We start from the raw sequence: 288,358 nt of genomic DNA on the forward strand, positions 1-288,358 counted from the left end.
TGCAGGTTTTGGTGCTCTCCTTGGAGGTCTTATGTTTTTGGCCCCCCTGAGGTACTGCCTTAGTAATGGATGAGAAAAAATAGGTGGTTCTGTATTGTAATGAGCTGAAATGGCAGAGGCATGAATTTTAATTGATGAAAAGGAAAGGCCTTTATCTAGCATCTCAGTTAAGTATTGCAATATCTGAGGAATATTTGGAACAATCGTGTGAATACCTTGTGCCTGGTTCCAAGCACAGAATCTCTTCCATATTTCAGCATAAGATTTTCTGGTGCTAGGCCTCCTGGCCTCCAAAATAACATCCATCACTGCTTTAGAGAGAGGTGCGTCTTGAATGGCTACATTATCCGCCATGCAGCCAGGTTTAAGGTCCTGAGTTGGCTGTGCAGTATCTGACTGTCTTGTTGGGTCAATTAGTGAGAAATTTGAGATAATGTCCAAGCTGGGCATTGAGACAAGCTCTTTAGGATTGGGTACCAGTGCTGGCGGGGCCAGACTGGGGCAATCAGTATCATTTTTGGCTTCTCTTGTCTGACCTTGAGGAGTACCTTGGGGAGGAGAAGCAGAGGAGGAAAGGCATATACGGTTAAGTTTTTCCAGCTGAAAGAGCATCCACTTTCCATGCTTGCTTGGGATAAGTCCTTGTGCAGAATCTCTGTAGTTGGCAGTTGTGAGGGGAGGCAAATAGGTCTATGTCCGGGCATCCCCAGCTCCTTCTTATGCTGAAAACTTGTGGATCCAATTTCCACTCGTGGGGATCCATTAGGTTTCTGCTTAGTTTGTCTGCCAGAGTATTTATCTTTCCTGGCAGGAATTGTGCTTGCAGATGTACTTGGTAAGTCAATGCTGTGTCCCACAAGTTCATGGCTAGTCTGCAGAGGGGGTAGGAATGTGTACCCCCCTGCTTGTTTATGTACCACATAAATGTAGTATTGTCCGTCTTTATCAGTAGTTGTCTTGGATGAAGTAGATCCTTGAAGGCTGTTAGGGCATTCTGAACAGCTAGCATCTCTTTTTGATTGATATGTAGATGCATTAGACTTGCGGGCCATGTGCCCTGAATACATCTTCCTGCCATATGGGCCCCCCAGGCATAATCTGATGCATCTGTTGTCAATGTCTGCCTGGCTGTGGGTACGGTGAATGGCTGCCCCATGTTGTGATGACAGGCTTTTGCCCACCATCGAAACTCCTGTTGCAGGCAGGGAATGAGGGTAATTATTGTTTCCAGGCTGTGGCAATGTTGAGTCCAAACACTTTTTAGGTACCATTGAAGTTTCCTCATATGCAGTCTTGCATATAGAATTAGCAGAATGCAGGATGCCATGAAGCTCAAAGCCTGCAGAATTTTTCTTGCAGAAAACTGGGTCTTTGTTAACAATATTTTGAAATAAGCAGTCAGTTGTCTGTGTTTGTCTGGCATGAGATAAGCCATCTGGGCAGTTGTATTTAAGCTTGCACCAAGGAATATTATCTCTTGAGAAGGTACGAGTTTTGATTTCTTTTCGTTTACAGTGTACCCTAGACCGGTTAGTAATCTTTTTACAAACGCCAGATGCGGTAGTAGAATGTCCTTGTTCTCTGCTTGAATAAGGCAGTCATCCAAGTAAGGATATATTCGTATTCCTCTTTGTCTGCAAAATGCAATTACTGGTACCAAGCATTTTGTGAAGACCCTGGGCGCAGTAGATAAGCCAAAGGGCAGTGCAGAGAACTGGTAGTGCATTGAGCCAGCTATAAATCTGAGGTATCTTCTGCATGATTGTTTGATTGGGACATGCAGGTATGCCTCTTTTATGTCTAAAGTCACAAGCCAAGCCTTCTTGCCCAGCATGGGCATAAGCTGCTGCAGAGTTAACTTTTTGAATTTTGGAATATCCAGGAATGTGTTTAGGATAGACAGGTCCAGTATTGGTCTCCAGGCTTTGTCCTTTCTGGGCACCACGAATAGCCTTGAGTAAAATGCTAGTCCCTGCTCTTGCTGCGGTATTTGCTGAATGGCTCTAATGCCCATGAGGGATGAAACTTGTTTTTGTGCCTCTGCCCATTGATTGCGTGGCAGGTCTGGCATACCATTTGGCCTTGGCAGGGTGTGAAAGTGGAACCTGTAACCTTGTGTTACGATATTTAAGACCCATTTGTCCTGGGTGATCATGTGCCAATTTTGTAAAAAAAGTGCTAGTTTTCCCCCCAAAGGAGCTGCCAGAAGATAAGTGCTTGGTGCTGGCAAGGGAATGTCATTGAGACTGTTTCCTGTATGGCTGTGATTTTTCCTCTCCGCTGTTGGAGGTAGAAGCACCCCAATGTTTAGGCCTGTATGAGCCTTGGGGCTGTGATCTGCCTCTGGGGCATCTGTATCTGCCTCTTTGTGGCCTGTCTGACACTGGAAAGGACCAATTCTTTGTAGACCAGTTCCTGCTAAATCTGGAAGGTTGTACCTGTAAGAAATCCTTGACTGTTTGCATAGATTTAGCTTTGTCCTCCATTTTCTTAACACCTCTTCCGCTTTAACACAAAACAAGGTATCATGCTGTAATGGAGCATCTAATAGTTTTGCTTTAACATGATCAGGCAGATTCGGTTCTTTTAACCAAATGCATGCCTCCTAATGACAGGACCTGTAACAGCGGCCCTGCAGGAGGCCTCTAGAGAATCAAAACCACATTGCAAAGTATGCTTTCCCACTTGTTCAGCTGCATGCAATAAATCCTGCATTTCTTTGTTTTCTGCACATTCTGAATTTGTCAACATTTTCTGTTTAAGCAGTGACATAAGATATTGCTGATATTTAAGCATATGAAAATGACAATTTAAAGCTCTTACAGCCAAGGTAGCAGAAGTATAAATCTTTTTCCCCCCATCTGTCCAGGGCCCTTGAATCCCTATCAGAGGGGATAGGGTTTTTTTTGCAGTGGTAGCCTTGACCCCTTTGGGAACCTAAGAGATAGTTTCTGGGTCAGCAGCAGGGTTTTTATAAAGAAATGTATGTGAATCGGGAACCCTGTAGTATCTGTCTGGCTTAACAGGAGCTGGTGGTAGAGAGTCAGGAGACAGACCGGACTCTGAAAATACATCTACAATGCCTAAAAACAGGAGGAAAATACATCTACAATGTCTAAAAACAGGAGGAATAGCAAGGGGCCTGTGCTGAGGTAATAAAAGAAAGTCTGAGCCTTTTCTTGGATTCTGAGTAATCTTGGCTCTCCCAGTGGAAATGCTCCCTCATAGCATGCAGGGTCTCCCCAAAAGAGTAATCCTCAAGAGGAGAGGCTGAAGGGATAGATTCTTCAGCATCAGAATCCTCATAGGGAGGAAGAGTATATTCCTGTTCAGAAGAGGAATCAGAGGAAATGGAAACCTGATCTGAAGATTCATATTCTATCTCTTGCCTAGGCCTCTTATCAGGAGGGGGATGGGAACCCCTGATCAAAGTAATTAGGTCTTCGGCCATTTTAAGCATCTGTTTGTTAGGCATGGAGGCCTGTCCAGGCGAATGCTGTACTTGTTTCTTTGTCTTTAGAGCTGTCGTTGCCTTTGAGGCTGAAGATGGTTTTACATATAACTGTGTAGGCCTGAAAACACCCTCAGAAGACTATGCCTGCTCAGCGGCTCCGGACCCATCTGAGGGAATAATTTCCGTGTGTCCAATACCTTGAGTGTCCAGCGGCTGAGTTGGCTCCACGTGCGAGTCGGAAGCGGCCTGTGGCTCTGAGGTAGCGGGCATCAGGGGCTGCGAAAGCACTTCACTGAGAACCGGTGACAGGCCTAGCGGAAGCCTTGTTGATTTTGGACCTCGGATGCCTGTCCTTTTCTTTTTCTTTGCACTTTTTATAAAATCCAGTAGTCGACTGTTCCGACAGCATTATATAAATGAATCTTTTGCCAAAGTAATGAAATGCAAAATCGTACCGACGCTTAATAGTGCGTTGGTTAAATCTAGCACAAAACCGACAACTAGCAACGTCGTTGTCAGGGCCTAAGCAAGGAATAGAGTAAGAATGAAAATCCTTATGAGGTATTTGCTTCCCACAAGAAACACAATTATTAACTTTATCTGACATCGGTCTGGAGCAAGAAAAAAGTTTCCCCAACAGGGTACTTAGCTTTAATGAAGACTTCGGATCTGAAATTCGAATTTGAAAATCTCAGGAATCGGCCGACCAGCACTTGCGAACTGCTTTTGCTTCGGGAAAGATGAAAATGGCGTCGGCTGCATCTTTTATACCCCTGGCACACTGACGTCAGGGAGGAGGCGACAGCAACTGACGCCAGACCTAGACTTTGGAACTCGGGCCGACTGCAGGATAACCCAATTGTAATGACTGCAACACTGAAACACGATGAACATCTTATTTATCTGATATTGTTACACATCGTTCATTCCTTGCGTATGGGACAGAGTCCCCAGCTACCTCTATTCCTGGGAGGCTCTAATGGAAGGACATTCCTGAGCACCATAGAACCGAAAGATGCTCTTCCCCTGGAGGCCAAGTCCAATTTGTAATGTTTGATGAAGGTATGAGGCATAGCCCAAGTTGCAGCTGCACAGATGTCATGTAAGGAAGCTCTGGCATGGAAGGCAGCAGTAGTTGCCACAAACCTTGTTGAATGAGCTTTCATGGTAGTAGGCAATGAGATATTACGTTGTGTATAAATGAAGTTCACAGTCCTTCAACCATCTAGCTAATGTGACCTTAGCAACAGCAGATCCTAATCCAGGAACAGAAAAAGCCAAAAATAACTGGTCAGATTTACGAAAGGGCCTAGTCCTGTTTAAGTAAAAACAAATTTGCCTGTGGATCTCTAGGGTATGTAGGTAATACTCTCCTCTGTTTGAATGACTGGGAAAGAAAACTGGAAATTCAATGGCTTGATTAATGGACATTTCAGAGATCACTTTAGGCAGAAAAGATAGAATAGTTCTCAGAGACACTATCTCTATGAAAAATCAAGTAAGGACTCTTGATACATAGAGCTTGAAGCTCAGAAATACGTCTGGCAGAAGTAATGGTGACCAAAAACAAGGTTTTCCATGACAAATACTTGAGGTCGCAAGAGGAGGCAGGTTCAAAATGTGGCACTGTCAGAGCTTGTACAACTAATGATAAATCGCATGGTTGAATAGGTTCTCTAAAAGGTGGCTTCAGATGATTCACACCTTTTAAGAAGGTCTTGCACAACTTGTGGGACATAAGAGAAGAATCTTGTACATCCTCATGAAAATTAGAAATTGCAGCCAAATGAACTCTAATGGTAGAGGCCGATACACCTGACTGAAAGAGGTCGGCCAGATGGTCTAGTACTATCAACACTGGTGCTGAGAAGGGATCTATCTGTTTATCTTTCAGCCAACAGGTACATTTTTTCCACTTGCTCAGATAAGTAATTCTAGTGGAAGACTTATGAGATGCAATGAGAATATCACGTACTTGTAAAGAAACATCATTCTGCCTGGCATTCAAGGGAATTGGAGTAGCCAAGCTGGGAGCTTCAGGCTGTTCAAGTTGGGATGAATCAGGTTCTGTGGATGTGAGATCAACTGTGGGATTGGATGGAGAATCCATGGTCGATCTAGTAGGTGAGGCCAAAGGAAGGGGAACCAAATCTGTCAAGGCCAAAATGGTGCTATGAGGATCACCTTGCTCTTCAACACAGGCTTTCTTCAGAAACTAGGGGATGAGGGGAAAGGGTGGAAATGCATAGAGAAGACCAGAGGGCCAATCATAGGCTAGAGTGTCCCTGGTTGACTGTCCCGGAGGGGGAATCAGGGCGAAGTAGTTGCTACATTTGTAGTTGGTCGGGGATGCAAAGAGGTAGCAGCAAGGACGGCCCCAGTGGTGGAAGATCTACGCCACTATCAAGGGATTCAGGGACCACTCGTGAGGTTGAAGAATGCACCTGCTGAGTCTGCTGAGTCTGTCTGCTATCACGTTGGAACTCCTGGGAATGTGCGTTGCTAGAAGAAAACGGTTGGTAGCCATCACCCATTGCCATATTCTCATGGCCTCTCGACAAAGGGGGTAAGATTTGGTTCCACCTTGCTTGTTGATGTACCAGACCACCACCATGTCTGATTGAATCGCAACTGTCCCAGACGGCAGCAGGGGATGGAATACTTGCAACGCCAGAAGCACCGCCCTCAGCTCTAGAACGTTTATATGCAGATGGGCCTCCAGTTCGGACCAAGTGCCTTGGACTGTCTGCCCCTGACATAGCCCCCCCACCCCATCAGGGAGACGTCCATGGTCACTGTGGCCTTGGGTTGCTGGGGGGAGAAGGGGCGAGACCATTGTGACAGGTTGTGTCATCCACCAATTTAAATCCTGTTTGCACCTGTAGGTTACTCAAATCATGGCTGAAAGAGGATGCTGAAAAGGATACCATTGGGTAAGCAGTAGCCATTGTAGAAGCCTCATGTGAAACCTGGCCAGGGGAACAATGGTGATGGAGGCTGCCATGGAACCCAACAGCTGTAGAACCGAGCGAGCCGTGGACTTTTCCCTTGAAAGGATTGGAATCAGTTGGAATCAGTTGCTTTATCCTTAGAATTCTGTGCTCTGGAATAGCAGCTCTGCAGTTTTTTGTGTCCAAGATAATCCCTATAAATTCTGTCGACTGAGATGGGGTGAGATTGGATTTTTGCCAGTTTATGGTTATGCCTAGCCTTTGAGCAGCGAAGAGAGAGTATGCCAGGGCTTTTTCCAGTAGATGTCTGGTGGGGGCGGAAATGAGCCAGTCGTCTAGGTATGGAAACACCTGGAATCCTTGATGTCGCAAGTGAGCTGTGACAACTGCCATGCACTTTGTGAACACTCTGGGGGCTGTAGTGAGTCCGAAGGGCAGTACTCTGAACAGGTAGTGACTGGCTCCCATACGGAAGTGCAGAAATCTTCTTGATGGCCTGCCCACTTTTATGTGGTAGTACGCATCTTGAAGATCTATCGAGCACATCCAATCGTCTTTTTCCAAAAGCAGGAGGATATACTGTATTGTGACCATCCGGAATTTTTGTACTCTCACAAATTTGTTAAATACACTGAGATCCAAAATTGGTCTCCAGTCCCCGGTTTTCTTTGGCACCAAAAATAGTTGAGTAGAATCCGGATCCTATCTGGTCTGGAGGGACTGTTTGGATGACTCTCTTTCTTAGCAGCTTTTCTCTCTCTAGTGCTGCTTCTTCCCTTTGACTGGGTGGACCATCGGGAAGGTTTTGAAGGGGCAGGACAAAGATCGAAGGGGATATGACAACCTCTGGTTATAATCCTTTGTACCCAAGAATCGGTGGTGATGGTTAGCCAGGCAGAAGGGTACAAAGAGAAACGTCCCCCAACCACCTCCAGAGGAAAGGAGTTGGGCCGCTCTTCAGGAGCGCTGGTAGGATTGACCAGAGACAGGATCCCTGGAACCCTGGTTACGCGGACCCTCTCTGCCCCGAAAGGAGAGTCTTCCCTGTGAGTTTCCCCCTCTGCCTCTAAGGGAGAACTCGGCCTGTGTGTCACGGAAAGGACCCCGAGATTTCTTGAACCATATCTTCCCACTCTTTTGGTTTCAGGAGAAAGCACGTTGAGGGGAAGAATAACGGACACCTACTGCAGAAAGGGTCTTACCGTTCTGTTCACATCTGGCCAGTGTGCTTTTAACTTTGTGCCCAAACGAGGAGGCCTCAATGGGAGCGTTAAGAAAGGAAGCCTTAAAGGGTTCCGCAAAACTGCACAAGTGCATCCAGGTGTGTCGTCTCAAGACCGCAGCTGAACCTGCTGCTCTAGCTGCTCCTTCTGATGCATGAGATATCAGTCGCATAGAGGAATTAGATATTGATTCAATCGTGCCCAGCTGAGAGGCCATTTTATCATGGACCTCATCAGACACTGCACCAGCCAAGGTTTCAGAGAGCTCAGAAATCAGATCCCTTTGAAGCCTGGTAAAGTGTGCCATATAATTCAGGGACCTGACAGTAAAGGTTGCTGAAGCAAAGGTGCACTTCCCTATCCTGTCCAGGGCCCGGGATTCTTTGTTAGGCGGATGGACAGTCTGGCTTTCTTTTTCTGCCAGATCCTTTTTTGTTGTGGCCGTCACCACCAAAGCATCCACAGGAAGACTTTTGGACCAATGGGGTCCGAAGCAGGAGGGGACAAAATTTTATTTGGCCTCCGGGGAATAGTTTCAACGGTATCAGGAGCCTTCCAAGCATGCTGCACGATGAGCTGGACAAGTTCATCAACAGGTGGAGTAACCCAGGAGTTAGAGGGCCGGGCGTGAAATTTCTGCAGGAACACAGATTCCTCAGAGGTCAGATTAGATGACTGCCAGTCACCTCTCTGTTTCAGGATTTTGAGGATATCACCAAAGGATACCTCAGAGGGTGACCGGGGGGGGATCCTTCCCCCTCATCGAAATCTGTGTCTTCAGTGAGTGACTCCTCTGTGGAGTCCATGTGCTTCCTCTTACACAAATTTTTCCGGTGGAACTCCTCAGCAGGAGAAGCTAGAGAAGACAGCAGAAAAGGGGACTCCTGTGGGAATATGTCCTGATGCCCTTGCACCCAGTGTCTGATAGGTGCGACTTATGAAACCAGTGTACCAGAGGAGGGTGGAGGTATAGACAAGTCCAGTATCGCAAGCAGCAGCGAAAGCCTTCTCCATCAGTTGAACAGTCCTGAAGAGGAGTGAATGTCTAGGACAGGGGTCACCCCTCCCCCTAAGTGGCTCAGCCTGCCGACCTGGAGTCCCTGGATGGCTGTGGAGCAGCAAACTATGCATGTCACAACTAACATGGGTCGTAGCAAAACTTTCCTGCCACAAAGGCAACTGCAGTTCCTTAGTGAGATTCATAAAAGGAACTGCAGAAGGGGAAGACTGTGCTATATCCATGGACCTCAAAGGCAATGAAGGAGGAGAATAAGAAGGGGTCTTTGGAGACAGGTAATCACCTCCCAAGGAAGAATAGACTATGGGTGTCTGCAATGAAGAAGTCATCAGTGCCGAGGTCATGGTCTGCACCGACACAGGGATCGGTGCCGAAGTGGCTGTCGGTACCAAAGCTGGAACAGACAAAACTGGAGTCAACGATAAATGCGTCGGTTCCGAGAAAGATCTCTGAGCCGACGAGGTCAAGGTCTGCACCGACTGAACGGTCTGTGCCAATACAGTGGTAATAGTCTGAACCGAGGAGCCCCTTGGTGCTGATATAGTGAAGGCTGCAGAAGAAGACGGAGCCGAGATCACTAATAGAGCCGAAAGCCTCGGTGCCGAAGGCCTAGGCACCGAAAGCATTGGGGCTGACTGAGTGAGCTACAGAGCTGAAACTTTAGCCTTTTTAGGTTTTGGTTGGCAGGAGTCCACAGTCGGGGACGAAGGCAAAGATTTAGCCTTAGTAGGAATATCCAAGATTTTCTTATGGGCTCTAGGAGGGACTGAGGCCTCCGACCCCAAAATAGTCTCTGAAAAGGGAGATTTAAGAAGTCCCTTCAGTAACAGCTTGTTTTTCGTTTCCAACAAGGTTCTATTCGAAAAGTTCTCACAAATAGTACAGGGTGGGTCAACAGACAAATGGGACGGCCCCAAACAATAAACACACAAAGAGTGTGCATCAGAAGTAGGTAGTTTGTGTCCACAATCAGAACACTGCTTAAACCCCGGACTACCTTTCTTATCTGCCATGACAGCAAATTAATTAATATAAAAGGTACCAGCAATGGTACAAGAGAATACCCAAAGGTATGAGAAAAAGGGGAAGGATTACCAACGATGGTAAAGAGAATACTGAGCGGTAAAAGTGGTAAAGAAAAGAGCATAAAATCCTGAAGAAATTATGTACGCTAGATGCGATAGGGTAAGAGACAATGAAATATAAACTATTCTGACAGAAAAGTAATCTGAAAGACTATTAAACAAATAACTGTACTTAGCTCATGAGAAGTAGCTTGACACGACCGAATGGCAACGCGGCAAACGGAATCTAGGGTAACAGGGATAGGGGGATTGTGGGTAAGAGTTAAGTTCGAGAGTTTGAAGCTGACGCGAGCTTGGAAAATGGCCGGCTCAGTTCCGAGGTCGGAACCGATACCCATACGTAAGGAATGAACGAGGATTAACAATATCAGATATATTGTTAGGAAGTGTGGGGGGGCACAGTCCCCCACCAGGGTGGGTTTAAAACAGTGAGGTGCGTGAAACAGGGAAATGCTGGCTAACTAGTTACCTTCCCCATATCACCTATTCGCTGAAGTGACCGTTTGATAAATAAACATTTATTTTGTGTTCGATCATCAGAGGTTTGGATGAACGTAACCTTCGATGAATAAACATACCCACAATTCAAAGTGGAAAGGGATGATGATGATGATGAAGCTAGGGGAAGAGTGGGATTTTAGATGCAGATCCTGAAGGAGAAGAGCTGCCATACAGAATATATTCACAAAGTAGAAGAAAGTACTCTAAGGACTAAAGTTAACAAGAGATTCTTCCAACAGAGATAACTGCAATTAGGAGGTAAATAGAACAGACAAGAGGGGGCTGGAATTAACTCGAAAAAAATGACAAAGAAACCAAGGTACTGTGAGCAAATAATTACAGAGGAAAAGGTAATGGGAAGAGGCTAAGGCATATGGACTGCAGGCTAGAAATTCCCTTCCCTGTCAGGGACTGATAACAGACTTGGACAAAGAGAAAGGGATTGGGGAATCCTAAGTTAAAGACCTGCTCTGGTAGAGTTTTGTAGTTGAATCTAGGAAAAAAACTGCTATTAAAAATGGATAAATAACACAAACATACTGCACAATTACTATACAGCATATAAAATATTGCACAATAACTATTGGAACCAGAGAAGGTTATAAAAGCTTGGGAAGAGAGACTGTATAAGCAATTTATAAGGAAACAATGAGATGACATATGTATGGCTCCCAAATATGCAACAAAGTCTAAAATATTTAGGATTTTTGTTTGGAAGTGTTTGCTTAGGTATTTATATACCCCAACCATACCCAAAATAATTTTTCATCAGGTAGATGCCAAATGATGGAGTTGTGATGAAGAAAGAGGTAACTGGGAACATGTTAGTCTGCAATGAATTGGCAGGCTTTAAAAAGTCCATCAGAAATACTGGTTGAGCAAATGGGTGTAACTAGGAAATTATTTTTCTGAGCAGGATACAGGATTGAATTGCCTAGACATAGCAAGGTCCTAAGTTTAATTCTTGTGGCTGTCAAAAAAGCAATTACTAAGATATCAAAGTCTAAACAAACTGTATTTGAAGTAGTGAATAATGTAACAAAAGAGATGGAAGTAGGATCTTTATTAAAACGTAGATGCAAATTACACAGAAAAAAACGGAAACTGTGGGAACAACACATACGAATAATGTTCTGAAGGAGTGACGTTTAAAGGACAACCGCACCCCCAGACTCAAAAAAACATTTATTTCATCATGGTTTGGTGTTTCCTACATTTTAACAGCACTCTGGGACTATTTAGAGCTTTTTAGATATTTTTATATGCAATTTCTGACTCTGACCACATGGGGGCTGGCATTTTGAAATAATTCAGACTGTTTGCTCTGTCTCCAAGTATCCCAGAATGCATTGTTTGTCTCCAAAAAATTGCATCTGATCTGCCACATTTTCCCTTAAGCTGCTGTCACTTCATTGACTTAACAGGCATTCACTGCTGTCTTAAAGTACCCTACTTTTGGTTAAAATGTTATCCTTTTTCAATGACTACCTCAAACACAAACAGTGCAAATGCTACAGAACAGAACTGAAAAGTGCATTTTATTGCTTTTGTTTCTTAGAAATGTTAACTTGCTTTTTTTGTGAAGGCTGAAATCTAGTTCTTCAAGGCATCTCCCCTCCCACTTCACACCTACCTTCCCTAGCCCAAGGTTAATTTGACCCATTATCTGCATGTGATTGACAGCTCACAGCAGGTGACCAGAGTAATGTACTGTTTTCTTGTCAGCCTTTCCCTCCTTACAGTGGGAAACTTTTTTTGTTGCACTCCTCCTGTCAAATTTAGAACCAAGCTACATAGCACTGGGAATAATCACTGTTTTGCAAAGCATCAAACACCCACTTATTTTTCCTTCCCATTTGGTTAAATAGCTAACAAATGACACTATAAACATGAAATATTTCAGAGACTTGCATAACAGCACCAACATGCTTTTTTAAGACATAATTTAAAAAATTACGGTATTGCATACTTATTGTAATCTGATGTAGTGTTGTCGATTAATTGTGACAGACATCTGCTTTTAATGTATACGCATGGTTATTACAAATTTATGCTCTTAGTTTTTGCAGCTGTTACTGTGCTTCTGCCTGTACTTTGTCACATATCGGTAGGGCAATGTAAAGCAATATGACAATACAAAAACAAAGTTTACAAAATTTAGAAATTACATCCAAAAATGCGACTCACCCACACTCACTTCACCACACTCAATTCACCACACACAACTCACTCACCCACCACACTCGCTCTCACTCAGACACCTCACTCACCACACTCACGCTCACCCACACTCAACTCACTCATCCACACTCACTCACCACACTCACCCTCATCCACCACACCTCACTCACCCACATTCACTCACCACCCTCACCACACTCACTCACCCACCACACCCACTCACCAACCACACTCAACCACTCACTCAACTACCACACTCACCCTCACCCACAACCCACTCACCCACCCACACTCACATTCACCCACACTCATTCACCCACATTCAACTCACCCACCCACCCACATTCAACTCACCCACCCATACTCAACCACTCACCCACCACACTCACCCACACTCAACCGCTCACCCACACTCAACCGCTCACTCACCCACCACACTCACTCACTACCCTCACCACCCACCACACTCACCCACACCCACCACTCACCCACACCCACCCACCCACCCACACACCACACTCACTCACCCACACACACACCACACTCACTCACCCACCCACACACCACACTCACTCACCCACCCACACACCACACTCACTCACCCACCCACACACCACACTCACTCACCCACCCACACACCACACTCACCCTCACAAACCCCCCACACCACACACACCCTCACAAACCCCAACACTCACTCAGCTCACACACCACACTCACTCAGCTCACACACACAACCACAAGTTTGTTTGGCAACACCAAGAATGACCCCAGGCCTTCGTCCGAGTAATTATGTACTTTGGCTGAGCAGATATCAGAAACAGAAACACATGCCTATACAGATCTTGCACATCATTGCTCCATTCTAATTGTACATGAAATGCACCCATTGAACAGTTTTCCACCTACAACATTATTAAAGTACTTTAATCCAACACTAGTGAGCCCTACTTTACACAGCCCAGTAAACCTGTCCACAGATTCAGCTTCTACAGCACAGTCCAATAAACTGTCTACTGTACATTAGCGTTAACACAGGAATTTCCAGTTCTTATCAGCATAACCACATACACAATCTTCCACCTCAGACCTTTCATGAAGGATGTTTTATTTTTAAACTTCATCCTTCCCACTTTAGGGGTCTTACATAAATCCCAGCAAAAAGGAGACCTATAAACTGCAATCATCCTGATCCAAATCCATCCAAACATGGCTGCAAAACTAAAAATGTTACGGTTTTGAGGGGAGAGTTAAGCAACCATGCCCACACCACCTGGGAACAATCAAATTCTTCCTGTCTTTATAACTACACAGTTCCACAACCACAGGGAAAAAAATACTCAGCAAAGGCACACCAGTACTTAATGGAATTAAGTGAGAATTCAACACTAAATCATAGATCAAACAGACTATCAATTCAGTATATGAAGAACATACCAGTATAGTGTATTTAAAGTTACATCTAACTACCAGATTGTGCTGGAACAGCTTTAGAGATAAAAGTGGTTTTGTAAATTTCAGCAGATACTGGCAGAGTGCCCTTTGTCACACAAACATGCACACACTTGCCCCTTACCAAAAGATGTGCACACACTTGCCCCTTATTACACAGACACAAAGTTTGTTTGGCAACAGCTAAAATGACCCAAGGGCTTCTTCCTTCTGACAGCAGTCTGTTAACTATAGGTTCATAGGTTGGTACTAGGCTATCGGCCCTAGGGCTTTATACAAGCCTAGCCATAACAATTCCCTGGCTATTAATTCCACACTATTTTCTACCCTGGACCCCTGCCTAGCAGGGTGAGTGACGTGATCCCCAGGGTTAATTTCTTTCTCCCATCCAATCGCCAATGTTCCGTTTGAAGTGGGCCAAAGAGGCGGTCTCTCCTTGACATGTATGGGCAGTCTATTCCAGAGTCTGGGCAGTCTCCGAGTCAGGAACCTATCCCTCCAGCATTTGTTTATTGTGATGACAAGATTTAGATCCCTGGAGCGTGTAGCTGTGAGGGATTGCGATTTCTTTAAGTGTAGCATGTCCCAGAATGGGTACATGTTTTTTCCCAAAGGGGATAACTATACATTTCTTGGCACTGAGCTTGAGCCTATGGCTCTGGCACCAAACATCTGTTTCTGTAAGGCCCTTTTCTAGAGTATCCACAACATTTGGGGATTCAATAATGGCTCCCAGTTTGCAGTCATCTGTGAACTTTGTTAGCCAGAATCGCTTAGTGTTGGCCTGTACTTCAGAGAAGTAGATGCCAAACAACAGCGGTCCCAGGACTGACCCCTGAGGTACTCTGACTTGTCAGAAGCTGGATTTGGAATAGGCTACTTTTACAGCGTGGGTTCTGTCAGTAAGCCAGTTGGCAACCCATCGAGTGACATACGGATTAATGCCCAGCTTAGTAAGCATTCATACACACACTTGCCCCTTGCTTGCATTCACACACACACACACACACTTGCCCCTTGCTTGCATTCACACACACACACACTTGCCCCTTGCTTGTATTCATATACACACACTTGCCCCTTGCTTGTAGTGACATACACACACTTGCCCCTTGCTTGTATTTACACACACACACTTGCCCCTTACTTGCATACACACACACACACACACACTTGCCCCTTGCTTGCATTCACACACACAATTGCTTGCATTCACACGGACACACTTGCCCCTTGCTTACATTCACACACACACACACTCGCCCCTTGCTTGCATTCTCACACACACACTTACCCCTTGCTTGCATTCTCACACACACACTTGCCACTTGCCTGCATTCTCACACACACACACACACACTTGCCCCTTGCTTGCATTCACACATGGACACACAACACACACACTTGCCCCTTGCTTGCATTCACATACACACACACGCACTTGTGCCTTTAAAACACAAGAACCAGTATGACGGTCATAGTCCATGATACCTCACTGGACTATATGAAGAGGGACAAGGAGCTCTCTGAATACATGTGTCCCAGGTGAGTATGAATCTAGCCTTGAGTCGCATCCTACCTTCAGCAATGATTATACAACAGGACCAGCAAAAACGGCCTACTTCAACAAATGGCTTAGTTTCTGGTGTCACAACAAGGGGATTCAATCTCTGACAGCTTGGGTAGACATAACCGACAAGCCACTATGCTTTTCAAGAGATGGTTTTCACTTATCACCACTTGGCTTCTGAATATTGACAAAACCTTTGTCACCATAGTGCCTTTTTTAGGATATGCCAAGTTAAGCCCGCCAACATAATAAAAATCAGTCAGAAATACCTAAAGGTGCTGCTTCTCAATGCTAGTAGTTTAAATATAAAAAAATATTACCTGGAAGCACTCCTTACCCTAGAAAATTCACACACATATATGCAGTCACAGAAACATAGTTCAGAACCGTAGTAATCACTCTGGCTATTAAAGTCTACAGTGCCTTTCATACATTTTGATCCCCCTCAGCTCTGAATAAAACATATGGAGGAGGTGTTTCAATGTTTTTAAAGCACTAATACAATGCTATACTGGTCCAAAAACATGACTGAATTGAGCTGCTGCGTGCCCAACTAACCACAGGTGTGAACCCCCATCATATCCTTGCATAATAGTGGTACTAAAAATAGACACAGGAATGTTTAGAGGAGATGCATTAAACACGTTATAAAGCTAAACAAGGAGCAACATTAAACCATACAGCCCTGAAATCAAATTAGTATCTAATCATACTGCCTATGCTGATAAAGCAATTTCAATATCCATAACTGAAAAATCTGGCACGGTACAATTAACACCACTAAAGCTACTGATGTGTTACAGTAAGACAATCTAGCAGACCTGAGCAAATGGTCAGTTCGTACAAGACCAGTGTTATTGCAAAATATCAATGCTAATATTACATATAAATGGAAACAAATGGGTGCCGCTGATGAAATTATATAGTATTCTCCATTCATAACAAATGCTCCTGCTACGCTGACTCAGCAGAAAGAGTGCAGGTGTGTACCTACCATAAATGTAAATGTTTGAGTGTATTCACTGTTGCAGTCATTACTCTTGGGTTATCCTGCTGGCAGACTACCCGTAGTTGGCCTGAATTCCAAAGTTTTGGTCCGGCATCGGTTGCTGTCACCTCTTCCCTGACATCAGTGCGCCAGGGGTATAAAAGATGCAGCCGACACCATTTTCTTCAGTTTTTCTTGCCCCAGATGTCAGGTGCCCCCCAAAAGGGTAGGCTAAAAATTATGCCAATAAACACGCATGCACTAAGGTAATCATTTCCTTCATCTACAAGCAAATACACCACATAGGTTGTATAGAATAGAGAAGTACAGATAAGACCCAGCAAAAGAAAGGGGGATGGTGGGAGGGTAACCTGGACTGCAACAGTGAATACACTCGAACATCTACATTTATGGTAGGTACACAACTGTACTATGTTCATCGTGTTTCACTGTTGTAGTCATTACTCTTGGGTTGAATCCCAAAGCTGAGGATGGGTGGCTGGGGCTAAATAGGATTAGGAGAGGCTATGAGGCCCTGCAGAACTCCATTGGCAAAGCCTGCTCCGGATTTAGAGTAGAGAGGTAAGTGGTAGTGCTTTGCAAAGGTGTGCATGGAACTCCAAGTTGCAGCCTCTAAGATGTCTTTGGTTGGTATTCCTCTGAGGAAGGCTGCTGCTCTGGTTGAATGTGGCCTAATGTCCTTAGGCACTGATTTGCCATGTTGTGAATAGCAGAAACAAATGCAATGGCCTATCCATTTTGAAATAGTCTGTTTTGAGATAGCCTTTCCTTGTGATCCTGCAGCATATGCCACTAAAAGTTGCTCAGTCTTTCTGAAAGCTTTAGTTATGTCCAAGTAGAAGCGTAGCTGTCTGTGTATGTCCAAAGAATGCAGAAGTCTCTCACCCTTGTTCTGTGGGTTTGGATAAAAGGTAGGCAAGTGAATGGTTTGGTTAAGGGCCACACTGGGCACCACCTTAGGCATAAATGTCAGGTTTGTCCTCAGAGAAACCCTGTCTGGATGGAAAATGATAAAAGGTTCCACAGCCATGAGTGCCTGTAACTCCAAGACTCGTCTTGCAGAGGTTATTGCTAGGAGCGGAGCTGTTTTCCAGAATAAGAATTTTATATCAGCTGTTGAGGCTGGCTCAAAAGGAGGCAGTGTGAGTTTTTCCAAGACATAATTGAGGTCCCATGCAGGTATTAGTACTTTCCTTGGAGGTCTTATGTTTTTGGCCCCTCTGAGGTACTGCCTTATTAAAGAATGAGAAAAGATAGGTGGTTCCATATTGTAATGGGCTGAAATGGCAGAGGCATGGATCTTAATTTATGAAAAGGATAGACCTCTGTCCAGCATCTCAGTTAAGTATTGTAAAATCTGAGGAATGTTTGCAACAAACATGTCAATTCCTTGTGTCTGGTTCCAAGCACAGAATCTCTTCCATTTTTCTGCATAAGATTTTCTGGTACTGGGCCTCCTGGCCTCCAAAATAACATCCATCACAGCTTTGGAGAGAGGAGTGTTCTGAATGGCTACATTATCCGCCATGCTGCCAGATTTAACGTCCCGAGTTGGCTGTGCAGGATCTGATTGTTTTGTTGGGTCAGTAAGTGAGGAATTTTAGGCAATGTCCAGGCTGGACCTTGAGACAAGTTCTTTAGGATTGGGTACCAGTGCTGGCGTGGCCAGTATCATTTTTGGCTTCTCTTGTCTGACCTTTAAGAGTACCTTGGTGAGGAGAGGCAGTGGAGGAAAGGCATATACTGTTTTTCCAGCTGAAATATAGAGCATCCATTTTCCATGCTTGCTTGTGATAAGTCCTTGTGCAGAATCTCAGTAGTTGGCAGTTGTGAGGGGAGGCAAATAGATCTATGTCTGGGCATCCCCATTTCCTTGCCATCATGCTGAAGACTTGTGGATCCAGTTTCCACTCGTGGGGATCCATGAGGTTTCTGCTTAGTTTGTCTGCAAGAGTATTTATCTATCCTGGCAGGAATTGTGCTTGCAGGTGAACTTGATAAGTCAATGCTGTGTCCCACAAAGTCATGGCTTGTCTGCAGAGGGGGTAGGAATGTGTGCCTCCCTGCTTGTTTATGTACTACATGACTGTAGTATTGTCCATCTTTATCAGTAGTTGTCCTGGATGAAGCAGATCCTTGAAAGCTGTCAGGGCATTTTGAACAGCTAGCATCTCTTTTTGATTGATATGAAGATGCATTTGGCTTGCGAGCCATGTGCCGTGAATACATTTTTCTGCCATGTGGGCCCCCCAGGCATAATCTGATGCATCCGCTGTTAGTGTCTGCCTGGCTGTGGGTAAAGTGAAAGGCTGTCCCTTGTTGTGGTGACAGGCCTGTGCCCACCATCAAAACTCCTGTTGCAGGCAGGGAATGAGGGTAATTAATGTTTCCAGGTTGTGGCAATGTTGAGTCCAAACACTTTTTAGATACCATTGTAGTTTCCTCATATGCCGTCTGGCATATGGAATTAGCAGAATGCAGGATGCCATGAAGCCCAAAGCCTGCAGAATTTTTCATGCAGACAACTGGGTCTTTGTTGCCAACATTTTGAAGTAAGAAGTCAGTTGCCTTTGTTTGTCTGGCGTGAGATAAGCCATCTGGGCAGTTGTATTTAAGCTTGCACCCAGGAATATTATCTCTTGAGAGGGTACTAGTTTTGATTTATTTTCGTTTACTGTGTACCCTAGGCAAATTAGTAATCTTTTTACAAACGCCAGATGCTTTAGTAGAATGTCCTTGTTCTCTGCTTGAATAAGGCAGTCATCCAAGTAAGGATATATTTGAATTCCTGTTTCTGCAAAATACAATTACTGGTGTCAGGCATTTTGTGAAGACCCTGGGCGCAGTAGATAAGCCAAAGGGCAGTGCAGAGAATTGGTAGTGCATTGAGCCAGCTATGAATCTGAGGTATCTTCTGCAAAATTGTCTGATTGGGACATGCAGGTATGCCTCTTTTAGGTCCAAAGTTACAAGCCAATCCTTCTTGCCCAGCATGGGCAGAAGCTGCTGCAGAATCAACATTCTGAATTTTGGAATGTCCAGAAATGTGTTTAGAATAGACAGGTCCAGTATTGGTCTCCAGGCTTTGTCCTTTCTGGGTACCATGAAAAGTCTAGAGTAAAATCCTTGTCCCTGCTCTTGCTGTGGTACTCGCTGAATGGCCCTCATGTCCATGAGGGATGAAAAGTACAGTTTTGTACCTACCATAAATGTAGATGTCCGTATGGGTTTGTCCTGCCTCAGGCAGCCCTTCGGTTGGCCGGATTCCAAAGTCTGGGTCTGGCCTCGGCTGATGTCACACTTTCCCTGACGTCAGAGCGTCTGGGGTATAAAAGCATCAACCAACGCCATTTTCCTCAGTTTTTCTTGCCCCAGATGCCAGGTGCCCTCTAAGGAAGGCTAAATTTGGAGAGATGCATTTTAAAAACAAATCCAAACATGCACAGTACTATAAAAACAAATACACCATAATAGATCCCCCCCAGCTAGCTATAAGAGGGGCAAGCACCCAAGAAATACCACTATAAAAGGGGTAAGCACCCAAGAAATACCACAGAGGGGAAGGAGGGAGGGTAAACCTGACTGCAGATGCATACCTATCGGACATCTACATTTATGGTAGGTACAAAACTGTACTATGTCCTTCAAGGATGCATCTGCAGTCATCACATATGGGTAGAATACCATAGCCAATCTGGGGGTGGAGGTACTAAGTAAAGGATGGTGTAGCTAAAATACCCTGCAGGACTGCCGTAGCAAGGCCTGCTCTGGATCTGGACTATAAAGTTAAATTGTAATGCTTGGCAAATGTATGCACAGAGCTCCATGTAGCAGCTTCAAAAATGTCCTTGGTAGCCACCCCTCTTAGGAAGGCTGTGGAGGTGGCTGTGGCTCTCGTGGAATGAGGTCTAATGTTAGCTGGTACAGTTTTTCCATGAAAGGAGTAACAAAAACGAATGCAATTTCCTATCCATTTTGAAATTGTCTGTTTGGAAATTGCTTTTCCTTGTGCCCCAGCAGCATATGCTACAAACAACTGGTCAGTCTTTCTGTAACTTTTAGTTCTGTCCAAGTAGTAGCGCAACTGTCTGTTTATGTCCATGGTGTGCAGAAGCTTCTTCCCTTTATTTTGTGGTTTTGGGAAGAAGGTAGGCAAGTGAATAGCTTGGTTCAAAGATACCCTGGATACCACCTTTGGCATAAATGTAGGATTGGTTCTCAATGAAACTCTGTCCTGATGAAAAATAAGAAATGGCTGTACTGCCATTAGAGCCTGTAACTCAGATACTCTTCTTGCTGAGGTAATGGCCAGAAGGAAGGCAGTTTTCCAAGACAGAAACTGTAGATCTGCAGATGCTGCTGGTTCAAAGGGAGGAAGTGTTAGTTTTTCCAACACGAAGTTAAGGTCCCAAGTAGGCAGAGGTGGTTTTCTTGGAGGATTGATGTTTTTGATTCCTCTTAGAAACTGTCTCAGGAGAGGATGAGAGAAGACAGGTGGATCAACACTGTATTCAGCTGAAATTGCTGAAGTATGTATCTTAATGGAAGAGTAAGACAGGCCATTGTGGAACAATTCTGCCAAATATTCCAGTATATGTGTCATGTTCATCACTGTCGCATCTAGGCCCTTTGTTGTGTTCCAAATGTGAAATCTTTTCCATTTTGCTGAATATGCCTTCCTTGTGGAAGGCCAGCGAGCTTCCTTAATAATATCCTTCACTCTCTGAGATAGCTTACCCTGAGGAGGAGTCAAGGTATTTTCCAGGCGGTTAGCTGCAAGGTTTTCAGGTTGGAATGCAGAGTCTTGAAACTGTGCTGTGTCAGTAGAAGTGGCCATAGGGGGAGAGGCCATGGTTTCGTATGTGACATGCTCTTTAACAGTGGGTACCAGTGCTGTCTTGGCCAGTTTGGAGCTATCAGGATCACTCTGGGCTGCTCTGTTCTGATCTTCAGTAAGACCTTGGTCATTAATGGGAGAGGTGGAAAGGCATACACTGTTAGAGCTTTCCAGCTGAAAGAGAGAGCGTCCACTTTCCATGCTTGTGGGTGGTATGTCCTTGAGCAGAATTTCTTCAGTTGATGATTGTGGGGGGAGGCTAACAGATCTATTTCCGGCCTTCCCCATGATTGTGTTATGAGTAAGAAGATGTCTGGGTGCAGCATCCATTCGTGTGCATCCATGATATTTCTGCTTAAGCTGTCTGCCAGTATATTGTCTTTCCCTGGCACAAACTGGGACTGCAGCTGTATATTGAGTTTCAAGGAAAGTTCCCATAGATTCATTGCCAGTCTGCAAAGAGGGTAGGAATGGGTGCCCCCTTGCTTATGTACCACATAACTGTGGTGTTGTCTGTCCTTATGAGTAGGTGGCCTTGATGAAGAAAAAGTTTGAAGGCCTCGATTGCATGTATCACTGCCAGCATTTCCTTTTGGTTTATGTGCATGCGTATCTCCCTTTGTGACCATAGTCCTTGGATACATCTGCCCTCCATGTGTGCTCCCCAACCTTGATCTGAAGCGTCCGTAGTGATGGTTTGGTTGGCTCTTGGCTTGCTGAAGGGCAACCCACTGTTCGTCTGGCAGGCTTGAGCCCACCACAGAAATTCCTTTTGGAGGCATGGAATGAGTGGGATCAAAGTTTCTAAACTGTGACTGTGCTGAGTCTATAAACTCCTTAGGTACCATTGTAATTTTCTCATATGCAGCCCTGCTTGTGGAATCAGAAGAATGCAAGATGCCATGTAACCCAGGGCCCTGCAGGATTTTCCTTGCAGTCAGCTGAGTTTGCCTTGTCAGTTTCTTGAAGTAATCCGGTAGTTGTTTTTGTTTTTCTTCTGTGAGAAAGGCCATTTGGGTGGTTGTGTCTAGATCCGCACCCAGAAAAGTTATTCTTTGGGATGGAACAAGTCTTGATTTGTGGATGTTGACTGTATATCCCAAGGCCTGCAGTAGGTGGATGGCATAATCCAAGTCCTTTAACAAAGTTTGCTGGCTGTCTGCTTGTATAAGGCAGTCGTCCAGATATGGGTAAATTTGAATCCCCTGAAGTCTGCAGTGTGCAATTACTGATGCCAGGCATTTCGTGAATACTCTGGGCGCAGTAGATAACCAAAGGGCAATGCTGAGAATTGATAATGCTCTGACCCTGCAAGAAATCTGAGGCGTCTTCTGCAGCTTTGTCTGATAGGGATATGCAGGTATGCCTCCTTGAGGTCTAGAGTCACCAGCCAAGACCCCTTGCCCAGCATGGGAAGGAGTTGCTGTAGAGTCAGCATTTTGAATTTTGGCACAATGAGGTAAGTATTCAGTGCGGACAAGTCGAGAATAGGCCTCCATTGTTTTTCTTTTCTTGGAACAAGGAATAATCTGGAGTAAAATCCTTGGCCTTGTTCTGAAAGAGGAACCTTTTCTATAGCTTTCATTTGTATTAAGTTGGAAATTTGTTTCAAAGCCTCTGCCCTCTGATTTGGTGGCAGGTCTACATGCCTTTTCTTTTTGGCAATGTGTGGAAATGGAACCTGTATCCTTTGTCTATTATTTGCAGTGTCCATGTGTCCCTTGTAATGCTGTGCCAATTTTTTGAAAATAAAGAAAGCTTTCCGCCTAAAGGTGCTTCTAATTGAGCCCTGGTCGGCGGAGTCAAAACAAAGTCATTGAGTCTGTCCTGGTGTAGCAGTTGTAGTTCCTACACTACCTCTCTGGTTGGGAGGCTGCCATTGACGGCCTCTGTAGGAGCCTCTAGCTTGCCCTCTACCTCTGGCACGCCTATTCCTGCCTCTCTGAGATCTGTCTGAGTCCGGAAAGGACCAATTCTTAGTAGGCCAATTTCTGCTGAATCTCAGTGGTTGGACTTGCAGAAAATCTTTAACTGTTTGCACAGATTTTGCCTTTTCTTCAAATTTCTTTAAGACCTCTTGAGCCGTGGAACCAATTAAGTTTTGCTTTTCCAGAGGAGCATCCAAAAGCTTAGCTTTAACATGGTCTGGCAGAGATTGTTCCTTCAGCCAGGCATGCCTACGTATGACTGCACCTGTCATAGCTGACCTACATGAAGCTTCCAATGCATCACAACCACACTGCAAGAAATGGTTACTAACCTGCTGGGAGTTATGTACCAGATCCTGAAGGGATTTGCGATCAAGGGGTTCAGATGAAGACAGTTTCTTATGCAATTCATCTAACAAATACTCTTGGTACTGTATCATATGAAATTGACAATTTAATGCCCTCATGGAAAGAGTTGCAGAAGTATACACTTTTTTATCCCATCTCTCTAAGGCTCTGGACTCCCTTTCAGAGGGAAGAGGATTTCTAGCAGTGGCAGCTGCAACCCCTTTCGGGCCCTGGGAAATAGTTTCTGGATCAGCAGAGTGGGCCTTGTACAGGTGAAGATGTGAGTCCAGGACCCTGTAGTACCTATCAGGTTTGGCAGGAGCCGGAGGGAGAGAGTCGGGGGTTGTACTAGCATCAGAGTACACATCATCAATGACATTCAAAACAGGAGGTATAGCTAAAGGCCTATGCTGAGGCAAATGTAAAAAGGTCCTTAATCTCTTTCTAGAATCAGAGAATTCCTGACCCTGCCATTGAAAATGTTCTCTCATAGAGTGTAGTGTCTCTCCAAAGGAAAACTCTTCAGGAGGGGAGGCCGAGGGAATAGATTCCTTCAGCATCAGAATCCTTGTAGGCCGAATAAGCCTCCTCCTGGTGGTCTGACAGAGTAGAGCCATCAGAGGACTCATCTGAGGAGTGGGGGTCAGAGGGCTCAACCCTGGGTCTTTTGTCTGGAGGTGGTTGCGAGCCCCTGTCCGGATGAGGTTGAGAACCTCTAATTAAGGAGATAAGATCCTCTGCTAAGCTAAGAATCTGTGAGCCAGTAGAGGGTCTCTGAGAGGTAACCTTGGGAGGCAAAGCTTTAGAAAGTTTAGCAGCTTTAGCCCTAGAGAAAGCCTTAATGGACATGGATGCAGGAGGTCTGGCTGCACCACATGCAGGAGTGGATTTGTCTAAAGGAATGGTGTCGGAAGGTTCCTGGACACCAGCTTCAGTAGGTAATTCAATAACAGACTCGGCCGGGGCCTCCGGGGCCGAGGTAGTCGGTTGCGTGGTTTCGGTAATCGGAAGTACCAAGGACTCGTTTTCAGCCGAGACCGAGACACTCGCGGTAGGCCTGACCGTGGTTTCAGCCAAAACCGCGGCCCGTGTGTGTCGGTCCTTGTCCTTCCGTTTCTTAACTAAATGCGAAGTCGGAGTCTCCGACGGCATCTTATAAGCAAAACTAGCCCCAAAGAATTCCTCTGCAAACTCTGACCGACGTCTAAGAGTTCGTCGGTTGAACTAAGCACAGGCTGAACAGGCCGAGACGTCGTGGTCTGGGCCTAGGCAGGGGAGGCAGTAAGAGTGGAAATCCTTATGAGGTATTTGTTTCCCACAAGTTAAACAATTATTAACTTTATCTGACATCGGCTGAGGCAAGAAAGAGTCCCCAACGGGGTACTTAGCTTTTTCGAAGTCTTCAGTAGCTGAATCACAGGAGCTGGCCGACCGGCACTTGCGAACTGCTTCTGCTTCGAGCACCACGCGGCAAGAAAGACTGAGGAAAATGGAGTTGGCTGATGCTTTTATACCCCAGACGCTCTGACGTCGGGGAAAGTGCGACATCAGCCGAGGCCAGACCCAGACTTTGGAATCCGGCCGACCGAAGGGCTGCCTGAGGCAGGACAACCCATATGTGATGACTGCAGAGGCATCCTTGAAGGACATCTTGCTTTTGTGCCTCTGCCCATTGATTGTGTGCTAGGTCTGGCATACCTTTCGCCTTTGGCAGTGTGTGAAAGTGGAACCTGTAGCCCTGAGACACTATATTTCAAGACCCATTTGTCCTGTGTGATCATGTGCCAATTTTGTGAAAAAAGTGCTAGCTTTTCCCCCTAAGGGGGTTGCCAAAAGAGAGGTGCTTGGTGCTGGCAGAAGAAAGTCATTGGGACTGTTTCCTGTATGGCTGTGATTTGTCGTCTCCACTTTTGGAGGTAGAAGCACCCCATTGTTTAGGCCTGTATGAGCCTTGGGGCTCGGATCTGCCTCTGGGGCATCTGTATCTGTCTCTTTGTGGCCTGTCTGACACTGGAAAGGACCAATTCTTTGTGGGCCAGTTCCTGCTAAATCTGGGTGGCTGCACCTGTAAGAAATCCTTAACTGTCTGCATAGATTTTGCTTTGTCCTCCATTTTCTTCAACATCTCCTCTGCTTTAACACCGAAGTATCATGCTGTAATGGAGCATCTAATAATTTTGCTTTAACATGATCAGGCAGATTCTGTTCCTTTAACCAAGCATGCCTCCTAATGACAGAACCCGTAGCAGCGGCCCTGCAAGAGGCCTCCAGAGAATCAAAACCACATCCACTTGTTCAGTTGCATGCAATAAATCCTGCATTTCCTTGTTTTCTGCACATTCAGAATTTGTTAATATTTTCTGTTTAAGCAGTGACATTAAGTATTGCTGATACTTAAGCATATGAAATTGACAATTTAAAGCCCTCTCAGCCAAGGTAGCAAGTGTAAAACTGTTTCCCCCATCTGTCCAGTGCCCTTGAATCCCTATCAGAGGGGATAGAGTTTTTTCCAGTGGAAGCCTTGACCCCTTTGGGACCCTGAGAAATAGTTTCTGGGTCAGCAGCAGGGTTTTTATAAAGAAATGTATGTGAATCTGGAACCCTGTAGTATCTGTCTGGCTTAACAGGTGCAGGGGGTAGAGAGTCAGGAGACAGGCCAGACTCTGAAAATACATCATCTACAATGTCTAAAACAGGGGGGATAGCAAGAGGCCTGTGCTGAGGTAGTAAATGAAAGTCTCTGAGCCTTTTCTTAGATTCTGAGTAGTCTTGGCTCTCCCAGTGGAAGTGCTCCCTCATGGTATGCAGGGTTTCCCCAAAAGAATAATCCTCAGGAGGAGAGGCTGAAGGGATAGATTCTTCAGCAGCAGAATCCTCATAGGGAGGAAGAGAGTATTCCTGTTCAGAAGAGGAGTCAGAGGAAATGGAGACCTGATCTGAAGATTCATATTCTGTCTCTTGCCTAGGCCTCTTTATCAGGAGGGGGATGGGAACCCCTGATCAAAGTAATTAGGTCTTTGGCCATTTTGAGCATCTGTTTTTTAGGCATGGAGGCCTGTCCATGGGCTTGCTGCACTTGTTTCTTTGTCTTTAGTGGTGCCTTAGTCTTTGCCTTTGAAGCTGTGGCCGGTTTTACATATAACTGTGTATGCCTGAAAACCGCGCGGCAAGAAAGACTGGAGAAAATGGTGTCGGCTGCATCTTTTTATACCCCTGGCGCACTGATGTCAGGGAAGAGGCGACAGCAACTGATACCAGACCAAGACTTTGGAATTCAGGCGGACTGCGGGTAGCCTGCTAGCAGGATAACCCAAGAGTAATGACTGCAACAGTGAAACACGAACATCCCCTTCCGGACCTCAGAGGTTTCAGTTAGAACAGTTTCAGACCATCACCAACATTACACTTCATCGGATTTTTTAAATAGAAGTGTTATGTGTTACAATACCAAGAACAGCTCACAGAGCTAAAATATCTACAGCAGTACCTAACTTGTTTCAGAATATACCATGAAAGAGAAACTTTCTTCGGGGTGAGGGGGCTTTTCAAAAATGTAGAGGATATCGGCACACACAAACATGGCCCACAGCATACACAGCAAAACAAGGGCAAGTAAACATGATACTTGCTGACGAGAGAACGTCGCAATTGCAGTCCAACTCGCTCTAACCTTTAAAACGGCCGCATGAAACACTAACGTGCAGCAGGAAAAAAAAAAATATATATATATATATATATATATAAACGAGCACGGCATACACAGACGCCGAAATGAGCATTAATAATTACTAACATGCTAAAATTAGAAAAAACAAACGAGCAGCAGCAGTGATAAATATACGAGCTATCACTATAAACCAACACTTGCATAAAAAAAAAAAAAAAAAAAAAGAAGAGATGGCTTCTGGGTATCAGTAATGAAGATAAACGCAGATAATACTCACCAAGCCGAATTCAGCATGCAGCATGGGACCTGACTAAAACAGAAGGCAGCATTCACACACGGGAACACGACATCTAGATAATTAACCAAGAACCAGCAGTATCAAAAAATGTATAACCATAATACAATAATAATATACAAAATACATATAATTATATATCAGCAGCAAGCAAATACAACAGAAGGCTAATCTAGATAGTCGGTAGCAGCATACACTAGTGAACCATGTGGCAACCTCAAACAGAAGCATAAACTATATCAGGCAGCACAAAATAGGGCTAGGAGTGCATTCAAACAAGGGCTGTGTGTAGAATTACATTTTTAATTCACTAGGAAGACATCTTACCAATGAAGCAAAAAATGCAGACGAAAATGCAGGCAATCCAAACTTTTCAGTCGTCCCTCAAACAAATGCAGTCGACAGGATACATGTACAATGGAAAGGAGTTCCACACACCACATGGGTTTTATTAGGTTGAGTGGGCTGGGTAAGGCAGGTCTGACATCACAATGTGGGAGGAACACTGGCTCTTCTATACAGCATGCAAATCAGGTGGGGATTACATCACTTTGGGGGGGAAACATCAGGATAGCTAGAGCAAGAGCAGATGTGACATCATAATTTCAGAGCCAGCTACAGGTTTTTCAAGTTGGTTTGCAAAGTGAAACAAAAACAGTACAGAAAGCTAGGAAGCAGAACAGGGAAAACAGTTGAGTGGGTTATTTTTTAAAGCTGTAAGGGTGATTTTTTTTATGCTTTATCAAAGAACAGGGACTGGAAGAGTCAGCAGGTTGGGGAATCTGCTTTAATATCCTGTTTTCCTTTAAGGGATGGCAGGAATTGAGCAATTCATGTAAATTGGATTAATGATAATTGTACAAAATATGTGTCATGTATAAATGTTTGTAACTGTGAACATGTTAACACTGTTTACTTTATATAAATGTATGTTTGTCTATGTTTTAAATAAGAATTCAATAAATGTATTTAAAAAAGAAATCTTACTGCAATTAGTGAAGCATCACAGGGACATTTATAGGTTAAGAGGGAAGCCTCCAGATTAGATATTTACATCTCTCACAGATGAAATAATTAGTTTTGAGTACAAGTTCACTATTCATCAGTATAAGGCAGTTTTGCACACTGTCTTCAGAGACCTAGTGCTAAAACACTGGGTGACAGAGGTAAAACTAGCATACTGACCTTCCATCTTGGACAGTGTTTAGGTGTTTAGACAAGTAAAGAAAATGCAGTCAAACAGGAGCAACCTCTGAATTTGATACCCTAGTGCTCACCAGTACGACGAGATAAAATGAGACTGGTGGAGCTGCTAAAAGCATTAAGTGCAGGCAACTCAAGCCACTAAGTTTAAAACAGCAACACAGACTGGCTTGATGGACCTTGTGAATTCTGTCTCCAAAGGAATACAATGGAAGGACAAATGTACTTTAAACAGCTTACGGGGAAAGTAATTCAATCACTGCAGCTAATCAACAAGGTGACAATTATGTTGTCAAATTCATAATGGGCAGACTACAGCAAACTCTGTGTTTAAGAACACAGCTACAATAGGGTGAGAGGGTGGGGAATTCTTAAGACACTTGGCTTTGTAATCAACTGGCTTAGAACTGCCTTAAAGCAAAACACTGAGCCATTGCCAGGTTAGGACAAAGAGGGCAACCACCCCAGGTGCAAAGTGTTAGGAGGTGCAACTAGCAGATCCGCTCTGTCTTCAGTGCATTACGCCATCAGAAATTAATGTTGGTAATTCTATTTGTTGTCAGAACTGAACTGCTGTAACGCTCCATGCCTTCAACACATTAAACAAGGTATTGCACTTATGGCTAGAACTGAAGCTCTGTAGCATTGTGTGTGTGGCATAAACTATAGCAGCTGCTTGCTACATTAACAGCAAGCAGTTTGCTACAGTTTAAGGGGAGAAGAGAGCTTTTTTTGCTTCTCAACTTAAAGTAGAGGGGGCGCCAGATCAGAAGACACACTAGATGCACAAGGATAGCTAGCTACACCTCTGAGGAAACCGTCCTGAATTAGCCTATTACGCACCACACAAGAAGGAAACTGGGGTTTAATACCAACAGTTAGACCACTTAAATGGGACAAATGCAGTGCAACTATTTACTGGAATTAATATAGGCTTAAAGACCTCAATTAAAGCAGACAGAGACTGTTACTTGAAAACAGATCAAGAAGTGAAAAATCTTGCCTTTGTTACTGAATGTATTGGAACCATCACAAACCAGCAGCATTTTAAACAAGCACTGCAATTGATAGCATTGATAAACAGCAAACAATTGTTATGGGTAATAGGACTATTCTAAACCCTCCACCATAGAAATTTGTACTAGAACCAATGCTGATAATACATTTGAAAATTTACCTTGAGAGATTTTCCTGAATGCACCCAAGGTTACAACTTTCAGCTGCAGATACAAAATCAGCATTAGTCACTGATCAAATGGGTGTTTTAGAGAAAAATTAATGCAGTCAAGAAGCAGAAGTTGTTTAATTAATTGATCTGATTGTAGTGGATGTCTTTGTAAATACTTTAGTTGTTTTGTTGAATGTTATAATCATATCTATTTTTAATTACTTGTATAAAATTGTTATGATATTTCTCTTGTATGTTAAAACAATAAACCTGTTTTGAAAAAAAAAAAGCAGAAGTTGAAGGTAAAGCATGACTGCACGTCCTACAGAAGGTGAATGTAAAGGGAGTGAACTACAGACAGTGAATATAAAGAAGTGTGACTGCATTTTCATGGTGTACTTCATACAAAACATAAAGCAATTTTAAACTGCACCAGCTGCAATGCAAAGCTCCTGGGAAATAACTCAGGGATTGGTTATGCACTTGATAATCTAGAGCAGGAAGGCCACCTTGGAGGTTACTACATATGGTTGAAACTCTCCAGTGCACAGCAACTGCAGCTGCAAAAACAAAACCACATGGTCAACTATATATCTAGGGAGTTGAAAACCAGAGACAAGTGTGCTCCAATGCTGGCACAACAGGTGCTGGTAATGCCCAACAGGCACAGAGTGCAGTTCTAGGGGCTGTACAGGAAGTCACAACTCTGGGATATGCAAAGAAGGCAACCAGAACAGTGAGGGGAGTGACATATAAAGACAAACTGAAAGAGCTTTATCTATATAGCTGAGAGATAAGGGAAAGAAATCATCACAAGAATAGAAACACATGCACCTCTGTTTAAGTTGACCTAATGCATAACTTAATAGGCAGTTCTGAGACAAAAAAAAAAAAACACAGACATTAAAATGCACACAATTTTAGGGGTAAAAAAGGAGTCTAGTGTTTTGAGTTTAACATCGTGGTTAGACACTTTCATTCATTCATTATTTGACAACCTATTTCATCCTAAAATCAGCAGAAATAGAGTACAGCAGGCACCATTAACTGGAGAACTAATGAATGTGTGTCAAAGTAAAGGAGTACTCCATTTAATCTCTCCCTCTCACACTGTAACAAGACTAAACTAACCAATCCATGGCATTTTACTGTGTGAGGTAACAGTAAGAGTAAATAAATTGAACACCACCACCAAACTGGAATACATTACTATGACCATTATCACCTCACTTTCTTCATACTCATGGAGGTGATCACTGGTATTTTTTTAAGCAAGACTATGTGCAAAAGCAAAGGGCAGTTACTGGTACCTAATCAGAATTAAATGATCAATGTTATAATGGGGTGGATGTAATACATGCGTCTGAGATTAACTTAAGATACAGTAAAACAGCTACCATCTTTTTTGTATGCACTCTGTGCAAGTAAAGGGCAATTACTATTACATGACCAAAGTGAAAAATCACTGCTTGCTTTACTGGGGTGAGGACAGGGAAGGCATGTTGGGCCACAATACAAGTTGAAATACATTAACAATGGCTATTCATTCAACCAATCTCCTTTAATTTTCCTTATAACCCACATGAAAGTCAATTGCCTTTTTAAGGTTAATTTTTCCACATAAAATTCTCATTATCCCTCTCCACAAAGGAGGAGCGACTACAGACCCTGGGAACTATCGCCCCATTAGCTTGACGAGTCTGATATGCAAAGCTATGGAACACATCATCATGGACTTAATAAACAAGGATATAGGGAATCTCCAAACGCTGGATCCTACACAGTTTGGTTTTGTGATGGGTAGATCATGCCTGCTCAACTTGGGCGATGAAGGCAAGGTGGTTCATACAGCCTACCTTGATCTGGCCAAGGCCTTTGATACCATTCCCCACTCAGGAATCATAGAAAAACTCACTAAGCTAGGCATCAACCCCTGTATCACAGTGTGAAAGTAGCTGACTCCAAGTCAGACTGCCGACCAGTCATGAGTGGAGTCCCATAGGGTTCGGTCCTGGGTCCTCTCCAGTTTGGTAAGTCCAGGCCAACACGAAGGGACTCTGGCTGACAAAGTTTGCAGATGACTGCAAGTTGGGAGCTATTATTAACTCCCCAAGTGATGTTGACATCCTCCAGAAAGGCCTCACCGAGGCCAACGACTGGTGTCAGTACCATTGTCTTAAGCTCAATGCCAAAAAATGCGTCGTCATCCCCCTTGGGAAAAAAACCCAGGTCCCTTGAATTACCACATCGATGGTAGTCCACTGAACTCAGAAGGCGTTATAAGAGATCTGGGAACACAGGTTGACAGCAACCTCTCTTTTGACCACCACGCCACTGAGGTCAGAAAGTCCTATGTGGCACATCTCATTACTAAGGGTTTTGCATCCAGGAAGAAAGAGGTCATTGTCTCCCTGTACTCTTAGGCCAATCTTGGAGTACAATGCCCCATTTGGCATGTACCTCACCAGACACCTGCAACAACTGGAGAGGCCGCAAAAGTACCTCACAAAGACGATCCTAGGCCCTAAACATTTGTCCGATATGGACGGACTCAAAACACTCCAACTATTCTTTGTCTCATATCTCCTACTTAGAGGTGATCTCTGCTTGACTTACAAAGCCATGTTTGACCCAGCTCTGTTAGAAATGCTACATCTAAAGAAATTCCAATCCCTCCGCACCACATGTTGCAGAGACCTCAACCTCATTACCACAATCAACAGACATGCTGGAGGGACAGGTTCATAACCCAGAGACTGCCTATGCTATGGAATAGACTTCCCATACATGTCAAGCATAGCACCTCACTGGCCTTAAGAGAAATCTTGATGAGTGGACGGGAAATAGAAAATTCACCTTGGGGATCACTCCAGTGGCTCTACTCAACAGAGGCACTGGGAACTAAGGTCAGGTGGCACGATGCCAGGGTAATCCTATGGGCTAGGCTTGTAAAGGCTCCAGGGCCATTAGCCTAGTACACACCTATGAACCTTATACAGGGGGTACAGATGGTATAAGGCACTAAAAAGGAAATTTGATGACACTGCAGTGGAAAGGAAGATTGGGGCAAAACCAACAGAATAATGAGACAACTCAATATGGCACAGGTACTTTCACAAACAGAACAGTGGGCAGAAAATCAGCTGCCAGAAAGCAAGCAGCAGCTAAGACTGTTGAGTCATCCCTGAAGGGATAGGACAGAAGATACGACAGCAGCTTTTGACTAGCTGTAGCACTAGCACTCAGTCTTCCAGTATGTAAGAGTGACAAATTAAAAGATATACAGAGCAGTTCTAGGGGAGTCAGCAAAATTTATGCTCACCTACATGGCAAACTGTTACCTTCAATACTGTGACACGTCTTGGCAATCCTACTGAAAAAGGTATAAATTACAAGGACAACTGAGGTGACAGAGGTGCAGGTTTGGGTGAGTGTCATGAGAATCAGGAAGTCTAAGTCGCGGCTACACTAAACAATATGCCAAATAAGGCAGGACATGGGCAGCAAGAGTTGGAATAAGTGAAACTGCATGATGGGAACTATATATAACCGTATTCTCAAAGTGTCAGATTTATAGAGAAAGTTATAAACAACTGGTTAATCATAAAAACAAGGGATGTAAGAAAAGAACAGTGCACTTGGTAGGAAAGGCCTGAATCAAAAGGGATAAGAAGGTTCTCAATAGTGTAAGGAAAGTGCTTCATGTTGCAAGACATACAGCCAAAATTTCAACTGTCAAGGCACCACATTCAAAACAGAAGTAGTTCTACAAGGCAAAAGGGCACTTAAACCACAACAAAGTGCTGTTAAACCTTACACATCAGGAAAGCATTTTTGTAGGGGGCTTAAACCACATACATTCCAGACTCCTTTTCTTGTACACATCATTTCCAAGGAGACACAACTGCAGGGTGGTATGCAACTCCAAACACTGCTATTTTTAAACAGCACATTTTTCATCAAAAATGTTACTTAACCACTTTCATTAGAATAGTGTTTTGACACCTGAAATAATGAATTAAACATATTTGCATAATTAAATGAGTTCCAGAAGGAAATAGATGGATTAAACTAGGAAGCAGATGTTAAATGGTGATAAAACAAACCACAATTAAACAGGCAAGTAGGCAACTGAAAGTGAGACCTGAATAGCGTCCTACACTATAACAGGAGGAACCCCTTGAAACACTAACAGAAACCTGAAAATTTGTGGTAGCCAACACTGGAGAGAAGACACTTGATTTGGAGAAGTAGACAGGTGCCAAATTTTTATTCTTTTTGCTTTGTTGTTACTCCTCAACTAATCATTAGGTGTGACCCAGACCTCTCTATCTACCAGATCTATCACAGTCTCCTTATCGCCCTCAGACTAATTCTGAGCCATGTTCAAGGCCAATGAGGAGATTGGGACACCTGAAGCACCATCACACTGCTGGTGAGGACTGTTTTGATTATGTGCCAAGCACCCCCTCCCGAAGTGCACCTTGCACCATCCAAGGGGGTGGCATGCAATGAATGGGCTTACATTATAATGTCTACATCTCTGTGTACTGCTCAGCCAAAACTCTACCCTCTTGTAAACAGCACTCTGAGCATTCCCACCTTCCAAAAGGGATCATCTAAAGGTGTGCCAGAATGCACACATCCAAACACCAATCATCAAACACCCAAGCTGCTAACTGAACTCCGGTTGCCTGGGTTGTAGTCAGGGCTTTATCCCCCTACCCCTCAGCACAGGCTGGATAGGTGCCAAACACTGGAAAGACACATCTGGATTAACAGACAAAGTAGACAATGAACACCAGAAGGACAGAACTGGGTTAAAGCAGGCAGGTGCAGAACACTGGAAGCACAAACCTGGACTACAGAGGCACTTGAGCTCTTAACACTGGAAGTAGATCTGTATTAAAAGGTAAGCAAGTGGATGCAAAGACCAAAACTAAAACAGCAGGTAGCCTGCTGAATTGGGTATGGAAAAACCCGGACTAACACACAGATAAAAACTAAACAGATGAAGATGGCAAAATCAAAGGAATAAGCAGGCACTGCAGGTAGAAGGACAGACTGATTAAAAGACCACATAACAAAACACCTGTATTAAAGGTATGAGCCAAAAGGCAAAGAAAAAGGAATATAAATGTTTTGCTCATGGAAAGTTGGCAACTTCATGCAGTGCAGTGAAAATGTTTAAGTCTAGAAAAGCAGCACTTACTGAGGACAGCAGCATGCAGTGCAGTGAAAACATACAGGTCCAGGAAAACAGCATATACTGAGGACAGCAGCATGCACAGTGCAGTGAAAACATATAGGTCCAGGAAAACCGCATATACTGAGGAGGACAGCAGCATGCACAGTGCAGTGAAAACATATAGGTCCAGGAAAACCGCATATACTGAGGACAGCAGCATGCACAGTGCAGTGAAAACATATAGGTCCAGGAAAACAGCATATACTGAGGACAGCAGCATGCACAGTGCAGTGAAAACATATAGGTCCAGGAAAACAGCATATACTGAGGACAGCAGCATGCACAGTGCAGTGAAAACATATAGGTCCAGGAAAACAGCATATACTGAGGACAGCAGCATGCACAGTGCAGTGAAAACATATAGGTCCAGGAAAACCGCATATACTGAGGACAGCAGCATGCACAGTGCAGTGAAAACATATAGGTCCAGGAAAACAGCATATACTGAGGACAGCAGCATGCACAGTGCAGTGAAAACATATAGGTCCAGGAAAACAGCATATACTGAGGACAGCAGCATGCAGTGCAGTGAAAACATATAGGTCCAGGAAAACTGCATATACTGAGGACAGCAGCATGCAGTGCAGTGAAAACATATAGGTCCAGGAAAGCAGCACTTACTGAGGACAGCAGAGCGCAGGCAAAGATGCCACATACTGAGGACAGCAGCATGCAGTGCAGTGAAAACATATAGGTCCAGGAAAAAGTACAGTTTTGTACGTACCATAAATGTAGATGTTCGAGTGCTAATACAGCTGCAGTCATAACAGATGGGTTCTCCTGCCGTCAGGCGGGTCCTCGGTCAGCCGAATTCCAAAGTCTAGGTCCGGCGTCGGTTGTCGTCGCTTCTTCCCTGGCGCCAGTGCGATAGGGGTATAAAAGAACCAGCCGACGCCATTTTCTTCAGTTTTTCTTGCCCCAGATGTCAGATGCCCCCAGAAGGAAGGCAATACATAAATTTGTGTAATAAAACAATGCAAAATAATCAAAATACAGTAGTTGCAAGCAAATACACCATGAATGAATACCCCAATCAGGATGTATGAGGAGGTGTTAGCCAATAGGCCTGTCCCAAGAGGGGAAGGAGGGAGGGAAACCTGGACTGCAGCTGTATTAGCACTCGAACATCTACATTTATGGTAGGTACAAAACTGTACTATGTTCATCGTGCATACAGCTGCAGTCATAACAGATGGGTAGAATCCCAAAGCTAAGAAAGGGGTGGTAGGCACTAGGTGGAACTAGGAGGAGCCAGGATGCCCTGCAAGACTGCAGTGGCAAAGCCTGCTCTGGTTTTGGAGTATAATGGTAGGTGGTAGTGCATGGAGAAGGTATGCACAGAACTCCAAGTGGCTGCTTCCAAAATATCTTTGGTAGGAACTCCTCTGAGGAAAGCAGCAGAGGTAGCTGTGGCCCTTGTGGAGTGAGATCTGATGCCTGTAGGTACAGTTTTGCCATGAAAAGAATAGCAAAAGCGTATGCAGTGGGCTATCCATTTTGAGACTGTCTGTTTGGAAATTGGCTTTCCTTGAGCTCCTACAGCATAGGACACAAAGAGCTGTTCTGATTTTCTGAAAGGCTTTGTTCTGTCCAAATAATAGCGCAGTTGTCTGTGGATGTCCACGGAATGTAGTAATCTCTCCCCTTTGTTTTGAGGATTAGGATAAAGGTAGGTAAGTGTATGGCCTGATTCAAAGCTACCCTGGATACCACTTTAGGCATAAAGGACGGGTCGGTTCGTAAGGAAACTCTGTCCTGATGGAAGATGATAAAAGGCTGCACAGCCATGAGAGCTTGTAGTTCTGAAACTCTACGAGCTGAGGTAATAGCCAGAAGGAAAGCTGTTTTCCAGGACAAATATTGCAAATCTGATGAGGCAGCTGGCTCAAAGGGAGGCAAGGTCAGTTTTTCCAGAATGAAATTGAGATCCCAAGCAGGTATTGGTTGCTTCCTTGGGGGTCTTAAGATTCTTAGCCCCTCTGAGGAACTGTCTTAAGAGAGGGTGAGAGAATAAGGGTGGATCAGTGTTGTATTCTGCAGTAATGGCTGAGGCATGGATTTTGATGGAGGAGAATGAAAGTCCACTGCTTAGCAGCTCAGCTAGATACTGTAGTATTTGAGGTAAATTCAGTTTTCCGGGATCCTGGCCCTTTTTCTCATTCCAGACACAAAACCGTTTCCATTTTGTGGAGTAAGCTTTTCTAGTTGATGGCCTTCTGGCCTCCAAAATGACATCCTGCACCTCCTTGGAGAGTAGGGTCTGTTGTGATGCTAAGGAATCTTCCATGCGGCTAGATTGAGTGTTTTTAGCTGGCTGTGAAGAGTTTTGAAGCTGTGCTGAGTCAGGAGAAGAGGCATTAGAGGCAGGGTCCATGGTGGGGAATGCGTCAGGCTCCTCAGGAGTGGGTACCAGTGTTGTCTTGGCCAGTCTGGAGCAATGAGAATCATCTTTGGTCTGTCTGCTCTGGTTTTCAGTAGAACTTTGGGCAGCCGAGGAAGAGGTGGGAAGGCATAAACTGTCATTGATGTCCAACTGAAACCTCCAGGCCTTTGGATGAAAAATCCTTGAGCAGAATTTTGTCAACTGGTGATTTTTGTGGGAGGCAAATAGCTCTATGTCTGGCCTTCCCCATGCTTGGATTATTTCTGTAAAAACTTTTGGATGCAACTTCCATTCGTGTGGATCTGTCATATTTCTGCTTAGGTTGTCTGCCAGCGTGTTTTCCTTGCCTGGCAGGTACAGTGCTTGTAGTTCAATTTGTAAGTCCATGGCCCTGTTCCAAAGTGACATGGCCAGTCTGCATATGGGGTATGAATGCGTTCCTCCCCGCTTGTTTATGTACCACATAACTGTGGTGTTGTCCGTTCTTATCAATACTTGACCTGGTTGCAGAAGGTCTTTGAAAGCTATAATAGCATTTATTACTGCTAGCATTTCCTTTTGGGACCATTTGCCCTGAATGCACCGATCTGTCATGTGCACCCCCCAGGCGTAGTCCAAGGCGTCTGTTGTGATGACTTGATTTGCTTGAGGCTTGCTGAATGGATGACCTGTGTTTGTTTGGCATGCTTGAGCCCACCACAGAAATTCCTTTTGTAGACATGGAATTAGTGGTATTATTGTTTCCAAACTGTGGCTGTGTTGAGACCATAGGTTTTTCAGGTACTATTGAAGTTTCCTCATGTGCAGCTTTGCACATGGGATTAGTAAAATGCAAGATGCCATGAATCCCAGAGCCTGCAGGATTTTCCTTGCAGTCAGCCTGGTGCAATTTGCTAGTGCTCTGAAGTATTGAGTTAGTTGCCCCTGCTTCTCTGGCGTGAGGTAGGCCATCTGGGTGTTTGTGTCCAAGTTGGCACCCAGGAAAATTATCTTCCGAGAGGGTATTAGCCTTTATTTCTTTTTGTTGACTGTGTATCCTAGAGAGGGAACAACCTTATTACGTAAGCCAGATGTTTCAGAAGAATGTGCTTGCTGTCCGCTTGGATCAGGCAGTCGTCCAAATAGGGGTATATTTGTATCCCTTGAAGTCTGCAGTAGGCAATTACTGATGCCAGGCATTTCGTGAATACTCTGGGTGCAGTAGATAAGCCAAAGGGCAATGCAGAGAATTGATAATGGGTTGAACCTGCAAGAAATCTGAGGTACCTTCTGCAATTTTGTCTGATTGGGACATGCAGGTATGCCTCCTTGAGGTCCAATGTTACCAGCCAAGACTCCTTGCCCAGCATGGGAAGAAGCTGCTGTAATGTGAACATCTTGAATTTTGGCACGAGTAAAAATGTGTTTAGGATGGATAGGTCCAAAATAAGTCTCCAATCTTTTCCCTTCCTTGGTACCAGGAGTAGTCTGGAATAAAAACCTTGACCTTGTTCGTGCGTAGGTACCTTTTGAATCGCTTTCATGTCTATGAGATCTGTAATTTGCTTTTGTGCCCCTGCCCTTTGATTGTGTGGCAGGTTCGGCATGCCTCTCATTTTTGGAAGGGTGTGAAAATGGAATCTGTAACCTCTGTTTATAATGTCCAGGATCCATTTGTCTTTTGTGACAATATGCCAATTTTTTGAAAATAATGCCAGTTTTCCTCCTAAGGGGGCTGCCATTTGAGTCTTGCTTGGCATGCAAAGGGAAAAGTTATTGGGTTTGCTTTCTGAATGATTGCGAGTTATCCTTACCACCTCTTTGTGTAGGAGCTTGCCATTGTCTGCCTCTAAACGATCCTTGGGATTGTCCTCTGCCCCTCGGGCGCCTGTATCTACCTCTTTGGGGTCTGTCCGTGGCTGGAAAGGACCAATTTTTGGAAGGCCAAATTCTACTGAAACGTGGGGGTTGTACCTGTAGAAACTCCTTCACAGTTTGCATTGATTTAGCCTTTTCCTCCATTTTCCTTAATACCTCCTCAGCATTAGCACCAAATAATACATACTTTTGTAGAGGGGCATCTAGTAATTTAGCTTTGACATGATCAGGCAAGGTTTGTTCCTTGAGCCAAGCATGTCTACGTATGACTGATCCTGTAACAGCAGCTCTACATGAGGCCTCTAGAGCATCAAAACCACATTGTAAGGTAATGCTTACCCACTTGTTCTGCACTATGCATCAAATCCTGCAACTCCTTCAAGTCTGGTAGTTCAGGTTGTGACATTTTACTTTTCAATTGTGATAACAAAAACTGTTGGCATTTTAGCATATGGAACTGGCAGTTTAAGGCCCTCATGGTTAAGGTAGCCGAGGTATATACCTTTTTTCCCCACCTTTCTAAGGATCTGGAATCTCTCTCGGAAGGTAATGGATTTTTAGCAGTGGAGGCCTCAATTCCCGTGGGGCCCTGTGAGATGGTTTCTGGGTCAGCAGCATGGCTTTTGTATAGAAATTGGTGTGAGTCAGGAACCCTGTAGTACCTGTCAGGCTTGACTGGGGCTGGAGGCAGAGAATCTGGGTTAAGGCAGGCCTCCGAGTAAACATCATCTAGGATGTCCAAGACAGGAGGTATAGCCAGAGGCCTGTGTTGAGGTAGCAAGAGAAATTCCCTAAGCTTTTTCTTGGAATCTGAATAATCTTGGCCTTCCCAGTGGAACTGTTCCCTTAAGGTATGCAAAATTTCCCCGAATGAGTAATCCTCTGGGGGGGATACAGAAGGAATGGACTCCTCTGCATCAAAGTCTTCAAAAGGGGCCTTTTGTCCGGTGGGGGTTGAGAACCCCTGATAAGAGTAATTAAATCCTCAGCCATTTTAAGCATCTGTTTTTTAGGCATGGGGCCTGGAGAAGGGCCCTGTGTAGCCTGTCTCTTAGAATGCATGGCTGCTTTAGACTTAGTGAAAGCCTTGATGGAAAAAGAAGAGGAAGGTCTGAAGACACCTTGAGTGGAGGTAGACATGTCCATATTGTGAGGTTCAACGCCAAGAGTGGCTTCGGTATCTGTAGTCGGGGGGGTGGGCCGAGAAGCCTGCGACCTCGGGCACAGGAGACACCGCCAATGAAGTGTCATCGGTAGTCAGGGGCTGCGTAGGTGCCTCGCTGAGAACCGGATCACGTGTAGTCGGCTTTGGCGTGGTGTCGGTAGAGGCCGCGGACCTCGTGTGTCGGTCCTTATCTTTGCGTTTTTTAGACAAAACTGGAGTCGGAGTATCCGACGACATAATATAGTTAAATGTTTTTCCAAAATAATGCTGGGCAAACTCCGCCCGACGCTTAATAGTGCGTTTATTGAATGTAGCACAAAAGCGACAGACCGAGACGTCGTGGTCTGGGCCTAAACAAGGTATACAGAGGGAATGGAAATCCTTATTCGGTATTTGCTTCCCACATGAAATACAATTGTTAACTTTGTTTGACATCGATCTGAGGCAAGAAAAGTTTCCCCAACGGGGTACTTAGCTTTCAAGAAGACTTCGGTTTCAAAATTTTTCGTAATTTCAGGAGCTGGCCGACTGGCACTTGCGAACTGCTTCTGCTTTGGGCACCGCGCGGCAAGAAAGACTGAAGAAAATGGCGTCGGCTGGTTCTTTTATACCCCTGTCGCACTGACATCAGGGAAGAAGCGACGACAACCGACGCCGGACCTAGACTTCGGAATTCGGCCGACCGAGGACCCGCCTGACGGCAGGAGAACCCATCTGTTATGACTGCAGCTGTATGCACGATGAACATCAACATATACTGTGGACAGTAGCATGCACAGTGCAGTGAAAACATATAGGTCCAGGAAAACAGCATATACTGAGGACAGCAGCATGCACAGTGCAGTGAAAACATATAGGTCCAGGAAAACAGCATATAGTGAGGACAGCAGAGTGCAGGCACAGACTCTACCTTCTCAAGTGAGAGGCAATGAGCACAGACTCCCAAAAGTAAAGATGTATAACACTATGGGGTCTGCTAGGATTCCACCCTTAATTTTGAAGAGAACCAACGGGAACATCACTGGTGATACCACAATATTTTAGCAAATGCAATAATTCTTCATGACAGCAGGCAGGTGGTGGAAAGAAGAGTCAGTTTACCCTCAAAACCTGAAAATAAATGAACCATGTCTGAGGAACATCTAGGGTTCACAAAGCTAAACAGTAAAAGTTACAAGCCACCAAAAGCATTACCCAATAATGGAAAAGCCATATTGTACAAGAGAAAATCAGATCAATGCAGAAGATTCTCTGAACATGCCAGATAGAGACTCTAAAGGTTTCTGTTCAGAAGTACATAAGCTAGTACACAAATGTTACTTAACAGGGAGTCCTACATGGCAGTTTACACTAGATGGACTAATGGATGCAGCTAATTGTAAAGAGACTACTAAAACAATCTGATGACCATTACCAGCATGACCACACTCAACATTTCTGCAGAGGTGAGACTGCAGAAGACATGACAAGAATGGAACAAAGCAGTTTACATTGACAAAGCTGTAAAAGATAAATGCAGTATTTCAGAGAACAAGTTGTGGGTGACTGGAAGAGCATCATGGGGCACCAAGTTATAAAAACAGAAGAATTCAATAAAACATATTGAAAACAAGTTACCCTGATGACAGACGTAGAGCTCACATTTGCAATGCAGGCAATCAATGTACAAGCAGGGAGTTATCTGCAGATGAGCAAATGGGGACTGAGTGGTGCAGCCACGCTGCCTCCTAGTGGTGATCAGAACGTATAACAGGCTACGGAATATCACATGGGTGGAAGTGGTTAAGATGCATTAAAAATGGAGTTTGAATGCTTGCCTTTGCTCAAGCATGAAGAATAAAATAAATGACAAAAGCCCAAGGCTACGGATCAGAAGGGGTGGAATACGACCTGCGACATGTCTGACAATGTGGCAAACTACATCAAGAGGGATCTGTGTGATCATTTTCTATGCTGAAGAGTAGGAAAAAACTTTACAAGTTTGGAAAAGTAGTTACAAACACAGCAAGCCAAACAGGTAGCACAGTAGCATGTCTTTTACTCCTTGCGTAGCAAGGGCTCAAATGTCACCAAAATTATAGTATATGCAACATGCTATTTTACACATGCCGGTGATCGGCTGCAAGTCACACATTATACGGTAGAAAGGCAGCCTGAGAAAACAGCAAATGGAGGCTACAAGCTCATCAAGTGTTTGTGCTGCTTACGAAGCATTCTGAAACATTCATGTGTAACATAATGCAGGAGTACAGCGACATACCTGTATCAGTTATCAATGCGTGCTTGGAAACGCAAAAGCATAGCTCACAGTAGAAAAATGTTCTAACAGCAGCCAGCACAAAAGTTGTTGATGATAGCCCATGTACCAACACGTGTTCTGAAAAATCCCGCATACGAAAGGACAGCACTACCAGTGCAGACAGCAATAAAAATTGTGCAAGGTCGGCTCCTAAATTAAGGTGCAGAGAAACGTAAAATGTATATTCCAGACAAAACTGCAAAACTGAATATGACAACACTTAGGACATAAAAGTGTTGAGGAAGGTTAATAGTAGGCAGACACAAGGGCAAAAATCGGCAAGAAAAATAAAATGAATATGTAACAGAAAAGATATGTAATGTTAAAGAAAGAAAATATCTGATGAGAACTAAAAGCACCGGGGGGGGGGATGAGTAGGATAAGGTACTTGCTTGAGAGGCAGTGCCAGAAAAATACACAAAATACCCTTCCTAAGGAAACAAGGGGAAGTCTCGTTATCAGACTGGAAGTTTAGTTGGGGAAAATGACCTACCTAATTCAAAAGTCTATACAATTATCTTACTGCTGTTTCCAGCTTAAGCCATGCTGCAAATATCTGCACGAGGTGCACTCAATATTTTGAGGCAAACGTGCAAAATAAAATATTCATAAATGATGCGACACTAAATAGCCCCAAGCTAGAAAATGAGGTATGACAGAATGCAATGTGTTTAAGCCCTAATTTCCCCATAACAAGATCAAAGACAACAGGAGATAGACCAGGACAGCTCTACACAGGCTTACTCTCTTGCCCCTCACAGATGCCCATTTTAATATCATGGATTCGACTCAAGGCGCTTTCAAGTCCCTAGAAGGGACACCCATATGACTACATCCAAGTCTGTATGACAAGCTGCAGGTACAGCAAGAAACATAAAAAAATAAAAACTACCAAAAAGCAGAGAAAAAGATACCCCAAGAAAAAGATCCACATGGTGTCCCTGAAAAGAATTCAAAGTTTTAGTACAATTACATAGCAGTGTGACAACTGCAGGCAATTATGAGCAGTCAACGCCCCATACTAATTGTGGAAACAGGCAATGATTTCCTGTTCTCTTGCTGGTAACATCAACTTATGAAATGTGACATCAACTAAGCAAAATTTAAGTGACCTGTCAAGGAAAACCATTAATGCAACATATTTCAAGTAGACACATTTTCAAGAACAAACCTGAAATTCGTGTTGTCACACCACACTTGACACTGGGAGACCAGAAATATCTATGATATATTATTTAGTTTTAATAAAAAAAATGAAACTAAGAAATTAACAAGTTAAACTTTTAACACTAAAGAATGTAGAGCTCTGTTTCCTCCCCCAGTGACCTGCCTTTTGACAAGAACCTCTAGCACTAGTTTGTCGGATGCTGACATGCCCTGTCTAGAACAGTAAGGAAAACAGGAATGAAGCGTTTCCCCTGGTGTTACTCGCTACTTCCCAGTTCAGAAAAGTAAGGCACAATATGGACGCATGACACTTTCCACATTAACATAACTCTCCCTTTAGTCACCTATGAAATGACCAGTTGTTGCCCACCCTACATCTGTCACCAAAGAGGAGGGGCACTTAAAAGACCATCTCGCTTCAGCTGAAATACACTGCACTTCCTAGTTCTCGCTTCAGCTGAAATACACTGCACTTCCTAGTGAGCTGTGACTGCTGAACCTGTGCAATCTGCTCACTCACTCGAAGCAGCTCTTCTTAGCAAGATAACCAGCATAACTGAGTCTTTCAGTTAACCCAGTCTTCTCCTGTTACAAGAATTTACCAGTTTTAAAGCAAAGCAATCGCAGCTTGCACCTTTCCAAACATAACACTTTTTATGTACCACCCAGGTGCACATGTGTGTACATTCAGATATTCCCTTCCTGTGATTAACCTAAACAATCTCAGTGTACAACAGCAGTACAGGTACAGACATAAGCCACGGCACTGCGTGTGCTTAACAGCAGTGCAGGTACATACATAATCCACGGCACTGCGTGTGCTTAACAGCAGTGCAGGTACATACATAAGCCACGGCACTGCGTGTGCTTCTAGCTCAGTAACTGCAGACTTTTCGCAGACGTCCTCCTGGCAATAAGTGCATAAACTCATGCTTCAAGGCAGAAGCCCCTGGAAAAAAAGCACCTCTTAGAATCCTTGTCATAGGCTCAATGGAAGTCAGTCAGTATAACATTAAATAAAGAAATAGTGTAGCAGAAATAAAAATTCTCATGAACAAGTCTGCATAGTCTGCATGGGAACAGGTCATACAGGAAAACTAGACAGTGCAAAACCCACGACAAGCTCCAGAGGACAACATACATGCCAAGCAGCACAGGCACAAGTAGTTTCGGAGTCGTCACAACTGAAACAAAGAAAACGGGGACGGCAGAGCTATCTCCAGGACTCAACACCATACCTGCCCCCAGCACATGACTATAGGCATGTGATCAGCTAAGGTGGGACCCTGCTTATTATGCTTCTACAAAACTGGGTGGACCAGGAAGGATTATGGGGGGAAAAATGAGATTAAGCTTAAGAGTTTAAATACTGGCCTTTCAAATACTACAAGAAACTATACAGAACAGTTTAGCTAAAATAAAAACACACCATTTACCAATTTTTCTTATATTTCTTTTTTGAGAACCATCCCCCAGGGCAGGTGATGAAGTTATTCTAATGTTAACCTGAGACTACAAGACCAAATCACAAAAATAGAAGTCCAAGCAGCTGATCTGGTCGAAGTGGTGATAAAGCAAAGTAATTAAACATCAGCATGTCATCGCCTGTACAACAGTCATTTTAAAAATTGTTACAGAAACAGAATAAGTTAGGCTACTTCAGCCAGCAAAGTGCTTCCCACTTATACATAACTCATGGATATGTACACATTTTCAAACTCCACAGTCGCACAAATTAATCCAGTCTTATCCTTTGGTCATAGTAAGTTACAGAGTTCTTATACTCTCAAGACATCAGAATTTCACTTGTGCTGGGAAAATAATACAGGAGTCAAGAACTACTGAATGCAATGCGTCTGTTAGCCCCTGTTCATTGCCAGTTGCCTGAATCAGCTGTAAGAGGCTTCTGCTCTTCTCCAACACACTGCGTCTTCCTTTTACCAAGTACTTAAGGCATTTCACACGGAGTCCACTGTAGTTATGAAGCTCTGAGAAACAGTACACAGCGGGCATATTGTCTAAATTGAGGTAGTTTTCACAAACAATATCTTCTAGGATACTCTGAAGTTCGTGAAGCAAGAACTGGCTAGCAGCAGAGAGCGTCTGCTGAAGCACAGAGTTCTCAAAGTCTGTATTTGTGGAGAGCTTTTCCAATTCATTCATGACAGGACAGGAATGCCTTCTGCAACCATGCAAGAAATGCATTAAAGCAGTAAATGCTGTATCAGACACTCCGCAGATGCGCACAGCTGTCTGCTGAGCTTCCAAATAGTCCCCTTCTAGCATAGCACCAAAGACATCAGAGCTGCAGGCTACTTCTCGACGAACTGCCTTTACAACATGTCCACTGTCCAGAACAAACTGAACATCCATTTTTCCACCTGGATCCAGCTGCTGGTATATACAGCCCACATTTCGAGAAATGTTTTCTAAAAGTTCAGCATCAATCTTGGCACGTTTTGCAGGATTAGTTGCGAAATCTGCCCAAGAAACAGTAACACAAATTGTATCACGGATCTGACCTTCACTCATGAGATGAGTAGATAGTTCCTGAGGGGATCCAACCAGAGCCGTAATGGAGTCCAATCCCATATACACATGGAGTGGATCCCTGCTTCTCACAAGAAATGCCAGCAAGCTGCGCAGACCTCCTTGATCGACCAGCAGTTTTCTGCAAACAGATACTTTCCTGAAAAGCAGAGGAAAAAAATAAATTAAGGTAGTGAAACATCTGACAAATCTTGTAAAGTCTCAAAGTTTAGACTTGTACCTTGTAAAGTCTCAGTTTAAACTGCCATCTTTTCCAAGCCAGTACATAATATAGAACCAAGTAGGTGCCTTCCTGCTCTACCCTAAAGTCTGCAGAAGCACATGACAAATCCTGCTGATCATGTACAAGAAACCACCCCACCCAACCATCTAGGACTTCAGCCAACAGGAAGCCTTAGCCAAACAACTATGCATTTTACTCGGGTAACATGGCAGTGCAGAAGTTAAGGTTTCAGCCTCACCCAAAGCTGCAAGGTTCAATCATGGCTTCCTGCCACTGTGTGTGAAGTTTGCATGTGTTTCTACATCTGCATTAAGTTTTGTACTATTTCCTCCCCAAAACATATCGTTTTGATGGCTCAGTTACACTGCACTCATACGTTACAAAAGTGTATAAAGCAGTAGCAGTACACATGGTGGTTTGTGACAAGCAAAGCAGTCGCAATACTCAGCTTTGTGATTTAAAAATTATATCTGTTGGCAAAGTTCAGAAAAGAAATGCAGTATACTTATGTCAGTCTACACAACAACAACAAATATACTCACCATTCAAGCACGCTTTTTCTAAGTACAATAAAGCATTCCTTTCTATTCTCTGGCAGACCAGCTAGTAAACAAAATATCAGAACAGACCTCTAGACAGTGGAATAGCTCTCTTCCCAATGTCATCAACAGGGAACAACAAAATAGTTTCACCTTCTGCAAAGTAGTAACAAGTAGCTGACTCCTCTCAAGGGTCAGCTCCCTTCCTTCACAGGGATAACTTCCAGAATCCCTTCTTTCTAGTCTAGGCAACACCAACTAGAGTCCTCACTGGAAACTCCTCAGACCCAAAGGTCACAAATCTATTATGCATTGGGTTAATGGGCTTCAAATACTCCAATGTGTAGCTGTTCATCAATACTACTAATATCCGTATTTTTATGTAGATTAATCTGCTTAAAGGGATTAAGCCCACCCAGTACACATCACTACTCTCTATATTAATATATACATAAAAAAAGAAGTTATGTTTTACCATAACGTTCCATCTCTGTTGTAGATCTTTGTTCATTCATTACTATTAGGACTTTGGTTCCATCCTCGGAACCGATACAGCCATTTCCAAGCTCACCCCAGCCAAAAATTCTCAGCCAAGACCTACCCACAATGCCCCTCTCCTAGTTACTCCAGATCGAGTTTGACCGCCCCTATATAATAGACATAGTAATAGAAAAACAGTCGAAGGCTCTGTCTGAGCAAATATCCTAACCAGGAGTTCCTAAAGTCCACCAGGAGTCCAGGCAGGGGGAAGGAGGGCGGGAAGTAATAAATGAACAAAGATCTACAACACCGATGGAACGTTATGGTAAGACAACTTCCTTATCTGATGCTGTAAATCTTTGTTCATTAATAACTATAAGGACAGAGTCTCCAGCTACCGGAGTCCTGGGTGGCCCTAAGGAATGATATTTCTGAGGACCATAGAACCAAAAGATACTCGTCCCCTGGAGGCCAAATCCAATTTGTAATGAGAAATAAAAGGTATGAGGTCTTGCCAAAGTGGCTGCTGCACAGATGATATCTATAAAAGCTCTGGAATGAAATGCTACAGAAGTAGCCATAAACCTGGTAGAATGAGCCATTATTCTGGAAGGTAAGGTTAGCTTATTCTGTTGGTAGTTGACGTTTCGAAGCCAGGAAGATAAAGTTACTTTGGAAACAGGTTTATCCAATCTGGGTCCTGCAAAGGCCACAAACAATTTCTGTTTTCCTGAAAGATTTAGTCCTGTCCAAATAACGAAGTTACCAATGTACATCAAGGGTGTCCAAAAAGTACACTCCTCTATTAGAATGCTGAGGGAAGAAAACCGGCAGGTCAATAGATTGATGGAAAAAAAACAGAAATGACCTTGGGCAAGAAAGAAGGGTCAGTACGAAGGGACACCCTATCCGTGTGGAAGATCAAGTAAGGTCTCTAACACTCAAGGCCTGCAGCTCACTCTTCTCACTAAGGTAAATGCTACTTGAAAAGTGAGGTTTTCCATGACAAAAATTTTAAATCACATGAATCAAAGGGCTCGGAAGGAGAACCTGTAAGAGACTGAAGTACCAAAGTCAAGTCCCAGGGTTCTAAGGGAGGCATGAACAGAGGTTTAACATGCAATACTCCTTTCAAAAATGTCTTGCATAGGCAGTGTGGCAATCGAAGAATTATCAAATCCATTATGAAAATTGGCGATAGCGTACAGTGATCGTCGATGCTCTGGCTCCTGCATGTAAAAGAGAAGTCAGGTATTGTAGGATCTTTTGAATAGGCACAGAGAAAGGGTCTAAGTTCTGATCTTTGGCCCAAATAGAAAACCTAGTCCATTTACTAGAATAAACTTTCCTGGTGGAAGGTTTGTGTGACGCCAGAAGAATTTCACAAACAGGAGATGGGATGTCAGGCAGCCTGGCAATCACTGGAAGTGGAGGAGAACCAAGCTGTAAGCTTGAGACTATGGCGGTTCGGATGAATCAGTCCCAGAGGATGAGACAACAGGTCTTGGTAATGATCCAGGATCCACAGGCTGTGAATCAGATGAGGCCATAGAAACGGGAACCAGATGTGACGGGGCCAGTAGGGAGCAATGAGGATAACTTTGTTCTTAACCTCTGAGCTTTCTGGAGAAATTTTGGAATGAGGGGAAATGGGGGACAGGCATACAAAAGATCCAGGGGCCAATCGTGCGGTAAAGCGTCCCTAGGGGGTTCCCCCTGAGGGGGGATCACGGCAAAGTAGCTTCTGCATTTGTAGTTTGGGGGAAGCAAACAGATCGCAGCAAGGCTTGCCCCAGCGTTGGAAGATCCGATACGCTGTTACAGGGTTGAGGGACCACTCGTGAGGCATCAGGTTGTTCCTGCTCAGATTGTTCGCAATAAGGTTGGAACTCACGGGAATGTGCGTTCCTATAAGAAAGCGGTTGGAAGCTATCGTCCAGTGCCAAATCCTCCTGGCTTCCCGATACAGAGGGTAAGACCTGGTTCTGCCTTGCTTGTTGATATACCAGACGACTGACATGTTGTCTGACTGAATTGCAATGGTCCCAGAGGGTAGGGATGCATGGAACGCTTGCAACGCTAAGAGAACTGCCCTCAGTTCCAGGACACTTATGTGCAAATTGGCCTCCATGGGGGACCAGGGTGCCTTGGACCGTCTTTCCCTAGAAATGCCCCCCCCCACCCTAACAGGGAAACGTCCATGGCCGTGGGGGGGGGGGGGGGAGACAGAATGGTTGACACCAAAGATTCGTTTGTGACTTCATCCACCATAGCATTTCTTCCTTGCAACAGTTTGTAAGACGTATCATGTGGTCAAGTGGGTGAGTAAGAAATGACCACTGCAAGATTCTCATGTGCAGCCGCACCAGTGGTACTAACATAATGGCAGCCAACATGGAGCCTAAGAGTTGCAGTACAAGACGTGCTGGTGCATAGGTCTGAGGAAGAAGGTCTTGGATTTGGTGTCTTACTTTCGAAAGCCTGTGAGGGGGAGAGAAGCTAGACAGGATGTTGTGTCGAAGACCGCTCCAATAAATTCCAGGGTCTTCGTTGGGGACATTTGATTTGTCCTTGTTGATCGTAATCCCCAAGTGGAGAGCAAGACCTTGAGTGTAAGACAGGCTGCGGACTAGGAGATTCCTGGTCGGAGCGGTAAGGAGACAATCATCTAGATGCGGAAACAGCTGAAATCCTTGTAGTCGAAGATGAGCTACTACACCTGCCATACATTTGGTGAACACTCTGGGGGGGGGGGGGCTGTCGAGAGACCAAATGGCAGTGCCCTGAACTGATAGTGGTTGGCTCCCAGCCGGAAGCGGAGAAACCTCCGGGAGCAGTGAGCCATCTTTATGTGGTAGTACGCGTCCTGGTGGTCTATAGAGCACATCCAGTTGTCCCTTCCTAGGAAGGGAAAAATGGACTGTACCGTGACCATCCAGAATTTTTGAGGTTTGACAAATTTGTTCAATAGGTTGAGATCCAGGATTGGTCTCCAGTCCCATCTTTTTTGGCATAAAAAAGAACCCTGAGTAAAACCCGGATCCTGTCTGGTCTGGTGGGACTGGTTGGAAGACTCTTTCTTAGCAGCTTTTCTATTTCTAAGGCTGCTAATTCCCTCTGATTGGGTGGTACATCGGGGATGCGTTTGACAGGTCTCGGAATTAAATCGAATGGTATATTATTCTCTGCACCCAAACATCGGTAGTAATAAGATGCCAGGCTGGTAAGTGTAGAGAAAAACAACCCCAGACTGCTTCCAGAGGAAAGCAATCAGGCCGCTGCTCAGGAACAATGGCACGGTCTGCCAGAGAAAGAATCTCTAGGGCCTAGTTATGCGGACCCCCTCTACCCCAAAAGGGGAGTCTTCCATACGAGTTGCCCCCGCTGCCCTGGGGGGATTGTTCACGAGTGTCACAAAAAGATCCTTGGGATTTCTTGAACCACACTTTTTCTCCCTTCTGGTTCCTGGAGTAGGACCTCTGGGGGTTGGAAAAGTGTACGCCCAAAAGTTCTTTCAGCCTTTCTCACTACGTGCAAGTGTCTCGTACTTTGGGTCCAAAAAGTGCAGATTCGTCAACAGGTGCACTGACGAAGGAAGATTTAAAGGGGTCTGCAAAGTCACACAACCCCATCCAAGCATTATGTCTCATGACAATGCCTGATGCGGCAGCTCGAGCTGCCCCCTCGGTGGTGTGAGATATCAAATGCATTGAGCAGTTTGAGATGGATTCAAGGGTAGCTAGCTGCGGGGCAACAGTGTCACAAACCTCATCAGGCAGTACCCCCTCCAAAGAGGAAGGCATTTTGGAAATTAGGTCTCTTTGGAGGCAAGTAAAGTGTGCCAGATAGTTCAGCGACCGAATGGCGAAGGTCGCTGAAGCATATGTCCCCTTCCCTAGTCTGTCCATAGTCCGGGACTCCCTGTTCAGAGGATGGACAGTGGAACTATCTTCAGCCAGTTCCCTCTTGGTGGCCGCCGCCACGACCATAGAATCAACTGTCAACTGCTTGGACCAATGGGGCTGGTCTTCAGGTGTAGATAAAATTTTGTCTGGCCTCTGGGGGACAGGTTCTATATTGTCCGGGGCCTTCCAGGCATGCTGCAGAATGAGGTTAACAAGGTCATCTGCCGGTGGGGTCACCCAGGAAGTAGTTGGCCAGGCACTGAAGGCCTGCAAGAACAACGATTCCTCAGAAGAAGGGTTAGAGGACTTCCAGTCTCCCCGCTGCTTGAGGATTTTGAGAATGTCCTTGAGTGAGATCTGGGGGAGACCGTGGGGACCCTTTTCCACTCATCACAATCAGCGTCTTCGGTGATAGACTCCTTCGGGGAATCAAGGTGCTTCCTCTTGCACCATTTCTTCTGGGAAAGCTCCCCAGTGGGATCTTCTGAGGAAGACTCCGGAAGAGGGGTTCCCTTGAAAGGGGGGGGGGTCTTGCGACTCCCGTGCCTGGGGTCCCGAAATAGAGGGTTGGGAGAGGTGCATGCTGGGGGTGGGGTTTTGATACTGATGTCATTGGTGCTGACTGCGAGCCTGCCAGATAAAGAACCCTCTCCATCACCTGGACAGCAGGCCCGCCTGAGGAGGGATGGGTGGCCGGGAAGGACAACCTTGGATATGGGGTCACACCCCACCCTGAGGAGCCCACCTCCAGATGAGGAGCTCCGAGAGGACTGGAAGCCGTCAGAGCAGTGGACATAGACAGCGCCAGCGAGAAAATAGGTGCTGGGCTAGGTACTAAGGTACGGACAGTCCAAGCACTACTCCGCAAAAAAGGGTCGTAAGTTGGGGAGTATCTTGTCCTTGGCAGATATACAAGTTTTGGAGCCGATGGAGCCAAAGAAACCATCGACACCGTGGCTGGGGATGGTGCCGAAACAGGTACAGTCATCGGAGCCAATGTCGGATCTAAGGATGGCACCAAAGTCAGTGGTGCCGAGGCTGGAACCAAAATAGGGGTGAAAATCATGGACGGCACTGAGGGAGAAGATACAGAACCTGTTGCCGAGGAGGTCTGCGTCGAGGGCACCGATGAAGCACGGAGCCGACTCCGTTCCATAATTGATGGAGATGCAGGAACAGAGTGACTCCGTTTTTCCTTATGTTTTTTGGTCTTTGGAGGGGGTGAGACCTCCGACCCAGACAGAGACTCCAAAAAAGGTGTCTTTATTAAACCTTTTAAAATAAGCTTATTTTTACATTCTGCTAGTGTACAATTACTAAAACTAGCACAAATATCACAGTCAGCTTTAATATGATCCACACCCAAAGAGTAGACACAATGTGCATGTGTATCCGAGTTAGGCATCACACTTGTCACACTATTTAAACCCCAACTTAGCTTTGTCTGACATAGTAAGGCAACAAGGCTATCCTAAAGAAAAAACAAAATAAGGGGAAGAAAAAGGTGAGAAAATACCAATGATGGTATTTAAAAAATAAAATTATCACAAGTGGTAAGGAAGGGCCTGTCAAAGGCAGGAGAGAGGGACAGTACCAATAATGGCAGAAATTAAATTACCAAGGTAAAGGGTAGGGAATAGAATTAGGTAATAGGCGACAGCGAGAAAAGTCTAAATTGACTAAAAAATTTTGAAGAGAAACTACCTTAAGAATGACAATTTTCTACTTAGTTTTGAGAGAGATGGCTAGCACGTCTGACTAGGAACGCGGCAAACGAGATCTGGAGTAACTAGAAGAGGGGCATTATGGGCAGGTCTTAGCTGAGAGTTTTTGGCTGGCGTGAGCTTGGAAATGGCCGCATTGGTTCCGAGGACGGATCCGAAGTCCTAAGAGTAATCAATGAACAAAGATTTACATCAGATTATACAACACCCACACCCACACAGTTTCAGTTCAAAATAACCATTCAGAATGCAGACAGGGTAAACTGCAGTATCAGAATATGAAGTTCTTTTAGCTGACACTTCTGAATGCAGACACTTGGTTAATGACAACTACTTAGCACCTTCTGTTTCTACTGGCTGCATGCCTACTCTTGCTTGCTTTGTTATGCACTCTGTTGCAAGGCCTAGTGCTCATTTGTGTCAAGCTGGCGCACCTGATTCTTCTGATTTCTGAAACAATCTCCTAATTCCATGGAAGTGAAATTCCGTTGAGAGACTGCTATTACTTGCTTGTAGTAATTTTTCATGCAGAACTTTTTTTCTTGGTTGCTCTGCTACGCGATGTGGAAACTACCAAGTACAGGAAACAGGCTAGCGGAGTATGTTTCTATCAGCTCTATGCATATTCTTTCTTGTTCTACACAGAGGTGTGCAGGGCAGCCTTATGCTCATTTGTGCCAAGCTGTCTGATGCTACATGTGTTGAATAGCTACGTACAGCAACCTATTAATCCATGCTACACACACACACACACACACACACACACACACACACACACACACACACACACACACACACACACCAGTAGGGATGCATTTACTTATCACCCTAATTCTAAGGGCCCAATATTCCACTACATGAATGTCAAAGAACATGGCTCCTTTCACTCTTCTATGCAAACGTCATTGTTTTGTTTTTCAAGCCACTGGGTCACTAGTTACTATGTTGTTTTGGTCTAACAGCAGATTGCACTATACCACTAAACATGACTCCTGTGGCTGCAATGTACAGACATCTTTTTAGAAAACAGCTCTGTGGCACTGGTCAGCCATATGTAATATATTATAATGTCTGCATGTTATATATGCACCGTCAGGTGCACAGTTATCACACATCACTCTATATTACTGCACTGTCAAGTAACTTTGCCATTTTACATTTTTGTAACTACACTATCTACTGTGATACCTGTGCTGCCCAGCCATACGGACTTTTTTTTTTTTACATGTTGCATTATGTTTTTTTTACATGTTGCATTATGCAGTACAAGTACAGCCTGTTTCATTACGTTACTGAGTCATACGTTTTTTTACTTGCACTTCTCCTCTAACCTGCTTTGGTTAGCTTAATGAGCCCCATACTTTACTGCACTGACATAACACCAGACCTCTGCCATCGTATGGCCACTGTCTGTTCTCACTTCATCTGCTGCCCATCGTAAAGCACTAGATACCTTGAGGCAGTGTAGCAAGTGTGTTATGCTCAGTAATCTCAATACCAGACACAGACTCCACCTCTGACAGGTATAAATACTGCCTCTCTCCTTCTGCAGCCATAAGCACAACACACTACCACAGCAAACAGGCAAACACACATCTCATTTATGCTGAGATACTCAATAAATCCCTTAAACACGCATCTCGTTTAAGCTGAGATACTGAATAAATCCCTTAAACACACATCCCATTTACACCGAGATACTCCATAAATCCCTTACACACACATCTCGTTTACACTGAGATACTGAATAAATCCCTTAAACACACATCTCGTTTACGCTGAGATACTGAATAAATCCCTTACACACACATCTCGTTTACGCTGATATACTGAATAAATCCCTTACACACATCTCGTTTACGCTGAGATACTGAATAAATCCCTTAAACACACATCTCATTTATGCTGAGATACTGAATAAATCCCTTAAACACACATCTCGTTTACGCTGAGATACTGAATAATCCCTTAAACACACATCTCGTTTACACTGAGATACTGAATAAATCCCTTAAACACACATCTCGTTTACGCTGAGATACTGAATAAATCCCTTAAACACACATCTCGTTTACGCTGAGATACTGAATAAATCCCTTAAACACACATCTCGTTTACGCTGATACTGAATAAATGCCTTCCCAAGCTTCCTAGGCAATGCACCACTAGAACCAGATATCACATTCGCACCTTACCCACCATACACAAAGATATCCACTTATTCTTTCAAAGAGGGATGCAAGAGTAGCACATCTAAAACCTTAAGGTAATCATAGCACTGCTTACTGCCACCAGTACAAGAAATGATCTAGTTACAGTGACTCGTTAGTTATACACATGGATGTCGCACTCACCAGGTCAAGCAAGGAAAAAGTGATTCTTAGCAGTCTTTGGGGTTATAGAATTCATTAGGAGCCTTAAACCCCTTCACCGCATCTATGTAAAAGACTCAAATGTTGCCCAAGTTAGAAGGAAAGAAATCGACACTCCACCATGGTGGAAAATGAAGACAGACCAAGCTGAGCACTCACTGTATCTGACTCAAGCTGGGAAACCGTTCAACTTCAGCAGCATCCTGCCATCACCAAGACTGATGAAAAGGCCACTATAGGTGTAGAAAGTAGGCCTTGCAACAGAGTGCATAACAAAGCAAGCAAGAGTAGGCATGCAGCCAGTAGAAACAGATGGTGCTAAGTAGTTGTCACTAACCAAGTGTCCGATGAAAAATAACAGATTTCCAACAACTGGCTTCATAATGGACATCATTCAAAAAGCATTTCCGCTTGGGAGGAGATGATGAAATGTCCGAGCATATTGGCAAAAACACTTTCTACACCTATACTGGCCTTTTTTTCATAGACTCAGACTGTTACGAGGCTAATGACCCGGGGACCTTTCTAAGGCTAGCCAAGTTTTCCCAAAAGAATGACGACGTCCTACATCCAAATAGGACATTAAGGTCCAGGCATCTATAAGCTACTTCTATATACAAGGGACATTGGTGCCAGGCCTGGTGTAAATTTCCTATTTCCCATCCACTGGTGTAGGATGCACTTAAACTGGGTAACAGAAGAACTCAGCTTCATATGAATGAGCCATTTCATAGGAAGGACAGTCTCATGGACACATCTCTCCGGCATGTTCTGTTCTAGTCACAGACAAAATTCTAGTCTCTAGACCTTGTATTTCTGGTACTCTGACTTACAGATATGTAGGAGAGTTATAAATGTGGGGTTTGCTGATGTCTTGTAAGCCAGGCATAGACCATCCCTCAGTAATCTATAGGAGACTGAGAAGACGGAAAGGGCTTTGAGGCACTCGTTATGAGGCAGATTTGTTGCACCGTGTATTCTTTTTGTAAGGAGCCTCTGAGGTCACTATTTGCCACATATGCCTGATCAGGTATATACCAAAAAGAGCACTGCACTCTATGATTGGTCTGATGGGATAATGACCTCTTTGGACGTACATGCCATGTCCTTACTTATAAATTGTGCAACACAAAAGGGATTTCCTCACCACTGTGGTGAAAAGGTGGTCAGAAGTAAAGCTACTTCTACATGCGTATCCATATCTTTGATCACTGGGTCAACTCTTACGAGCACATTATCAACACGATAGTTATCCCCAAAGGGTACAATTATGCACTTTTTAGCATTAAGTTTAAGACCATGGCTTTGGCACTGTTTGTTAGTCAGACATTGACCTTCTAGAAGAATGCTAGTGTGTGCAGGAGAGTTGATAACCCACAGCCTGCAATCATCTGCAAACTTAGTCCACCATAAACCTTAGCATTTGCTTCTATTTCAGAGAAATAGATTCCAAAAAGGAACAAGCTCAGTACAGAGCCCAGGGGACTCTACTAGTGGCTGACCTCTTGGTGGAGGTGTGGCCTCACCTATTTTGACCTATTGGGTCCTATCAGTGAAGAAGTCTGCTAGCCAGTGGATGATAAAAGTGTTTATACCTAAATCGGTGAGCTAGTCTATAATGCCTGAGTGGGGTACTGCATCAAAATCCTTGGCAAGGTTAAGGTAAGCTGTGTGCACAGCTTTACCTTCATCCAATGCTTTGGTGACCCCCTCAAAAAAAGTCGACCAGATTTAATACCTACGAGCTTCCTTTAACAATGCCGAACTGTGATGAGTCCAAAATTTACAGGTTATCTATGTCCTCATTTATCATGTCCATGACTACTTTTCCAAGGCCTTACATATGAGGCTGGTAAGACTTATGGGCCTGTAATTACCCAGATCAGTGGTTGGACCTCTTCTGTGCAGGGGAATGACTAGAGCCATCTTCCATTCCTTGGGCACAAAACCTGACTAAAGTCTCCAGCTGAAAAGTGAATCAAGTGGACCAGAGGCCATGTTTCATGTTAATTATTAAACATCCCGGGATGTTATCTGAGCCCTTTGATGCAGTGTTTTCAGTCTTGGAAAGTGCATTGATGACCTGTTCCCTATTAATGGTTGGGGGGTCTGTAGTATTTCATTTGGACTTCCGGGGGGAGAAATTTGAGCTGAACCTGTCAGACAAAAAGTTGGCAATGGCCTCTGGTTTCGCCTTTTTTAATTTCTCCACGTTTTTGGGTTTCTAATACCATGAGGGGAATGGACCCCATTTCTAAGTCAAAGTGTGATTTAAGTTCACGAAATTAGTATTATTTCAATTTTATGTTGGCCAGAAGGGCTCTTCTCAGCACCCGTAATGTGCCCAGTAAGGACGACTCCTGCAATTCATATGGAGTTACACATCTCGGTAACATATCTAAGTATGATTGTAAATTCTTTTTTAAAAGACCTATTGCTCCTACTACTACTGGAACGGAGTATCCGTCTTCCACATTGTCTTTGTTTCTGCCTGCAAATCCTGGTATTTTAAGACTTTGTGCCTCTCTGTATGTAAAACACTGTAGTCACTGGGTGTAGCAATTTCAATGATCAATGCTACTTTTGTCTTTTCCTGGACTACTATTTCTGGTTTTCTCGCTTTTATTTTTTTGAACTGTTGGTAATGGATGATCCCATGTGATACAAACTTCATTTTCTATCATGTTTACAGTGTTTTTCATCTACTTCAGTATTATGTTTGCATAATCCCCAATGAAACAGTCTTGCCACATTATGCCTTTCAGTATACAGTCCTTCTGTCATTAGTATATTACAACCAGCAAAAAGATGTGCAACTGTTTCCAATTCTGTTTTACAAAATCTATATTTGTCCATTTCTCCCACATGTTCAATGGACTTTATAAACAAACGTGTTCAGTGTGGGTGATGCCACTTACAAGTCCTGCACAATGGCGTGTATTCTTCCTGAGGTTACGGACCCAGCTGTAGAAAGCTTTGCGGTTGTCCTTTGTCTGGGAAGCTATTTTTTCTTCAAATTTTCAAATTTAGCCTTTGAAGTATTAATCAACCTTCTCAGCTGCCCATTTAGATCGGTCAGGGGGCTTTTGGTATGCATGGCTTTGTTCCTCCTATACTCTTGGCCAAGATTTTTCTTTTGGTTGAATAACCGATTGATTCCACCAGGGTGGCTTGTCTTTTGATTTGGTCTTTTTCATAATAGCAGGGAGACAGCTTGCTCTATACAGCTATCAGTATGACTGTACACAGATTTTGTAAACAGCTCAGCATATGCTATGGTGTTTACTGGGCTTGGGGTTACTTGGAATTTAGCCAAAGTGTTGTTTAGTAGTGAGAAAGGTTAAGCTTCGGAATACCTCCTAAAAGGTTTTTGGTTTCGCTGGAAACCAGAATTTAATTTTTGCTTCATGAAATACTCCCTTATAGTCAGATCTGATGAGCAAAGACATTAAACAAGGTGAGGAATATTGGTCACATCCATGTTCATACCCATGGTAAAAGAATGGACCAACTGTTCCAGGATGTTGGTATTAAAGTTTAGGCATCGCTGGGCTTGTGCATTAGAAGTGGTGTAGGATTCCCAATGTATACAGGGGTAGCTGAGATCCTCCATGAATATCGAACGGGGTTGAATGGTGGGGGACTCTAGTATGTTGAGATAGGCAGTATGGGTTTCCTGGGACATGGAAGGGGACCTATAGGTTGCAAGGATATGATGCAACAATTTATGGAGAGCTGCTCATGCACAAGTTCCAATGGGTCATACACTAACTAGTCTGGATATGAGGTTGATTTTAGTATAGACAGACTCCTCCACCTTTAGTTTCCTCTTCTGCAATACCTGGTCTAAAGGTGAGAAAGGCATTTCAATGTTGCATTGCTGGGGTACTCTGACTTTAAACCATGTCTCCATTACTACACAGATGTATACACTGTCCAGAGAGGAGGCGGCTTGCAGGAAGTGGAGTTTCTTGGTTCACAGGTAGGTACTAGGCTATCTGCCCGAAGGCATTTATAAGCCTAGCCAGAATGTGTTGGCATTCGTCGCCCCCGGGTAAAACTTCAGCATTGAGCAGTACCGCCTTCAGATATTCCTTCATAGGTTTAGTTAAGTCGGTAGGTTTATTAGTTTGGTATTGCTTAAAAAAGGCACTACGGGGGTGGAAAAGGTCTTTGCCAATATCTGAAGTGCAGACCATCTTTGGCAAAGCAGTGCTGTCTGTCAACCATGTCCTCCCAGGCTGTCAAATACTGTACCTCCCTGATTGACACCAGAGGCTAAGCCAATTGTTAAAAATCCGTCATTTTCTGTTGATAACACAGCACCATTCTTGGAGAAGTTAGTCTGATTCTAAGCTCATACCTGCCTGAGATGATCAGCAAGCTCAATAATGTCTTGCTTCATATAATTAAGGGAGGTACGTCTCGGGTCATTAACACCCACACAGACTATGACAGAGTCATACTGTGGTTCAATGACCTGAATGCCTGAATCAATACCCTAGATCTTCCAAATTACAAGTCGAGCCTGTATAAATCTGGCACTGTTCTATACCAGAGGCCTGAAAAAAAACAAAGAAAGGCCAGACCTTGAGGTATTCCTGATCAGTAAGCACATGTCCAAGTCAAGCCTGTATAAATCTGGCACTGTTCTATACCAGAGGTCTGAAAAAAAAAACAAAAACGAAAGGCCAGACCTAAATTTGACACTGGTCTATACCAGAGGCCTGGAAAAAAACAAAGAAAGGCCAGACCTTGAGGCATTCCTGATCAGTAAGCACATGTCCAACTAAGCCCAAAATACTAACATCCCCATAAACCTGGGCTCAAGCTACTATCACTTGTTTAAATGTCTGGCAACTAAAGCAGCATATCTGCAGGAGATCGTATTTATCAGCATTCCCATAACCTCACAGAAAATCCAGCAAGATAATGACCTTGAACTTGCAGACATCCTAGTGTCCATAGACAAGACCAGTTATCATAACACTGTCAACTACAGAACCCCTTCTATGACTCCAGGAAACTAACCTCAAGAAACATGTCCCTAATTACTTACATCTTGGGGAATTTCAACCAATCCATACATACGACAAATAAATATTTATTAACATTAACTCCTCTCAACCTGTTGATACCCTTTACAACAGCCATTTTGGCGACTTGGTTCTCACTAACATAGCACCAAACTGCTCCACATCTAAAGTATTCCCATCCATGACCACATCTGAGCAACACACCGCTTCTCCGAGAACTCACAACCTAAAACTGCACCTATCTTGACTGCATTCAGACATTACGCTTGGTCAAATCTCCTAGCATAGACAATCCTCTAATATCTCACTCTAGTACTATAATTTTCTTAGCCAGTTTAACAATGTCGCCTTAGCTGCTCCCTTCCTTTACCTGATCCATACAGGTACAATTTTAATTTAAAACTGAATTCTTGATCTTTTTGAGGAGATTCTAAAGTTGCTCGTCGTGGGCATCCCAAAACAAAAGTAGCTGCCTATACCACTGATGTCTAGACCCACCTTAACTCCTATACTGAAGGCTTTGTCCCAATATGTGACAAGCATGGTGGCAAATTTAAAAACCATCCCTATGGTGAAACCCTAGGTATAAAAAACAGGGAAAAGCTTCTCGCACTACTGAATAAAGTGAAATTCTCTGATTTTATAGGACAGCCAAAGAAAAGTCTGCAAGTAACTGGGCCAAATATCAAAATGTTTGAAGCCAGTTATTAGATGAACATCACTGCCTCAGCCAAAGACAGAACATAAACCATTCGTTATGTTAGGAACTTCAGAACCACCACCGAACAATGCACAGCCGATCTCAAACGGCACCACCTATTCCAACCCAGGTGATACAGCCAACATGCTCATTAACAAATGTAGTTCCAACTTCTTCCTTCTCTCATCTCCTAGCTTGTTCTCCCTACGACTCAGCTCATCTCCTAGCTTGTTCTCCCTACGACTCAGCTCATCTCCTAGCTTATTCTCCCTACGACTCAGCTCATCTCCTAGCTTATTCTCCCTACGACTCAGCTCATCTCCTAGCTTATTCTCCCTACGACTCAGCTCATCTCCTAGCTTATTCTCCCACGACTCAGCTCATCTCCTAGCTTATTCTCCCACGACTCAGCTCATCTCCTAGCTTATTCTCCCACGACTCAGCTCATCTCCTAGCTTATTCTCCCACGACTCAGCTCATCTCCTAGCTTATTCTCCCACGACTCAGCTCATCTCCTAGCTTATTCTCCCACGACTCAGCTCATCTCCTAGCTTATTCTCCCTCGACTCAGCTCATCTCCTAGCTTATTCTCCCACGACTCAGCTCATCTCCTAGCTTGTTCTCCCACGACTCAGCTCATCTCCTAGCTTGTTCTCCCTACGACTCAGCTCATCTCCCAGCTTGTTCTCCCTCGACTCAGCTCATCTCCTAGCTTATTCTCCCTGACTCAGCTCATCTCCTAGCTTATTCTCCCACGACTCAGCTCATCTCCTAGCTTATTCTCCCACGACTCAGCTCATCTCCTAGCTTGTTCTCCCACGACTCAGCTCATCTCCTAGCTTGTTCTCCCACGACTCAGCTCATCTCCTAGCTTATTCTCCCTACGACTCAGCTCATCTCCTAGCTTATTCTCCCTACGACTCAGCTCATCTCCTAGCTTATTCTCCCTACGACTCAGCTCATCTCCTAGCTTATTCTCCCTACGACTCAGCTCATCTCCTAGCTTATTCTCCCTACGATTCAGCTCATCTCCTAGCTTATTCTCCCTACGACTCAGCTCATCTCCTAGCTTATTCTCCCTACGACTCAGCTCATCTCCTAGCTTATTCTCCCTACGACTCAGCTCATCTCCTAGCTTGTTCTCCCTACGACTCAGCTCATCTCCTAGCTTGTTCTCCCTACGACTCAGCTCATCTCCTAGCTTGTTCTCCCTACGACTCAGCTCATCTCCTAGCTTATTCTCCCTACGACTCAGCTCATCTCCTAGCTTATTCTCCCTACGACTCAGCTCATCTCCTAGCTTATTCTCCCTACGACTCAGCTCATCTCCTAGCTTGTTCTCCCACGACTCAGCTCATCTCCTAGCTTATTCTCCCTCGACTCAGCTCATCTCCCAGCTTGTTCTCCCACGACTCAGCTCATCTCCCAGCTTGTTCTCCCTCGACTCAGCTCATCTCCTAGCTTGTTCTCCCACGACTCAGCTCATCTCCTAGCTTATTCTCCCTACGACTCAGCTCATCTCCTAGCTTATTCTCCCTACGACTCAGCTCATCTCCTAGCTTATTCTCCCTACGACTCAGCTCATCTCCTAGCTTATTCTCCCACGACTCAGCTCATCTCCTAGCTTATTCTCCCACGACTCAGCTCATCTCCTAGCTTATTCTCCCTACGACTCAGCTCATCTCCTAGCTTATTCTCCCACGACTCAGCTCATCTCCCAGCTTATTCTCCCTACGACTCAGCTCATCTCCTAGCTTATTCTCCCTACGACTCAGCTCATCTCCTAGCTTATTCTCCCTTCGACTGAGCTCATCTCCTAGCTTGTTCTCCCTACGACTCAGCTCATCTCCTAGCTTATTCTCCCACGACTCAGCTCATCTCCTAGCTTATTCTCCCTCGACTCAGCTCATCTCCTAGCTTGTTCTCCCTACGACTCAGCTCATCTCCTAGCTTGTTCTCCCTACGACTCAGCTCATCTCCTAGCTTATTCTCCCTCGACTCAGCTCATCTCCTAGCTTATTCTCCCACGACTCAGCTCATCTCCTAGCTTATTCTCCCACGACTCAGCTCATCTCCTAGCTTATTCTCCCTCGACTCAGCTCATCTCCTAGCTTATTCTCCCTCTGACTCAGCTCATCTCCTAGCTTATTCTCCCACGACTCAGCTCATCTCCTAGCTTATTCTCCCACGGCTCAGCTCATCTCCTAGCTTGTTCTCCCACGACTCAGCTCATCTCCTAGCTTATTCTCCCACGACTCAGCTCATCTCCTAGCTTATTCTCCCTCTGACTCAGCTCATCTCCTAGCTTATTCTCCCACGACTCAGCTCATCTCCTAGCTTATTCTCCCTCGACTCAGCTCATCTCCTAGCTTATTCTCCCTACGACTCAGCTCATCTCCTAGCTTGTTCTCCCTACGACTCAGCTCATCTCCTAGCTTATTCTCCCTACGACTCAGCTCATCTCCTAGCTTGTTCTCCCTACGACTCAGCTCATCTCCTAGCTTATTCTCCCTGCGACTCAGCTCATCTCCTAGCTTATTCTCCCTACGACTCAGCTCATCTCCTAGCTTATTCTCCCTACGACTCAGCTCATCTCCTAGCTTGTTCTCCCTACGACTCAGCTCATCTCCTAGCTTATTCTCCCTACGACTCAGCTCATCTCCTAGCTTATTCTCCCTACGACTCAGCTCATCTCCTAGCTTATTCTCCCTACGACTCAGCTCATCTCCTAGCTTATTCTCCCTACGACTCAGCTCATCTCCTAGCTTATTCTCCCTACGACTCAGCTCATCTCCTAGCTTATTCTCCCTACGACTCAGCTCATCTCCTAGCTTATTCTCCCTACGACTCAGCTCATCTCCTAGCTTATTCTCCCTACGACTCAGCTCATCTCCTAGCTTGTTCTCCCTACGACTCAGCTCATCTCCTAGCTTATTCTCCCTACGACTCAGCTCATCTCCTAGATTATTCTCCCTACGACTCAGCTCTTGTCTACAGCTTGAAGATGCCTCTGAAAATTCCAACTGCTCTCTACAAAGCCAAAAATACCAGCTCGATGAGTCTTGACAGCATATCAGTGTGTCACAGAGTCAATACTAAACAAAATTGAACAAATTCACTAGTAATCCAATTTACTTGTAGCCTTTCCACCTGACATACCAGAGAACTGAAGAACGGACATAGTGGTACTCCTACACAAAGGTGGTCCTATCACGCAGCATGAGGAATACAGGCTAATTAGTCTCTACAGCACTGTTTGTAGAGTAAGAGAGCAAGACAGCATGAACATTTTTAAAGATATAAGCAACCGATCATCCCTCATGCAAAAACAACTCAGTTTTGGGAAAGGTAGGTCCTGCCTAACAACTCTGGAGGACTTCTTTGACTACATAAAAGAAGCACTTGACAATGGACAGATGGGGACACAGCATACCAAAAAAGTACAGTTTTGTACCTACCATAAATGTAGATGTCCGAGAGGAATGCATCTGCAGTCCTAACAAATGGGTTGTCCTGCCTCAGGCAGCCCTTCGGTCGGCCGGATTCCAAAGTCTGGGTCTGGCCTCGGCTGATGTCGCACTTCACCCGACGTCACTGCTACTGTCAATTGGGTATAAAGGCATCAGCCTACGCCATTTTCCTCAGTCTTTCTTGCCCCAGATGCCAGGTGCCCTCTAGGAAGGCTAAATTTGGATAAATGCAAATGATTCCAAATAGTAGAGAGCAAACAACAAATAAACATGTATGTACATATATACAAACAAATACACCATAATAGATTCCCCCAGCTAGCTACAAGATGGGCAAATACCCTAGGAGTACCACAGAGGGGAAGGAGGGCGGGTAATCCTGACTGCAGATGCATTCCTCTCGGACATCTACATTTATGGTAGGTGCAAAACTGTACTATGTCCTTCAAGGATGCATCTGCAGTCCTAACAAATGGGTAGAATACCATAGCCAAACTGGGGGAGGAGGCACTAAGAAGATTATGGTGTATGTCTTTGGTAGCCACTCCTCGTAAGAAAGCTGTAGTAGTGGCTGTAGCCCTTGTGGAGTGAGGTCTGATGTTTTCTGGAGTTGTCTTCCCATGAAAGGAGTAACAAAATCTAATGCAATTTCCTATCCATTTTGAGATTGTCTGTTTTGAAATTGCTTTTCCTTCCATTCCTGCTGCATATGCTACCAGAAGCTGGTCAGTTTTTCTATTGTTCTTGGTTCTGTCCAGGTAGTAGCGCAATTGTCTGTGTACATCCAAGGTGTGCAGTAGTCTTTCCCCCCTGTTCTGTGGGTTGGGGAAGAATGTTGGTAGGTGGATTGCTTGGTTCAAAGATACCCTAGAGACCACCTTTGGCATAAAAGTAGGGTTAGTTCTCAAGGACACTCTATCCTGATGGAAGATAAGGAAGGGCTGTACTGCCATTAATGCCTGTAATTCAGAAACCCTACTTGCTGAAGTGATTGCAAGCAGGAAAGCAGTTTTCCAAGATAAGAACTGTAATTCTGCTGTTGCTGCTGGTTCAAAAGGGGGAAGTGTTAACTTTTCCAGCACAAAGTTCAGGTCCCATGCAGGCAGAGGTGGCTTCCTTGGAGGCTTTACATTTTTAATTCCTCTCAAACTGCCTGAGTAGAGGATGAGAGAAGACTGGAGGATCCATGTTGTATTCTGCTGAAATTGCTGATGCATGAATCTTGATGGAGGAGTAAGACAGGCCATTGTGGAAAAGTTCTGCTAAATATTCCAGGATGTTAGCTATGTTTGCCAATGATACATTTTGTCCTTTTGCTGTACTCCAAATGAGGTATCTTTTCCATTTTGCTGAATAAGTCTACCTTGTGGAGGGTCTGCGAGCCTCCAGGATAATGTCTTTAACCCTCTGAGATAGTTCTGGGTTATTTTGTTTTATGTAATATTCCAAGCAGCTAGCTGTAGTGTTTTCAAGTTTGGATGTAGGATCTTGTAGTTGTTCTGTGTTAGCAGTAAAGGAACCAGAGGTAGAGGCCATGCGTGTGTCCGAGACATACTCCTCAGTAGCGGGTATCATTGCTGCCTCGGCCAGTCTGGAGCTATCAGTATGATCCTTGGGTGCTCTTCTTTGATCATCAGTAGCACTTTGTGCATCAAAGGTAGAGGTGGGAATGCATATGCTGTTAGGTTTTCCCATCTGAAGGATAGGGAGTCCACCTTCCAAGCAAGTGGGTGGTATGTCCTTGTGCAGAATTTTCTTAATCGGTGGTTGTGTGGGGATGCGAACAGGTCTATTTCTGGTAGCCCCCATTTCTCTGTAATGGTTCTGAAGATGTCCGGATGCAGCATCCATTCATGGGCATCCGTGGTAGTTCTGCTTAATGTGTCTGCTAATATATTTTCTTTTCCTGGCACGAATAAGGCCTGGAGCTGAATGTTGAGGTTCAGGGCCACATTCCACAGGTCCATTGCCATCCGGCATAGAGGATATGAATGTGTGCCTCCCTGCTTGTTGATGTACCACATAACTGTGGTGTTGTCCGTCCTTATCAGCAAATGACCCTGTTGAAGAAACGGTCTGAATGTCTGAATTGCCTGTTTCACTGCCAGCATCTCTTTTAGATTTATGTGTAGGTTCAGCTGGTCTTGTGTCCATAGGCCTTGTATGCACTTGTCCGCCATGTGTGCCCCCCAGCCGAGGTCCGAGGCGTCCGTGGTGGTAGTCTGGCTTGGGTGAGGGCTGTGGAAAGGCATTCCTTTGTTCAACTGACAGGCCTGAGCCCACCACAGGAATTCCTGTTTCAGGCATGGAATTATTGGAATTTGGGTTTCTAGGCTGTGCTTGTGCTGAGACCATAAATTCCTTAGGTACCATTGCAACTTCCTCATATGCAGTCTGGCATGTGGGATCAATATTATGCAGGATGCCATGTAACCCAGGGCTTGCAGGATTTTCCTTGCTGTGAGCTGGTTCTGCGTTGTTAAAGCCTTGAAGTAGAGTGGTAGTTGCTCTTGCTTTTCTGCTGTGAGAAATGCCATTTGATTTGATGTGTCCAGTTCTGCACCCAAGAATGTGATCCTTTGGGATGGTACCAGCCTTGACTTTTTTATGTTGACTGTGTATCCCAAGGCCTGCAGTAGGTGAATAACCTTTTCCAAATCTTTTGTTAATTTGTTCTTGTTGTCCGCTTGTAGCAGGCAGTCGTCCAGGTATGGATAAATTTGAATTCCCTGAAGCCTGCAATGAGCAATTACTGATGCCAGGCATTTCGTGAATACTCTGGGCGCAGTAGATAAGCCAAAGGGCAATGCTGAGAATTGATAATGCTCTGATCCTGCAAGAAATCTGAGGTATCTTCTGCAATCTGGTCGAATAGGGACGTGCAGGTATGCCTCCTTGAGATCTAGAGTCTCCAGCCAAGCCTCCTTGCCCAGCATGGGAAGAAGGTGCTGTAGGGTCAGCATTTTGAATTTTGGAACAATGAGATATGTGTTTGAGAGCGGACAGGTCGAGAATAGGCCTCCATTGATTTTCTTTTCTTGGCACCAGGAAAAGTCTGGAATAAAATCCTTGTCCTTGTTCCATAGCCGGTACCTTTTCTATAGCTCTCATCCTTAGTAAGTGGTTGATTTGTCCTAGAGCGTTTGTCTTTTGGTTTGGTGGTAGGTTTGGCATTCCTCTCTTCCTTGGTAGAGTATGGAAGTGAAACCTGTAACCTTTGTCTATTGTCTGTAAAATCCATTTGTCTCCTGTAATGTAATGCCAGTTTACTGAAAATAAGGCTAGCTTTCCGCCTAAGGGTGCTTCCAGTTGTTCCCTGGTAGGCGGTATCAGAGCCAAGTCACTGTGACTGTCCTGTGGAAGTGGTAGTAGTCGGATCTGCGGGAGTACTTCTCTGGTTGTTAGGCTGCCACTGACGTCCCCTGTTGGGACCTCTGGATTGACCTCTGCCTCTTGAGCGCCTATTTCTGCCTCTCTGTGCTCTGGTGTCTGGAAAGGACCAATTCTTCGAAGGCCAATTTCTACTAAACCTAGGAGGCTGGACCTGGAAGAAGTCCTTGACTGTTTGGACAGATTTTGCTTTTTCCTCCACCTTCTTTAATACTTGCTGTGCAGGGGAACCAAACAAACTGAGTTTCTCCATGGGAGCATCTAGGAGCTTTGACTTTACATGGTCTGGTAAGGATTGCTCTTTTAACCATGCATGCCTTCTGATCACTGTACCAGTCATAGCTGATCTAAAGGAAGCCTCCAGTGCATCATAGCCGCATTTCAAGGAATGATTACTGACCTGCTGAGTGTTATGTACCAAATCCTGCAGGGACTTACGGTCTATAGGTTCAGGAGAGGATAGTTTTTTATTTAACTGATCTAACAAAAATTCCTGATACTGAATCATGTGGAATTGACAGTTTAAAGCCCTAGTCGAAAGTGTAGCAGAAGTATAAACTTTTTAACCCCATCTCTCTAATGCTCTAGATTCTCTTTCAGAGGGGAGGGGGTTTTTGGCAGTTGCTACAGCTTTGGGGCCCTGAGAAATAGTTTCTGGATCTGCAATAGGAGCCTTATACAGGTGATAATGTGTGACCGGGACCCTGTAGTATCTGTCGGGCTTAGCAGGGGCCGGAGGAAGAGAGTCAGGGGCAGTACAAGCATCATTGAATGCATCATTCACAACTGTTAGTACTGGAGGAATGGCTAAAGGCCTATGCTGTGGCAAATGCAAAAAGGTCCTGAGCCGTTTCCTAGAATCTGAAAAATCCTGGCCCTGCCATTGAAATTGTTCCCTCATAGCAAGCAAGGTTTCCCCAAAAGAAAATTCCTCAGGAGGAGAGGCAGAAGGAATGGAGTCTTCTGTGTCAGAATCCTCATAGGGAGAATAAGGGCCTTCTGGAGGATTTGAGTTGTCTGAATCATCAGAAGAATAATCTGTAGAAAGTGGTTCAGGGGGCTCTGCTCTAGGCCTCTTCTCTGGAGGGGGATGAGAGGCCCTGTCAGGGTGAGGTTGGGATCCCCTGATCAAAGAAATGAGATCCTCTGCCAGGCTAAGCATTTGGGAACTAGAGCTAGGCCTGTGTGAGGGTGTTTTAGAAGGCAAGGCCTTAGAAGATTTAGCTGCTTTAGCCCTAGAGAAAGCCTTGATAGACATGGATGCAGGGGGCCTAGCAGCACCACGTGCAGGAGTGGATATGTCTAAAGGAATAGTATCTGATAAATCCTGGGTGCCTGCTACAGCAGGAGAAATTTCAGTAGCAGATTCAGCCATGCTGTGTGAGGCCTCGGCTGCAGGAGGAATGCTTTCGGCCGAAGGAAGAACCGAGGACTCTGTTTCAGCCGAAACCGAGACACTCGCGGTTGGCTTAACCGTGGTTTCGGCCGAAACCACGGACCACGAGTGTCGGTCCTTTTCCTTACGCTTTTTAGCTAATTGTGAAGTCGGAGTCTCCAACGGCATTTTGTAAGCAAAAGCGGAACCAAAAAACTCCTCCACAAACTCCGACCGACGTCTAAGTGTTCGTCAGTTGAAGGAAGCACAGGCTAGACAAGCTGCTACGTCGTGGTCTGGGCCTAAGCAAGGAAGGCAGTAAGAGTGGAAATCCTTATGAGGTATTTGTTTCCCACAAGTTAAACAATTATTTACTTTTTCTGACATCGGCTGAGGCAAGAAAGAGTCCCCAACAGGGTACTTAGCTTTTTAGAAGTCTTCGGTAGTAGAAATCTCTTGATCTGACCGACCGGCACTTGCGAACAGCTTCTGCTTCGGGCACCGCGCGGCAAGAAAGACTAAGGAAAATGGCGTCGGCTGATGCCTTTATACCCAATCGACAGTAGCAGTGACGTCGGGTGAAGTGCGACATCAGCCGAGGCCAGACCCAGACTTTGGAATCCGGCCGACCGAAGGGCTGCCTGAGGCAGGACAACCCATTTGTTAGGACTGCAGATGCATCCTTGAAGGACATCTGGCCAAGGCCTTCTATACTATCGCATGCTCTGTTTAAATATGAACCCCAACATAATCCGCTGGACAGTGGACTGTCTCACAGACAGCACTTAGAGGGAGTTGATGACACTCTCCTCTAAATGGGCAATTACCAGTGATGGCAAACAGGATGTCAAAAGTCTCTGGGGTACAAACTGACTGCAAACTCAGTGTAGTGATCAACTTTCTGGTAGATACTCATATCCTACGAGAGGGTACTAGTTCACTCTAACTGCTGGTGTCCAACAAACTAAAACTTAACATAAAAACAAACATGCAGTAACTGCAGTCTAGGAAGCAGACACCCATGCAACTTCCACACAGAACACACTTCTCCAAAGTTAACACAGTGATTACAGAGGCTCTGGCCCATTCATGGACAATGAACTCCCTCTGTTCACCACACAGTGACTGAAATCATTCTACCTAACCCAAATAATGAGTAAAGGTACACCCTTCCAGATCCAAAGAAGTTACTATCCTCAATCTGCTCATCCCCTAATCTGACACAATTTATTACTCTGTAGATGATGACACCTTCATGGAAAAGTAAAACGGTGCCTTAGAGTAACATCCCCTTCAGCATATACCTGCCCAAGCATATTACTCACCTTAAGAAACCTGAATGATTCTACAAATTAAATCTCAGTATACGCTCCTTAAGCTACACAGTGTGTTTAAAAGCTCTATCGCTGTACTCAGACTCCCACAGACTCTTAGAAAGTAAACATAGATTGGTCTTTATGGTGAGAAGACCCAGTGTTGTTAGACTTGTGAATAAACAGAAAGTGGCAGGGTAGCCTTGCAGATGTAGAAAAAATAAAGTTTAATATCCAGTAGTTTTAAAATACATGTAGATTGAGCGCTTTCATCCCCCCCAAACTGGGACTTCATCAGAATCAATTATAATTCAACCAGCACATTTAAATATCGAATGATTAACAACCTCATTAACAAGTGGTAAAATTCTTAAAAGTACCATTCTTAAAAATCCCCTTACCAGTACATACAATAACTAAAACCCATTACAAGCTTACTTAAGCACAACATTGAACAGACTACACTGCATATATTAAAAAAATACACTTCTTTTTAAATTCTTAAAAAATACATATTAGGTACCATATCTTCAGGTAACAGCTTTTCTAATAAGTAAAGGTTTGAGTGAGACCATTTCATTTAAACCTGGTATTTGTGTGGATTGCAATCTACTTTGCCATTTAATCTCTCTTTCTGCAATACAAGAACTTGCCCCCACCCACCCCAGGGTTACGGACAACACGTTCCAAAATATCAAACAAAAAGTTACTAAAACAGGGGCAGCTATGTATTTTTTGTTGTAATCTGATACTGATGTTCATGCACCCTTTCCCTTAACCGTCTCAGTTTTTCCTATATAATATGCTGGAGAGGATTTACATTTTGCAAGGTCTATAACACCTACTATCTGACAATCCCCACCCACAAAACTCACTTTAGACCTTAACGTATTTTCCAAAGAGTAAGAGTCTTTGTTTCATGAATGTACTTGCACTGTGAGCACCTACCACACCTTGTGGTACCTGCTTTGTCTAAATTCCATCTCCCTGGATTTTGTTCCAAGCTTTTCTTTAAATTAATACCAGTTTTAAATACAAAGGTGGGCTTGGTTCCTATAGAGGAAAATATTGTGGGGTTATTCTTTAAAATGTCCCAATTGTCCTCAATTTCCCTAACTTGATGGGCTCCTCCCCAATAGGGAATAACCACAGCTATCTCAAAATTATTTTCCTCTATCGAGGTTTCTCTTTCTTCCAAAGCATAACCTAGTAATGGTTAGTATTTTTTACATAATTCAGATTTTCATTTACCATACTAATGGGGTAACCTCTTTCATGAAATATTTCTGCCACCTTTTTCAATTCTCTTCCAACCAAGCAACCTGCACTAGTTGTCATTTTACAATACTTTTCTTTTGGAAGTAGGGATGACTACTAGTACATTCCAAATACAAATGACTAAACGTGGGTTTTCTGTACACATTTGATTTAAACCCCGTATTACCTTTTTGAATGTAGGTGTCTAAATAATTAATTCCATCAAGACTACTAGCATGACTAAATCTCAAAAAGTTTGAAGTTCCATTTAAATAATCTATAAACTTTTTGATCTCAGCTGCTGTTCCTGTCCAAACAACAAAATATCGTCCAAGAACTGTACATACATCTTCCCGTACCTAAGAACTCACAGCTGAAAACCTTGTTATGTTCCCACTCTAATAATACCAGGTTTGCGTAGATGGGAGTACGTGATGCTCCCACGGCTACACGTTTGTTCTGTTTGAAGTACTCACCTTCAAAATATAAATAATTATAATCTAAAACCAAGCCCATAAAATCAGTAATTAAATTTACCTTGTCATTAGAAAAATTAGTACTCCTATGTCCCAGTCTACTGTCATTACCTCATTCTACCCAGTACAGGGAGAACATTTGAGAAGGCCAATCAGCTTAGTTTCTGCTACTCCTTTCTCTCTTTCCACTAAAGAAAAAAAAAAAAAAATTATCTGCTTTTACTGTATTTGTGTTTCTTCCTACTTTATTTTGCTTTTGCGTCATCTTAAAAGTACTCAATTGTATTTATTACTGCTTGGTGTAACTCATTCTAAGCCTTTTAGTTTAAACACTTGGGCTTCAGACCAGTTGTTGTTTTACATTAAGAGGGTTTGTGGTCTGCACTGTGGTGGCAGGACAGGTAGCTTACATCCTTCTAAGTTGGGAACTGCTGATTGAGGGCTCAGTGTCGGTTATTCTAAAAGTGTATTAGTTCTAGTTTAAGCACTTGGGCTTCAGGCCAGTTGCACTCTTGTGGAATGAGAGGCTGGACTCTGCCCTTCTGAGCTGGGAATTTCTGGTTAAAGGCTTATAGTGCCTGCATATTTGAACTGCTTCTTACTGAAATTGGTACACCTTGTTTGCTGTAGCATAGACTAGACCAAGGCCTGCTGAATCTAGCTTTGTTTGTATGCTTGTTGTTTGTTTGCTTGTTATTTCCCTGAAAAGCTAATTCCACCTAAAATGTGGCTTTTCAGCGCTTCTGTGGATCCCTAGTGATATCTGCATTGCTTACTGTACTTATTTCCTTGTTTCGCTTGAAAGAAAGTTACTGTTTGTCGTTTTTGCATTTAAGTTACCTGTAACACATTGCATTTAAGTTACCTGGCACTTGCTCACTAAAGCAATTATATAAGTCAGCACTAAAAAATTAAAAGCACTACACCCTCACAAACTCCCCTTGAGTACCTTGTTCCCCATTGGCCCTTTTTTTCAATTATAAAAGAATTCCAAATACTATTTTAGCATGTCCAAAGGTCAGTTGTCAATCTCCTCTCCGGTCCAGCTGGTGAATCTGGGAATCTTGAGGCAATGTTACAACTGCCTCATGTACACAGACAACCCTCTCCTCCTCCCAACAAATTCCAACACATGTGAGAGATGCAACCATATAGCCAAACTGGAGGCTAAGCTCTCTCAACTCAGTACTGGTGTAAACAGTCAGGAGGAGAAGGAAACCACACTCACTACAATTCCAGTCTCACATAGACCTACCATGACAGCAAACCAAACACATAAACACACAAAAACATACTCGGAGGCTCTAAATAAAAATCTGCCTAAGCAGCAGAGACCTCCAAAGCAGACACCCAAGCAACCGCTACCCCAAAACAAAACACGTGCAACACATAGCTCACAAAGCCAATGTGCTGAACAGTCACAGTCCTTAAGGCTAAACAACATACCTGTTGTAATAGGTGACTCTATCGTCAGGCACACTGACGTCCCGCTCACCAGGCTGAACAAGGAGAAGGTCATGGTGAGCTGCCTGTCGGGCGCTAGGATCTGCCACATAACACAAGCACTCAGGTCACTCCAAGGCAAGTACAAATATGACTCAGTCATTGTCCATGCTGGTGTGAATGACCTGAGACGTACCTCCCTGGACTACATGAAAAGAGACATAGAGGAGCTCTCTAAGCATGTAGCCCAGGCTGGTATGACCCTGACCTAGAGTAGCATCTTACCCTCACCAAGAATGATGCCACAATATGAAGACAAGATGATCAATTTCAACAATTGGCTTAAGTACTGGTGTCATTCAAAGTGGATCCAATGCCTGTCAGCCTGGGATGACATGCTCGACAAGCCACGATGCTTCGCTAGGGACGGCTTGCACCTGTCACCCCTGGGCTTTCAGATATTGGCAAAGGCTCTTGCCACCCCCATAGTGCCTTTTTTATGCAAGGCTCAAAAGACAAACCCACCTCCATAGGTATCACAAGGGATAAGAAACTAAGAGTAATGCTACTCAATGCCAGAAGTCTAAACCTCAAGATGCATGCACTCGAAACTCTCCTTAGCATGGAGAACATCGATATTTGTGCAGTAACAGAAACCTGGTTCAAGGCTCCTGAGAGCACCCCAGCACTACCAGGTTATACCTCATACCATGTTTTTCGGCCCCAAAACTTGGACCAAACCACAAAAGGAGGGGGAGTATCAATATTCGTCAAAGATACCCACACCTCCAGGTTGGTGGCACAGCACGAAGCATCAGAGACTATCCACGTGCAACTAACAGTGGGTAAAACTGCCTTCCAGTTTATAGCCTGCTACAGACCACCCTCCCAAATCCAGGAACCCCACTCGGCCTTCCTGAAAACACTGGAAAATATGAAGGTCTCTCCAAACACCATTATATTGGGCGACTTCAACTAACCAAACATAGACTGGGAGCATTACTCTAGCTCCAACACCCTAGCCCAAAGGTTCCTAGAATTTATAAACTCAAATGCTATGTAAAGTACAGTTTTGTACCTACCATAAATGTAGATGTCCGATAGACATGCAACGGCAGTCATAACATGTGGGGTTGTCCTGCCTCAGGCAGCCCTCGGTTGGCCCGATTCCAAAGTCTGGATCCGACGTCGGCTGATGTCGCATTTCTCCCTGACGTCAGAGCGGCTGAAGTACATAAGCATCAGCCGACGCCATTTTCTTCAGTGTTTCTTGCCCCAGATGCCAGGTGCCCTCCAAGGAAGGCTGTAATCAAATTGGAAGACAAAAACAGGATTCCAAACAAATAAATGAGCAATAAAACAAATACACCATAACAGATATCCCCAGCTAAGAATAACAGGGATAGGAGTGGACCCTAGGCATAGAGGGGTATGGAGGGAGGGAAAATCCGACTGCAGTTGCATGTCTATCGGACATCTACATTTATGGTAGGTACAAAACTGTACTATGTCCTTCAAGAATGCAACTGCAGTCATACCATGTGGGTAGAATACCATAGCTTAGCTGGGGGAGGAGGTATTGCTCTAGGAAAGAGATGGTGTGGCAATCAAACCCTGCAGGACTGCCGAAGCAAAGCCTGCTCTGGATCTGGAATATAGAGGGAGATTGTAGTGTTTGGAGAATGTATGCACGGAGCTCCATGTAGCAGCTTCTAGAATGTCCTTGGTAGGCACCCCTCTTAAGAATGCTGTAGAGGTGGCTGTAGCTCTGGTGGAATGTGGTCTTACATTGGCTGGAACAGTCTTTCCATGAAAGGAATAACAGAATCTGATGCAATGTCCAATCCATTTAGAAAAGTCTGTTTTGAAATTGCTTTTCCTTGGACTGCAGGGGCGTAAGCTACAAAAAGTTGTTCAGACTTCCTACTGGCCTTGGTTCTGTACAGGTAGTATCGAAGTTGTCTGTGAATGTCCAAGGTATGTAAAAGCCTTTCCCCCTTATTCTCAGGATTGGGGAAGAAAGCAGGCAGATGAATGGCTTGATTTAGAGAAACCCTAGATACCACCTTTGGCATAAAAGTAGGGTTGGTCCTTAATGAAACCCTGTCTCTGTGGAAAATAATAAAGGGTGGTATTGCCATTAGGGCCTGTAGCTCTGAAACCCTTCTTGCTGAGTAATTGCCAACAGGAAAGCTGTCTTCCATGAGAGAAATTGCAAGTCAACTGAAGCTGCTGGCTCAAAAGGAGGTAGAGTCAGTTTTTCTAAGACAAAATTGAGGTCCCAGGCTGGCACTGGGGCCTTTCTTGGTGGCTTAATGTTCTTGATTCCCCTGAGGAATTGTCTTAGTAAGGGGTGAGAGAAAACAGGAGGATCAGTGTTGTATCTAGCTGAAATAGCAGATGCATGTATCTTTATGGAAGAATATGAGAGGCCGTTCTTTAACATATCTGCCAAATATTCCAAGATGAGTGGGATGTTCAACAATGATGCATCATGTCCCTTGCTGGTATTCCAATTGCTGAATCTTTTCCACTTTGCTAAGTAAACCTTTCTGGTGGATGGTCTTCGAGCCTCTGTTAGTATCCGCTGAACTTCCTTGGAGAGAGATAAGCTGAAGTTATTTATGGGATCTCCCAGGCTGTTAGCTGCAGTGTCTGAAGATTTGGATGCAGTGTTTCGAAATTGTGTTGAGTCAAAAGTAGAGGCCACTGAGGGAGGGCCCGCCTCCTGGTGTGACATATGCTCCGTAGTAGTGGGTACCAGTGTTGTCTTGGCCAATCCGGAGCTATTATGATTCCCTTGGGCTTCTCTGCTTTGATCTTCAGTAATACTGAGGTCATCAGTGGCAGAGGTGGGAATGTATAGATTGCTAGGGAGTTCCAGTTGAATGAGAGGGCATCTATTTTCCAAGCTTTTGGATGGTATGTCCTTGTGCAAACTTTTGGTAGAAGATGGTTAAGGTGAGAGGCAAATAGGTCCACTTCTGGCTTGCCCCATGTCGAAGTGAGTTGTCTGAAGGCCTTCGGATGTAACCTCCACTCGTGTGGATCTGTGAAATTCCTGCTTAGGCTGTCCGCCAACACATTGTCTTTTCCTGGAACAAACTGGGATTGTAACTGGATGTTTAGGCTCAGTGATTTCTCCCAAAGCTGCATTGTCAGTCTGCAAAGGGGATAAGAGTGGGTGCCCCCCTGCTTGTTTATGTACCACATTACAGTGGTGTTGTCTGTCCGTATCATTAAATGGCCTTGCTGGAGTTGGTGTTGAAAAGCCTCGATGGCATGCATTACTGCCAGCATTTCCTTTTGGTTTATATGCAGATGTGTTTCCTTTGGAGACCATTGTCCTTGTATACACCTACCTTCCATGTGCGCCCCCCATCCAAGGTCTGAGGCGTCTGTAGTCATGGTCTGTGTTATCTGTGGTTTTTTGAATGACATACCCGTGTTTTCCTGGCTCACCGAGGCCCACCATAGGAATTCCTTTTGTAGGCATGGAATGAGTGGTATGATTGTCTCCAAGTTGTTGCTGTGTTGAGACCAAACGCTTTTTAGGTACCATTGAAGCTTTCTCATGTGTAGTTTTGCTAATGGAACCAGTAGAATGCAGGATGCCATGTAACCCAGGGCCTGTAGGAATCTCCTTGCAGTCATCTGGGTGAGTTTTGCTAAACCTTTGAAGTACTGAGTTAACTTCTCTTGCTTGTCTTCTGTCAGGTAAGCCATCTGAGAGGCTGTGTCTAGTTTGGCTCCTAAGAAGATTATTTGCTGGGATGGCTGCAGTCTTGACTTTTGGAAGTTGACTGTGTATCCCAGAGCTTGAAGTAATCGTATGACATAAACCAGGTTTTTTGTCAACATCAATTTGTCATCCGCTTGTATGAGGCAGTCGTCCAGGTACGGGTAAATTTGTATTCCCTGGAGCCTGCAATGAGCAATCACTGAAGCCAGGCATTTTGTAAATACTCTGGGCGCAGTAGATAAGCCAAATGGCAATGCTGAGAATTGATAATGCTCTGGCCCTGCAAGAAATCTGAGGTATCTTCTGCAGCTGTATCTGATAGGGACATGCAGGTATGCCTCCTTGAGGTCCAGAGTAATCAGCCACGACTCCTTGCCCAGCATGGGAAGGAGTTGCTGTAGAGTCAGCATTTTGAACTTTGGTACTATGAGAAAAGTGTTTAATGCGGACAAGTCCAGTATTGGTCTCCATTGAGATTCTTTTCTTGGAACAAGGAACAGTCTTGAGTAAAACCCCTGGTCTTGTTCTTGTTGTGGAACTCTTTCTATTGCTTTCATTCGAGTCAGCAGAGTGATTTGCTTGATAGCCTCTGCCCTCTGATTTTGTGGTAGGTTTGGCATGCCTTGTTTTCTTGGTAAGGTATGAAAATGAAACCTGTACCCTCGGTCTATAATGTCCAAAATCCATTTGTCCTTTGTCAGTCTGTGCCAGTTTTCTGCAAACAGAGATAATTTCCCACCCAAGGGAGCTTCTAGTTGTTCCCTGGTAGGCGGTAGTAGAGGAAAGTCATTGAGTTGGTGGTTGTTGGGCAGGTGAAACCCCTGCATCACTTCTTTGGTTTCCTGGCTGCCACTGTCGTCCCCTGTAAGGGCCTCTATTGGCCTCTTCCTCGGCCACGTCTGTTCTTACCCCTTTGAAACTTTTCTGGATTAGGAAAGGACCAGTTTTTTGAAGGCCAATTCCTACTGAACCTGGGGGGTTGAACCTGGAGGAAATCTTTCACAGTCTGAACTGATTTTGCTTTTTCTTCGATGGTCTTTAACACATCCTTAGCATTTGCACCAAAAAGCTTGTTCTTTTCCAAAGGTGCATCCAGAAGCTTTGCTTTTACATGATCTGGTAGAGGTTGATCTTTTAACCAAGCATGTCTACGAATCACTGCCCCTGTCATAGCTGCCCTACATGAAGCTTCCAGTGCATTATATCCACACTGCAGGAAGTGATTGCTTACTTGCTGAGTGTTATGTACAGCTTCCTGCAAAGTCTTCCTGTCTAAAGGATCGGGAGAAGCTAATGTTTTTTGTGAATCTTCTAAGAGATAATGCTGATATTGTAACATATGAAAAAGGCAATTTAAAGCTCTCATAGATAAGGTAGTGGATGTGTAAACCTTTTTGCCCTATCTCTCTAACGACCTCGCTTCCCTGTTGGAGGGCAAAGGATTTTTTGAGGTAGAGGCTGAAACTCCTTTAGGCCCCTGTGAAATAGTTTCCAAATCAGCAGTATGGGCCCTGAATAAATGGGAATGAGTTTCTGGGACCCTGTAATACCTGTCTGGCTTGGCTGGAGCAGGAGGAAGAGAATCAGGGGTAGCACTAGAGTCAGAATACAAATCATCCAGAACATCAAGTACAGGAGGAATAGCTAAGGGCCTGTGCTGAGGCTTCTTAAGGAAAGTCCTAAGGCGTTTCCTAGAATCAGAATATTCCTGTCCTTGCCACTTGAAATGTTCCCTCATGGTGTGCAGAACTTCCCCAAAAGAAATATCCTCAGGAGGGGAGGCTGAAGGGATGGAATCTTCTGCATCAGAGTCCTCATAGGTCTGGAAGAGCTCTTCCTGGCTATCAGAGTGGACAGAGCCCTCAGAGTCTTCATCTGAAGGAGTAGGGTCAGAGGGTTCAACCCGGGCCTTTATCAGGAGGAGGCTGGGATGCTCTCTCAGGATGGGCCTGTGAACCTCTAATCATGGAAATTAAATCAGCAGCCATGGACATAATTTGTGTCTCCGGAGTCGGCTGAGGTAAGGATTTAGAAGTAATATGCTTTGTTTTGCTGGCTGCCTTAGCCCTAGTGTAGGCCTTAATAGACATGGCCATAGGAGGCCTGGCAGCTCCACGTGCGGGAGTGACCTTGTCTACAGCAATGGTCTCGGGCATTTCCTCGGTTTCGGTATCCGGAGGAAAATCTATAACTGGCGGAGTAATTTCTGGAATCGGAGTCGTCGGTAATGCGGTGTCTTCGGTTCGGCGCGGTGGAGAGACAGTCTCAGAGGAGCACTCGCGCTAGGTTTTGGCGTGGAGTCGGTGGTAGATGCAGGCCGAGGATGTCGGTCCCGGTCTTTTCGCTTTTTGGGAGTTTGCGATGTCGGAAGATCCGACGGCATGGTGTAAGCAAATTTATCGCCGAAAAAATCTTCAGCGAACTCCGCCCGGCGTCTGAGAGTGCGCTTGTTGAAGCGAGCACAGGCTACACAGGCCGAGACGTCGTGGTCTGGGCCCAGGCAAGGGAGGCAGTAAGAGTGGAAATCCTTATGAGGTATTTGTTTACCACAAAAAAGACAATTGTTAACTTTTTCAGTAATTTCTGACATCGGCTGAGGCAAGAAAAGGTCCCCAACGGGGTACTTAGCTTTTTTGATGACTTCGGTATCGTAGAATACAGGAGCTGACCGACCAGCACTTTCTAACTGCCTCTGCTTCGGGCACCGCGCGGCAAGAAAGACTGGAGAAAATGGCGTCGGCTGATGCTTATGTACTCCAGCCGCTCTGACGTCAGGGAGAAATGCGACATCAGCCGACGTCGGATCCAGACTTTGGAATCCGGCCAACCGAGGGCTGCCTGAGGCAGGACAACCCCACATGTCATGACTGCAGTTGCATTCTTGAAGGACATCAACTTGTTTCCACTCCCACAAGAGGGGAAAACATACTGGACCTGATCATCACCAACATGGGGACTCTATGCTCCAGACCAGAAGTGTATCCCTCACTGGTAAGATCAGACCATAAACTAATCTCACTATATATTCACATCCCAACCCCAGCCCCTGCCCAGAAAACCACAGTGAAAAACTTCTCTAAATCAAATTTCACACTCCTCAAAACCGAGGTGGAATCCTTCAAAGCCCCCAGGCCTGTGGAAAATACGGCCCAGACCGCAGAATCCTTTATAAATGCATTCTATGAACACCTTCAGGAATGCATGGATTATGCAATCCCAAATAAAACCAAGACCCAATCCTCCAAAGGCAGGCGTCCTGTCTGGTGGACCCCAGCCATAAACAAACTATACAATACAAGGAGGAAGCTACTACATGACAGAGCAAAATCCCAAAAAGGGAAGGCATCTCTGATCAGTATTAGCAAAAAACTACGGGCACTCATTAAGCTGCGTCTAAGGCCAGCTTAGAGAGAAAAATTGCACAGGACACTAAGGATAATCACAAGGCTTTCTTTAGTTATGTTAGGAACCTGGGTGGGAATTCCCAGATATGCTCAGAATTAGTCCAAAATGACAAAAAATACACCGAACCCACAGACATTGCCAACATCCTAGCTGACAGGTTCAGCGCCCCAAAGGGCAAATATTTATCCCAGCAGAGTGCTGCCCCCCTGACATCTCAGATGCTCAGGTAAGAGCCGCCCTCTCCAAAGCAAAAAACACAGCATCAATGGGACCAGATGGTGTCCTGGGCTGCGTCCTACATGAACTCCAAGAAGAACTAAACCCAAACATAAAAATAGAAGTTATGTTCTTACCATAACGTTCCATGTTAGTTGTCTTCTTCTCGCCTTCTTCTTGCTGGATGGGTTCGGAGCCGACCTCGGCTCCGACTCGGCCACTCTAAAGCTCGAGAGTTGGTTCCACCGGCTCGAGGCTCCCCTTATATCCCACAATGCTAGGCGAGAGTTACCTCAGATCTCGTTTGTAAGCTAACCCCAGCTTAAGATAGTAACAGTATAAAAACAGAATAACTATAACAGAGACCACCTCTAACAACAGGGAGAAGAAGGGTGACCTACATCCTGAAACAAGAAATATGCATAATAGCATATAGCTAAGAAAGAGGTGGTAGAAAGAGAGGTCACGATCACAACTCCTCTAGGTCTGTCCAGGCCAGGGGAAGGAGGGTGGGGCCAAGAAGAAGGCGAAGAAGACAACTAACATGGAACGTTATGGTAAGAACATAACTTCTATATGTTAAGTTGTCTATCTCGCCTTCATTCTTGCTGGATGGGACCGCGTCCCTAGCACCTTGTCCCGGGTGGCCTAACGGAACAGACTCCTGAGAACAGTGGAACCAAAATTAGCTCTATGCCTAGAAGCTAAATCCAACTTATAATGGGAAATAAAAGTGTGAGGAGTAGCCCAAGTAGCCGCTGCACAGATGGTGTCAATAGGCAGTCTGTCTTGGAAGGCTAGAGAAGTAGCCAAAGCTCTGGTGGAATGGGCTTTAGGCTTATTAGGCAGTTTTTTGTGTCTAATCTCATAAACAAGGGTAATCAGAGATGTTAGCCATCTGGATAAAGATACCTTTGAAACTGGAAGTCCCTTTCTGCTTTCCAAAGGAGACAAACAGCTGATCAGATTTTCTGAATTGTTTCGTCCTGTCCAAGTAGTACCTTAATTGACGATGAACATCCAGACAGTGTAATTTTTGTTCAGACCTATTTGAATACTCCGGAAAAAGACAGGAGGTCAATGCACTGGTTTAGATTTGATGTTGAAACCACCTTAGGCAAAAAGGATGGGTTAGTTCGTAAGGAAACTCTGTCCTTATGGAACACAAGGTAAGGAGAACGACAACTGAGTGCTTGAAGTTCTGAAATTCTTCTAGCTGATGTGATAGCCACCAGAAAGAGAGTTTTCCATGATAATAACTTTAAGGAACATGAAGCTGCAGGTTCGAAAGGGGAAAGAATCAACGAAGCCAGAACTAAATTTAGGTCCCAAGGAGAAGGAGGATTTCTTACAGGAGGTCTGAGCAGAAAAACTCCTTTCAAAAAGGCTTTGCAGAGTTTGTGGGACATTAGGGCGGATTCAGAAATACCCACATGGAAATTAGAAATAGCTGCCAATTGAACCTTAAGAGTAGATGGAGATGAACCTGCATGGAAGAGTTCAGCAAGAAAATCGAGGACTAGTTGGATGGAAGCGGTGAAAGGATCTATGTCCTTTCCTTGTGCCCAATATGAAAATCGTTTCCACTTACTCAAATAAATCTTTCGAGTGGAAGATTTATGGGAAGCTATCAAAATATCTCTAACAGAGTGAGATAATTGAGGAAGCCTGGCTACGGTTGGAAGTGGAGGAACCAAGCAGTGAGGTTCAGAGAGGGAGGGGCGATGAAACTGACCCGACTGATGGATCAAAAGATCTGGAACTAGGTCCAGATTCCACGGTCGCTCAAAAGAAATCGATGCAGAAAGGGGAACCACACTTGTCGAGGCCAGTAAGGAGCAATGAGGATCAATGAGGCCTTCTGAGCGATAGCTTTCTGTATTACTTGAGAGATCAGTGGGAAAGGAGGAAATGCATACAGAAGTCCCCGGGGCCAAAGTTGGACTAGCGCGTCCCTGCTGGGTTGGCCTGGTAAAGGAAATAGAGTGAAGTATTCTCTGCACTTGCTGTTTTGGGGAGTAGCAAAAAGATCGCAGCAAGGCTGACCCCACTTGAGAAATATCTCTCTCACTACAGAGTCTTTCAGAGACCACTCGTGAGGCATGAGTATAGCTCTGCTCAACTTGTCCGCAATGTGATTGGACTTCCCGGGGATGTGCGTTGCTATCAGAAAACGCTGAGAAGAAATCGCCCATTGCCACAGTCTGAGTCCTTCTCGACACAGGGGTATGATCTGGTTCCGCCTTGTTTGTTGATGTACCACACTACAGACATATTGTCTGTCTGGATTGCAATCGTTCCCAAGGGAAGAGAGTGTTGAAGGGCTTGCAACGCTAAAAGCACTGCTCTCATCTCCAGAACATTTATGTGCAAGTGGCATTCGTTTGGTTGCCATGTGCCCTGGACTGTCCTGCCCTGATAATGCCCCCCCCACCCGATCAGGGAGGCATCCGTTGTCAGAGTAGCAACCGGAGGAGGTGGAACAAATGGTCTCCCCAACAGGAGCTGGGGAAGACATCCACCACATGAGATGCTTTTGCACGCTTGCGTGATCATAATGGTGTGAGACATTGGAAGTTCCTGGTATGACCATTGAGAAAAGAGCATCCACTGAAGGATCCGCATGTGGTATCTGGCCAATGGAAGGAGGGTATGGCGCTGCCATGATTCCCAACACCTTTAGAACTAACCTGGCTTTGGCTCTGTTGTTGTTGAGAAGTAGTGATACCAATTTTGAATGTCTGATATCCTTTGGTTCGTTAGTGTTGCAGACATGTTTACAGTATCTAATTTTGCCTATGTAGGTAATAGTGCGACATTGCGACAAATCAGACTTTCCGCAGTTTATTGCAATACCCAGCTTTTGGCAGGCGAAAAGGGTAATCTCTGGCCATCAGAAGGAGATGCTTGGTGGGAGCTGTGAGGAGCCAGTCGTCCAAATATGGAAACACCTGGAATCCTTGTCGTCTCAGGTGAGAAGCTACCACTGCCATGCATTTGGTAAACACCCGGGGGCAGTGGTGAGACCAAAGGGCAGGGCCCTGAATTGAAAATGACTGGTTCCCAGCCTGAAGCGGAGGAATCTTCTGGAGCGCCTGTTCATTTTATGTGATAGTACGCGTCCTGAAGGTCTATAGAGCACATCCAGTTTCCTTTTCCCAACAGGGGAAGAATGGATTGCAGCGTGACCATCCGAAATCTTGTTTTCTTGACCGATCTGTTCAAGATACTGAGATCCAAAATTGGTCTCCAGTCCCCTGTTTTCTTTGGAACTAAAAAGAACCTTGAGTAGATTCCGGATCCTAGTTGGTCTGCTGGCACTGGCTGAATAGCTCTTAATCCAAGCAGTTTTGAAATTTCGAAAGCTGCTATATCCCTTTGAGGGGGTGGAACAGCTGGAAGGGAGTTTTTGGTCTGGCTTGCAGAGCGAAGAAAGGGAATAGAATAACCTTGAAATGATGGACTGTACCCATTTGTCTTGTGTCAAGGATAGCCAGGCTTCTGGGTACAGTGACAATCTTCCCCGACTGCCTCCGAAGATAGGCAGTCGGGCAACACTCAGGGATGCTGAAAGGGCTTATCGGAAGAAGTTTCTCGATTGCCCTGGTTCTGGACCCCTCTGCCTCTAGGGCGGCGTCTACCATTGTTGTTCCCCCCTCTGCCTCTGGCGGGAACCGACTCTGTCGTCAGGCGAAGTCCCTTGAGATTGTTTACGGAACCACATCTTTCCCCTTCTGGCCTTTGGGGTAAGGCCTAGAAGGAGTGGAAAACGGACTCCGGCGGCAGAAAGGGTCTTGCCATCCGTCTCGCACCTAGTCAGGGTTTCTTTCACTTGTGGACCAAAAGGGATGATCCATCAAAGGGAGTTTGTGAAAGACGTCTTGAAAGGTTCCATAAAATTGCATAGCCGCATCCAGGCGTGCCTACGTAAGGCTACCCCTGTTCCAGCGGCTCTGCTCGCTCCATCGGCCGCATAAGAGAGGCGCATGGAGGAGTTGGAAATAGAATTAAGGATAGCCAGCTGCGTGTTCATTTTTCTTGGAAACCCGCAGCTGAAGGGTCCTTAACATTTCACTCGCTTCTTGATCAAGTCCCTTTGAAGACGAGTGAAATGGCACAGGTAATTCAGCGACGCATAGTAAATGTCGCTGAGGAGAACATCCGCTTCCCGTACCTATCCATGGACCTAGATTCCTTGTTAGGTGGATGGACAGGCACTGAAGGATCAGCCAGTTCCTTCTTTGTGGCGGCAGCCACCACCATAGCATCCACAGAGACTCCTTTAGATAAAAATTCCTTGTCTGTTGGAGCTGTGATGAATTTGGAGGGTCTCCTGGGAGTGGGGTCCACTGAATCAGGAGCCGTCCATGCCTTTTTAGCAACCACCTGCATGAGGGGGTCGAAGGGGGACACCCAGGAGGTGGAAGGACGAGAGCCAAACGCCTCAAGATACACAGATTCGTCCTCCGAAGGGTTGAGGGCTGGCCAATTTCCCCTCTGTTTAAGGATCTCCAGAATGTCTGCAAAAGAGACATCTTCAGAAGGGGAACGGGGGGAACCCTCAGAATCATCCAGATCTGTGTCGGACGTGATAGACTCAGGTGAGTCAATGTGCTTCCTCTTGCACTTCCTCTTCCGAGGGGGCTCTTCTGCCAAATCAGGAGAGGCCTCGGAAGAGGATGAAATCCCCACAGGGGGCTCCTGAGGAGTTGGCTCTCTGCGGTCCGGGATGAGGGAGTGAGTCGACTTACCCTGAGGCAGCATAGAGGGAGGGGCTGACGGAGCCGACTGTGGAGTAGAGCCAGGCTCTAACACACTCCGCATGACCTCGAAAGCACCCCTGTCAGGCAGAGCCAGAGGTCCCCGCTCCGAGGAGCTAAAGACCCCCTCGGCACCGACAGTGATGGCTCCGAGGCCGATGTCGGAGCCGAACTCACCAGCGCCGAAGCACCGAGAGGGAGGGTCGGACAAGGGTCCGATGCCACTCACCCCTCGGAGCCGACGAGGGAAGTCGGCGCCGAGATTCCTCCATGGAAGAAAACGGAGCGGCAGCGGGCCGAAGACAATTGTCTCGGCTCCGAGGTGACCACAGTCTCGGTTCCGACACGACCCGGCTCCGAGCTCAAGAGAGTCGAAGGAGGAAGGAGTTGATGGACCGGGACAGGCACCGACTGATGAGTCGGGCTCTGAAGCATCTGGGCTAGTGCCTCAGACTTGAGTAGTCGACTCACCACCCTCTGAAGGTCATGATCAGACAGCCTCGATGACCTAGAGGAATGAGACCTTTGGCTCCGTTCAGACAGCAGGGGAGAACCTGGAGCCGAATGAACGGAGCCAATAGAAGGTGACCTAGACCTCTTTCTGGTTGTCGGCTCCGAAGATTTTGTCGGAGCCGACACGGGTACCTCGATAACCTCGGCTCCGGCCGGAGCCGAGAGAGCCACAGAAACTGTGGACTGAGTCTTATCGGCTCCAGCGGAGCCGATAAAGGCAAGGTTGAACAACCTGAGGTCTCGGCTCAGAAGCGGAGCCGAAGACCTCGATGCCTTGGAGGGCTTCCCTGTTGAGACAGACAGGGAATCCTCAGGCTTCAACAAGCCTCTCAAAATGAGCTTGTTTATTCTTTCCTGCAGGACCCTGGGGCTGAAGCCATGGCAGACAGCACAGGAGTCCTGCAGGTGCAAAGGCCCCAGACAATAGACACAAGAAGTGTGAGCGTCTGTCAGAGACATTTTCTGACAGCACGCATCACACTTCTTGAATCCGGAGACCTTTGCTTCTTTAGACATAGCCTAACTGGTGAACACAAACACACACTCAAACACACCAGTTATACCCTGTCAAAAAACACAATTATATTAAAAGCATACTAAAAATAAGTACAATAAGCACTAGTACACTACACAAACACTCCCTAGGGAAGGGAAGGCCTAAGGCCCAAGGGAAGAACTAAAAGTTCTTTTGACAAGAAACGGGAAGAAAAAAGGTTCGGGAGTAGAGTTTAATAAAACTACACTAACTTAGGAATAATTAAACTAAAAAAAGGGGAAACAAGAGTAACTTTTATAGAAAAAGTTAAAACTTACCAGGAACCGGTAGAAAACCAACCTCGAAGCTGTAGCGGCAAACGAGATCTAAGGTAACTCTCGCCTAGCATTGTGGGATATAAGGGGAGCCTCGAGCCGGTGGAACCAACTCTCGAGCTTTAGAGTGGCCGAGTCGGAGCCGAGGTCGGCTCCGAACCCATCCAGCAAGAATGAAGGCGAGATAGACAACTTAACATCTACTGTTCAATCTCAGCCTTACTACAGGATATGTACCCAAAGAGTGGCGTACAGCAACAGTGGTCCTTCTCCACAAAGGTGGTGTCTCAACGGATCCTGGAAACTATCGCCCCATAAGCCTGACTAGCTTGGTCTGCAAAGCTATGGAAAGGACCATCACGGACCTCATAAATAAAGATACTGGGGACCTATAGACACTGGATCCTACCCAGTTCAGCTTTGTTAAGGGCAGATCTTGCCTCTTAAACCTGGTCGATTTCTTTGAAACAGTCACCAAGGCCATTGACTAGGGGAAGGTGGTCCACACAGCCTACCTGGACCTCGCAAAAGCCTTCAATACAATATCCCACTCTGGCATTATAGATAAGCTCATCAGCTTAAATATAAACTCCTATGTCACTAGATGGGTTGCAAACTGGCTCAAGGACAGAACCCACATGGTTAGAACCAGTTACAAGTGGCGTCCCAGAAAGATCAGTCCTGGGACTTCTCTTGTTCGGTATATATTTCTCGGAGGTACAGGCCAACACGGAAGGACTGTGGCTGACCAAGTTCGCAGATGACTGCAAACTGGGCGCCATAATCGACTCTCCAGCCGACACAAGCATCCTACAAAAGGGCCTCATAGAAACAGACAACTGGTGCCAGAGCCATGGCCTCAAGCTAAATGCCAAAAAAGTGTATAGTCATCCCCTTCGGCAAAAACAAAGTGCCCACGAATTACCACATAGATGGTAATCCATTGAGTACGGAAGAAGTAATTGGGGACCCAAGTTGATAATCTCTCATTCGACAACCACGTGGCCAAAGTGGTTAGAAAAACATTTTATATAGCCCACCTAATCATGAAAGGATTCACATCTAGATCAGGGGAGGTCATCGTGCCTCTTTACTCATCCCTCATCAGGCCCATAATTGAGTACAATGCCCCTTTTGGGATGAACCTTACCAGACACCTGCAGCAACTGGAAAGACCCCAAAAGTACCTCACCAAGAGGATCAAAGGGCTCAAAGAGATGCCATATGCTGCCCGGTTAAAGAAACTCCAGCTATACTCAGTGGCATACCGCCTGCTCAGAGGCGATCTGTGCCCGACATATAAAGCCATGTCCAACCCGGAATTAATGGACATGCTGCACCTCAGAAAATCCAAATCCCATCGAGCTACGCGCTCGAGAGACTTGAACCTCAGCACTGAAATAAATAAGACATGCTGGATTCATAACCCAGAGGCTCCCTTCACTCTGGAATAAAATCCCAGTCCAGGTTAGGCAGAGTCCCTCATTGACTCTCTTCAAGAGGAATCTTGATGAGTGGATGGGAGATCATAGATTTACTCTGGGTATCACTTCTGTGTCACTGTTAGACAGAGGCACAGTATACTAACCTCGAAAAAGGGCATAGCAAAATTCATTTAAAATGGGTGGCAAAAGCCAAACACAGACTGGCTAGGCTTGTAAATGCCCTAGGGCAGATAGCCTAGTATGAACCTATGAACCTATGATCAGGCAGATTTTGTTCCTTCAACCAAGCATGCCTCCTAATACAAGAAATACAATTATTAACTTTTTCTGACATCGGTCTGGAGCAAGAAAAAAGTTTCCCCAACGGGGTACTTAGCTTTTAATGAAGACTTCGGATCTGAAACACGAACACAAAAATTTCAGGCATCGGCTGATGGACACTTGCAAACTGCTTCTGCTTCGGGCACCGCGCGGCAAGAAAGACTAAAGAAAATGGCGTCGGCTGCTTCTTTTATACCCCTGATGACCTGACGTCAGGGAAGGGGCGACAGCAACCGACGCAGGACCCAAGACTTTGGAATTCAGGCCGACTGAGGGCAACCTGCCAGCAGGATTACTCAAATGTAATGACTGCAACAGTGAAACACGAAGAACATCATTCCATGTTTGTTGTCCATCTTGCCTATATTCTTGCTGGTTTGGTTTGGAAACGAGCATCGATGCTGACTCGGACTAATACAAAATCTCAACAGCTTCCACTGACTCTATGCTAACCCTATGCCATGATGCACCGGGTACAATACCCAGATCTTGTTTGCAAGCGAACACAGTATTAGTATTCCTACATATTTTACATATTTGTCTAATTGCAGAAAGAGGAAGCGAACAGAGTATTAGTATTCCTACATATTTATATATATTGTCCAACTGTACAAAGAGGAAGCAGTATTAGTATTCCTACATATTTTACATATTGTCTAAGTGTAGAAAGAGGAAGCAAACACAGTATTAGTAGTCCTACATATTTATATTTGTCTAAGTGTAGAAAGAGGAAGCGAACACAGTATTGGTATTCCTACATATCTGTACATATTGTCTAAGTGTAGAAAGAGGAAGCGAACACAGTATTAGTATTCCTACATATCTGTACATATTGTCTAAATGTAGAAAGAGGAAGCGAACACAGTATTAGCATTCCTACATATTTATACATGTCTAATTGTAGAAAGAAGCAAACACAGTATTTATACTCCCACATATCTATACATATTGTCTAATTGTAGAAAGAGGAATCTAACACAGTATTAGTATTCCTACATATTTTAACACATCTAATTGTAGAAAGAGGAAGCAAACACAGTATTAGTAGTCCTACATATTTTACATATTGTCTAACTGTAGAAATAGGAAGTGAACATTATATTAGTATTCCTATATATTTATTTAACATATTGTCTAACGGTAGAAAGAGGAATCTAACACAGTATTAGTATTCCTACATATCTGTACATATTGTCTAATTGTAGAAAGAGGAATCTAACACAGTATTAGTATTCCTACATATCTGTACATATTGTCTAATTGTAGAAAGAGGAATCTAACACAGTATTAGTATTCCTACATATTTATACAAATTGTCCAATTGTAGAAAGAGGAAGCATTGCCTAATTGTAGAAAGAGAAAGTGAACAGAGTATTAGTATTCCCACATTTATACAAATTGTCTAATTGTAGAAAGAGGCAAATGGGATATATGCAAATGACCCTTATGAACATCAGGTGTTTCAGCTAATTGGCGATTCTGAATGCCCATGACTTGTTTCATTGTTTTAATAGACAATTGAGGCTCTGGATCTCTACGCTGGGGAGAAAGGGGCAATGAAGAGACTAACACTGGTGCCTGTGAGGGAAGAGAAGATGGACAAGAGAGTGGAGCTGTCTGGGATGACAGTACTCTCTCCATTAGCTCAAAAGCCCCTTCGTTCCACCTGAAGTCTTATGCTCCGAAGATGCCGAAGAGCGACTCTGAGGCAGAGCGGGTGGCTCCAAACCTGATGTAGGAGCTGAGCTCAACCTCGCCGAGGCACAGATGGGTAGAGTCGGATCGGACAACTGTCAGCGCCGACTCCCCTCCCTAAACACGACGGGTGAGCATCAGCTCCCAGACTCCTTGAAATCCAAAGGACCCAAAGAAGTTGGAGCAGATGCCAAAACAGATGATCCTAAAGGAGGTCCCGGTTTTGACAAGGTTCCACTACTATCAGATCCACAATCTCTAGCTCCAAAACCACAATCGGGCTCAGAGTAGGAAAGTACAGTTGTGTACACTTACCATAAATGTAGATGTTAGAGTGTATTCACTGTTGCAGTCATCACATTTGGGTTATCCCTGGCAGGGTAGGCCTTGGCCAGGCCGAATACCAGAGGCTATTTCTGCGTCAGTTGCTGTGGCTTCAGGACTAACGTCAGGTCATCAGTAGTATAAAGTAAGGCAGCCAACACCATTACATCAGTTTTTCTTGCTCTAACCTGTCAGGAGCCTCCAAGTGGGAGCCAGGTTCTGGTGGAAGAACCCCACGAGTAGAAAGTAAATACCAATATGTCCCTTGTAAGGAAAGAGATGAAAGATGAGGGGGATGGAGGGAGGGAAACCAGGACTACTACAGTGAATACACTCAAACATCTACATTTATGATAAGTGTACACAACTGTACTATGTTCTTTGTGTTTCACTGTTACAGTCATCACATTTGGGTTGATTCCCAAAGCTGATAAATGGATGGAGGCAGTCAAGGAAACTAGAGGCTGGCTAGGATGCCCTGCAAGACTGCAGAGGCAAATCCTGCCCTGGGATTTGGAGCAAACAGGCAGATGGTAATGCTTGGTAAAGGTGTAAACAGAAGTCCAGGTGGCAGCCTCCAGGATGTCCCTGGTGGGGACTCCTCTGAGGAAAGCTGCAGAGGTGGAGACTGCAACGGTGGAGTGAGTCCTGACCACCTTGGGGGGAGGCTTTCCATGTTGTCTGTAGCAGAAATGGATGCAGTGTGCTATTCATTTGGAAATGGCTTGTTTGGAGATGGCTTTGCCCTCTGCCCCTGCAGCAAAGCTAACCAGCATATGATCAGAAGTTCTGAAGGATTTAGTCCTGTCTAGAAAGAATCGGAGCCGTCTGTGCACATCTAGAGTGTGCAGGATCCTTTCCCCCTTGTTCTGTAGATTAGGGAAAAGGACGGGTTAGTCCTGAGGGCTATCCTGCCAGCATGGAAGACGAAGGGTTCCACAGCCATGAGTGCTTGCAGCTCGGAAACCCTTCTGGCTGAAGTGATGGCCAGAAGGAAAGCTGTCTTCCAGGAGAGAAATTTTAGCTCTGCTGAAGAGGCTGGTTCGAAAGGGGGCAAGGTGAGCTTTTCCAACACAAAGTTAAGGTCCCAAACTGGGGTTGGTGCTCTCCTGGCTGGCCTCATGTTGCTAGCCCCTCTTAGGAACTATGTGAGAAAAGGGGCTGCTCAGTGGGGAAATGAGCAGAGATAGCAGAGGCATGAATTTTTATAGAGGAAAAAAAGAAAGACCACTGTGTAGCAGGTCAGCTAAGTAATCCAGGATGAGAGGGAGGGAGGGCTGTGGCATACTGGCTCCCTTCCATTTGTCGGCATAAGACTTTTTAGTGTTAAGGTGTCTGGCCTCATGTATAACATCTAGAACCTGTTTACTGAGGTTGGCAGATTGATCGGGGATTAAGGAATAAGCCAAGCTGCCAAACTGAGGGTCAGCAATTGGGGATCCGTGAATTCTCCTTCCCTCTGAGTCAGGAGGGTTGAAATCCGAGTGAGATGCCATGGTGGCAGTGGGGACAGGCTGCGCAGCAAGGGGTACCAGTGCTGGCAAGGCCAGTCTGGAGCAATAAGAATTGTCCTTGGTTTTTCCTCCTTTATTTTGAGCAGTACCCTGGAGATGAGAGGTAGTGGAGGAAAGGCATAGACTGATAGATTGACCCAGGGGAAGGACAGGGCATCCACTTTCCAAGCCATGCAGTGATGCTCCCTGGTGCAGAACTCGCTGAGCTGATGGTTAGTGTGGGAGACAAAGAGGTCAACCTTCGGGGTGCTCCATTTCTGAGTTATTAGGGTGAAGGTTCTTTTGATGAGCTGCCACTCGTGTGGGTCCAGAAGATGTTTGCTTAAGTGGTCTGCCAGAGACCTTATAGAACCTGGCAGGAATTATGCTAACAGGTGGAGTTGCATGGCAGAGGCTGTGTGCCAAAGGGTCATGGCCAGCCTTCATACAGGGTAGGAGTGAGTCCCTCCCTGCTTGGTGATATACCACATCACAGTGGTGTTGTCTGTTTTGATCAGGAGAGTCCCTGGGGAGAGTAGGGAACTTGAAAGCTGTCAAGGTGTGCTGGACAGCTATCAACTCTTTTTAGCTGATGTGCAGATGGATTTGCTGTGAGCTCCATTGGCCCTGTATGCACCTGCCATCCAGGTGTGTACCCCAGGCATAGTCTGATGTGCCTGTGGTGAGGGTCTGGGCCGGTGGGAGGTGGTGAAAAAGGTAGTCCCTTCTTGTGGGAGCATGCTGTTGCCCACCAAAGAAAATCTTTCTGAGGCAAAGTATTATGGGTATGAGTCTCCAGGTCTTGACAGTGTTGACACCAAAGCCTTTTTAGGTACCACTGAAGTTTCCTAATATACAGTCTGGCATATGGAATGAGTAGAATGCAGGATGCCATGAACCCCAGAGCTTGCAGGATTTTCCTTGTGGATAACTGGGGTCTGGTGGCTAATTGAGAGTAGTATGCTATAAGGAAAGTCTGCTTTTCTGGTGTAAGGAATGCCATCTGGGATGCTGTGTCCAGGCTTGCTCCCAGGAATATAATCCTTTGGGTGGGTATCTGTCTGGATTTATTTTGGTTGATTGTGTACCCTAGGGAGGTTAGTAGGGACTTTACAAAGGCCAGGTGCTTGAGCAGCTTTTCCTGGCTGTCTGCCTGAGTTAGGCAGTCTATGTATGGGTAAATCTGGATATTCCTTTGTCTGCAAAAGGCAATGGCTGGAGCCAGACATTTTGTGAAAACTCTGGAAGCAGCAGATAAGCCAAAGGGAAGTGCAGAGAACTGAAAGTGAAGAGATCCAGCCCTGAAACGAAGATATTTCATGCATTATTCCCTGACAGAAATGTGGAGGTAGGCCTCTTTTAGGTCTAGGGTGGCTAGCCAAGCATCCTTGGAGAGCATGGGTAGCAGCTGCAGGAGGGTGAGCATTTTGAATTTTGGTATCACCAGAAAGGTGTTTAGAATGGATAGATCGAGGATGGGTGCCAGGTGCCTTCTTTTCTGGGTAGCAGAAAAAAGTCTAGAGTAGAAACCTTGGCCTTTCTGTTCTGCAGGAACGTGCTCTATTGCCGTCACAGAGAACAGGGAAAGGACTTGCTTTTGTGCCTCTGCCCACTGGTTTGGAGGTAGATCTGAGAACTCTGTTTGAGTTGGAGGGGTGTGGAAAGAAAATTTGTATCCCTGGGACACTATGTTAAGAACCCAGCAGTCATTGGTAATGGTGGTCCAGGTGCTTGCGTAAAAGTAGAGCTTTCCTCCTAGGGGTAAGTGAAGGTGGGAAGAGGGAGGGGGTGGGGGAGGAGAGTCATTGTGAGTTCTTACCATAAGGGGTGGCTTAGAACTCCCTGTTTTTGAAGTGGAGGAAGTCCACTGTTTAGATCTCTGCATTTCCTGTGGCTGCTGTCTGGGGGGTCTGCTTCCCCAGGGTCTGGGCTGAACTGACCTGGTGGGAGCAGGAAAGGGACAGTGCTTGGAGGGACAATGCCTGCTGAACCTGGGTGGCTGAATCTGTAACAAATCCTTAACTGTCTGCATAGATTTTGCATTTTCTTCCATTTTTTTTTTTAACTTATTACATGCGAGTGACACGGCCAGGTGCATCTGAGGTTAACTCCTAATGGCGCCTCCAGGCATCATTATTTGTTCTTATTTGCATCAATAATTCCAAAACCATGCTATATTCAATGTTTTAAAACATTTTATCTTAAAGATTACAGAATGGCAAACTCAACTGCATTAATATTTGACCTCTGTCTAGTGCAGCTAAAGATATACTAACTTTTTTTTTTTTTGTGACATTAGTTTATATCAATGGTGGTGCAGCGGTTAGCGTTGCCACCTCACAGCAAGAGGTTCTCTGGTTCGATTCTCAGCTGGGGTGCCTTCTGTGCAGAGTCTGCATGTCCTTCCTATGATCGCGTGGGTTTCCTCCGAGTGCTCCAGTTTCCTCCCACATCCCAAAGACATACTGTAGGTGGATTGGACACTCTAAACTGGCCCTAGGTGTGAGTGTGTGTGTGTTTGTGCCTTCTGTGGAAGGTTGGGTGCCGGGCTGGCAACTCGACACTGTAAAACTCCACTGCCAATCATGAGCGGACAGGTGATCCGCTGTGGCGACCCCCAACCGGGAAAAAGCCGAAAGAAGAAGAAGTTTATATCAATATAGTTTTCACATTTTTCTAAATATCTCAACAACCAAGTAACACAGACAGAACTCCATAGCCTGATATGAAACGTCTCAGCTAGATGAATAAAATGCTGCTGATAATGTGTGTAAACTTGAGTGGCTGCTGAGATATTGTAAGTTGTTTACAAACTATTACAAATGTAATAGTTACTTGTGTTTACTGTGACTTATAAAATTCAGTTTAAGACCTAGAACCTAAAGCATACTACCACTATAAAAGCAGTTTGTGCTGAAGGGTTTGCCATTTATACTTCCTTCATAACCCCTATAGTTTCAGATATATGAACATTTGTTTGAAATTTGAGTACATAATTTGATTCTGTAAAAACTCTTAGCCTCCGCCCACTGGAAGTTACAGTGCAAAATTCCTGATCTCCATTAGAGTGAATGAGTTGAGACCTCTTCTGCCTTAGTGCCAAATAAGTTGTATTTGTGCAAGGGGGCATCCAACAATTTATCTGTCAAGGGCTGTTCCTTAAGCCATGCATGCCTTCTAAGGACAGAACTGGTGACTGCTGCCCTGCAAGAAGCTTCTAGGGCATCAAAACCACAGTGCAAGGTGTATTTAGTTACTTGACTTGCAGAATGCATTAACTCTTGTAACACTCTAGATTCTGCACAAGCAGGAAAGGAAGACATTTTATGTTTGAGGAGTTCCAGGGTATGTTGCTGAAATTTTAGCATATGGAAATGGCAATTTAGTGCTCTGATAGCAAGAGTAGCAGAGACGTATACTTTTTTACCCCATCTGTCTAGTGCTCAGGAATCCCTATCTGAGGGAGTGGGATTCTTAGCAGAGGTTGCTTTAATTCCTTTAGGCCCTTGAGAAATTACCTCAGGGTCAGCAGTAGGATTTTTAAAAAGAAATTTGAGAGAGTCAGTGGCTCTCTAATTCCCGTCTGGTTTTCTGGGTGCAGGAGGGAGGGTGTCAGGAGTAAACTGTATTCCAGGAAATCATCATCGACAACATTCAGGACTGGGGGAATGGCCAGGGGTCTGTGCTGCAGAAGATCTAAGAATTCCCTGAGTTTCTTTTTAGACTGAGGGTAGTCCTGACTTCCCCACTGGAAATGCTCCCTTAAGGTATGAAGGGTTTCCTCAAAGGAAAAGTCCTCTGGGGGAGAGGCTGAAGGAATGGAATCCTCTGCATCAGAATCCTCATAAGCAGAGAGGGGTTGTATGTCTTCATATTCAGATGAATCAGAGTCATCAGACTCCTTTTCAGACAAAACTACAGGGGACAGATCACTTTCTTTTGGAAGGGGTAACTTGGCTTCTCCAGATCAGCATGACAAGCTCTTCTGCCATTTTAAGAATTTGAGACTGAGGCAAGGAAGCAGGTTCCTTGAGATTGGGTCGTCTGTTTCTTGGGTGTGGTTCGTATCCTGGGCCTAAGAAACTCGTAGTTTTCAAAAAAACGGCAGATGTGAAAGATGTCCATGTGTGTGTTGAGAATCGGTAGTGCGAAGGACTTCCTCAGAAGCCAGTGCCTGCTCAGCAGCTCCGGACCCATCCAAGGTAGAGACAAATGCAGGATCCTTAGTTGAAGAGTTTTGCGGCATTCAGGACTCCGAAAGGGTCTCAGTAGTGGCCTGCGAATCCACAGAAGCCAGCATCAGGGGCTGTGAAAGCACCTCACTCAGGACCGGAGAAATGACTACTAGCTTAACGGAAGTGTTGTCGGTAGGGCTGGACCTGTGCGGTCTGTCTCTATCTTTATGTTTTTTCAGAAGATCTGCTGTCAGATGGCTTACCGAAGCCATATTGGAATTGGAGGACTGTAAGCGAAAATATCTAGCTACAATAAGGGCCTGACGACCTATAGTTCTGGCATTGAACAAAGCACAGAAGCGACAGCAGGGGACGTCGTGGTCTGGGCCTAAGCAAGTGACGGAGTAAGAATGAAAGTCTCGGTGTAGTATTTGCTTTCCACAGACGAGACAAGTGTTAACTTTCTGACATTGGTTAGTGCAAGAAAAATGGATCCCCAACGGGGTACTTACCTTTAGAAGACTTCAGCTTCAGTTTGGAAGACGAAACTCAGGTAGCAGCCGATTGGCACTCGTGCGAACTACTGCTGCTTTGGGCTCCACTGCGAGAGAGACTGATGTAATGGCATCGGCTGCCTTACTTTATACTACTGACGACCTGACATCAGTCCTGAAGCGACAGCAACCGACACAGAAATACTCAACCTCTGGTACTTGGGCCGGCCGATGGCTACCCTGGCAGGGATAACCCAAATGTGATGACTGCAACAACAGTGAAACACGAAGAACATTTGGAGATGGCACCTTGGACGGTCCCGAATCCTTTGGGACCGGAGACGATAAAAATTTTGCCAGTGCCGTAGTTTTAAGCAATCTCTTCACCACCCGCGCTCCCATTATCATCAGATAAGCTCCTGGAAGAACAGGAAGATAATGAGGGAGATCAGGCCCTCTCCAGAATGGGTGCTATGAATATGGGAGTGACCGGCTCCAATATTGGAGACGGTCTCCTGCTCGGTAACTCTACTGACTCCGTGGACACTGATGGAGCCGGAGAGGATTCAGGTCTGTCGGAGCCAAGAACCCTCTGTTCCGACGCAATCATTTTCTTTGGCAGCTCTGAAACTGGAGTCGCAATAGTAGGTCTCTGAGGCTTTCGAATGAGAAGTAGAGGGAGAAGCAGGCTTGGAGCTCTGAGAAACCTCTAACGACTCCTGGAAAGGACCCTTCAGTAAGCCTCTAACCACCAACTTATTTCTACGCTCCTGTAGCGCTCTACTACTAAAGCCATGACAAATCATGCAAGGATCTTGCAGATGGATGGCGCGCCAAGACAATACACACAGCTAGTTTAACTATCTGTAAGGGACATTTTTTGAGTACACTGGTCACACTTTTTAAACCCAGATTGCTTATGTTCTTTCTGTTCTTTCTCCTTAGACATTTTTTTAAACAAATATGCACTCTACTATCTATGATGAACCAAACTACTCTTAAGGTACTAAATATTAGAACACCAAGGAACACGGATCTAACAAACTACAGAGCTTTCTAACTATACCAACATACACGCCAGACGAATATAGTGGAAAATATGAACTGCAAACTCACACTAACGGTAAAGAAATCCTTAATCCAAAAAAAAAAAAAAATTTTTTTTTTTTTTTTAAAAACATACAGCAGTAGACTATTACAAGGAACTAGAAGAACTATGCAAGGAAGATACTCTAAGTTAAACGGATTCTTCCAAAAGGGAAACATTACACAGGGAAGGGAGGCAGCCTTCTAAGTTAAATGGGCCACTGAGAGCCCTCTAACTTAAATGGATCTCTCATTAGATACAAGGGTAAGACACTAGAAACACAACAAAGGGGTCAATAGAAACTATTGCACACAGATAAAAAAACTAAGGGGATTTTGTAAGAAAATACAGAAAATCCAACTAAATAAAGTACTTAGCCAACGAGCCAGCAGAAGCACCTCTCGACCGGCAAACAAAATCTGGGTATTTTACCCGAGACATCATGGGATAGGGGTTAGCCACGAGCTAGCGGAAGCTCTTGAGCATTTGTATTAGGCAATGTCAGAACCAATTGCTCTGTTCCAAACCCAACTAGCAAGAATTACAGCGAGATATTACAACATAACACAGAATATTATTCTCCCATATGTCCTTAATTCTACTAGAAAAAATCCCATGAATCTTTTAGGTGGTGTTCAGCACTGTTACATATATGTTTTAGCGATCTGTCTAGGACTACCCCAAAGGGGTAGGTTTTACAAACTTGTCCAGACACTATAGGCCTAAATACCAAATTGTCAAGGCCCTTGTGTGTCTTTGGAATCCCAAATATTGTAGCTACTATGGGGTCCTTGACTTTTACACATGTATAAACCTCGCTGGAAATTCTCCCATCCAACAAGTATTCCTCAAGAAAATAGTAAATTCTATGACTACTAATATTTATCTCATTAACTGAAGGAACAGAATATGTATCAGTATCACTGAGCACCATGAACATCTTTGGGAATATTGTAATGCATCAGAAATCACACTGCCCCCTCCTTTGTCGGGCCGCACGACTCCAGTAGACTATCTTCTTATTTGTTCCAATAGCTCCTTTTCTTTTTTAAGTTACAAACTTGATACTGTTCTGCTTCCTTTATTTTCAGAGCATATAGGTCATCAATAATGGCCTTTTCCAAAATATTTAAAGTGGGGTCCCGTGGTGCGTTAATAATGTTTTTTTTATTTTGTTACCTTTCTTCCTATTGTAAAGTGTGTTCTGATCTTGTAGTAGACAAGACCAGTTTAATTTTCTTATAAATAACTTTATAGTGTCAGTGTAGTCAAATTTACTCGTGGGCACAAATTTTAGCCTTTTCATAAATAAAACATTTTTTTGTAATTGTTATACTTGTACAATTATATATATATAGTACTCTATGTGTGTTAACCACTCTTTCGCATCTAATTTCCTCCTCTAATACATTCTTTCATCTTCACTGGTTTCTTCTGTCCCTCCACTCTCTTTGGTGTGCTGAATGTCCTTGTTCGCCTTCTATTCCTACATCCCACGTCTGTCGATTTTGAAAAAACGTATTTTGCCTTTTGTTATACTGCCTGTGACCATAAAATCATTGCTCATGTGGTTTGTAAAAATTCTTCTCCTGATAAGTCTGATTTTCTATCCTGACTAGTGACCAGTTTATCTGCATCAAAGGGTGGGCCTTATTTGCCTGGTTTTCTGTAAGGTCTCTCGATCTTTTTCAATCAATTTTCTCTCGTATAACTTATCCCACTGACTTTCTACCATTTTACTCTGCTTAATATATAAATTCTCCATATGTGGAAACAACAAATCTTCTTTAATATCATTATTCAGTTTCTCCACCTCACTAAGCAGTTTACATAGTTTAGCATCATTACATTTAATAATTTTTTAGATAAGTTCCATGCCATGCTTATTAAACATTTCTACAAACTCTGCATAAATGTCATCATAGTCAATTCCAAAGTGAAACTAAGTCCCTTCGGGACAATTTTCTTATACAGACATTAAAATAACAAGCATTTTCCATTTGTAAAGTTTTGACCTTACACATTTTATTCTCAAATACAAAAATCAAGTCCTTCAAAGTCACATCCTTTTTACCAACTGTTTCTTGTTCCACATTTTTGGATTTAAAACTGTGGAATGTATTCTCGTCAAATTGAAATGGTTGTTGATTAAACTCTCAAAATCAACATTTGTGTCACAATTATGAGATCGTTTTTCACTAACAGCACTCACAAAACATATGTTCTCTTTAGCATTCACAAAGTTTAAATCAGTCGTCTCGCCTGAAACGCAAACAGTACCTGGACGTTCAGGTCGTGCACCAGTCCTTTGTGCCTCACCAAGGTCGTACTGGACAGCATTCTGTGTAAAGGACAAGCTCAATGTTTGTTCTCCTTCTCTATCAGATTACAACAAAAAATACTAATAATGCATTATATAAACACTATTAGCTGCCCCTGTTTTAGTACCTTTTTTTCTGATATCTTGGAACGGGTTGTCCCTAACCTTGGGGGGGGGGCAACTACAGGTCTTATATTGCAGAAAGAGATTAAATGGCAAATTAGATTGCAGGCCACACAAATACCAGGTTTAAATGAAATGATCTCACTCAAACCTATACTTATTAGAAAAGTCATTACTTGAAGATATGGTATCTAATATGCATTTTTTAAAAATTTAAAAAGAAATGTATTTTTATATGCAGTGTAATCTACTCAGTGTTGTGCTTAAATAAGCTTGGAATGGGGTTTAGTTAGTCATAATCTACATGTATTTTAAAACTACTGGACATTAAACTATTTTTTCTACAGCTACAAGGCTGCCCTGCTGTTTCCTGTTTATTCAGTGTTTTTTTTTTTTTACATTTTTGGTTGTAGTTAACACTGTGGTTGCCTTTGTGACTGGTTAATAAATCAAAATATTAAGCGACCCAGTTAGTGGGAGACCTTGATTCCCTATCTACAGAACACGCTTTCACACAATGGCAAATAAAATCAGCTCCCTAATATTCTTCAAAAATCAACGGGTAGTTGGCGAGAAGTAAACTCATCCCAGGGCTCCCTGAATCGATCCTTTCTGACGAGGGAAGAAAGTAATGGGAACTACAGTGCTCAGGTTTCCAAAGGTCTGTTTGATGAAGTGCATAGTACAAACCTATGAATCAGTCCCCTCCGCACTTGTACGAACAACCTGGCCAATGGATCAATATGGAAACCGGCACAAACCCAAACAGCTTCACAGAAAAATGAAAAAAAAAACAAAAGTAAAAATGCTGCAGACATTTCACTACTCTATAGGACAACACACCTTTATCAAAACAGCACCTTAAGTATAAATACCAACACATCGCACTTGTGCCTAAGCTCTGGAGGATGCATGCTTTGTGAACAGATGAAGGCCATGGTCCCCCCTCTGAGCAGAGGGCAGACAAAGAGGTGCAATTCTGACCAGGGAGTGACTAACTACAAAATAAAATAGAAATTTACTGGTGCTTACCATGACACCAGATCTTTGATATGTCCATCTACAACTTAAGACCCATGTCCCCAGTGCCAGGACTGCTTGCACAAGAAACTTTCAAAGATGTCAGTGCCACTCTTATCCCACAATGCAATGCTTCTTCCTACCTTACTCTAGTTCTACACAATGCAAAAGACTTCAGTAAGAAACTAGAAAGCTGAATCCTGCAAAACGGACATCTGTGGTAACATACCTTTAATCACTGCAGCCTTGAAGGAAGGCCTGAAGCTAGATTTAGCTTTGAGTGCTTTACAAAGCATTCAAGGAAGAGTGTGTAGCCTAAGCAACAGCACAACTGTGGTCGTGAGGCTTGTCCCAAGCATTCCTGAATAAAAAAAGTTCCCTATCAGAGAGAGCAGCACATTCTATGACACCACACATACACATACACACACACACACACACACACACACACACACAAATGCTGAATGACAGGAGGAAAGAAGTTTGATCTGGTGGATACCTTGAAAATGAGAGGGGGGCTCCCACTGCAATCTGTACTTCTGACGGATTACTCTTGGAACCCACTTGTTTGAGAATCTCTGTTGCAAATATTGACAGATTTGGGAGAAGACTTCAAGGCTTGCCAGGGGGAAGCAGAGGGGGTACAATTTATAGATAGTTTTTCAGACTTGCTGGACTATTCTGATTTCTGGGAAACTCACATCCCACTCCTTTTGGAGCCAGCCTGCCAAAAGTCTGTTTGCCAAAAGTTTGCAGCGTCTGCTTTTTTGATATATATATATATATATATATATAAAAAGAAAAGGTCTGAAGCGGGTGTGAAACTTTAAAAACTCTGGAGGAGGAAGGCTAAAAGTCACCCCCTTGAATCAGTCTCCCTCTCATATAGTTTCATGGTTTCCACAACAGATGGTTCCAAAACAACCTCCATATCTAAAAGATGCCTCAAAATTTCAGCTTTAACATCCTCAGATAATTTTTTAATTTAATATTGTAAACCTTCTCACAACAGTTCCAGCAGCAGTTGTTCTGGGTGAAGAATCAGCTGAGTCTTATGCACACTTCAAGGAACGTTGTTCACTTGGGACAGCAGCACTATGTATATTTAGAGGAGATTTTTCAAGAATCATCTGAGTCTGATGCACACCAAGGAACGTTGGTCACTTGGGACAGCAGCACTATGTATATTTAAAGGAGATTTTTCAAGAATCATCTGAGTCTGATGCACACCAAGGAACGTTGGTCACTTGGGACAGCAGCACTATGTATATTTAAAGGAGATTTTTCAAGAATCATCTGAGTCTTATGCACACCAAGGAACATTGGTCACTTGGGACAGCAGCACTATGTATATTTAGAGGAGATTTTTTTTAAGAATCACCAGAGTCTTATGCACACCAAGGAACGTTGGTCACTTGGGACAGCAGCACTATGTACATTTAGAGGAGATTTTTCAAGAATCAGCTGAGTCTGATGCACACCAAGGAACGTTGGTCACTTGGGACAGCAGCACTATGTATATTTAGAGGAGATTTTTCAGGAATCAGTTGAGTCTTATGCACGTGAAATAAAATAAGACAAAAAGTCTTGCCAATAATCCGGATAAACGTTCTGGTCCAAAACAAAGAAATAGAATGTCCAAAAAATACACGAACCAGAACGAAGCAGAGTACCAACGTAACCAAGGAAATCTTTTATTAAGATACAGCCAGACTGCAGGTCGGATAAGCGCTTTCACTCAATAAATGAGCTTCATCAGATCACAAAGACCAAAGCCTGTAGGGCTTCTTATATATGTACAGAAAGATAATTAATTAATTGATTAATACTAACCTATTACACACAATTCCTAATCAATCTATCTAATGCAATAATAAAAGACAGAAAAACAAATACAGCGTGTATACACATATAAAATGCATGTTTCCAGGAAAGGCAAGAATAATAATCACATAATGCCCTAGCCAAGCATGTTATGCAGTTTGGGAGTGAACATAGCTTTTTGTTCAGAGCCCTTGAGATTATCACCCCCAATACTCGGAGAGGTGACATTAGGAACCATACTGAAAGTAGAGAGAGTAAATGGATCATTAAGTTAAGAGCTGATAGAGGCCTTGGTTTAAATGAGAGGGCCTCAATTAAACCAGCGCTTAGAAAACGTAGGAACATTAAGTTAAAGAGGTAAGATATATGCATATCAGCCCTTACACTATTTCCTATTAGTTGACTACTCAGTATCAATAATTAGAGATATATATTTCTCATGCTTTTATTCATGCCCATACACGTTTTTAATATGTTTTTATTTACATATATATATATTTATATATATATATATATATATATATATATATATATATATATATATATATATATATATATATGCATATATTTACAGCTTTTTACATGCATTTTATATGTGTATACACGCTGTATTTGTTTTTCTGTCTTTTATTATTGCATTAGATAGGTTGATTAGAAATTGTGTGTAATAGGTTAGTATTAAACAATTAATTATCTTTCTGTACATATATAAGAAGCCCTACAGGCTTTGGTCTTTGTGATCTGATGAAGCTCATTTATTGAGTGAAAGCGCTTATCCGACCTGCAGTCTGGCTGTATCTTAATAAAAGATTTCCTTGGTTACATTGGTACTCTGCTTCGTTCTGGTTCGTGTATTTTTGGACATTTGAGTCTTATGCGCACTGCAAGGAACGTTGGTCACTTGGGACAGTAGCACTATGTATATGTAGAGGAGATTTTTCAAGAATCACCAGAGTCTTATGCACACCAAGGAACGTTGGTCACTTGGGACAGTAGCACTATGTACATTTAGAGGAGATTTTTCAAGAATCACCAGAGTCTTATGCACACCAAGGAATGTTGGTCACTTGGGACAGCAGCACTATGTACATTTAGAGGATATTTTTCAAGAATCAGCTGAGTCTTATGCACACCAAGGAACGCTGGTCACTTGGGACAGCAGCACTATGTATATTTAGACGAGATTTTTCAAGAATCATCCGAGTCTTATGCACACCAAGGAACAATGGTCACTTGGGACAGCAGCACTACGTATATTTAAAGGAGATTTTTCAAGAATCACCAGCCTTATGCACACTTCAAGGAACGTTGGTCACTTGGGACAGCAGCACTACGTATATTTAGAGTTGATTTTTTAAGAATCACCAGAGTCTTATGCACACTTCAAGGAACGTTGGTCACTTGGGACAGCAGCACTATGTATATGTAGAGGAGATTTTTCTTCAGAAGAGGGGAAAGTGGCTATAATATTCCTAATCTTCTCAAATGAAGCAAACAAAAACTAACGCACATTGTGTGGCACATTTATCAAAAGTTTCCCCGTTCTTATCAGACAGGAAGGAATTAGCATTTACCAAATGTTTAGCTGCAACATGAAATCACTGCAGGGTCAGATATGGACCCCTTCTTAGGGGTGGCAGGCTGGCTGCCAGGGATGTTACATGCTTCCAAAACTGGAAGAACAAGAGGAACAGGAATGGACTGTGGAAATTCATGTTTTAATAAATCATAACTTTTTTTTTTTTTTTTTTTTTTTAAAGAAAATGGAATGTCATTATGTTCCCACTTAAACAATGGATTAATCCTAGATACAGTTTCAGAATTTATTTTTCCAAGTACAAACTCTCCACTGAGTCAGTCATCTGAGGAGAAAAAACAGAAGCAGTTTCTTCACAGTCAATTCCCTGTTCTTCATTGTTTTTTTTTTTTTTTTAGCAGTAACACCAGCATGAGAGATTTCAAGAGCCTGAACTAAGCCCAGAGATAAAGCCAACAAATCCATCCCTTCCTAAGTAACACAGACAGGGGAAGATCAATCTTTAAAACTTTTTCCATAGAAGCAGATAACTCTTTAGAAAGATCACCCAGGGAACAGACGACCAGGCCAGCTAGGCAGACGGACACTCCTTGTTCCTTCCTCCATGACAGATCAGGTGGTTTCTCCACTGTCTACTGAGGACATGAACTACAAAGGACGAGTCTAACCCCTGGTCCATGGTAGCTGAACAGACCACAAAACAAAAGTAGTGGTCTGAAGGGCCAGAAATGGCCACCCATCTGCAGCATGGTCAAATCTGCTGGAAATGTGCTTATTTTTGTGGCCACAGGAAGGAAGAACAGAGAAACCAGTAAGTTGTTCTATAATAAAACCAACAATGAAGACTGACAGTAGCAGTCTGTAAACAGGTTAAGTATAAAAAAAAGTGTTTGCAAAAACACCATGACAACATACACTTGTTTCACAAAAGTAAATACATTTAATATAAATAATATCTAGTATTGTGTATATTTACCTCCAAACATGTAGCTGTATTTAAATAAATAAATAAATAAATAAAATAAACAATACTTTTAACAAGTTTTACACTAAAGAAATGTATGGAGAAGTGTATTCACATTCAACTCCTGAAATATCTCACACAGAACAAATTACTATCCAGCTCTCAACATGGCTTTAGGCCAAATCACATCACTACATCAGGCCTCCTCTCTTTTACTAACATTATAAACCACAACCGTAACAATAAACCTACCTCTGCACTCTTCCTAGACCTCTCCAAGGCTTTTGACATGGTCGATTACAAAATGCTAATGAACACCTTGAAGGCCTTCATATTAGACAATCAGGCACTCCAATGGTTTGATACCTAGCTGTCTGTGGCACGGTAAACGATCCTCATGCCTACCCATTAGGCTAGGTGTCCTCCAGGGCTCAATACTAGGTCCCCTTTTCTTCTCCATCTTTATAAATGATCTTAGCACAATCATACCAGAGGCCGCCTGCATTCAATATGCAGACGACTCCACCTTGATTTGTTCTGCCACCAACCCAACAAATCTTACCACAATAACCCAAAACACCTTTAACCTGGTTGAAAAATGGCCACTCAACCAACGTCTAATAAATCCCAACAAACTTAAGTTACTCCTCTTCTCCCCTATGCGTAGGTCCACCCCACCACTCTTCAGCATAACAGCTAGTAATGGGACCATTATCTCCTCAGAAACTCGAAATAAACTCTTGGGTGTCACAACTGAGAACAATCTCAGGTTCGACATGCACATCAATCAAACTATAAATACCATCAATAAAAAACTTGCCTCTCTCTATAGGATTAAATCATTCCTCACCCCACCCGCAAGAATTGCAATCGCCCTCTCCCATCTACTATCAAACCTTCTCTATGCCTCTCCTCTTTTCTCTTACCTGAGCAAAACTGATATCAATAAATTATCATCTTGTTACAACAATATCGCCAGATTTGCTACTGGCACACCATACTGAATGCACCACTGCCACAACCTACATCTCCTAGGCTGGCTTGAACTACCTCACCATCTACAACTCAACCAGCTCATAGTTGTCCATAAAATCCTCCACCAGCTAGAAAATACCAATGCCCTAAAAACATGATCTGCCCCTACAGCAACAGTCGACCACTCCACACCTCCACCAAACACATAGTTCAAACAGTAAAATCCAATCACACTGCTGATGACTCTCTCTTTGCTAACTCTGTCGGAAAGATATGGAACTCACTACCACCAGACCTGACCTTAGAACCTTTACTAACCGTACTCAAAACAAGATTAAATATTACCTTAAATCAGACTGGATATGTCCCTGTACCAACCCTGACTAGCGCCCTGTCCATCTCACACGCCTCTCCTCTATAAGTGTCCTCTCTTCAGCCACTTCTCTTAATATCCAATGGTCAAAACCATAACTAAAACTACTCAATATATTCTTAATCCTGAAGGTAATATGCTATTACTACCTGTTTATACATACTTGCATTGATATGTAAACCTCAGGCGTTACGTGGTGTTGCATTGCTTTGTTCTGTAACCTATGAGCAAATGTAACCTGGGTGTATATGCCATACACCAACTGTTCTGACAACTGTATTGTGTACATGTACCTTGGAGCTTTTCTCCCCGGGCCTCCTCTGAAAACGGTCATTAATCCAGTTGGACCATCCCGGTTAACAAATGTAAAATAAAAAATAAAATAAAATAAAGAAAAAAGAAACAGAACCAACTGAAAAGTTACGTGACCGTCCAAAAAAATCAAAAATCCTAAAATAAAACAATTTCAGAGAAAAAGATATTTTTTCTATCATAAAATTGTGGAAGGTTTCTTCATCAAACGGAATTTAGCTGCCCAGCAATGGAGAAATGCCAGCTGACCATTGATCCTCAAAAACTTTCAAGAGCAACGTTCTTCTGCGCCAGGAAAGCATCGAAGGGTTTGGTGTCCAGACTGTTGACTTTCTACAGCTCTGCTCGAGCTCTCAATGGTTCAGGTGCATGGAAGGTGCCCTTAAGCTTTGGAAGCTGCTTAGCCATTATATCCTACACAGAATATAACCTATACAGCTAAAGTTACCCAGCAGTGAACAGCTGACTAACACCATGAGATGTACTGATGTCCTCGGCATGGGGATCATGAGATGTACTGATGTCCTCGGCGTGGGGACCCGTGAGATGTACTGATGTCCTCGGCATGGGGACCCGTGAGATGTACTGATGTCCTCGGCATGGGGACCCGTGAGATGTCCTCGGCGTGGGGACCATGAGATGTACTGATGTCCTCAGCATCAGGACCATGTGTGTCATACTGACGTCCTCAATGTGGGGGATTTGCTGCACCACAGAGATGTTAAACAGTCTTGGAAGTCAACCAGAAGTGTAGACTTTGCCCTTTACACGTCATTACACTGCAGCAGCGGTGACGTCGTCACACTGCAGCAGCGGTGACAACGTCGTCACACTGCAGCAGCGGTGATAACGTCGTCATACTGCAGCAGCGGTGATAACGTCGTCATACTGCAGCAGCGGTGATAACGTCATTACACTGCAGCAGCGGTGATAACGTCATTACACTGCAGCAGCGGTGATAACGTCATTACACTGCAGCAGTGGTGATAACGTCATTACACTGCAGCAGTAGTGATAACGTCATTACACTGCAGCAGTAGTGATAACGTCATTACACTGCAGCAGTAGTGAGAACGTCATACTGCAGCAGTAGTGAGAACGTCATTATACTGCAGCAGTAGTGAGAACGTCATTATACTGCAGCAGTAGTGAGAACGTCATTATACTGCAGCAGCAGCGATAACGTCATTACACTGCAGCAGCAGCGATAACGTCATTACACTGCAGCAGCAGCGATAACGTCATTACACTGCAGCAGCAGCGATAACGTCATTACACTGCAGCAGCAGCGATAACGTCATTACACTGCAGCAGCAGCGATAACGTCATTACACTGCAGCAGCAGCGATAACGTCATTACACTGCAGCAGCAGCGATAACGTCATTACACTGCAGCAGCAGTGATAACGTCATTACACTGCAGCAGCAGTGATAACGTCATTATACTGCAGCAGTAGTGATAACGTCATACTGCTGCAGCAATAGTGAGAACGTCATTATACTGCAGCAGTAGTGATAACGTCATTATACTGCAGCAGCGATAAGGTCATACTGCAGCAGCAGTGATAACATCATTATACTGCAGCAGTAGTGATAACGTCATTACACTGCAGTGGTAGTGATAACGTCATTACACTGCAGCAGTAGTGAAAACGTCATTACACTGCAGCAGTAGTGAAAACGTCATTACACTGCAGCAGTAGTGATAACGTCATACTGCAGCAGTAGTGATAACGTCATACTGCAGCAGTAGTGATAACGTCATACTGCAGCAGTAGTGATAACGTCATACTGCAGCAGTAGTGATAACGTCATACTGCAGCAGTAGTGATAACGTTCTGTAACCTATGAGTAAATGTAACCTGGGTGTATATGCCATACACCAACTGTTCTGACAACTGTATTGTGTACATGTACCTTGGAGCTTTTCTCCCCGGGCCTCCTCTGAAAACGGTCATTAATCCAGTCGGACCATCCCGGTTAACAAATGTAAAATAAAAAATAAAATAAAATAAAGAAAAAAAGAAACAGAACCAACTGAAAAGTTACGCGACTGTCCAAAAAATAAAAAATCCTAAAATAAAACAATTTCAGAGAAAAAGATATTTTTTCGATCATAAAATTGTGGAAGGTTTCTTCATCAAACGGAATTTAGCTGCCCAGCAATGGAGAAATGCCAGCTGACCGTTGATCCTCAAAAACTTTCAAGAGCAGCGTTCTTCTGTGCCAGGAAAGCACTGAAGGGTTTGGGGTCCAGACTGTTGACTTTCTACAGCTCTGCTCGAGCTCTCAGTGGTCCAGGTGCATGGAAGGTGCCCTTAAGCTTTGGAAGCTGCTTAGCCGTTATATCCTACACAGGATATAACCTATACAGCTAAAGTTACCCAGCAGTGAACAGCTGACTAACACCATGAGATGTATTGATGTCCTCGGCATGGGGACCATGAGATGTACTGATGTCCTCGGCGTGGGGACCCGTGAGATGTACTGATGTCCTCGGCGTGGGGACCCGTGAGATGTACTGATGTCCTCGGCATGGGGACCCGTGAGATGTACTGATGTCCTCGGCATGGGGACCCGTGAGATGTACTGTTGTCCTCGGCATGGGGACCCGTGAGATGTCCTTGGCGTGGGGACCATGAGATGTACTGATGTCCTCAGCATCAGGACCATGTGTGTCATACTGACGTCCTCAATGTGGGGGATTTGCTGCACCACAGAGATGTTAAACAGTCTTGGAAGTCAACGAGAAGTGTAGACTTTTCCCTTTACACGTCGTCACACTGCAGCAGCGGTGACAACGTCGTCACACTGCAGCAGCGGTGACAACGTCGTCACACTGCAGCAGCGGTGACAACGTCGTCACACTGCAGCAGCGGTGACAACGTCGTCACACTGCAGCAGCTGTGACAACGTCGTCACACTGCAGCAGCGGTGACAACGTCGTCACACTGCAGCAGCGGTGACAACGTCGTCACACTGCAGCAGCAGTGACAACGTCGTCACACTGCAGCAGCAGTGACAACGTCATTACACTGCAGCAGCAGTGATAACGTCATTACACTGCAGCAGCAGTAATAATGTCATTACACTGCAGCAGCAGTGATAACGTCATTACATTACAGCAGCAGTGACAACGTCATACTGCAGCAGTAGTGATAATGTCATTATACTGCAGCAGTAGTGATAACGTCATACTGCTGCAGCAATAGTGAGAATGTCATTATACTGCAGCAGCGATAACGTCATTATACTGCAGCAGCAATAATGTCATACTGCAGCAGTAGTGATAACATCATTACACTGCAGCAGTAGTGATAACGTCATACTGCAGCAGTAGTGATAACGTCAAACTGCAGCAGTAGTGATAACGTCAAACTGCAGCAGTAGTGATAACATCATACTGCAGCAATAGTGATAACGTCATACTGCAGCAGTAGTGAGAATGTCTTTATACTACAGCAGCAGCGATAACGTCATTATACTGCAGCAGCAGCGATAACGTCATTACACTGCAGCAGCAGCGATAACGTCATTACACTGCAGCAGCAGCGATAACGTCATTACACTGCAGCAGCAGTGATAACGTCATTACACTGCAGCAGCAGTGATAACGTCATTACACTGCAGCAGCAGTGATAACGTCATTACACTGCAGCAGCAGTGATAACGTCATTACACTGCAGCAGCAGTGATAACGTCATTACACTGCAGCAGCAGTGATAACGTCATTACACTGCAGCAGCAGTGATAACGTCATTACACTGCAGCAGTAGTGATAACGTCATTATACTGCAGCAGTAGTGATAACGTCATACTGCTGCAGCAATAGTGAGAACGTCATTATACTGCAGTAGTGATAACGTCATTATACTGCAGCAGCGATAAGGTCATACTGCAGCAGCAGTGATAACATCATTACACTGCAGCAGTAGTGATAACGTCATTACACTGCAGCAGTAGTGATAACGTCATTACACTGCAGCAGTAGTGATAACGTCATTACACTGCAGCAGTAGTGATAACGTCATACTGCAGCAGTAGTGATAACGTCATACTGCAGCAGTAGTGATAACGTTCTGTAACCTATGAGTAAATGTAACCTGGGTGTATATGCCATACACCAACTGTTCTTATTGTATACATGTACCTTGGAGCTTTTCTCCCCGGGCCTCCTCTGAAAACGGTCATTAATCCAGTCGGAGCATCCCGGTTAACAAATGTAAAATAAAAAATAAAATAAAATAAAATAAAGAAAAAAGAAACAGAACCAACTGAAAAGTTACGTGACCGTCCAAAAAAATCAAAAATCCTAAAATAAAACAATTTCAGAGAAAAAGATATTTTTTCTATCATAAAATTGTGGAAGGTTTCTTCATCAAACGGAATTTAGCTGCCCAGCAATGGAGAAATGCCAGCTGACAGTTGATCCTCAAAAACTTTCAAGAGCAGCGTTCTTCTGCGCCAGGAAAGCACTGAAGGGTTTGGGGTCCAGACTGTTGACTTTCTACAGCTCTGCTCGAGCTCTCAATGGTCCAGGTGCATGGAAAGTGCCCTTAAGCTTTGGAAGCTGCTTAGCCGTTATATCCTACACAGGATATAACCTATACAGCTAAAGTTACCCAGCAGTGAACAGCTGACTAACACCATGAGATGTACTGATGTCCTCGGCGTGGGGACCCGTGAGATGTACTGATGTCCTCGGCATGGGGACCCGTGAGATGTCCTCGGCGTGGGGACCATGAGATGTACTGATGTCCTCAGCATCAGGACCATGTGTGTCATACTGACGTCCTCAATGTGGGGGATTTGCTGCACCACAGAGATGTTAAACAGTCTTGGAAGTCAACCAGAAGTGTAGACTTTGCCCTTTACACGTCATTACACTGCAGCAGCGGTGACAATGTCATTACACTGCAGCAGTGGTGACAACGTCGTCATACTGCAGCAGCGGTGACAACGTCGTCATACTGCAGCAGCGGTGACAACGTCGTCATACTGCAGCAGCGGTGATAACGTCGTCATACTGCAGAAGCGGTGATAACGTCGTCATACTGCAGAAGCGGTGATAACGTCGTCATACTGCAGAAGCGGTGATAACGTCGTCATACTGCAGCAGCGGTGATAACGTCATTACACTGCAGCAGTGGTGATAACGTCATTACACTGCAGCAGCGGTGATAACGTCATTACACTGCAGCAGCGGTGATAACGTCATTACACTACAGCAGCAGTGACAACGTCATTACACTGCAGCAGCAGTGATAACGTCATTACACTGCAGCAGCAGTGATAACGTCATTACACTGCAGCAGTAGTGATAACGTCATACTGCAGCAGTTGTGATAACGTCATTATACTGCAGCAGTAGTGATAACGTCATACTGCTGCAGCAATAGTGAGAACGTCATTATACCGCAGCAGCAGTGATAACGTCATTATACTGCAGCAGCAGTGATAACGTCATTACACTGCAGCAGCAGTGATAACGTCATTACACTGCAGCAGTAGTGATAACGTCATTACACTGCAGCAGTAGTGATAACGTCATACTGCAGCAGTAGTGATAACGTCATTATACTGCAGCAGCAGCGATAACGTCATTATACTGCAGCAGCAGCGATAACGTCATTACACTGCAGCAGCAGTGATAACGTCATTACACTGCAGCAGCAGTGATAACGTCATTACACTGCAGCAGCAGTGATAACGTCATTACAATGCAGCAGCAGTGATAACGTCATTACAATGCAGCAGCAGTGATAACGTCATTACACTGCAGCAGCAGTGATAACGTCATTACACTGCAGCAGCAGTGATAATGTCATTACACTGCAGCAGCAGTGATAACGTCCTTACACAGCAGCAGCGATAACGTCATTACACTGCAGCAGCAGTGATAATGTCATTATACTGCAGCAGTAGTGATAACATCATACTGCTGCAGCAATAGTGAGAACGTCATTATACTGCAGCAGTAGTGATAACGTCATTATACTGCAGCAGCGATAACGTCATACTGCAGCAGCAGTGATAACATCATTATACTGCAGCAGTAGTGATAACGTCATACTGCAGCAGTAGTGATAACGTCATTACACTGCAGCAGTAGTGATAACGTCATACTGCAGCAGTAGTGATAACGTCATACTGCAGCAGTAGTGATAATGTCATTATACTGCAGCAGCAGTGATTTTTTAACGACAAACATCTCAGCATTACTTGCACATTTTCACTCAATGTTTTAAAGGGGCTTATCTATAACAGACGTAACAGAAACAAAATATAAACATCAAAAGCTAAAATCAAGCTTCACACATTACAGAAAACATTTGTAATAGCTACAGAACTGATGACAAAAAAGAAAACTTAAGTCAGCCTCACCTACAAATAAATGGCAAAGCAACAGAGCAGGCAATACGATCTGCCTCCACGCCTGACAGCAGCATGTGGTTAAGGACTCCAGACCCAAAGGAAGACTCAGCCTGCACAGTCAGATTTCGTATCAGTGACTCACCTATAAAGGAGACAAGAAGATCACTTACTAAATACACTGGGAATGAGCAAATAGAAAATGCACCGCAACGGAACCAAACAGAATGCTCTGCACCTGGGATACACTAAATACACTGGGAATGAGCATATAGAAAATGCACCGCAACGGAACCAAACAGAATGCTCTGCACCTGGGATACACATCAAGACGACCCACACAAAAACTTAATGCATCTGCTGTTGGGTGCACATCTGTGCATGTGGATGCATTTGTGGAAAAAATGTGTAACCTGAAAATAAACATGAGCTACTCATTTACACAAGTATAATCTCAACTGGAAGGCAAGCGTTGCAAGCTGGGGTCACCCAATCTTAAAATGATCTCTGCCTGATGCTACCTTATTTTTTTGCTCTTAAACTGTGTCTGTTGAATTCTGAAATCACCTTTTACTGGTTTGCAGCCTATATTTCGCTAGTTTCAGGTTTCTTTATAACTGCAGGCAAACATTTCATGTTATGACATCATACAGGTTCATAGGTAGGTACTAAGCTATCTGCCCAAAGGCATTTATAAGCCTAGCCAGAATATGTTGGCTTTCACCGCCCCCTTAGATTAGTCCCCTGTGCCTCCTCTGTCCAGCAGAGCCACTGAAGTGATCCCAGAGATAAACTTTGTTTCCCATCCACTCATCAAGGTTTCTTTTGAAGTGGGTTAGTGAGGGGCTCTGCCTAATGTAGATTGGGATCTTGTTCCAAAGCATGGGAAGTCTCTGCGACAGGAATCTATCCCTCCAGCACGTCCTATTTAGTGCTGTGGTGAGGTTTAGATCCCTACAGCGTGTGGCTTGAGGGGAAAAGGTTTTCTTTAGGTGGAGCATGTCCATCAATTCTGGTTTGGACATGGCGTTGTATGTCAGGCAGAGATCACCTCTGAGCAGGCGGTATGCAACAGAGTACAGCTGTAGTTTCTTCAGTCGAGCTGCATAGGGCATATGTTTGAGGCCAGTGATCCTCTTGGTGAGGTACATCTGTGGTCTTTCCAGCTGTTGCAGGTATCTTGTAAGGTTCATCCCAAATGGGGCATTGTACACTATGATGGATCTGATGAGTAGAGGGGCGCACAGACCTCTTTTGATCTGGATGCGAACCCTTTTGTGATTAGGTGGGCCACGTAGAAGGATTTTCTAACCACTTTGGGAATGTGATTATCAAAGGTGAGATTACCATCTACTTGGGTCCCCAGATCCCTTATTACGTCTTCCATATTTAGGGCACTACCACCTACGTGGTAGTTTGTGGGTACTTTGTATTTTCCAAAGGGAATGACTATGCACTTTTTGGCATTTAGCTTGAGGCCATGATTTTGACACCTGGTATCCGTCTCAGTGAGACCCTTTTGGAGGATGTCTGTGTCAACCGCAGAGTCAATTATAGCCCCTAGTTTGCAGTCGTCTGCGAACTTGGTCAGCCATAGTCCTCCTGTGCTTGCCTGTACCACTGAGAAGTATATGCCGAACAGGAGGGGTCCTAGGACTGAGCCCTGGGGAACGCCACTTGTAACCGGTTTAGAGTCGGACCTAGCTCCAGCAACTGTTCTGTCCGTGAGCCAGTTGGCAACCCATCTTGTGACGTAGAGGTTTATGTTCAGGCTGGTAAGCTTGTCTATACCAGAATGGGGAACAATGTCGAAGGCCTTAGCGAGGTCTAGGTAGGCTATGTGTACCACCTTTCCCTCGTCTATAGCCTTGGTAACTGTCTCAAAGAAGTCCACCAGGTTTAGGAGGCATGATCTGCCCTTAAGCCGAACTGGGTAGGGTCCAGTCTTTGGAGGTTCCCAATGTCTCTGTTAATGCGTTCCATGATGATGAGCTCCATAGCCTTGCGGACCAAGCTAGTCAGGCTTATAGGGCGATAGTTGCCAGGGTCTGTTGTGGCTCCACCTTTGTGGAGCGGAATAACAGTTGCTGTGCGCCACTCTATGGGTACATAGCCTGTGGAGAGGCTGAGTTTGAACAGTGCGTTTAGGTGAGGGGTTAGTTCATCTTTGAGCTCGTGTAGGATGCAGCCTGGGACACCATCTGGTCCCACTGATGGTGTGTTTTTGGCTTTGGAGAGGACTGTTTTAACCAGAGTGTCTGTGATTTCAGGGACTCTACATTCTTCTGGTATGGTTATGAGCCCTTTTGAGGGTGAGAGGGGGGTGAAGTTTGTGCTGAACCTGTCTGCCAGGATGTTGGCGATATCGGGCGGTTCAGTGTATTTTGTGCCATTCTGCACTAACTCCGAGCAGATCTGAGCATTGCCACTAAGATTCTTGACATAGCTAAATAATGCCTTGTGGTTATCTTTGAAGTCCTTGGCAATTTTTCTTTCAAAGCTCACTTTGGATGATTTTATGAGGGATCGTAGTTTCTCGCTGATACTGATCAGCGATGTCTTCTCTTCTTGGGATTTTACTCTTTTCTGTACTAGTTTCCTCCTTCTATTGTATAGCTTGTTTATGGCAGGAGTCCACCAGACTGGTTTCCTTTTCTTGGAGGAGTGAGTCTTGGTTTGCTTGGGATGGCATGATCCATGCATTCATGTAGGTGCCCATAGAATGCATTAGTAAAGGATTTTGCAGCTTGGACAGCGTTATCTTTCCGCATGGGGGCTTTGAAGCTTTCCACCTCGGTCTTAAGTAACGTGAAGTTTCCTTTTGAAAAGTTTTTCAAGGCGGTTTTCTTGTCCGGGGGTGGGGGCGGAATGTGGATATCCAAAGTGATTTGTTTATGGTCAGATCTAACCAGCGAGGGGTTGACCTCCGGTGTGAAACACCGGTCGCCCATGTTGGTGATGACCAGGTCCAATATGTTGTCACCTCTGGTGGGAGTGTTGACCAGTTGAACCAGGACGTTTGAGTTTATAAATTCTAGGAAATGTTGGGCAAGGGAGTTAATACTTGAGTAGTTCTCCCAGTTAATGTTTGGGTAATTGAAATCCCCCAATATCAGGGTGTTTGGTAGGACCTTTATGTTTCCCAGAGTTTCCAGAAACGCAGAATGGGGGTCCTGGGACATGGTGGGTGATCTGTAGCAAGCTACAATTTGAATTGCAGTTTTGCCCATTGTTAGTTGCATGTGGATAATCTCTAAAGCATCGTGCTGTGCCACTAACCTGGAGATGTGGGTATCCTTGATGAATATGGATTAGTTAAAAAGAGATCTGCATCACGAGACCTTCCAAATTCTCCTCTGGACCCTCAAATGACAGCCATCTGAATTATTATTTTATCCAAATACTATTTCTGACCAGAATTTCACAGAAACGTCTAGCATTATTTTAATCCCACTTTAGTTTTACTTCACCTACTGAATCAGTTCAGCTTGCTGACTTTCAACTCTTTACAGCCAATGTTTGTAATACAAATTCTGGTAACTTGAGGAACACCTCCCCCTTACAATGCACATCTGTACATTTTGTAGAATTACTTTCTAATTTGACATACAAGATGTACGAGACATAAGCTCACCTTTCTGGAAGGGAATTAGGCATAATATTTTAAAATTTGCTGCATAACTTTTGAAGCACAGAGCAAGCCACTTATGATTAATGATCATGGTATCATAACCCAAATAACCTTGCCACTTACGATGAATGACCACGGTATCATAAACCAAACAACCTTGCCACTTATGACAAATAACCATGGTATCATAAACCAAACAACCTTTCCACTTATGATGACTGACCATGGTATCATAAACCAAACAACCATGCCACAAAGCTTACAGAACATTTGCTCCATTTAAAGCAGACCTCACTCTTCTGCTTCGCACCCCCCCAAAGTCTCTGTAAGCAACAATGACCCTTTATTGTACAGTAAGTGAAACGGACACACTAAGACCTCCTGCAACCCCCCGCAACTGTTTTAGGATGACAAAAAATTGGAAATTAGAAGTTATGTACTCACCATAACGTTCCATCTGAGTAGGTGTATTCGTTTGTCTGCAACCTGTGGGTTATGGATCCGATATCGGATCCGAACCGGCATGGTTTTCCAGCTATGGATCCGAGCTCTCAGCTCCTCCCCTCACCCATAATGCCCTGCTCTCCCTACATGACCCCAGATCTAGTTTAGATCTAGTGGATTGGACACTCTAAACTGGCCCTAGGTGTGAGTGCGTGTGTGTGCGCCTTCTGTGGAAGGTTGGGCGCCAGGCTGGCAACTTGACACTGTAAAACTCCAATGCCAATCATGAGCTGACAGGTGATCTGCTGTGGTGACCCCTAACTGGGAAAAGCCAAGAGAAGAAGAAGAAGGTATGGTTTTAATCATGAGGGCAAAGCCAGAGTGATTAAATAAATCCAACCGTGAATAAATCTTAATATACCACGTCACAGAGCCGGTTATTGCTATTATACAATTACATTATTTAAGAAAATAGCACTTATTTTTCTTAAATAATTTCTTTGTATAACAGCGCCGTGCTGTCGTCCTGCGGCTGCTACATATCCTGTTGCCTTTCTGATATACTGTGCATGTGTATGGGACTTGTGTTCCCACCCATACCCAGTATATGAGTGCTTTGGAAAGGAAGCAACAGAGAAAAGTAGGTCTCCATTGCTCAGTTTTTTTTTTTTTTTTAAATTAAAAAAAAAAAAGTTTCAGACAGTTTAGGGGTAGGAGAGGGACAGAATGGAGGAAATACAAGGAAAATCAGGTATGTGTCTAGTTTTGAATAATGTACCTGATTTTCCTACTACTTTCTCCATCCTGTCTCTCTCCTATGTCCGGAGTTCAGATTTATTTATTTTTTTTATTTTTGTAAAAAAAAAAAAAAAAAAAGTTAAAAGTTACAGTATACACCAATGGAAAAAAGTCCAGGCTACCAGAGCTTTTTCCATTGGTATATGCTAGGATTTACAATGGACACACTGACTGGGTGACTAATCAGCATGCTTGTTTTGGAATATTAATGGCCAGTCATTGTACAATTTACAATTCTACCTCAGCTACCACTAACTCAGGTATTTGGGACACCTGTGTTTAATGCTTCTACAGCATGAATCTAAAAACCTTGTGTGGGAAGAGAGCCCGAAGCCTTCAGAGCATCCCACAACAAAACTGAGACTGTGACAATGATGAATGGCTGATGAAATGTGCCGTACATGTTAAATTTAGTTTCAAGAAAATACTAAAAGTTCTGGAACAGAACAGAAAAGTACAGAGAAGGGAAAAGAAAACTACAGTACAGCAAAAAGTCGATATTAAAGGGAAGAAAAACTAGACCAGGAGACATTTGGTTGTGAATTTAAACAATTAAAAAGTAAGAAATCTGTAATATCCCAGATTAAGGGATAAAGTGCTACTACAGTCTGCATTCAAAACTGTATCCATCCATCCATCCATAAGCCTCTTTCCAGCAGTGTCACATCAACAGTGACCATATCTAGAGCCAATGTTCACACCACCATGTGGCTTGGTCATTCTTATGTACCACACAGAGTCACACTCTTATTACTATGACCAGAGTGCCAAATTCACCTACTGCAGGTCACTGTAATGTGGGAGGAAACTGGAGCACTTAGAGAAAACCAACATGAACAGAGAGAGGCCATACACAGACTGCACACACAAGGACCCACCAAGCAGAGAATCAAACCATAGAACCTCTGGCTGTGATGCGACCAATGCAAACTGCTGCACCACTGTGCCACCCCTGCATTCAAACCTGTATACCCATGTAAAATAAACAAAGGCAGGCTGTGTAAATGGGGGGGGGGGGGGGTACTCGGTAAAGAATAATATCCTGGGTGTTATGCTGGATAACATTAAAGGGTGTGTGTGTGGAAGGAAGAAAACTATACATACCTTAACAAAATAAAAATATATATAACATTTACATTACATATTATTTCTGTGCACATAAAGAGAACCATTTCAAAAAATCAGAACGATATTTAAATAACAAAAATATGGTATGAGGGTGAGTGACTGGGACGTCGCAGCAGGAGCAGAGGAAAACAAATATGCTAAATTGTTCAGAGATAATGCAGAAGAAGCAAAACGTTTTAAAATTAGTAGCAATGAGGGTCCTACCTAGCTATAAAAAATGACTGATGTAATTACTTCACAAGTTGCTCAAATGAATTGGTGAGAGAAGCAAAGAATGACTGCGCTGATCATTTGACTAATTTGTATGACTAGGAAGAAGAAATAAGGGCAAGTAAAATCATGTTAAAAACAAACACCAAAACATTAATGAAAAGACTGCGACAAGTGGAAACACCTCCTGAGGAAGGTTCAGAACTGGCTGCAGTGCTGAACAAGTTAACAAATTATAGGAGATTACGAAGTTAGAAAAAAGGAAGTGAAGGAACCAATAACATCACACACCCCCACTGTAAGAATCCTGCTCTGTAGGTCTGGGTTTAATATTGTACTACAAATAAAGGAGGACATTCACAAGACCCAGATCAGACAAGGTACCGAGCACTGAAGATGGAGTTGATGATCTACAAACATGCTACAGATACTCAGCACTGTATGTTACCAAAGGCAGCTGTGCAGAAAGTTACGTACAAGAGAGATTCGGAAGGGGGAAGAAGTTTAGTATTAAAAGTGAGGCTGAACACTATTGTAAAAAAATAAAAGTAGAAGTATTTAAAGGGCAAAGAAAAATTAGAATGCAAATTTTACAAAGAAATGAAAAACAGCTCGTGTGTGTTTTGTGAAGAATTAAATGAAAGACTGATAAAAGAAAGGCTTGCAATTTTTTAAAGTGTACAGGTCATAGCTGCAAGTGCCTTTACTTTACATTAGATTTCATTTCCAGTTTTACTCCTTATGATAAAGTTGCAAATGATTTCTGCAAAAAAAAAAAAATAAATAATAAAGATTAGCGTGCACCGTTTTGATTTTAGCTTCACTATTTACTCAGGTCATTCTCTACGACGACTCCCACAAAAATTATATGTAGGTACCGAGCAACGATAATTAAACATCACTTGCTCTACGCATAAGCTGCTTATTTACATTCTGTACTATATCGTAATTATAGGTAGGTAGTGAGCAACGACTATAAAACATCACTTGCTCTACGCATAAGCTGCTTATTTACATTCTGTACTATATCATAATTATAGGTAGGTAGTGAGCAACGATTATCAAACATCACTTGCTCTACGCATAAGCTGCTTATTTACATTCTGTACTATATCATAATTATAGGTACGTAGTGAGCAACGATTATCAAACATCACTTGCTCTACGCATAAGCTGCATATTTACATTCAGTACATCATAATTACAGGTAGGTAGTGAGCAACGATTATCAAACATCACTTGCCTCTACACAAGCTGCTTATTTACATTCTGTACTATATCATAATTATAGGTAGGTAGTGAGCAACGATTATCAAACATCACTTGCTCTACGCGTAAGCTGCTTATTTACATTCTGTACTATATCATAATTATAGGCAGGTACTGAGCAACGATTATCAAACATCACTAGCTCTATGCATAAGCTGCTTATTTACATTCTGTACTATATCATAATTATAGGTAGGGAGTGAGCAACGATTATCAAACATCACTTGCTCTATGCATAAGCTGCTTATTTACATTCTGTACTATATCATAATTATAGGTAGGTACTGAGCAACAATTATCAAACATCACTTGCTCTACGCATAAGCTGCTTATTTACATTCGGTACAACATCGGAATTATAGGTAGGTAGTGAGCAACGATTATCAAACATCATTTGCTCTACGCATAAGCTGCTTATTTACATTCTGTACTATATCATAATTATAGGTAGGTAGTGAGCAACGATTATCAAACATAATTTGCTCTACGCATAAGCTGCTTATTTACACATTCTGTACAATATTATAATTATATGTAGGTACTGAGCAACGATTATCAAACATCACTTGCTCTACGCATAGGCTGCTTATTTACATTCTGTACTATATCATAATTATATGTAGGTAGTGAGCAACGATTATCAAACATCACTTGCTCTATGCATAAGCTGTTTATTTACACTCTGTACTACATCATAATTCTAGGTAGGTAGTGAGCAATGACTAAAAAACATCACTTGCTCTACGCATAAGCTGCTTATTTACATTATGTACTATATCATAATTATAGGTAGGTACTGAGCAACGATTATCAAACATCACGCTCTACGCATAAGCTGCTTATTTACATTCTGTACTACATCATAATTATATGCAAGTACTGAGCAACGATTATCAAACATCACTTGCTCTACGCATAAGCTGCTTATTTACATTCTGTACTATATCATAATTATAGTTGGGTACTGAGCAACGATTATCAAACATCACTTGCTCTACGCATAAGCTGCTTATTAACATTCTGTACTATATCATAATTATAGGTAGGTAGTGAACAACGATCAAACATCACTTGCTGTATGCATAAGCTGCTTATTTACATTCTGTACTACATCGTAATTATAGGTAGGTAGTGAGCAACGATCATCAAATATCACTTGCTCTACGCACAAACTGCTTATTTACATTCTGTACTACATCATAATTATAGGCAGGTAGTGAGCAACGATTATCAAACATCACTTGCTCTACGCATAAGCTGCTTATTTACATTCTGTACTATATCATAATTACAGGTAGGTACTGAGCAACGATTATCAAACATGACTTGCCCTACACATAAGCTGCTTATTTACATTCTGTACTACATCATAATTATAGGTAGGTAGTGAGCAACGATTATCAAACATCACTTGCTCTACGCATAAGCTGTTTATTTACATTCTGTACTATATCATAATTATAGGTAGGTAGTGAGCAACGATTATCAAACATCACTTGCTCTACGCATAAGCTGCTTACTTACATTCTGTACTATATCATAATTATACGTAGGTAGTGAGCACCGATTATCAAACATCACTTGCTCTATGCATAAGTTGCTTATTTACATTCTGTACTACATCAAAATTATATGTAGGTACTGAGCAACGATCAAACATCACTTGCTCTACGCATAAGATGCTTATTTACATTCTGTACTATATCATAATTATAGGTAGGTAGTGAGCAACGATTATCAAACATCACTTGCTCTACGCATAAGCTGCTTATTTACATTCTGTACTATATCATAATTATAGGTAGGTACTGAGCAACGATTATCAAACATCACTTGCTCTACGCATAAGCTGCTTATTAACATTCTGTACTACATCATAATTATATGTAGGTAGTGAGCAACGATCAAACATCACTTGACTCTACGCATAAGCTGCTTATTTACATTCTGTACAATATCATAACTATAGGTAGTAGTGAGCAACGATTATCAAACATCACTAGCTCTACGCATAAGCTGCTTATTTACATTCTGTACTATATCATAATTATAGGTAGGTAGTGAGCAAAAATGATCAAACATCACTTGCTCTATATGCATAAGCTGCTTATTTACATTCTGTACTATATCATAATTATAGGTAGGTAGTGAGCAACAATTATCAAACATCACTTGCTCTACGCATAAGCTGCTTATTTACATTCTGTACTATATCGTAATTATAGGTAGGTAGTGAGCAACGAATATTAAACATCACTTGCTCTATGCATAAGCTGCTTATTTACATCCTGTACTACATCGTAATTATAGGTAGGTAGTGAGCAACGATTATCAAACATCACTTGCTCTACGCATAAGCTGCTTATTTACATTCTGTACAATATCATAACTATAGGTAGTAGTGAGCAACGATTATCAAACATCACTAGCTCTACGCATAAGCTGCTTATTTACATTCTGTACTATATCATAATTATAGGTAGGTAGTGAGCAAAAATGATCAAACATCACTTGCTCTATATGCATAAGCTGCTTATTTACATTCTGTACTATATCATAATTATAGGTAGGTAGTGAGCAACAATTATCAAACATCACTTGCTCTACGCATAAGCTGCTTATTTACATTCTGTACTATATCGTAATTATAGGTAGGTAGTGAGCAACGAATATTAAACATCACTTGCTCTATGCATAAGCTGCTTATTTACATCCTGTACTACATCGTAATTATACGTAGGTAGTGAGCAACGATTATCAAACATCACTTGCTCTACGCATAAGCTGCTTATTTACATTCTGTACTATATCATAATTATAGGTAGGTACTGAGCAACTATCATCAATCACTTGCTCTACGCATAAGCTACTTATTTATATTCTGTACTACATCGTAATTATAGGTAGGTAGTGAGCAACGATTATCAAACATCACTTGCTCTACGCATAAGCTGCTTATTTACATTCTGTACTGCATCATAATTATATACAGGTAGTGAGCAACGATTGTCAAACATCACTTGTTCTAGGCATAAGCTGCTTATTTACACTCTGTACTATATCATAATTATAGGCAGGGAGTGAGCAACGATTATCAAACATCACTTGCCCTACACATAAGCTGCTTATTAACATTCTGTACTATATCATAATTATAGGTAGGTAGTGAGCAACGATTATCAAACATCACTTGCTCTACGCAAAAGCTGCTTATTTACATTCTGTACTATATCATAATTATAGGTAGGTAGTGAGCAACGATTATCAAACATCACTTGCCTCTAAGCATAAGCTGCTTATTTACATTCTGTACTATATCATAATTATAGGCAGGTACTGAGCAACGATTATCAAACATCACTAGCTCTACGCATAAGCTGCTTATTAACATTCTGTATTATATCATAATTATAGGTAGGTAGTGAGCAACGATTATCAAACATCACTTGCTCTACGCATAAGCTGCTTATTTACATTCTGTATTATATCATAATTATAGGTAGGTAGTGAGCAACGATTATCAAACATCACTTGCTCTACGCATAAGCTGCTTATTAACATTCTGTACTACATCATAATTATATGTAGGTAGTGAGCAACGATCAAACATCACTTGACTCTACGCATAAGCTGCTTATTTACATTCTGTACAATATCATAACTATAGGTAGGTAGTGAGCAACGATTATCAAACATCACTAGCTCTACGCATAAGCTGCTTATTTACATTCTGTACTATATCATAATTATAGGCAGGTACTGAGCAACGATTATCAATCACCACAAGCTCTACGCATAAGCTGCTTATTAACATTCTGTATTATATCATAATTATAGGTAGGTAGTGAGCAACGATTATCAAACATCACTTGCTCTACGCATAAGCTGCTTATTTACATTCTGTATTATATCATAATTATAGGTAGGTAGTGAGCAACGATTATCAAACATCACTTGCTCTACGCATAAGCTGCTTATTAACATTCTGTACTACATCATAATTATATGTAGGTAGTGAGCAACGATCAAACATCACTTGACTCTACGCATAAGCTGCTTATTTACATTCTGTACAATATCATAACTATAGGTAGGTAGTGAGCAACGATTATCAAACATCACTAGCTCTACGCATAAGCTGCTTATTTACATTCTGTACTATATCATAATTATAGGTAGGTAGTGAGCAAAAATGATCAAACATCACTTGCTCTATATGCATAAGCTGCTTATTTACATTCTGTACTATATCATAATTATAGGTAGGTAGTGAGCAACGATTATCAAATATCAATTGCCCTACGCATAAGCTGCTTATTTACATTCTGTACTATATCATAATTATAGGTAGGTAGTGAGCAACAATTATCAAACATCACTTGCTCTACGCATAAGCTGCTTATTTACATTCTGTACTATATCGTAATTATAGGTAGGTACTGAGCAACGATTATTAAACATCACTTGCTCTATGCATAAGCTGCTTATTAACATTCTGTACTACATCATAATTATATGTAGGTAGTGAGCAACGATTATCAAACATCACTTGCTCTACACATAAGCTGCTTATTTACATTCTGTACTATATCATAATTATAGGTAGGTACTGAGCAACGATTATCAAACATCACTTGCTCTACGCATAAGCTGCTTATTAACATTCTGTACTACATCATAATTATAGGTAGGTACTGAGCAACTATCATCAATCACTTGCTCTACGCATAAGCTGCTTATTTACATTCTGTACCACATCATAATTATATGTAGGTAGTGAGCAACGATTATCAAACATCACTTGCTCTACACATAAGCTGCTTATTTACATTCTGTACTATATCATAATTATAGGTAGGTAGTGAGCAAAAATGATCAAACATCACTTGCTCTACGCGTAAGCTGCTTATTTATATTCTGTACTATATCATAATTATAGGTAGGTACTGAGCAACGATTATCAATCACTTGCTCTACGCATAAGCTACTTATTTATATTCTGTACTACATCGTAATTATAGGTAGGTAGTGAGCAACGATTATCAAACATCACTTGCTCCACGCATAAGCTGCTTATTTACATTCTGTACTGCATCATAATTATATACAGGTAGTGAGCAACGATTGTCAAACATCACTTGCTCTACGCATAAGCTGCTTATTTACATTCTGTACTACATCATAATTATAGGTAGGTAGTGAGCAACGATTATCAAACATCACTTGCTCTAAGCAAAAGCTGCTTATTTACATTCTGTACTGCATCATAATTATATATAGGTAGTGTGCAACGATTGTCAAACATCACTTGCTCTAGGCATACGCTGCTGATTTACATTCTGTACTATATCATAATTATAGGCAGGGAGTGAGCAACGATTATCAAACATCACTTTCCCTACGCATAAGCTGCTTATTTACATTCTGTACTATATCATAATTATAGGTGGGTAGTGAGCAACGATTATCAAACATCACTTGCCCTACGCATAAGCTGCTTATTTACATTCTGTACTATATCATAATTATAGGTAGGTAGTGAGCAACGATTATCAAACGTCACTTGCTCTACGCATAAGCTGCATATTTACATTCTGTACTATATCATAATTATAGGTAGGTAGTGAGCAACGATTATCAAACATCACTTGCTCTATGCATAAGCTGCTTATTTACATTCTGTACTACATCATAATTATAGGTAGGTACTGAGCAACGATTATCAAACATCACTTGCTCTACGCATAAGCTGCTTATTTACATTCTGTACTATATCATAATTATAGGTAGGTAGTGAGCAATGATTATCAAACATCACTTGCTCCATGCATAAGCTGCTTATTTACATTCTGTACTATATCATAATTATAGGTAGGTAGTGAGCAACGATTATCAAACATCACTTGCCCTACGCATAAGCTGCTTATTTACATTCTGTACTATATCATAATTATAGGTAGGTAGTGAGCAACGATTATCAAACATCACTTGCTCTACGCATAAGCTGCTTATTTACATTCTGTACTATATCATAATTATATGTAGGTAGTGAGCAATGATTATCAAACATCACTTGCTCTATGCATAAGCTGCTTATTTACATTCTGTACTATATCATAATTATAGGTGGGTAGTGAGCAACGATTATCAAACATCACTTGCCCTACGCATAAGCTGCTTATTTACATTCTGTACTACATCATAATTATAGGTAGGTAGTGAGCAACTATCAAATATCACTTGCTCTACGCATAAGCTGCTTATTTACATTCTGTACTACATCATAATTATAGGTAGGTAGTGAGCAACGATTATCAAACATCACTTGCTCTACGCATAAGCTGCTTATTTACATTCTGTACTATATCATAATTATAGGTAGGTAGTGAGCAACGATTATCAAATATCACTTGCTCTACGCATAAGCTGCATATTTACATTCAGTACATCATAATTACAGGTAGGTAGTGAGCAACGATTATCAAACATCACTTGCTCTACGCATAAGCTGCTTATTTACATTCTGTACTATATCATAATTATAGGTAGGTAGTGAGCAACGATTATCAAACATCACTTGCTCTACGCATAAGCTGCTTATTTACATTCTGTACTACATCATAATTATAGGTAGGTACTGAGCAACGATCAAACATCACTTGCCTCTACGCATAAGTTGCTTATTTACATTCTGTACTAAAACAAAATCAACTAATCACCAGCCAATAAATCCAACTCCACAGCAAAAAGATGCAGGAACCAGTAATGAATATTAAAACTCCTCTTTATTCCAGCAGCACATAAGCCAATTTGGTCCAGGAAACAGACAAAATGATAAAAGTTGAGCACGCTTTCACTTTAATACAAAGCTTCTTGAGAACAACCTTACTAGTAAATTACCATGCTTAAATACAAACTGTAATTAATTAAATTCATTATGGTAATTCAATCATTGCTTGAAGCTAATCCAAATGTTAAAGGCATACTGCTCATCTTGTTGTTTTGCAAAAACATTACAAATATTCTAAAAACACATATATATATGTTGCGTTGTCTGCGTCTCCCAGATGGAACTTGTTAAAAGCTATGCAGTTACATGTACGTCTAAATGCATATTATTTAGACTTCCTGCTGTTTATTATTAATAATCTAAGTTTGTCAAACTGATCTTTTATTCCTAAAGCTTTTAAAAACCTAACCAAAATGAATGAATGTTAAAAAGCCTTCGTGTAACACCCGTAAATAATCCTAAACTGCAATAAACATTCCTAAAACCTCTAGAAAAAGGTGCATTAACCTTCAATAAATATATTGCAAAATATATGTAAAAATGTAAATGGGAAAGCCACATGTGTGCATGTTGTGTAATAAAGCCTGAATCTGGCTAAAAAGACAGTTCTAGTAATGTCCAATCAAGAGCAAACTTCAAGAAAAAATATTGACAAATCTCTTCCGTTCTCTTGAACATTCTTTTCTTTGAAAAACTTATAATTTTGCCTGTCAATTTAACGACACTATGAATACTTATGTTGTCATTAAGACCTGGGGGTCTACTGCATCCATTTTTAGTTGCCAAAATAACTCTCTAAACTCAACTCTGGATTCCCAGTCCCCTCCCCCCCCCCAGGATCCATCATGACTTGCTCAATAACTGCAAATTTGATATTCATATTGTTACAAACTAAAGAATGTTTATAGAAAGCATTAGATTCTTTGCCTTTACTAATTTCGTACATATGCTCATAAATTAGTATGTGTAGATTTTCCTATATAAAAACTCTTACAGCTTATACATATACCGATGTATACAATTCCTTTTGCACCGCAATTGTAATATCTTGGTGCTGTAAGCGTAATACCTCTAGAGGGAATGTAAATCTCTTGTTGGTGCAAAATATATTCGCACTGTCTACATGGCCCGCATTTATACGTGCCCTTTTTAAAATTCATATGGCCCGTCAATTGAGTCTCTCTTTTTCTCAAATATGCCCTTTAAATTCATTCCCCTTTTCCTAATGAACAATGGTTGAGTGGGAATGCATTTCCCGATGTCATTATTCATTTTCAATACTGGCCAATATTTCTTGATAATGTCTTCCACTGTTTTGGATGCATCAGAAAATGTGTGTATAAAGGCTTGGTTTCTCTTCATTTAAATCCCTTATGTTACCACTTAATCCTAATATTGGGAAGTACTTGGTCTTTCTGTCCTTCTTTATCTCCTTCACTAAACTCTGTATCAAGGAGTTGGGATACCCTCTTTCACTAAAAAGGGAACGGATGTATTTGACCTCCTGTGCAAATACATCGTCTTCACTAGTCATTCTGGATGCCCTTATCAGCTGCCCTTTTAATGCCCTTTTTCTGATAAAAAGGATGTCCGCTTTCAAAATGCAAGTACATATTTGAAAAAGTGGGTTTTCTGTTCAGCTTAGAATGAAAGCAATGTTTAGATAAATCCTTATATAAAGTTACATCTCAATAATTGATACTCAAATCATCAAAAGTAAATGTAAATTTCAAGAACTCTGTACAGATGTTTAAACATTCAAAGAATTCTTGAAATAGTTCCCTGGACCCTTTCTATAAAACACAAATGTCGTCCAGGAAACGAGTATAAAATGAAATATATTGCATCCAAACAGTGTCTAAATAAACTTTCGTTCCCAGAAATACAGAACACAGTTTGCATAGATGGGGGCGCAAGCTGCCCCCATGGCCACACCCTTTTTTTTGCTGAAAGTGGTCACCATTAAAATACACAGAATTGTTCTTTAACACTGTCTCAGTAAAATCTACAATTAAATTGATCATATTTCCATTTAACCCAGACTCAGAACTTAAAATTTCACGAAACCATTCCAGTCCTGTAATGTGAGGAATGCTCGGAAATAGCTCAACCACGTCTATAGTGACAAAGCATGTTTCAATATCGTAATTACCTATAGGAATTCTCCTCAAAAAATCCCAAGAGTCTTTATTGATGTGTGGTACAGAGTTAATGAACTGCTTCATTTGTGCATCCACAAATATCGCTAATAGTTCAGTGATACTCCCAGCCCCCGATACAATGGGTCTAAATTTGAGTGCCTCGATCCCTTTATGCACCTTTGGTATCCTAAATATAACGGGGAGCCTGGGGTTCTCAACATACAAGAAATTGTACAGTTTTTCGTCGATACTTCCTTGGGAGTAAATGGTCCATTAAACAATAATTTATCTTAGAGTGGGCAATATTAATTTCATTATGTGACACATATAATGGTCTGTGTCCTGCAAAATGTTGTGTATATAAGTCTCGTACATTTCATAATACATCAAAACCACACCGCCCCTCCCTTATCAGGTTTCATGACTCACTTTTTCATCCCTTGATTTTTTCACTAGTACTTCTTCCACTTCTGACCAGTTTTCATACATAGGATTTTCATGATATTTAATTTGCCTCACTTCTCTTTCTACCATTTCTTCAAACACCTTTAAAGCAGTATTAATAGGTGGATTTTACACACTTTTTTTGTGTAAATCATTTTGCCTAGAACCTTTACCCTTAAAATGAACTTGTAAATTCAGTTGTCTTATAAATAACTTGATGTCAATTAAAGTATTCACCATAGATCCAGTTTTACTAGGCACAAACTCAAAACCTTTTGTAAAAAGTTTGAAGTAAGTGTCATCGACTGCCAAATCGGTAAAGTCGTAAATTGTGAAATTATTTTTCCAATATACAATTGAACCACTAGTATCAGAGGCAGTTCCTACACAACCTACACAAATGGGGGTGGGGGTTATAGGCATGTCTGAACAATTATCCAAAATTAATAAACTCGTGGCCTCCCCTGAAATCCCCCCCCCCCCCTGTGTGACTGGGGATTCTGGTGTGAATATTTTCTCTGCTTCTCCACTATTCTTTTGCTCCTTCTTACAGTTTCTTGTTCTAAAGGGAGCTCATTTAATTCATGAACATCATCACTGTTCAACTGGTGTCCGTTACTCACCTAGTCAGTCACACTTTTCTTTGGACCCCTAAATTTGTTGAATATCGGGTAAGCCCTACCATTTTTGTAATCATTTAAGTCCCTATCTAGTTTTTTTATTTTCCTAAAAATAACTGTCACAATAGTTGCCAATTTCATTAAACTATCGTATTTTCTTTCATCAAATTTATCCTTACTAGCTTCAAGAATTTTAGTGTGCAAATCATTTGTTTCAATTACAAGTGTTTCATTCTGAATTTCATAATCCCTAACCATAAATTTCAACATTTCAATACCTGTTTTGCTAAACAATTCAGTAAGCGGTTTGTATAAAACAGAATTGTACTTTACATTATTCGGGTATTTGAAAATTCTAAGCCCCTTAGGATCCTTTCCGTTACTATACATTCATTCAAATAGTCAATCTCCAGTTGGTTAGTTTTTAAAGCATACAGTTTATCCTTGAACGCTTTAAAAGTCTCGTCAAAGGACTCATAGCCCTTATTGAAAGTACATTCATTAAAATTGAAATGCTTGCTTGACCAAATGTCAAAGTTGAAATTCACAGTACCTGTGTTAGTGTTAGCATTTCTCCTACATGCAAAATGTTGTTGTGATTTTCCTTCTTATTCGTTGGTCTTTGTTGTTTGTTACTATTAGGGCTACTGCGTTCTTCTCGCTGATGTAATACACCGATCTTGGAGGACACTAGCCCTGGTCTGTTCTCATTGTGTTCTCTAAATAGATTTTGGTTACCGGGTACGTCGCCATGACTTGGCGACAAATGTGTAGAGTTTTCCAACAGTTGTGATAACAGCACAATCACCTGTTGGAACTCACTTCTGTTAACAGGCGTGCTGTCATCTCCAACGGACTCCTTTAAAGCTGCTGGTGTTTCAACAAACACGTTCGATTCCGCTCGCTCCGCCATGAAAACCAAAGTCACAAAAACGAAATCAACTAATCACCAGCCAATGAATACAACTCCACGGCAAAAAAAATAAAGGGATGAAAAAGTTAGAGTGATGAAACCTGATAAGGGGGGGTGGCGTGGTTTTGATGTATTATGAAATGTACGAGACTTATATACACAACATTTTGCAGAACACAGACCATTATATGATAGTGTCACATAATGAAATTAATATTGCCCACTCTAAGATAAATTATTATTTAATGGAGCATTTACTCCAAGGAAGTATGGAACCAAGACGATAAACCTCACCGTCACAGCTAGCTTTTCAGAATTAGCGTGCAGGCTTAACTCGAATAAGGCAAGAGAAAGGCAATTCCTCCAAAATATTTAATACAAACAGTCCACAAAAAAAACACAGAATTCAAAAAAAATTTTTTTTAAATATTACATGTAGCTGTTAAGCGCTTTCATCCGCTTATCACAGACTTAACAGCTCATCAATAAAAAAAGACAATCCATTTAAAATCTTTTTGGCGCCATTCTGAAAGCACAAATCTTTTTAAAGTGCCAGTGCTCATTTATACTTAAAAACACTATACATAACTAATCCAAGTAAATAGCAACAAACTAAAAAATACTTCTATAAATAAATATCAACTATAAAAATATATATAAACAATACATTAATAAACAGTTGCTTAAAATTGATAATAATCCAATTATTCTTATATTGCACATATTTAACACTTTGTATAAATAGAAACATAATTAAGTAACACTTTACAATACTCATAATATTACGAGTAATTTAAGGAAAGAATCAAGGCGAAACTAAGAAAGGTTTTATTGATATATGATCATTAATACCAGGCATCTTAGCTGCATCTGTCAATACTTGCCAGATGCTTTGTTTTTTACTTAGTGCTGCCTTGAAATTACCTCCCCTATTTTCTGTACGTACTTGATCTATAATGGCAAAACTGAAATTATGATGAGTACCTTCCTTCTCAATATGTCTGTATAAGGCATTTTTAGTATCATGTACCTTAATTCTATATACATGGTCATATATTCTTTTCTTAAAATGCCTCTCAGTTTTGCCAATATAATAAGCTGGTCATGAAAAACAAACAGCTAAATAAATAATATTCTTAGAATTACAGTTCCCGCTTCTACATTTTATATACATCCTATTTAAATTCTGTAATTTTAAACCTTCACTTTCATTAATCAAATAACATTGACTACATGATCCACATTTAGTAGTAGCCTCATTACCTTTACTACAATCTCTTTCTTTCCTCCCTAGTTGTAATAACATCTTAATATTCTTACCCATCTTGAATACAAATTTGGGTTTTTCACCTAATATTTGTTTAATTTCATCATCCAGTGTAAGGTTCTTCCAATATTTTTATATTGTTCCCATAATTTCATTGGTGGAACATGTTAATGAAAATACACTGCCAGTGGGTATATTGCCCAGTCTTTTTCCACTCTCTTGATTAATCTCATGTCCTATTCCTAATATGGGAACATATTTTTTACCCCATTCATTTATAACAAATGTGGATACATCTTCCAACAGCCCTTTCGGGTAACCTCTATTAAAAAACATAGATATAATAAATTTTATTTCATTTATCTACATTTAGCTACATGTAATATTTAAAAAAAAAAAAAATTTTTTCTAGTTGTGTGTTTTTTTGTGGACTGTTCGTATTAAATATTTTGGAGGAATTGCCTTTCTCTTGCCTTGTTCAAGTTAAGCCTGCATGCTAATTCTGAAAAGCTAGTTGTGACAGTGAGGTTTACCGTCTTGGTTCCATATTTCTGGTGGTGTTGTTCGTTTTGTTGGAGACTCCAAGGAAGTATCGATGAAAAACTGTACAATTTCTTGTATGTTGAGAACCGCAGGCTCCCAGTTATATTTAGGATACCAAAGGTGCATAAAGGGATCAAGGCACTCAAATTTAGACCCATTGTATCGGGGGGGCTGGGAGTATCACTGAACCATTAGCAATATTTGTGGATGCACAAATGAAGCAGTTCATTAACTCTGTACCACACATCACTAAAAACTCTTGGGATTTTTTGAGAATTCTTATGGGTAATTACGATATTGAAACATGCTTTGTCACTATAGACGTGGTTGAGCTATTTCCGAGCATTCCTCACATTACAGGACTGGAATGGTTTTGTGAAATTTTAAGTTCTGAGTCTAGGTTAAACGGAAATATGATCAATTTAATTGTAGATTTTACTAAGACAGTGTTAAAGAACAATTCTGTGTATTTTAATGGTGACCACTTTCAGCAAAAAAAAGGGTGTGGCCATGGGGGCAGCTTGCGCCCCCATCTATGCAAACTGTGTTCTGTATTTCTGGGAACGAAAGTTTATTTAGACACTGTTTGGATGCAATATATTTCATTTTATACTCGTTTCCTGGACGACATTTGTATTTTATAGAAAGGGTCCAGGGAACTATTTCAAGAATTCTTTGAATATTTAAACATCTGTAGAGTTCTTGAAATTTACATTTACTTTTCATGATTTGAGTATCAATTATTGAGATGTAACTTTACATAAAGATTTATCTAAACATTGCTTTCATTCTTAGCTGTACAGAAAACCCACTTTTTCAAATATGTACTTGCATTTTGAAAGCGGACATCCTTTTTATCAGAAAAAGGGCATTAAAAGGGCAGCTGATAAGGGCGTCCAGAATGACTAGTGAAGACAATGTATTTGCACAGGAGGTCAAATACATCCGTTCCCTTTTTAGTGAAAGAGGGTATCCCAACTCCTTGATACAGAGTTTAGTGAAGGAGATAAAGGACAGAAAGACCAAGTACTTCCCAATATTAGGATTAAGTGGTAACAAAAGGGATTTAAATGAAGAGAAACCAAGCCTTTATACACACATTTTCTGATGCATCCAGAACAGTGGAAGACATTATCAAGAAATATTGGCCAGTATTGAAAATGAATAATGACATCGGGAAATACATTCCCACTCAACCATTGTTCATTAGGAAAAGGGGAATGAATTTAAAGGGCATATTTGAGAAAAAGAGAGACTCAATTGACGGGCCATATGAATTTTAAAAAGGGCACGTATAAATGCGGGTCATGTAGACAGTGCGAATATATTTTGCACCAACAAGAGATTTACATTCCCTCTAGAGGTATTAAGCTTACAGCACCAAGATATTAACAATTGCGGTGCAAAAGGAATTGTATACATCGGTATATGTATAAGCTGTAAGAGTTTTTATATAGGAAAATCTACACGTACTTTAAGGAAAAGAATTTATGAGCATATGTACGAAATTAGTAAAGGCAAAGAATCTAATGCTTTCTATAAACATTCTTCAGTTTGTAACAATATGAATATCAAATTTGCAGTTATTGAGCAAGTCATGATAGACCCTAGGGGGGGTAACTGGGAATCCAGAGTTGAATTTAGGGAGTTATTTTGGCAACTAAAAATGGATGCCAGTAGACCCCCAGGTCTTAATGACAACATAAGTATTCATAGTGTCGTGAAATTGACAGGCAAAATTATAAGTTTTTCAAAGAAAAGAATGTTCAAGAGAACAGAAGAGATTTATCAATATTTTTCCTTGAAGTTTGCTCTTGATTGGACATTACTAGGACTGTCTTTAGCCAGATTCAGGCTTTATTACATAACATGCACACATGTGGCTTTCCCATTTACATTTTTACATATATTTTGCAATATATTTATTGAAGGTTAATACACCTTTTTCTGGAGGTTTTAGGAATGTTTATTGCAGTTTAGGATGATTTATAGGTGTTACATGAAGGCTTTTTAACATTCATTCATTTTGGTTAGGTTTTTAAAAGCTTTAGGAATAAAAGTTCAGTTTGACAAACAGATTATTAATAATAAACAACAGCAGGAAGTCTAAATAATATGCATTTAGACGTACATGTAACTGCATAGCTTTTAACAACAACTTCTATCTGGGAGACGCAGAGAACGCAACATATATATATATATATATATGTGTGTGTTTTAGTTTTTGTAATGTTTTTGCAAAACAACAACATGAGCAGTGTGCCTTTAACATTTGGATTAGCTTCAAGCAAAGATTGAATTACCATAATGAATTTAATTACAGTTTGTATTTAAGCATGGTAATTTACTAGTACGGTTGTTCTGAAGAAGCTTTGTATTAATCAAAGTGAAAGCGCACTCAACTTTTATCCTTTTGTCGGTTTCCTGGGCCAAATTGACTTATGTGCTGCTGGAATAAAGAGGAGTTTTAATATTCACTACTGGTTCCTGCATCTTTTTGCCGTGGAGTTGGATACATTCTGTACTACATCATAATTATAGGTAGGTAGTGAGCAACGACTATCAAACATCACTTGCTCCACGCATAAGCTGCTTATTTACATTCTGTACTATATCATAATTATAGGTAGGTAGTGAGCAACGATTATCAAACATCACTTGCTCTACGCATAAGCTGCTTATTTACATTCTGTACTATATCATAATTATAGGTGGGTAGTGAGCAACGATTATCAAACATCACTTGCTCTATGCATAAGCTGCTTATTTACATTCTGTACTATATCATAATTATAGGTAGGTACTGAGCAACGATTATCAAACGTCACTTGCCTCTACGCATAAGCTGCTTATTTACATTCTGTACTATATCATAATTACAGGTAGGTAGTGAGCAACGATCAAACATCACTTGCTCTACGCATAAGCTGCTTATTTACATTCTGTATTATATCATAATTATATACAGGTAGTGAGCAACGATTATCAAATATCACTTGCTCTACGCATAAGCTGCTTATTTACATTCTGTACTACATCATAATTATAGGTAGGTAGTGAGCAACGATTATCAAACATCACTTGCTCTACGCATAAGCTGCATATTTACATTCAGTACATCATAATTACAGGTAGGTAGTGAGCAACGATTATCAAACATCACTTGCTCTACGCATAAGCTGCTTATTAACATTCTGTACTACATCATAATTATATGTAGGTACTGAGCAACGATCAAACATCACTTGACTCTACGCATAAGCTGCTTATTTACATTCTGTACTACATCGTAATTATAGGTTGGTAGTGAGCAACGATTATCAAACATCACTTGCTCTACGCATAAGCTGCTTATTTACATTCTGTACATAAGCTGCTTATTTACATTCGGTACTATATCATATTGGGTTCATTTTTAGTGCAAGACATTCCATCTGCAAGAACTAGTTGACAACTTGTCATTTTAGCAAAAAACTACTTCTGATGCATTTTCCATGGAAGTACAGTAGTCTATACATTTATTTAAGTAGTGAGTCATTATGAAAGTCTTTCATGATGTCATAGTAGGGACTTTAAACTCCAAGAAAAATATTCAGGGGTTGTCCTTACCAATAGGATAAAATGAGAATTTTGCATCAAGAATTGTATATTTTGGTTTTGTATATGGTAGGAGGCTATATCCAATTCCAAAGATTTGTTACTTAATACTTAAGATAACAAGACTGCTACACTAAGATTACAAGCTGATCTAGAAAGTACAGTTGTTTACACTTACCATAAATGTAGATGTTGAGTGTATTAACCTGTTGCAGTCCTCACATATGGGTTATCTGTCTCCCGGTAGCCCTCAGTCGGCCCGAATACCAGAGTCCTTGATATATGACGTCAGCTGATGTCTGTTGTAAAACTGATGTCAGAACGTCAGGTATAAAGGGAGGCAGCTGATGCCATTTCCTCAGTTTTTCTTGCCTTAACTGTCAGGAGCCCCCAAAAGAAGGCTAACCCAGGAAGGTAGCACCCTGGACACGTCACACAAAAAATAAAAATATGTAGTCTGTGCCTTAGGAAAAAAGGGGGGGGGTGGGAAACCAGGACTGCAACAGTGAATACACTCGAACATCTACATTGATGGTAAGTGTACACAACTGTACTATGTTCTTCGTGTTTCACTGTTGCAGTCCTCACATATGGGTCAATTCCCAAAGCCCAGGAAAAAGACAAAAGGGGGGGGGATCACAGATTAAGGGTTGGTAAGAAGGCCCTGCAAAACTGCAGAGGCAAAACCAGCCCTGGATTTAGAAAACAAAGGTAGATTGTAATGCTTTGTGACAGTATGGACAGAAGACCAAGTAGCTGCTTCTAGAATGTCCTTAGTAGGCACACCTCTCAGAAAAGCTGCAGAGGTAGACGCTGCTCTAGTAGAATGGTTCCTAATACCCTGAGGGGGAACCTTCCCATGCTGCAGATAACAAAATATACAATAAGCAATCCATTTGGAGATGGTTTGTTTTGAAATAGCTTTACCCTGAGCCCCAGGAGCAAAACTAACCAACAACTGTTCAGATTTTAAAAAGGGTTTAGTCCTGCTTAAGTAAAATCTCAGCTGTCTATGCACATCAAGAGAGTGCAGAATCCTTTCCTCTTTATTCGCAGGTGAATAGATTGGTTAAGGGTTAAACTGGAAACTACCTTAGGCATGCAGGAGGGATTAGTTCTCAGAGAAACACGATCTGAATGAAAAATAATGAAAGGTTCTACTGCCATTAAGGCTTGCAGCTCCAAAACCCTTCTGGCTGAAGTAATAGCTAAAAGTAAAGCAGTCTTCCAGGATAGAAACTTCAAATCTGCAGAGGCAGCTGGTTCAAAAGGAGGCAGAGTAAGTTTTTCCAGGACAAAATTAAGACCCCAAGTAGGAGCAGAAGCTCTTCTGGGAGGTCTAAAATTGCTAGCTCCCCTCAGGAACTGCTTCATCAAGGGGTGAGAAAAAATGGGTTGCTCAAAAGAACAATGAGATGAAAAGTACAGTTGTGTACACTTACCATAAATACAGATGTTCGAGTGTATTCACTGTTGCAGTCATTAACATTTGGGTTATCCTGCTGGCAGGTTGCCCTCAGACGGCCTGAATTCCAAAGTCTTGGGTCCTGCGTCGGCTGCCGTCGCCCCTTCCCTGACGTCAGGGGTATAAAAGAAGCAGCCAACGCCATTTTCTTCAGTTTTTCTTGCCCCAGATGTCAGGTGCTCCCTAAAAGGGTAGCCAAACTTTATATATATATTTATCAGCAAATGCAGCAATATAAATTTTACCTTCATCTATAAGCAAATACACCACACATAGGTTGCATAAATCAGAGAAGGAAAGATAAGATCCATGGTGAAAAAGGGGGATGGCGGGAGGGTAACCTGGACTGCATCAGTGAATACACTCGAACATCTACATTTATGGTAACTGTACACAACTGTACTATGTTCTTCGTGTTTCACTGTTGCAGTCATTACATTTGGGTTGAGTCCCAAAGCTATGGTTGGGAGGCTGGAGCTAGACAGCAGTAGGAGCAGCTATGAGGCCCTGCAGAACTGCAGTGGCGATCCTGCCCGTGATTTAGAGTAGAGTGGCAGATGATAGTGCTTTGTAAAGGTGTGCACTGAACTCCAAGTAGCTGCCTCTAAAATGTTCCTAGTTGGTACTCTCCTGAGAAAGGCTGCTGAAGTGGCTGCAGCTCTGGTGGAATGTAGCCTAATGCCCTTAGGCACTGGCTTGCCATGGTGGAAGTAGCAGAAACGAATGCAGTGGCTTAGCCACTTAGAAATAGTCTGCTTTGAGATCGCCTTTCCTTGAGATCCTGCAGCATATGCCACTAGTAATTGCTCTGTCTTCCTGAAAACTTTGGTTCTGCCGAAGTAGAATCTAAGCTGTGTACGTCCAAAGAATATAGAATTCTCTCCCCCTTGTTTTGTGGTTTTGGGTAAAAAATTGGCAGATGAATAGTTTGGTTTAGAGCCACACTGGACACCACTTTAGGCATAAATGTTGGATTTGTCCTCAGGGATACCCTGTCTGGATGAAAAATGATAAAAGTTTCCACAGCCATGAGTGCCTGTAGCTCTGAAACTCGTCTTGCTGAAGTAATTGCACGGAGCAGAGCTGTTTTCCAAGATAAAAACTTTATATCAGCAGTAGCAGCTGGCTCAAAAGGAAGCAGGGTGAGTTTTTCCAAAACATAGTTGAGGTCCCATGCAGGTATTGGTAATCATTTTGGAGGCCTTAGATTTTTGGCCCCTCTTACTGCTTTAGTAAAGGATGAGAAAAAAGCAGTGGCTCTGTATTGTAATAAGCCGAAATGGTGGAGGCATGAATTTTAATTGATGAAAACGATAGGCCTTTGACCAGCATCTCAGTTAAGTATTGCAAAATCTGAGGAATGTTTGGGACAGTTGTATCAGTTCCTTGAGCCTGGTTCCAAGCACAGAATCTCTTCCATTTTCCAGCATAAGCCTTTCTAGTACTAGGCCTTCTGGCTTCCAGAATGACATCCAACACAGCTTTACTGAGGGGTGTTTTTGTGTGACTACATTATCCGCCATGCTGCCAAGTTTAATGTCCTTAGGTAGCCGTGCAGGATCTGATTGTTTTGCTGGGTCAGTAGACGAGGTATTTGAGGTAAAGTCCAAGCTGGATATAATGACAAGTTCCTTAGGATTGGGTGCCAGTACTGGCGTGGCCAGTCTGGGGAAATCAGTATCATCTTTGGCTTCTCCTGTCTGACCTTTAGGTGGACTTTGGGGAGGAGAGGCAGTGGGGGAAAGGCATATACTGATAAGTTTTCCCAGCTGAAAGATAGGGTGTCCATTTTCCATGCTTGTCTGTGTTAAGTCCTTGTGCATAATCTTTTTAGTTGGCAATTGTGAGGGAAGGCAAAAAGATTTATGTCTGGGCATCCCCATTTCTTTGTTATAATGCTGAAGATTTGCGGATCCAGCTTCCATTCGTGGGGATCCATGAGGTTTCTGCTTAGTTCGTCTGCCAGAGTGTTTTCCTTTCCTGGCGGGAATTGTGCCTGCAGATGTATTTGGTAAATCAAAGCTGTCTCTCACAAGGTCATGGCTAGTTTGCAAAGTGGGTATGAATGTGTGCCTCCCTGCTTGTTTATATACCACATGACCATGGTGTTGTCTGTCTTTATCAGTAGTTGTCCTGAATGAAGTAGGTCCTTGAAGGCTGTCAGCGCATTTTGAACAGCTAGCATCTCTTTTTGATTGATATGTAGATGCATTTGATTTGAGGACCATGTTCCCTGAATGCATCTTCCTGCCATGTGGGCCCCCCCAGGCATAATCTGATGCATCTGTTGTCGGTGTCTAACTGGCTGGGGGTAATGTGAATGGCTGTCCCTTGTTCTGGTGACAAGCCTTTGCCCACCATCGAAACTCCTGTTGCAGGCAGGGGATAAGAGTAATGATCGTTTCCAGGCTGTGGCAATGTTGAGTCCAAACACTTTTTAGGTACCACTGAAGCTTCCTCGTATGCAGTCTCGCATATGGAATTAGTAGGATGCAGGATGCCATGAAGCAAAAAGCCTGCAGAATTTTTCTTGCAGTTAACTGGGCCTTTGTTGCCAACATTTTGAAATAGCTAGTCAGTTGTCTTTGTTTGGCATGAGATAAGCCACCTGGCAGTTGTATTTAAGCTTGCACCCAGGAATATTATCTCTTGAGAGGGTACTAGTTTTGATTTCTTTTTGTTGACTGTGTACCCTAAGCTTGTTAAAAGTCTTTTCACAAATGCCAGATGCTGAAGTAGAATGTCCTTGTTCTCTGCTTGAATGAGACAGTCGTCCAACTAAGGATATATGTGTATTCCTCTTTGTCTGCAGAATACAATTACTGGTGCCAGGCACTTTGTAAAGACCCTGGGTGCAGAGAATTGGTAATGCATTGAACCAGCCTTGAATCTGAGGTATCTTCTGCATGACTGTCTGATTGGAACATGCAGGTAATGCCTCTTTTAGGTCTAAAGTCACAAGCCAAGCATTCTTGCCGAGCATGGGCAGAGGCTGATGCAAAGTCAACATTTTGAAATTTGGTACAGCCAGGAATGTGTTCAGAATAGATAGGTCCAGTATCGGCCTCCAGGCCTTGTCCTTTCTGGGCACCAAGAACAGTCTTGAGTAAAATCCTTGTCCCTGCTCTTGCTCTGGTACTTGTTGAATGGCCCCCATGTCCATGGGGGATGAGACTTGTTTTTGTGCCTCTGCCCATTGATTTTTTTGGCAGATATGGCCAGCTATTTGCCTTTGGCAGTGTGTGGAAGTGAACTTGTAGCCTTGTGACACTATATTTAGAACCCGCTTGTCCTGGGTTATAATGTGCCAATTTTGCGAAAAAAAGTGCTAATTTTCCCCCTAAGGGTGCTGCCAGTAGATAAGTGCTTGGTGCAGACAGGGGGAAGTCATTGGGACTGTTTCCTGTATGGTTGTGATTTGTCTTCTCCAACTTTGGAGGTAGAAGCACCTCATTGCTTTGACCTGTATTAACCTTGTGTCTGGATCTGCCCCTTTGAGGTCTGTCTGACACAGGAAAGGACCAAATTTTTTGTAGGCCAGTGTCTACTGAACCTAGGTGGCTGTACTTGTAAAAAATCTTTGACAGTTTGCATAGATTTAGCTTTGTCCTCCATTTACACCTCTTCTGCCTTAACACCAAACAAAGTATCATGCTGTAAAGGTGCATCTAATAATTTAACTTTAACATGATCAGGGAGATTTTGTTCCTTTAACCAAGCATGCCTCCTAATTACAGAACCCGTAACTGCGGCCCTGCAGGAGGCCTCCAAAGAATCAAAACCACATTGCAAAGTATGCTTTCCAACTTGTTCAGCTGCATGCAATAAATCCTGCATTTCCTTGTTTTCTGCACATTCACAGTTTAACAACATTTTCTGTTTAAGCAATGCCATGACATGTTGCTGATATTTTAGCATATGAAATTGACAGAAGGCCCTTATAGCCAAGGTTGCAGATGTATAAATATTTTTCCCGCATCTATCCAGTGTCCTTGAATCTCTGTCGGGGGGTAGGGTTCTTTGCAGTGGAAGCCTTAACACCTTTTGGACCCTGTGAAATAGTTTCTGGGTCTGCAGCAGGGTTTTCTAAAAAATTGTGTGTGTCAGGAACCCTGTAATATCGGTCAGGCTTAACAGGAGCTGGGGGTAAGGAGTCAGGGGTCAGACTAGACTCCAAAAACACATCTACAATGTCTAACAGGTAGAATGGCCAGAGGCCTGTGTTGAAGTAGTAAAAGGAAATCCCTGAGCCTCTTTTTAGATTCCGAATAATCTTGGCTCTCCTAGTGTAAATGCTCCCTCATGGTATGCAAGGTTTCCCCAAAAGAATAGTCCTCTGGAATAGATTCTTCAGCATCAGAATCCTCATAGGGGGGAACAGAATATTCCTGATCAGAAGAAACAGAAACCTGATCTGAAGATTCATAGTCAGTCTCTTGCCTCAGGAGGGGGATGGGAACCCCTGATCAAGGTAATCAAGTCTTCAGCCATTTTGAGCATCTGTTTTTTGGGCATAGAGGCCTGTACACGTGGCTCTTGAGTCTGTTTCCTTGCTTTAGAAGGTGCTTTAGTCTTTGCCTTTGTAGCTGTCGTTTTAATGTAAAGATGTTTAGGTCTGAATACACCCTCAGAAGCCGGTGCCTGCTCAGCGTCTCCGGACCCATCTGATGGATTAGCATCCGTGGCTCCAATACCTTGAGTTTCCAGCGGCATAGCTGACTCCACGTGGGAGTCGGTAGCGGCCTGCGACTCTAAAGTAGCGGGCATCAGGGGCTGCGAAAGCACCTCACTGAGAACCAGCGACTGGCTTAGGAGAAGCTTTGTCGTCGGTTTTGGGCCTCGGTTGTTTATCTCTCTCCTTTTCTTTGCATTTTTGGTGAACTCCGGTAGTCGGATGGCTATCCGACGACATTTCTGGATAATTAAACCAGCGTCCAAAAAAGTTTAAAGCAAAATCATACCGATGCTTATTAGTGTGTTGGTTAAATCTAGCACAAAACTAACGCTGTGATCACGGCCTAGGGCAAGGAATACAGCAAGAATGAAAGTCCTTATGAGGTATTTGCTTTCCACAAGAAATACAATTAACTTTTTCTGACATCGGTCTGGAGCAAGAAAAAAAAGTTTCCCCAACGGGGTACTTAGCTTTATTGAAGACTTCGGATCTGAAACTCGAACACGAAAATCTCAGGAGTCAGCCGACCGGCACTTGCGAACTGCTTCTGCTTCGGGCACCGTGCAGCAAGACAGATTGAAGAAAATGGCATTGGCTGCTTCTTTTATACCCCTGACGACCTGATGTCAGGGAAGGGGTGACAGCAGCCGACGCAGGACCCAAGACTTTGGAATTCAGGCCGGCGGAGGGCAACCTGCCAGCAGGATAAACCAAATGTAATGACTGCAACAGTGAAACACGAAGAACATCTGCTGACGCATGAATTTTGACTGAAGAAAAGGAAAGTCTACCATCAAGCAATCCTGCTAGGTAGTCAAGAATGAGGGAAAGAGAAGGTTGAGAAGAGTCTTCTCCTTTAGCCAGCATCCAAGAGCAAAATCTCTTCCATTTATATGTATAAGATTTCCTGGTGCTAGGCCTACTGGCCTCATGAAGAACTTCAACTACCTGTTGCGAAAGATTTAAAGTATTAACCAGGCAGTTAAATACAGACTTTGAAGAGGAGGATGAAGGAACTTCCCCCCTCCTGAACCAACAGATCTGGTACCAGGGGAAGATGCCAAGGCTGAGCTTAGGTAAGGCTGCGAAGGAGGGGATGCCAATGCTGCCTGGGCCAAGCTGGAGCTATCAGAATAGCCTTTGGCTTTTTTTGTCCCTTATCTTTAGCAGCACTCTGGGAAGAAGAGGCAGAGGAGGGAATGCATAAACTCAGAGACGTGTCCACCCTCCAAGCTTCGTTGTGAAACTCCCTGGTGCAGAAGGTTGGAAGGAGGAGATCGGTGTGAGAGGAGAAAAGATCCACTTGGGGGGTGCCCCAATGCCGAGTGATGCGACGGAAAATGACCTTGTTCAGTTGCCACTCATGAGGATCCAGAACATTAGCCTCCCTGGAAGACACTGGGCTATTAGATGTAAGCCCATGGATGCTGCTATGGACCACAGTCTCATGCTTTGTCTGCACAAGGGGTAAGGGCGAGTCCCCCCGTTTGTTGATGTACCACGACTGTGGTATTGTCTGTCCTGATCAGCAGAGTCCCAGGGTAGAGTAGGTCCTTGAAAGCTAGCAAGGCCTGCTACACTGCCATCAATTCTTTTAAGTTTATGTGCAGATGAATCTGCTGGGTGCTCCAAGTCCCCTGTATGCCCCTGCCTTCCAGATGAGCCCCCCATGCAACATCTGAGGCGTCTGTGGTGAGAGTCTGGCTGGCAGGTGGTGGGTGGAAAGGCAGACCCTTGTTCTGAGAACAGGCTGTTGCCCACCAGAGGAACTCCAGTTGCAGACAGGGAATTAGGGGAAGAATCAAGTCTAAGTCCTGTGTGTGTTGACATCAAAGATTCTTGAGGTACCATTGAAGTTTTCTCATATGCAGCCTTGCATATGGGATCATCAAAATACATGAAGCCATGAACCCCAGCGCTTGCAGGAATTGCCTTGCAGAGAACTGGGTCATGTTTGCCAAGTTCATGAAGTAAGCCGAAAGACCTTCTTGCTTCTGTTGAAGGAGGAATACCATCTGGGTGGCTGTATTCAGACTTGCTCCCAGGAAAACAATCTCCCTTGTAGGAACCAACTTTGACTTCTTTTCGCCGAGAGTGTAACCCAAAGAGGTGAGAATGTTCTTCATGAAATCCAAATCCTTTTCTAGTTGTCCTGGGGAGTTTGCTTGAATGAGAGAGCTGTCCAGGTAAGGATAAATCTGAATGTTTCTCTGCCTGCAAAAAGTAATGGCTGGAGCCAGGCACTTCGTAAAAACTCTGGGAGCAGTAGATAAGCCTAAGGGGCAGTGCAGAGAATTGAAAGTGTTCCTCCCCAGCCCTGAAGCAAAGGAACTGCCTGCAACTTTCCCTTACTGGGATGTGCAGATAAGTCTCCTTGAGACCCAAAGTTACCAGCCATGAATCCTTGCCTAGCATCGGTAGTAACTGCTGAAGGGTGAGCATCTTGAATTTGGGAATCACCAGAAAAGTGTTTAGAACAGACAGATCCAGAATAGGGCGCCAGGTGCCCCCTTTCTTGGGTACCAGCAAAAGTCTTGAATAAAAACCTAGGCCTGCCTGATTTGCAGGAAGTGGCTCTATAACCCCTATAGTCAGTAGAGAAGAAATATGAATTTCTACCTCTGCCCTGAGAGTTCTGGGTATGTCTGGGTACCCTTGCAGAACAGGGAAGGTGTGAAAATAAAATTTGTAAACTTGGTTTACTATATTGAGCACCCACTTGTCATCTGTGATGGTAAACCATACCTCTGCGAACCTGGCTAACCTTCCCCCCAAAGGAAACCCAGGGCCCGCAGAGGTAGGCACAAGAAGGCCAGAGTAATTAAGAATGTTTGCTTTGGGAAGCTGGCTTAGAACTCCCCGATTTAGCAGAAGAAGAATGCCATTGTTTAGCCCTTTGCAGGGAAGAAGCATGCCCTCTGGAAGATCTGAAACCCCTAGGCCCTGCTTGCCAGGATCAGGGAAAGACCAAGTCTTGGAAGGATAATGCCTACTAAACTGAGGACGCTGAACCTGAAGGAAATCTTTTACAGCTTGCATAGATTTCGCCTTACCCTCCAACTTCTTCAGTACCTCCTCAGCTTTATTACCAAAAAGATTGTCTTTGTGCAAAGGAACATCCAGCAATTTAGATTTAACAGGTTCAGAAAGAGGCTGCTACCTGAGCGAAGCATGCCTTCTAATAACGGAACCAGTTGCTGCTGCTCTGCAGGAAGCCTCCAAAGTGTCAAAACCACAATAAAGTGAATGCTTATTAACTAAAGTGGCAGAATTCAGTTAAGTCTTGTAAATCTTTGTTCTCCGACATGGAAGGAATAAAGTTTAGCCTTAATAGCCTCCAAAGTATGCTGCTGATACTTAAGCATGTGAAAAAGACAGTTCACAGATCTAATGGCAAGAGTTGCAGAGGTATAGACTTTTTTTACCCCACCTGTCCAAGGCCCTAGTTATCAGAAGGCACCGGGTTTTTTAGCAATAGTAGCCTTAACACACTTGGGGCCTTGAGAAATAATTTCAGGATCAGCAGTAGGGTTTTTAAAAAGAAATTGGTGAGAATCAGGAACCCTATAATACCTATCAGGTTTTCTGGCAGGAGGAACAGAATTAGGAGTTGAAGAATTTTCCATGAAAGCATCATCCACAACTTCCAAAACTGGAGGTACAGCCAGAGGCTTATGCTGTGGCAAATCCAAAAATTCCCAGATTCTTTTCTTAGACTGAGGAAAATCCTGACATTCCCATTTCAAGTGCTCTCTAAGAGCATTCAAAGTATCCCCAATGGAAAAATCTTCTGCAGGGGAGGCAGAAGGGATAGAGTCGTCAGCATCAGAATCCTCAAAGCCAGAAAAAAGTTGAGAATTTCTTTCTACACCAGCAGACATACTGGAAATCTCAGAATCTGAGACAGACAAAACATCAGGAGACAATTCTCTAGCCCTATTGGAAAGGGGGGGGGTGAGAGCCCCTAATCAGGGAAAGAAGATCACCAGACATCTTTACCAACTGGGACTGAGGCATAGGTGGGGAGGCAGACACCTGCTTGTGAGTAGGTTTGTGGCTGGAAGGTTTACTAGTAATCCAGAGGGACTCGGAAGGCCTAGCAACTGCAGAAATCTGAACTAAGGTAGTCGGTCGGTCTGATTCTGGTCTCATGTCGAAAAGAGGCGTCAGAAGCCAATGCCTGCAAAGCGGCTCTAGACCCATCTGACGCGGCGACAGGCGGAGGGTCCGAAGACAAAATAGCAGCCTGCGGCATGGAGGACTCCGTAAAGGTGTCGACAGAGGCCTGCGGCTGAAAATCTGCAGACTGCAGGGGCTGCGAAAGCACCTCACTGACTACTGCTGTGCTGACTACCAATTTCACCGGTGCGTCGTCAGCAGATTTAACCCTAGGCCTGTTGCGGTCCATGTCTTTGCGTTCCCTAGGTTCATCCGAAGTCAGGAGACCAGAAGACGCCATACCGATGAACATAGGCCAGACTCCGAAATGCTTATACAAAATCTTAGCTCTACGGCATATGGTATGCGGGTTAAAGGAAGCACAGAGATCGCAGTTAGGGACGTTGTGCTCACGGCCAAAACAAAGTTATACAACAGGAATGGAAATCATGGTGCAGAATCTGTTTTCCACAGGCAAGACAGTTATTAACTTTATCTGACATTCGTTAAAGCAAGAAAAGAGGATTCCCAACAGGGTACTTATCTGAAGGAGTCTTCAACTTGGTAGTCGCAAAGCAAAACAAAGGCAATCGGCCGACCGGCACTAGTGCAGATTGCATCTGCTTCGGGCTCCGCGGCAAGAAAGACTAAGGAAATGGCGTCGGCTGCCTCCCATTATACCTGACGTTCTGACATCAGTTTTACAACTGACGGCAGCCAACATCATATACCAAGGACTCTGGTATTCAGGCCGACTAAGGGCTACTGGGAGTCGGATAACCCATATGTTCATAGGTTGGTACTAGGCTATCTGCCCTAGGGCATTTATAAGCCTAGCCAGAGTGTGTGTGGCTTTCGCCACCCCTTGTGATGAGAATACTACGCCCATTTAGGGTTTAGTTTACTGTGCCTCTGTCTAGTAGTGACACACAGATGACCCCTGTGGTAAACCTACGATCTCCCATCCACTCGTCAAGATTTCTCTTGAAGAGAGTTAGTGAGGGGCTCTGCCTAACATGGACTGGGATTCTGTTCCAGAGTATAGGGAGCCTCTGGGTTATGAATCTGTCCCTCCAGCACGTCCTATTTATTTCTGTGTTGAGGTTAAAATCTCTTGCTCTCGTGGCTCGGATGGATTTGGATATTCTGAGGTGGAGCATGTCCATTAATTCCGGATTGGACATGGCCTTGTACGTCAGGCATAGATCACCTCTGAGTAGGCGGTAAGCGACTGAATAGAGCTGGAGTTTCTTCAGCCAGACAGCATATGACATATGTTTGAGACCCTTTATCCTCTTGGTGAGGAACTTTTGGGGTCTTTCCAACTGCTGCAGGTGTCGGGTAAGATACATCCCAAATGGGGCATTGTACTCAATCATGGGCCTGATAAGAGAAGAGTACAGGGGCACAATGACCTCTCTTGATCTAGATGTGAATCCCTTCATGATAAGGTGGGCAATATAGAAGGTTTTCCTAACCACCTTGGCAATGTGAGTGTCAAATGAGAGGTTACTGTCAACTTGGGTCCCTAGGTCCCTGATTACCTCTTCCGTACTTAATGGATTACCACCTATGTGGTAATTTGTGGGTACCTTGTTTTTCCCAAAGGGTATGACTATACATTTTTTGGCATTCAGTTTAAGGCCATGGCTCTGGCACCAATTATCCGTTTCTATGAGGCCTCTCTGAAGGATGCTTGTGTCCGCTGGAGTATCAATTATGGCGCCCACTTTGCAGTCATCTGCGAACTTTGTCAGCCACAATCCTCCTATGTTTGCTTGCACCTCGGAAAAATAAATGCCGAACAAGAGGGGTCCCAGGACTGAGCCCTGTGGGACACCGCTTGTGCCTGGCTGAGTCTGACATGGCTCCAGCAATTCTGACCTTGTGGGTTCTGTCCTTGAGCCAGTTTGCAACCCATCTTGTGACATATGGGCTTACATTTAAGCTGGTGAGTTTGTATATGATGCCCGAGTGGGGTATTGTGTCGAAGGCTTTTGCAAGGTCAAGGTAGGCTGTGTGAACTGCCTTACCCTCATCAATGGCCTTAGTGACAGTTTCAAAAAAGTCGACCAAGTTCAAAAGGCAGGATCTGCCCTTGACAAAGCCAAATTGGGTAGGATCCAATGTCTGTAGGTCCCCAATGTCTTTGTTTATGAGTTCCATAATGATCTTTCCATAGCTTTGCAGACCAGGCTCGTCAAGCTTATGGGGCGGTAATTTCCATGGCCCGTAGAAGCACCACTTTTGTGGAGTGGAACCACTGTTGCTGTACACCACTCTTTGGGTACGTATCCTGTAGTAAGGCTAAGATTAAACAGCAGCCTTATGTGCGGGTTTAGTTCCTCTTGGAGTTCATGTAACACAGTCTGGGACACCGTCCGGTCCCATTGATGCTGTGTTTTTAGCATTGGCGAAGGCGGCTCTCACCTGGGCATCTGAGATGTTAGGGAGGCTACACTCTGCTGGGATAGATATTTCTCCTTTTGGGGGGAAGGGGGTGGAGAAATTTGCACTGAACCTGTCTGCCAGAATGTTGGCAATGTCTGTGGGTTCAGTGTATTTTGTGTCATTTTGGACTAACTCTGAGCATATCTGGGAGTTTCCACCCAGGTTTCTAACATAGCTAAAGAAGGCCTTGTGATTGTCTTTTGTGTCTTTTGCGATTTTTCTCTCACAGTTGGCCTTGGATGATTTTATGAGTGATCATAGTTTTTTGCTAGTACTGATCAGAGATGCCTTCCCTTTTAGGGATTTTGCTCTGTCATGTAGTAGCTTCCTCCTCCTGTTGTAAAGTTTGTTAATGGCTGGGGTCCACCAGACAGGACGCCTGCCTTTGGGGGAATGAGTCTTGGTTTTATTAGGGATTGCATGATCCATGCATTCTTGAAGGTGCCCGTAGAAGGCATTTATAAAGGATTCAGTGGTGTGGGTTGTGGTTTCCATTGACCCAGGGGCCTTGAAGGATACCACTTCAGTCTTAAGAAGTGTAAAGTCGGCTTTTGAGAAGTTCTTTACTGTGGTCTTTTGTGCAGGGGGTGGGGGCGGGATGTGGATTTCCAGTGAGATTCATTTATGGTCTGATCTCACCAATGAGGGGTATACTTCCAGTGTGGAGCATTTTGTCTCCATGTTTGTGATGATCAGGTCTAGTATATTATCTCCTCTTGTGGGAGTGGTGACTATTTGTTCCATCGCATTTGAGTTTATGAATTCAATGAACCTTTGGGCTAGGGTGTTGGGGCTTGAGTAATGTTCCCAGTCTATGTTTGGGTAGTTGAAGTCTCCCAATATGATGGTATTTGGAGAGACATTCATACTCTCCAGTGTCTTCAGGAAGGCTGAGTGGGGTTCCTGAGTTTGAGAGGGTGGTCTGTAGCATGCTACAAACCGTAGGGCAGTTTTGCCTATGGTTAGTTGCACCTGGATGGTCTCCGATGCTTCGTGCATTGCCACTAACCTGGAGGTGTGGGTATCTTTGATGAATATGGATACTCCCCCCTCCTTTTGTGGTTCGGTCCAAGTTTTGGGGCCGGAAAGCATGATATGAGGTAACACCTGTGAGGACTGCAACAGTGAAACACGAAGAACATTTTATTAGACAGGGTCATTATGAAGGTGTTAACAAGTATGAAAGGGAAGTTATATAAAGACATAAAATGACCAGTCAGAAAATATACATAAACATTGTTTTTCAGTAAATTATCAGATGTTTGTAAATGCAGATTAAAAAAAAAACATTATAAACAGAGAAGAAAGTGAAATGATAGACACAGAAATATAAAGGAACAAGGGTGTAATTTAAACAGATAAATATACAAAAATTATAAAGTAAATCTAGGATTCATGAATTTTACATATATAATAATCAAATTAAGGATGCCCTTTAAAAGGTTCATACCATCACCTTTTTTTCAGTATGTATAAACTCTGATAAAAACACAGTTTAACAAGGAAAAAATGCAAGTTAGCAGACAACTACAAAAGTAATCAAGTCATTACCTATGTAGACTACTTGGTAATTTAAAAAAAAAAATCTGATTTACAACTCGGGTAGGTAATGTAAGGGGCATGGTAATGAAAACCAAACAGTCACAAGCAAAGGAAAGTACAGTTGTGTACACTTACTATAAATGTAGATGTTCGAGTGTATTCTCTGTTGCAGTCATTACATTTCGGTAATCTGCTTGCAGGTAGCCCTCAGTCGGCCTGATTAACAAAGTCTTGGGTCCTGTGTCGGTTGCTGTTCCTTCTTCCATGACGTCAGGTCATCAGGGGTATAAAACATGCAGCCAACGCCATTACATCAGTTATTCTTGCTCCAGATGTCAGGTGCCCCCCTAATGGGGAGCAATTAAATACAAAAGTACAATGATATACCTCCAACAAAAAAGCAAATACACCAAAAAGGCTTTTAAGCATAGTAAAGGAAAGTAGAGGTATAGCCAAAAGAAGTTAGGGGGCGGGAAGGAGGGTAACCAGGACTGCAACAGTGAATACACTCGAACATCTACATTTATGTAAGTGTACACAACTGTACTATGTTCTTCGTGTTTCACTGTTGCAGTCATTACATTTGGGTAGATTCCCAAAGCTATGGTTGGGAGAAGGAATTTAGATAGCATTACCAGCTATAAGGCCCTGCAAGACTGCAGTAGCAAAGCCAGCTCTGGATTTAGAGAAACTTGGCAAATGGTAATGCTTGGTGAAAGTATGTACAGAACTCCAGGTAGCAGCTTCTAGGATGTCCCTGGTAGGGACGCCTCTGAGAAAGGCTGTAGAAGTAGATGAAGCCCTGGTGGAGTGAGGTCTGATCCCCTGGGAGACAGGTTTTCCATGGTGCTTATATAGCAGAAATGAATGCAATGGCCTATCCATTTAGAAATGGTTTTCTTTGAAATACCTTCCCCTCTGCCCCTGCAGCAAATGCTACCAGCAGTTGTTCAGATTTCCTTTGAAGTTTAGTCCTGTCCAAGTAGAATCTGAGTTGTCTGTGCACATCTAAGGAATGCAGTATCCGTTCCCCTTTGTTCTGTGGATTGGGAAAAAAGGTTGGCAATGAATGGACTGATTAAGAGCCACACTGGATACCACCTTGGGCATGAAGGATGGATTGGTTCTGAGGGACACCCTGTCCGCATGAAAGATGATGAAAGGCTCCACTGCCATAAGGGCCTATAATTCAGATAGCCCTCTAGCTGAAGTGATTGCTAAAAGGAAAGCTGTTTTCCAAGAAAGAAATTTAAGTTTGCAGTAGCAGCTGGCTCAAAAGGAGGTAGAGTGAGTTTTTCCAAAACAAAGTTAAGGTCCCAGACTGGGGTTGGAGCTCTCCTGGGTGGTCTTAAATTTTTGGCCCCTCTGAGGAACTGCTTGAGCAGTGGATGAGAGGGGGGGGTTCTGTGTTTTAATGAGCTGAAATGGCTGAGGCGTGGATTTTAATGGAGGAAAAAGACAGCAAATGGAAGAGCCCAGATATAAACCTGTTTGCCTCTCCCTAGAACTACCAATTGGACAAATTTTGCACAAGGACTCCCCACAAACAAGCCTGGAAAGTGGATGCTCTGTGTGGCTTGAGAAGACCTGGAAGGTGCTAGAAAGGAACAATTCTTAGAGGGCCAGTGCCTACTAAATCTAGGAGGCTGAACTTGTAAGAAATCTTTAACAGTTTGCATAGATTTAGCTTGATCTTTCATCTTTTTAAGAACTTCCTCAGCCTTGTTATCAAACAGGTGGTCCTGATTTAAGGGAGCATCCAACAATTTAGCTTTAACATGATCAAGCAAAGATTGCTCCTTAAGTAAGCATGCCTTCTGAGCACAGACCCAGTAACAGTGGCCTTGCAAGAGGCCTCCAATGAATCAAAACCACACTGCAAAGTATGTTTTCCAACTTGTTCAGCAGAATCCCATCTACCCAATCTATCCAGCACCGTGGAGTCTATCAGAAGGGGTAGGATTTTTAGCAGTAGAAGCCTTAATGCCCTTGGGTCCCTGTGAAATAGTCTCTGGATCTGCAAAAGGATTTTTAAAAAGGAACTTGTGTGACTCAGGGACCCTGTAGTATCTGTCTGGTTTTCTGGGAGCAGGAGGCAAGGAATCAGGGGCCAAACTAGACTCCGAAAAAGCATCATCAACAATGTCTAGTACAGGAGGAATAGCTAAAGGCCTATACTGAGGTAGGAGTAAGAAATCCCTAAGCCTCTTTTTTGAATCAGAAAAATCCTGGCTTTCCCAGTGGAAATGCTCCCTTAGAGTATGTAAGGTTTCCCCAAAAGAAAAATCCTCTGTTGAGGAAGCAGAGGGAATGGAGTCCTCTGCATCAGAATCCTCATAAGTCGATAAGGGCAAATCCAGATCATCAGAAGAATCAGAAAAAAACAGAATCCTGGTCAGAAGATTCATAAACCACTTCAGTTCTAGGCCTCTTAGAAAGGGGGGATTGGCTACCCCTGAATGGAGTTATTAGATCTTCAGCCATTCTTATCATTTGTTTTTAGGCATAGAGGCCTAAGCGTCAGTTTTTTAGGCATGGTTCGAGATTTAGGCCTAAGAGAAGAAGGAGGCGTTGGTTTAATATGCAAGTCCATAGGCCTGAATACACCCTCAGAAGCTAGTGCCTGCACAGTGGCTCCGGACCCATCCAAGGTAGAGACATCCATGGGTTCCATAGCTGAAGCACCTTTCGGCATACTGGACTCCGAATGGGTCTCAGTAGAGGCCTGCGAAAGTAGAGGGTACCAGGGACTGCGAAAGCGCCTCACTGAGTACCGGCGAACTGGCGACTGGCTTAGGAGAAGCGTCGTCAGCAGTTTTGGACCTCGGCGGGCGGTCTCTGTCTTTATCATTGCGTTTTTATGGAATCCCGGTAGTCGGATGGCTAACCGACGACATTTCTGGATAATTAAACCGAGAACCGAAATATTTAGACGCGAAAATATACTGACGACGGATAGTGCGCCGATTAAATAAAGCATAAAACCGACAGCAAGGTACGTCGTGGTTAGGGCCTAGGCAAGGAATACAGTACGAATGAAAATCTTTATGAGGTATTTGCTTTCCACAAGTAATGCAATTATTAACTTTTACTGACATTGGTAAGGAGCAGGAAAAAGTTTCCCCAACAGGGTACTTAGCTTTAGTTGAAGACTTCGGTTCTGAAACTCGAAAACAAAAATTTCAGGAGTCTGCCGACTTGCGAACTGCTTCTGCTTTGGGCGCCACACGGCAAGAAAGATTGATGTAATGGTGTCAGCTGCATGTTTTATACCCCTGACGACCTGACGTCATGGAAAAAGGGACAGCAACCGATGTAGGATGGAAAAAATACTAAATTTGTTCCAGTTGGTACTCACTACTTTTTTGATCAACGTAGATTCAGTAGTAAAATTTAAACTGAAATTACTACTCAGTCTGGTCGACCCTGGATTTTCTTTCCTCAGGGGTTATAGGCTTCCCTAATATTGGGGCGAATTTATTGTGTCTTTCTTTCTACAATTATTTAACAAAAAAACGAAGAATACAAACCAGTCGAATTTCATCTGGCAAATGATTCAAGGATGAAGTTAGAAGAGAATTTGTGAAAAAAATGTGAAACATGCAAGTGAAAAGGACTAGCAGGGTAAAGACCTGGAGGTGTAAGCCTTAGGATCTAGATAATTGTCACTGGTGAAGTGACACCCCAACCCCAGGTGCAAAAATGGGATACGGGGTGATGGACGGATATACACAAGTTAAAGGATTAGGAAACAAGGAAAGTCGGCAATTATGAAAACTGTGAAACTGTAGGAGACATGGGAAGATGTATTTTTATACTGCACTGCATAAAAGTTTAGGCTTTATGGAAATAGAACAGAAAAGTTAAGAAAATTAAAGGAAAACAATATGGCAATTGTAAAAAACTAAAACCTTTAAAATTCAAATGGCTAAGGTCATGTGCAATATGATGCAGAATATGGGAGAAAAGTGAAGGTTTGCTATAGAACAAACAGTGAAATTAGAAAAATGATACAACATACAAAATTAGTTCTATTTAAAAAAAGAAGTTATGTACTCATCATAACATTCAATGTTTGTAGTCCATCTCGCTCTTCATTCTTACATATGGGATCGGAGCCGATCCTTGGCGCCGACTCTGCCTATTTACAAAATCGAAGTCTTCTAGTGGGCTCGTGGCTAGGTAGGTATCCCCATGGTGCACCAGTACAATCCCCAGATCTTGTTTGCTGCTAACTAGGAGAAATAATAACAAACATACAGAAAGAAGCCAATACTAAAAAGGTCTCCAGAGAATAACAATAACAATACTGGTCTGTCAGAGAATAATGATAACAATACTGGTCTGTCAGTGAATAACGATAACAATACTGGTCTGTCAGAGAATAACGATAACAATACTGGTCTGTCAGTGAATAACGATAACAATACCGGTCTGTCAGTGAATAACGATAACAATACTGGTCTGTCAGTGAATAACGATAACAATACTGGTCTGTCGGAGAATAACAATAACAATACTGGTCTGTCGGAACAATACTGGTCTGTCAGTGAATAACGATAACAATACTGGTCTGTCAGTGAATAACGATAACAATACTGGTCTGTCAGTGAATAACGATAACAATACTGGTCTGTCAGTGAATAACGATAACAATACCGGTCTGTCAGTGAATAACGATAACAATACCGGTCTGTCAGTGAATAACGATAACAATACTGGTCTGTCAGTGAATAACGATAACAATACTGGTCTGTCTCCAGGTACTTCCAGGACGGGGGTAGGAGGGTGGGTTCGTAAGAATGAAGGGTGAGACAGACTACAAACATGGAACGTTATGGTGAGTACATAACTTATTTATGCTCTGTAGTCCTATCTCGCCTTCATTCTTACATATGGGACAGCGACCCTAGCACCTTATTCTTGGATGGCTCAAGGAGAAATACTCCTGAGTATCGTGCAACTAAATGATGCTCTACCCCTGGAGGTAGAATCCAATTTGTAATGAGTAATAAAAGTGTGAGGGGTAGCCCAATTTACTGCTGCACAATTACCATCAAGTGGGACCCTGGCTTGAAAGGCTGCAGAGGTAGACTGAGATCTCGTAGAATGAGCCTTGATTTTAAAGGGTAAAGGTCTACCCTCAGAGTTGTAAATACAGCTAGAAATCCAATTTTGAGTGTGCTACTTTGGAAACTGATAAACCTGACCTGGATTAGGAGAAGGAACTAAATAATTGATCTGATTTCCTGAATTCCTTCGTCTGGTGCAAATAAAAACGTAATTGCCTATGAACATCTAACTGATGAAACCTGTATTCTGCTGCATTGGAATAATTTGGAAAGAGCACCGGAAGTTCTATGGATTGGTTCAAAAGTGTTATGGGAACAGACCTTGGGGACAAAGGAGGGATTAGTACGAAGAGATACTCTGTGAAAAATCAGATAAGGGGGGTTTACAGATGATGCCTGTAACTCTGTCTGGCAGATGTGACAGCCACCAGAAACAAAGTCTTCCAAGACAGAAATTTCAAGGGCAATGAAGAAGGCTCAAAGGGAGGAGATGTCAATTTGGATAGCACAAAATTCAAATCCCATGAAGCAACAGGTTCTTGAAATGGGGGTCTTAAAGTGGCACCTTTGAGGAAGGTTTTGCACAGCCTATGTGACATCAAATTAGAATCTTGCATGCCTAGATGAAAATTTGAAATCGCTGCCAATTGAACCCTCACAGTTCCCTGGTGGAAAAGCTCAGGCAGGAATTCCAAAACCACCGGAATGGAGGCGGTATAAGGGTCAACATTCTTTCTCTCAGCCCAGATAGCAAATCTCCTCCATTTACTGGAATATAGTCTCCTAGTGGAGGGTTTATGAGAGGACGTTAGGATATGCGTCACGGAGGGTGAGAAGTCATGAAGCCTGACTAGGGATGGAACTGGGGCAGCCAAGCTGTCAAATTGAGGGTGTGTAAAACGGGATGAAGCGAGCCTGACATGTGCGTCAAGAGATCTGGCACTGGGTCTAGAATCCAAGGATCATCTAGGAAAAGTGGCCCGAGAAAGGGGAACCACCTCTGACGACACCAGTAAGCTGACGACACCAGTAAGGAGCAATGAGGATCAGTTGCATCCCAGCTGTTTCGCTTTCTGAATCACCTTGGGTACGAGAGGAAAAGGTGGAAAAGCATAAAGGAGACCAGGGGCCAATTGCGAACAAGTGTGTCTCTCGGTGACTCCCCCGGACTGGAGATGAGGGAGAAATAGCTGCTGCATTTGGCATTGATCGGGCTGGCAAAGAGATCGCAAGGCTGCCCCCATCTGCAGAAAATTTGCTCCGCTATTTCCTGTTTCAGAGACCACTCATGAGGCATCACGATTGCCCGGCTGAGCTTGTCGGCTATCATGTTGGTTGTCCCTGGAATGTGCGTTGCTACCAGAAAACGCTGGGATGATATCGCCCATTTCAAAACTCAAATGGCCTCTCGACAAAGTGGGTATGATCTGGTTCTGCCTTGTTTGTTGATATACCATACTACCGACATGTTGTCTGATTGTATCACAATCGTCCCAAGAGGCAGTAGGTCGTGAAGTGCTTGCAACACCAGGAGCACTGCCCTCATCTCTAGAACGTTGATATGCAGGTGAGCCTCGTGAGCTTGCCATGAGCCTTGGACAGTCCTGCCTAGATAATGCCCCCCCCACCCTGAGAGGCATCCGTGGTCACAGTGGCAACGGGTTGGCGAGGGACAAATGAAGTGCCTGTGGTTAACTGGTTGGGTAGAGTCCACCAAATGAGGTCCTTCTTGCAAGAGTCTGTCAGCAGTATGTGATGAGATAATGGTAGGTGTTGAAAGGACCACTGGGACGACAGCAGGCACTGAAGAACCCTCATGTGTAGTCTGGCTAGCGGCACTAGTAGTATGGTGGAAGCCATGGTCCCTAGAAGCTTCACAAGAGTCTTGGCCTTGACCTTTCATAGGGGGAGAAGATGCTGAATTTGAAGAAACAGATACTGTGCCTTTTCTACAGGAAGACGAGCCAACATGTCTACTGTGTCTATCTCTGCACTTATAAAATTCACAAACTGAGAGGGCAATAAGGCAGATTTTTCCCAAATGATAGAAATCCCCAACTGGGCACGTAGCGTCCCTGTTCTGAAGAAGTAGATGCCTGGTGGGGGGCGGTCAGGAGCCAGTCATCCAGATGTAGAAACACTTGGAATCCTCGATGTCTCAGGTGAGCTGTCACTACTGCCAAACACTTGGTGAACACCCTGGGGGCTGTGGTGAGACCAAAGGGAAGAGCACGAAACTGGTAATGACTGGCTCCCAGCCGGAAGCGTAGATGGCTCCTCAACGTTTTGTTCATTTTTATGTGGTAGTAAGCGTCTTGGAGGTCTATTGAGTACATCCAAGTGTCTTTCCCTAGTAACGGGAGTATAGACTGCAGCGTCACCATCTGGAACTTGTCCTTTACTGATTCGTTCAGTCTTCTGAGGTCCAAGATGGGCCTCCAGTTCCCTGTACATTTTGGCACTAAAAAGAATCTGGAGTAAGTTCCGGATCCTATTTGGTCTGCTGGGACGGTTTGGATGACTCTTTTTGCCAGCAACATGTTAACATCCACAGTTGCCTGATCCCTGTGATTGGGTGGAACATCTGGGATACTTTTGGGAACATACAGTGGCAGAGAAAAGGGTATGACATAACCTCTGGTAATAATTCTTTGTACCCATTTGTCTTGAGTGAGACTTAGCCAGGCTTCTGGATACATAGAAATTCGACCCCCGACCGGCTACAGAGAAGCACAGTCGGGCCCCACATCAGAAGCGCTGGTAAGGCCGGCCCCAAAACAAATCGTGGCCTCCCTGGTTTTGTGGTCCGCCCCTGCCTCTAGGGCGACATCTACCATTTCCTCCTCCTCCTCTGCCTCTGAAGGAGTCGTCACTCTGTGCATCCTGGAAAAACTTCTGGGACTTCTTGAACCACATTTTACCACCTCTCTGACCCTTAGGGTATGGTCTGGAGGGGGTGGTAAAATGTACTCCCACAACAAAGTGAGTTTTTCCTTCTTGCTTGTACCGGATGAGTGTGTCCTTTTACCTTGGGTCCAAACAATGAAGAACTGTCGAAAGGGGCGCTGGTAAATGTAGACTTGAATGGTTCCGCAAAATTACACAAACGCATCCAGGAATAACATCTTAGGGAAATTCCTGAACCCGCTGCTCTACTTGCTCCATCGGCTGCACACGATATAAGCCTCATGGACAAGTTGACAATAGAGCTCAAGGTGGACAACTGGGCAGACAACTTGTCAGGGACTCCCTCAGTACATGTACCTTGTAGAGAATCTCCTAACTCCTTAAGGAGATCTCCCTACAGCCTCGTGAAGTGTGTAAGGTGGTTCAGTGATCTAAGAGTAAATGTCGCTAACGAGAAGATACGCTTCCCGTATCTGTCCATCGTTCGAGACTCCTTATTCAGTGGATGGACAGAAGCTTCCGCTAGCTCCTCCTCAGTGGCCGCCGTCACCGCCATAGCATCTATGGGAACACCTTTAGAAAAGAATTCCTTTTTCATGGGCGCAGAAAGAAACTTATTTGGTCTCCTGGGGACTGGCTCCACGGCATCAGGAGTATCTCACACCTTCCGACTAACTAGCTCCATCAGTTCGTCAAAGGGTGGAGACACCCAAGAGGCTGAAGGTCGAGACCCGAAAGCCTTTAGGTACACAGACTCCTCACCAGAAGGGGTGATAGTGGGCCAACCGCACCTCTGCTTAAGGATTTCCAAGATGTCTACGAAGGAAACATCATCAGAGGATGACTTGAGGGGACCCTTCTGACTCCTTGTGGTCAGTGCCTGAAGTAAGAGACTCATCCTGGAAGTCTACATGCTTTCTCTTGCATGTTCTCTTCCGTGGGGGCTCCTCAGAAGGATATTCCGGGGAGGTCTCAGAAGAGTGGGAGCCACCAGCCTGTGGCTCCTGAGGCTGCGGGTCACTGCTGTCTAGAGAGGGAGTAGGTGCTGAGACAGAAGTAGGTGCCCTAAGGGGGGGGGAAGAGTGTTGGTACCCCTGGTAGGAGCTGATGATTGGGACAGCACACTCCTCATAGTCTCGAATGCCGACCTCTCCAGCTCCAAAGACCTCCTCGGCTCCGAGGAGACCGAGGATGCCATCGACTCCAGAGCCATTGGTCTCAGAAAGAGAGACGTAGGGTCCGAGCTCAAGCTCGCCGACGCGCCGACTGGAAAGCTCGGAACCGAAGAGATTCAGTTCCAGGCGTCCCTGTCAGGGCCGACCGGGGATGTTCGGCTCCTAGACACCACGGATGGCACCGAGAGTGTTGGAGCGGAACTCGGCTCCGAAACAACCTCAGGGGGTGCTGGAACAGAGGGTTCCACCAGTGGTACCAAATGCTCCGGCTCCAAAAGACCAGCAAGGCTCGGTGGAGGAATCATCGAAGGAGGGACAGATTCAAGTGGCCCCAGAACCGACTGGGTCAGAACCAACAACAATTGAGGTAAGGCAGATGACTTCAGCAGTCTCAGCACTACCCTCTCTACATCATCTTCTGATAAACTCCTGGAAGACCTGGAGGACAGAGTAGGAGAACAGGATCTCTGCAGTATAAGTGAGTTTAATGTAGGGGAGACCGGTAAAGGGTCCACAGACTGGCTCTGTTGAATACTCTGTGGTCGACTCTGAACTGTTTGGTGCCAACCCTGTAACCACAGTACTAAAACTCTCGATCAGCTCCGAACTCAGTGGAGCCGATGAGACAGTAATTTTGTCAGGCTTAGTAATTTTAAGAGGCGGCTCTGAGACACCGGCCGGTGCCAGGGAGGGCCTCTTAGAGGATTTGGACTTTTCCTTTTTAGATCCTTAAGATCTAGCAGAGGAGGAAGAGCTAGCCAGATCTTCCTCAAAAGAAGGCTTTAAGAGACCTTTTAGTATGAGCTTATTTTTTCTTTCTTGCAACACCCTAGCACTAAAAGAGTGGCAAAATAAGCAAGTTTCCTGTAAGTGGATGGCCCCAAGACAGTAAAAGCAGTTACTGTGGCCATCCGTTATAGACATCTCCTGTGAGCATTTTATGCATTTTTTAAAGCCAGATGGCTTATGGTCCCTGCCTTCCTTAGGCATCGCACAGAAGATGAACTCACACACACCCACACACGAAAGTGGAAGGACTATGTCCTCCAACTTAAACGGGCCTAGCCCGGGTAGGAATGAAAGGGAAACTAGGTCCACTAACTAAAACAGACCTAGACGGCACAGAAACAAGTAGAGAGACTCTCGCGCGCACACACACAAGAACAGGAATATAATCTGAATTGAGGAAACCACAAAGAACAAAGTCAACAGAACCTCGTTCTGCCTGTAACCCGGCTAACAGAAAACATCATCAAGCGGAAGCACTGCAAAAAGTCATTTACAGTATTTAAGCAAGCACACACAGCCTAAACTAAGCGCAAAAGGCATCTACAACTACTAATATCAAAGGTATGAAAACAGTCAAATAGAAGTCTAAACCAGTATAACAACGAAGCAATAACTGGCACACAGGACACAGAGTACAATTAGGCCAATGGTCAACTGTACTTAAATTGCACACAAAAGGCGCTCTACTAAACACTATCTAAATGCAAACACTACACTAATTACAGCTACAAAATACTAGATAACACTTTCAAAATAGAAGATTTATCCACATTTTTGAAGAAAATGTGTAAAACTTAGCCATGGCCAAGAAGAAACACATCCAAACTCGTCAATGTGGCAAACGAGATCTGGGGATTGTACTGGTGCACCATGGGATACCTACCTAGCCACGAGTCAACTAGAAGACTTCGAGCTTGTAAATAGTCCGAGTCGGTGCCAAGGATCGGCTCCGATCCCATATATAAGAATGAAGGCGAGATAGGACTAGAGAACATCAATAGGTTAAAAAGTACATCAATAGGTTAAAAAGTAAAAATGTATAAACGTCATATAATTACATCATGCAGCACATATTGTATAAAGAGGAATGAACCATAAAGAAATGTAAAAGCTGAGAACTGCTTTTGTTTTTGAAAGATGCCCCTACTCCAGCTATCACAACCACCTGAGCTACCAGCATCAGGCAGACAGGACCACAGTCAAACACATCGTGTCTATATCATAACAACAAAAGTTTAAAATTACGACCGCTCCAAATATTGAAATGCCAGACCTCTAAGTGCTTTTTGTGAGATCGCAGTACAGTGAAGATCAGAATACTTGCTCTTTCCTCACTGTAGTGCGATCTCGAAGTTGGTATATATATATTTAGTGGGGGGTGTGGGGGATGCAGCCCCCCACAATAGTCCAGAATTTTTGATATTTAGAGCATTCGCAGTTTTAAACCTTTGTTGTTATAATATAGACCCAACACATCAGGAATGCAGCCCCCCTCCCCATCTTATGCTGCATTACAAAGGTCAGCACTGGAACATGGACCGAGGCAGCTGATGCAGGACTGAGGGCACGTGCTACCTGCTCAGCTGCTGAAAGCTGTCTAACAGAGGGTTAACACCACTGTGGAGTAGAGCTGTTTTGCACCTACAGCTTTATGACAAGCTCGACCAGGTCTATCTGGTTAATCATTTGCACATTAACTACTGATACAGACAGAAAGGGTACCCCCAAGCATGTTTCCACAATGCAAATAATACTACCTTGTCAACAGAACTTGAGGCAGGCTTCCAACCTTTCAGTTTTACTACTTCAGATGCTTAAACAGATACTTGCCATCTGGAGAAGAGGTGAGGGAGAGGACTGAAAGACAAACTGGAGGAATACTTGAGGCAATAGGCCAAAGTAAAGTTTAGTGCCTCCTGTGTTTAGTCTGGAATTGCAGAGAATGGGAGACACACTTTTTTGTTACAACAAATAATGCAGATGAAAATAAAGTATCATGAAAACAGAGCTTTACAGGGCAGGACAGGAGGAAAAAAAACTAAAGGACAGGGAAATGGTAGCTGTGAATTTGGTATTTTTTTACCTAGATAATTGGGGGACTTATGCCCAAACCTATCAATTTTCAACATATTCATCCAGTATGCAGTTTTGTGCAGAACCAACACTGCCCCGACAAATCTAGGAAAAAAACGCTCAGCAAACCTGCATATTACCACACACCTTGCAAGTAGTTTTTAAACTTATACCATAACCCACTCCATTTCTAAAACTATAATCCACATCACAACCAGCTTAGCAATTCTCAGTCAGACACGAGCAGGCTTGACAATTTTAACAATTCATTTAAATGTTAGGTATACCAATATAAAAAGGCACACAGTAACAAACACCCAGAAGCAGCCTTCAGTATTCATGTCCAAGCCATAAGCCTGAGCCTCAAATATTTCCAGCAGTGATCCAAAAGTAGTTTTCCTTTAATAAAGCTGGCACAGATCACCCTAAAAGTAGTTTTCCTTTAGTAAAACTGAGTTACATTTTTTCAGCTAGGTTTATCTATGCAGCTGAACCTTGGGCCTAATGTAATACGGCACCTAGGCTTTGCAACTTTACAAGTTACCTGAGGACTGATGATGTGAGAAGTAGTCGGATGACATGGGCTAAGGTATGACCATTAGCTGACAAAGTAGTCTGGAGCTATTGGGGGGAGGGGGTGTCCTAAATTGATGACATAAGCTGGGAGGCAGGCAGCAGTTGATGTATCGCCCCCTCCCCAGGAACTATGCCGACGGCAAGGGCAGCAAGGTTTGTAACAGCTCAGATGCAGGTCCAAGTCTTAGACTGAAGGAACTAATAGTTCAGTGGGAAACAGGCACCGTAATGGCAAAGAGGGCATCACTGACCAAGGTGGCACCACATTCTACATAACATCCAATTCCTGCGACCTTCAGTGAAGAAGTGTTTACCAACGGCACTGTAAAACAGCTCATTTCACGGACTACTTAAAAGAGCCACACAACACAGGAGTACTGTGTTTTATTAAAGCGATTGCATTTCCACATCAGTCTTTGAATTTAATTATTCATTCATCAATTTCTTGGTGCACTTTGGATTGAGACGATTCATCACAGCCCCTGAAGCATGCAAGTTATTTTAAACAAACATGAGAGGTGGGGCATTCACCACAAGTCAGGGGTTTACAGATGCTACAACCAAACAAAAGCACAAACATTCCAATAATGTGCTTCGACACTTGTATTACACATGGTGCATGGCTATGAGGAGGACAACAAGGCAATTACAAGGCAAATGAATCAACTGCACCCACTGTACAATCTGCAGTTGGAATCCAACTGTTGATAAAGGCACAGGCTGGGTAGAAGAACGAATGGCCAGTGCGGAGTGCCACTACCTGGTCTTAAGTGGTCGTATTACTCAAGGCTTGTACATCAGACCCTACCTCCATGAAGTCTCTCAGGACCCTGTGGTAAAACTGAAAAGGTGAATACAGAAGAAAATAGCTGCCAGAACTGAATGCAGTTAAAAGACAAGGCAGAACTGCTTCAGTGCAGTACGCACCTTGCGCTACTAATCACAAGTGGTCATAACATCTCTGTATTCTTCCCTTATAAGACCGATTACAGAATACAGTGCCCCTTTCAGCATGTACCTCACAAGGCACATGCAGTAGCTGGACAGACCACAGAGATTCCTCACCTGGAGAATCCAAGGCCTCAAACACCTACCCTACACAGATAGGCTAAAAGTCCTGTCCGTCTACTCAGTCGCATACAGACTCCTCAGAGGTAACCTCTGTCTGGCATACAAAACAATCTCAGACCCTGCTCTGATGGGACTGCTGCATATCCGCAAGTCAAGCTCCATTTGAGTAACCTGCATGCGAGACAGCAACCTGGTCTGTGACATCAACAGGACTTGTTGGCGGGACAGATGTAGGTCCCAGATACTTCCCCTTTTGTGGAATAGACTCCCTCTCCTCGTAAAGCAGACTACCTCATTAAACCTTTTTAAGCGCAACCTGGATAACTGGATGGGGAATAGAAAACACCCCTGGGATTCCACCTATGTCCCTGCTGGGGAGTGGCATAGGGTGCTGATGTGTTGGAACATGGGATAAATTCTTGACTAAGCGTGTAAGGCCTTTAGGACCAATACCCTAGTAACTTCCTGTGAACACGCTACTAATCACAAGTGGGTACGCACCGCACCCTACTAATCACAAGTGGGTATGCACTCACGGTACCAATCGCAAATGGTACAGATCAATAATAAGTTAGGTATTTAATTCCATCGCTAGTTTATTACATTTTTTTAAAACCGATGTAAATATGGACATCTATTATATTACTCTATTTACTGCTTCAACATGGATTTAAATATAATACAGTCAACTGTTAAAACCTCTCAGAATGATGCAAACAAGCTAAAGGGTCACTCTTCTAACAACTGTCACACAAAAAAACAAACAAGATTGAGCAACAGGGATACCAGGTCTCCCCCCACACATTCCCAAAAAATGCAAGTCGCATGCAACCCATTAAGGAAACCCTGCAGTCGGCTTCTCATTAGTGCTATATGAGGCAACACATGCACAACTAAGCAGCAGGGCTCTCAGCACTGTCACACAAGACAAAGTAAAACTAAGCAGTGGGCCCCTCTCAAGTGTCACATGAGAAGACGAGCGCATGGCTGACTGCACTGTCATGGGGACAAGGCACGCACACAGCTAATCATCAGAATCAAAGCGTGTATGGCTGTGCAGCAGGCCTCTCCAAAACATAACATGACACAAAGCATGCATGGCTAAGCACCGGAAACAGGCTCCATATTATAATCGTAATCTGTTAATCTGCAGAGAGTTAGCTTTTATTTATTTTATATGGCATCATGACTATTCAAACATATACAGCTGTCTGCTGTTGGTGATGTTTTATATGGCATCATAAATATTCGAACATACACAGCTGTCTGCTGTTGGTGATGTTTTATATGGCATCATGAATATTCGAACATACACAGCTGTCTGCTGTTGGTGATGTTTTATATGGCATCATGAATATTCGAACATACACAGCTGTCTGCTGTTGGTGATGTTTTATATGGCATCATGAATATTCGAACATACACAGCTGTCTGCTGTTGGTGATGTTTTATATGGCATCATGAATATTGAACATACACAGCTGTCTGCTGTTGGTGATGTTTTATATGGCATCATGAATATTCGAACATACACAGCTGTCTGCTGTTGGTGATGTTTTATATGGCATCATAAACATTCGAACATACACAGCTGTCTGCTGTTGGTGATGTTTTATATAGCATCATGAATATTCGAACATACACAGCTGTCTGCTGTTGGTGATGTTTTATATGGCATCATGAATATTCGAACATACACAGCTGTCTGCTGTTGGTGATGTTTTATATGGCATCATGAATATTCGAACATACACAGCTGTCTGCTGTTGGTGATGTTTTATATGGCATCATGAATATTCGAACATACACAGCTGTCTGCTGTTGGTGATGTTTTATATGGCATCATAAATATTCGAACATACACAGCTGTCTGCTGTTGGTGATGTTTTATATGGCATCATGAATATTCGAACATACACAGCTGTCTGCTGTTGGTGATGTTTTATATGGCATCATAAACATTCGAACATACACAGCTGTCTGCTGTTGGTGATGTTTTATATGGCATCATAAATATTCGAACATACACAGCTGTCTGCTGTTGGTGATGTTTTATATGGCATCATGAATATTCGAACATACACAGCTGTCTGCTGTTGGTGATGAGCTGCACCTTTTTTCAACTTTTTTCTCAAGTGACTGCTAGCATCGCTTCACTTAGATGACAGACAGACAGGACAGGTGACAAATCAAACATTAATTCCAACAGAAAGGGAAGTTACTACCCCTGAAACTAGTTTAAGTAGATGAAGAGTGAGCAAGGGGCTGAAGCACACACAAGCCTCCACCTACAAATGTAAAAAATAGAAGACTACGTGTTTACGGTTGCCATGGATCTGGCTCTCATCCAACATCTGCAGCTATCATGATTTATGCTTTGTTGACCGGGTTAGTCCTACTAGACCAGGTGACCACTTTCCAAGGAGGCATGAGGTAGTATTCATATTGACTACTACAAATGTTGCCAGGGCACTGGGAAAATGCCCGTATTTTTTTCAGTAAATGCCATGCAATCTTTTACATCCACTTGAACTACCACAAACTGGGGCAGATGTGACTTCAGCTTATCTCATTCGTAGGACAGCACACTCAGGAATACAGCATCTCTCATTATCCTGCACAATCATTTTAATACTGAAAACAACTCCAAACACCTGGTGTGGAAGAAGAACCTACAGACTTCTGCTCTTCCAGCATTAATGCGAGTATGCCATCTGTCAAGTCACTAACACCACTGATGAATGGCAACTGTCAATCTATGCAGCTGCCATAACATTCTGACAGCAACAGAGAAAAACTATTAGTGTTTAATGTTCTCCGTTACCAATCATAAAGCCAGAAAGTAGCACACATTACCCTTCTCATGTCAAACCTCTGATAATATGCATTACATACCAAGCCTTTTACTGCCAGTCCACTTGATTCCCATTGGAAAGTCATGTGTTTTGTTACCATCTTCAGGTCCGGGACTAGCAACACAATCGACATTTGCTTCTTCAGACTCCTTTAAGCACCCTGGGTGGATGCCGTGAATCAGTCGCATTCGGATACAGGATACCCCACTGATGCGGATGAATGCTTCCAGGCAGTTAGGGTTGCATGACAGCCGATCAAGGAGACGAAGACAACACAAGTTGGGATCAGTTGCTAAAGTGACATATGTCAGCAGCCCCTGAAGAGTATGCTCAGTGACTAAGCTGCTAGGGTCCAGGACTTGTGAAAACCGTGACAGCAAAAACAAGACAGGGGCTTCTGGGCCCCAGAACTCCTCCTGCCGAGGAGCTGAGCATAAGGATGGCATGTCTGCAGCAGACAGGATTTCCTGAAGAGGGCCAGTTACCAAGTCACCTGAAATAGATTCGATGCTGGACCTGGAAGAACGGTTTGTGAATGGTGTTGACGTCAATGCTTCAGCAAAATTTGGAGGTCCATCACAAGCAACAGAAATGGAGCGGGATTTTATTTTACGACGCCTGCAAAAAACAGTCCGTGACTCTGGAATAGGGGATGTGTGTTCGAGCAACTGCCCAGTCTCAGATACTCTACTCTCTGAAGCACTAGGGAATGGCAAGTCACTAGTATTCACCTCAAGAGATGCATCATCAGGGGACACATCCATAGGCTGGTCACACTCCAAACCAGTTGAAGGAGACCTCATGTTGCCAAGCTCTGTCACAGATGACACCTCCATGGGAACAATGCTTGCATCTTCGTGGTTCTGTTCTCCTGCCAGATCAGCTCTGGACTCCGTCTGTTCTTCCAAAGGCAAGTCCCTAGCTGTGCAAGATGTTTCTTCCTGAAGTACAGGGCTGAAAGCTCGCGTAGTCCCATCTGCCTCTGGGGATTCTGGAGACCACTGTGGAGAAACATCTCCAGGACTTGCAATGTAGCCCTCTGACAGGAGCCAAGACCTTAAAGAGAGAGAGAATGGGGGAGAACATTTTAAATTTATTAGCAAAAACAGGACAATGAAGAACATAAGCACATGAAAATCAAATTGCATGCTCTGCTTTCGGTAAAAATTATCACTGCATCTTCCACACAACATGAACACTTCCCTTAAGCACATACCATAGCAGCAGCACAGTGAGAGCTTGCAGACATCAAGTCACCACTGGCACATGCATGTTAAGCCAGGGGAAAACATCCACTCTCTGTGGTTATCTTGATGAAGACACCTCTTCTAGGTGGCACTTACTAAAACAAAACAATCTGCACAAGAATGACAGGCCATTAAGCAACTTTCTAGCACAGACAGAGGATTTCCCAAAGGGATGAATGTGGGATAGAAAGTAGCTTGTATCAGGAAATGAACGGATGGCAGTCTACAGCGGCACAAGCTGACAGCAGCCCATCAACAAAGGGAGAAACACCAAGGAAAAAATAATGTATATGTATGCACACACATGCAGAAATAAGGTCAAAACTAACTAGTAGAGGTTAAACATGGGTACTAGATAATATATACATCCACAAAGGGTTTTGTGGGATACAAACTATGAGAACTAAAGGAAAAAAATTGCATTAGAAGCAGTAACTGGCAAAAGGGAGGGGGTACGGAGCAACTGCCCAAGGATGGACCAGATCTGGGATGCTGTAGCTCCAATTTATTGGTCTCAAGCAGATTTCAACAGTCAATATTCAAAGGATTGTCTACTAAAACTGTGCTATCCTCCTCCAGCAAAAAAAGTGTGTCAACTCAGGAAAACTTTGGATACAATCACTCAGCAGGGCTGAAAGGAGCAGATGGACTGCAAAGTAATTGCTTCTCTAGCATAAAATCAGTTAACTTGGTTTAAATTACAGCACAACAAATAATCTACACACACTCGTATGTATAAGTGTGGACTGCAGCAAATGGCAAGTGCTCAGACACCATGTAGAGTGTCACCATTTGGTCAAAAGATGTTTGCGATTGTGAATTTCCAAATTTGGGAATATTTTCTTTCCCAAGGGATTGAGAGACCTTAGGGTTAAGTATATATAATTAGCGGGGGGGGGGGGTGAGGGGTACAACCCCCCCCCCCCATACAAAAACACCTGTTGTTGCTCATTGCCTTAGCACTCTCTGAGGTAATCCCCAGAGCATGTGTAGACAGTGTCAAAACTACAGGTTTTGATGTTCAGATGTCTAACCTCGATACAGTGTCCAACACCCATATACACACACACACACAAAAACACACACATTATATACATGGGGTCAACTTTGTTTCGTTGAATTTCATTTCACCCCAACCACATCGCTGAAAACACAAACAACTGAAAACTCATTTCACTGAATCTCATTTCACTGAACTGCAGTTAGTATACATATGGCACTGTGTAGAGTACTGTAAGGCAAGTAAAACATACATGTCCTTTTCCCCACTGTAATGCAATCCTGGAGTTAGTATATATAGCTAGGGTGTGTGTGTGTGTGTGGGGGGGGGCATAGTCCCCCACTTATTTTGAGTACATACTGTCTTCCGGAGACAGTCACTGTTGTTGTAACTATGCATGTCTATTGTTTAAAATGTATTGTTTTGAAGTTTTTGGTAAAATACAATATAAAACAGACGGGGCTACGGCCCCCCTCACACCCCCTAACTATATACATTAATTCCAGGATCGCACTAGAGTGGGGAAAAGGGCATATACCTTTTACTTGCCTTACAGTACTCTATACAGTACCATATATACTAAGTTTAGTTCAGTGAAATGAGATTTAGTGAAATGAGTTTTCAGTAATTTGAGTTTTCAGCGATGTGGTCGGGTTGAAATGAAATTCAGCGAAATGAGATTCAATAAAACAAAGTGGACCCATATACAAACAAATACACACATTATTATATAATAAAATCAAAGACAGCAATTTAAGAAGAGTCACTGTAGAGTAGGCCATGACAGTGTCATAAACACCTACCAGCACAAACAGGACATAACCACATGTGTTATACCACAGCATGATGTAAAGTACAGTTGTGTACACTTACCATAAATACAGATGTTTTGAGTGTATTCACTGTTGCAGTCATCACATTTGGGTTATCCCTGCCAGGGTAGCCCTCGGCTGGCCCTAATACCAGAGGCTTAGTATTTCTGCGTTGGTTGCTGTCGCTTCAGGACTGACGTCAGGTCGTCAGTAGTATAATGTAAGGCAGCTGATGCCATTACATCAAATTTTTTTGCCCTAGCCAGTCAGGAGCCCTCAAGTAGGAGGCAGGTTCTGCTGGAAGAACCCCACCAAAACAAAGTAAATACCAATATGTCCCTTGTAAGGAAAGAGAAGAAAGAGGGATGGAGGGAGGGAAACCAGGACTGCAAGTAATCCAGGATGAGTGGGAGGGAGAACTGTGCCGTATTGGCCCCTTTAGCCTGGATCCAGGTGCAGAACCTTTTCCATTTGTCAGCATAGCACTTAATGCTAGGGCACCTGGCCTCACGGATAATATCTAGAACCTGTTTACTGAGGTTGGCAGATTGGTTCAGGGATAAGGAATAAGCCAAGCTGCCAAACTGAGTGCCTGCAATTAGGGATGCATGAATTCCCCTTCCCTCTGGGTCAGGAGGTTTGGAATTTGAGGAAGATGCCATGGTGGCAGTGGGGGCAGGCTGCACAGCACTGGATTTTTCCTCCTTTATTTTGAGCAGTACCCTGGGGTTGAGAGGTAGTGGAGGAAAGGCATAGACCAGTAGACTGACTCAGGCGAAGGACAGGACATCCACTTTCCAAGCCATGCAGTGATGCTCCCTGGTGCAGAACTTGCTGAGCTGATGGTTGGTGTGGGAGGCAAAAAGGTCGACTTTTGGGATGCCCCATTTCTGAGTTATTAGGGTGAAGGTACTTTTGTTGAGCTGCCACTCATGTGGGTCCAGAAGATTTCTGCTTAATTGGTCTGCCAGAGAGTTGAGAGAGCCTGGTAGGAATTTTGCTAACAGGTGCAGATGCATGGCAGAGGCTGTGTGCCAAAAGGTCATGGCCAGCCTGCATAGAGGGTAGGAGCGAGTTCCTCCCTGCTTGTTGATATACCACATCACAGTGGTGGTTGTCTGTTTTGATTGTTTTGATCAGGACAGCCCCTGGAGAGAGAAGGGGTTTGAAAGCTATCAAGGTGTGCTGTACAGCCATCACCTTTTTGGTTGATGTGCAGAGGGATTTGCTGTGGGCTCCATTGGCCCTGTATGCACCTGTCATCCAGGTGTGCACCCCAAGCAAAAAAAAAAAAAAAAAAAAAAAAAATTTCATCTGCTTTTACTGTACTTGTGTTTTTACCTACTTCTTTTTACTTTTGCATCATCTTAAAATACTCAATTGTATTTATTACTGCTTGGTGTAACTCATTCTAAGCCTTTTGGTTTAAACACTTGGGCTTCGGACCAGTTAGTTGTTTTGCACTGAGAGGTTTGTGGTCTGCACTGTTGTGGCAGAACAGGTAGCTTACATCCTTCTAGGTTGAGAACTGCTGATTGAGGGCTCAGTGTCTGTTATTCTAAAAGTGTATTAATTCTGGTTTAAGCACTTGGGCTTTCAAGCCAGTTATTTTACATTAAGAGGGTACGTGGTCTGCACTCTTGTGGGAGGAGAGGCTGGACTCTGCCCTTCTGAGCTGGGAATTTCTGGTTAAAGGCTTATAGTGCATGCATATCTGAACTGTTTCTTACTGAAGTTGGTGCCTTGTTTGCTGTGGCATAGACTGGATTCGGGCCTGCTGGATCTAGCTTTGTTTGTGTAACTTGAGCACTAATCCAGACATTCTCTAAAGTATTCAATGGTATTTATTACTGCTTGGTTGTAACTTGATTAAAGTGTAGCTATCATTCAAGTCTTTTGGATTAAGCACTTGGGCTTCAGACCAGTTGTTTTACATTAGGAAGGTTTGTGGCAAGCACTGTGGTGGCAAGACAGGTAGCTTTCATCCTTCTAAGTTGGGAACTGCTGATTGAGAGCCCAGTGTCCAAGTGTATTAGTTCTGGTTTAGGCACTTGGGCTTCAGGCCAGTTATTTTACATTAAGAAGGTTCGTGGACTGCACTCTTGTGGGAGAAGAGGCTGGACTCTGCCCTTCTGAGCTGGGAATTTTCTGGTTAAAGGTTTATAGTGCCTGAATATTTGAACTGTATCTTACTGAAATTGGTTCACCTTGTTTGCTCTAGCATAGACTAGATCCAGGCCTACTGAATCTAGCTTTGTTTATATACTTGTTGTTTGTTTGCTTGTTATTTCCTGGAAGCTAATTCACCTAATCATACGCAACTTCTCAGCTTCTGTGGATCACTAGTGATATCTGCATTGCTTACTGTACTTATTTCCTTGTTTCACTTGAAAGAAAGTTACTGTTTGTCGTTTTTGCATTTAGTTACTTGTATCACATTGCACTCAAGTTACCTGGCACTTGCTCACTAAAGCAATTATATAAGTCAGCACTAAAAATTAAAAGCACTACACCCTCACTCCCCACTGGCCCTTGTTTTCAATTAAGGATTTCCCAATATTATTCTAGCATGTTCAAAGGTCAGTTGTCAATCTCCTCTCCGGTCCAGCTGGTGAATCTGGGAATCTTGAGGCAATGTTATAACTGCCTCATGTACACAGACAACCCTCTCCTCCTCCCACATAACACAAATACTTGCGAGAGATGCAGCTATTTAGCCAAACTGGAGGCTGAGCTCTCTCAACTCAGGACTGGCAAGACCAGACAGGAGGAGAAGGCAACTACACACACCACAAAACCAGCCTCACATAATGCTACCACTCCACTGAATCAAACACATAAACACACAAAGACATACTGAGGCTCTGAGTAAAATTTACCTAAACAGCAGAGGCCTCCAAAGCAGACACCCAAACAACTGCTACCTCAAGACACCCCACAAGCAACACATAAACCACAAAAGCAGTGTGCAAAGCAGTCACAGCCCTTAAGGCCAAATACAACACCAAACATACTTGTCATAGGTGACTCCATAGTCAGACACACTGACGTCCCACTCACCAGGCTGAACAAGGAGAGGGTCACAGTAAGCTGCCTATCGGGCTAGAATCCGCCACATAACACAAGCACTGGGTCACTCCACAGCAAGTACAAATATGACACAGTCATTGTCCATGCTGGTGTGAGCGACCTGAGACGTACCTCCCTGGACTGCATGAAAAGAGACATAGAGGAGCTCTCTGATTATGTAGCCCAGGCAGGTATGACCCTAACCCTGAGCAGTATCCTTCCTTCACCAAGAATGATGCCACAATATTGAGACAAGATGATCAGCTTTAACAATTGGCTTAATGTCTGGTGTCATTCAAAGGGGATCCAGTGTCTGTCTGCCTGGGATGACATGCTTGACAAGCCACGCTTCAAGGGACGGCTTGCACCTGTCACCCTGGGATTCCGGATATTGGCTAAGGCTCTTGCCACCCCATAGTGCCTTTTTAGGCAAGGCTCAAATTCTAAACCTACCACCCTAGAAAACAAAAATGGGAAGAAATTGAGGGTAATGCTGCTCAATGCCAGAAGTCTAAATCTCAAAATGCACGCACTCGAGGCCCTTCTCAGTATGGAGAACATCGATGTCTGTGCTGTAACTGAAACCTGGTTCAAGGCTCCTGAGAGCACCCCGGCACTATTAGGTTTTACCTCATATCATGCGTTCCGGCCCCAAAACCCGGACCACTCCACAAAAGGAGGGGGTGTATCCATATTCATAAAGGATACTCACACCTCCAGGTTGGTGGCAACGCATGAAGCTTCGGAAACCATCCAGGTGCAACTAACAATAGGCAAAAAGTACAGTTTTGTACCTACCATAAATGTAGATGTTCGAGGATTCCATTGCTGCAGTCCTTACTATTGGGTATAGTCCGCGTCCAGTCGGCCCGAATACCAGAGTATAAGGCTGGCGTCGGTCAGGGCGCATTAGACTGACGTCAGTACGTCAGGGTACTAATGCGCATGACCGACGTCATATCCTCAGTCTTTTCTTGCCCCAGATGTCAGAAGACCCTAAAAAGACAAGGCCCAAAATACCTGCACCAAAAACATGTACAATATATACAAGAATATATACAAAAATATAAGCATGTAAACTCACCTACACAACCACCCCTAAACACAGAGGGAAGGAGGGAGGGTAAATTGGACTGCAGCAATGGAATCCTCGAACATCTACATTTATGGTAGGTACAAAACTGTACTATGTTCTTCGTTTCCATTGCTGCAGTCCTTACTATTGGGTAGAATCCCAAAGCAGAGGTAAGGGAGGCTGGCAAATCATAAAGAAGTAGGAGCTGACAACATGCCTTGCAAAACAGCTGTGGCAAAACCAGCCCTAGACTTAGAGTAGATAGGAAGGTGATAATGCTTAGAGAAAGTATGCACTGAACTCCAAGTAGCTGCTTCCAAAATATCCTTAGTTGCCACCCCTTAGAAATGCTGTTGAAGTGGCAGTAGCCCTAGTGGAATGAGGCCTAATCCCAGCTGGAATCTCCTTGCCATGATGGGAATAACAAAATGCAATGCAAAAGCCAATCCACCTAGAAATAGTTTGTTTTGACACAGGCTTGCCCTGTGAACTCAAAGCAAAAGAAACAAACAACTGCTGAGACTGCCTGAAATCCTTAGTCCTGCTTAAATAATAACGCAATTGCCTGTGTACATCTAAAGTGTGCAAAATCTTTTCCCCTTTATTTTGAGGGTCTGCATAAAACGTAGGCAAATGAATAGTTTGGTTTAAAGCCACACTAGAAACCACCTTAGGCATAAAGGAAGGATTAGTACGTAATGATACCCTATCCTTATGGAAAATCAAAAGGGCTCTACTGCCATAAGGGCCTGCAACTCAGACACCCTTCTTGCAGAAGTAATAGCCAACAGAAAAGCAGTCTTCCATGACAAGTATTTCAATTCAGCAGTAGCTGCAGGCTCAAAAGGTTGTAGAGTAAGTTTTTCCAACACAAAATTGAGATCCCAAGCAGGAGTAGGAGCTCTACGTGGGGGTCTTATATTCTTTGCCCCTCTAAGAAACTGCTTGAACAAAGGATGCGAAAACAAAGGTGGGTCACAATCATAGTGAGCTGAAATTGCTGCAGCATGAATCTTAATGGAAGAGAAGGACAAACCTTTGTCCAATAACTCAGTAAGATATTGAAGAGCCACACTCAAATTAGGCTCAGAAATCTCCAAATTCTTTGCTGTACTCCAAAATAAAAATCTCTTCCATTTTTCTGCGTACACTCTCCTTGTACTAGGTCTTCTAGCTTCCATAATCACATTTAAAACTTGTTGAGGAAGTTGAGACCTGCTGTGTTTCAACACAGAATATGCCAGGCTGTTAGATGAAGAGAGTGAAGCTTGACATTGAGCAGATGACCGTCCTTCTGAGATAACAGATGAGGAATCAGAGGTAAAGGCCATGGAGGCTTCTTTACCAGACTCCGTAGTAGTGGGTACCAGTGTTGCGAGGCCAATCTGGAGCTATCAAAATCATCCTTGGCCTGTCTTGTCTGACCTTTAATAGTACCTTTGGAAGAAGAGGCAGAGGAGGAAAGGCATACACATGAAGGTTTTTCCAACTGAAAGACAGAGCATCCACTTTCCAAGCTGTGTGATGAAACCCCTTTGTGCAATACTTTGGCAGCTGGTGGTTTAGTGGAGAAGCGAACAGATCTATGTCTGGAGTTCCCCATGACACTGTCAATTTCTGAAATACATGAAGATCCAGTTTCCACTCGTGGGGATCCATGATTTGTCTGCTTAACACATCTGCTAAGGAGTTCTGTGCTCCTGGCAGAAACCTTGCCTGAAGAGTTAGTTGCAAGCTTAGCGCAGTCTCCCATAAAATCATTGCTTGCCTGCATAGAGGATAAGAATGTGTTCCCCCTTGCTTGTTGATGTACCACATGACAGTTGTGTTGTCTGTAAGAATCAACACCTGCCCTGGAAGAAGTAACTCCTTGAAAGCCATTAAAGCAAACTGGACTGCTAACATCTCCTTCATGTTGATATGTAGATGCTGTAGTCTGGCAGGCCATTGTCTTGTATCCACTTTCCATTTAGATGAGCTCCCCAAGCAAAGTCCGAGGCATCTGTCGTTAAAATCTGACTTGCCTCTGGCCGGGTCACAGAGAGTCCCTTGTTTAGGTGACATTCCTGAGCCCACCACAAGAATTCTTTTTGAAGGCAAGGTATTATTTGAATGACAGTGTCCAAATCCTGGCAGTGCTGTGTCCATACATTTTGAGATACCATTGTAGCTTCCTCATATGCAGTTTGGCATTGGGAAGCACCAGAATACAAGATGCCATGAACCCTAATGCTTGAAGGACTGTCCTTGCAGTCAGCACGGACTGATGAGATAGTTGATGGAAGTAAAGTGACAGACTCTTTTGTTTGTCCGGGGTTAAAAGGCCATCTGGGCTGCTGTATTCAGTCTCACACCCAGAAAGCACATGTCTTGAGAGGGTACTAGACTGGACTTTATTTCGTTCACAGAATACCCTAGGCATCTTAGCACTGCTATAACATATTCCAGATGCTGTAGAAGGTCTTCCTTTTCTTGAGCCAGAATCAGGCAGTCGTCCAAGTAAGGATAGATTTGAATTCCTTGAAGCCTGAAGTAAGCTATCACTGGAGCCAGAACCTTTGTGAATACTCTGGGCAGTAGATAAGCCAAAGGGCAATGCAGAGAACTGATAATGAGAATTTCCAGCTCGAAACCGCAGATACTTCCTGCAACTTAGCCTTATAGGCACATGAAGGTAAGCTTCCTTGAGATCTAAAGTTACCATCCAGTGATCTTTGCCCAGCAGAGGTAAAAGCTGTTGTAACGTCAACATCTTGAACTTGGGAATGTCCAGAAAAGTGTTGAGGATAGATAAATCCAAAATTGGTCTCCACATGTTCCCCTTCTTTGGTACTAGGAACAGGCGAGAATAAAATCCTAGGCCCCTTTCTGATACAGGGACTGGCTGAATGGCCCCCATCTGGAGTAACTGAGAAACTTGCTTGTGAGCCTCCTTTCTTTGTGGAGGAGGAACGTCTGGCATGCCTTTGAAAGGGGGCATTGTATGGAAATAAAATCTGTAACCGTGGTGAATGATATCCAACACCCATTTGTCTTGAGTAATTAAATCCCAATTTTCTTTGAAAAGAGACAGTCTTCCTCCCAAAGGAGCTGCCAGACGAGAATCTACTGGCAGCTGAAAAGACAGGTCATTGGGTCTGTTTACGAAAGGACTGACCCCTGCCCTCACCAGAAGTCTGAGCAGGTGAACTCCCTGTTCTAGGCCTAAAAGAACCTTGAGCCCTGCCCCTACCACGTCTAGACCTACCCCTAGACTGGGAATCATAAGCAGGATATGTCCACCCCTTAGCAGGCCAATTTCTACTAAACTTGGTGGCTGCACCTGCAAAAATCTTTAACAGTTTGCATAGACTTAGCTTTGTCCTCCATTTTCTTTAAAACTGCTTCCACAGGCGATCCAAACAACACATCAGACTGTAAAGGAGCATCCAAAATCCTTGTCTTAACATGCTCAGCTAAATTCTGATCCTTCAACCAGGCATGCCTGCGAAGAACAGAACTAGTAGCAGCCACCCTCGAGGAGGCCTGTACAGCATCAAAACCACATTGCAAAGAATGCTTACCCACTTGTTCAGACACATGAACCAAATCCAGCAACTCTTTACACTCAATACCTTCCGCCAAAGCATCCACCTTAGATTTTAATTGTGAAAGGAGATAATTCTGATATTTTAGCATGTGAAACTGACAATTCAACGCTCTCATGGCTAGAGTGGAAGAAGTATACACTTTCTTTCCCCACCTATCCAAAGCCCTTGCCTCTTTATCCGTGGGAACAGGATTTTTAACCACAGAAGCCTTAACACCTTTAGGCCCTTGAGAAATAGTTTCTGGGTCCGCCCTAGGACTCTTAAACAAATACTTATGAGCTTGGGCACCCTATAATACCTATCAGGCTTAACAGGAGCAGGAGGCAAAGAGTCAGGGTTCAGGGAAGCCTCTGCAAAAACATCTTCCACCACATTCAACACAGGAGGAATAGCTAAGGGCCTATGCTGGGGTAAAACAAGAATTCCCTAAGCCTTTTCCTGGAATCAGAGTAATCCTGGCCTTCCCATTTAAAGTGCTCCCTCATGGAGTGCAGAGTCTCTGAAAATGAGAAATCCTCAGGAGGAGAAGCTGTAGGAGTGGAATCATCCACATCAGAATCAGAATAAGTAGGATACTCCTGCAAGTCTTCCATAGAAGACTCTGAAGCCTCTGAACACTGTTCAAAACTATCAAACTCGGTTCCACCCTAGGCCTCTTATCAGGCGGGGGCATAGAACCTCTAATCATAGTAATCAAATCTTCTGCCATTTTAAGCATATGTTTCTTAGGTACAGAACCCGAAATGCTAGGAGAAGCCCCCACTGAAGCTGAACTAGGCCTACCTCTCAAAGAAGTTTTGGCAACAGAAGGAGAGGCTCTAACTACCTTGGGAAGAGAGGGAAGAACAGTTACCTGAGAAGCCCCCTCAGCCTGGCCTACCTCCTGAGAAGGCACATCCTGTAACAGTAAAGTTTCTGCCTGAGACTCCATGGAAACTCCTGGCAAAACCTCTGGCTCCACTGAGCCTTCTAAAGAACCGACGTCCGGGACTGCCGGTTCAGCAACCCTAGGCTTCACTGTCTTGTCCTTGCGCTTCTTGGACGAAGCGGGCGTCGGAGCATCCGACGGCATTTTATAATTGCAACGCTTCCCAAACACTAACCTGGCACAGTCTAACCTCCTCTTAATAGTGCGTTTGTTAAACCTAGCACAAGAGCGGCAACCAACAACGTCGTGCTCAGGCCCTAAACAAGGTATACACAATGTATGGTAATCCCTATGAGGTATCTGTTTCCCACAAGAAATACAGTTATTCACTTTTTCTGACATCCGGTAAAATACTGAGGCAAGAAAAAACCAAAATGTTCCCCAGCGGGTACTTAGCCAACTCTGTTTCGGTCTGAAACTCCGGTTTCGGAAATATTTCAGAACGCCAACCTGCACTCGCAAAACTGCTTCTGCATCGGACCATGCGGCAAAAAAGACTGAGGATATGACGTCGGTCATGCGCATTAGTACCCTGACGTACTGACGTCAGTCTAATGCGCCCTGACCGACGTCAGCCTTATACTCTGGTATTCGGGCCGACTGGACGCGGACTATACCCAATAGTAAGGACTGCAGCAATGGAAAACGAAGAACATCTGCTCTACAAATTGTAGCATGCTACAGGCCACCCTCTCAAACTCAGGAACCCCACACAGCCTTCCTGAAGACACTGGAGGGTATAAATGTATCTCCAAACACCATCATATTGGGTGACTTCAACTACCCGAATATAGACTGGGAACATTACTCAAGCCCTAACTTTCTAGCCCAACGGTTCCTGGAGTTCATAAATTCAAATGCCATGGAACAGCTAGTCACTGTTCCCACGAGAGGAGAAAATATACTAGATCTCATTGTCACAAACATGGGGACAAAATGCTCCACACCGGAAGTATATCCCTCATTGGTGAGATCTGATCATAAACTAATCTCACTGGAAATCCACATCCGCCCCACCCCAAACAAAAAGACCATAGTGAAGAACTTCTCTAAAGCAAACTTCACACTACTCAAGACTGGTGTGGTATCCTTCAAGGCCCCTGAGTCAGAGGAAACCACAACCCAAGCTGCGGAAGCCCTTACAAATGCCTTCTATGAACACCTCCAGGACTGCATGGATCAGGCAATCCCAAATAAAACCAAGACTCTTTCCACAAAGGGCAAGCGTCCAGTCTGGTGGACCCCAGCCATTAACAAACTTTACAATAAGAGGAGAAAGCTATTACATGATAGAACAAAATCCATAAAAGGAAGTCACCCTGATCATTATTAGTAAAAAAATACGAGCACTCATAAAATCAACTAAGGCCAATTTTGAGAGAAAAATTGCCATGGATTCAAAGGACAATCATAAGGCCTTTTTCAGCTATGTTAGGAACCTGGGTGGAAACTCACAGATATGCTCAGAATTAGTCCAAAATGATACAAAAATCACTGAACCCACAGACATTGCCAACATACTGGCAGACAGGTTCAGTGCAAACTTCACCCCCCTCTCCCCCCAAAGGAGAGATAACTATCCCAGCCGAGTGTAGCCTCCCGGACATCTCAAATGCGCAGGTGAAAGCTGCTCTCTCTAAAGCTAAAAACACAGCATCAATGGGACCGGATGGTGTCCAGCGCTGTGTGCTACACGAGCTAAATGAGGAATTAAACCCGCACATAAGGCAGCTGTTTAATCTCAGCCTTACCACAGGACACGTGCCCAAGGAGTGGCGTCGCAACTGTGGTCCCACTCCACAAAGGTGGCCTCTACGGACCCTGGTAATTACCGCCCATAAGCTTAACAAGTCTAGTCTGCAAAGCTATGGAGAGGATCATAATGGAGCTCATAAACAAAGATATAGGGGACTTGCAGACATTGGACCCGACCCAGTTTGGCTTTGTCAAGGGAAGATCATGCCTTTTGAACTTGGTCGGCTTCTTGGAAATGGTGACCAAGGCCATTGATGAGGAAAGGCAGTCCATACAGCCTACCTTGACCTTGCAAAGGCTTCGACACAATACCCCACTCGGGTATTGTAGAAAAACTTACCAGCTTAAATGTAAACCCATATGTCACAAGATGGGTTGCAAACTGGCTTAAGGACAGAACCCACAGGGTTAGAGTTGCTGGCGCTGTGTCAGACTCCAAGCCGGTCACAAGTGGTGTCCCACAGGGCTCGGTCCTTGGCCCACTATTGTTTGGCATCTACTTCTCAGAAGTACAGGCCAACATGGGAGGACTTTGGCTGACAAAGTTTGCAGATGACTGCAAACTGGGCGCCATAGTGGAAAGTGCATCGGACACTGACATCCTTCAGAAGGGACTCACGGAAACAGATAGCTGGTGCCAGAGCCATGGCCTGAAGTTAAACGCCAAAAAATGTATAGTCATACCCTTCGGGAAAAACAAGGTAACCCCAAGCTACCATATAGGTGGCAATCCACTAAGCACAGAAGAGGTTATCAGGGACCTGGGGACCCAGGTTGACAGTGGCCTTTCTTTTGACACTCACATTGCTAAAGTGGTTAGAAAGACCTTCTACATTGCCCACCTGATCATGAAGGATTCACATCCAGATCTAGTGAGGTCATTGTTCCCCTGTACTCTTCACTTATCAGACCAATGATCGAGTACAATGCCCCATTAGGGATGTATCTCACCCGACATCTGCAGCAATTGGAGAGACCCCAAAAGTTCCTCACCAAAAGGATAAAGGGACTCCAAAAGCTGTCATATGCTGCCAGATTGAAGAAACTCCAGCTCTATTCAGTCGCATACCGTCTGCTCAGAGGTGACATGTGCCTGACATACATGGCCATGTCCAACCCGAATTAATGGACATGCTCCACCTCAAAAATCCAAATCCACCAAAACCACTAGAGCAAGCGACTTAAACCTTAGCACGGATATAAATAGGGCGTGCTGGAGGGATAGATTTATCACTCAGAGACTCCCTATGCTGTGGAATAAAATCCCGGTCCATGTGAGGCAGAGCACCTCGCTGACGCTGTTCAAGAGAAATCTAGACCTGTGGATGGGAGATCGTAGGTTTACCCCGGGAATCATCTCTGGGTCACTGCTGGACAGAGGCACAACAAACTAATGGGCACAGTATTTTTTCATATAAGGGGTGGCGTAAGCCACAATAATTTGGGCTAGGCTTATAAATGCCTTAGGGCAGATAGCCTAGTATAAACCTATGAACCTATGAACCTAAGCATAATCTGATGCGTCTGTGGTGATGGTCTGGGCGGTGGGGGGTGGTGACAAAGGCAGTCCCTTGTTGTGGGAGCATGCTGTTGCCCACCAAAGAAAATCTTTTCTGAAGCAAGAAATTATAGGCAGAAGAATTTCCAGGTCTTGAGAGTGTTGACACCAAAGGCTTTTTAGGTACCATTGAACTTTCCTCATATGCAGTCTGGCATATGGAATGAGTAGTATGCAATATGCCAGGAACCCCTGAGCTTGCAGGATCTTCCTTGCAGATAACTGGGACCTGGTGGCTAGTTGAGAGAAGTAGACTGTCCGGAAAATTTGTTTTTCCTGGTGTAAGAAATGCCATCTGGGATGCTGTGTCCAGGCTTGCTCCTAGGAAGATAATCCTTAGAGTGGGCACCTGCTTGGATTTTTCGTTGATTGTGTACCCTAGGGAAGTTAGTAGGGTCTTTACAAAGGCCAGGTGCTTGAGCAACTTTTCCTGGCTGTCTGCCTGAATAAGCCAGTCGTCTAAGTATGGGTAAATCTGGATATTCCTTTGTCTGCAAAAGGGAATGGCTGGAGCCAGACATTTTGTGAAAACTCTGGGAGCAGTAGATAAGCCAAAGGGAAGTACAGAGAACTGAAAATGTTGAGATCCTACCCTGAAACAGAGATTTCCTGCATGATTCCCTGACAGGAATATGGAGGTAAGTCTCTTTTAGCTCTATGGTGGCTCGCAAAGCATACTTGGAGAGCATAGGTAGCAGGATTTTGGGGTGAGCATTTTGAATTTTGGGATCACCAGGATGGTGTTTAGAATGGATAGATCGAGGATGGGGTGCCAGGTGCCCTCTTTTCAGTCCGGAGTAGAAACCTTGGCCTAACTGTTCTGCAGGAACGTGCTCTACTGTCCTCATATAAAACAGGGAAAGGATTTGCTTCTGAGCCTCTGCCCACTGGTTTGGAGGTAGATCTGGGAACCCTTTTGGAGTTGGAAGGGTGTGGAAGGAAAATTTCTATCCCTGAGACACTATGTTCAGAACCCAGTGGTCATTGGTAATGATGGCCTAGGTGCTTGCGCGAAAGGAGAGTTTTCCTCCTAGGGGTAAGTGAAGGTGGGCAGAGGGAGGGGTGGGGGAGGGGAATCATTATGAGTTCTTACCATAAGGGGGTGGCTTAGAACTCCATGGTTTTGAAGTGGAGGTAGTCCACTGCTTAGATCTATGCATTCCCTGTGGCTGCTGTCTGGGGGGTCTGGTTCCCTGTGGCCTAGGCTGGACTGGCTTAATGGGAGAAAGGAAAGGACCAGTGTTTGGTGGGACAATGCCTGCTGAACCTGGGTGGCTGGACTTGCAAGAAATCCTTAAATGTTTGCATAGATTTTGCTTTTTTCTTCCATCTTTTTTAAGACCTCTTCTGCCTTAGTGCCAAATAAGTTATCTTTGTGCAAGGGGGGCATCCAACAATTTAGATTTGACATGGTCTGGTAGGGGCTGTTCCTTAAGCCATGCATGCCTTCTAATGATCCAGTGATTGCTGCCCTGCAAGAAGCTTCCAGGGCATCAAAACCACAGTGCAAAGTGTGTTTAGTTACTTGACTTGCAGAATGCATTAACTCTTGTAATTCTTTAGATTCTGCCCAAGCAGGAAAGGAAGACATTTTTTGTTTGAGGAGTTCCAGGGTATGTTGCTGAAATTTCAGCATATGGAACTGACAATTCAGTGCCCTGATAGCAAGAGTAGCCGAGGTGTATACTTTTTTACCCCATCTATCTAGTGCTGGGGAATCCCTATCTGAGGGAGTGGGATTCTTAGCAGATGTTGCTTTAATCCCTTCAGGCCCTTGAGAAATTACCTCAGGGTCAGCAGTAGGATTTTTAAAAAGAAATTTGTGTGAGTCAGGGACTCTATAGTACCTGTCTGGTTTTCTGGGTGCAGGAGAGAGGGTGTCAGGAGTCAAGCTGGATTCCAGGAAAACATCCTCCACAACATCCAGGACTGGGGGGATGGCCAAGGGTCTGTGCTGTGGAAGCTGCAGGAATTCCCCGAGTCTCTTTTTAAACTGAGGGTAGTCTTGACTCTCCCATTGGAAATGCTCCCTTAAGGTATGCAGGGTTTCCCCCCAAAGGAAAAGTCATCTGGGGGAGAGGCTGAAGTAATGGAATCCACTGCATCAGAATCCTCATAAGTAGAGAGGGGTTGCATGTCTTCATATTCAGATGCATTAGAATCATCTGACTCTTGTTCAGACAAAACGACAGGGAACAGATCTCTTTTCCTTTTGGATGGGGTAGATTGGCTTCCCCTGATCAGCATAAGGTCTTCCACCATTTTAAGCATTGAGACTGGGGCAAGGAAGCAGGCGCCTGTGAGTGGGTTGTCAGTTTCTTGGGTGTGGTTCATACCCTGGGCGTTAGAAACTCAGTCGTTTTTAAAAGAACAGTAGTCGCGAAAGAAGATGTCTGTGTCAAGAATCGGTAGTGCAAAAAACTTCCTCAGAAGCCAGTGCCTGCTCAGAGGCTCCGGACCCATCCAAGGTAGAGACAACAGCAGGATCCTTAGTCGAAGAGTTCTGCGGCATACCGGACTCCGAAAGGGTCTCGGTAGCAGCCTGTGAATCCACAGAAGTGGGCATCAGGGGCTGCGAAAGCGCCTCAATGTGGACCGGAAAACAGACGACTAGCTTAACGGAAGCATTGTCGGTAGGTTTGGACCTGTGTGGTCTGTCTCTGTATCTTTTTTCGGACATTCTGCTGTCAGATGGCTTACTGAAGCCGTATCGGAATTGGAGGACTGTAAGTGAAAATATCTGGCTACAATAAGGGCCCGACAACAGATAGTTCTGGCATTGAACAAAGCACTGAAGCAACAACGGGGGGGCGTCGTGGTCCGGACCTAAACAAATGACGCAGTAAGAATGGAAGTCTTGGTGTGGTATTTGCTTTCCACAGGCGAGACTATTAACTTTTCTGACATTGGTTACTGCAAGAAAAAAAGGATCCCCAACGGGGTACTTAGCTTTAGAAGACTTCAACTTCAATTAGGTAGACAAAACTCAGGTAGCAGTCGACTGGCACTCGTGCGAACTGCTTCTGCTTCAGGTTCCACGGGAAGAAAGAATGATATAATGGCGTCGGCTGCCTTACTTTATACTACTGACGACCTGACGTCAGTCCTGAAGCAACAGCAACTGATACAGAAATACTAAGCCTCTGGTATTCAGGCTGGCCGAGGGCTACCCTGGCAGGGATAACCCAAATGTGATGACTGCAACAGTGAAACATGAAGAACACCAAGGAGCCCCCCCGAATAAGAAGAAACAGGAAGTGCAGGAGACATCTCAAAAAAATATGGACAAAAGAAAGAAAAAGATATTTAACATTGTGCAACATTTATGCAAAGGAGAAAGTAAAACTAATCAATACAAAAAGAGCAGCACCAAATATATCTGAAGAGAAGTAACAGGCAAAGGCATCTAGATATGGAAAATTTTACAATACAAAAAAAAGGGAAAACAAAATTAGAAAGCAGACGAGAGGACTAGTAATAGAGAAGTTAAAGAAATAGAAACTGAGGTTATGGATTACCTGCGAAGTGAAGCATTTAGTATAGAAAATCCAACTCTGATAACTCCACAGCAGGAGAGAGCAATGGATCCCCAAATTAAAGAGAAACCAGTGGGGTGGGGAAACATCTGATGAATTGCCACATGAAGATACTGTGGAGCCTTCAGTAGGAAACTAGTCTAGTACAAAAGTTCAGTTGGAGTTGCACAACAAGGGAAAGAACAGGAAACTGTGGTAACTCTGGTGCACTCAATGTTGGAGTGAATAGCCAGCGAGTTCCCATATGAAAGAGCAATGGATGACAGGATGAAACTGAAGAGAATATGGCACAGAAAGATGCTCTGGAACGTTCTGTGGAATGTCCACAGGAAATGGAGAATAAAGAATGTGTCCCCAGTTTAGAAGAAAATTATCCATGGGAAGAGTTGCCAATAGAGATGAACAAACATATTAAGATCGATGAAAGAAATAGACTACAGAGAGTCAATAAGACGCAATGTTAGAAGACTGATCAAACAAATGAACACAGTAATAACAATGTTCCTAGAGAGTCGTGCTATATAACAGAAGTAAATAGGGTATTAGTTTGCAATTTAGTAAGGAATATTTTATAATTAATACTGGAAACAGCTCTAACACCTAGAAACAAAGTCCAAGATACAAACCAATTTGTTCTTCCTGCCCTAATTTACAGTTTTGGAGTGACTGACTGGCCCCAAAAGTTACTGCATCAGTTGGACAGGAAACAACAAAATTGCTTCACGATTATCAAATGTTTATAAAAATCGGTGTATTCCCCATTCTGAAGGAGGTATGCACTTCCTCAAAACTGATTATATTTACAGATCTGCAATTGTAGGACTGCATATGTATCTGCTGACTTTACAAGACCCAAACATAGTGAACTTTTTAAACATGAGAATAAGTCTAACATGATTTCCCCTGCTTAGTCGAGCAGGAGCATATCTGTGTCAAGCAACAATGGAAATCAAATCAACTGTTGATGAAGATCAGGAAGCAAATTATGTACAAACCTTAAGACAAGCTACCAACTCCTAAGTGATACATTAACAAACTTCAAATCCCCACCAAGCCTAGTTAATGCCACTGAATACACAGAACTATACCACCACACTATACCTGCATGTAAACAGCTGCATCACAGAACTATACCACCACACTATACCTGCATCTAAACAGCTGCATCACAGCACTATACCACCACACTATACCTGCATGTAAACAGCTGCATCACAGCACTATACCACCACACTATACCTGCATGTAAACAGCTGCATCACAGAACTATACCACCACACTATACCTGCATGTAAATAGCTGCACAGATGCAGATGTATACCACCACACTATACCTGCATGTAAACAGCTGCATCACAGAACTATAACACCACACTATACCTGCGTGTAAACAGCTGCATCACAGAACTATACCACAACACTATACCTGCATGTAAATAGCTGCACAGATGCAGATGTATACCACCACACTATACCTGCATGTAAACAGCTGCATCACAGAACTATACCACCACACTATACCTGCATGTAAACAGCTGCATCACAGAACTATACCACAACACTATACCTGCATGTAAATAGTTGCACAGATGCAGATGTATACCACCACACTATACCTGCATGTAAACAGCTGCATCACAGAACTATACCACCACACTATACCTGCATGTAAATAGCTGCACAGATGCAGATGTATACCACCACACTATACCTGCATGTAAACAGCTGCATCACAGAACTATACCGCCACACTATACCTGCATGTAAACAGCTGCCTAGATGCAGATGTACCCCATTGGAACAAGTGCAGGGCAAAACGCAGAAACAAACCCACATGGTAGAACCACAATATGAAAAGTTTTATAGGATCATAGGAGATGACTACGCTAACAGCCCTAGAGCCTTTTTCAGCCTAGCCATTCATGCTCCAATTTTCCCAATCATCAATGCCCATAAGCTAGAATGGCTTTGGTATATGCCTGTGACATAGGGCATCTACAAACTGCCCCTGTCCATAACGGTCACAGGCAACAAGCCAAGGGTGAATTTGCAATTCCTCATCCATTGGTCCAAAGTGTGCTTGTACAATCTTATTGAAGAGCGCCATTTCACATGAATGGGGATGATCTTTGAGAGACATGCTTATCCCTCCATGTTTTGTTTATGTCACAGATGAGGTTTAATTCTTCAGATCGGGTAATTCTAGTGCCGTTTGTTTTGCAAATGTGTAGCAGATCCATCAAGGCTGGATTGGAGATTGCCTTGCAGGTTATGCATAGATCGTCCCTCAGTAGTCTGTCCACATAAGACACATTTACACCCTATTCGCTTTTAGTGAGGAACCTCTGTGGCCACCCCAGTTGTTGTGAATGCCTGATCCGATACATGCCAAGGGTGCACTGTACTTCATTACTGGTCTAATGAGGGCTGAGTATAATGGGACTATGACCTCCTTAGATCTGGATGCCATGCCCTTACTTATAAGTTGTGCCACATAGAAGGACTTTCTTACTACCACATATGGTGATCAAAGTTCAGGTTACTATCAACCTAAATTCCCAAGTCCCTTACCACTGGGTCTACTCTTAGGGGAGTGCTGTCAATGTTGTAATTTGCAGAGGTGGTCATTTCTCAAAGGGTACAATTATACATTTTTTGCATTGAGTTTTAGGCTGCTGTTCTGGCACCAGTTATTTGTCTTGTGTCAGACATTCCTGGTGGATATCTACATCTTTGGGGGATTTGATATCAGCACCCAGCTTGCAATCATCAGCAAATTTGGTCACCCAAAGGCCCTCTACATTTGCCTCAACTTCAGAAAAGGACATTCCAAACAGGAGAGGTCCCAGTACAGAGCCCTGTGGAACACCACTAGTAGCAGGCCTCTTGGTGGAGGTGAACTCCCCAAGTTCACGTGGCCTATCTATGGGGCATTTGGCTATCCATTGGGTGACAGAGATTTATGCCTGAATTTGTGAGTTTGTCCATAATACCAGAGGGTAGTACTGTCTCAAATGCCTTTGCCAGGTCAAGGTAGGCAGCATGTAGTGTTTTGCACTTACCCATGGCTCTAGTGACCTTCTCGAAGTCTACTAAGTTTAGTAGGCATGACCTGCCCTTGATAAAACCGAACTGGGATCGGTCCAGTGTTTGAAAATTTCCTATGTCTTTATTTATCAGGTCCACAACAATTCTTTCCAAGGCCTTGCATACAAGACTAGTTAAACATATGGGTCTGTTGGTTTACCTTTTTGTAGAACTGCAGTCCTCCATTCCCTAGGTATGAAGCCTGTCTGGAGGTTGTAGTTAAATACAGAGTCTAGTGGGCATGACAGGTCATATTTCAAGCTATTTAGGAGGCATGCTGGGAAATTAGCAGGACCCACTGATGCAGTGTTTTAGCTAGAGAGTGCAGGAGGGACCTGTTCTTTATGATAGTTGGGGAAATAAATGGTAGAGGCCATTTCCTGGGGGGGGGGGACTGGGGGTGATGTGGGTGGTGAAACTGGAGCTAAATTTAACCAGCCATCAAACCTGTTATATCCCCCAGTTCAGCACAGGAAGTTCCCTTTACTATCACTTGAGCACACTGCTGACTGTTCCCTTTAAAGCTGCATACAAAACTGTTAAGAACACCTTATAGTTATCTGTTTTTTGCCTCAAAGTTGTCTTTGGTGAACTTGATTAGTCTCAAGTACCTTAGTGAGACTGATGAGGGAGTTTTGTCTTTTAAGCATAGCACTTCTTATTTTTGGACAGAATTTTCTTTATTTTGTTGTACAGCCTATTTATACTGTATGTCCACCAAGAGGGCTTGTTTTTAGATTTTATCTTAAGTTTATTTTGGTTTGGAAGTGCTGTTTCTATTATGTTAGTTACATTCCTGTAGAGGGTTTCCTTAAACAAACACTTCTACATAAATCATCTTCTGTGAATTTGGGGGGCTTAGAATTTAGCAATGCCTTCACTCAGAGGAAGTTAGCCTTGGAAAAGTTCATAAAGGTTCTGTGGTTTCCTGGACGTCAAGCCTTTACATTTCATAGATTACTGTTTTATGATCTGATCTGACCAGACCAGTGAGGACATTACACAAGGGGGGGTGCAATGTTCCCTCATATTTGTAGGTACCAGATTCAGGATATTTGCAACCTAGTACGTGTGCATACTAGCTATTCCAAGGTGTTTGCACTGACAAAATTTAAGAATCTTTGACCCTGCATGTTAGTGGTTGTGTTATGTATCCCAGTTTATGGTGGAATAGTTGAAATCATCCATGAACAGCAAATCCAGTACATTCAAGAATGTAGTATAATTATCCTGGTTCATCCGATCAGACTCTGATGCTTTCCAAGATTTTAGGTTCAGAGTCTCGAGCTCTTCCCTCTACCCATAATGCACCACACCTTACTCAACTCCCCAGATCAAGTTTGTTGCCCTATAACTGAAAGGGTTACTACAACTACAGAAAAAGAAAAGTATCTCAGGCTCACACCTCAGACCCATGGGCTCCAAATTCTTCCAAGCACTTCTCAAAGACTCCAGGGCCAGGGGATGGATGGGAGGGACATGAGGAGGAATGAAAATGGACAACACAGATACCTAGTTATGGCAAGTATATAACCTTAAATCTGATGTTGTCCTTTTCATTCCTCCTCACTAATGGGTCGCAGTCCCCAGCTACAGAAACCCTGGGTGGCCCTCAAGGATGTGCCAGAGCACAGTCAAGCCAAAGGATGCCCTGCTCCTAGAAACAGCCTACGTATAATGCGAAAAGTACAGTTTTGTACCTACGATAAATGTAGATGTCCGATAGGAATGCATCTGCAGTCCTTACAAATGGGTTGTCCTGTCGTCAGGCAGCCCTTCGGTCGGCCGGATTCCAAAGTCTGGGTCCGGCTTCGGCTGGTGTCGCACTTCACCCGACGTCATAGCTGCAGTTCTTCGGGTATAAAGGCATCAGCCGACGCCATTTTCCTCAGTGTTTCTTGCCCCAGATGCCAGGTGCCCTCTTGGATGGCTAAATTTGGATAAATGCCAATGTTTCCAAATAGCAGTGAGCAAACACATAAAATAAGCATGTATGTACATATATACAAACAAATACACCATAATAGATCCCCCCCAAGCTAGCTGAAAGATGGCAAATACCCTAGGAGTACCACAGAGGGAAGGGTGGGTAATCCTGACTGCAGATGCATTCCTATCGGACATCTACATTTATGGTAGGTACAAAACTGTACTATGTCCTTCAAGGATGCATCTGCAGTCCTTACAAATGGGTAGAATACCATAGCCAAACTAGGGAGGAGGAAAAGAGAGATTATGGTGTAGCTAGGATCCCTTGCAAAACAGCAGTGGCAAAACCTGCTCGGGATCTAGAGTATAAAGGTAAATTATAATGCTTGGCAAATGTATGCACGGAGGTCCAAGTAGCAGCCTCTATAATGTCCTTGGTAGCCACTCCTCGTAAGAAAGCTGTAGTAGTGGCTGTAGCCCTTGTGGAGTGAGGCCTGATGTTCTCTGGAGTCTTCTTTCCGTGGAAGGAGTAACAAAATCTAATGCAATTTCCTATCCACTTGGAGATTGTCCGTTTTGAAATTGCTTTTCCTTCCCTTCCTGTTGCATATGCTACCAGAAGCTGGTCAGTTTTTCTATTGGACTTGGTCCTGTCCAGGTAGTAGCGTAATTGTCTATGCACATCCAAGGTATGCAACAGTCTTTCTCCCCTGTTCTGTGGGTTGGGGAAGAATGTAGGTAGGTGGATAGCCTGGTTTAAAGACACTCTGGATACCACCTTAGGCATAAATGTAGGATTTGTTCTCATGGACACTCTGTCTTGATGGAAGATCAGGAAGGGTTGCACTGCCATTAATGCCTGTAGTTCAGAAACCCTTCTTGCTGAGGTGATTGCCAGCAGGAAAGCAGTCTTCCAGGATAAGTACTGTAATTCTGCTGTTGCTGCTGGTTCGAAAGGAGGAAGTGTCAATTTTTCTAGCACAAAGTTCAAGTCCCATGCTGGCAATGGTGGTTTCCTAGGAGGTTTTACATTTTTAATTCCTCTCAGAAACTGCCTGAGCAGAGGATGTGAGAGGACAGGGGGATCCAAGCTGTATTCTGCCGAAATAGCTGATGCGTGTATCTTGATGGAGGAATAGGACAGGCCTGTATGGAAGAGCTCTGCCAAGGACTCCAGGATGTTGGCTATGTTTACCAGTGACACATCTTTTCCCTTTGCAGTACTCCAAATGAGATATCTTTTCCATTTTGCTGCATAATTCTTTCTTGTTGAAGGTCTGCGAGCCTCAAGGATAATGTCTTTAACCCTTTGGGATAAATTTGGGTTAGTTGCTCTTATGTAATGTTCCAGGCAGTCAGCTGCAGAGTTTTCAGGTTTGGATGCAGGATGTTGTAGCTGTTCTGTGTTAACAGCAATGGGATCAGGGGTAGTGTCCACATTTGTTCCCGAGACATGCTCCTCAGTAATGGGTACCAATGTTGTCTTGGCCAGTCTGGAGCTATCAGAATGATCCTTGGACGTTCCTCTTTGATCTTCAATAGCACCTTGTGCATCAAAGGAAGTGGTGGGAATGCATATGTTGTCAGGTTTTTCCAACTGAACGATAGGGAGTCCACCTTCCAAGCAAGTGGGTGGTACGTCCTTGTGCAGAATTTCTTTAGCTGGTGATTGAGTGGGGATGCAAATAAGTCTATTTGTGGTAGTCCCCATTTTCTTGTGATGGCTTTGAAGATGTCCGGGTGCAGCATCCATTCGTGGGCATCCGTGGTAGTTCTGCTTAATATGTCTGCTAGAATGTTTTCTTTTCCCGGTACAAAAATTGCTTGCAACTGAATGTTGTAGCTCAGAGCCACATTCCATAGGTCCAGTGCCATCCGGCATAGAGGGTATGAATGTGTGCCTCCCTGTTTGTTGATGTACCACATAACTGTGGTGTTGTCTGTCCTTATCATCAACTGTCCTTCTTGGAGGAATGGTCCGAATGTCTGGATTGCCAATTTTACTGCCATTTCCTTTAGATTTATGTGCAGGTGCAGCTGATCTTGAGTCCATAAGCCTTGTATGCACTTGTCCAGCATGTGGGTCCCCCAACCGAGGTCTGAGGCGTCCGTTGTGACGGTTTGGCTTGGTTGAATGTTGTAGAAGGGCAAACCTGTGTTCGATTGACAGGCCTGAGCCCACCATAGGAACTCTTGCTTCAGGCATGGTATTAGTGGAATTTTGGTTTCTAGGCTGTGTTTGTGTTGAGACCATAAATTCTTCAGGTACCACTGTAGCTTTCTCATATGCAGTCTGGCATGAGGACCAGAATTATGCAGGATGCCATGAAGCCCAGGGCTTGCAGTACTTTTCTTGCTGTTAGATGGTTCTGCTTTGTCAATGCCAAGAAGTAGAGAGGAAGTTGTTCTTGTTTTTCTACAGTTAGGAATGCCATCTGCTTTGATGTGTCCAGCTCTGCACCTAAAAAGGTTATTCTTTGGGATGGTATCAGCCTTGACTTTTTTATATTGACTGTATATCCCAGGGCTTGCAGTAAGTAAATGACTCTTTGTAAATCTTCTGTTAGCTTGTTTTTGTTGTCCGCTTGTATCAGGCAGTCGTCCAGGTAGGGATAAATTTGGATTCCCTGAAGTCTGCAATGAGCGATTACTGATGCCAGGCATTTCGTGAACACTCTGGGCGCAGTAGATAAGCCAAAGGGCAATGCTGAGAATTGATAATGCTCTGATCCTGCAAGAAATCTGAGGTATCTTCTGCAATTTGGTCGGATGGGGACATGCAGGTATGCCTCCTTGAGATCTAGAGTTACCAGCCAAGACTCCTTGCCCAGCATGGGAAGAAGCTGCTGTAGAGTCAGCATTTTGAATTTTGGAACAATGAGGAATGTGTTTAAAGCGGACAGGTCGAGAATAGGCCTCCATTTTTTCTCTTTTCTTGGTACCAGGAAGAGTCTGGAGTAAAATCCCTTTCCTTGTTCCATAGATGGTACTTTTTCCACAGCTCTCATTCTTACTAATTGAGCTATTTGTTTTAGAGCTTCTATCTTTTGATTTGGTGGTAGGTTTGGCATTCCTCTTTTTCCTGGTAGAGTATGGAAATGAAACCTGTAACCTTGGTCTATAGTTTGCAAAATCCACTTGTCCCTTGTGATGTAATGCCAGTTCTTTGAAAATAAGGCTAGATTTCCGCCTAAGGGTGCTGCTAGCTGTTCCCTGGTAGGCGGTGCCAGAGCCAAGTCACTGTGATTGTCCTGTTGCAGTGGTAGTGGCTGTGTCTGTGCCTCGCTGGTTGTTGCCCTGCCACTGGCGTCCCCTGTAGGCACCCCTGGATTGATTTCTGCCTCTTGAACGCCTATTCCTGCCTCTCTGTGCTTTAGAGGAGTCTGGAAAGGACCAATTTTTGGAGGGCCATTTCCTGCTAAACCTTGGAGGTTGGACCTGTAAGAAGTCTTTCACTGTTTGTACAGATTTTGCCTTCTCTTCCATTTTCTTCAGTACCTGCTGAGCATTAGAACCAAATAAATTGACCTTGTCCATGGGAGCATCTAATAGTTTTGATTTGACATGGTCCGGCAAGGCCTGTTCTTTCAACCATGCATGCCTTCTGATAACACTGCCAGTCATGGCTGATCTAAAGGAAGCCTCCAGTGCATCATAGCCGCATTTTAAAGAATGGTTACTAACTTGCTGAATGTTATGCACCATTTCCAGAACATATTTCTTATCTAAAGATTCATCAGAGGACAGATTCTTAGTTAACTGATCAAGCATAAACTCCTGATATTGGATCATATGAAATTGACAGTTCAAGGCCCTAGCTGACAGAGTAGCAGAGGTGTATACTTTTTTACCCCATCTCTCTAAGGACCTGGATTCCCTTTCAGAGGGGAGGGGATTTTTAGCAGAGGTAGATGCTATTGCCTTAGGCCCCTGGGAGATAGTCTCGGGATCTGCAAAAGGAGCCTTGTATAAATGGTGATGTGTGTCCGGGACCCTGTAGAACCTATCGGGCTTAGCAGGGGCTGGAGGTAAAGAATCAGGAGCAGTACAGGCATCATTAAATGCATCATCTACAACAGAAAGAACTGGAGGTATAGCTAAAGGCCTATGTTGTGGTAAATGCAAAAAGGTCCTAAGCCTTTTCCTGGAGTCTGAGAAATCTTGGCCCTGCCACTGAAATTGTTCCCTCATGGCATGTAAGGTTTCCCCAAAGGAAAATTCCTCAGGTGGAGAGGAAGAAGGAATCGACTCTTCAGCATCAGAGTCTTCGTAAGGAGAATAAGGAGCCTCTGGAGGGTCTGTATTGTCTGAATCATCAGAGGAATCATCCGTGGACACTGGCTCAGGGGGCTCTGCTTTAGGTCTCTTCTCTGGAGGTGGATGAGAGGCCCTGTCTGGGTGAGATTGGGATCCCCTTATTAAAGAAATGAGATCCTCTGCCAGAGAAAGCATTTGGGAACTGGAGCTGGGCCTGTGAGAGGGGGGCTTAACAGGCACAGTCTTAGAAGCTTTTAGCTGCTTTAGCCCTGGCAAAAGCCTTAATGGACATGGCTGCTGGAGGCCTAGCAGCTCCACGTGCAGGGGTTGATATATCCAAGGGAATTGTGTCCGATAATTCCTGAGAAACCACAACAGCAGGTTGGATTTCAGAAGCCGATTCTACCAGGTTAGAAGAGGCCTCGGTAGAAGGCATGGTTTCGGCTGAAGAAAGAACCGCTTGCTCGGTTTCGGCCGAAACCGAGACACTCGCGGTTTGCTTAACCGCGGTTTCGGCCGAAACCGCGGACCGCGAGTGTCGGTCCTTTTCTTTGCGTTTTTTGGAAATTTGTGTAGTCGGAGGATCCGACGGCATAATATAGGCAAAATCAGAGCCGAAAAACTGCTCAGCAAACTCCGACCGACGTCTAAGCGTCCGTCGGTTAAAAGAAGCACAGGCTAGACAAGCTGCTATGTCGTGGTCTGGGCCTAAACAAGGTAAGCAGTAAGAGTGGAAATCTTTATGAGGTATTTGTTTCCCACAAGTTAAACAGTTATTCACTTTTTCTGACATCGGCTGAGGCAAGAAAGAGTCCCCAACGGGGTACTTAGCTTTTAGAAGTCTTGAGTAGTATTCGGTAGTAGTAATCTCTGGATCTGACCGACCGGCACTTGCGAACAGCTTCTGCTTCGGGCGCCACGCGGCAAGAAAGACTGGGGAAAATGGCGTCGGCTGATGCCTTTATACCCGAAGAACTGCAGCTATGACGTCGGGTGAAGTGCGACACCAGCCGAAGCCGGACCCAGACTTTGGAATCTGGCCGACCGAAGGGCTGCCTGATGACAGGACAACCCATTTGTAAGGACTGCAGATGCATCCTTGAAGGACATCAAAGGTATGAGCCTTAGACCAAGTGGTTGCACCACACACTTCTTTAATTGAGGCTCTAGAAGAGAAAGTGAATGAAGCAGACATAGCCCTGGTGGAATAAGCCTTAGGAGATTTAGGCAAGCCTACATCTTTCTTAGAATAAACAAACAAAATGCAGTCTGTTATCCATTTAGCCAAGTGATTTTCAAAACTGCCTGCCCTGACAGGCTTGCTGAGGAGGAGACAACAGCTGATTGGACTTCCTACAAAACTCTCTTTTCTGTGGAGGTAGAAACAGAATTGCCTGTGAACATCTAGGAGATGTAAAACATATTCACCTTTGTTCAAAAAATTTGTGGAAGAAAACTGAATGGATTGGTTAATGTTAGACTCTGTGGCCACCTTAGGCACAAAAGAAGGATTTGCTCTCAAGGATACTCTACCTTTGTGAAAAATGATATAAGAAGATTTACCTGACAAAGCTTGAAGCTCCAATATTCTCTTAGCAAAAGTAACAGCTACTAAGAAGATTGTTTTCAAAGAAAGAAATTTCATGTCACAAGAATCTGCTGGTTCAAAGGGCTTCTGAGTAAGACCTTGCAGTACCCACTGTAAGATCCCAAGGGGGGAAGGATCTTTTATGGAAGGTCTAAGATGAAAAACTCCTGTTATGAAAGCCTTACATAATTTGGAAGAAAAAAAAAATAAACTAGTTTCTCATCCTAGCAAGAAAATTGGATATGGCAGCCAGTTGGAGTTCGATGGTGGAGAAAGTACTTCTTTCTTGAAAAACAGTGCCGTGAAAAAGGAGAATTGATGCTGTGGATGCTGATGTCCATATCAGTCTCGATGAAGCTTTGGGAAGACCTGGAAAAGCCAAGGAAGCATGTCTTGACTTGGAAAGGGTTTGAAAGACCTTCGAGCGAAGAGCTGGGGATACTAGTTCCACCTAGAAGGCTGTCAGGCTCTTAACCACAGGATCCAAAGCCCTGGGATCCGAGGAGGTGGTGCCAGGAACGGGGGATGCTGGATATCACAATAGGATCCGTAGTCATCTTAGAGGCGTTTGCAGCAGTGGAAGATGGGTCCAACACTTGCCTCAAAACCCTAGGAGCTGCAGTTGACTGATCCAAAGAAATCTTCAGATCTGAAGATTTACTGGAGGTGCTCAGATCTGATGTCAATTGATCCGAGACCTTAGACTTTTTTCTACCATACAACTCCCCAGAGGAAGCTGAGAGGGAGCGCTTGGAGCTAGCATGTTTAAGGGGGGGGGGGGGTTTGAGTCCCAGAACTGAAGTGGACAGACAACAAGCCCTAACACTTTAACAACTGTAGGATGGAGGCAAAACAAAAGAAAAAAAAGAATCTGAGACACTAACAACTGTTTATAAAAGAATTTTTCACTTATCTCTCACAAAAAAGTACAGTTTTGTACCTACCATAAATATAGATGTTCGAGTGCTGATACAGCTGCAGTCATAACAGATGGGTTCTCCTGCCGTCAGGCGGGTCCTCGGTCAGCCGAATTCCAAAGTCTAGGTCCGGCATCAGTTGTCGTCGCTTCTTCCCTGACGTCAGTGCGCTAGGGGTATAAAAGAACCAGCCGACACCATTTTCTTCAGTTTTTCTTGCCCCGGATGTCAGGTGCTCCCAGAAGAAAGGCAATACATAAATTTGTGTAATAAAGCAATGCAATATAATCAAAATACAGTAGTTGCAAGCAAATACACCATAAAAGAATACCCCAAAAAGGTTGTATGAGGAGGTGTTAGCCAACAGGCCTGTCCCAAGAGGGGAAGGAGGGAGGGAAACCTGGACTGCAGCTGTATTAGCACTCGAACATCTACATTTATGGTAGGTACAAAACTGTACTACGTTCATCGTGCATACAGCTGCAGTCATAACAGATGGGTAGAATCCCAAAGCTAAGAAAGGGGTGGTAGGCACTAGGTGGAACTAGGAGGAGCCAGAATGCCCTGCAAGACTGCAGTGGCAAATCCTGCTCTAGTTTTGGAGTATAATGGTAGGTGGTAGTGCTTGGAGAAGGTATGCACAGAACTCCAAGTGGCTGCTTCCAAAATATCTTTGGTAGGAACTCCTCTGAGGAAAGCTGCGGAGGTAGCTGTGGCCCTTGTGGAGTGGGATCTGATGCCTGTAGGTACAGTTGTACCATGAAAAGAGTAACAAAAGCGTATGCAGTGGGCTATCCATTTTGAGATTGTCTGTTTGGAAATTGGCTTCCCTTGAGCTCCTATAGCATAGGACACAAAGAGCTGTTCTGATTCTCTGAAAGGCTTTGTTCTGTCCAAATAATAACACAGCTGTCTGTGGATGTCCAAGGAATGTAGTAGTCTCTCCCCTTTGTTTTGAGGATTAGGGTAGAATGTAGGTAAGTGTATAGCTTGACTCAAAGCTACCCTGGATACCACCTTTGGCATAAAGGATGGGTTGGCTCGTAAGGAAACTCTGTCCTGATGGAAGATGACAAAAGGCTGCACAGCCATGAGGGCTTGTAGTTCCGATACCCTACGAGCTGAGGTGATAGCCAGAAGGAAAGCCGTTTTCCAGGACAAATATTGCAAATCTGCTGAGGCAGCTGAGAGGTAGGGTCCATGGAGGGGAATGCATCAGGCTCCTCAGGAGTGGGTACCAGTGCTGTCTTGGCCAGTCTGGAGCAATGAGCTGGCCGACCGGCACTTGCGAACTGCTTCTGCTTCGGGCACCGCGCGGCAAGAAAGACTGAAGAAAACGGCGTCGGCTGGTTCTTTTATACCCCTGGCGCACTGACATCAGAGAAGAAGCGACGACAACCGACGCCGGACCTAGACTTTGGAATTCGGCTGACCGAGGACCCGCCTGACGGCAGAAGAACCCATCTGTTATGACTGCAGCTGTATGCACGATGAACATCACCAACATCACTAGCTCAAGACTGGAACCACACCTGGACACAAAAGATTTCTGGGGAGTTGAGGAAGGTACAGTGCATTATGGGTAGCGGGAAGAGCTTGAGACTCAGATCCTAAAGTCTTGGAAAGCGGCAGAGTCGAATCAGAGACCTATTACTGAGGGGGAATGAAAAGGACAGCATCAGATCTACGACTAATTGAACATGGAGTAGCTCAAACATGTCATACTGTTTGACCAATCCTGAGGTGCGCTTAGTTTTTACGTAGATTTATACACCTCCGCCTCTTGCCCTTCTTGTACAATAGCTGGTCTAAATGTGTGGGAGGCCTTATTAGCTTTGTACTGCTGGGGTGCATTTGGTGGCTTTAAACCATGTCTCAGTAACTTCACAGATATCAACACTCTCAAAGGTGAGAAAAGCTTCCAGGGAGTAAAGCTTCTTGTTGAGACTCCTAGCATTGAGCAGTAACACCTTTAGTTTATCTTGTGTAGAATTTACTATGTTGGAAGATTTATCAGACTGGCATTGCCTAAAAAAGGCACTACAGGGGTGGGTAATGTTCTGGCCAATATCCGAAAGCCCAACAGGTGCACACCATCCCTGGCAAAGCAGCATAATCTGTTGATCATATCCTTCCAAACTAACAAACACTGGACCCCTTTAGAATAACACCAGCAACTAAACCAATTGTTACAGCCAGTCATTCTGTTTATATTATGACATCATCCTTGGAGAAGGTAGAATGCTGCTCAATGTTAGGCTATCAGTTATGAAATCACCCTTGGAGAAGGTAGAATGCTACTCAATGTTAGGCTCATACCTGCTTGAGACACAATCTGAAAGCTCTAGCATATCTCTTTGTACAGTCCAAGGAGGTATGTCTCCAGTCAATGCCCTTTGTGTATGCCTGAACTGACGGATCCTTAACTGACTGTGACTGTCACCTTGCTCAGTGTGTTTTACAATACAGTCTCCAATTACCAATATATTGGGTTGTGTGGCAGTCTGCCCTAAGGGCTTAGAGGCTGAGACATTGTGTGATGTGGCTGTGTGTCTCCTGGGGAATGTTGTTTTTATAAACTACTTGGAAGGCTGCCAAGGCTAGCATGTGGGAAGCCTTTTAGCTTTGACCAGATTGCATTTAAGAACTTCAGCTTACATGAGTTCAGCTTACATGAGTTAGTGCATCTAATCCATGGTAGGTGTAAGTGTGTGTGTTACTGGCAACCTGTTTGGAGATGTCAGTGTCTGTATGTGAAAGAAACCGTGTAATGACATCTCTTGTATACTGTGCCTGGTTAAGAATAAGGTGGTTGTCAATAAACATGAGACAATTGTTACATTGTGTCAAGATGCCCATATGCACTAGAAACTGTAGGCAAGTGCACACCCAAGGCTATTCATCCTCTTTTTTGTTATCTATGACAGGTGGTGCCATAGAGTTGTTGGGCTGGGAGGAAAGATCTAGGACTGATCTAAAAAAACTCTTCAGGTAATGCTTCTTGGCAGACAAACTAGCTGCTCTACACTCAGCTAGATACTTGAGAAAATAGCACACGGAATTTCATATGGACAATTGCAACTCTAGGTGTTTGCTTTTATACAGGATACCACAAACCACTGCTGCACGGGTTATGGGACATGAGTTAGGAATCCAAACAGTAAACAGTAAAAATGCAGTTTACGTGTATACATGGTTCAGATCCTGCAGCAATTCACTATTCTCTCACTATTGTGAATGATACTTCATCTGTGAAACCTATCCTTGCAGTAGAATGCACACAGGAAAAATGCAATAGAATGTAATAAAATGAGGTTCAGATCTTGCAAGAATTCATAATGCCCTTACTATTGTGAGTAATCCTACAAGACTACACTAAGGTCCCTTACTATTGTGAGTAATCCTACAAGACTACACTAAGGTCCCCAGAACAAGTACTATGAAAGCATAAAAAATGTACCACAAATGTAATAAATGGTGTCAGATCATGCAGAAATGCACAATTCTCTCACTATTTTGAGTGATGTCAGAGCTCGTTAATGAAATAAACGACTCAGGAGCTTAAAATCCATCAAAGCCAAGTCTGAGGCTAAATCAGCTACCCAAGCCAAAGACAATCACAAGGCAGTTTTTAGTTGTTGTATCTTTCGGCTTTTCCCGGTTAGGGGTCGCCACAGCGGAACTCCAGTCCACTTATGATTGGCAGTAGATTTTTTACGTGCAGAGTTGCCAGCCCTGACGCACAACCTTCAACAAGGTACGCCCATTCACGCATGTCTCCACACATCAGACGCTCTAGCTGAGAATCGAACAGGATGACGTCTTACTGTGAGGCGACAATGCTACCGCAGCACCACCACCACAGTTATGTTTGTAATTTCAAAAGCACAAAGTAGCAACACAGTGAGCTAATTGCAAATGATGTTCCTACACTAAAGCTGAAGATACAGCAAACCTACTGGCCGATAAATTTAGCTCTACCTTTATCCAGTTCTCCCCTCAGTCTGTCTCTCAAGCTATAGCTTAAACTGTCTCACTTCAAGCTACCAAGAAAGACCAAGTTCTAAAAGCGCTATCAAAAGCCATTACTACTGCATTGATGGATCCTGACAAAATCCCGGACTGCATCTTAAATAGTATGAACTACAATTTAGCCACACTAACGTTGTTCAATCTCAGCCGCCATACAGGTTTTGTACTAAGGGAATGGAGAACAGCTAGTCGTTCTTCTGCATAACAGGAGCTTCCACACACCCAAGAAATTGCAGAGCCATAAATCTGACCAGCTCATATACAAGGCCATGGAAAGAGTTTGTGTGGAATCAAGCAGGACAAAGGGAACCTCCAAACACTGGACCTGTCTCAGTATGGATTCAAGGTCAACCTGGTGGATTTTTCTGAAAAGGTTACCAAAACAATGGATGAAGGCAAAACAGTATACAACACATAAGCTTTTGACACAATCCCCCACTCAGGCATAGTTAAAAAGCTAAATAAACTGTGAATAAACCCCTACGTCACCTGCTAGATTGCCAAATGACTCAAAGACAGGAAGCAGGAAATCAAAATAGGGGAAGTTACCTCCACAGAGAGACCAATCACCAGTGGAGTGCCCCAGGATTCTGTACTGGGACTTGCAATGCTTGTCATCTATTTTTCTGAAGGAAAATCCAATACCAATAGGCACTGGCTGACTAAGTTTGCAGATGACTGCAAGCTACAAGTAGTCACTGAATCCCCACGAATGACGTAACCATAATGCAGGAAGGCTTGCCCCAAACAACTGGTACCAAAATTATGCACTGAAATTAAATGCCAAAAAATGCGTTATAGTATCCTGTGGAAGTCATCTACCCCAGGGAACTGCCACACTGAAAATATGCCCCTAAGAATTGACTCAGCTATTTGGGATTTAGGAACTTATCTGGAAAGTGATCTAACTTTGACCAACAGGTTGTCCACTGTTGTAAGACAGTCCTTCTATATTGCACAGCTTAAAAACAAAGGGACTGGGTCTAGATCTAGAGATGTCACTGCACCCGTTTACTCAGCCCTCATTAGGCCAGTCACAGAATATAATGCCCTCTTTGGCACATATCTATCCAGACACATGCAAATGGAATGCCCACAGAGATACTTTACTAAACGGCTACAAGGCCTAAACATGTTCTACATGGACTGACTCAAAGCCCTTTTACTATACTCAGTACCCTCCTGACTACTAAGAGGTGACCTGTTGTCTGGCATACAAGGCATCCTCAGACCCATTACAGATGGCTTTAATGCACATCAGCAAGTCAAATGTCATCAGAAATACTTGGCCTAGGGATGTAAACCTCTTCTGCAACATCAACAGAATGGTATGGAGGGACATGTATATCTTGCAGAGGATACAGCTGCTCTGGGACAGACTCCACATACACATAAAACAAAGTTCACCCCTGTCCATATTTAAATGCAGCTTGACTCTATGGATGGGAAATAAAATTTACCCCAGGACTGCCCCTGGATGGAGGCAGCTCCTAAATGCTCTCTCCCAACGTACAGGTACCCCTCAAATTATCCACAGTATGATCCCAGTTATTCTCATTAGGGGTAATATAATTCCTGGCCAGAGGTTGGGTAAAGCCAATCTTTAACCAAATGGGACGGGTTAATCCAAGCACAAAAAGGGAACCGGACTAGCCTTAAAATGACCCACAAGGGCAGCTAGCCTAGTACTTACTTATGAACCTATGCAAGTCTCCGGCCTTTCAGGGTGGGGGCAATATTACCTTGCCAGGAAGAAAGCTGTGGGGAACTGGAGAATTCTGGGAGCCTTCCCTGGGAATTGTGTACCTGTGTATGCATACAAATAACATGCCTCAAAGGCAATTACCACGAGTAAGAAAAAGTAAGAGACAGTTGTTCACAAGGAGAACGTTGAGAAAGAATCATGAGGTGCTAGGTAAGAGTCAAAAGGGCAGTGTGTGTGTGTGTTAACCTGGTGATGGATGTTGAAAAGCTCAAGTGCAGGACAGCAGCACATGTTCCCTTCTTGCTATTTGGGCAGAGTTGCATTTTTGGAATAGAGTTAGATGTCTGTACTTTCTTCTTATACCTCCTGGATACCAGTGGTGTGACTTGAAAGACCATCCCTCTCATGCCAGTTAGGATCATTTCATGTTCTTGTGGCAGTGTATGCCACAGATCATCCCATTTTAGTTAACAGTGAGAGCTTTTCCATTACATATTTGGCTGGCACTATTGGGAACCCAAACAGCCATTTAACAAGGTTTGGAACAGATAGTGACAGGGAAAGGGGGAAAGAAGAGAAGGTAAGAATGGAGTGTTTGCACTTGAAATGGCAGACTTAACAGAGCAGCTGTTTCATTCTGCCATCAGACCAAGCAGAGCAACTGTGTCTTTCTGCCATCAGACAATGTAAAGGAAAAAAAGCAGCATTAGCTGTTGTGCAGCTCTGAAATAGTCTAATCCACTTCCTTTACCTATTTTCCCTGGCATCCTGGCCTGCCTCAGTGACCAAAGAAAGCCTACACTTGAAAACATACTTAGCATCTGCAGCAAGCAGAAGGGGACAGGTACAATTCAACAACTGCTCCTGTGGCCAAAGTATGAACACCCAACCATCTCCTCCAAGGATGGGCGGAGTAACATCGCACATCCCTTACTCCTTTACCCGTCCAGCTCTATAAACGAGCCATGGACCACACCACCACATTACCAGCTCTATAAACTAGCCATGGACCACACCACCACATTACCAGCTCTATAAACTAGCCATGGACCACACCACCACATTACCAGCTCTATAAACTAGCCATGGACCACACCACCACATTACCAGCTCTATAAACTAGCCATGGACCACACCACCACATTACCAGCTCTATAAACTAGCCATGGACCACACCACCACATTACCAGCTCTATAAACTAGCCATGGACCACACGATCACATTACCAACAACTAAACCTTCTTTTAAACACATATCTACAAACTTCACAAGCTACATCAAGAATTCTACACTTCCCTTAATGTGTGTGTGTGTGTGTAGAAGTCATTTCAGCCCTTAAAAGGGAACAGCATCAAAACTGACATTTCTCCAACCCATAAAGCAGCTCTTCCTATTTCAGTATGCAGATTTCATTTAAAACAACTTATTTACTTAAACTTACAGATAACAGTTAACAGGCCCACCATGCTCGTTAACTGGCTGCTTCTATGTACAGCTCTGTGGTGTAGAGGGAGAAAGACGCATCAGAACCAAGTTCCAACTATCAGCATGTAGACTGGAAGAAAGGTTGGGGAGATGGCTGAGAGTGAGGGTCTTGGGGAAGGCAGCAGTGGTTCTACTCAGACAACTGCAAACAAACAAACACAGGCCTGCACATTACCAAAATAGCCAAGACCAGGGACAGACTTGCAACAAAAATCTAGATGATTTAGGATTTTTGCTTGGAAATGTTTACATACACATTTTTATACCCCAAGTAGACTCCAATAATTTTCCCTCAGGTAGACAGCAAATGTTGGAGACGTAACAGGGAAGAAAGAGGTACTTGAAAACATACTTTCTGGGAGTGTTGCGGGTTGGAAGACTTAGAATTCTGTGCGGGATGCACTGTCAGAGATGCTGGGTGGGCGGACTGGTGTGACAAGGGAGCTGAGTTTCCTGGGCTAGGACACAGAATCAGAACTTCCTAGACATGGGTAAGGCCTTGCTGTCTCTAATTATGGAGGATGCCAAAAAAGCAATTACTAGGAAATGGAAATCAAAATCTAAACCAACTATACTGGAAGTAGCGAATACAGTAAGAGGGATAAAACAACTGGAATTGGGATCTTCAGGAAAGGGTCGGAGCAAACTAGGAACTGTGGGAACAATACATACAGGGGAGGAATGAGGTTTAAAAGAAGGCAGGACTTAAATGAGCTATGTAATGTTTGAAAATGATTGGGTAGATTATAACTGATGTATAATGTTTGCAACTGGCAGTGTTGTCAATAAGGTCTGTGATGTAAAATGCCTGCAACTAGGATGGTGTTGGTGTGGTTCGTTTTCATTTACATAAATATATGATTGCTTATGTTGTAAGTGATGGTTTAATAAAGATCTTTCTTGTTTAAAAAAAAGGGCAGGAATTGAATAATTTATGTAATGTTGCTTAGTTTATATGACACAGCAATATATGTGAAGTATAATGTTTGTTAATGCTAATTTGTTAATACAATTTGATTACTCTTGTATAAATATAAATTTGTCTATGTCACAAGTGATAATTCAATAAAGGTGTTAAAAAACAAAAGGGGTGGACTTGGCAAACCCTAAACAGTGAAGGGACTTCCTCATAGTTTTGGCTGTTCTTGGAAAGGGGTGGAGTTAGGGCCCCAACATAAACACAATCACTGCTGGGATGACTAAGGGTACAAATCACCACCATGGCCACCTGATGACTGCCTCCTCCAATCAGCTTTTGGCCCAGTACTGGAATACCCCTGTACATGGGAACACACTGGCTCAAGTCACTTTAGCAGGCACAGACATAAAAAGGGATACAGAAAAAAATGCAAAAAGTAAAATGTTTCTATTTCTAAAATAGAAACACAACTCAAAAATAAGACTGAAAATGATGCTATCAGTCGGGGAACCACTAGTTTAATGACATTTCTCTTGTAGCTCCCTGCAATCTAATTACAGAAGTGTTTTATTCTTTGCAGTTTATCTGCACCAATAAACCATCCTGAAAATCAAAAGCAAGGAACTGTACCTGAGGCTCTGGAAACTTGAAGACTCTGCATTCTGCTGATCTGGGTCTGGCCTTCTGTTGTACTCTGTTGGGAAGTCACACGAAGCAGCGTAACGTTCATCTTCTTGCTCCTCCTCTTCCACTGTTCTGCTACCCTGCTTTCCTATTTTCACCAAAGCCACCAATTTGGAAACCAACAATGGAATTAGGCCATTACTCTGTAAGTACTCAACTGCGACTTCATCATAAACAAAATGCAGGAGGGCAGCAATGATCCGAGCATGAGAAAAGTTGTACCGTTCATCTTTCAAAAGAGACAGCAGTAGTTCAAGTCCACCCATCTCCCTTACTCGCAGACGGTTGATTGCTTCACGGCAGCAAAAGCACAGTGCTCGAATGTACAGCTGGGATGTCTGGTCTGCTGGTAGGGATTTAATTTCATCCATAAAGCACTTGATCCCACCAGCACTGCCCAGAGTTGGACGAATAAAGCCTAGAACACATATGTTCCCCAGAGCTGTGAGTGCACCATTGTGGAATGCTTTCTTTTCATGGCCCACAAGGGACACAAGCTTGCTGACACCATCAGCTACTGACAGTTGCTCAGCACAGTCAATGCTACAAGCTTTTGTTAGCTGGGCAACAGCTCGCACACTTGCTGCTACCAAGTTATGGTCGTCAGAGCTTAAATGTTCAACAATTGGCTTAATGGCACCCTGAGAAGTGATATTCTGGCGGTGAGCAGCAGTATCGGCCAGATTTCGAATAGCTCGGATCACACTCTGAAGGCACTCGCTGTTTTTTGAAGTCCTGAGCACTTCCACCAGGTAAGTCACTGCCCCTGCAACACAAAGAGAAAATAAAGTGATAAAATGAAGTGGTATTTACAAATTGGGGGGGGGGGGGGCTGTTGTATAAAGTGCACATTTATGAATGGAATTTTTACTTTACTCTACTTTGCGTGGCTTATTTTTTTCTCTCTACTATCCCTTTCTCACCAGTGTACAAGGACACAAATTCCAGTCCGCTCTTTTACGTTTTGTGGACTGGGTTGGCCAGACCCATATCTATGGACTCCTAGAAGAATATCTCCCAACTACAGTGAATTTACCTGCAGTCATTTCTTTCATTTATCTGTTTCAGGTTAATAAACACAGATTACATTTCTTTTTAATCACATTTTCCTGATGGCAAAGTGAGACAGTAAGTCACCCTTTAAGTTCATAGGCAAGTACTAGGCTAGCTGTCCCTGTGAGTCATTTTAAGCCTAGCCAATTTCCATTTTTGGGCTCCAAGTAACCTATCCCATTTGGTTACAGACTGGTCTTACCCACCCCGTGGATATTATCCCTAATGAGAATAAAAAGTGATCACACCAGAGATAATTTAAGGGGACCCATGTATTTAGGAGCTACCTCTGTCCGTTAGTAGTACAGGGACAATCCCAGGGTAAAACTTGAATATGGACAGGGATGAACTCTGTTTTCTGTGAATGAGGAGTCAGTTCCACAGCAGTGGCATCCTCCATGATATACATCTGTCCCTCCAAACCATTTTGTTGATGATGTAAAAGAGGTTTAGATCCACAGACCAAGTATTTCTGATCCCATTTGACTTGCCGATGTGCAATAAAATCCATCAGTACTGGGTCAAAGGATGCCTTGTATGGTCATCTCATAGCTGTCTGTAGGACATGCTTAGGCATTTTATCCTTTTAGTAAGGTGTCTAGGTGAGCTTTCCAGTTGTTCCATGTGTCTGGACAGATACAAGTCAAAGGGGTAGTATATTCAATGACTGGCTAATAAGGGCCGAGTAATGGGGGACAATGACATCTCTAGATCTCGATACAATCCATTTGTTTACAAGCTGTGCTATTCAGAAGGACTTTATTACAACAGGCCCATGTTGGTCAAAAGATAGGTCACTGTCCACATACGTTCCAAAATCTAGTACTGGTCAACTCTTAGGGGGGCATAACTCTCAATGTGGTAGTTCACTGGGGTAGATGACTTCCCAAAGGATATAATAATGTATTTTGTGGCATTTAGATTCAGTCCATGATTTTGGCACCAGTTACTTGAGACAAACCTTCCTGCAGGATGGCCAAGTCATTTGGGGATTGACTGCTCGTTGCCTGCAGTCATCTGCAAACTTGGTCAGCCAGAGCCCTTCAGTACTGGCTTTTACTTCAGGAAAGTAGATGCCAAGCAAAAGAGGTGTCAGCACAGACCCCTAAAGGACTCCACTGGTGACGTCTATTCAATGAAGAAACTTCACCTATTTTGATTATCTACGTCCTATCGGCGAACAAATTGGCATCCCAGAGGGCGCTGTAACGGTATATTCAGCTTTTCTAGTATGCCTGAGTGGGGAATTGTGTCAAAAGCTTTGAACAGGTCTAGGTATGCAGTGGGCACCATTTTGCTTTCATCCATTGCTTTAGTAACATTTTCAAAAAATCCACCACGTTAAGTAAGCATGACCTGCACTTAAAGAATCCACTGAGACAGGCCCAGTGTTTGGAGGTTTCCTATGTCCTGATTGATTAATAACATAAGTATTTCGATGGCTTTGCATACGAGGCTGGTCAGACTTACGGGTCTGTGGAAGGTCCTCCATTAGGCAGAGGAAAGATTGCAGCTGTTCTCCATTTGCTTGGTACAAAACCTGTACGGAGACAGACTGAACATTATTGTTACGGATGTGGCTAAATTGTGCTTCATGCTATTTAAGATGCATCCAGGGATACTGTTAGGACCCATCAGTGCAGTGTTTTTAGCTCTTGATAACATTTTTAGGACTCTGTCTTGTGTGATAGCTGGAGGCGAGTCAATTTCAGGTATATCTTGAGACAGAGGGATAAAGTTAAGAGCTAAATTTATCAGCCAATAGGGTTGCAATATCTTCAGCATCAATGTAACATCATTCACAATCTTAACTCATTCATGATTGTCTTTGGCTTGTGGTAGCTATTTTAGCCTCAGACTTGGCTTTGGTGGATTTTACTAAGCCCCCGAGTTGTGTACTTCAGTGACAATGGCTAACATTCTGAGAATTACTTTTGGTCAAAACTCGTATTATAAAGCTTGTTGATATTAAGATTCCACCATGTGGGTTTGTTTCTGGGGTTTGCCCTACACTTGTTCCAACAGGTCATAGATGCATCTCTGCAGCTGTTCACATGGTGGTATAGTGTGCTGGTGTACATTTCTGTGTATTCAGTGCAGATTTGAAGCTTGCCAATTGCCAATGTATCACTTATACATTGTTGTGTCTTTCGGCTTTTAGGGGTCGCCACAACGGAACTCCGGTCCGTTAATGATTGGCAGTGGATTTCTACGTGCCGAGTTGCCGGCCCTGACGCACAACCTTCAACGAAAGTACACCCATTCACGCATGTCTCCACACAGAAGACGCTCTAGCTGAGAATCGAACAGGACAACGTCTTACTGTATGGCGACAACGCTACCGCAGCACCACCATTTCTACGTACTTTGTCTTTATAAAATTTCTAAGGGTATCTTGGGTGGGGAGATCTGGTTTCTGTTTTATTTTGAAAGAGACTGACTTATGGTCAAGACCTAACAAGTGAGGAAGATATGTACAGGATGTTGCAAGATGACTGCATAACAGTAAGGACATGATTCAAGACAGTATTCCCCCTAGTGGGTACTCTTAACTGCTCCAGGACATTCACAAAGTACAGGAATCTCTGAGTTTGTGTACTACTGTTGGAGCAGGTTTGCCAGTCTATAGTTGGATAGTTTAGATCACCTAGGAAAATTATACTGGGTTTAATACAGAGAGATTCTAGTTCCTGTAGACAGGCACTGTGGCCTTCTTGTATCATTAAGGGAGTTCAACAGCTTGTTAATATATGTTACGGGACCTTCCTGATGGTTATTTAGGACATGAAGAAGCACTAGTGCTTCATGGTGCTTTACCAGCCTCGATCAGAGTCTCTTCTGATATACAGACACCTCCACCTTTTTCCCCTCCTGTGCAGTAGCTGGTCTAAATGTGTAGAAGGCATTATAGCCCTGCACAGCCAGAGTGCTCTCCGCCATTTTAAACCATGTTTCAGATACTGCACATATCACTGCCTTTTAGGGTGAGAAGGACTTGTAGGGAGTGGAGTTTTCTGTTCAGGCTCCTAGTATTGACCAGTAGCACCTTCATATTTTCCTTTGCTCGTTGCTCGTTTCTTTACGTTGGTAGGTTTATTAGGTTGGCACTGCCTAAAAAAATGTACTACGCAGAAGGACAATGTCTTTGCCAATAATCAAAATCCTACAGGGGATGGATGCAGGCCATCCCTGACGAAGCAGTGTGGTCTGCAATCACATCCTCCCAGGCTGACAAATATTTAAATGACACCAAAAACTAAGCCAATTACTGAAGTCAATTATTTTTTTTCTATTGAAAAGTCAGAATGCTGCTCAACGCTCATACCTGGCGTGGACACGGTCAGAGCTCCATCGTCTCTGTCTTCATATAGTCCAGGCAGGTCCACCTCAGGTCACTGACACTGGCATGAACTATGGCATAGTCACACTGCTACTTGTGCATTTATCACTCAGTACTTACCTCCCACATTGCCCCTTTGCCATTTATTCCAATACCCATCATGTCCAGGCACTTGCTTTCATTTTAGCTACACAATATTCAAGTAACACATCACAGAATGACACGTTAGCTAGTTACTAAACAGAAAGAAAGGACATTATATTCTGTTCCCATTCAGTTACAACACTTCCAATGGCAAACATATACACTTTTTTTTAATCCTTGCATCTTTGTTACAAAGTAATAGAAATACAAAAGAAACCCAATTCACAAAAGACAGACGTCCCCACTCAATTATATAAGATTCTAAAAGTAATGATTATACAAAGACCCAAGTAGAAAATCAGTGCAGTGCAACATTGCGGGCAGGCTACCCCTGGATGATGAGCTATGGATCAGAAAGTGTCTACCAAAACAGAAAAGAGGACCACCCAACAAAGAATAAGAATAATAAATGCAAAACTGCCCAACACAGAGGGCCAAAAGGCATGAGAAGAGGCACAGGGGGACATCTGTAGGACAAAGGAGACCAAGGTATAAGTGTAACAACTACTGAACTGCTGATCATAGTGAAAGGAGACAAGGTTTTCACATGTGTAACAACTACTGAACTGCTGGATATAGTGAAAGGAGACAAGGTTTTCACATGTGTAACAACTACTGAACTGCTGGATATAGTGAAAGGAGACAAGGTTTTCATATGTGTAACAACTACTGAACTGCTGGATATAGTGAAAGGAGACAAGGTTTTCATATGTGTAACAACTACTGAACTGCTGGATATAGTGAAAGGAGACAAGGTTTTCATATGTGTAACAACTACTGAACTGCTGGATATAGTGAAAGGAGACAAGGTTTTCACATGTGTAACAACTACTGAACTGCTGGATATAGTGAAAGGAGACAAGGTTTTCACATGTGTAACAACTACTGAACTGCTGGATATAGTGAAAGGAGACAAGGTTTTCACATGTGTAACAACTACTGAACTGCTGGATATAGTGAAAGGAGACAAGGTTTTCACATGTGTAACAACTACTGAACTGCTGGATATAGTGAAAGGAGACAAGGTTTTCACATGTGTAACAACTACTGAACTGCTGGATATAGTGAAAGGAGACAAGGTTTTCACATGTGTAACAACTACTGAACTGCTGGATATAGTGAAAGGAGACAAGGTTTTCACATGTGTAACAACTACTGAACTGCTGATCATAGTGAAAGGAGACAAGGTTTTCACATGTGTAACAACTACTGAACTGCTGGATATAGTGAAAGGAGACAAGGTTTTCACATGTGTAACAACTACTGAACTGCTGGATATAGTGAAAGGAGACAAGGTTTTCACATGTGTAACAACTACTGAACTGCTGATCATAGTGAAAGGAGACAAGGTTTTCACATGTGTAACAACTACTGAACTGCTGGATATAGTGAAAGGAGACAAGGTTTTCACATGTGTAACAACTACTGAACTGCTGATCATAGTGAAAGGAGACAAGGTTTTCACATGTGTAACAACTACTGAACTGCTGGATATAGTGAAAGGAGACAATGTTTTCACATAAGTGTAAACTACTGAACTGCTGGATATAGTGAAAGGAGACAATGTTTTCACATAAGTGTAAACTACTGAACTGCTGGATATAGTGAAAGGAGACAAGGTTTTCACATGTGTAACAACTACTGAACTGCTGGATATAGAGAAAGGAGACAATGTTTTCACATAAGTGTAAACTACTGAACTGATGGATATAGTGAAATATCACAGAATGTAATGTACGGTTTAAAAAAAAACTGACCCTAGAGGTATGAAGAGGGTCACACAAATGTCAAAATAGGTAGACGGCTTAGGCCAAAAGCTAACTGTAGACAAACTCTTATGAAACTCCAACATACATCTACAGCTACCATGGCAACTAACTCTTTATTAAATTGGGAAGAAAGTTTGCAAAGCAACAAATTATACATTTCAAAATATAAAACTTTTCATGCAAGAAAAAGACAGAATTAAGTGTTTATCAGAATTAACATGGCAGACTTCACCACACTCATGAAAGTTCCTGTGCCCATGCTCGTCACAACTCTAAGTGTTTATCAGAATTAACATGGCAGACTTCACCACACTCATGAAAGTTCCTGTGCCCATGCTCGTCACAACTCTAAGTGTTTATCAGAATTAACATGGCAGACTTCTTCACCACACTCATGAAAGTTCCTGTGCCCATGCTCGTCACAAATAAGTGTTTATCAGAATTAACATGGCAGACTTCTTCACCACACTCATGAAAGTTCCTGTGCCCATGCTCGTCACAACTCTGTTTATCAGAATTAACATGGCAGACTTCTTCACCACACTCATGAAAGTTCCTGTGCCCATGCTCGTCACAACTCTAAGTGTTTATCAGAATTAACATGGCAGACTTCACCACACTCATGAAAGTTCCTGTGCCCATGCTCGTCACAACTCTAAGTGTTTATCAGAATTAACATGGCAGACTTCACCGCACTCATGAAAGTTCCTGTGTCCATGCTCGTCACAACATCTACTAAATAGCAAGATGTTCACTGATGGCACGGTTTAATGCCACGTATGGAAATCACACTGAGCTTTCAGTCTCAAAATCACCACTGTGAAGGTCATTCATGTGGAATATGTGCCACCTTGAGAGCGCTGCTTCCTCACAGCTCTGGGTCTTCCAGTTCGAATCTCAGCTGAGATGCATTCTGTGTGGCATCTGCATGTCCGGCTAGTATTCTTAAGGAGAAATTTCCATGTGTTCTGGTTTCCTCCCACATCCAAAAGGAGAGACAGGTAGGTGAACTGGCAACATTCTGAACTGCGAACAGCAGTTGTGTGCTCATCCTACAATGGAATTGTGTCATCCAGGATAGGTTCTTGCCTTGCATCCAGTGGCTCTGCCTCCCCTGTGACCCAGAATTAGATAATGCAGGTACTGAAAATGAATAAACTTTAAACACAAAGAATGCAATACCTCACAACTATGTAAGTTACAACTGCTTACCACCCCCCCCCCACTACAAACGGGCTACACAAACTTATGAAGACAGAGGAAAAAAAACATCAAATCCACTAAAGTGCAGACAGACATTAAATGAGGCATGGCTAAGCCAAACATGCAATTTCAAAGCTTTAGTCTACTCCCCTAAAAACAAATACCAAGTAGTTAAACTCAGAATTCCATATCATAATTCTGTGAAAGCAAGCACGCCCTTTACTTTAATGTCTATGACTATCACAGCAACAAAATGTATATGGACACACATTAATGCACAACTCTCATGCATATACATGAACACACACAGATAATTTATAACAAAACCACATTCACAGAAAGAAACATGCCTCCACAAACATTTTTAAAAGCCTAGCTGCCTGTTTGACAGCCTGCCTGTGAGCACGGTCTGAAGTACATTGCTCACTTTCTGAAAAAAACTGTGCTTTACAATTTCATTTCCAGTCGTGTTCTTGTTAGAGCTACAAGTGACAAGTGTTACTGCATTTTTAGTTATACTGTCTAATCATTTTTTTCTATAAGCACACTATCAAAATAATATCATGGTAGTTACTGCACAATGGTTTACACCTGCAAAGTATTCAGAACATTGTAATTTCATAACTACACCGTCCTATAATGTCAGAAAATATTCACTTAGATGTTCCACCTGCAAACCGAGACGACAATTTTTCTAAAACCCCTACTGATGAATGTAGCACAGAAACATATTAATCTACATATTAACTTAGGCAGTAACACATTGTTGGTTCAGTCATCACTGGAGCCAATTCTAGCACCAGAAAAAAAAAAAAACAAGTGCCAAACACTTCATTTTTGCATTAAGAACTGTACAAACTTGGTAGTGCATATAGTAACTAACATCAACGCTTTGTTACACATCTATCAGAAAGTGTACAATACACTAATAGTCACACAATAAGCAAAGACTACAAGAGGATTCTAACGCCTTCAAACCTCACAGCCTTAATTTTCTAATGCCTGTATGTTCAAAATTTTAAACACACAAAATGTTTTTACTGATGAACGTTTTTAGTACAATTTAAAAATGTCTGTGTTTAACATTAAATATATTTTGAATCAACTTACCTGCCTCATGAATGACATTAGAATTCTCACTGTCTATGGCCAAGTTACCTAGTGCCCTTGCTGTCCGATTCTGGATACTTTCAACACTAAGAGACTTCAGGATGGTCACTGCACAGAGAAAAATGTAAGAAGCAGTCATAAAAATGACAGTCTGCAGATAATGTGATGCAACATTCCAATTTAAAAGGAGATGGTAACTTCACGCTACAGTTGCAACAATAAAACCTACAGGATGCACTGTTCACAAGTGCAGGCAGGCAGTTCTGAAGGCGTTCACAATCAGGAGCTACAGATCAGTGTCTACACCCCTTTTAACCTCTCCAAATAAAATTGTAACAGACTTTGTTGGCAATTAATTGTCCCCAAGCACAACTCTGGGTCTTGCAATCCCTTTCATACCACATCACAGCCCCTTATGTGCCTCCCTTAATGTACAGCAGGATCCCAACATCTGTGCCATAAATTACCTGGTATTTCCACACCTCAGTTATCCATGTATTCACCCTCATTTGTTCAAGCATCCAGATCCAATATATTTTAATAAACCAAGCACCACAAACTAGCTGTAATGGCAGCATTAGGCCATCATGGAAAAGTAGCATTAAAAAGTGTCAAGGCCCTGCATACCCTTAGAGTAAGCAAATAGCCGCATGCTCCAACTCCATCATCATTTGTGAAACTACTATGAAAAAAATACTTCAGCCGATGCTTAAAGCCCACCCCCCTTTATGGTTTAGAGAACCACACAAACAGCACCAACGTTCCCCTCAACCACAGAGATTTCATTTCCATCCTAAGTGCATAAGCTCCCAATTTTAACCACGAAAGTCTTGCACCAGTCCCATACGACCCACTGGAAAAAATTAAGTTTCCCTTCAAGCTTCTAATTTTCCATATTTAAATGACACCTTCCTGTTCTTGTACCTTTTTTTTATCATGAACTGTGCCAACTGCATAAGCCATTCCCTTGATGTAGTCAAGTTAATTACTTTTTCCACATGCTTTTTCTTTCACATTTCCTTCACATCTGGCATGGCTTTCGGTACAGGCCACCCACTTCTGAGTGGGGCAAATCCCTCACTTCTGCAGACATACAAAAGTGATGTGAAATGAGATTTCCCACAAAGAAATTTTCTGCTGTTGATGCCTCATTCTGACAATCTTCCAGCAGTTTTTGTTGCTTTCTTGTATTTTAAAATCACAAACAACCTAATTCCCTTTTCCACTTCTGTTGCAAAAACTCTCCCTTGGTCTCCTGACCCACTGTCTTTCTAGACATTCTTCTCAAAGTCAGAAGAAAGCATTCCAATACAACAGAAAGGAGACTAAACTGGCTGTAGATTAGAGCCATTACTTAAAACTTTCATGTCAGCAGAATGGCAGCACAGGAAAGTAAGAGAGCGCAATGTTGACAAGCTGAGAAAAAGGAATTCAAGTAGATGAAAGGCAAAACCCAGACAAACTGTCTGTGTTAAGCTGCTAGCAGTAATAGTTGCTGAAACGCTGATGAAACCTACATTGTTCCTTGGTAATTAGTGTGGCACTATAAAGGGATTTAAAGTTCGAGAATTATTAACTGCGACAATAAGAGCACAGAGACTTTAATGCAAATGGGGGACACATACTGGTTCCAAGTCTGCAGTATCATAAGGTATTCCTCCCGTGAAAGAGCAGGAGCGACTTTCAGAAATCGCCTTTTTGGTCAGTATCGTACTCGTTTGTGACTTCAGATAGCGAGTTGTTACAAGAGTGGCAAAGGGATAGCTACTTGCTCCACAAGAGGGTCAAAGGGATAGCGAGTTCTGCCACAAAAGTGGCAAATGGATAGTGAGTTGTGCCGTGCCACAAGAGTAGCAAAGGCAGTTCCCTCCTGCAAATAAGTGCCTACAAAGGAGCTTAACAGTCCCATTTTCAATGATGAGATTAAATAAATAAAACAAATAAGTCAGCTGGACTAAATGCGAGTTGGCCAGCAACCAAGAGCTTTCCCATGAATATCACTCTATGGACAAGCTCGGGTAAACCACTGTCTATGCAGACTGCATGATCGGATACTGCATATGCTTCAGAGTGGCAACCTGTGTCCGTACACCTGACACACGGACAGCATGGTAGGAAGAGCAGGGGGACTGCAATTAAAACATTTTAAAAACCTTTAAACCTTTACAAAAACAACTAATCTGGTCATTGTTTTGTGGCGAAATCAAGAAAAGAACCTTAAATATTTAAAAATATTGTAATTAAATCTATTGACAGACTCAAGAGACCAATAAAAAAGTGCGATTTCAGTCTGCACTGCTATTGTAAATCACAAAAAAGGGGTAAAACAAGAGAATGTGCTCTTTTACCATGTTCTTCGATGCGAGGCTTGGTTTATTCGTGCCATACACTGACCACCTTACTGCACTGCCGGTTGTTTTACTGTTTCACTCTGCTTTTTCATGCTTTTATTAATTGCACTCAATTTAATCCACACCACTACTTAGTTACAACTTATTTATTGCTTTTTTACCAATGTTGCAAACTGTGACAGAAATATTTTTATTTCGTCCATGTACTTACTGCTACTTTGGCTAAAGTGGTTACTCAAAAGGGTATCAATAACCAGTTCATCTACCCAGCTAACAAATAAATGGAGAGTATCCTTTGCTGAATGAAATTAGGTCTATACAGTGGCATCCATTAATTTCAGCAAAGAAACCTCTCTTGGAGGCAGAATCATTAATATTCCACAAAAAATGTACATACGGCCAAAACATGTTTCAGCTTCTGACTACACCTGCTGTTTAGTACATCACCCCCTTAAGAAGCAATGTAAACAAATGTAATGTATACAGCCTTTTATGCCAAGTCAGTAACTTCTCTAGTTTGTACCACATTAGACTTGATGCATAAACAGACACAAACTGTAAAAGAGTAATGAATAAAGTTGAACTTACAATATGTGAAATGCAGCCAAACACAAATCCAAAGATATTAATAATGAATGACTGGAGGGTGCAGTGGTGCAGCAGTCGCATTGTCGCCTCACAGCAAAAGGTTCTCCGGTTCGATTCGCAGCTGGGGTGCCTTCTGTACAGAGTCTGCATGCCCCTCCCTGCATTCGTGCGGGTTTCCTCCAATGTTACAAAGACATACATCTGGAGTGTTTCTCCCCAGGCCTCCACTGAAAATTGGCTTCATTCCAAGACTTTCCTGGTAAACAAATGTTAAAAAAAAAAAAGGTTAGTTAAATATATAATAGCTTCGTTCACTGAAACATTCACCGTTTGCTAATACATGTAATAAACTGGTCAAAAGACCTTTCTTAGCCATAACCCAGGCCAAACGCAGAACAGTAAAGGTTTACAATATAAAAGTAAATGCAACTGTAGTGACAGTGTAATTCTGAATAACCAATAGGTTCATTAGTTCTTACTAAGCTAGTGGTCAGTGAGACCATGTTTAATGTCAGCCACATCACCCAATACTTGTGGCAGGCTAACAATGACCCTCCATTAAGTAGACCTTCCCCACACGTTGCTCATTTAGGATGCCATGAAAACTAACACATGGGATATCAACTAACTAATGAGATGAGCACAGAAAAAGTACACAAGCATGTTTACATTTTAGAACAAAACGAAGGTTTAACGTAGACTGTGAAAAATACATAAATATCCTGCAACCCAAGGATAAATGTGTGCACAGAAAGTACAAAAATGTGTAATGTGTGCACAGAAAGTACAAAATGTGTAATGTGTGCACGGAAAGTACAAAAATGTGTAATGTGTGCACGGAAAGTACAAAAATGTGTAATGTGTGCACAGAAAGTACAAAAATGTGTAATGTGTGCACAGAAAGTACAAAAATGTGTAATGTGTGCACAGAAAGTACAAAAATGTGTAATGTGTACACAGAAAGTACAAAATGTGTAATGTGTGCACGGAAAGTACAAAAATGTGTAATGTGTGCACGGAAAGTACAAAAATGTGTAATGTGTACACAGAAAGTACAAAATGTGTAATGTGTGCACAGAAAGTACAAAAATGTGTAATGTGTGCACAGAAAGTACAAAAATGTGTAATGTGTGCACAGAAAGTACAAAAATGTGTAATGTGTGCACAGAAAGTACAAAAATGTGTAATGTGTGCACGGAAAGTACAAAAATGTGTAATGTGTGCACAGAAAGTACAAAAATGTGTAATGTGTACACGGAAAGTACAAAAATGTGTAATGTGTACACAGAAAGTACAAAATGTGTAATGTGTGCACGGAAAGTACAAAAATGTGTAATGTGTGCACGGAAAGTACAAAAATGTGTAATGTGTGCACAGAAAGTACAAAAATGTGTAATGTGTGCACGGAAAGTACAAAAATGTGTAATGTGTGCACAGAAAGTACAAAAATGTGTAATGTGTGCACAGAAAGTACAAAATGTGTAATGTGTGCACAGAAAGTACAAAAATGTGTAATGTGTGCACGGAAAGTACAAAAATGTGTAATGTGTGCACGGAAAGTACAAAAATGTGTAATGTGTGCACAGAAAGTACAAAAATGTGTAATGTGTGCACGGAAAGTACAAAAATGTGTAATGTGTACACGGAAAGTCAGTTGGATGCTTAGATAAGAAAGGCAAGGAGTGAAACAACAGGTGTAATAGTAACCAACACGGGATGCTGCAAGCAAAGAAGGAACCCAAGACAGCAGGTTTCACTTTATAAAAACACCAGCAGTTTCTTGGAGGTGTTTGATGCCTTAAACATTACAACAGCAGGAATGGATCGGACGTTCATAGGTTCATACTAGGCTATCTGCCCTAGGGCATTTATAAGCCTAGCCAGAGTGTGTTTGGCTTTCGCCACCCATTTTAAATTAATTTTGCTATGCCTTTTTCGAGGTTAGTATACTGTGCCTCTGTCTAACAGTGACACAGAAGTGATACCCGGGGTAAACCTACGATCTCCCATCCACTCATCAAGATTCCTCTTGAAGAGAGTCAATGAGGGACTCTGCCTAACCTGGACTGGGATTTTATTCCAGAGTGAAGGGAGCCACTGGGTTATGAATCTGTCCCTCCAGCATGTCCTATTTATTTCAGTGCTGAGGTTCAAGTCTCTCGAGTGCATAGCTCGATGGGATTTGGATTTTCTGAGGTGCAGCATGTCCATTAATTCCGGGTTGGACATGGCTTTATACGTCTGGTACAGATCGCCTCTGAGCAGTAGGTATGCCACTGAGTAGAGCTGGAGTTTCTTTAACCGGGCAGCATATGGCATCTGTTTGAGCCCTTTGATCCTCTTGGTGAGGTACTTTTGGGGTCTTTCCAGTTGCTGCAGGTGTCTGGTAAGGTACATCCCAAAAGGTGCATAGTACTCAATTATGGGCCTGATGAGGGATGAGTAAAGAGGTACGATGACCCCCACCCTGATCTAGATGTGAATCCCTTCATGATTAGGTGGGCTATATAAAATGTTTTTCTAACCACTTTGGCCACGTGGTTGTCAAATGAGAGATTGCTATCAACTTGGCTCCCCAGGTCCCTAATGACTTCTTCTGTACTTAATGGATTACCACCTATGTGGTAATTTGTGGGCACTTTGTTTTTGCCAAAGGGGATGACTATACACTTTTTGGCGTTTAGCTTGAGGCCATGGCTCTGGCACCAGTTGTCTGTTTCTATGAGGCCCTTTTGGAGGATGCTTGTGTCGGCTGGAGAGTTGATTATGGCGCCCAGTTTGCAGTCATCTGCGAACTTGGTCAGCCATAGTCCTTCCGTGTTGGCCTGTACCGCCGAGAAATATATACCGAACAAGAGAGGTCCCAGGACTGAGCCTTTGGGGACGCCACTTGTAACTGGTTTGGAGTCTGACATGGCTCCAGCAATTCTAACCATGTGGGTTCTGTCCTTGAGCCAGTTTGCAACCCATCTTGTGACATAGGGGTTTATATTTAAGCTGGTGAGCTTATCTATAATGCCCGAGTGGGGTATTGTATCGAAGGCTTTTGCGAGGTCCAGGTAGGCTGTGTGGACCACCTTCCCCTCGTCAATGGCCTTGGTGACTGTTTCAAAGAAATCGACCAGGTTTAAGAGGCAGGATCTGCCCTTAAAGCCAAACTGGGTAGGATCCAGTGTCTGCAGGTCCCCAATATCTTTATTTATGAGGTCCATGATGATCCTTTCCATAGCTTTGCAGACCAAGCTAGTCAGGCTTATGGGGCGATGTTAGAAGGAAAAAAAATCCACACAGTTGGAACAAGCTTAGAAAAGACTATGTGGAAGTGAATAAGCAAGGTAGGTGGGGGGGGTGAAGACACAAGCGACCAGAAATACGAAACCTAAGACAGTAACACGGGGATGTGGGCTGAAGTTTCAATGCTAGCAAAGGGCAGAAATTATTACAATTTGAAGACAGTAGACAGCGAAGATCATCAGCAAACATGATACATTCACTGATCTCCCAGAAGGCTTTTTTGCAATGTGACAGTATTTTGAATGTCGACAGTTTCCAGTACTGGGAGGGTATACTCTAGTTTTTGTAACATATGTTCCTAGCTACTACCTTCAGAGTGCCTGGAGACAGATGTCTCCTAATTAATCAGGCCTGCTTTAGTAACTGTAAATAAAGCATACTGTTGAAAATTAATGAATAAATCCAGTCTCTAAGAGATGCTCACAGCTGTACACCTGGGTAATAATGCTGCCCCATGGATCAGTGAGAAGAAGTGGACAGACAGGAAGTTAGCTCTGTGACGCAGGAAATAAATCATGGAACTACTTTTGGCAACAGTGACTTGAAAGTCATTATTACTAAGCCATACAAGTTTGTTTAGATCTTTCTGGATCTTGTTTTAAAAGTAGTAAACCATCTGCACACAAGGTGGCACTCACAGACTGACAAGGTCATAAAAGAGGACTACACTAAAATGTGATCCCTGAGGCACTCCAAAGGAAAATGTACTTAGAATAGAAAGTTGCCAAACTGGACTTGTATGGTTCAGCTGGAAAAAGAAGTTATGTCTTACCATAAAATTCCATCTGTGATGTTGATCCTCGTTCAGTCATTACGCATAGGGTATCGGTTCCGACTTCGGAACCAAGCTGGCCATTTTCCAAGCTCGCGTCAGCCACAAACTCTCTAGCTAAACTCTTAATCCCCCTCTCCCTGTTACCTCAGATTGAGTTTGCAAGTAAAAAGAAGGTAGAGGCTACCTCTGGTCAACTGACCTATCTGAATCGGTAGGCAAGATCCACTATAAGCCTCAGGAGGGGGATGGATGGAGGGTCGTAATGACTGAACGAGGATCAACATCACAGATGGAACGTTATGGTAAGACATAACTTCTTTATCTGATTATGTTAATCCTCGTTCATTCCTTACGCATGGGACAGAGTCCCCAGCTACCTTATTTCTTGGGAGGCCCTCATGGAAGGACATTCCTGAGCACCATAGAGCCAAATGATGCTCTTCCCATGGAAGCCAGATCTAATTTGTAATGGCTGATGAAGGTATGTGGTCTAGGCCTCGTAGCAGCTGCACAAATGTCATGTAAAGAAGCTCTAGCATGGAAAGCAACTAAGGTTGCTACTGATCGAGTAGAATGAGCCTTGACAGTGGTAGTTAACTGAACATTATGCTTGCTGTAAATAAAGGTCATGCAGTCTTTCAACCACTTAGCCAACGTGACTTTGGAAACAGCATATCCTAATCTAGGTCCAGAAAAAGCCAAAAAAAGCTGATCTGACTTGTGAGAAGCTTTAGTTCTGTCCAAGCACAAAGTTGTCTGTGAATATCTAGGGTATGTAGGCAATACTCTCCCCTGTGTTTGAATGATTGGGAAAAAAAACTGGCAATTGAATGATTGGGAAAAAAACTGGCAATTGAATGGTTTGGTTAATGGACATACCAGAAATCACTTTGGGCAAAAAGGTAGGATTAGTTCTCAATGACACTCTGTCCTTATGAAAGGTCAGATATGGCTTCTTGAAGCGCAAGGCTTGAAGTTCGGAGATACATCTGGCAGAAGTAATGGCAACTAAGAATAAAGTCTTCCAGGACAAGTATTTGAAGTCACAAGAAGAAGCTGGTTCAAAGGGTGACGTTGTCAAAGCTTGTAAGTTGTTAGTTTGTCTTTCGGCTTTTCCCGGTAAGGGGCCGCCACAGCGGAACTCCGGTCTGCTAATGATTGGCAGAAGATTTTTACAAAATGCCGAGGTGCCAGCTCGACGCCCAACCTTCAATGAAGGCACGCCCATTTACGCACGCATGTCTTTCGAACGCTACCCAACCGTGGGGAGGACATGAAGACTCCACACAGAAGGCACTCCCAAGCCCAGCCGAGAATCGAACGGGAGAACCTCTTGCTGTGAGGTAACAACACTACCGCCATACCACCGCGGCATGTCAAAGCTTGTAAGACTAAAGCCAAATCCCATGGTTGAGTGTGTTCTCTAAAGGGAGGTTTTAGATGAAAAACGCCTTTTATGAAGGTCCTGCATAATTTGTGAGACATGAAAGAAGAATCCTGGACCCCACCGTGGAAATAAGAAATGGCGGCAAAGTGAACTCTGATCGTGGAAGCAGAAAGACCAGACTGGAATAAATCAGACAGATACTCTAGCACTACGGGCATTGGTGTTGAGAAAGGATTTGTTTTTCTTTTAGCCAGATAGTAAACCTCTTCCACTTGCTGAGGTATGTATTTCTGGTAGACTGCTTACGAGATGCAATGAGGATGTCACATACAGGTAAGGATGGATCATTCTGCCTGGCAATCACTGGAAGTGGAGGAGCCAAGCTGTGAGCTTTAGGCTGTTTAGGTTGGGGTAAATCAGGTTCTGCGGATGGGAGATCAAGTCTGGGGTTGGATCGAGAGTCCATAGTTGATCTAGCAGGTGAGGCCACAGGAAGGGGAACCAAATCTGACAAGGCCAAAATGGCGCTATGAGGATTAATTTGCTCTTCAACCGGCGGGCTTTCTTCTGGACCTGGGGAAGAGGAGGAAATGCATAAAGTAGACTCGATGGCCAATCGTGGACTAGAGCGTCCCTGGGTGACTGTCCCCGAGGGGGAATCAGGGCGAAAAAATTGCTGCATTTGTAATTGGTGGGGGAAGCAAAGAGGTCGAAGCAAGGAAGACCCCAGCGGTTGAAAATTCCCACCGCTATCAAGGGATTCAGGGACCACTCGTGAGGTTGAAAAATGCACCTGCTTAGATGTCTGCTATCATGTTGGAACTACAGGGAATGTGCGTTGCTAGAAGAAAGCGGTTGGTAGCCATCACCCATTGCCATAATCTCATGGCCTCTCGGCAAAGGGGATAAGACTTCGTTCCACCTTGCTTGCTGATATACCAGACCACCGCCTTGTTGTCTGATTGAATCGCAATGGTCCCAGACGGCAACAGAGGATGAAATGTTTGCAACGCCAGAAGCACAGCCCTCACCTCCAGAACATTTATATGCAAATGGGCCTCCATTTCGGACCACGTACCTTGGACAATCTTTCCCTGAAATAGGCCCCCCCTCACCTCATCAGGGAGGCATCCGTGGTCACTGTGGCCGTGGGTTGTTGGGGGGAGAAGGTACGGGACCACTGAAGCAGATTTCGAGACAACCACCAAATTAAGTCCTGCTTGCTCCTGAGAGTTATCCGAATCTCGGCTGAAGGAGGGAGCTGAAAGGGGTACCACTGAGTGAGCAGTAACCACTGTAGAAGCCTCGTGTGAAACCTGGCCAGGGGAACAATTGTAATGGAGGCTGCCATGGAACCCAACAGCTGTAGAACCGAGTGAGTTGAGGATTTCTCCTTTGAGAGGATTGGAATCGATTGTTCTCAATCTTTGAATTCTGTGCTCAGGCAGATCCCTATGAACTCTGTTTACTGAGATGGGGTGAGATTGGATTTTTGCCAATTTATGGTTATGCCTAGCCTTTCTGCGGTGTGAAGAGAGAAAACCAGGGCTTTTTCTAACAGATGACTGGTGGAAGCGGTGATGAGCCAGTCATCTAAGTATGGAAAAACCTGGAATCCCTGTAGTTGCAGGAACGCTGTGACGACTGCCATGCACTTTGTGAACACTTTGGGGGCTGTAGAGAGTCCAAAGGGCAGTACTTGGAACTGATAATGACTGGTTCCCGCATGGAAGCAAAGGAATCTCCTTGACTGTTTGTCCACTTTATGTGGTAGTATGCATCTTGAAGATCTACAGAGCACATCCAATCGTCTTTTTCCAAAAGTGGGAGGATAGACTATATAGTGACCATCCGGAATTTCTGTACCTTTACGAATTTGTTTAACAAACTGAGATCCAAAATTGGTCTTCAGTCTCTGGTCTTTTTTGGCACCAAAAATAGTCTTGAGTAGAATCCGGATCCTATCTGGTCTGGTGGGACTGTTTGGATGACTCTCTTGCTTAGCAGCTTTGCAATCTCTAATGCTGCCTGTACCCTTTGACTGGGTGGCATGTCGGGTAATTTCCTTAAGGTGGCGGGATAAAGATCGAATGGGATATGGTAACCTCTGGAACCCTGGTTACGCGGACCTCTTCTGCCCCAAAAGGGGCGTCTTCACTGAGAATTTACCCCTCTGCCTCTAGGGGAAAAAAACAGCCTGTGTGTCACGGAAGGAGCCCTGAGATTTTTTTGTGCCATATCTTCCCACTCTTTTGGTTTCTGGAGAAAGCCCGTTGAGGGGAAGAATAACAGACACCCACAGCAGAAAGGGTCTTACCATCCTGTTCACATCTAGCCAGTGTGCTTTTAACTTTGGGACCAAACAACAGAGAGGCTTCCAATTGGAGCATTGATAAAGGAAGCCTTGAAGGGTTCTGCGAAATCAAACAAGCGCATCCAGGCAAGTCATCTCAGAACAACGCCTGCACCCGATGCTCTAGCTGCCCCTTCTGATGCATGAGAAATGAGATGTATGTAGGAGTTAGAAATAGATTCAACGGTGGCTAATTGAGAGGCCACTTTATCACGGACCTCATCAGACACAGCACCAGCCAAAGTTTCAGAGAGCTCAGAGATTAAGTCTCTTTGAAGCCTGGTAAAATGTGCCATATAGTTTAGAACCCTGACTGCAAAGGTCCCTTGACTACAAAGGTACGCTTTCCAATTTTGTCCAGAGCCTGAGACTCTCTGTTGGGCGGATGAACAGTCTGGCTTTCTTCGTCTGCCAGGTCCTTTTTAGTTGCGGCCGCCACCACCAAGGCATCTACCGAAGACCTTTGGACCAATGGGGGTCACTCTCAGGAGGGGACAAAATTTTATCTGGCCTCTGGGGAATGTCCTCAACTGTCAGAAGCCTTCCATGCACACTGCATTACCAGCCGGACCAGTTCGTCGGCAGGTGGAGTAACCCAGGAGGTAGGGGGCCTGGCACGAAAGGCCTGTAGGAGCACAGAGTCTTCAGAGGTTGGGTTAGAGGGCTGCCAATCACCTCTCTGTTTCAGGATTTCTAGGATATCTCTGAAGGATATCTCAGAGGGTGACCTAGAGGACCCTTCCCCATCATCCAAGTCTGTGTCTTCGGTGAGGGACTCCTCAGTGGAGTCCATGTGTTTCCTCTTACACAAAGACTTTCGATGAACTTCCTCAGAGGGAGGAACTGGGGAAGACAGCTCAATAGGGGCTTCCTGTGGGGGGTATGTACTGAGGCTCTCGTGCCCGGTGTTCTTGTGTAAAAAGTGGAGACATAATATAGAAACGTCAGCCGATGCAATAGTCTTCTTTCGACTCTGAGTCCCTGGACGGCTGCGGAAAGCCGAAGAAGGGGCGCCATAGTTAGAGTCCTGGGTAGTGGCAAGAGAATCCTGCCACAAAGGCAACTGAGGCTCCTTAGTGAAATCCAAAAGGGGAACCGAAGGTGAAGACTGTGCTATACTAAGGGGCTTCCAAGACAGTGATAGGGTTTCTGATGAAGAATGGTCACCTTCCAAGGAAGTACCAGGTCCTGGGAGGAAGAATACCTCTAGCCAGAAGCAACTGATCCACAAGACGCAGCACATCATGTTCAGAGAGGCTTCTAGTGGATCTCGCAGACATAGCTGAAGGAGAATCAGGTCTATCCAAAGTCGGAACAAGTTCGGTGCCCACAATGGTGGGAGTTTGTACCGCAAAAAGAGGACTTGGCATGGCCTGAACAACAGTAGTGTGCCCCGAGGGAACCATCGGTGCCGAAGGTAATGTCTGCACCGACGAGGTCGGTACCGAAGTGGTAGCTGGCGATGTGGAGAGAGTCTGCAATAGAAATGAAATGGTCGGTGCCGAGCGAGTAGTCGGCACTGAATCAATGGTCTTAACCGAGAGGGAGACTGGCGTCGACACATATCTGCGCCAACAAAAACTGTATGGACTGTACTGTTGGTGCCGATGAAGAAGTCTGAACAGAGGAGCCCCTAGGTTCCGATGCTGTATGAGGCACACTACTCGGTGCTGAAAAAATAGATGGTGCCGATGGACTCAGAACCGAATAACTAGGCTCTGAAATCGTCGGTGCCGAAGAGGTCAAATTCGTAGTGGAAAGCTTAGGTTTTTTAGGTCTCTGTTCCATAGGGCCTCCAGCTGGAGAGGATGGAAGAGACTTAGATTTTTTATAATCATCACTCCTTTTCTTGTGGGAGCTTGGAGGGGATGAGACCTCCGTCCCAGAAATAGCCTCTGAAAAGGAAGATTTTAGTAGCCCCTTTAAAATCAACATTCTTTCTTTCAATGGCAGTCCTATTAGTGAAATTCTTACAAATCCCGCAAGGCGGGTTAACTGTTAAATGAAGCACACCCAAACAATAAACACAAAGAATGTGCATCAGAGACAGGCAATTTATGGCCACATTCCACACATCTTTTAAAACCTGGACTGCCTTTTTTATCTGTCATAGTAAAGAAAGGGAAAGAAGGGTTACCAAAAAGGAATTACCTGAAGGTAAGGCCCAGAAAGTTTTACCAACGATGGTAAAGGGAAGAAATACCTCGTCGGTAAGAGAAAGAAAAAAAACAAAAAAATAAGAGCACAAGTAGTCGTCGCTAGGTGCGATAAGGTAAAAGATAACCAAATAACTACTTTTCCTCAAAAGGTTTAGTCAAATTTTTGAAAAGATCAAAAATGTGTACTTAGCTCAATGAAGTAGCCTGACACAACTTAACTGCGATGCGGCAAACGAAATCTGGGGTAACAGGGAGATGGGAATTATGGGTAAGAGTTTGGCTCGAGAGTTTGTGGCCGACACGAGCTTGGAAAATGGCCGGCTGGGTTCAGAGGTCGGAACCGATACCCCATACGTAAGGAATGAACGAGGATTAACATCATCAGATAGATAATTATCACTAGATGATCATTTTGTGTGAGAGACATCCAAGTAACCCTCATACATTTCACAAAATACGATCTGTAACTTTGGACAAGACAGTGTTAAGTTGTTGAAAAAAGGACACAAATTCTCATTTAGAGTGGTAGACAGAATATATAAAGATGTGAGGGGTGGGGATATAACAAATTAGAAATGAAAGAATATGAATGGATAATGCATATTTGTGCAGACATACCACCAGGTTTGTATCAGACAGTTTCTTTGAAACCTGTTTTAAGATATAAGCAAATGTGTTTAAAATAGAGGTCTATGCTTTTAAAGTTTAATTTATAACCAGGATGTTAACATACTTATTGGCTGTGGTAATTTTATTAGTATAAATCTGTTTTGGTTGTTGTGGTGTCTTTCGGCTTTTCCCGGTTAGGGGTCGCCACAGCGGAACTCCGGTCTGCTAATGATTGGCAGTAGATTTTTACGTGCCGAGTTGCCAACCCTGACGCACAACCTTCAACTAAGGCACGCCCATTCACGCATGTCTCTAGACAGAAGACGCTCAAGCTGAGAAACGAACGGGACGTCTTACTGTGAGGCGACAGTGCTACCGCAGCACCACCACCGCAGTCTGGTTGGTATGTGTTATAATTTTTATTCATTGATGAAGGGCTTGTTTGACCTGAAAGCTTTGTTTTATTAAAAACTTTCAGTATCAGCGTTGCTTGGTTTATTCTACTTTGGAATATTGGCTTTATCAACTAAGCTTTGTTCTGCAATTGTTTGGTTGTATTGAGCTAAAGATTGTTTAGCCAGAAAGTACTTCATTTTAGCCCAACAAAACTTTGAAATATTCACAAACGCTTTTTATTTTTACAGTAAGATGATACTCAGACAGTAGGCTCATAGGTGTGTAATGGGCTAATGGCCCTGGGGCCTTTACAAGCTTAACCATAGGATTACCCTGGCATCATGCCACCCAACTTTAGTTCCTAGTGTCTCGGTCGAGTACAGCCATTGGAGTCACCCCCGGGGTGAATTTTCTATTTCCCATCCACTCATCAAGATTTCTCTTGAAGAGGATCAGCGAGGTGCTCTGCTCGACATGTAAGGAAGTTTATTCCACAGCATGGGCAGTCTCTGGGTTATGAACCTGTCCCTCCAGTATGTTCTGTTGATTGTGGTGAGGTTGAGGTCTCTGGAGCGTGTGGTGCGGAGGGACTGGGATTTCTTTAGATGTAGCATTTCTAACAGAGCTGGGTCAGACAAGGCTTTGTAAGTCAAGCAGAGAGCGCCTCTACATAGGTGATATGAGAGAGAATTAGTGGAGGTTTTTTCTGAGCCTGTCCATACAAGACAAGTATTTAAGGCCTAGGATCCTCTTTGTGAGGTACTTTTGCGGCCTCTCCAGTTGTTGCAGGTGTCTAAGTGAGGTACATGCCAAATAGGGCATTGTACTCGATGATTGGCATAATGAGAGAAGAGTAGAGGGAGACAATGACCTCCTTCTTCCTGGATGCAAAACCCTTAGTAATGAGATGTGCCACATAGGACTTTCTGACCACAGGAGCAATGCGGTGATCAAGAGAGAGGTTACTGTCAACCTGTGTTCCCAGATCTCTTATAACACCTTCTGTGTTCAGTGAACTACCATCAATGTGGTAATTCATGGGAACTGGGTTTTTCCCAAAGGGGATGACGACACATTTTTTGGCATTGAGCTTAAGGCCATGGTTCTGACACCAGTCGTTGGTCACAGAGAAGCAATTCTGTAGGATGTCAACATCACTTGGGGAGTTAATAATAGCTCCCAACTTGCAACGCCCATTATGACTGGATTTTGCCAAAAAGCTTTTTTGTCCACTCTTCCAGAAAGCTATACAACTTTTTTAATGGCTAGTCAATATAAAAACAATCTTCAGCAGGTCACTGAGTTCACAGGCTGGCCAGAGGTGTTGCTGCCCCCCAATATCATATTTTCTTTTTTATGAAAAATACCATGTTTTAGAGGACCTAGGACTATTGAACGAAAGTTCAATAGTCCGAATCCACAATAACCAAATGCACTTTAACAAAAGCGCTTTCACCGAAAAAGTGCTTTTGTTAAAGTGAGTTTGGAAAAAAAAAAAAAAAAAACAATAAATCTTCTTTTATGCAGGGGGGCAAGGCCCCCTGCACCCCCTATGTGGGGGGCTGTGCCCCCAACACCCCCTTACTTTTATATTCTCACTCTGAGGTCGCACTATAGTGGGGAAAAGGGAATTTTCCCTTAACCGCACCATAGTGCGACCGGCACAACAAGCATACTTATCCGAAATTGCTGCTTCACTGAACAGCACTTTCGGTTAAGTATGTTGGGTGATGTCTGCTTCGGCGGACAGTGCCATCGGGGATGTGTACAGATCCCGATTTAGAGTAGAGAGAGTAGAGCTGTGGGGAAACTGCAGTGCATATACAGATTAGACAAGAATCAATGCAAGCAGCAGTAACAAGGGGGCACACGGTTTGTTTGGAAGACGAAGCAACCGCCAACTATTACTAACAGGGGCCTGGTGCATTTAAAATAGGTCAGTAATCAATACTGCTAGAGAAGAGGGTACTGGACTCATCGCAGAGCTTTGAGACGAAGCAACCGCCAACTATTACTAACAGGGGCCTGGTGCATTTAAAATAGGTCAGTAATCAATACTGCTAGAGAAGAGGGTACTGGACTCATCGCAGAGCTTTGAGACGAAGCAACCGCCAACTATTACTAACAGGGGCCTGGTGCATTTAAAATAGGTCAGTAATCAATACTGCTAGAGAAGAGGGTACTGGACTCATCGCAGAGCTTTGAGACGAAGCAACCGCCAACTATTACTAACAGGGGCCTGGTGCATTTAAAATAGGTCAGTAATCAATACTGCTAGAGAAGAGGGTACTGGACTCATCGCAGAGCTTTGAGATTTATCTCGATGAGTGAGGCACTGTGACTAATGCATACTGGATGCAGAGGGGTATGTTTCTGCGAACTGTGTCACACAAAGATTCACTGTGAACCTGCAGTGTGAGACTCAATACTGTGGTCCCAACATTTCAAAACTTAAAGTGTGATGCTGATCAAAACAGATAACACCAATTGCCAAGAGGCATGTTTTTGAGAAATATGTCAGAGTGTTTCACTATGACTACTGAATATCAGCTGCGCAGAGATACATTTCTGAGAATTATGTCAACGAGCAATTCACTGTGACCACTGCACCGCAGACAAACATTTCAAGCACCAGCTGTTTACAGAATCCAGAACGGTAAAGGACAGGTGGTGGCAAGCGGAGGAATGTAGGCAGTCAAGATGTATATAGTTGTTTTGCCTCTGAGTTTGAGTTGTACAACTACACAATTGGGATCAGTATCCAGCTGTTTATTGGTGGTTAAAACACTTAGAATTTTTTTAGCTACAGCCCACCTAGACAACTTTCCATAATGATCACCTTGATAAATATAAAACAGGTTAGGCAATAGCCCACCTAGGCAACATTCCATAATGATCACCTTGATAAATATAAAACAGGTTAGGTAACAGTTGTCAGATCATAGCATGATTATGAAACTGCTGGCATCACACAAACACATGTAGAAGAGTGTAGCTATTCAAATACGCTATTTTAAGCCTTTGTAAGTGAAATCATATCAACATACACACACTGAAAACAAGAACAAAGGTCCTTGAAAAGTAGGAACATCTAGCTAAAACCTGGACATCTAATCAGCAAATACCACATAATTCTTCCCACTTCCAATAGGAATGAATGTGAGATACCACTCAGAAACACATTTTAAAAACAGTGTAAGCACATTATCAAAGAAAGTCTGTAAACTCTATGGACTTTAATGAACAGTTTTTCCAAAATTGTCACACAATGTCATTTTTTTTTGGACAAAGGAGATGTAAAATGTCCTCTATCTTTAAATTGTTGCCACTAGTATGTTAGCCATGTTGTGTGTTCTTCTGTGTACTAGATAGCTTAAAAAAAAAAAAAATTCACATTCGATAAGGGGGAATTCAGAAATTTGTGAAAAGGGGTATTTCAAGTCTGAAAACAGAAACAACCTATGCAGGGGTAAATGAAGCCTAAAAATAGGAACATTCCTCCAAAACAGAGAAAGTTGAGAGGTCAGAGTGAAATCGACCTTTTTGGATGGCGAGTACAAATCAGATAGGGACATTACAAATCTAAAGTTTAAATTTCAAAAAAATAGTGCTGAAATGTGACTATTTTACCAGTTAAATAATCTTTTCAGTGCTGGTAAATAACAGCCATCCAACAGTCATTGTAAACATATCAAATCTGCTGCCATTAAAACCCTGGAAGCAAGCTTTCAAAATTACATGGGGGGGAGGGGGGTGCTGCCAGCAGGCATGTACAGAAATATGCATATGCTTATTAAGCTCAGAGGCCACTTTCCCTTTCTGGTATGTGCTGACAAACCAACCAACTCAACGGGTACAGTATACAAAAACAAAATAATGAAGATATGAAATAACTTTTCAAAATCCATCCATATACAATACTAACAATTGCCTCCAGAATGTGTTTGAAGTAGGACAAATCCTAAGTGACATCTGCTCAAAAAGACTTTGCCTAATGAACAGACTATGCCTACCCTTGAGCGAATCCTTCACCCACAGTCAGATGGTGACTTACTGGTATTACAAACATGCACCGAACCTTAAAGTTTAATTACCTCCAAAATAAAATTATCTCAAAAACAGAGGTGAAAGGATGTATAGAAGTACTGAGCCAGAGGTATGATAAAGTTCTCCAAGGATGAGCAATGAAGAACTAGTTTTAGCTATGAGCACAGCAGCAGCAGATATTCTATTAGGAAGTCAAATTGTTACTACTAGCTGTCTGTGTGTGTGTATGGTGAGAAATTAATGTGGTGGTTGATAAAAAGAACTACAAATCTTTTATATATGCTAGTAGAAGACGCAAAGGTGCAAGTTGGGTCAGGGGAAGGAATGTGGACTCTGCGGCTGAAGAAAATGTGAAATGGCACTAAACGTCTGTGCTCTGACCGCAGACGTAGAGGAATGAAATGCAGAGTAGCAGTCTCCATTACACTACAGACTTGGGAACGGTCTGAACACTCACTCCAGGCAAAGATGACGGGTGTGGAAGGCAAGAAGTAATTTATGGTCTCTCACCAGAAACAGAATGAAAGAATTAGTGTATGAAGCTCTATGCAAGAGAATCACACCAAGAGCTAAGTTTAAAAGAAAGTCCTTAAGAAAAAAAAATGTTCCGAACTATGGCAAGTGTGCTATGTTTGGGGTGATGTAAAACGTTTCCACTATGTCAAGCTACTACATGACAGAGCAAAATCCCAAAAAGGGAAGGCATTTCTGATCAGTATTACCAAGAAACTTCGATCCCTCATAAAATCATCAAAGGCCAGTTTCGAAAGAAAAATTGCCCTAGACACTAAAGAAATCACAAGGCCTTCTTTAGTTATGTCAGGAATATGGGTGGAAACTACCAGATATGCTCTGAATTGTTGCATAACGGTACAAAATATACCAAACCTACAAAGCCAACATCCTGGCAGACAGATTCAGCGCAAACTTCTCCCCCCCTTCCCCCCCAAAGGAGCAAATGCTTATCCCAACTGAATGTAACCTCCCTGACATCACAGATGCACAGGTGAAAGCTGCCCTCTCCAAAGCAAAAAACACAGCATCTATGGGGACCGGACGATGTCCCAGGCTGTGTCTTACATGAGGTCCAAGAAGAACTAAACCCTCACATTAAGTCACTGTTCAAACTTAGCCTTACTACAGGATATGTACCCAAAGAATGGCGTACAGCTACAGTGGTCCCACTCCACAAAGGTGGTGCCACAATGGACCCCGGGAATTATCGCCCCATAAGCCTGACTAGTCTGGTCTGTAAAGCTATGGAGCGTATTATCATGGAACTCATAAACAAAGACATTGGGAGTCTCCAGACACTGGACCCTACCCAATTCGGCTTTGTTAAGGGCAGATCTTGCCTCTTAAACCTAGTTGATTTCTTTGAAACAGTTACCAAAGCCACAGATGAGGGCAAGGTAGTCCACACAGCCTACCTGGACCTCGCAAAAGCCTTCGACACAATACCCCACTCGGTTACCAGCTTAAATATCAACCCCTACATCACAAGATGGGTTGCAAACTGGCTCAGAGATAGAACCCACATGGTAAGAATCGCAGGTGCCATGTCTGAATCCAAACCAGTTACAAGTGGCGTCCCACAGGGCTCAGTTCTGGGACCTGTCTTGTTCGGTATGTACTTCTCTGAGGTTCAGGCTAACATGGGGGGATTATGGCTGACAAAGTTCGCAGATGACTGCAAGCTGGAGGCCATAATCGAATCTCCAGCTGACACAAGCATCCTCCAAAAGGGTCTCACAGAGACAGATGCTTGGTGCCAGAGCCACGGCCTCAAGCTAAATGCTAAAAAATGCACAGTCATCCCCTTTGGGAAAAACAAGGTGCCCACAAATTACCACATAGGTGGTAATCCATTAAGTACGGAAGAAGTAATTAGGGACCTGGGGACCAACGTCGATAGTAATCTCTCCTTTGATAATCACATTGCCAAAGTGGTTAGAAAGACCTTCTATATAGCCCACCTCATCACGAAAGGGTTCGCATCTAGATCAAGAGAGGTCATTGTGTCCCTCTACTCATCACTCATCAGGCCCATAATTGAATACAATGCCCCTTTTGGGATGTACCTTACCCGACACCTGCAGCAACTAGAGTGACCCCAAAAGTACCTGGCCAAGAGGATCATGGGCTACAAACAGATGTCCTATGCAAGTCTACTAAAGAAACTCCAGCTCTACTCAATTGCTTACCGCCTACTCAGAGGCGATCTATGCCTGACGTACAAAGCCATGTCAAACCCAGAATTAATGGACATACTCCACCTCAAAAAATCCAAGTCCCTTAGAGCTACACGCTCCAGGGACTTAAACCTCAGCACAAAAATAAATAGGACATGCTGGAGGGACAGATTCATTTCCCAGAGGCTCCCCTCACTCTGGAATAGAATCCTAATTCATGTTAGACACTGCCCCTCGCTGACCCTCTTAAAGCGAAATCTAGACGTGTGGATGGGAAATCACAAATTCACCCCTGGGATCTCTTCTGTGTCCCTGCTAGACAGAGGCACAGTAAACCAATAGGTTTATACTAGGTTCAAAGGTTTATACTAGGCTATCTGCCCTAAGGCATTTATAAGCCTAGCCCAAAGTTTTGTGGCTTACGCCACCCCTTATGTTAAAAAATACTGTGCCCATTAGTTTGTTGTGCCTCTGTCCAGCAGTGACACAGAGATGATTCCCGGGGTAAACCTACGATCTCCCATCCACCGGTCAAGATTTCTCTTGAACAGAGCCAGCGAGGTGCTCTGCCGCACATGGACCGGGATTTTATTCCACAGCATAGGGAGTCTCTGGGTGACAAATCTATCCCTCCAGCATGTCCTATTTATATCCGTGCTAAGGTTTAAGTCGCTTGCTCTAGTGGATCTGGTAGATTTGGATTTTTTGAGGTGGAGCATGTCCATTAATTCCGGGTTGGACATGGCCTTGTATGTCAGGCACAGGTCACCTCTGAGCAGGCGGTATGCGACTGAATAGAGCTGGAGTTTCTTCAGTCTGGCAGCATATGACAGATTTTGGAGTCCCTTTATCCTTTTGGTGAGGAACTTTTGGGGTCTCTCCAATTGCTGCAGGTGTCGGGTGAGATACATCCCGAATGGGGCATTGTACTCGATCATAGGTCTGATAAGTGAAGAGTACAGGGGAACAATGACCTCACTTGATCTGGATGTGAATCCCTTCATGATCAGGTGGGCAATGTAGAAGGTCTTTCTAAGCACTTTAGCAATGTGAGTGTCAAAAGAAAGGCCACTGTCAACCTGGGTTTCCAGGTCCCTGATAACCTCTTCTGTGCTTAATGGATTGCCACCTATATGGCAGCTTGGGGTTACCTTGTTTTTCCCGAAGGGTATGACTATACATTTTTTGGCATTTAACTTCAGGCCATGGCTCTGGCACCAGCTATCAGTTTCCGTGAGACCCCTCTGGAGGATATCTGTGTCCGATGTACTTTCCACTATGGCGCCCAGTTTGCAGTCATCTGCAAACTTTGTCAGCCATAGTCCTCCTATGTTTGCCTGTACTTCTGAGAAGTAGATGCCAAACAACAGGGGGCCAAGGACTGAGCCCTGTGGGACACCACTTGTGACTGGCTTGGAGTCTGACATGGCGCCAGCAACTCTAACCCTGTGGGTTCTGTCCTTTAGCCAGTTTGCAACCCATCTTGTGACATATGGGTTTACATTTAAGCTGGTAAGTTTCTCTATAATACCCGAGTGGGGTATTGTGTCGAAAGCTTTTGCAAGGTCAAGGTAGGCTGTATGGACTGCCTTTCCTCATCAATGGCCTTGGTGACTGTTTCGAAGAAGTCGACCAAGTTCAAAAGGCATGATCTGCCCTTGACAAAGCCAAACTGGGTCGGGTCCAATGTCTGCAAGTCCCCTATGTCTTTGTTTATGAGTTCCATTATGATCCTCTCCATAGCTTTGCAGACCAGGCTTGTTAAGCTTATGGGGCGGTAATTACCAGGGTCCGTAGAGGCACCGCCTTTGTGGAGTGGGACCACAGTTGCCATACGCCACTCCTTGGGCACGTATCCTGTGGTAAGGCTAAGATTAAACAGCTGCCTTATATGTGAGTTTAGTTCCTCGTTGAGTTTGTGTAGCACACAGCCGGGGACACCATCCGGTCCCATTGATGCTGTGTTTTTAGCTTTAGAGAGCAGCTTTCACCTGCGCATTTGAGATGTCTGGGAGGCTACACTCCGCTGGGATAGTTATCTCTCCTTTTGGGTGGGAGAGGGGGGTGAAGTTTGCACTGAACCTGTCTGCCAGTATGTTGGCAATGTCTGTGGGTTCAGAGATTTTTGTATCATTTTGGACTAATTCTGCGCATATCTGGGAGTTTCCACCCAGGTTTCTAACATAGCTGAAGAAGGCCTTATGATTGTCTTTTGAATCTATTGCAATTTTTCTCTCAAAGTTGGCCTTGGATGATTTTATGAGTGCTCGTATTTTTTTACTAATAATGATCAAGGGTGTCTTCTCTTTTATGGATTTTGCTCTATCATGCAACAGCTTTCTCCTCTTATTGTAAAGTTTGTTTATGGCTGGGGTCCACCAGACTGGACGTTTGCCCTTGGTGGAGAGAGTCTTGGTTTTATTAGGGATTGTATGATCCATGCAGTCCTGGAGGTGTTCGTAGAAGGCATTTGTAAGGGCTTCTGCAGCTTGGGTTGTGGTTTCCACTGGCTCGGGGGCCTTGAAGGATACCACACCAGTCTTGAGTAGTGTGAAGTTTGCTTTAGAGAAGTTCTTCACTGTGGTCTTTTTTGTTTGGGGTGGGGGCGGGATGTGGATTTCCAGTGAGATAAGTTTGTGATCTTATCTCACCAATGAGGGATATACTTCCGGTGTGGAGCATTTTGTCCCCATGTTTGTGATGATGAGATCTAGTATATTTTCTCCTCTTGTGGGAACGGTGACTAGTTGTTCCATGGCATTTGAATTTATGAACTCCAGGAACCTTTGGGCTAGAAAGTTGGGGCTTAAGTAATGTTCCCAGTCTATATTCGGGTAGTTGAAGTCACCCAATATAATGGTGTTTGGAGATACATTTATACCCTCCAGTGTCTTCAGGAAGGCTGTGTGGGGTTCCTGAGTTTGAGAGGGTGGCCTGTAGCATGCTACAAATTGTAGAGCAGTTTTGCCTATGGTTAATTGCACCTGGATGGTTTCCGATGCTTCGTGCGTTGCCACCAACCTGGAGGTGTGGGTATCCTTGATGAATATGGATACACCCCCTCCTTTTGTGGTGTGGTCCGGGTTTTGGGGCCGGAACGCATGATATGAGGTAAAACCTGATAGTGCCCGGGTGCTCTCAGGAGCCTTGAACCAGGTTTCAGTCACAGCACAGACATCGATGTTCTCCATACTGAGGAGGGCCTCGAGTGCGTGCATTTTGAGATTTAGACTTCTGGCATTGAGCAGCATTACCCTTAGTTTCTTCCCATTTTTGTTTTCTAGGGTGGTAGGTTTAGAATTTGAGCCTTGCCTAATCTTAAAATGGTACCTTCTGTGACCTACTTTACAGAGGCACAGTAGGCTAATCAAACAGGGAGGCGGAAGCCAAATTACACTCTGGCTAAGCTTATAAATGCCCTAGGGCAGACAGCCTAGTATCTACCTATGAACCTACAAGTCTCACCCAGCTGAAGCTGTGACTGACTGAAAAAAAAAACTACTCAAAGCTTCAAATGAACAAAAACGTGAATGCCTATATTCCTCTACTTGCATGTACAAACTTGACAGCCACACAACCAGAGAGAGATGTTAAAGGGATTACAAACTTGACAGCCACACAACCAGAGAGAGATGTTAAAGGGATAAGTACCAATCACAGAGGATACTGCTGTTGTGGAACCATATTCCACACCACATAAAGCAAAGTACTGATCTTGCACCATTCAAAAGCAACTTGGATAAATGGCTAGGAAACCGTAATTTCGCCCCTGGATTAGCACCCACATCCTTATGGATAGGGGCAAATGTCCCAACATATCCCTTCCTGCCTAAGTACTGATCTTGCACCATTCAAAAGCAACTTGGATAAATGGCTAGGAAACCGTAATTTCGCCCCTGGATTAGCACCCACATCCTTATGGATAGGGGCAAATGTCCCAACATATCCCTGCCTGCCTTTAGATTATACATAGGCAAAACACAAGGTACCCTAAGAATGCCGGACTAGGCGTCTCAACGTACTTCCCACAGACGAACAGCCTAGTAAATACCGATGAAATGCTGTCTGACTGAGCTGCACATGAGCTCTGGAATTACAACAAAACTTAAGCTCTTAATTATGAAGGGGAGTCTGTACACATCGGGTTTAATAACATTTTAAGGGGGATAAATAATCGTGTACCCTTAAACTATGGCTAAACCAAATAAATACTTCAAAAGCCAGACCCGCCCCCTTCCTTCGAAAACAGAATAGCAACTAAACTGAATGTGTTTAAAACAGTGATCAAAGTACCAGCCACGAACTTCTTAATACATTTTAAGTCTGTATTACGTAATCAATCTGTATTACTCCAGATTCCACCTGCCAAAATTTTCTAATAGGATTACAACGCCATCCAAAGAGCGACAGCCTTGACGTCATCAACTCCAAGCTTCACCCCACCCCCCCCATGCTGACGTGTCCTGACTTCGGACCGTACCATACTATTACTTACCGAGTGGGGGTATGCCTCCAAGCTTACGAACCTAGAAAGAAAGGAACACAAATAAGCAACCAATGAATAATGTCAGAAGATGTTATAATTGTTTTCTAAAATATCTGTCTCCCAATATGACCACAAAACTACTGGTCCGGGGTTACACAAGCTCACCTCAATACGTGACTCCCCCTCGGTACAGCAATTAGCCAAAATGCTGAGTGACAAGTCCAAGGCCTTCCGGGCGTGAGACGCCTGCAACAGTGCAAGCAATGGTCGCAGCCCACCCTTTGTGCGAAATCGGGCAATGCCATCGGGCCCTTTGATGTGTTTGGTGCGGATAGCAACGAGAGAACGGCTTATCCCCACCGGATCGGTTCTTTGCGACAGTTGGGATACACAGTAGGTCAAGGAATCGCTCGCCGATCCCCCCGCCATCTTGGAACAGTTCTTATCCACGCCCCCTTTTTTTCTTTCTGGAAAAGTCAACGGTGAAATTAGATGTATTTATAAACGTGCTGCGCAGTGCTTTCTGGACATTGTAGTGTCTGGGGACTAGAAGTAATATAATTTTTGTACTTTTCGGTTAATGGGGCAGTAGTCTGCTACCACGTTAACCTCCGAGGGTATTAAGAATTGTTAACTTATTTGTTCCTATGCTTCTGAAACATATGTGTTACACTGCGCTCCCCTCAGTTAATGTTTGGTTATACCTATACGATGTAACATACTTTAACACTACATATAGCAAGAAATAATGGAAAAGTACCTATCATTTTTTCCTTGAGGAATTTATGAACATCCAGACAGGCTGTGCTACAAATTTTGCCCCAGAGTTGTGTGGTCTTCTGAAAATAATAGACCGATTATCAAAGAGGTTTCTCGGGGAACCACCAATTCTGGGTCCACATTTGTTCAGTAGATCCAGTAATGATATGCCCCAAAGGAGCTAAATTATTTTTAATACGATATGCAGATGAGTCCACTATGGTCTTCTTCACACAAAAATGTAGTCTAAATCCTACAAAGCCAAACTGATCAAACATCAGTAAGGTAAGTTACTTTCATCCAAAGTCAACTTCCACACTGATCCAGCAGTTATACCAACTTTACCATGTACACCTCATCTGATTATGGCAACAAATAGTAACTTGACCACTTAGAGAAAAATCAAGACAAAGCCAACACACAGAGGGACAAAGGCCCAGAACCTGTAAAATATTTGAATCACTGATGTATGCTTAGAAAGTTGTTAGAATAAAATGTTTTGTATTAGCATGCATTTTCTGATTACATGAAGTCTGTAAGTCAAATATTTTTCATTATTTAGTGATTGCAATCCTCAGTTATTTGCAAGAAAAAAAACATCAATTTCATATGGAACAAACTGAAAATATGAGAAAAATCAGAGTAATTTGGTGCACTCAAGAGCAACTGAGAGATGTGTAATTTAAACTTTATTTCACATGAACAGTAGACAGCCCACAAGTATTCCAACTTATTTCACACAAATGCACATTAGTCATGTGAAGCCAGATGGGTAAATTGAGCAAACAACGAGACAGTAACTTACTTTCATACACAAGCAGCCCCCATCCCCCCACCAGTTATAGCTACTTTATTGTGTGCACCTCATCTGACTGTGATAAAAAGTAGTACACCGCAAGAATCAGGGACAAAGAAAAAAAATAAGGGGTAAAGTCCCAAAATTAAAAAAGAAATTAAATTGCTCTTAAATGCTTAGAAAGTTGCTACAATAACTTTTTTACATTTTCATGCATTTTTTTACTATAGGTTTTTTTAATTTTAAAATATGAGAATTCATCAACCATTACATAAATTCAAAATGAAAGAAAAAACATATATACAATTTTACGATGTATAATCTCAACATTAACTATATACATTAGTCTCTATACAGGCAAAGCTATGAATACATTTAACTACATTGTAAAGAACAATAAATTATTTCATAAATCTTTATCACTTTATAACTCTTGGATGAAAATATTAGCAATATTTGAGAAAATTGGCATGCATTTTTGAAGGCTATGGAGTCTGATTAGTGACTATAATCCTCAGTGGTTTACTAGAAAACTATAGAATTAATGAGGAACGTATCAACATGATGCAAAGTCAGGGGTATTCTGTGAAATCAGAGACAGCTTTAAGATGGTTTCACACAAATGGTATCCAAAACTTATTTAATACAAATGCACACTAATTCTGTAAAGCCAGACAGCGGAGTGAGCAACTAACATGAGGTTAAGTTGCTTTCAGTCAGACCCCCCCCACACACACACACACATTTAGTGACTGCAGTCCTTAAGGATTTGCCATAAAATCACAAATTGAATGAGGCAGATTCCAAAAATATCTAACAAAGTCAGGAATATTATTTAAAAACAGAAACAATTTAAACTTGGTTTTATAAAAATAGTACACGAAGAGTAAGTATTCCAACTTATTTCACATAAACTTCCACTGGTTCTGTAAAGCCAGGCTGTAGCTGAGCAAACAAGACCGTAAGTTGCTTTCATCCACAGTCACTCCTCCACCATGTAGTCACTGCAGTCCTCCATGATTTACAAGAAAACCATACATTTTATGAGGCACATACCAAAATATGAGGCAAATGTGGGGATATTCAAGAATAACTTTAACCTGATTTCACACAAACGGCTCAGAGAGAGTAAATATTCCAACTTATTTCATAGAAATGCACACTAGTCCTGTAAAGCTAGTAAACTGGGCAAACAACAAGAGGGTAAATTGCATACCAAAATATTAGGCAAAGACAGTGACATTCTGTAAAATCAGGGACAGTTTGAATTTAAATGATTAAACATAATTGTTGATAAAACACCACTGGAAAAAAAACATGTAACCAAATGAACAGCCAAAAGTTAAAATAAGTCATTTCTTCCTTCTTTGTTGTTATACTGACCTTCATCAGATTAAAACAATCCATGGTGACATATTATTTAATAACCCAATTGACCAATCACAAACAACTTTAGCACACTCTAGTTAATTCTTAAAGTTACATTCATTTAAGGACTCAATAAGTAACACAATAAATAACCTTATCAACCTAAATAGTATTTAAAAATCTGTATTGTTGTTCAAAAATTAATAATACAATCTTCAAACACATTGAAATTTGTTTTACAAAAAAGTGACCATAGAGTAGATTTTGCAATTTATTCCACACAAGTGCACACTAGACTTAATGCCAGGGTTTAAACTCTGCAAATGAAAGTAACAAGTTACTTTCATCCTCAGTGCAGCTAGTCACCCCCTTGGCTGGTTCCTGCCAGCATACAAAAAGTAAGTATTCCAGTTTACTGTACTAAAATATGCACTAACCACTAATGCCAAACTTTAAAATGAGCAAATAGAGAAGAATCCAAGTTGCTTTTATACACAATACAGTTAGCGTCCTAGTATCATGTTGCCTATAAGCATATTAAAAGAAATGGTAGCCATTTAAAATTTCAAGACCTGCTAGTGCGAGTCCCAAAACATGAATGGCTAAAAAATGAACTTCCAAATATTAAGTCCAAGATGGTCATTTCTTGGAATATTCTCTTTCCTCTGAGATATGTCAGCCTTTTAGTGTGTGTGTATATACACAAACACACACACACACACACACACACACACAAACATTGGATTCCACAGTTCCTACCTGTAGTCACATTTTGAGGCATGACTCATCCATATGAGTGAATGGGTATATATCAAAAATAGCCTACACCTTTTCCTTCTTATCTTCTTATATGGAATGTCACATATGCATGCAGCTTCCTCAAGTGATACTTCTGTCTGCATTATGGCCTGCGTCTGCATACCACTTTAATGGGAGCTCAGTCCCCAAACTACCTGGGCTTACTGCACTGAGGAAACCTTCCAAGCTAGACCTTCTGCAGTGTGGTAAGCCTTTCTGAATCCCAGGCAGTGTCTTTTTATTCTCTCAAAGATATACAGCAGATACAAAAACAGACAATAAATAAATAAATCAATTAAACTATTTTCATTCTTACCTACCCCTCTACATTTGCAACTAACCTCACTGCTCCCATATCAACTAAGAGTTAAATCTGACTTTCTTTTACATTGTTTCAAAATATTATTTACTGTAACATTACTCTTAAAATATATACTCTTTAATCATTATTGTATATATTTATATGTTTGTTGGCCAGGGCAGAGCATTGGTCTTACCGCACTATTTTCAGGCTCATCCTAGGGTTTGCAACCACTGGTGTTCACTGCAAATACAGACATTTATGATCGTTTAAGACATAAACTTTTGTGTAAATTATTTACAATAAGCAAAAACCTTTGAGAGAGAAATAAGAGTTAGTCTTTGCCAGTGAAACGTAGTATGGCAACAGTCATGTTTAAAGATATATGCAAGCTGTAAAATTATATAAATAACACAGGTAGTTGACTGAGTGAGAAGGTCAGGAAGTTGGGGCAGGAAGAGGAGTTTAAGCTGGGAGAGGTATTACAGCAAGAAAACATGGTTTATGGCAAGAATTAAAAACATGCAAGTTGTATCTTAGGCAAAAATTAATGTGTAAGCTATGCACAAGTGTTGGCTGGAAGAAGACAGCTGGTCCTATGCGGCACTAACATCGAAAAGTGTGTGTAGTAGTAGCATAAATGTTTTTAACAGTATCCATTATTATTGTCATATACCAATATGTTTTTTTAACAACTGTTATTTACTACAACATTACTGAAATTATTCAGTTCCTGCCTTCCCTTAAATCTCACTCCTCCTGCTCCTGAACATTGTCCTGTGGGTATTGTTTCTATAAATTCCATTTATTTTGTGTAATTTTCTGCTTCCGCTTTTTTAAAGATCCCACATCCAATTCCTTAATTGCCTTTACAATATTCAGTAATTCAATTACAGTTGGTTCAGATTTTAATTTCCATTTTCTAGTAATTTTTTTTTGGCAGCCAAGAGCATTAAACGTAATAAGGCCTTACTATGTCTAGGCAATTCAGAACCTATGTCCCTGGTATAAAAGAATAGATTCCTAAACTATAACCATCTGTGCTTCCAACATTTCTGAAGAATTTGTCACATCACATCTGTTCAATAAGTCGTTATTGATGGCCACTGGTTGCGTTTCACACTGATGCAATGGGCACCTCACTGAATTTTAACCCTTGCCTGCCTAACTCACATTCATTTGACTTGTGCAGTAGGTACTGCTGCCAGAGAACAAGTTATACAACAGTTATCAGAAAACACACATTTGAAGAGATATTTTCAACAGTGTGGGTGTGCATGAAACTGGTCATTGTTAAAAGAGAGTACAGCACTTAGGGGATCATAAGTCTTCACCTGTGAAAGTGTCACAACCAAGTAAAACTTCTCACATGACATCTGTTCACTAAGTCGTTATTGCATATCACCAGTTGCTTTTTCACACTGATACAACATACACCTCACTGGATTCAAACCTCTGCCTGCCTAACTTGCATTCTCCCGAGGTGTGCATTAACAACTCGCACAACAGATCAAGTTAGACAACAACTGTCAGAAAGCACACATTTGAAGTGAGTGCTATGACACAGACAGTGTCTAAGACTACCAAATGAGCAATGTTAAATAGACACACATAATCAATGGATCACAACCCTCCACATGCCTGACTGACAATCTGAACATCTCATCAGGAGAGTACATTTAGCCATGGAGGTTGTAACAGTTAAAATAATAAATGTGTACTCATGCCTATGTAAGTGTGACTTTCTTTCGCTCATCAAGGCTAAACTCATTTGTACAACTGGCAGCGTTATCAATGCAGCCAAAGGTATTTTCTTCAGTTTTTTGCCATAGGGCACGAACCATCAGTTAGCATTTCCTAACTAGAAATATCGAAGCTGCTGTCTGCTACCCGTTTTGCAACATTATATATACACAGATGACATTTCTTTCTGCTTCAAAAGCCATTGTCCATGTGTGCGATGTGATAAATGTGTTACATGAGATGGAATTCTAGATAAAGAATGATATATGTGTGTAAGAGTAAAGCAAGCTGCACAGTCTGGGTTCAAAACTGTGCTTGAGTAGTTGATATGCTGCAGATCAATGCAGTATCATGGCAAGGCCCTGAAGGACATATATCTGACAACTCACCGTTAAAGAGAAAGTTCAAAAAATAAATCACAAATGTAGTGAAATAAATATTGAGCAATATGGAGGTGGGTGACAAGGACATATATAACATCTTGGGATAGGCTTGTATTGGCTCCAGGGCCATTGGCCTAGTACTCACCTATGAACCTATCAGATTACATAACTCATGCCTCTCACAGTTATATTCTTATATCAGTGCATTTTCCAGAGTTGCAAGTATGTTTATCTGCAGGGGATCATCAGTGAGAAATAACAGGTAAAAGTATAAAATTTACAGAATGATATGAAGCAACACATGCATTGTATTTCAATTTTTAATTTCTTGATATCAGTCTTCAAATGTCATTAGTGTAACTATTGAATGGGAAACAGTTTCAGAATGATTGAAAAATGTGATGGTACATCCCACCCTCAGTGGATTAGATCTCTGCACCAAGTGCAATGCAAATGATGCATCATATCACTCATTCATTGAGTCATGAGAGCAGTTAGAAGGAGCATAGTCACCTTATAGTACTTTTAATACTGTCAGAACTGCTTGCTGCACACATCAGTGCTAATATCAATTGCACGGCTGATGGTGGTCTTAGCTACTGCAGTGGATTTTTCTTCATTTTTGTCCAAGGACGAGAGCTAAGAGGATGTCCTTTCATCAATGACCAAAGATGATGCTCAGTGCCAAGAATACTATGAACAAGTTACGAAAAAGCTATTTCTGTTCATAAGTTATTCATAGCCATGCGTGTGGTGTGTTTATTTATTTTTTCCCAATAAACATCTTTATTAAATTAGCATGCATGACACAGGCAATCTTACATTTATGTAAATGAAAAACAACATTGACACCACTTTAGTTGCAAATATTCTACATCACAGACACCATTGAAACAACTGTAGTTGCAAATATTATACATCAATTATAATCTTTCCAGTCACTGTCAGCTAAGCATTATATGGCTCATTCAAATCCTGCCTCTTAAACCTCATTCTTTCTCTGCATATATTGTTCCCACAATTCCCATATTTTTCTATGTAGTTTGCTTCATCCCTTTTCTAAAGATCCCAATTCCAGTTGTTTTATCTCTGTTACTATATTCACTATGTCTAGTAAAGCTGGTCTAGACTTTGATTTCCATTTTCTAGTAATTCCTTTTTTGGCAGCCACCATAATTAGACTCCGCAAGGATTTACTATGTATAGGCAATCCTGATTCTGTATCATAGCTCAAAAAATCATCTCCCCAGTCAATCCAGTCCACTCACCCAGCATCTCCAACAAAGCAGTCTGCAGGGAATTCTTAAAGTTTACCAGCTCATTACATTCCCAAAATATATGTTCCCAGCCCCCTCTTTCTTGCCCGTCACACCTCCAACATTTGCTATCCACGTAAGGAAAAATTCTTTGGAGTCTACTTGGGGTATAAAATACCTATGTAAACACTTCCAGGCAAAGATCCTTAATCTTCTAGAGTTTATTGCATATTTGGTAGCTATACATATATCCCCCCATTGTCCCTTTGTGAATTGCTTATCCAATCTCTTCCAAATCCTTTCTAAGCTCCTCTGATTGATTCTTATAATTATCATGTAATATTTTATATGCTGCAGTAATTATTCCTTTTTTAATGCAGCGTCTGTTCTCGATTCTATTAAAAACTATACTAGTGCTCATCTTTCATTGAGGACCCCCCTATTTCTTTCTCTTTGCCTATACTCTGATATCAATCCTTGATAAGGAAGGCAATCTCTAACCTGCAGTCCAAATACATTCTTGGCCTTTTCCCATTCTATTACCTTTCCCTTTCTAGTTATTTGCTCCCAATACCTTGGCTCCTTTGCCACTTTTCTCCAATAAATTCTAGCCCCCCCCCCCCATTGCCTATTATCTGTATCTCTAACCACAGTACTCCATATCTGCAGAATCTCTTTTCTCCATTCTTATGCTGGTTTAGTTCTTAGAATACTGCCTGGTATTTTATGAATATAATACTCTGTATGATGTAGGTTGTTCTCCTTAAGAGTCTGCTTCCCAAATCCCAGTCTCTTCTGCTTTCTTGAGCTCCCCCCCCCAGTATCATCATCATTCCTTTCCACTTTGAATTATAGATTTCTGCTTTGCTTTGTATAAGAGCCTTAACTGTGTTGCTCTAAAATACCTCCTCAAATTGGGTAATCCTAGTCCGCCTTGTTTTATTGGAAGAATCATCTTATCCCACTTGACCCTTGCTGTCTTCATGTGTTTATCTATTTTTGGATGAGATTAAAGGTTGGAAATGGGAGGAGAGGACAGGGATGGAAATGGGAATCAGGCAGAGGGTAGAATATTAGGTGAGCAATTTAGGAATGATCAGGATGGCACTAAGACAGGAACATCTCTCACTTTTTTATCTAAATAATCTTGGTGTTTGACACAGTTATGATTATTTTGGGAATTAAATCATTTCTATTTTGTCAAAGTATGACACTGCCTATAATAACCAATTGAAGCCAGTTATTTTGGTAGATTAGTATAATAATCATATGAAGCTGAGAGGTATGTATAGGATGTTGTTTCTGTGGGACAGTTGGCTTTTTTATGTTTGCGAGAGGAAAGCTTGGGAAGGAATTCAGGTGTGAGAGAGTTAGGTAAGAGTGTGAGGTTAAGTAGCAGGGAAAGGCAGACATGATTGACAGAGTGTAGGACAACACAGTGAGGAAGGGGGAACAAATTGGTGGAGACATCAGGCAAAACAGAAAGCAATGGTTAAAAGTGGATTGTATAACATAACAGTGTTGGATATAGGCACAAAAGGGTGGGGTATTTAAATATGCATACTCTGCCAGCTTTGATGCAGTGGGAAATCATCTCATCCTAGGCCCTGTCTCCCTAGGGTCCTGTCTCAGTAATTGCAGGCAGTGCTGAGCAGGGAAGTGCCTCATTTAGTCACTAGAGTATGTCTTCTATACAGTTGATGCAGGCATAAACCTCCTATCCATCATTTCCCCTGCAAGCTCTGCCAGCTCATGATGGGTGACATAATCGACACCTCCACTGGTACCCATCCAGGTGGGTATCAATGTGCTATCACCTGGGGCAGAGCTACCTGATACTGGTGGTGCAGGTAGGGCAGGAGTTGTGGAGGCAACTCTGGCAGGCTGCGATCCAGATGCACTGAGTGCCTCTTGTGTTGGTGGTGTTTCTGCTGCTGCTCCCTGTGGAGCAATCACAGGCTGTGCCAGAGTGGACGGTCCAAGTCTCTATGCTGCTGTATATAACAGTAACAAAACTGGAGAAAAACAGGAAAAAAATATAATGGCAAGAAAGAATAAAATAGAGACATAACTAAAGTAGTGAACTGTTATTCCCATGCATTGTTTCATAAGCAGGTATTACACTGAAGGAGAATAATAAACACAACATAGGGTATACACATTTATTATATATTTCTAAATCAATAGTCTTCACCTTTACACATCCATACTGTTTACTGTGTAAAATGACACTGATGGCCAATTTGATTTTACCATGTCGCTGCCATTTACCAGTATTGTAATGGGTAAAATGTTGACAACTTAAACAAATTATACCAAGGTGTAGACAAAGAGGCTGGTGGAAAAGACACTCAAAAATTATTTATTGACATTTTTAATTTTTATGTGTTAATTATTAAATGCAGTCAAGGATAAATACATATTTTAATCATAGCACATACAAATTTATTTTAACATCTTAAACATTTAACTTACAATTGCATTATTTCTACTACTATGACATTTACAAATAGCCCCTGAAAACTTCAAAGACTTCTTTTTCTGTGGCAGTTAGAGCTGAACCCACAAGCATCATAACAGCTTTAATACATACAGATTTAACACGGTGAGACACTTTTCAGGCAATGCTGATGGTTGTAGGGACAGTCAACTATCTATCATTGTGCATTCATAATAATTCTAATTTGTATTGCAGTAATGGCAGACTGCATAAATGTACTCTACTAGTATTTCTGTTGTTACTTGTTACTACTGAACCATAAACGTTTCTCATAAGTATCTTCTACATACTCTGGTGCTCTTTTAAACACTCTGATTGTTCCCTGTGTATCTCCTGATTCCTTTCAATCTGTTCAGGAGCTTTACAGATAGAGAGAGCATATTAGCTAGCTGTATGGTGTCATGCATTGGCAGGATGTAGGAATCAGTAAATGATGTTATACTTACAGCAGAGGTGGAGACCGGTTATTGAACCTCGTCCTCCAATCAGCCAAGGAGTTCAGGCTTTCTATAATTTATGTCATTATAGTGGTGACAGCACCATTCCCCAGTATGTGGCATGCCAGAAACATGGCTGACAGTCTTGGTCAGACGATCATAGTCATCAGCCTTGTAGTGAGACCCAGTATAGTTTCGCTGCAGGAACCTGCAGCTGTAATGGGAGTCACATAACTATCTTTGTATTCACCTCACCAGATGTCTGTGCTCTAAAAGGAGAGTTGCCTTCTCCTTTGCCAGCCTTAAGTCTCTCTTTTCATGATGTCAGGAAAAATTGCACTGAATTTGTACCCAAAACAAATCTCTTGGTTTGTATCCTTCACATGATAGTGGGAAATGGAGATAACCACATTATTGTAATGTATGCTAAAAGAAAAACAATATATGCACTGGGAGGCATGACTCCAGTGACACTTTAAGGTGTGAAACTTGGTGGTCTTCTTTCCATCTGTTTGCTGCTGAGATTATATGTCCAACAGTGACTTCAGATTAACCGTGTTAATCATATTGTATCAATTGCATGTACCTTGACAGCTGCAACTTCCAGAGCATGAACAAGATTGGGAAAAATGTATTTGCAACAGTCAGCATCACCATAGTTCCGACTGCCACAACTAACATATTAAAGAATTCAAATCCCTGATGGTTTCCTTCTTAACCCATCTACTATCTACATATGCCAGAGTAACGTTTTATTAAACTTCTCAGGCAGCACACATTTTTTGCCAGCAGTAAAGAAAATAAACACTGACAAATTTTCAACAGATTTAAGGCATCAAGGGTACAAACCCTCAGCATTTTTTCAAAATTGTAAATCACAAGTGGAGTGCAATGAGCCATTGATGGTGTGACAGTAGAAATAATTATGTCAACTTGTGGTTATAGCATTACTGCTCTCTGTTACACAATGAATTTAAGCTCGTCCATGTGATGGTTATCAAATCACTAGCACGGCTGAAAGATTTCTCTTTGGTTTTTGCTATAAGATGGTACTCGTCACTTATCCTTAACCACCAATGCCTATCACTGTTGCTCTATGACAAGCATTGAGCACCTTTTGAATGAAACATTTTGTTTAGTTTAATTTGTTAGTATTTTCTGTATGTATGTTGTACTTCTGTCAGTTTGTAGCATGTTAAAAGTGACTACATAGAGCACTACCTTCACATGACACTTATTTTTTTTCACAGGATAGGTATCAATAACACATATTTAGGTTATCACAGTAGTGGAAATCAATGAAAAATATATTCACATGGCAATATTGAAACCCTTGCATAGCTAGGTCACAGACTAACAAACACAGCCTTACATAGGTATTCCCCTGAAGCTCCCAGACAAAAATGTGTGGAAAGATACTCATTGTAATGGAGTACATTTAAAGAGTTGAAACAATATTGTACAGCAGCATCCCATCCTCAGTGGATCAGAACCATGCATGCAGTGCAATGAAATTAAAGGTTCAAATCATTAGCACACTGAGCCGTAGCAGCTGTTACAGAGGATGTAATGACCTTACAGTACCTTGGTGTTTGTGCTTTTTTAAATCATTAGTACACTGAGCCGTAGAAGCTGTTACAGAGGATGTAATGACCTTACAGTACCTTGGTGTTTGTGCTTTTTTAAATCATTAGTACACTGAGCCGTAGAAGCTGTTACAGAGGATGTAATGACCTTACAGTACCTTGGTGTTTGTGCTTTTTTAAATCATTAGTACACTGAGCCGTAGAAGCTGTTACAGAGGATGTAATGACCTTACAGTACCTTGGTGTTTGTGCTTTTTTAAATCATTAGTACACTGAGCCATAGAAGCTGTTACAGAGGATGTAATGACCTTACAGTACCTTGGTGTTCGTGCTTTTTTAAATCATTAGTACACTGAGCCGTAGCAGCTGTTACAGAGGATGTAATGACCTTACAGTACCTTGGTGTTTGTGCTTTTTTAAATCATTAGTACACTGAGCCGTAGAAGCTGTTACAGAGGATGTAATGACCTTACAGTACCTTGGTGTTTGTGCTTTTTTAAATCATTAGCACACTGAGCCGTAGCAGCTGTTACAGAGGATGTAATGACCTTACAGTACCTTGGTGTTTGTGCTTTTTTAAATGATTAGCACACTGAGCCATAGAAGCTGTTACAGAGGATGTAATGACCTTACAGTATCTTGGTGTTTGTGCTTTTTTAAATGATTAGCACACTGAGCCATAGAAGCTGTTACAGAGGATGTAATGACCTTACAGTATCTTGGTGTTTGTGCTTTTTTAAATCATTAGTACACTGAGCCGTAGCAGCTGTTACAGAGGATGTAATGACCTTACAGTACCTTGGTGTTTGTGCTTTTTTAAATCATTAGTACACTGAGCCGTAGCAGCTGTTACAGAGGATGTAATGACCTTACAGTACCTTGGTGTTTGTGCTTTTTTAAATGATTAGCACACTGAGTCATAGAAGCTGTTACAGAGGATGTAATGACCTTACAGTACCTTGGTGTTTGTGCTTTTTTAAATGATTAGCACACTGAGCCGTAGCAGCTGTTACAGAGGATGTAATGACCTTACAGTACCTCGGTGTTTGTGCTTTTTTAAATCATTAGTACACTGAGCCGTAGCAGCTGTTACAGAGGATGTAATGACCTTACAGTACCTTGGTGTTTGTGCTTTTTTAAATCATTAGTACACTGAGCCGTAGCAGCTGTTACAGAGGATGTAATGACCTTACAGTACCTTGGTGTTTGTGCTTTTTTAAATTATTAGCACACTGAGCCGTAGCAGCTGTTACAGAGGATGTAATGACCTTACAGTACCTTGGTGTTTGTGCTTTTTTAAATCATTAGTACACTGAGCCGTAGAAGCTGTTACAGAGGATGTAATGACCTTACAGTACCTTGGTGTTTGTGCTTTTTTAAATCATTAGCACACTGAGCCGTAGCAGCTGTTACAGAGGATGTAATGACCTTACAGTACCTCGCTGTTTGTGCTTTTTTTCCTTATCTCAGATTTGTTTATTGACACACAATGACACCAATCTCAGGTATGTGACTGATGGCAAAGTGTTAGCGCATGCATAGGACTTTTTTCTTTTTTTTTGTCATAGAACAAGAACTACCATTACCCTGTATCCATCGATGACTAGTGGCACTGCTCGATGCCAAGCACTGAACAATGGATAATTAATAAAAAAGGAAAATTTGGTTTATAAGCTATCTGTACCTCTGTGTGTGTTGTGTTTATTTATTTTTTGACAGGATTAAAGGTAAGACATGGATAGGGCAGAAGCTGAAAAGGGAAGAAAGCAGATGGTTGAACAGAAGGTGCACTGGCGTAATAATAACAGTGTAGTCATGTATTATTATTATTATTATTATTATTATTATTATTATTCTAATGCCACTTGAATGTGTGAAACATGGCAAACCTCAATCCTTGTCTTTCCTACCTGAGAATATATACCCAATACCAACTACAACTTTGTATGTTTAGGGCTAGCAGGACCACTGCTGACAATCTGTGATGTATAGACTGTGGAATACCCCCTACACATAATAATTGAATAAATGGTCACTATATTGACAACTCTACTCACTCCTTACCTACACCTACAAGTCAGATTGTCACAGATTACATCAAATATGACAATACACTTTTCTACAATGTTATTTTGCTATATTGACAGCATTTAGTAGTGCTTACCACGGCTATCATTTATGATTGCACTGCAATAGGTTCATAGGTTCATACTAGGCTATCTGCCCTAGGGCATTTATAAGCCTAGCCAGAATGTGTTTGGCTTTCGCCACCCATTTTAAATTTATTTTGCTATGCCCTTTTTAGAGGTTAGTATACTGTGCCTCTGTCTAACAGTGACACAGAAGTGATACCCAGGGTAAACCTACGATCTCCCATCCACTCATCAAGATTCCTCTTGAAGAGAGTCAATGAGGGACTCTACCTAACCTGGACTGGGATTTTATTCCAGAGTGAAGGGAGCCTCTGGGTTATGAATCTGTCCCTCCAGCATGTCCTATTTATTTCAGTGCTGAGTTTCAAGTCTCTCGTGCGCGTAGCTCGATGGGATTTGGATTTTCTGAGGTGCAGCATGTCCATTAATTCCGGGTTGGACATGGCTTTATACGTCAGGCACAGATCACCTCTGAACAGGCGGTATGCCACTGAGTAGAGCTGGAGTTTCTTTAACCGGGCAGCATATGGCATCTGTTTGAGCCAATTGATCCTCTTGGTGAGGTACGTTTGGGGTCTTTCCAGTTGCTGCAGGTGTCTGGTAAGGTACATCCCAAAAGGGGCATTGTACTCAATTATGGGCCTGATGAGGGATGAGTAAAGAGGCACAATGACGTCCCCTGATCTAGATGTGAACCCCTTCATGATTAGGTGGGCTATATAAAATGTTTTTCTAACCACTTTGGCCACGTGGTTGTCAAATGAGAGATTGCTATCAACTTGGGTCCCTAATTACTTCTTCTGTACTTAATGGATTACCACCTATGTGGTAATTTGTGGGCACTTTGTTTTTGCCAAAGGGGATGACTATACACTTTTTGGCATTTAGCTTGAGGCCATGGCTCTGGCACCAGTTGTCTGTTTCTATGAGGCCCTTTTGGAGGATGCTTGTGTCGGCTGGAGAGTCGATTATGGCGCCCAGTTTGCAGTCATCTGCGAACTTGGTCAGCCACAGTCCTTCCGTGTTGGCCTGTACCTCCGAGAAATATATACCGAACAAGAGAGGTCCTAGGACTGAGCCTTGTGGGACACCACTTGTAACTGGTTTGGAGTCTGACATGGCTCCAGCAATTCTAACCATGTGGGTTCTGAGCCAGTTTGCAATCCATCTAGTGACATAGGGGTTTATATTTAAGCTGGTGAGCTTATCTATAATGCCCGAGTGGGGTATTGTATCGAAGGCTTTTGCGAGGTCCAGGTAGGCTGTGTGGACCACCTTCCCCTCATCAATGGCCTTGGTGACTGTTTCAAAGAAATCAACCAGGTTTAAGAGGCAGGATCTGCCCTTAACAAAGCCGAACTGGGTAGGATCCAGTGTTTGTAGGTCCCCAATATCTTTATTTATGAGGTCCATGATGATCCTTTCCATAGCTTTGCAGACCAAGCTAGTCAGGCTTATGGGGCGATAGTTTCCAGGATCTGTTGAGGCACCACCTTTATGGAGAGGGACCACTGTTGCTGTACGCCACTCTTTGGGCACATATCCTGTAGTAAGGCTGAGATTGAACAGTAGTTTTATGTTTGGGTTTAGCTCTTCTTGGAGTTCATGTAAGACGCAGCCCGGGACACCGTCTAGTCCCATTGATGCTGTGTTTTTTGCTTTGGAGAGGGCGGCTCTTACCTGAGCATCTGAGATGTCAGGGGGGCAGCACTCTGCTGGGATAGATATTTGCCCTTTTGGTGGGGAGTGGGGGAGAAGTTTGCGCTGGACCTGTCAGCTAGGATGTTGGCAATGTCTGTGGGTTCTGTGTATTTTTTGTCATTTTGGACTAAATCTGAGCATATCTGGGAATTACCACCCAGGTTCCTAACATAACTAAAGAAAGCCTTGTGATTATACTTAGTGTCCTGTGCAATTTTTCTCTCAAAGCTGGCCTTAGACAATTTTATGTGTGCCCATAGTTTTTTGCTAATACTGATCAGTGATGCCTTCCCTTTTTGGGATTTTGCTCTATCATTTAGTAGCTTCCTCCTTCTATTGTATAGTTTGTTTATGGCTGGGGTCCACCAGACAGGACGTCTGCCTTTGGAGGATTGGGTCTTGGTTTTATTTGGGATCGCATGATCCATGCATTCCTGAAGGTGTTCATAGAATGCGTTTATAAAGGATTCTGCGATCTGGGCCATATTTTCCACAGGCCCGGGGGCTTTGAAGGATTCCACCTCAGTTTTGAGGAGTGTGAAATTTGCTTTAGAGAAGTTTTTTACTGTGGTTTTCTGGGCAGGGGGTGGGGTTGGGATGTGAATATCCAGTGAGATTAGTTTATGGTCTGATCTTACCAGTGAGGGACACACTTCTGGTCTGGAGCATAGAGTCCCCATGTTGGTGATGATCAGGTCCAGTATGTTTTCCCCTCTTGTGGGAGTGGTAACAAGTTGTTCCATAGCATTTGTGTGACAGACCCTTTCAATGTGTAGGTTTCAGAAACCTGTCTCTTTAAAAACTAGTCTGAGTAACATTAGTTTTAATGAAGTACACCTTGAAGATATGAACCTGACTATTGCACAACACCTTCTCCCTGGTCTTTTCCCAGGTGCTCAGGTATAGCAATGCCTCCTTCTCCTAGGTGCTCAGGCATGGTACTGCCTCCTTCTCCCCAGGTGCTCAGGCATGGCACTGCCTCCTTCTCCCCAGATGCTCAGGCATGGCACTGCCTCCTTCTCCACAGGTGCTCATGCATGGCATGGCACTCCCTCCTTCTCCGCAGGTGCTCAGGCATGGCACTGCCTCCTTCTCCACAAATGCTCAGGCATGGCACTGCCTCCTTCAATCCAGGTGCTCAGGCATGGCACTGCCTCCTTCTCTGCAGGTGCACAGGCATGGCATGGCACTGCCTCCTTTTCCACAGGTGCTCAGGCATGCCACTGCCTCCTTCTCCAGGTACTCAGGCATGGCACTGCCTCCTTCTCTGCAGGTGCTCAGGCGTGGAACTGCCTCCTTCTCCCAGGTGCTCAGGCATGGCACTACCTCCTTCTCCCAGATACACAGCTTTTAATTAAATAACTTGTTACTGTGAAATATAGTTTCTATTCAATCTAGTCTATTTATTCTATCTTGGGTTTGTTTGTTTGTTTGTGTCTTTCGGCTTTTCCCGGTTAGGGGTCGCCACAGCGGAACTCTGGTCTGCTAATGATTGGCAGTAGATTTTTACATACTGGCTTGCCAGGCCTAACGCACAACCTTCAATGAAGGAATGCCCATTCACGCATGTCGCCACACAGAAGACGCTCTAACTGAGAATCGAATGGGCAATGTCTAACTGTGAGGCGACAATGCTACCGCAGCACCACCACTGCAGTTATTATTCTATCTTGGGTAATAATATAAAATAGCTCCCGCTACTGAGTTAATCATTTCCATGCCATACATTTTTCAATATTTCTCGATAAATTTACCTTTGTTTGTTATACTCTCCCTTTGAGGTGCCCCAATACATCCCCACTATTGCAAATCATGTTCCAGTCCCCACCCGTCTAGTGCCTAGTACTAGTCCCCAATGTAGCCCCCAGCTCTTCATGTGTGAAAAGCAAAGAAAAAAGCACTTTACTGTACCGATCAGCTTACTTTAGACATATTCACTACTCCCAGCTCTTCCATTGAAGAGCAAAAAAGAAAAAAGGCAAAAAGCACTTTGCTTACAAGAGATTTTGAAGTGTCTTTTTGAACTGGCATTCAGAAATGCCAGTACAGAAAAAAATGCAGGAACTGCTCTTCCCAATTGCCATGCCCCATAATGCTTTGCACCCAGGGCAACTGCCCCCTTCGCTCCACCTTTGCTATGCTACTGCCCCACCCATAAATAATATTCCCTGCTGAAAATGTATTTCTCCCCAAATTTGCCTAAGCTCCATAACAGTAGTTTTGGTTGGTGGGTTAGCATAAAGGTTAAGATATTTACCTTACATACACAAGGTACAGGGTTTAATCCTCACCCATGAAAGGGAAATTGACTAGGCTTAAAAGAAGTCCATAAGGGCAGTTATCTTAGTACTTAACTATAAACCTATGTAACTACATGCCAGCATAAGCCTCCCCCCTGGTAATAGCCCCTTATTATCACAAATCGATCATTATTGCCCTTTTTTTCCACTTCCTTCATTATTGGGTTCCCTCTTGCAATCAATATTACCACTCCCCTTTTCCTTTGTTCCTGATATTCTGCTAATTGTCCACACTCATATCCTTTCTTTGCCAAATTCATATTCACATTTGTGTTCAAATGTATCTACTGTAACCATTATTTGCACCTAACACTTCTTAATATAATTCAATAATCTTTGCTTTTTGTCTATACCTATAATGCCATTTACATTCCATGTTAAGAACGCTCACATTATTGATGAATTGCACTTGTTTCACATGCTGTTCAGGTAATGTGTAATATCTTCCAAGCTATACTCCAGTAATATACAGCCCGAGAACTGCAACATGTATAAGATGCTTCTAGAAAAAAGTAGAGAGACCATACCTGATATTTCTGACATACAATGAATAACAGAGAAAGCAAGGAAGCATGAGAAGAACAATTACTTGTGCTTCATCGACTAATTTATTGACTAACAAAGCCTTTGATTGTGTGGCTTATAACAAACATAGAAAGTTTGTAGAGAAATGGAAGGTACAAGGTCACCTTATTTACCTCCTGGGGAACCTGCATACAGACCAAAAAGAAAAAGGTTGAACCAAATGTGGAATAATTGATTGGTTCAAGGTTGTGAAAGGACTGCAACAAGGTTTCGGATTATCACCTTACTTATTTAATTTATATGTTAAATATATCATGGGAAATGCTAGGTTTGACAGATCAGATACTAGAATTAAAAACTGCTGGGAGTAATATTAGCCTCTGCTATACAAACTGTACAATTCTGACTGATGAAGGTGAGGAGCCTGTTGATGAAGTTGAAACTAGGAAGAGCGACAACTGGTGTGCTGATCAGCATTAGAACATTACAAAAAACAATATATGTCATCTAGCCCTATTGATTATTTGCAAATAGATAGCAAAGAAGTGGAGGTAGTAACAGATACAGATCTCTGCACATGGTGACTGCAGTCATAAAATTAGAAAAGCATTTGCTTTACACGAAGAAAGCTCTGGCAAATCTATATAAGGTATACCGTCCCTTCAGGCTGCTGTGTCTTCTCGGGCTGGAGTTGATTTTCCCATCCTGTACAACTGAGTTTCCTCTCCTACCCTTGCTAAAGAGGCCCTGTGGATATCAAACTAAGGAACACAATCCTGAATAGGATTTAACGTCCTCCCCACTAAGACCGTCTACCCACTGTAGACCTTTTGAAACCTGTACAACTGAGTTTCCTCTCCTACCCTTGCTAAAGAGGCCCTGTGGATATCAAACTAAGGAACACAATCCTGAATAGGATTTAACGTCCTCCCCACTAAGACCGTCTACCCACTGTAGACCTTTTGAAACCTGTACAACTGAGTTTCCTCTCCTACCCTTGCTAAAGCGCCTGTGGATATCAAACTAAGTAACACAATCCTGAATAGGATTTAACGTCCTCCCCACTAAGACCGTCTACCCACTGTAGACCTTTTGAAACCTGTACAACTGAGTTTCCTCTCCTACCCTTGCTAAAGAGGCCCTGTGGATATCAAACTAAGGAACACAATCCTGAATAGGATTTAACGTCCTCTCCACTAAGGCCGTCTACCCACTGTAGACCTTTTGAAACCTGTACAACTGAGTTTCCTCTCCTACCCTTGCTAAAGAGGCCCTGTGGATATCAAACTAAGGAACACCATCCTGAATAGGATTTAACGTCCTCCCCACTAAGACCGTCTACCCACTGTAGACCTTTTGAAACCTGTACAACTGAGTTTCCTCTCCTACCCTTGCTAAAGAGGCCCTGTGGATATCAAACTAAGGAACACAATCCTGAATAGGATTTAACGTCCTCCCACTAAGACCGTCTACCCACTGTAGACCTTTTGAAACCTGTACAACTGAGTTTCCTCTCCTACCCTTGCTAAAGAGGCCCTGTGGATATCAAACTAAGGAACACAATCCTGAATAGGATTTAACGTCCTCCCCACTAAGACCGTCTACCCACTGTAGACCTTTTGAAACCTGTACAACTGAGTTTCCTCTCCTACCCTTGCTAAAGAGGCCCTGTGGATATCAAACTAAGGAACACAATCCTGAATAGGATTTAACGTCCTCCCCACTAAGACCGTCTACCCACTGTAGACCTTTTGAAACCTGTACAACTGAGTTTCCTCTCCTACCCTTGCTAAAGAGGCCCTGTGGATATCAAACTAAGGAACACAATCCTGAATAGGATTTAACGTCCTCCCCACTAAGACCGTCTACCCACTGTAGACCTTTTGAAACCTGTACAACTGAGTTTCCTCTCCTACCCTTGCTAAAGAGGCCCTGTGGATATCAAACTAAGGAACACAATCCTGAATAGGCCTCCCACTAAGACCGTCTACCCACTGTAGACCTTTTGAAACCTGTACAACTGAGTTTCCTCTCCTACCCTTGCTAAAGAGGCCCTGTGGATATCAAACTAAGGAACACAATCCTGAATAGGATTTAACGTCCTCCCCACTAAGACCGTCTACCCACTGTAGACCTTTTGAAACCTGTACAACTGAGTTTCCTCTCCTACCCTTGCTAAAGAGGCCCTGTGGATATCAAACTAAGGAACACAATCCTGAATAGGATTTAACGTCCTCCCCACTAAGACCGTCTACCCACTGCAGACCTTTTGAAACCTGTACAACTGAGTTTCCTCTCCTACCCTTGCTAAAGAGGCCCTGTGGATATCAAACTAAGGAACACAATCCTGAATAGGATTTAACGTCCTCCCCACTAAGACCGTCTACCCACTGTAGACCTTTTGAAAGTATGTCCTACTCTTGTACTGTTTAATTTTACTCTCCAGATTATTTGACTTCCCTCCCAGGATAACCAGCAGCCTACCCTCCAATAATACTCAATTCACTTCTCTCATTCCCTCCTTCTCCAGCTCTATCCTTGAGGTAACTCTCCCCCCTACCCAAACTTTTTCACTTGGTGAACACTCTGTTTGCTGTGTCTCTCAATTCCTAGTCTTGCCACCAGGTGGCGCCCTGCTTACTGTGGGACACACTATTTTTTCCCTTATTCCCTCAGTAGACCTCTGCTTCCTGCTATCCCCTACACCTAAACCCCTCTTTTTTTCTACTACTACCACCTGTGTCACCTTACCTAGCTATCATATACTTTTTCTTACTCTCCCCTATCCACCACACATCCCCCCCTGCATCTTAACGCTATTGCATACCCCTACCCTACACTAAATATAGTGTTTTCTCTTCTTCTCTGATTGTTTTATGCCACTGATTTCCCCTCACTGGATCTTCCTGGATGTTTCTCTCACCTTTCTATTCTTGATCTTTTTCTCCCTACCTTACCCTTGCTTCTCCCTTTTCTGACCCCTCCCTACTTTGAACCTACTATACTCACCCCCTACTCCTTACTGTTTCTTCTCCCTCTCCTTTCCCACTCTCGATCACTTCTCTTGCTTTCATATCTTCTCTGCCCCATTCCTCTCTGTCTTTCCTATCCCCTATAGACTGTTGCACCATCATCCTCCTGAGCTCTGTTAACTTCCTGGCCCATGCACTCGTGATCACTCTCTTCTTGCATTCCTACTCTCTGCTTACCCTGCCCACCTGGTTTCACTTCCGTTGCATCCTACAAATATACCCTTGTCTTCATCCCTATCTACCCTGGAGTTGATTATCCCATGTGAGTACTCTGTGGCATTGATGTACCATGTTATTGTTGTACTGTGATGTTTTACATCTGTCCTGTTCCACTGTATGAACGATATATTATTTCATTTGCTTTACTGCTGGCTTTTTAGGTATTAGCTCTGCATGCCTTTTTATAGTTTCATGCTCATTATTGTGACTCTGGGAACCGGCTGGGACTATTGATCGCTGGAGGAGCCTAGCCATTTCCTAATCTTTATTAATGGTTACCCTTGTGATTTATCCTTTAATCAGGCTACCTTCCTCAGCGGCAGTGTTTATTGGTCTGCTAGCTACAGCGTTGACTCTTTGCCACCCTCTAGGATTTAATAGCTGTTTTGTAATCTTTATCCCATCAGGTCCTCACTCTCAGCTATAGTGTCTGCCAGGCTTTAATAGAGCCCGCCAGAATCCTTACTCGAAATCCTTATTTAATTAGGCTTACAGCGGTAGTGTCTTTCGCTCCGTGTGTTATAGCATTTGACTCTGTTTACAGTGCTTGTAGGGCGCTGAGGTCTACGCCGCTTTCTAGGTATTTATTAGCGGTTTTCGCTTGTATTTCGCAACTAATCCAGCCCAGTGTCCGCTTGTAACAGTGTTCCACTTCCCTAAGTTGCATGTATAACCAACTAGTGCTCCTGTAGCTCTGCCGAGCATTTCTCTGCTAGTCAATGCTTGTTTTACCTCTTTTATTCCAGCAGCTAAACAATCTTTATTTAGTGCTAGGAACTAAACCATGTTTTTAGTGCCTGTTTTACCTCTAATATCCCAGCAGCACCATAGAGCTAACCCATGTTTGCTTAGTGCCTATAGTGTTTAGTTTGTCCTACCTCTAGTATTCTAGCAGCGATTTAAAACGCTAACCTTTCTAACTGGGATAAGACTCCTGGCTTCCACGTGGTCCCAAACTCCAAATACTTGCATTCTAAGGGTGGATACAGCATTTAAAATACTAGCTTTACCAATGGCTATTTCACTGCCTGTACACTATGCTCTTTACAAACTACCAGTTAGCTTTGTTGTGCCAGTAATGCCCTGTATCCAAATGCTACAGTATTTCTACAGTGTATCTTTCACATGGTCCTATAATTAATTGTTATAGATGATAGGCTGTGGATGTTGTGGTTTGCCATTGTCTTTCTGTTAACTGAATTGTTGCTCATGTTAAAAGATTAACTTAGTTTTTATGCTGCTAGCCTCAGTGACGCAGTAGTACTCATCTCTAGTACAAATGTATGATCCTGCTGTATGGTTACCATCTGTCTGAATTTGACTGTTTTTATTTAGTCTTTGATTTAGTTGTAGTAGTCTCTGTATTGACCTTTAATCATAGTTACATGTTCTGGTTATTTTGTTACATGCTTCCATGATTGCTGAATGTACTTATATTTGTCTTCTCTTCCTATATATTTACCAGCCTGTACAACTGAGTTTCCTCTCCTACCCTTGCTAAAGAGGCCCTGTGGATATCAAACTAAGGAACACAATCCTGAATAGGACCCACTGTAGACCTTTTGAAAGTATGTCCTACTCTTGTACTGTTTAATTTCTCCCAGGATAACCAGCAGCCCCCTCCAATAATACTCAATTCACTTCTCTCATTCCCTCCTTCTCCAGCTCTATCCTTGAGGTAACTCTCCCCTACCCAAACTTTTCACTTGGTGAACACTCTGTTTGCTGTGTCTCTCAATTCCTAGTCTTGCCACCAGGTGGCGCCCTGCTTACTGTGGGACACACTATTTTTCTTATTCCAGTAGACCTCTGCTTCCTGCTATCCCCCTACTACCACCTGTGTCACCTTACCTAGCTATCATATACTTTTACTCTCCCTATCCACCACACATCCCCTACCCTACACTAAATATAGTGTTTTCTCTTCTTCTCTGATTGTTTTATGCCACTGATTTCCCCTCACTGTCTCTTCTTGGATGTTTCTCTCACCTTCCTATTCTTGATCTTTACTTTGAACCTACTATAGCATCCTACAAATATACTGGAGTTGATTATCCCATGTGAGTACTCTGTGGCATTCGATGTACCATGTTATTGTTGTACTGTGATGTTTTACATCTGTCCTGTTCCACTGTATGAACGATATATTATTTCATTTGCTTTACTGTGCCTTTTCATTATTGTGATTATGTGGCTGTGCCCTCCCTATTGATCGCTGGAGACCTTCCTCAGCGGCAGTGTTTGTAATCTTTATCCCATCAGGTCCTCACTCTCAGCTATAGTGTCTGCCAGGCTTTAATAGAGAACCCGAACCCGGTAATATTTATTTATTTAATTTAGCGTAGTGTGTGTTCGCTCCGTGTGTTATAGCATTTGACTCTGTTTACAGTGCTTGTAGGACTTGAGGTCTTCTTACTTAGGGTATTATTAGCGGTTTTCGCTTGCTTGTATTTTGGCAACTAATCCAGCCTAATAACACAAGCGCAGTGTCCGCTTGTAACAGTGTTCCACTTCCCTAAGTTGCATGTATAACCTTAACTAGTGCTCCTGTAGCTCCGAGCATTTTTTCTCTCTGCTGTCTTTATAGAAGTAGTTCATGTCTTTTTAATGCTTCTTTTACCTCTTCTATTCCAGCAGCTCCATAGAGCTAAATATTCTTTATTTAGTGCTAGGAACTAAACCATGTTTTTAGTGCCTGTTTTACCTCTAATATCCCAGCAGCACCATAGAGCTAACCCATGTTTGCTTAGTGCCTATAGTGTTTAGGTTTGTCCTACCTCTAGTATTCTAGCAGAACTGGGATAAGTAGCGCCTTTTACTCCTGGCTTCCACGTGGTCCCAAACTCCAAATACTTGCATTCTAAGGGTGGATACAGCATTTAAAATACTAGCTTTACCAATGGTACGTGGCTATTTCACTGCCTGTACACTATGCTCTTTACAAACTACCAGTTAGCTTTGTTGTGCCAGTAATGCCCCTGTATCCAAGATGCTACAGTATTTCTACAGTGTATCTTTCACATGGTCCTATAATTAATTGTTATAGATGATAGGCTGTGGATGTTGTGGTTTGCCATTGTCTTTCTGTTAACTGAAACGCCTTGTTGCTCATGTTAAAAGATTAAATTTATGCTGCAGGCCTCAGTGACACAGTAGTACTCATCTCTAGTACAAATGTATGATCCTGCTGTATGGTTACCATCTGTCTGAATTTGACTGTTTTTATTTAGTCTTTGATTTAGTTTTATTAGTCTCTGTATTGACCTTTAATCATAGTTACATGTTCTGGTTATTTTGTTACATGCTTCCATGATTGCTGAATGTACTTATATTTGTCTTCTCTCTTTCTATATATTTACCAGCCTGTACAACTGAGTTTCCTCTCCTACCCTTGCTAAAGAGGCCCTGTGGATATCAAACTAAGGAACACAATCCTGAATAGGATTACTAAGACCGCTCTACCCACTGTAGACCTTTGAAAGTATGTCCTACTCTTGTACTGTTTTCCAGGTTATTTGACTTCCCTCCCAGGATAACCAGCAGCCTACCCTCCAATAATACTCAATTCACTTCTCTCATTCCCTCCTTCTCCAGCTCTATCCTTGAGGTAACTCTCCACCCAAACTTTTTCACTTGGTGAACACTCTGTTTGCTGTGTCTCTGTGGGACACACTACACCTAAACCACTACTACCACCTGTGTCACCTTACCTAGCTATCATATACTTTTCTCTCCTCTCTATCCACCACACATCCCCCCCTGCATCTTAACGCTATTGCATACCCCTACCCTACACTAAATATAGTGTTTTCTCTTCTTCTCTGATTGTTTTATGCCACTGATTTCCCTCACTGGCTCTTCCTTCTATTCGCTCCGCTACACTCCTCTCCCTCCCTACCCCCAATTCCCACCCACCCCCAGGGTCCCTACCTTTATACTTACCCACACCTCCAGTTGGCTCACTTCCTGACCCACCCTAACTGAATAACTCTTTACTCCATTCCTACCACCACAGCCACTGTCCAGATTCCTAACTAACTGCCACACCCCACTCTCCACCTTCCTAAACTACCTATTACTACACTTATCAGCTCTCACTCTAAACATGCCTTTAAGCCTCAAACTATTGCATTCCCTACTACTCCTTAACATCCTTCTTTTATACTACACTTTTACTTCATATATCTTACCCTCAGCCAATCTCCTAATGTAGCCAAACACACTACCTCTGTACTTCCTCTATCTGAAGAAACACATATTAATATCCTATCATCCTGCCCCTACCTTCCCCCTCTACCACAAATTACACCATATCAGATTTCTAACCACAAGACGGCTTTATCTTATACCATACAAAAACTCAAAGATATTTCATATTCCACAAACACTTTTACTGTTACATGGGGACATCCACCCCAACCCTGGCCCCAATAATCCTCCCACCCACACCCCTGCCAATCACATTGCCAACAATCTTACTTCTCCTTTCTCTAATGACTCCCTCTCTATAGCTCACCTAAATATTCGTAGCATCAATAATAAAATCACACAACTCCATGCTTTAATTGACTTCTATGCCTTTGATATTCTTTGCCTCACTGAAACTTGGCTTAAACCAGGTACCAAAGACAACAAAATCACTCCCCCAGGCTATAGCACCTTAAGACAAGATCGCCTTAACAAAAAGGGTGGGGGAGTGGCCTTTCTATACAAATCCCAACTGCAGGTAGCCTTAATTGACACCCTGCCCCCCTCCCCAGTCAATGCTGAAATACTCTGTACCAAACTTCAAGTGAATAAAAACAAAGCCATTTATATAATATGCTCCTACATCCCTCCAGGCAATAACTTAAATACACTGGAAAATATTCTTAGCTGGGTCTCCTGTAGCTTTCCTCAAGAAACCATAATCTTAGGAGACTTTAATATAGATTGGTACTCCTGTACCTCTCAAAAACCTACCTTTCACCTTAACCTTTTTAACTTTCAACAAACCATAACATCCCCTACTAGAATACACAAATCTACCAATAAACAAGCCATCCTGGATTGGATACTGGTCAACAACATTCTCCTCTCTTATAAAACTGGAATACTCCCTGACAATATCAGTGATCACCTCCTCACCTACATTACTAAACAAAAAATCAACAATCCCAAACAGGCTTCTTATCGTACTGTATACAACAAAACAAATTTTAACCTGTCAGCTTTCCGTAATGAACTCAAAGAATATAACTGGGCAGCTCTAAAACACCTCCCAATTGATGAAGCAGTTACCTACTTCAACAATACTTTCCTACAAATTCTCCAGCATCATGCACCATCCCGATTAATTAGAATAGGCTCAAAAGCAGCCCCCTGGCTTTCCAAAAATACCAAACAAACTATGCTAGCTAGAAATAAATCATGGACAAAATGGAGATCCACTAAAAACCCATCTGATCATCAAACTTTCAAGAACCTGAGAAATACAACTAAGAAACTCACCTATCTGGATAAAAAGAATTACTACCTGAAGTACCAACAAAACCAAAATCAAAACCCCAAACACTTCTGGTCAGGAATCAATAAACTGCTCCATCCAGGGAACACCAAAACTCCTACACCAACTAGCCTAGCCCAAACCCAACCCAATATAATAGCCAATACCTTCAACAACTTCTTCTCTGAAACAGTCTCCTCTCTTGCAAACACCATGACCCCCCCCTTCCCTTCAAATAACCTCTCCTCAAAACAGCACCCACACTAAAATTTAATACAGTCTCCACAACCTATATACATAAGTTACTCTCTAAACTTAAACCTTGCACCCTTCAGCTGACAAACTTCCAGCTGAATATCTACAACTAGCAGCAGCTGAACTAGCTTACCCAATCTCCATATTAATTAACAGAACTATAACTGAATCTACCATCCCATCCTGCTGGAAAATCTCCCATATCATTCCTCCATAAAGGAGGTAACTCCAACGAACTTTCTAATAATAGCCCTTCTATCCCCACTATCTAAAATTATGGAGCATTCACCATCAGCTCCTGTATCATCTCTTGCAAAATAACCTAGACTCACAACATGGTTTTAGGCCCCACCACAGTACTTCTACTGCCCTCCTCTCCTTCACAGACGTGATCAACAAAAACCGCAATAACAACCTCTACTCCTCTGCACTATTCCTTGACCTCTCAAAAGCGTACGACATGGTGAACCATCAACTTCTCCTAGATACTTTAAAATCCCTCTCACTTGATCCATCTGTACTACAGTGGTTTGACTCCTACTTGAAAGATAGAAAACAAGCAGTCCTCTGGGACAGCCATCTATCCTCTCAGCTCCCTATCACTATTGGTGTCCCACAAGGTTCCATCTTAGGCCCCCTCCTTTTCTCCATTTTTATTAATAACCTACCAACTTCACTTCCTACAACCACTTGTATACAATATGCTGATGATTCCACTCTCATCTGCTCTGCTTTATCTCCAGAAGAACTCAACTCCTCCACCCAAAAAGTCTTTACAGCAGCAGAAAAATGGTTCCAACACATCTGTCTCCTCCTTAATCCCAAAAACTAAATTACTACTTTTCACCCCCACCCTTAAATCTGCCCCAATCTCATTTTCCATTATGTCCTGTAATGGCACTATCATCAAACCTGACTGTTCCACTAAACTACTAGGCGTTACTATAGACTATCAGCTAAGCTTTGACTACCACATTGATCTTACCATCAAGACTGTTAATAAAAAAATAGGTGCCCTCTACAGACTAAAGCCTTTCTTACTGCCACTACCCAAACTCACCTCATCTCCACACTATTGTATGCCTCTCCATCTTTTATCAACCTTTCAAGAGCTAACCTTCACAAACTTAACACAGCATACCATAGTATTGCCAGGTTTGCCACAGGTTCCCCTTTCCGTACTCATCACTGTCTCAATCTAAAAAAAACTCAATTGGCTAGAACTTCAGAACATAATACTTCTACAACAATTAGTCATCACTTATAAAATTCTACATTACCCATCCAACACACCCATACTTAACAACCTCATCACCCCTTATAAAAATCTCACTTCCCTTCGCTCAGCCAGTAAGCTTCTAGTAACTACTCTCAAATCCCACAATAAAGCAGGTGACTCCTTATTTGCCAACACTGTAGGATCATATTGGAACAAACTTCCCATAAACCTGACCACCCTAGGCTCACCTCACCTTTTCAAAAAACAAATTAGAAACCACTTACAAACCCACTGGCTATGCCCATGCTCTAATCCTGACTGAGCTCAGCAAAATATTCCCCTATTTCTAGTTCCCCCTTTTTTTTCACTCCTACTGGTTGTTCTCAACCTTTGATTATTCCCTATCCTGACCCACCTGCAGTACTTTCTTTCACTTTTTGCTCCTACTATATCCTATAACTACTAATTTGTCATCTCTTCTTTTCTAGCTATATGCAAATCTCTTCTATGCTTATCTCGCTCCTATACTAGTGCTCTGGCAAAAGTTGTTCTATTCTAAATTGTAAATAGTGTAAAGTTCATTTGACTCTCTATCTGTCAGTTTATTTCAATTCTTCTCCCTTACGAGTCAGTCTTATTATAGCAATTTCTACTAAATAATGTTGCCTCTCCTTTGTTTTTTTCTTGTTATAATACTTCTGCATTTCACTACACCAATAACAACTTTGTCCTTTATTTGCTTGTATGTTTACATTTTTTGTATGATAGGTTCTGTGTTGATTGTGATTTTGATTGTTGTTCTTTTTATTGTAATTTACTAGTCTGTTAATGGAGCTTTTCTCCTCGGGCCTCTGCTGAAAATGGACAATGTATCCAGCCAGACTAGCCCGGTTAACAAATGTAAAATAAAAATAAAATAAAATAAATAAAAATAAAAAATAAAGGTATTAAAGACTAAAGGCCCATGGAGTCAAAGCTGTGCTTATTTTGTTTTCCTAGTAATAACATATGGCTGTAAGAGTAGGACTTTAATTGAGGTTTTGTGCTCAAAAATTGAAGCTTTTGAACTGTGGTACTGGAGAAAAATCTCTGAGAGTTCCAGGGACTGCAGAAGTCCACATCAGTCCATACTTAAGTAAATAAACCTAGATGGCTCCTTTGAAGGTCTGACAGTAAAACTAGAACTTAAATATTTTGAAGACATATTGTAAAGATGGGATTCACTGGGCAAAACAATGCTGCTGGGAAAAAGAAGACAAAGGAAGAAGATGTGGGAGAGGCTAAGACAGCTGGACAACTTTACTGAAGTAATGAGGATAGATTCGCAAGTACTTAAAGGAGCACTAGTGAACAAATAGGCCTGGTCTGCTAAAGTCCTGAGGGTCACAAATAGTCTAAAATGACTAAACAACAACAACAAGATCTAGCAGCCTGCAATTTGTGTGTACTGTGTTGTTGTGTTGAAATATATGTGCACCTACATGTATGTCAAGCTTTCTTATGTAATTGAAGAGATAAGCATTATGCCAAGGTGAGGGAGAATTTATTCCAAAGGCAGAGGAGATCCATTCATCCATCCACACTCCCCTTTTACCATTTTTGCACATGGGGTAATGGTGTCACATCAACAGTGACAATCATCTAGAGCCAAGATTCACACCACCAGGTGGCTAGTCTATCACACTTTTACTATGTTTGTGGAGATCTCCTGGTTAGTTGTATTTGTGTACGTGTTAAGCATTTCCATCAACTTATTACAAAGTCTTTAAGAGGGCAGGATTTTTTTTTACAGAAAAATGAGGCACAAATTCTCCTCCTTTTTAAGGTAGCATGACAGTAAGATGAGGGAGAGATGTATCAGGTGAAGTAAAACACATATTGCCATGTTCTATAATACTCTTAGCATGGAATCTTTGTGAACTGCCTAGCCAGATCTGATGTTTGTCAGAAGCCTGCCAACAAATGCACTGTATTTTGTGTCTAGCTAGACAAGTGAAGTCAACAAAGCAACAACAACCTATTTATAGTGACATTTAATTATTCTTAGCACCATTGAGTTAGACTGAATGCCTTTTTAACTGCTGTAGTATCTCCCCTTCAGTGGATAGACCCTCATATCTATATATGAGGGTCTATCCATTGAAGGGGAGATACTACAGCAGTAGGTCCTTTATAACATAGTGTATCCCTTGTGGTACATCTTCACTCTGACCACTTATTTCTCAAAAGAGACAATTCTATCTTTATTTATATTTAGTTCTGTCATTATCCTTTTACCAGTTGTGGGCTGTGTCTAGTCCAGTTCGGATACTCAGAGTATCTAAGGGGAAGAGAACAATGCTTTCTAGTTTATAGTTATTTTCATTGTTACAATGATTACAAATAGAAAAACAAGTCACAATGATTACAAATAGGTAAAAAAGTGACAAGTGTAATGTCTGTAAATTTAATAACAGCAAACAAAATCTACAGCAATATATTAAGCATAATAGCAAGACACTTGAGGTAAGTTAGAATTAAGCCACTGTGCTACAGAATTCGTTAGCCAAGCATAAACTGAGGTTAAAATGCAGGCTACAACAAAATTAGTGAGTATGTAAAAATAAACTTAATTACATAAGTAATATGGAAATTTGAAGGGGGATTTTCAACACAGTGGCTGCTTATTTCAGGTGAAACAGCAGGTGGCAGTGTTATACCTGTTATACTTTTCTGTATGGATTCTAAAGTCATTTCCAAGCAATAATCCTTATTTCTTTTAATTTGCTCATTTACTTCTTCTTCTTTCGGCTTTTACCCAGTTAGGGGTCGCCACAGCGGATCACCTGTCCGCTCATGATTGGCAGTGGAGTTTTATGGTGCCGAGGTGCCAGTCCGGTGCCCAACCTTCCACAGAAGGCACATGCACGCACACACTCACACCTAGAGCCAATTTGGAGTGTCCAATCCACCTACAGCATGTCTTTGGGATGTGGGAGGAAACCGGAGCACCTAGAGGAAACCCACGTGACCACAGGGAGGACATGCAGTCTCTGCACAGAAGGTACCCCAGCCGAGAATCGAACTGGAGAATTAATTTGCTCATTTACTGACCTGGTAAATTCCACTAACCACAATGCTTTTCTTTTCTTTTTTTTTAATCCATGTGTGACCCAAGCACTCAGGTTGTTGAATCAAATATGAAGAGAGAGGAACTCAAACCCAGAAATCCAGCAGAAATATATTCATAGCACAGAAACTAAAAATTCTGTGTTGCACTGCCAAATGACATACAACATTTGTGCCAATATACAGTTTCAAAATAACATTTGTTCTGTATGAATGGTACAGGAATTTCCTTTTCTAGGTGCACCAGAGGAAACACCCCAATAATCAGATACAAGAGACACATTTTCCAGAGTATAATATAAGAATGTCTGTCAAAACCCTACGTGCCACACCTAAAGCAATGCAACATCTTTTGTAACACTTAGATATAAAACGTAATATTCAATGAGCAGTTGCAGTATGTTCTATGAAGACAGTAGATGAAAAGTACATGAAAATGTATAACGTATTAACAAACAAACCAAGACATAAATGAAAATGCAAATTTTTATTTATTTTTTTTATTTTTATCCCTTTGCTGACTGGGTTAGTCCCATTAGGCTAGCAATTAATTACAGGCATCCCATATTTTGTATTTGGTGATGTACATATAGTGTTTTTTTTCTAAAGTTAAATAAAAATTATTTGGAAAAAACGGTGTGTATTACAAGATGAACAAGTTGTTATATTCACAAAGGAGAATATATTCTCATACAGAATAGCTATACATTTGTATGGTACGCTTACTGCTAATAAGCTAGAAAAAGTATGTTAACAAACTTGAAGGAACTTAGAAAATGTTGTAGATGTACTGTTTGTTCAAAACTGTGTGAAATGAATGCTTGCCAGTCACAAACATAAGTTGAATATACTATGCAGCTGTGTTATTGCAAATGTTATATACTTCTGGTTCCACACGCAATCCTAGTCCTTGGTATATAAGTAAAACAGTACAGAAATTTAAGACTTTAAGACCAGCCCTCAGGAACATGAAAGAAAGGTCCATAATAGGTTTTCTTTAAGTTTAGCACTTGGTGCCTGTTAATTCTGCTCACTCAGGATGTTTGATTGATTTAAAGTGCATTTCTTTTTAACAAAACAAGATGACAGAAGGGGTATAAATACATTTTTATTGCAGTTTGAAGCATGGGACTTTAGTTCCTGCATGAACATAATTGCCAAATTATTCTGCCTTATTTTTTGTGAAGAGAAAGTGAAAATGAAGAATGTGGAACGTGAGTGTGAACAAGTAACTGTTGTACCTTACCAAAATACACTATTCTAGTTCAAGAGCTGTATGTGCGGCAGCTGTGGGAGGGAGTGGAAGTAGATTTAGGTTTAGGGAATAAGAGTTTTAGGGTTAGGGTGTGGGAAGGGCACATCAGATTTTGGGAGCAGGAAGGACATTTTAGGTTTAGGGAGAGGGAGAGGAATTTTAGGGTTAGGGAGCAGGAAGGCTGTTTATGTTTTATAGGGGAGTGATTGGGGAATTTACAGTTTGGGAGTGGGAAGGGAGTTTTAGATTTAGGAAGCAAGCACTGGGGTTAATAAATAAGTGGGAGTCTTATGGTTAGAGTAGGGCTGTAGAGTGTTGCAGGGTCAGGTTTTGGAAGAACTAACTAGTTACCGGAGATCGGGCTAGTGGGAGTTTGAGGCTTCGAGCACTTTCTTTTTCAACCAACTGACAGTAGAGCAAGTGTCTCACAAGCTTGTCATTCACAAGTACAGTACATTATATGAATAAATATACTTAATGTTCAACTGCATTGTAGTTTTCTGTGTTTCAAAGTATATAGTTTTCAATATTAATGTATTTTTGTGACATTGTAAATAAGCTATCCCTAGGATTCAGTAAATTCTGTGTAGGCTTTGCACAAAGCCTACATGGAGTTTACATGAGTGTGGGGTGATATGGAGTTTACATGTGTGTGGGGTGATATGGAGTTTACATGTGTGTGGGGTGACATGGAATTTACATGTGTGTGGGGTGATATGGAGTTTACATGTGTGTGGGGTGATAAGGAGTTTACATGTGTGTGGGGTGATATGGAGTTTACATGTGTGTGGGGTGATATGGAGTTTACATGTGTGTGGGGTGATATACAGTTTACATGTGTGTGGGGTGATATGGAGTTTACATGTGTGTGGGGTGATATGGAGTTTACATGTGTGTGGGGTGATATGGAGTTTACATGTGTGTGGGGTGATGCACAATGAGCAGCAGTGCTCACTGCATAGTCATACTGCACACCACATTTAAACATAAATAAGCAGGGTTTTGTGCCTGGAAACCATGTAATGCAACATGAATAGCAAATCTGTTTAACTCAGAGCACAGTAGATTAGTGGGTTTGCATGGAATGTCACAATGACCACCAGGGCTGAACATATAATATTTCTCATAGCTCTCAGTCTCTTAGTGCAGAAAATCTGGACAAAGTACAACATAATGGGGGAGGGACAATGACCCAGAAATAGGGACAGATTTTACATATTTGCCCTTTTAAACTTAGAAATGTGCTAGAATAACATGGGGTTTAGGTGAAGAAAAACTTATTGATGCTGAAAACTTCCTATGAATACTCCTGTCAGCTTTCTGGTGAGGTGTCTTTATTCTCAAACCTAGGTCATTTGAGGCAATGCAAGAACTGCTTGAGAAACATACTCTATCCGTCCTACATTTGTACATATGACTTTACACCCAATGCAGTTGAGTTTGTATTTGTGCAATAAACTGTGATTTAGAGATAAGATGACACTACTCAAAATAAAAGTTCTGCTGTGTTATTGTACTATGATAACCAGACAATAAAGGGAAATGAGTAGAAATTTTAAAAACTTCATTATTAATATGTTTAAGCATAAACAGCGATACAAATAATTAAAACAACAAATTCTTAAAATGGTAAAACAAATAGACAATAAAACATAGACTAGAACAAAACAAATAACCCAAGATTTGACAAGATAATTATCAACTGCAAGAACATGATGGCCTCAAGTGCATAGAAAGATAAGTTTTCAAGGAAGTCTTAAAACCATTTGTTGTGAGTGCCATTCTCAGCCATGCAAGTAATATTCTAGAGGTGGGACCATAAAAAACAAAGGTTGACTGCCAGAGTTTTCCAGCTACACCTCTGGAATTGTCAGCAGCCTTTACGAGGCTCAGGACAGGGCACATTATGAGGCTCAGGACAGGGCACATTATGAGGCTGTGGACAGGGCACATTACGAGGCTCAGGACAGGGCACATTACGAGGCTCAGGAAAGGGCATATTATGAGTCTCAGGACAGGGCACATTACGAGGCTCAGGACAGGGCACATTACGAGGCTCAGGACAAGGCACATTATGAGGCTCTGGACAGGGCACATTACGAGGCTCAGGAAAGGGCATATTAGGAGTCTCAGGACAGGGCATATTACGAAGCTCAGGACAGGGCACATTACGAGGCTCAGGACAGGGCACATTACGAGGCTCAGGACAGGGCACATGGTCAGTGCCAGTGTTATGAATGCAAGTGGCACACGTATCTCACATGTCAGAACTGCCTGAGGTGCACAGTGTGTAGCACACAGAAACAGGCAGCATGCAGGAACATTCACAATGATACCACGCAAATATGCAGTATCATAGCATAACCTACAGTACACACACAGTTAGCTATGTTGCTTTAGGGGAGTCGGGTTTTTAGTTACACTGAAAACAGCTAAACAGCAATACTAGCTGAAAGAAGATAGCAAACAGAAATCCTTGTGATGCAATAACCTCAGAGGTGATTATATTAAGTAGGAGGGTACAGTAGTGCATGGAGAGGCAAAAAAATTCCCTCCCCCAAGAAACGTGATGCTGGATGCTTTGCAATTCATTGTCTTATTTTCTTGGCTGACACCAGCAGGCATCCATTTTGCTGGCAGGTGGTTAATCCAAACCAATTGCTGCAGTCACAACGGCTAAGGTAGCAGCAGTATTAGCACAGATTATTCTGGCTTTGCATATTGTAGTAGCCATGCTGGTAATGGGAACTCTGTACCTATCACTATATCTATATCTGTATTTATATCCATACCTGTATCCACATCCATAATCATATCTCCATCTATAGCAGGTCTATATTAGATAAACGAAAGTTTATCTTACCGAACGCTGACATGATCGAAAATCCCAGAACTCGAAACTGCATCCCCGCTAAATATATATTCCAAGATCGCACTACAGTGAGGAAAGGGCAAATATCCCCATCTTCACTGTACCGTGATCTCACAATTGTGGTTTTGGGTTCTGGGATTTTTGCTCATATCAGCATTCGGTAAGATAAACTTTTGTTTATCTAATATAGACCCTCTATAGCTATACTTATATCTGCAATCATAATCATATCTGTGTCTATATCTATGCCTATATCTATATCTGTATCTGTTTCTATATCTGTATCTATATCTATATTTATACCGGTATCTGTATCTATATCTATATCTATATCTGTCTATATCTATATCTGTATCTTTGTCTATATCTATATCTGTATCTATAGCTATATCTAAATCTATATCTCTATCTGTATTTATATCTATATCTATATCTATACCTGTATCTGCATTCATAATAAAATCTGCATCTATATTTATACCTGTATCTCTATCTATAGTTATACCTATATCCACATCCATAATCATACCTGTATCTATAGCTATACTTATATCTGCAATCATAATGATATATGTGTCTATATCTATATCTGCATTCATAATCATATCTGTATCTATATCTATACCTGTATCCAGATCCATAATCATATCTGTATCTATATATACCTATATCTGCATTCATAATCATATCTGTATCTATATCTATACCTGTATCCAGATCCATAATCATATCTGTATCTATATCTATACCTATATCTGCATTCATAATCATATCTGTATCTATATCTATACCTGTATCCAGATCCATAATCATATCTGTATCTATATCTATACCTGTATCTGCATTCATAATCATATCTGTATCTATATCTATAACTGCATTCATAATCATATCTGTATCTATATCTGCATCTATATATATATATATATATATATATATATATATATATATATATATATATCTGCATTCATAATCATATCTATATCTATATCTATACATGTATCTGCATTCATAATCATATCTGTATCTATATCTATATGTATCTCTATATCTATATATATATATATCTATATCTATATCCGCATTCATAATCATATCTGTATCTATATCTATATCCAGATCCATAATCATATCTGTATCTATATCTATACCTATATCTGCATTCATAGTCATATCTGTATCTATATCTGCATTCATAATCATATCTCTGTCTATATCTATACCTGTATCCAGATCCATAATCATATCTGTATCTATATCTATACCTATATCTGCATCCATAATCATATCTGTATCTATATCTATATGTGCATTCATAATAATATCTGTATCTATATCTACAACTGTATCCAGATCCATAATCATATCTGTATCTATATATATATATATATATATATATATATATATATATATATATATATATATATATATACCTATATCTGCATTCATAATCATATTTGTATCTATATCCGCATTCATAATCATATCTGTATCTATATCTATACCTATATCTGCATCCATAATCATATCTGTATCTATATCTATAGCTGCATTCATAGTCATATATGTATCTATATCTATACCTGTATCCAGATCCATAATCATATCTGTATCTATATCTATACCTATATCTGCATTCATAATCATATCTGTATCTATATCTATATCCACATTCATAATCATATCTGTATCTATAGCTATACCTATATCTGCATTCATAATCATATCTGTATCTATATCTATATCTGCATTTATAATCATATCTGTATCTATATCTACAACTGTATCCAGATCCATAGCCATATCTGTAGCTATATCTATACCTATATCTGCATTCATAATCATATCTGTATCTATGTCTATATCTATATCCGCATTCATAATCATATCTGTATCTATATATCTATATCCACATTCATAATCATATCTGTATCTAAATCTATATCTGCATTCATAATCATATATATATATATATATATATATATATTTGTATCTGCATTCATAATCATATCTGTATCTATATCTATACCTGTATCCAGATCCATAATCATATCTGTATCTATATCTATACCTATATCTGCATTCATAATCATATCTGTATCTATATCAATATCCACATTCATAATCATATCTGTATCTATAGCTATACCTATATCTGCATTTATAATCATATCAGTACCTATATCTGCATTCTTAATCATATCTGTATCTATATATATACCTCTATCCAGATCCATAGTCATACCTGTATCTATATCTATACTATATATGCATTCATAATCATATCTGTATCTATATCTATACCTGTATCTGCATTCATAATTATATATGTATCTATATCTATAGCTGTATCTAGATCCATAATCATATCTGTATCTATACCTATGTCTGCATTCATAATCATATCTGTATCTATATCTATATCTGCATTCATAATCATATCTGTATCTATATGCATATCTATATCTGCATTCATAATCATATCTGTATCTATGTCTATATCTATATCCGCATTCATAATCATATCTGTATCTATATTTATACCTGTATCTGCATTCATAATCTTATCTGTATCTATATCTATATCTGCATTCATAATCATATCTGTATCTATATCTATACCTGCATCTGCATTCATAATCATATCTGTATCTATATCTATACCTGTATCCAGATCCATAATCATATCTGTATCTATATCTATACATGTAGCTGCATTCATAATCATATCTGTATCTATATCTATATCTGTATTTATATCTGTACCTATGTCTGCATCCATAATCATATCTGTATCTGAAGTTATGCCTATATCCAAATTCATAATCATATATGTGTCTATATCTATATCTATATCTATATCTATATCTATATCTATATCTATACCTATATCTATACCTATATCTATATCTATATATAGATGTATATGGGTCTACTTCAGATCACTGAAATCCCATTTCAATGAGACCAAATCACCTAATTTTCAAAATACTGAAAATTCATTTCACTGAATCTCATTTCACTGAATTACAAGCTATAGACCTGATGTGGGTTTCTATTCGCCTTTAATTTGTTTGTGATAGAAAGAATTTCTGTAACTTAAAGTGCTGAGTGTCAGAATACCGATAGTAATGTAGAAAGTGGTGTTGTAGTGTTTTTAAATGTGGGTATGTCTCTTTACATTTGTATGGGAAGTATCTAAAGTAATATGGCAAATGCTGAAATTGGGTAAACTGATTACAAGTGTTACAGATAAGGCATGTCTGCAAAATAATTTGACTAAATTGACCATTTGGGCACAGGAGGATAATATGTTGATGTTGTTCTTCTTTCAGCTTTTCCCAGTTAGGGGTCGCCACAGTGGAACTCCTGTCTGCTAATGATTGGCAGTAGATTTCTATGGTGCTGAGGTGCCAGATTGATGCCCAACCTTCAACGAAGGCACGCCCATTCTACGCATGTCTTTTGAATGCCACTTGACCGTGGGGAGGACATGCATTGATAAATACATCAAAAACTAAGCATATAGATTTGGGAGAAATAAACTGAACGGTGAATATTTAATACAGCACACAGTGATTAAAACTGTAGACTCATTTAAGGACCTGGGTATATGGGTAGATTCAGCTATGAGTTTTCCTAATCATATCAACCAATTGGCTAATGATAGTTATAGACCTATAGGTTGTATAAAAGATTTATAAAGTCTAGGAAATCAAACATAATGAAGTCATTGTTTGTCAGTTACATTAGACCCAAACTTGAGTATGGAATAATAATATGGAAACCCTATAGGAAAACAAGCATGAATAAACTGGAAAGAGTACAGCAGAAATATACTAAGGGCATCCATGGATGTGAAAATCTAAGTTATGAAAGACTGAAATATCTGAACTTGTACAGTGTCTCTTATAGATATTTAAGAGGAGATCCTATTCAGGTATATAGGGCATTTAGGGACAACTACCTCTTGGAATGTTTGGGGCTATCAAAAAGTACTAGAGAATCGTCAGATAACCTATGCAGAAGATTCTATAGGAATGAGAAGTGTACTAATTGGTTCTCTGACAGAGTAGCTGATGCTTGGAACAGACTACCAAATTACATTAAAGCAAGTACTAGTTTAGATACTTTTAAGAACAGACTGGATATTTATTATGGCAACAAGTGTTTTGGCATATTGGCAAGCTAGAAGGGCTTTAATGCCTGTGCTTGAAACATTTGTATGTATGTATGTTTTGTGCATTCCCAGCAGTAGTGGCAGTGTAGAGTACTTATTATTTGGTTTTATATTGTCTGGTTTCTGTTAAGAGGATAAGTAAGTCGTTTTTAAGTTGTGGAAAGAGGTAGTCATTAGTGTTGTGAGTGTGTTTGTCTATGGTTTCCCATTTAGTCTTTTGAAATTAAACTGTCTGTGAAATGAGATTCAGTGAAATGAGTTGTCAGTATTGTGAAATGTAGGTGATTTGGTATCAGTGAAATGAAAGTCAGTGAAATGGGATTTCATTGATCTGAAGTAGACCCATATATCTACATCCACATTCATAATCATATCTATATCTATGACTACGTTTATATCTGCATCTATATCTATATCTGCAGCCATAATCACAAGGAATGCCCATTCACGCATGTCTCCACGCAGAAGACGCTCTAGCTAAGAATTGAACCGGACAGCATCTTACTGTGAGGCGACAATGCTACCGCAGCACCACCACTGCGAATATATATATATATATATATATATATATATATATATATATATATATATATATATATATATATGGATCTAGGACGTTTGCTCGAATGAGCAAGCAATCTAATCCATAATAACTGGCAAATGTCCGAACCAACATATACATATATATATATATATATATATATATATATATATATATATATATGTGTGTGTGTGTGTGTGTGTGTGTGTGTGTGTATCTTTAACTGCATCCATAATCATATCTGTATCTATATCTATAGCTATATTTGTATCCATAGTTATATCTGTATCTATGACTATATATCTACATCTATATCTACATCTGCATTCATAATCACATCTCTATCTCTGTCTACATCCACATTCATAATCATATATATATATATATTTGTGTGTGTGTGTGTCTGTGAGTAAATCTTTAACTGCATCCATAATCATATCTGTAGCTATATCTGTATCTGTATCTATAACTATATCCGCATCCATAATCATAACGGTATGTATATCTATATTCACATCCATAATCATATCTGTATCTATACCTATATCTGTATCTAGATCTAGATCTATATCTGTATTTATATCTGTATCTATATTTATATCTGTATCTATATCTATATCTATAGCTATATCTGTATCTATATCTCTATCTATATCCGTATCTATATCTGTATCTATATCTAGATCTATATCTATATCTGTATCTATATCTGTATCCATATCTGTATCTATATCTATATTTATATCTATATCAATATCTGTATCTATATTTATATCTGTATCTATATTTGTATCTATATCTATATCTGTATCTATATCTATATCTATATCTATGTCTATATCTGTATCTATGTCTATATCTGTATCTATGTCTATATCTGTATCTATATCTATATCTATATCTATATCTATATCTATATCTATATCTATGTCTATATCTGTATCTATAACTATATCTGCATTCATAATCATATCTGTATGTATATCTATATCCACATCCATGGTGCATGGCAGTTGTGTGAACCACCTTTTTGTTAAATTCTGATAAGCAGTGGTATTTCTGTCCAATGTCTGAAAGGTTGAATGGCCTTATTTTAATTTTATTTTTACATACACCCTTTAACAACTACTGTATGATCTCCGAGGCAGTATATATATATATATATACATGTATATATAGATATATATATATATATATATATATATATATATATATATATATATATATATATATATATATATATATATATATATATATATATATATATATATATATATATATATATATATATATATATATATATATATATATATATATATATATATATATCTATATATATATATATACATGTATATATATATATATATATATATATATATATATATATATATACATGTATATATAGATACAAATCCACAGGCACCCCGAACAAGTTATAAGTGTAAATACAAAACTCCAGGCAGCAAGTCGATAGAAGTTCAATCAGTAGACTCACTGTATCCCAATATACGGAAAAAAATCACTTGTATAAGGTATAAAAAACTAGACTCTTTAATTTAAAACAAACCAAACAAAGAACGTTAGCGCTTTCACGGACAATCAACCGCTTCATCAGACGTCTGAGTCTGAGAGTGTGAGTCTACTGATTGAACTTCTATCGTCTTGCTGCCTGGAGTTTTGTATATACATGTATATATGTATACATATACATATACATAGATATATGGGAATGGCACAATGGTACAGCAGATAGTGGTGTTGCTTCACAGCAAAAGGTTCCCCTGTTTGATCCTTGACTAGGGTGCCTTCTGTGCAGAGTCTACATGTCCTCCTATGTTAGTGTGAGTTTTCTCTGGGTGCTCCAGTTTCCACCCACATTTGAAAGACATGCAGTAGGTGGACTGGGTATTTAAATTGGCCACAGAAGTGAGTGTACATATGTGGTGTGGAAGAAATACTATGGCAGAGCTAGCCACCCTGTGGTATATATATATATATATATATATATATATATATATATATATATATATATATATATATATATATAATATATATATTCGAAAATGCAGTATGACAGATGCTGTTTTGCCAACAACAGATGATTGACAAAATAGCCGATTACTGTGCCAGTGCAAGACAAGTTGTACAGCAGGGAAGGGATTATGTTTTCCCCCACTATTGTGCGATCTCAGAGCTGGTAGTGCAGGCCTGCAAAAACATGTGATTTTGGTCTCTTTGCTTCCAGATTATGTCCTGGAGTATGCACATCTTCCTGTTGATCTTCTGAGATTGATAAGTTTTCATCAATGTTATGTAAGTTGATCTTATGTTTGTTTGATCAATTTATATAAACACATACGTATATAGTTGATGAGTTAATATTTGGTCAAAATTGTTTTTTCTTCTAATGACAAATGATTGAAAAGATTAATAGAAAACACATTTTATCAAATCACATTTCATAGAAAATCTGACATACAGCAAATAATCCTTTAAAAGCATAAACACCAAATTCAGTGAATCAATGCTGGTACACAAAGAAACTTCTAGATATGGGACTACAATATAAGGGTGGGCATTGACAAGGTAACAATAGTGTTTTAGACTAATCCGCCTTGTAATTCCTGTGATCCTAAGATCCTAAACCACACCAGTTGTGACTGTAGCCTTATCAATTTTCTCTGAATTGTAATTCAGCCATATGAGTTTTAGATGTCATGTGTTTCAAAGATTTTTTTCAATCATTTATAATGAGAAGAAAGGACATTTTTGCCTAAATGACTTGTACAATTTTATATATATCTATATCTATGGGTCTACTTCACAATACTGAAAACTCAAAATGCTGAATTTCATTTGACTGAAACCACAATACCTAATTTTCAAAATACTGAAAACTCATTTGATTGTCTGATACTGAAAGCTTACAATGCTGAATTTCAAAATACTGAATTTTAAGCCATAGATGTGATGTGTGTTTCCCTTCACCTGTGACTTCCTTATGATAAAAAAAAACATTACTGTAACTTAAAGTGCTGCCTGTCAGAATACTGATAGTAGTGTAGAAAGTAGTGTTGTAGTGTTTCTAAACATGGGTATGTCTCTTTAAATTTTTATGGGAAGTATCTAAAGTAATATGTTAGGGGCGGCCATGATGGTGCAGCGGTTAGAGTTGCTGCCTCACAGCAAGAGGTTCTCCAATTTGATTCTCGGCTGGGGTGCCTTCTGTATGGAGTCTGCAAGTCCTCCCTGTGGTCACATGTGTTTTCTCCAGGTGCTCGGGTTTCCGCCCACATCCCAAAGACATGCTGTAGGTGGATTGGACACTCTAAATTGGCCCTTAGTGTGAGTGTATGCATGTGTGTGCCTTCTGTGGAAGGTTGGGAGCCGGGCTGGCAACTCAACAATGTAAAACTCCACTGCCAAATGTTCTGGTTGGCAAATACTAATTGACTTGTAGTGGTGTGGGTAGAGTGAATTCCTGTAGCTTGTGTACAGTGATCACTAAAGGTGTTTTGTACTCTAAATCAGCTACGCAGTGAATACTCAAGAGTTCAGAGCACAATTGTTTTATTTCTTTTGTTATCTTAGTTAGTCAGGGAGAGCAGGCAGCATGTCAGCAGAGGAGTACGGAAAGCTGACAAGGAGCCAGCTGGCTGAGATGTGCCAGGCTAGGGGACTGGTGCATGGAAACCTGACTAAGGCAAACACGGTCACAGCTGCATCAGAAAACAGCAACCAGGAGGATGATCAGACTGGCAGGGGAGATGTACCACCCTCAGAGAATGGACAGCTAAAAAGACTTGAACTGGAGGCCAGTTGTTTGGAAATAGAAGCAGCTGAGAGTCTGAGATGTCTACAGGCTGAGGAGAATGAGAAACTGCTATGCCTGGAAGCTGAGGAAAAGGACAGGCAGAAGCAGCATGAGAGGGAGATGCTGACTCTTCACCAGAGTCATGGAGGTAATGGGGAAGGGAGTAACTGGACCCCAGAAGCACAAAAGGTCAGTAAATTTCTTCCACAGTTTACAGAGGGGGATAATTTTGATAGTTTCATTCATATGTTTGAGAGGGTATGCGAACAGGATGATGTTGACCAAAGGCTCTGGGTATGGTTCCTTACCACCTTACTCCATGGTAAAGCTGTAACTGTGTTGTCTAAACTTGCTGACTGTTAATATTGTGATTATACTGCTGTTAAAAATCATTTGTTAGAATTGTTTAAGCTAAGACCTGAAACGTATAGGAAAAAGTTTCATGAGCATAGACGCAAGGCAGATGAAAGTGTATGTGAATATGTTGCTGAACTGAGCATTTACTTTCATACGTGGGTGAGTGGATGTCAGGTCACCACTTTTGAAGGGCTGGCAGACCTTTTGGTGAGGGAACAAGCCCTTTGCACTTTGCCTGAGGACACGAGGATCTGGTTAGCTGATAGACAATGTGCTACTTCAGAGGAGTTGGGAAAGATGGGAGACCTATACCTAGCAAGCAGGGCATCCCTGCACAGGAAAGGGACCCCCAGTGCTGCTCATGGGTCTAAGGGAACCCATGGTGGGCAGCACAGAACTCCCCAACAGAATCTGCCAGTAGCATGGGAAGCCACTAGTCCATGTACATGTCCAGGACCTAGGGTTAAATGTTTTGAATGCAACCAGTGGGGCCATGTGGCATACAGATGTCCACAGAGGCAAGGTGGGGAACAAAAGATGAGAGAGCCAGTAAGTGGGAAAGACAAAATACCAATCGTAGGTTGTCTTGAGACAACAGGGGTACCGAACTACTATCCTGCAGATGTCCTGATAGGGAAGGATTTGGATGAGGCAGTACCATGTGTTTATGCAGTTACACATAGTCAAGCTAGGAGACAAGCATTTAGGTCTGGTAGCCTGGGGGAGACACAGACAGAATGCATACTTGCAGCCAGGGCTGGTGAGGTGGTTACTTCAGGGTGGGAGCTGCTCTGTAGCAGTGAAACTGAAGGTGAGCCACAGCTGCTTGTGGGTACTGATGTTCCCTTGGACAGAGTGACTGCAAAGGTAAAGGTGAGTAGTAGTACCCAGGCTGACAGTGAGGCACCACTGTCAGAGGATGCCAGACTTCCTGTGGAAGGGGAGCTGGGAAGGGTTACAAAGAGGGAGTTGAGACAGGCTCAGCTCTCAAACCCTACATTGCAAGGCCTGAGGCAGGTAGCTAGGGAGGCAGCTGATTCTCAAGGGAAGGGGGAATCTGTATACTGGGACAAAGGGTTACTGTATAGAGAGTGAACCCCTGAGGGAAGGCTCAAAGGTGAGAGAGTACAGCAGTTGGTAATGCCTAGAGCCTACCATCTGGCGCTTCTAGCCATAGCCCATGATATTCCTTTGCAGGTCATATGGGCATAAAGCATACAAAGAGACATATTATGCAGAACTTCTATTGGCCTGGAATTTCCAGAGATGTAACAAGGTACTGCAGGACCTGTGAGCAGTGCCAAAAGGTAGGCAAGGCAGGAGACAAGGTGAAAGCTCCTTTGATCCCTTTGCCTGTGAGAGAGGAGCCATTTCAGAGGGTAGCTATGGATATTGTGGGGCCTCTGAGCACCCCAAGTTCCACAGGGAAGAAGTATATCCTAGTGGTAGTGGATTATGCTACATGATACCCTGAAGTAGTAGCTTTGTCCTCCATTGAGGCAGAAAAGGTGGCAAATGCTTTGTTAGAGATTTTCAGCAGGGTAGGTTTCCCAAAAGAAATACTGATTGACAGAGGTTCCAATTTCATGTCAGACCTGCCAGCTTGTCTGTGGAAGTCCTGTGAGGTGACGCACCTGAAGACCACCCGCTACCACTCCCAGACTAATGGTCTTGTTGAGAGGTTAAACTCTACAATCAAGTCCATGCTATGGGCATTTGAAGACCAGTTTAAGAGGGAGTGGGACAAATATTTGCCCCATTTGTTATTTGCTTACAGAGAGATTCTCCAGGAATCCACAGGTTTTTCACCCTTTGAGTT

General features: G+C 42.7%; 1 protein-coding gene across 1 annotated transcript; it reads right to left on the reverse strand.

Annotated features, from left to right (window-relative positions):
* Window positions 1-44,060: 44,060 nt before the first annotated feature.
* Window positions 44,061-242,057, reverse strand: ARMC5 (armadillo repeat containing 5). Its single transcript, XM_044086609.1, has 7 exons — window positions 241,762-242,057; window positions 241,606-241,636; window positions 216,960-217,067; window positions 208,287-209,106; window positions 169,207-170,222; window positions 114,575-114,707; window positions 44,061-46,698 (listed from the first exon to the last, which is right to left on the reverse strand). The coding sequence occupies exons 1-7, from the start codon at window positions 242,023-242,025 to the stop codon at window positions 45,804-45,806; spliced, it is 3,267 nt and encodes a 1,088-aa protein (XP_043942544.1). The 5' UTR covers window positions 242,026-242,057; the 3' UTR covers window positions 44,061-45,803.
* Between the last annotated feature and the right edge of the window lie 46,301 nt (window positions 242,058-288,358).

This window comes from Protopterus annectens, chromosome 10.part0 (genome assembly GCF_019279795.1).
Source record: "Protopterus annectens isolate FY-2018-M chromosome 10.part0, PAN1.0, whole genome shotgun sequence".
In the NCBI taxonomy this organism is placed as follows: Eukaryota; Metazoa; Chordata; order Ceratodontiformes; family Protopteridae; genus Protopterus; species Protopterus annectens.

Coding starts and splice junctions, on each gene's coding strand:
- ARMC5 (XM_044086609.1), bottom strand. CDS start 242,025: ATGGCGGGGGGATCGGCGAGCGATTCCTTGACCTACTGTGTATCCCAA. Junction 217,068..241,605: donor TGGAGGCATACCCCCACTCG/GTAAGTAATAGT, acceptor TTCTCTGTGCAG/TGACCATCCTGAAGTCTCTT. Junction 209,107..216,959: donor TAATGTCATTCATGAGGCAG/GTAAGTTGATTC, acceptor TTTGTGTTGCAG/GGGCAGTGACTTACCTGGTG.